The following is a 288358-nucleotide window of genomic DNA, read 5'->3' as shown; positions in this document are numbered from 1 at the left end:
GCCAGCCTCAGGAGACATCTGGATGGTAAGTAATGGCGTCCAGTTACCCGGATCGTGACAGTGGTGATACAATTATCACGAATCTGTATGGAGACATCCAAGAAGTGTATCTCAGTCTGACTGATGTTATACTGTATGTTCATTTGACTGCACTTCCTGTGTCATTATGTGCATCCAAAGCCGTCCTTCAGTCTTCAATTGTACCAGTGTAAATCAGCAACAAATCATCAATGTAGCGTAAATATAGTTGGATATTTGAGCCTAAGGAACTATCATAAATTAACCCTTGTTCAATCTGGCACATAAAGGCATTGGCGTACGATGGTGCCACATTAGACCCCATCGCACAGCCAAGCCGCTGAAGGTAAAAAAAGACCATCAAAAATAAAGAAATTTCTTGTGAGAACCAGAGTTAATAGCTGTATATAATATTCAACCGGTGGAGCATCATACCAAGGATTATTGGTAATAATATTTCTCACTGCCTGAATTCTCTCCTCATGTGGAATACATTTATACAGTGAATTCACATCTGCACTACACATTATTGTGTTTGCAGGCAAATTTGTAAGAGCTTGCAATTGTACCAATAATTGTGTGGTTTCCTTAAGGTATGATGATGTGTGTTGAATGCAAGGATTCAAAAGGGCGTCTAGGTAAATAGCTATAGGCTGATAAAGAGAGCTCCTGGCGGATATTATCGGCCTACCAGGGGGAGCTTTAGCATCTTTGTGGATTTTAGGCACTGTATAGAAAATAGGTGTCACTGGAAAATCAACTGACAATGCTCTTTTTAAATCATGGGCATTCCATTGTTGATTAACCGCCTCCAACAACAGATAATCAATTTCTCTCTTAAATGTGGCTGTCAGATCTGAAGACAATTTTTCACACACTAGTGGATCTTGCAATTGTCTCTGACATTCTGCTACATAATCAGTCAAATTCTGGACCACTATGGCACCTCCCTTGTCTGCCATTCTTATTACTATATCTTTTTTTTGATTGTAAGTCCCATATAGCTGATTTTCTGCCAGAGATAAATTACCCTTGTGTTGAGATCGTGATGATCGCTGATCCACTGGTGCTAAGTTGTCCATCATACATGTAAATGTTCTAATTAAAGAATTTGTAGTACCAGGATCAAATTTTGACGCTTTTTGAATTTTTCTTAGCTGTATAGGGATTTCATCATTCTCTTTCATGTGTTCAGTAGCTGCCAACTTGCCAAAATAATCTTAGAGACGAAGCGATCATAGACTGTCCGTTCTGATGGCCAGTCTATTATTCGCCATTCTCTCCCTGAACTGGCATTCTGTCTTGCCCACATAGTGCAGACCACATGGGCAAGACAGAATATTAACAACAAAACGCGAAGTGCAAGTTAATGGAAATTTTATTAAAAAATTGTTTGCCAGTGTAGGGATGAAGGACGAAATTGCAGGTTAACATTGAGCTGCAGGTGGTGCATCCGATGCACCAATAGCACCCTACTTTTTTTGTTAAAAATGGCGAATCATAGACTGGCCATAAGAACGGCCCTGGAGACAGGGACCAGTGACCAGCCCCTGGCACGCCACTGCCAATGGGCTGGACACAGTGTGGCCAGTATTCGTTCCAAGATCATTGACCATGTCCCTCCTCAATGTAGATGGGGAAACAGAGGGCAGAAACTACTTCGCTTAGAATGTAAATGGATTTTTCTATTAGATCATTGTCCCCTAGGGGACTGAATGAACATGCCGGATTCAATGCATTTCTGTAATTAGCATTTGCCCCCAGTGTGACTCTTCAAGCTATGATAATGATATTAGTTCACCTTGATAAAAGTGCTGTTTAAATAGAGAAAAGTTAGAGCTGGTTATGTCGTATCCGCCTTGGATACATTGTTTTTAAAGTACCTGTTATTGTATATCTTTTAATTTTAATTCACATTGTATGCTAACAGATGATTAATCTGTATGTCTGTTTACAGGTTACTATGGTGATGGCGCGCCACTGCTTGCCCGTGGTTGCACCGGTCTTATGATGTCATTAGCCAGCGTGGGAGGGAACTCCGTGAGATGCATGGCGTGGACACTCGGCCGGTTCAGCACGGGTGAGTACGCTAAGCCAGTTAGGGTGGTGATGGTATTTAATCTGTATTTTATCATTGTACACTTATTCCTGACGACGGGCTAAGTCCCGAAACATATGTCGAATAAAGCACATGGTCTTTCATATGATGCAAGTCTCCTGAGTGCCGCCTCATCTCCGTTCATTATACAAGGGCTAACAGCCTAAGGAGGGCACCGGAGCAAGCTAACATAGGAGGAGTGCCAGGATACACAGTTTCTGTATATATATATATATATATATATATATATATAAATAGATAGACAGATATACATACAGTATACAAAGGAAAAAGTACAATCTCACTTATTTATTAACAGTTTCTTATATAGCGCAGCAAATTCCGTTGCGCTTTACAATTTGAAATAACAATAACAAACTGGGTGATAACAGTCATAGAGGTAGGAAGGCCCTGCTCGCAAGCTTACAATCTATAGAGAGAAGAGAGAAGTCCAGGAGCAGAGCATTCTGTCCCTCCTGGAGAGGGTCTTGTTGGGAGGTATGCTCCTGTAAGTACACCCTAATTGTAGATGTACTGGAATTCAGGTAAGACTCAAGGGGGGAGATTCAAATGTTTGAAAAGTCAGTTGGAAGTCTGTTTTTTCCTATCTAATAGACAGGGCAAAAAAACAGACACCCAACCGGCTTTTCAAAATTTGAATCTCCCCCATGGACTCTGGAGTGTGGAATAAAATAACATAGGTCGACCATATTATCCCTTTAACCTGGGACACTCATGAATTACACAGGTTCTGTGACTGGCTTACTACAAGCCTGAATTTCACCTGGTTTTAAGTAGTGATGTGCACCGGACATTTTTCGGGTTTTGTGTTTTGGTCTTGGATTCGGTTCCGCGGCCGTGTTTTGGATTCGGACGCATTTTGGCAAAACCTCCCTGAAAATTTTTTGTCGGATTCGGGTGTGTTTTGGATTCGGATGGTTTTTTTCAAAAAACCCTCAAAAACAGCTTAAATCATAGAATTTGGTCATTTTGATCCCATAGTATTATTAACCTCAATAACCATAATTTCCACTCATTTCCAGTCTATTCTGAACACCTCACACCTCACAATATTATATTTAGTCCTAAAATTTGCACCAAGGTCGCTGGATGACTAAGCTAAGTGACCCAAGTGGGCGTCACAAACACCTGGCCCATCTAGGAGTGGCACTCCAGTGTTAGACAGGATGGCACTTAAAAAAAATTGGCCCCAAACATCACATGATGCAAAGATAAATTAAAGAAAAAAGAGGTGCAAGATGGAATTGTCCTTGGGCCCTCCCACCCACCCTTATGTTGTCGACTGAGCTTCAATGACATTCATCAATGACTTCAGGAACGTGTCGGATGAAGCCTGGTGATCCTCCAGATTCGACATCCGATCGGAGATACGGGAAATGTCCTGTCTCATGGTAGCCAGTTCACGTCTCACAGTATCTTGTAGATCTTGTTTAGTGGGAAGATTTTTCATATAGGCCAAGATATCTTGTAAATCCCTACCTCCTGGAGGGCAGATATGTGGTACATCCGCACCTGAAGGGAATGGATGAGGGGCAGGCGGGGGGAGGGGAGGGTTTGAAGCAGAAGGGTTTTCTGTAAATGCGGGCGAGGTGGGTTGTAAGAATGGTCTCATAGTGGACTGCGACATGGTCCCCCGTGGAGTTGATGTACCGGTCTTTTGAGAAGATTTCTTGTTCCTGGGCATCACTCAATCAGCATCGAGGAGCTTAGATTCACTATGGTCAGGTTAACGAGGTGAACTAAGTTTGCATAACTCACAAAAGGATGCCTTCAGCGGTGTAGCTCTCTGTGGGGTGGCATCAGCAGTTCATTATGGTATCAATGGCAGCGGCAGTCTAACGTAGCACACATCCATAGCACAAAACCGCTGGGACGTCTCAGCGGGTTAGAAAAGCATTCATCAGGAAACAACGGCATAGCACCGGTTTCTTATATTTGAACAGGGATGAACATCTCAGATGGATTTTCCCAGGGTGGCCACCAGAGGGAGTGTCCTGTAAAAGCTGCAGCACAGGGTTTGCAAATGGGTCTATCCTGCCTAATGGGTGTTGTGAGACAGCAGGAGTGTGACCCACTATATCAGGCAAAGGTGTCCGTGCAGGGTGCAGGCTGTGGCAGCACCACTCCACAGAGTCACCCCTTAGTGCTACAGCCAGAAGGCAGTCCACAGTTTAAAGGGAGCTAGACAAGATGGCCGCCGCGGTGAGGAGCTGGGGCACCAGGAGGGTATGTACCTGTATTTCCCTGTGTTTGCAGGAGTTCTTCGAGGTGCCCTCCGGTCTCACTTTCAATTGCGGGGTCCGTGGTATCTGCCTGCAGGATGGGGCGCTGTTAGGAGCGTCCGCCGTGATGTGCACGCCATGGAGCCCGTCGTCCGGCCGCGCCCGAAACTCCAGGTCCCGGCTTCCGGGGGTGGTCTAGGCCGCAGACTGCGGGGTGAAGCACCGCTTACGCCGGCTCAGCGGCCGTTCAGGGTACACGACCAGGGCAGGGGGACCAACAATACAGCTCACTGGGAAGGAGAGGGGGCTTTTAGCACCGCAAATCAGGGGGAAAGGCCGCCAATTTACAGAGGAGCACTACCCGAGCACGTCCTCTCCTCAGCTCACCAAGCCACGCCCCCCACCCTTATGTTGTATAAACAGGACATGTACACTTTAACTAACCCATCATTTCAACGACAGGGTCTGCCACACGACTGTGACTGACATGACTGGTTGGTTTGGGCCCCCACCAAAAAAGAAGCAATCAATCTCTCCTTGCACAAACTGGCTCTACAGAGGCAAGATGTCCACCTCATCATCATCCTCCGATTCCTCACCCCTTTCACTGTGTACATCCCCCTCCTCACAGATTATTAATTCGTCCCCACTGGAATCCACCATCTCAGGTCCCTGTGTACTTTCTGGAGGCAATTGCTGGTGAATGTCTCCAAGGAGGAATTGATTATAAATAATTTTGATGAACATCATCTTCTCCACATTTTCTGGAAGTAACCTCGTACGCCGATTGCTGACAAGGTGAGCGGCGGCACTAAACACTCTTTCGGAGTACACACTTGTGGGAGGGCAACTTAGGTAGAATAAAGCCAGTTTGTGCAAGGGCCTCCAAATTGCCTCTTTTTCCTGCCAGTATACGTACGGACTGTCTGACGTGCCTACTTGGATGCGGTCACTCATATAATCCTCCACCATTCTTTCAATGGTGAGAGAATCATATGCAGTGACAGTAGACGACATGTCAGTAATCGTTGGCAGGTCCTTCAGTCCAGACCAGATGTCAGCACTCGCTCCAGACTGCCCTGCATCACCGCCAGCGGGTGGGCTCGGAATTCTTAGCCTTTTCCTTGCAGCCCCAGTTGCGGGAGAATGTTAAGGAGGAGCTGTTGACGGGTCACGTTCCGCTTGACTTGACAAGTGTCTCACCAGCAGGTCTTTGCACCTCTGCACACTTGTGTCTGCCGGAAAGAGAGATACAACGTAGGCTTTAAACCTAGGATCGAGCACGGTGGCCAAAATGTAGTGCTCTGATTTCAACAGATTAACCACCCGTGAATCCTGGTTAAGCGAATGAAGGGCTCCATCCACAAGTCCCACATGCCTAGCGGAATCGCTCCATTTTATCTCCTCCTTCAATCTCTCCAGCTGCTTCTGAAAAAGAGGGGAATGACCTGACTTAGGCTGGCAGTGTCTGAACTGACTTCACGTGTGGCAAGTTCAAAGGGTTGGAGAACCTTGCACAACATGGTAATCATTCTCCACTGCGCTTGAGTCAGGTGCATTCCCCCTCATTTGCCTATATCATAGGCAGATGTATATGCTTGAATGGACTTTTGCTGCTCCTCCATCCTCTGAAGCATATAGAGGGTTGAATTCCACCTCGTTATCACCTTTTGCTACAGCTGATGGCAGGGCATGTTCAGGAGTGTTTGCTGGTGCTCCAGTCTTTGGCACGCGGTGGCTGAATACCGAAAGTGGCCCGAAATTTTTTGGGCCACTGGCAGCATCTCCTGCACGCCCGTTTTTCAAAAAATTATGCACCACCAAATTAATTGTATGTGCAAAACATGGGACGTGCTGGAATTTGCCCACATATAATGCACGCACAATATTGGTGGCGTTGTCCGATATCACAAATCCCCAGGAGAGTCCAATTGGCATAAGAGGTTGTCAGCTGTGTGCCTCTTATGGAAAGCGTAGCCTGCTTAGGAACGAGTTGGCGTTTGCGAGATGCTGCTACTGGTGCCGCCGCTGTTGTTGCTGCGGGAGGTAATACATCTACCCAGTGGGCTGTCACAGTCATATAGTCCTTAGTCTGCCCTGCTCCACTTGTCCACATGTCCGTGGTTAAGTGGTCAGTGGGTACAACTGCATTTTTTAGGACACTGAGGACACTTTTTCTTATGTCTGTGTACATTCTCAGTATCGCCTGCCTAGAGTAGTGGAACCTAGATGGTATTTGATACTGGGGACACACTACCTCAAGCAATTCTCTAAGTCCCTGTGAACTAACGGTGGATACCGAAAGCACGTTTAACACCAACATAGTTGTCAAGGCCTGAGTTATCCGCTTTGCAACAGGATGACTGCTGTCATATTTCATCTACCTCGCAAAGGACTGTTGGACAGTCAATTGCTTACTGGAAGTAGTACAAATGGTCTTCCGACTTCCCCTCTGGGATGATGATCAACTCCCAGCAGCAGCAACAACAGCAGCACCAGCAGCAACAGCAGCAGTAGGCGTTACACTCAAATATCTATCGGAGGAATCCCAGTTAGGAGAGGACTCGTCAGACTTGCCAGTGACATGGTCTGCAGGACTATTGGCGTTCCTGTCTAAGGAGGAAATTGACATTGAGGGAGTTGGTGGTGTGGTTTGCAGGAGCTTGGGTACAAGAGGAAGAAGGGATTTAGTTGTCAGTGGACTACTTCCACTGTCACCCAAAGTTTTTGAACTTGTCAATGACTTCTGATGAATGCGCTCCAGGTGACGTATGGTTAACTAGTGGTTAACGTCCTTACCCCTACTTATTACAGCTTGACAAAGGCAACACACAGCTTGACACCTGTTGTCCGCATTTCTGTTGAAATAATTCCACACCGAAGAGGTGATTTTTTTTTGTATTTTGATCAGGCATGTCAATGGCCTTATGCATCCCACGGACAACAGGTGTCTCCCCGGGTACCTGACTTAAACAAACCACCTCACCATCAGAATCCTCCTCATCAATTTCCTCCTCAGCGCCAGCAACACCCATATCCTCATCCTGGTGTACTTCAACAGTGACATCTTCAATTTGAATATCAAGAACTGGACTGTGGGTGCTCCTTCCAGCACTTGCATGGGGCGTGCAAATGGTGGAAGGCGCCACCTCTTCCCGTCCAGTGTTGGGAAGATCAGGCATCGCAACCGACACAATTGGACTCTCCTTGGGGATTTGGGATTTAGAAGAACGCACAGTTCTTTGCTGTGCTTTTGCCAGCTTAACTCTTTTCATTTTTCTAGCGGGAGGATGAGTGCTTCCATCATCATTGAATCTGAACCACTAGTCATGAGGAACATAGGAGAGGGCCTTATCCATTCCTTGCCACTCCATGTCGTAAATGGCATATTGGCAAGTTTACGCTTCTCCTCAGACGATTTTAATTTAGATTTTTGGGTCATTTTAATGAACTTTTCCTTTTTGGATTTTACATGCTCTCTACTATGACATTGGGCATCGACCTTGGCAGACGATGTTGATGGCATTTCATCGTCTCTGCCATGACTAGTGGCAGCAGCTTCAGCACTTGGTGGAAGTGGATCTTGATCTTTCCCTATTTTACCCTCTAATTTTTTGTTCTCCATTTTTTAATGTGTGGAATTTTATGCCAGTAATATATCTGGAATTAGACGGCAGTAATGTCTGGAATTAGATACCACTAGATAGATACCAGATACCACTGTGACTGGAATAATGATGACCTATGCACAGTGACAGGACACTACCACAGCACCCTACAGCAGCAAGATGCAGCACAAGACACTGTACTAGTATTAGTAATGTAGTATTACTGAGCACCACAAGACAATGAACACTGATACTGAGCACTGATGATACTGAGCACTGATGATACTACGAAGAACTGACACTGAGCAGCATGATTAGCACAAAACATTGTACAAGTATTACTAATGTAGCATTACTGAGCACCACAAGATAATGAGCAGTGATACTGGGCACTGCTGATACTGAGCACTGCTGATACTGAGCACTGATGATACTGAGCACTGATGATACTATGAAGAACTGACACTGAGCAGCATGATTAGCGCAAGACATTGTACAAGTATTACTAATGTAGCATTACTGAGCACCACAAGATAATGAGCAGTGATACTGGGCACTGCTGATACTGAGCACTGCTGATACTGAGCACTGATTATACTGAGCACTGCTGATACTGAGCACTGCTGATACTGAGCACTGCTGATACTGAGCACCAGTGGCGGATTTAGGGGGGGGGGGGCACCAAGGCACGTGCCCCCTGTCATTTTTAATTGATTTTTTGGATTGATTTTTGCGCCGCTGCGCGCACCCGCACCCAACATGTCCCCCTCCTTCCCTGTCACCCGCTGCTGCTGCTCTGCTCACATGTGTTCCTCCTCCTGATTGGCTCCCTGGAGAAATGTGACATGTAGTCAGTTCAGAGGAGCCGAGCAGGAACTTCACAGATCCAGCCCGCCACCGCCACTGATGTAGAGGGCACCGCCGCTGATGGAGAGCGCACCGCAGCCGCCGCCGCAGGAACAGTGCACGGCGGTGTGCACCTGTGTGACCAGCAGCCCGCTGCCCACCCGTACACAGCAGCGCAAGGGTCCGTCCGGGACAGCAGCCGCCCTGCTTTCTGCCGGTGAGCAGTCTTTTGTTGGGGGGGAGAGTGTGGGGGTGACCTGGGGAGAATGCTGCTGCAGTGGTGAGCGGTCTTTTGCTGGGGGGGTTGGACCTGGGGAGGGAGAATGGTGCTGCTGGGGAGGGAGACTGGTGCTGCTGGGGAGGGAGACTGGTGCTGATGGGGAGGGAGAATGGTGCTGCTGGGGAGGGAGACTGGTGCTGCTGGGGAGGGAGACTGGTGCTGCTGTGAGCTGTCATTTGCTGGGGGGGAGCCTGGGGAGGGAGACTGATGCTGCTGGGGAGGGAGAATGGTGCTGCTGGGGAGAAAGACTTGTGCTGCTGTGAGCTGTCATTTGCTGGGGGGGGGGGGGGCCTGGGGAGGGAGACTGGTGCTGCTGGGGAGGGAGACTGGTGCTGCTGGGGAGGTAGAATGGAGCTGCTGGGGAGGGAGACTGGTGCTGCTGTGAGCTGTCTTTTGCTGGGGGGGAGACCTGGGGAGGGAGAATGGTGCTGCTGGGGAGGGAGACTGGTGCTGCTGTGAGCGGTCTTTTGCTGGGAGGGGAGAGCCGGGGTGACCTGGGGAGAGATGTCTTCAGCGTGACTTGTCCCGGAATTGACGTCAGACACCAGGGCCGTAACTAGGTTTGTGCCGATGGTGCCTTGCCCACAGCGCAAATGCACTGAAGGCGCACCATCACCAGCACATCCCCTGTACGGCCGTTGTCAGCAGTCAGTCAGTAGTGAAAGTTCCGCCGCTGGTCTCCCTCCTCTGCAAGCAGTGGGAGCGCTGTTGTATTCACAATCAGGCAGCACACACCTTCTGCGTGTCCCGGCGCCACCATCCCTGAGTACTGCCAGCGCCGTCATAAAGTCCCGCCGCCGCTGTCCCTGACTCCCGCTGCCGCCATCTGACAGTAGTTATTAAGTACACTCCGTGTGAGAGTCCCGCTGGTGGCGCCGGATGTCTCCTCTGTGAAGGAGTGCGGAGTGTAGGCGCAGCTTGCAGGTCCCAGACCGGAGGAGAGTGACTGAGCCGTCCGGATGGTGGATCGTGCTGTCCTCCCCAGGCGAGTAACACACACACACGTAAAAAGGGGGACACTATCTGCCGTACTGTGTAAAAAGGGGGACAATGTCTGCCGTAATGTGTAAAAAGGGGGATGCTATCTGCCGTAATGCGTAAGAAGGGGACGCTGTCTGCCATAATAATTTGAATAATGGAGACTACTGTGCACCACACTATGAATTGGTATTAGTTTGTGGCCATGCCCCTTCCCCATGAAGCCACGCCCCTATATATTTTGCTTGGGGGTGGGAGGGCGCCAACGCCGTTTCTTGCACACAGCGCTAAAATGCCTAGTTACAGCACTGTCAGACACCCGCCCTGCAAACGCATGGACACGCCTGCATTGGACTCACCACTCAATGAAAACGGTGAGTTGCCACCCCAGATCGCCTTCCTGCTGTCAAGCTTCATGCAATCGCTGCTGCGATCGCTTTCTTCTGTGTTCTTGTCGTCGCCTGCGCATTGCGTCCACCGCGTATGCGCCGTTCCGACCCGTTCGCACAGCTACGAAAACCAGCAGCGTACGAATGGGTCGGAATGACCCCCATAAGGTATAAGAACTAACTGTGGACCTGTATCTCCTCCAGCAGTGCATTTCGACCATAGACACACTCGATACTCACATTGAGCACTTGACCACAACCCCTCACACAATTGGTCACACCCACTGAAACTTGGCCATGCCCACTCCACTTCTAACTCTACCCCTCCTTGACACACAACCACTTATGGTGCCCCCCCTGTAATTTTTTTCTGGATCCGCCCCTGCTGAGCACTGATGATACTACAGAGAACTGACACTGAGCAGCACAATGCAGCACAAGACACTGTACTAGTATTAGTGAGCAGCACAAAAGCACTCTGGAATTGTCACCCCCCAGATACCACTGTGACTGGAATGATGATGAATGATATACCCCTTTCACATCGCACAAATAACCCGGTATCGACACGGCATATTGCCGTGTCGACACGGGTCAGTGTGCGATGTGAAAGCACTTTCGGCGAAATAGCGGGTCGCCTGACCCGGTAATTCAACCCAGTATAAAAGAAGGATTATACCCGGGTTGAATACCGGGTCAGGTGCAGTGTGAATGGGAGCCGCGTCGATGCGACTCGGTTCCCATTCACAGCATAGGGAGAGGCGGCGCAGGAGATGAGCTCATCTCCCAGCGCTGCCTCCACCCCCGCCCCTGCTGCTGCTGCCCCCCCCCCCCCCCCCCGCTGCTATGGCAACCGACCCGGTATATTGCCGGGTCGGAAAGCCAGCAGAGGGGAGCAAATGCCGGATCCCACCCGGTAAGGACACGTTTCTTTTACCAGGTGCGATCCGGCATTTGCGATCTGAATGCGGTGATACACAGTCACAGGACACTACTACCACAGCACCCTACAGCAGCAAGATGCAGCACAAGAGAGACACTGTACTAGAGATGAGCGGGTTCGGTTTCTCTGAATCCGAACCCGCACGAACTTCATGTTTTTTTTCACGGGTCCGAGCGACTCGGATCTTCCCGCCTTGCTCGGTTAACCCGAGCGCGCCCGAACGTCATCATGACGCTGTCGGATTCTCGCGAGACTCGGATTCTATATAAGGAGCCGCGCGTCGCCGCCATTTTCACACGTGCATTGAGATTGATAGGGAGAGGACGTGGCTGGCGTCCTCTCCATTTAGATTAGAAGAGAGAGAAAGAGAGATTGACCTGATTTACTGGAGCTTAGGAGTACTGTAGAACTGTAGAGAGTGCAGAGTTTACTAGTGACTGACCACAGTGACCACCAGACAGTGCAGTTTTATTTAATATATCCGTTCTCTGCCTGAAAAAAACGATACACAGTGACTCAGTCACATACCATATCTGTGTGCACTGCTCAGCCCAGTGTGCTGCATCATCTATGTATATATCTGACTGTGCTCAGCTCACACATCTTATAATTGTGGGGGAGACTGGGGAGCACTGCAGTGCCAGTTATAGGTTATAGCAGGAGCCAGGAGTACATATTATTATTAAAATTAAACAGTGCACACTTTTGCTGCAGGAGTGCCACTGCCAGTGTGACTGACCAGTGACCTGACCACACTGACCACCAGTATAGTTAGTAGTATAGTATACTATATTGTGATTGCCTGAAAAAGTTAAACACTCGTATCTGACTGTGCTCAGCTCACACATCTTATAATTGTGGGGGAGACTGGGGAGCACTGCAGTGCCAGTTATAGGTTATAGCAGGAGCCAGGAGTACATATTATTATTAAAATTAAACAGTGCACACTTTTGCTGCAGGAGTGCCACTGCCAGTGTGACTGACCAGTGACCTGACCACACTGACCACCAGTATAGTTAGTAGTATAGTATACTATATTGTGATTGCCTGAAAAAGTTAAACACTCGTCGTGTGACTTCACTTGTGTGGTGTTTTTTTTTTTATTCTATAAAAAACTCATTCTGCTGACAGACAGTGTCCAGCAGGTCCGTCATTATATAATATATACCTGTCCGGCTGCAGTAGTGATATATATATATTTTTTATATCATTATTTATCATCCAGTCGCAGCAGACACAGTATGGTAGTTCACGGCTGTAGCTACCTCTGTGTCGGCACTCGGCAGTCCGTCCATAATTGTATACCACCTACCCGTGGTTTTTTTTTCTTTCTTCTTTATACATACATACTACTACTACATCTCTTTATCAACCAGTCTATATTAGCAGCAGACACAGTACAGTACGGTAGTCCACGGCTGTAGCTACCTCTGTGTCGGCACTCGGCAGTCCGTCCATAATTGTATACCACCTACCCGTGGTTTTTTTTTCTTTCTTCTTTATACATACATACATACTACTACTACTACATCTCTTTATCAACCAGTCTATATTAGCAGCAGACACAGTACAGTACAGTAGTCCACGGCTGTAGCTACCTCTGTGTCGGCACTGGGCAGTCCGTCCATAATTGTATACCACCTACCCGTGGTTTTTTTTTCTTTCTTCTTTATACATACATACTACTACTACATCTCTTTATCAACCAGTCGATATTAGCAGCAGACACAGTACAGTACGGTAGTCCACGGCTGTAGCTACCTCTGTGTCGGCACTGGGCAGTCCGTCCATAATTGTATACCACCTACCCGTGGTTTTTTTTTCTTTCTTCTTTATACATACATACTACTACTACTACATCTCTTTATCAACCAGTCTATATTAGCAGCAGACACAGTACAGTACGGTAGTCCACGGCTGTAGCTACCTCTGTGTCGGCACTGGGCAGTCCGTCCATAATTGTATACCACCTACCCGTGGTTTTTTTTTCTTTCTTCTTTATACATACATACTACTACTACATCTCTTTATCAACCAGTCTATATTAGCAGCAGACACAGTACAGTACGGTAGTCCACGGCTGTAGCTACCTCTGTGTCGGCACTGGGCAGTCCGTCCATAATTGTATACCACCTACCCGTGGTTTTTTTTTCTTTCTTCTTTATACATACATACTACTACTACATCTCTTTATCAACCAGTCTATATTAGCAGCAGACACAGTACAGTACGGTAGTCCACGGCTGTAGCTACCTCTGTGTCGGCACTCGGCAGTCCGTCCATAATTGTATACCACCTACCCGTGGTTTTTTTTTCTTTCTTCTTTATACATACATACTACTACTACATCTCTTTATCAACCAGTCTATATTAGCAGCAGACACAGTACAGTACGGTAGTCCACGGCTGTAGCTACCTCTGTGACGGCACTGGGCAGTCCGTCCATAATTGTATACCACCTACCCGTGGTTTTTTTTTCTTTCTTCTTTATACATACATACTACTACTACATCTCTTTATCAACCAGTCTATATTAGCAGCAGACACAGTGCAGTACGGTAGTCCACGGCTGTAGCTACCTCTGTGTCGGCACTCGGCAGTCCGTCCATAATTGTATACCACCTACCCGTGGTTTTTTTTTCTTTCTTCTTTATACATACATACTACTACTACATCTCTTTATCAACCAGTCTATATTAGCAGCAGACACAGTACAGTACGGTAGTCCACGGCTGTAGCTACCTCTGTGTCGGCACTCGGCAGTCCATCCATAATTGTATACTAGTATCCATCCATCTCCATTGTTTACCTGAGGTGCCTTTTAGTTGTGCCTATTAAAATATGGAGAACAAAAATGTTGAGGTTCCAAAATTAGGGAAAGATCAAGATCCACTTCCACCTCGTGCTGAAGCTGCTGCCACTAGTCATGGCCGAGACGATGAAATGCCAGCAACGTCGTCTGCCAAGGCCGATGCCCAATGTCATAGTACAGAGCATGTCAAATCCAAAACACCAAATATCAGTAAAAAAGGACTCCAAAACCTAAAATAAAATTGTCGGAGGAGAAGCGTAAACTTGCCAATATGCCATTTACCACACGGAGTGGCAAGGAACGGCTGAGGCCCTGGCCTATGTTCATGGCTAGTGGTTCAGCTTCACATGAGGATGGAGGCACTCAGCCTCTCGCTAGAAAAATGAAAAGACTCAAGCTGGCAAAAGCAGTAGCACCGCAAAGAACTGTGCGTTCTTCAAAATCCCAAATCCACAAGGAGAGTCCAATTGTGTCGGTTGCGATGCCTGACCTTCCCAACACTGGACGTGAAGAGCATGCGCCTTCCACCATTTGCACGCCCCCTGCAAGTGCTGGAAGGAGCACCCGCAGTCCAGTTCCTGATAGTCAGATTGAAGATGTCAGTGTTGAAGTACACCAGGATGAGGAGGATATGGGTGTTGCTGGCGCTGGGGAGGAAATTGACCAGGAGGACTCTGATGGTGAGGTGGTTTGTTTAAGTCAGGCACCCGGGGAGACACCTGTTGTCCGTGGGAGGAATAGGGCCGTTGACATGCCTGGTGAAAATACCAAAAAAATCAGCTCTTCGGTGTGGAACTATTTCACCAGAAATGCGGACAACAGGTGTCAAGCCGTGTGTTCCCTTTGTCAAGCTGTAATAAGTAGGGGTAAGGACGTTAACCACCTCGGAACATTCTCCCTTATACGTCACCTGCAGCGCATTCATAATAAGTCAGTGACAAGTTCAAAAACTTGGGCCGACAGCGGAAGCAGTCCACTGACCAGTAAATCCCTTCCTCTTGTAACCAAGCTCACGCAAACCACCCCACCAACTCCCTCAGTGTCAATTTCCTCCTTCCCCAGGAATGCCAATAGTCCTGCAGGCCATGTCACTGGCAATTCTGACGAGTCCTCTCCTGCCTGGGATTCCTCCGATGCATCCTTGCGTGTAACGCCTACTGCTGCTGGCGCTGCTGTTGTTGCTGCTGGGAGTCGATGGTCATCCCAGAGGGGAAGTCGTAAGCCCACTTGTACTACTTCCAGTAAGCAATTGACTGTCCAACAGTCCTTTGCGAGGAAGATGAAATATCACAGCAGTCATCCTGTTGCAAAGCGGATAACTGAGTCCTTGACAACTATGTTGGTGTTAGACGTGCATCCGGTATCCGCCGTTAGTTCACAGGGAACTAGACAATTTATTGAGGCAGTGTGCCCCCGTTACCAAATACCATCTAGGTTCCACTTCTGTAGGCAGGCGATACCGAGAATGTACACGGACGTCAGAAAAAGACTCACCAGTGTCCTAAAAAATGCAGTTGTACCCAATGTCCACTTAACCACGGACATGTGGACAAGTGGAGCAGGGCAGGGTCAGGACTATATGACTGTGACAGCCCACTGGGTAGATGTATGGACTCCCGCCGCAAGAACAGCAGCGGCGGCACCAGTAGCAGCATCTCGCAAACGCCAACTCTTTCCTAGGCAGGCTACGCTTTGTATCACCGCTTTCCAGAATACGCACACAGCTAAAAACCTCTCACGGCAACTGAGGAAGATCATCGCAGAATGGCTTACCCCAATTGGACTCTCCTGTGGATTTGTGGCATCGGACAACGCCAGCAATATTGTGTGTGCATTAAATATGGGCAAATTCCAGCACGTCCCATGTTTTGCACATACCTTGAATTTGGTGGTGCAGAATTTTTTAAAAAACGACAGGGGCGTGCAAGAGATGCTGTCGGTGGCCAGAAGAATTGCGGGACACTTTCGGCGTACAGGCACCACGTACAGAAGACTGGAGCACCACCAAAAACTACTGAACCTGCCCTGCCATCATCTGAAGCAAGAAGTGGTAACGAGGTGGAATTCAACCCTCTATATGCTTCAGAGGTTGGAGGAGCAGCAAAAGGCCATTCAAGCCTATACAATTGAGCACGATATAGGAGGTGGAATGCACCTGTCTCAAGTGCAGTGGAGAATGATTTCAACGTTGTGCAAGGTTCTGATGCCCTTTGAACTTGCCACACGTGAAGTCAGTTCAGACACTGCCAGCCTGAGTCAGGTCATTCCCCTCATCAGGCTTTTGCAGAAGAAGCTGGAGGCATTGAAGAAGGAGCTAAAAGGGAGCGATTCCGCTAGGCATGTGGGACTTGTGGATGCAGCCCTTAATTCGCTTAACAAGGATTCACGGGTGGTCAATCTGTTGAAATCAGAGCACTACATTTTGGCCACCGTGCTCGATCCTAGATTTAAAACCTACCTTGGATCTCTCTTTCCGGCAGACACAAGTCTGCTGGGGTGCAAAGACCTGCTGGTGACAAAATTGTCAAGTCAAGCGGAACACGACCTGTCAACATCTCCTCCTTCACATTCACCCGCAACTGGGGGTGCGAGGAAAAGGCTCAGAATTCCGAGCCCACCCGCTGGCGGTGATGCTGGGCAGTCTGGAGCGACTGCTGATGCTGACATCTGGTCCGGACTGAAGGACCTGACAACGATTACGGACATGTCGTCTACTGTCACTGCATATGATTCTCTCAACATTGAAAGAATGGTGGAGGATTATATGAGTGACCGCATCCAAGTAGGCACGTCAGACAGTCCGTACTTATACTGGCAGGAAAAAGAGGCAATTTGGAGGCCCTTGCACAAACTGGCTTTATTCTACCTAAGTTGCCCTCCCACAAGTGTGTACTCCGAAAGAGTGTTTAGTGCCGCCGCTCACCTTGTCAGCAATCGGCGTACGAGGTTACATCCAGAAAATGTGGAGAAGATGATGTTCATTAAAATGAATTATAATCAATTCCTCCGCGGAGACATTGACCAGCAGCAATTGCCTCCACAAAGTACACAGGGAGCTGAGATGGTGGATTCCAGTGGGGACGAATTGATAATCTGTGAAGAGGGGGATGTACACGGTGATATATCGGAGGATGATGATGAGGTGGACATCTTGCCTCTGTAGAGCCAGTTTGTGCAAGGAGAGATTAATTGCTTCTTTTTTGGTGGGGGTCCAAACCAACCCGTCATATCAGTCACAGTCGTGTGGCAGACCCTGTCACTGAAATGATGGGTTGGTTAAAGTGTGCATGTCCTGTTTATACAACATAAGGGTGGGTGGGAGGGCCCAAGGACAATTCCATCTTGCACCTCTTTTTTCTTTTATTTTTCTTTGCGTCATGTGCTGTTTGGGGGGGGGGGTTTTGGAAGGGACATCCTGCGTGACACTGCAGTGCCACTCCTAGATGGGCCCGGTGTTTGTGTCGGCCACTAGGGTCGCTAATCTTACTCACACAGCTACCTCATTGCGCCTCTTTTTTTCTTTGCGTCATGTGCTGTTTGGGGAGGGTTTTTTGGAAGGGACATCCTGCGTGACACTGCAGTGCCACTCCTAGATGGGCCAGGTGTTTGTGTCGGGCACTTGGGTCGCTGAGCTTAGTCACACAGCTACCTCATTGCACCTCTTTTTTTCTTTGCGTCATGTGCTGTTTGGGGAGTGTTTTTTGGAAGGGCCATCCTGCGTGACACTGCAGTGCCACTCCTAGATGGGCCAGGTGTTTGTGTCGGCCACTAGGGTCGCTTAGCTTAGTCATCCAGCGACCTCGGTGCAAATTTTAGGACTAAAAATAATATTGTGAGGTGTGAGGTATTCAGAATAGACTGAAAATGAGTGGAAATTATGGTTTTTGAGGTTAATAATAATATGGGATCAAAATGACCCCCAAATTCTATGATTTAAGCTGTTTTTTAGGGTTTTTTGAAAAAAACACCCGAATCCAAAACACACCCGAATCCGACAAAAAAAATTCGGTGAGGTTTTGCCAAAACGCGGTCGAACCCAAAACACGGCCGCGGAACCGAACCCAAAACCAAAACACAAAACCCGAAAAATTTCCGGCGCTCATCTCTACACTGTACTAGTATTACTGAGCAGCACAAAAGCACTTGGAATTGTCACCCCCCCAGATACCATTGTGACTGGAATGATGATGACCGATGCAGTCACAGGACACTACTACCAGAGCACCCTACAGCAGCAAGATGCAGCACAAGAGAGACACTGTACTAGTATTACTGAGCAGCACAAAAGCACTCTGGAATTGTCACCCCACCCCCAGATATCACTGTGACTGGAATGATGATGACCGATGCACAGTCACAGGACACTACTACCACAGCACCCTACAGCAGCAAGATGCAGCACAAGAGAGACACTGTGCTAGTATTAGTGAGCAGCACAAAAGCACTCTGGAATTGTCACCCCCACAGATACCACTGTGACTGTAATGATGATGACCGATACACAGTCACAGGACACTACTACCACAGCACCCTACAGCAGCAAGATGCAGCACAAGAGAGACACTGTACTAGTATTACTGAGCAGCACAAAAGCACTCTGCAATTGTCACCCCCCAGATACCACTGTGACTGGAATGATGATGACCGATGCATTCACAGGACACTACTACCAGAGCACCCTACAGCAGCAATATGCAGCACAAGAGAGACACTGTACTAGTATTACTGAGCAGCAATAAGCACTGATACTGAGCACTGATACTGTGATTTGACACTGAGAGAATGTAGCCACGTCCTCTCTGTACCCTCTACAATGCATGAGTAAAAATGGCGGTGACGCGCGGCTCTTTATATGGAATACGAATCTCGTGAGAATCCGACAGCAGGATGATGACTTTTGCCTGATTCGGGTTTTCCGAGTCAGGTGGGAACAACCGAGCCAGGCTCGGAACTGTGTTTGACACGTGAAGTTCGGTTGGGTTCGGTTCTCAGAGAACCAAACCCGCTCATCTCTAGTTTGCACCAGACTTAGCGTTTTCCTTGGTGGCCTAAAAGTTAAATTTTTATCTCATCTGACCAGACCACCTTTCTCCATACATTTGGGGAGTCATTCACATGACTTTTGGCAAACTCAAAACGTGCCTTCTTATTTTTAACACTAAGTAATGGCTTTTTTCTGGCCACTCTTCCATAAAGCCCAGCTCTATGGAGCTTATTGTGGTCACTTGCGCAGATACACCAGTCTCTGCTGTGGAACTCTGCAGCTCCTTCATGGTTACCTTTGGTCTCTGTGCTGCCTCTCTGATTAATGCCCTCCTTGCCCGGTCTGTGAGTTTTGGTGGTCGTCCCTCTCTTGTCAGGTTTGTTGTGGTACCATGTTCTTTCCGTTTGAAGATGATGGATTTGATGGTGCTTCTGGGATTATCAAAGATTTGGGTATTTTTTTATATCTCAACCCTAACTTGTACTTCTCAACAACTTTGTCCCTGACTTGTTTGGAGAGCTCCTTGGTCTTCATAGTGTGATGCCTCTTGCTTAGTAGCGTTGTAGCCTCTGGGGCCTTTCATAAAAGTCTGTCAATACTGACAGATCATGTGACACTTACAGGTAGATTGCACACAGGTGGACTTCATTTCACTAATTATGTGACTTCTGAAGGTAACTGGTTGCACCAGAACTTTTAAGGGGGGCTCATAGCAAAGGGTGTAAATACATATGCACATGCCAATTTTCAAATTTTTATTTATAAAATTTATCACCAATTTAGACTATGTTGTTCAGATCCAATACATAAAATTCAGATTAAAAAAATAATAATTTGCAGGTTGTAATGTAACAATATATATATTAAGGAATGTTTTGGGGAGTGCTCAATAACTTGGCTGTTAATCTCCTCAAGTTTCTTTGACTGTCCTTGAGTTCTTTAGTATATTTTTCAGAAGACGAGGATTGGAGTAACTTTTGGGAAGTTTTTGGGTTTGTCTGTAAAAAGGACCCTCATACCAGAATCCACCCAGACTACATGTACTGTTCACTGAGTAAGTAATAACCTGGCTTCTATTTCTGTTTTAATGTATTAGTAAAGCCAGGGCTACTTTTCGGCCAGAACATTCCGGAATGCCGTTCCTGAAGGTCTGGTGAAAAATGACGCCACCAGGAATGGCGTTCCGGAGTTTCCTTGCCGCCGGCACTGAAAGGTTTTTTTTTTTTTTTTTATGTGGGAGGCCGGGTGCTGTCGGTTGCCGGCAGATTCGGGGGTTGCATAGAAATAGTCCCTGCAGCCCCTGTAGCAGCTTTAATAGCACTGGGGACAGTGGTTGAGAAGCCTGCTGTGTAAAAAAAGACCCACCCAAAATGGCTACCACGGAGCAGGAGACATACAAATTCCAGTTAGCAGAATAAGAGCATCAGAACCATCTGAGAAAACACATTGGCGCAAGTAATAAATCAGACGTGAGAAAATACAGGTGTGATAGCCGGGCAGCGGCCGATCCATCAGTGATTTTAAAAAGAATTGCACACCAGGCCGTCTCATCACATAAGCAAGCAGTTTATTCACAGTTCAGACAAGGTTATCACGACAGTAACATTTAACTTCTTTTTCTTCTCTTCAGCACAATATTCATTTGGGTTACATCAGGTTACTGTACATCTCCTTTCATTTGCTTCACGGGCAATAACAGCATTACAGTACAGTACATACCAGCGCAGTCTCTGGGAATCAGTAGTGCGGCTTGCGCAAACTGAGATTCATTTCAGTGTGCTCTCCCCCATTCGCTAGGGGCTCTATCTAAACGGGATCTCTCATGGACACGTTACTGGGGGCATTCCGCCAAACGTGATTTCCTATCACTCACCCAGCTCGTCCTCTCCCGCAGACTCACACCTCCCATCCTGCTTCTTGGGTACCCCTGAAGGTGAAGATCCCCTTTATTTCTTCCACTGATTGTTCATGCTGTAGCTGCTCTCACACTGCAAATCTGGATATCTCTTGCTCTTCCTAGCAGCACCTACATGCTGTTCCATAATGCCAGGGACTGTGGAGTTATAGATGCTTGTTCCACAGTCCCCAGACTGCGTTTCTCCTGGACACTAGCCTGTGCCCTCCATCTCAGTCCTCAGCTCACACTGAACTGTCCTGTGCTTTGTTCCTTTTGCTAAAATTCCCCTGCACTTCCTGTCCTAACCCCCTAGATGTGGCAGGGTCTGCCAGAACTGGTTTTGGGGCCATAAAACTCCCCCACTCACTGATAAGAATTAAATGGCTTTTGGAACTTTCCAATATCTCTTGTCTCCTAACATTCCAGTATGCCACACAGGCATCGCATGTTAAAGGATCAATTGAACAGAGTATATTCTTCCAGTAATAGAGTATACAATAGGCAAATAAACAAGCATAAGAAGCATTTCTAAAATGGAGGATGACCAGTTCTAAGTATTTCAAGATTGTACTATGAGGTCAGAGACACTGCTGTTCGTATCATATTACAAAAGGAAGAGGATAAGGATTTGTGGGGCAGCCATACATCAAAGAACTTTTCTACCTTTTGTTCCTTATTAAAGGACATCGCTACCCAGTCCATGTGGAATAAATAGGAAACCTGAGGTAATAATAGAGACAAAGCTAGGGAATCAGAGGAGATCCACTGAGCTAATATTGTTTTCCTCACTGCTGCTGCAATTTTAGTCAACAATAATCGTTGTCCAGCATGCGGTCTGGACTGTATTGGGATCAGATATATGTCCCAAAAGGCACATTCCGGGGTGGGAGTGAGGGCAACAGCATAAATGTCTTTTATGTACTTACATATCATTAACCAAACTGTATTTACCTCAGGACAGCTCCACATCAAGTGGAATAGATCTGCATCTGTACTACAGATAAGGAGGGCCGCCGCCGCGCTTACCCCCTCTGCCGCACGCTGAGTCTCCGGGGCGGTCCCCATGGTGGGCTCTGGCTCCCGGCATGCAGCCGGCGTCTTTCCAGACCATGGGCGCCGTCATTGTGCCCGGCATCCTCGTGGGCGGTATGGGCCAATGGCGATCTGGAGCTCCCTCCACCAATCAGAGGCAGGACGGGCAGTTCAAAAGGAGGCGCTGGGCAAAGCTCTGGCGCCTGAGTATCGTCGCTGCACAAGCTACCCCCAGGATCACGCTGCAGTTCATGGAGGAGTGTTTCCCAGCTCTCTGTGTTCCAGTGCTTCCAGCATTACAGTAAATTCTCAGCTCTCTGTGTTCCTGTGCTTCCAGCATTACAGTGTTACCCAGCTCTCTGAGTTCCAGTGCTTCCAGCATTTCAGTGTGTTTCCCAGCTCTCACTGCACTAATTTCTTCATTCAGAGTTCTTCAGCATCGTTCACAAGTTATCACTCATTTCTTCATTCAGTGTACTTCAGCATTGTTCACAAGTCATCACTCATTTCTTCATTCAGTGTTGTTCAGCATCGATCACAAGTCATCACTCATTTCTTCATTCAGTATTCTTCAGCATCCCTCACAAGTCATCAGCCATTTCTTTATTCAGTGTACTTCAGCATTGTTCACAAGTCATCACTTATTTCTTCATTCAGTGATCTTCAGCATTGTTCACAAGTCATCACTCATTTCTTCATTCAGTGTTCTTCAGCATCACTCACAAGTCATCATTTATTTCTTCATTCAGTGTTCTTTGGCATCATTCTCAAGCATTAGTTACTTATATAGCTGCATGAGGAAGACCTACATCTGGCCGTCTCTATTTTGACCCAGCTACGGTTCCTCTTCCCGACCATTGTAAGAATCCCTGAATACCCAACTGTCTCGTCCCAGGTCTGTGACAGAATACTCAGGCCAAATGGACTCAGAGGATCGGAATGCGGAAGCAAGCTCCATACAAAGTTTGGCTTCCCGTGTACAGAGTCAGGAGGCAGCACATGGTCAGGTAATGCAGTATCTCCAGGAGTTGTCTGGTCGTCTGGATCAAATACAAGCAAGTTTTGCCTCAGTGGCTCTGGGCCCCGCTCCAGTTCCCGCTCCGGTAGTAGTTTCCAGTAGTGCCCAGCCTTCGTCAGTGGTTAGGTCTCGTCTCCAGCTTCCTACCCCATCCCTATATCATGGAGATTCAAAACATTGCAGAGAGTTCTTGAACCAGTGCGAGGTGCACTTTGAACTGCTTTCATATAACTTCCCTACAGATCGATCCAAAGTAGTGTACATCATTTCCCTGCTCGAGGGTTCAGCATTGGTTTGGGTATCTCCATTGTGGGAACGTTCAGACCCATTAGTCTCCAATTACACCGACTTCATAGCTTCTTTCCGAAGAATTTTTGATGAGCCCAGTAGGTCCACCGCAGCTTCTACTGAATTGCTCCATGTTCGTCACGGCTCCCAATCCATAGGGCAGTACATAGTCCAATTCCAGACCATTGCTTTGGAGTTGCGCTAGAACACAGGTTCTCAAACTCGGTCCTCAGGACCCCACACAGTGCATGTTCTGCAGGTCTCCTCACAGAATCACAAGTGACATAATTAGCTCCACCTGCAGACCTTTTAAAATGTGTCAGTGAGTAATTAATACACCTGTGCACCTGCTGGGTTACCTGCAAAACATGCACTGTGTGGGGTCCTGAGGACCGAGTTTGAGAACCACTGCGCTAGAATAATGTAGCTCTCAGGGCTGCCTTCTGGAGCAGGCTCTCGGATCGTCTTAAGGATGAGCTGGTCATGAGGGATCTGCTTGATCAACTTGAAGAGTTAATCTCGCTATGCTTCAAAGTGGATCTCTGCATGCGGGTGGTAGTGAGCATAGCCGGTTGGATCGGCCTAAGTTCCGGCCTCTTGCTCCCAGACAAACTGCATCACCAAGTCTGGATGAACCCATGCAGATCAATCAGTCTCGTTTGTCTCCTGAATAACGGCAGCGTAGACGTGAGGGGAAACTTTGCCTCTACTGTGGAGGTGCTGATCACTTTATTAAGTTTTGCAAGTCTCGTCCTGGAAACGGGCAAGCCTAGCTTGTTCCGGAGGAGTCAAGTTGGGTGCCACGTCCAAATCTTCTCCAGCAGAGAACTATTTACTTTCTGTATCATTGTTTTCTGAACAAGCCACTAAGTCCCTCTATGGCTTGCTGGATTCCAGGGCTTCTGGAAATTTGATCTCTGCCTGTTGCGCCCAGGAAATGGGTCTGAAGCTGAAGTTCATCGACCGACCCATTATGCTGACCGCTATTAATGGTACCCAAATTTCCAATGGACTCATTTCCAGTTGCACACAGCCAATCAAGTTGCAGGTCGGAGCTCTACATCTTGAACTTCTGGAGTTTCTACTGATTCCGGAGATGACTCATGACCTTGTCCTTGGCTTACGCTGGCTCAAGATCCACAACCTTCACAATGATTGGGAGTCCTCACAAATCTTATCCTGGAGCGCCTACTGTCATTCAAGTTGCCTCACGCCCGTTTACCCACTTCTAGTGTCCTCCAAATCAGACAAAGAACTTCTTCCGGAAGCCTATCAGGAATATGCAGATGTGTTATCCGAGCAAGCAGCTGATCAATTACTACCCCGTAGACCTTGGGAATGTATAATAGATCTGATCCCTGAGAAGATGCTGCCCTGAGATCGCACATATCTCCTGTCTTTGCCAGAGACCCAAGCTATGACAAATTATATCAAGTCAAATCTCCAAAAAGGTTTTATTCATCCCTCTATCTCTCCAGCTGGAGCTGGTTTATTTTTCATAAAGAAGAAGGACGGTGGGTTAAGACCGTGTGTTGACTATCGTGGCTTGAATGATATCACCATCAAGAATAGATACCCATTGCCATTGATCACAGAGCTGCTCAATATGGTTTGCTGAGCCCACGTTTTCACGAAGCTTGATTTAAGGGTAGCTTATAACCTCATACGCATCGGACAGGGGGACGAGTGGAAGACCGCTTTTAATACCAGGGACGGGTATTATGAGTAATTGGTAATGCTGTTTGGTCTCAGTAATGCTCCTGCATTCTTTCAGGGATTTATAAATGAAATCTTTCATGACATGCTTTACCAAAGTGTAGTGTTCTATTTGGACAACATTTTAATTTTTTGCAGAAACCTCACGGAACATAGGATACAGGTCAAGGAAGTTCTTCAACATCTCCGTAAGAACCATTTGTATGGCAAAATCTTCAAGTGCACCTTCGAAGTTCCGTCAATTCCTATCCTCGAATATATTATTCGGGCACAGAGCTTCTTATGATCCGAAAAAAGTTAAAGCCATCCAGGATTGGACTCAACAACTCTACCTGAAAGCGGTGCAAAGATTTCTGGGCTTTGCTAATTACTACCGGAAATTCAGGAAATGTTTCTCCACCATAGTAGCACCCATTACCGTCCTGACCAAGAAAGGCTATAATCCTAGTCTGTGGCCTCCTGAAGCCATGGAGGCATTTTCTTGGTTGAAATCGGCCTTCATGTCTGCTCCGGGGCTCCAGCAGCTTAAACTTGAGAAGTCTTTTTTGCTGGAAGGTGACGCATCCTCAGTTGGTCTCAGAGCTGTCCTTTCACAGTACTCTTCAGATGGGAAATTACATCAATGTGGCTACTACTCCCAGAAATTTTCGCCTGCAGAATGGAACTATTCCATAGGAGACCAGGAACTTTTGGCCATAAAATCTGCCTTGGAGGAGTGGAGATATTTATTGGAGGGTGCTAAACATCTTATTACCATCTACACCAATCACAAGAATTTGCTCTACATTAAGACCGCTCAATGTCTTAATCCCCGTCAAGCTAGATGGGCACTCTTTTTCACTCGGTTTTCATTTATCATAAAGTATCGGGCTGGGACTCTCAATGCAAAGGCTGACACTTTGTTTCGGTCCCTGACAACCTTTGATGAAGAGAGTTTGGTTGAAAAGAGTTTAATTCTCAATCCAGTCTCCATCACTGCAGCTCTCACCTCCCTAGGTCCTCCTCCAGCAAGGTCATCCATTCCGGTTGAGTTCCGCCCAAAATTGTTGCAGTAGGCTCATATCTCCAAGTTCTCTGGTCACCCAGGAGCACAAAAAAAGTTTGAATTCCTGCAAAGGACTTATTGGTGGCCCACCATGAGGAAAGATATACAGGATTTCGTCAGCTCGTGCTCTCAGTGTACCCAACACAACATTCCTTGTCTACCTCCTGCCGGGTTACTCCATCCTTTGTCCATTCCTAGAAGGCCCTGGACCCATATCTCTATGGACTTCATCATTGTTATATACCTTTCCAAGGTCTATAACATTATCTGGGTGATCATTGATCGTTTCTCGAAAATGGCACATTTCGTTACCTTTGAAAGGTCTACCTATGGCTCCCAAATTGGCTCAATTGTTTATCCGAGAACATTTTTGGTTACATGGATTGCCACAGGAGGTGGTCTCCGACCGGGGGAGTGCAATTCACCGCAAAATTCTGGAGAGCTCTCTGTCCTGCTCTACAAATTAAACTCAAGTTTTCTTCTGCCTACCACCCACAAACCAACGGACAAACTGAAAGAGTCAATCAGGACCTAGAGGCTTTCCTTCGCATTTATCTCTCTCCTTCACAGGACGGCTGGGTGGAGTTATTGCCCTGGGCAGAATTTGCCCATAATCATCAGTACCAAACTTCCACTGTCGAGACTCCATTCTACATCAATTATGGATTTCATCCGCGTGTTCCAGAATTACCACTTTTCCCTTCGAAGGATGTTCCTGCGGTAACCTCCACTCTACAGCAGTTCAGTCACATCTGGAATAAGGTTCATGCTAGCCTTAAGAAAATCTCCATCAGATATAAACTTTTTGCGGACAAAAAACGTCGAGCAGCTCCTCAGTACAAGGTTGGCGACAGGGTATGGCTCTCCACTCACAACCTATGTCTAAAGGTGCCCACTATGAAATTTGCTCCAAGATTCATCGGTCCTTACTCAGTCCTGCAAGTCCTGAATCCTGCAGACAGCAAATTGGCTATGTTATCTCACTTTCGAATACTGAAATATTTCCATGTTTCTCTCCTCCGCTCTCTCATTTTAAATAATTTCCATTCGGATTCACCCAGACAAACACCGATGGACACTGAAGCAGGAACAGAATTTGAGATCAAGTCTATTCTTGATTCTCGTTATTATCATAAGAATCTGCAGTACCTGGTAGAATGGAAAGGTTATGGACCTGAGGAGAGAAGTTGGGTAAAGGCTACCGATGTTTCTGCTCCACTTCTAGTTCGGATCTTTCACTCCAAGCATCTAACGAAGCCAGGAAAGTCTCCAGGGGCCACTCCTTGAGGAGGGGGTACTATCACAGATAAGGAGCAGCGGCCACCGTGCTTACCCCTCTGTCACGCGCTGGGTCTCCGGGTCAGTCCCACCGGTGGGCTCCGGCTCCTGGCTTGCGTCTCGCGTCTCTCCGGACCATGGGTGCCGCCATTGTGCCCGGCATCCACTTGGGCGGTATGGGCCAATGGAAATCTGGAGCTCCCTCCACCAATAAGAGGCAGGGCGGGCAGTTCAAAAGGAGGCGCTGGGCAAAGCTCCGGCGCCTGAGTAGCATTGCTGCATAAGCTACCCCCAGGCTCACGCTGCAGTTCATGGAGGAGTGTTTTCCAGCTCTCTGTGTTCCAGTGCTTCCAGCATTACAGTGTGTTCTCAGCTATCTGTGTTCCAGTGCTTCCAGCATTACAGTGTTTCCCAGCACTCTGTGATCCAGTGCTCCCAGCATTACACTGTGTTTCCCAGCTCTCTGAGTTCCAGTGCTTACAGCATTTCAGTGTGTTTCCCAGCCTTCACTGCACTCGTTTCTCCATTCAGAGTTTTCAGCATTGTTCAAAAGTCAGAACTCATGTCTTCATTCAGTGTTCTTCAGCATCGTTCACAAGTCATCACTCATTTCTTAATTCAGTGTTCTTCAGCATCACTCACAAGTAATCACTAAGTTCTTCATTCAGTGTACTTCAGCATTGTTCACAAGTCATCATTTATTTCTTCATTCAATATTCTTTGGCATCGTTCTCAAGCATTAGTTACTTATAAAGCTGCATGAGGAAGACATATATCCGTCCGTCGCTATTTCGACCCAGCTACGGTTCCTCTTCCCAACCATCGGAATAATCCCAGTGTACCCAACTCTCTCGTCCCAGGTCTGTGACAATCTGGAGCTGTACAGTTAAAACATTGTGAATCAGGGGAGGCGCACATCATCATTCTTAATTTCAGAGTATAATATGCTCTTTGCAGAAGTTTGTACTGCATTCCCACATAGGAAGAGGATAGCAATGTTTTATTGAAGCAGGTAAACGCATTAAGAAGTAAGTTAAAGGAGACTGTAGGCAAATCTATAGTCCATTTTGACATGCCCGTTTGTAGGGTATCTAAATTAATTTGTTTTTTGATGTGCGAATACAATAATGAAGTGGAACAAACTATCACCTGAGGTTCTAACCAAGGAGTCTAGGTCATTAAGAACGGTGTTATTAGCTAAGCGAGACATCACGCTAGAAACATAACTCCGCACCTGGTAGTTTGAGAATAACGGAATAGACATTTCAGGTTATTTTTCCTCCAGTTGGGAAAAGGACAGCATGTTCGAACAGTCTGTATTTAGTGTATGGTGGACCAACCGAAATATAGTAGCATGTGTAGAAATGCCTAATCATGAACGAGAGAGCCGCTAGGCTGTGCAAGTATTGGTAAGTAGTAGAAATGAGTGAGTTCTGTTCCCTGAGAAACGATCTCCCCCGAACTTCACTACCCAAGCCCGGAACTGAGTCAGGCTCAGGTTTTCCCGCCTGACTCAGAAACCAGAACGAGGCAAAATGTCATCATTCCACTGTCGGATTCTCGCAGGATTTGGATTCCATATAAGGAGCCGTGCGTCGCCGCTATTTTTACTCCGGCATTGGAGAGTGTATCGAGAGAATGTGTCTCCATCCTCAGTGTCCTTCAGTGTCCTGCATCAGTACAGTGGTAATGTCTTGTGCTACATCAGTCCAGTCACAGTGGTGGTGTCCTCTGCTGCCATATGTCCAGTGGTGCTGTATAAGTCCAGTCCAGTGGTGCTGTGTTCTGCTGCATCAATTCAGTGGTGGTGTATTGTGCTGCATCAGTCCAGTCACAGTGGTGGTGTCCCCTGCTAACATACTGTATGTCCAGTGCTGCTGTATAAGTCCAGTCCATTGCAGTGGTGCTGTGTTGTCCTGCATCAGTCCAGCGGTGGTGTCCCTGTGCTGCTGTATATGTCCAGTGGTACTGCCGTATATGTCCAGTGTTACTGCCGTATATATGTCCAGCGGTAATGCCTTATAAATCCAGTGATACTGTCATATATGTCCAGTGGTATTGCCATATAATTCCAGTGATACTGCCGTATATGTCCAGTGGTACTGCCATATAATTCCAGTGATACTGCCGTATATGTCCAGTGGTACTGCTGTATAAATCCAGTGATATTGCCATATAATTCCAGTGGTACTGGCGTATAAGTCCAGTGATACTGCCATATAATTCCAGTCCAGTGATACTGCCGTATAATTCCAGTGGTACTGCTGTATAATTCCAGAGGTACTGCCGTATAAATCCAGTCCAGTGATACTGGCATATAAATCCAGTGATACTGCCACATAAATCCAGTGATACTGCTGTATAAATCCAGTGATACTGCCGTATATGTCCATTGGTACTGCTATATAAATCCAGTGGTACTGACGTATAAATCCGGTCCAGTGGTACTGCCATATAAGTCCAGTCCAGTGGTGCTTCCATATAAGTTCAGTGGTACTTCCATATAATTCCAGTGATACTGCCCTATAAGTCCAGTGGTACTGCCATATAAGTCTAGTGATATTGCCATATATGTCCAGTGGTACTGACGTATAAATCCAGTGATACTGCCGTATAATTCCAGTGGTACTGATGTATAATTCCAGTGGTACTGCCGTTTAAATCCAGTGGTACTGCCGTATAAATCCAGTGATACTGCCATATAATTCCAGTGAAGGAAAAAACAATGTGTTCCCTAATGGACACCGAGTGAAAAATATTACTACATAATAGTCAGATAATACGGAGATCTTAGTTGCGTATATCTGCAGATATAGGGTTAAGCCCCCAGGCCGATCGACAAGGCTTCTCCGTCACTGGGGGTCCCTAATACTAGGTATGGGTCCGGGGTGCAGGACCCCATAACGTCGGCACAGGTCGGCTACCCCAGGTCAGCACACAGGTGAGAATTAATAAGGGTTAATAAGAAGCACAGAAGTGCTATGTAAGTGGTGTGATTTAAATAATACAAAAATATATACAAAGTGATAGGGAAAATCATAAGTGTTAATAAAGTGTTAGGGTGTGCCGATCTGATGCAGCCCAGCCATATCGACACAGGGGCCACCGCACCCCACACCCACCCCATAAATAATTACAAATATGTCTGGGTTAAATTCCCAGTGTAAGGCCACATGGTAATGGCTCCTACAGCATCTGAGAGCCAGCTTACCTGGAGATACCCCTAGCTTCTCCTATGGCACTCTGGAGTCAGCAGTCCCTCCTAATGCTGACCCATCCATGCCTCTCTAAATACAATGCACAAAATGGTAAGCTGCTCAATCAGATTGTGATGTCACTCAGGTGTCACCCTTTTAGCACCTGAGTGACATCACAATCTGATTGAGCAGCTTACCATTTTGTGCATATAATTCCAGTGATACTGGCGTATAATTCCAGTGGTACTGGCGTATAAGTCCAGTGATACTGCCGTATAATTCCAGTCCAGTGTACTGCAGTATAATTCCATTGATACTGCCATATAATTCCATTGATACTGCCGTATAAATCCAGTCCAGTGATACTCCCATATAAATCCAGTGGTACTGCTGTATACTTCCAGTGCTACTGCCGTATATGTCCAGTGATACTCTCATATAAATCCAGTGATACTGCCATATAAATCCAGTGATACTGCCCTTATATGTCCAGTGGGATTGCCATATAAATCCAGTGGTACTGGTATATAAATCCAGTTCAGTGGTACTGCCGTAAAAGTCCAGTCCAGTAGTGCTGCCATATAAGTTCAGTGGTGCTGTCCTGTGCTGTATATTATTTACTCCAAATAAAGGGGTTATTAATATTTAATCCAAATAATTTTTACAGGGTTTGCCCTGTGTGGTATAGGGGTACGCTCTCCTTTGCTGCATTTTGTTATATAACTCCAGAAAAATAATGGAGAACAAAAATTTGGAGGATAAGATTAAGGAAAGATCAAGAACCACTTCCTCCTGCTGCTGTCGCAGCTTATTAATGCCACATTAATGCTTATTAACGTCCCCCATGACCACTAGTCATGGGGGACGTTGACTGCGAACTACTGAAAGCCAATAATTTACCAGCTTTATTACCCCATCGGGCGCAGCCCAGGACTTACTCAGCCACTGCGATCACCTCAGACTGTTCAGGACCAGAATTGACGTCATACACCTGCCCTGCAAACGCTTGGACACGCCTGTGTTTTTCCAAACGCTCCCAGAAAACGGTCAGTTGCCACCCACAAATGCCCTCTTCCTGTCAATCTTCTTGCGATCACCTGTACCAGAGCCGGATTAAGGGGGGGCCCAGGGGTCAGTACCCCGGGCCCCCCTGTCATAAGGGGCCCCCAGCCAAAGCTGCGCTGCCCCGCTCTGGTGCTGCTGTCCCCTCTCCAGCCTCTGCCGCCAGCAGCAGCTCTCCCGGCTGCAGTGGAGGCTGGAGATTGCTCCCTGTATCAATCCCTGATCCGAGCTGCCCATTAGGAGGGGGAGGGAGCCACACGTACAGCCGTGAGCGGGACATAACACACCCGCTGGCAGCGCGGAAACCTCCCTCCCTTGCAGCCGGTAGTCTTCTCCCCACTGCAGCGTGGGGTCTTTGTGCGGGGGTATGCCGTGATTCGGGGGTCGGAGCAGAGGGGACGGAGGTAATATAAGATAATTGTTATAGAATCATGTCATATTGGCTCCGCCCCCTCCCCGCCGACCCGCGAATCACGGCATTTTTGCCGTGGGGGCGGGGCCTAATGGTGAACTGTGCCCCTGGCTCCCAGCAATATGTCCTGGCTGCGGCATCCTCACCCTTTTCCTCAGGGCAGGCTTTAGTGTAAGTGTACGTGTACGCACAGTTTGTGTTCTATGTGTGTATGTGTTCTATCTGTGTATACTGTATATATGTGTATATGTTCTATTCGTGTATATGTATGTGTGTATGTGTATGTATTTGTGTGTATGGTGGTGCATGAGTTCTATGTAATGTGTGTGTGTGTGTACGTACACACACACACACACACACACACACACACACACACACACACACACACACACGTGTGCTTCAAAGGAAACCCCCCTTCTGAATCCTGCTTTCCCCCCTGCGGGGGGTGGTTGCTGGTGGGTGGGCCCCATGTCTTGTGTGCCCTGGGCCCCCCAAGGGCTTAATCCGGCCCTGACCTGTACGAATGGATTCTTCGCACAAACCCATCGCTGAGCGGCGATCCGCTTTGTACCCATGCGACGCGCCTGAACATTTTAGTGCATACGCATGCATAGTTTAGACCTGATCGCCTACTGTGAGAAAACTCAGCCTAGCGATCAGGTCTGATATTGCAATGTGTTCCACTGTAGATCAGCATACCTTAGTAAGGAGAGACATAGAGATAAGCCAATAATCTATCCTAGTCGAGGAATGATGAGGATGAGAATAAAACGTGTATTCCTTGTCCATGGGGTGTTGAAACTGCCACAGATCGGTTAGATTCAACAATAAGAGGAGTAGAGCAAGGGCTGGTGATGGATTGGTTTGGGTTGTCACCCCAGATTTACCAAGTGAGGGATAATGTGTCCCACAGCCCAATCCTACAGTCTAACATATAGATCAGTGGAGAACTTATTGCTGGGGCGCGTAGGAGCATAAATAGTGGCAATTGTGTACATTTCCCCTTCCAGGCACAGCTTTACAAACAAAAATTTACCCTCAGAGTAACACAGTCAGTCCAGAACCGTATAATGGAGAGCCAGCAGGGGTACCATCGAGGGACACAATGTGTAATCTTCTAACAGAACCTGTCATAGCAATAACAATCGCAAACAATAATTACATGAGACAGTCCAACCTTGCGTTCTGGTTTTTTTACGCCAAATTAAGAGGCCCAAAAGGGCCAATCATACTCACTGGAAACATTTATGATTAGAGTAAGGAGGGGGGAAACAAGAGGTGAAGCATGAAGTAACTTTCAATATAGTAGATAGGAGAAATGGAAAACAATCTTTGAAGAAAGCGCAAGCGCATGCCTAAGAAACAATATATAGCAACAAGAGCACATATGTCAAATTACAAAGGGCGCAACAGCAATGTCAGTAATAACAGATACATCTTTGCGTAAAATGAGCATAATACTTGCGGGTTAACATTAAAGTCAGTCAGCATCATCCTGCAAGTGGGAAGGCGAATCCAATAGAGAGGTAACAAACGATTTTTCCTGGTGACACTGAGTCGAAGAAATATTGCTTGCCATTGTGTTGCACCCTCAATTTAGTGGGATAGAGTAGAGCAAAATGAATTCCAGCTTCAAATAGCGATTTGCAGACAGGAGAGAACCCTCTATGTCTCATCGCCACCTTATAGGAGAAATATTGGAAAAGGAGAAGTTTATCACCATGGTAATGTAGACCTTGCACTTTCCTACAGGCATCCAACAGGCATATTTTATCTGTATAGTTAAGTAGCTTGAATATGATTGGCCGTGGCCTACGATGATCCGTTTGGTGTGCCAGGCCAAAGCAATGAGCACATTCCACTACATAGAACCCGTTATGGGTAGGCAATCTAATTCCTTTGGAAGCCAAGTGGATACCAAGTCCAGCAGATCTCGTTGCTTAAGCGACTCAGGTAGGCCAGATTATTACGGAACCAGCAGTTTTCGAGGTCATCTAATCTTACCGTGGTCGGCTTGTAGCAAGGCCTCCTGGGAAGCAATGGTGGCTTTGGCAGCAATAAGATCATCCTCCATGTTAGAGAAACGAGTACTATGTTCATTGAGTTGTGTGAGTGCTGAGTCAATAGCATATTTTATACCCGCTAACTTTTTATCCAGTAAGGTCAACAACAAGTCGGATATTTCCTGAGCTTTGGCCACACATGGCCGCACTGTATGCAGTGAGGTCAGTATCACCTTGTAGCACATTGTCCCCAGCAGGAAAGGCTGATAAACTCGCTGTTGTCGATGTTGTGTCTCTTGTCTCCCTCGGTTTGGGACCTAGGGCACCCTTTCTTCCTTTTGGCAGTTTAGCCATAAAGTTCTCCATTCACGAGAACCAAAAGAATTGCAAGCAGGTAAAAAAAAAAAAAGGGGGGGGGGGATCCTGGTAACGTAGATATATAAAGTTATGCAGGGCAACCTTACAATTTCCAGAAACAATCCTGGCCAGCAGGGGATGTAGGAATGCAATATGGTGCTAGCTGCAGTGTACAACATATAGAACATATAATCATCCACAAAAAATAATAAAGATAATCTCCATTCTGGAAACAGCAAAGAACTATAGTGGGTAGTTCTGGAAGCAGAGGAAAGGCAGTTAGGGATATCTCAGACACTATTCAAGTATAGAATGGATAATCACCTGCAAGAAAAAAGGTACAGGTCAGGAAACTAACTGCCCTGTGTAGTGCCCGGGTATGACGTAGCCTGGGCAAATACAAGGGCTGTCTGGGAGGTAGGAAATGGCTGAGTCCGAGATCCCCTTCAGTGAAGTGCCTGGTGTCTGACGGCTGCAGCTGTACGGAAGGGCGGCAGGCAGAATGCTGTGTGTGCAGGATGGGAGAGCCAGAGACTCTCAGCAGCCAAAGTCACCACCACCAGGCCCCTGCATGCGGTCACGGGTGTTGCAGAGAGCTGCGGGAGGACCCATTATAAGAAGCTAGGGTGTTCAGTCCAGGCCCCCTCTCCACAATATATTCTATATTATGTGTGTGTATACACACCTGAGAGCTTATGACACCTTCCTCTGTATTAGCACCCCACCCACTACCTCTCAGGTTTTTAAACAGGGAACTAACATATGCTGACTGCACACAAGCCATTGGTAAGATCCTTTCAATTATACAGAAAGTCAGTTTGGGGTGAACTTTTGGGGCGTTGACCTCCTTGGATTGCTCTGGCTGGGCCACTTTGGTGCATCACCACCTTATATTTATTTCTAACACCTATGTCACCCTGTGTATGTTTTTATTTATGTAGCATTTTTCACATATTGTTTACACTTGTAACACTAATCAGCTAATCTCAATTTCTAACACTCTGACACCTTACTGCTGTCCTCTTTCTAACACTCAGCAGCTTCCCTCACTTGTTTAACACTGCTTTTTTACTTCTAGCTCTCATTTGTATGATGCCCTGGGGTGGTATGGCTGGGATGATTTGGGGGTGCTCTGCACCCCGGAAGCAAACCCCTATAATATGAGGGACCTGTCCAACGAGGTCACCATGAAGCAGGTGGGCAGGCTCATATATAGCCAATATATGCCAAGAACCTCGTATATGATGGTTGTTATAATTATAATTTAATGGTGCATGGTGCACCTGCACCCTTGTTCCTATAATAAGCAGGAACCCCCTTGTCAATGAGCATGAGACCTTTGGCAGTAGGCATAAAACCCTTGGCAATGAGCAAGAAACCCCTTGGCAATGACCATGAGACCTCTGGCAGTGAACAGGGAAACCCCTTGGCAACGAGAATGAGACCCCTTGCAGCGAGCAAGGAAACCTCTTGGCAATGAGCACAAGACCCCTGGCAGCAAACAGGGAAACCCCTGAGCAACAAGCACGAGACCCCTGGCAGTGAGCAGGGAAACCCCTTGCTAATGAGCAGGAAACCCCTTGGCAACGAGCAGGAAACCCATTGGCAACAAGCATGAGACCCCTAGCAGTGAGCAGGGAAACCTCTGGCAACGAGCATGGAACCCAGAGCATGAAACCCCTGGCAACAAGCATGTGACCCTTGCCAACGAGCTTGACCCCTGACAATGAGCAGGTAATTTAAAAGTAATTAGAAGCCTTACTGTGGGGCATAATTTGTAAGGGGCATTATTGTGTGTGAGTCATAACTGTGTGTGGCAAATTGTGTAATGGGCATTATGGCATAAAAGGTTTTTCAAATTTAGGGGTTACCACACTAAAAACACATAGGGGGTAATTCTGAGTTGATCGCAGCAGGAACTTTGTTAGCAGTTGGGCAAAACCATGTGCACTGCAGGGGAGGCAGATATAACATGTGCAGAGAGAGTTAGATTTGGGTGGGTTATTTTGTTTCTGTGCAGGGTAAATACTGGCTGCTTTATATTTACACTGCAATTTAGATTGCAGATTGAACACACCACACCCAAATCTAAAGGTGTGTACACACGGTGAGATCCTTGCTATGTTCAATTTTGACTATGAGATTTCCCTTGAACTCCCCCAGAGCCCAGATAGCACAGATAGTACAGATTTTGTCTATCTGTGCTTGAGATTTTGTCTATGTACGATTTTGACTAAGTGCCAATTTTGACTATACTTTGTACTAACTAGATAGTACACTAGACAGTCAAGATTGACTTGCCTGCACAGTCTATCTAGCCTTACGATACAGACCCCACGGGAGCGCGCATCGGGATCGAATCTGTATCGCAAGCTGCCTAACACCTTGAGATATGCACTAACTTTTCATAAGATTTTGACTATATAGCCAAAATCTTACAGATTTTTCTCACCGTGTGTACACACCTTAACTCTCTGTGCACATGTAATATCTGCCCCCCCCCCCTGCAGTGCACATGGTTTTGCCCAACTGCTAACAAAGTTCCTGCTGCGATCAATTCAGAATTACCCCCATAATGATCTACACATATGGATAAGAATAGATTGGTACAGTTTCAATCAGTAATTAGGTAGGCCTGTATATTAAGGGATTGTTAGGGTCTCCTGCCCTGTGCTGCCACGTCGTCATGGCAACCGGGAGACAAGTGCTAGCGGAGTAACCTGAGCGCAGCTGATACTCCGGTTCGGATCTTTTGCTGTGCAGAGGTTACAGGCTCTGTGCACGGCAGGGGATCCAGTGCTGGTTTTTGTGCCCACAGTCTGTGAGGTCTGAGTGGGGCGTGGACAGCACCTGCTTTATAAGGTCTCTTCTCAGGTTAAGCAGATGCTGCTGAATCTTTGTTGGTTAGTCAGTTCCTGAAAGTTAGCCAGTACTGTGTAGCTTTGTATTTGTTGTTGCTTACTGCAAATAGGCCTGGGGATTTGGTACTACACTCTGCCAATCCAGACCTAGCAGTAAGACTGGAGTCAGTCGTTTAGCTTGCTGGGGTTCTGTTACTACTCTGTGAACTTAGCAAGTTTGCGGCTGTATTCTAAGACTTGCCTGCCTAAATCCTGCCTCACTGTGCAAGGTGTCAGGTGTCAGTTTAGTGGCAGTAAGCTGAACCTGTGCACTGCAAGTGAGAATTAGGATTGTGGAGACTCTCCTTGTGTCTATCATTCCATCTCTGACCAAGGAGTTTACTGCCACACCCGTTGGTAACCCTTTAGGGTTTTGCTGTTGCCCTTAGCAACAGCATTTCGGGTTCTCTACGTATTAAAACACAACATCTTGCTTTTCCCATCTGAGCATTACTAATACTAGGGAGACACCCAGTTCCTTAGCCTCTGGGCTTCTCTGTTCACTTTGTGTGTATTTTGTTACCCTATCACCATCTGTGTCTGTCTGTGAGTTCATTTGCTTTGCATACCTATCCGTTCAGACACCAGTACATTCCTGCAGGCACTGGTGTGCATAACAGTTCAAACACCAGTACATTCCTGCAGGCACTGGAGTGCATAACAGTTCTGACACCAGTACATTCCTGCAGGCACTGGTGTGCATAACATATTCAGCAGCCTAATACTCCTGTTGAAATTTTGTGGGAATATGGAGCATACCCCTCAAAATACGTTGCAACAGGTGGTCGATCAGGTGCAGGTCCTGACTCGACAATTTAATGATTTGTCCATTAAAATGCACACCTCCCAGGCCGCTGGCGGAGCTCCCGCAGCAGCAGCACCTTCAGGGGTTAAGGAGCCGAAAGTAAATCTCCCGGATCGTTTTTCTGGAGATCGCTCGCAGTTCTTTTGTTTCAAGGAGAGCTGCAAGCTATACTTCCGGCTTAGGCCTCAGTCTTCTGGGTCGGAGATTCAGCGGGTGGGCATAGTGATTTCCTTGCTACAAGGAGACCCACAGGTCTGGGCATATGGGTTGCAGCCTGACTGTCCGTCGCTTAAAAGTGTTGATGCTTTTTTTACGGCACTGGCAGGCAGGCACGATGGGCTTTGTTTTTTGCTCGCTTAAATTTTTTGATAACATATCGCCCTGGGTCAAAAAACATCAAGGCTGATGCGCTCTCGCGGAGTTTTGCTCCAATCCAGGAGACCACCGAGGAGCCGTTGCCCATTGTGTCCCCATCATGTATTAAAGTGGGCATTACCCAGGACCTCTTATCATTAGTCCTTAGAGCACAGGAGCAGGCTCCTCCAGACCTTCCGGTAGGTCTTTTGTTTGTGCCTCCTAGGTTAAGACAGCGAGTGTTCCTGGAATTCCATGCCAAGAAGTCGGCAGGTCACCCGGGTATTGCCAGAACTCGGGAGTTGCTATCTAGGGCGGTGTGGTGGCCCTCGGTGGCTGAGGATGTGGATCAGTGGGTTCGGGCATGTGACATCTGTGCCCGAAATAAGACTCCTAGAGGGGTTCCTGTTGGCCCATTACATCCACTCTCTATCCCATCTAAGCCATGGACCCACATTTCAATGGATTTTGTGGTGGACTTGCCCAAATCCTCGGGGATGACAGCCATCTGGGTTGTCGTTGACAGGTTTTCGAAGATGGCGCACTTCGTTCCACTGGTTGGGCTGCCATCGGCCAGACGCCTGTCTGAATTATTTATGCTGCATGTTGTGCGTCTCCACGGGTTGCCACTTGATGTGGTCTCTGACCGCGGATCCCAGTTTGTGGCCAAATTCTGGAGGGCATTTTGTTCCGATCTCCAGATTTCTGTCAGCTTGTCGTCAGGCTACCATCCGCAGTCTAATGGGCAGACTGAAAGGGTGAACCAGTCCTTGGAGCAGTTCCTCAGGTGTTATGTCTCCAAGTGTCAGACTGACTGGGTTGCTCATCTGTCCATGGCGGAGTTTGCCTATAACAACGCAGCTCACTCTGCTACAGGGATCTCTCCCTTCCTTTGTGTGTATGGGCATCATCCTAAGGCCAATTCTTTTGACCCCCTGGACTCCACGCCTGGTGGTTCCTCTGTGGTTTCGGTCCTTAGAGGTATTTGGCGGAAAGTGAAGAAAGCCCTTGTGTCTGTGTCATTAGTGACCAAAAGGGTTTTTGATAAGCGGAAAAGACCCTGCAGCTTCAAATTAGGAGACTTCGTCTGGTTGTCTACCAAGAATTTGAAGTTGAGACAGCCATCTCATAAGTTAGGCCCCCGGTTCATCGGCCCTTATAAGATCACCAGGGTTATCAATCCGGTGGCATTTCAGTTAGATCTGCCCCGTTCTTTGGGTATCAATAAAACATTTCATTGTTCCCTTTTAAAACGGGCGATTAGTAATCCTTCTTCCAGTGGAAGACCTTCCCCTCTTCTGATACGTGGCCAGAGGGAGTTTGTTGTTGAAAGGATTATTGACTCCAAGATGGTTCGGGGTCGGCTGTCATATTTGGTGCACTGGAAGGGGTATGGCCCGGAGGAGCGGTCGTGGGTGCGCAGTTGTGATCTTCATGCCCCCAGACTGATACGCTCTTTCTTCTCGCAGTTCCCCGATAAACCCGGTGGTAGGGGTTCTTTGACCCCTCGTCAGAGGGGGGGGGGTACTGTTAGGGTCTCCTGCCCAGTGCTGCCACGTCGTCATGGCAACCGGGAGACAAGCGCTAGCGGAGTAACCTGAGCGCAGCTGATACTCCGGTTCGGGTCTTTTGCTGTGCAGTGGTTACAGGCTCTGTGCACGGCAGGGGATCCGGTGCTGGTTTTTGTGCCCACAGTCTGTGAGGTCTGAGAGGGGCGTGAACAGCACCTGCTTTATACGGTCTCTTCTCAGGTTAAGCAGATGCTGCTGAATCTTTGTTGGTTAGTCAGTTCCTGAAAGTTAGCCAGTACTGTGTAGCTTTGTATTTGTTGTTGCTTACTGCAAATAGGCCTGGGGATTTGGTACTACACTCTGCCAATCCAGACCTAGCAGTAAGACTGGAGTCAGTCATTTAGCTTGCTGGGGTTCTGTTACTACTCTGTGAACTTAGCAAGTTTGCGGCTGTATTCTAAGACTTGCCTGCCTAAATCCTGTCTCACTGTGCAAGGTGTCAGGTGTCAGTTTAGTGGCAGTAAGCTGAACCTGTGCACTGCAAGTGAGAATTAGGATTGTGGAGACTCTCCTTGTGTCTATCATTCCATCTCTGACCAAGGAGTTTACTGCCACACCCGTTGGTAACCCTTTAGGGTTTTGCTGTTGCCCTTAGCAACAGCATTTCGGGTTCTCTACGTATTAAAACACAACATCTTGCTTTTCCCATCTGAGCATTACTAATACTAGGGAGACACCCAGTTCCTTAGCCTCTGGGCTTCTCTGTTCACTTTGTGTGTATTTTGTTACCCTATCACCTTCTGTGTCTGTCTGTGAGTTCATTTGCTTTGCATACCTATCCGTTCAGACACCAGTACATTCCTGCAGGCACTGGTGTGCATAACAGTTCAAACACCAGTACATTCCTGCAGGCACTGGAGTGCATAACAGTTCTGACACCAGTACATTCCTGCAGGCACTGGTGTGCATAACAGGGATACTAAGTTTCATTTAGGTGTATTGCAGAAGAAGTGACTTAACTAGTGGTTTTTCAGATCATTGTTAAGGTCCGTAAACACTACGCGTTTCGCTCCAGGAGCGATATTGGCTAGTGTTTCCCCTCGCAGGCTGGCCCGCTGACAGCGTGCATTATTATTGAAATAATAATGTTATTTGCTAATAGTTGCACAATTGTTATTTACATACACCCGGTGGCCATTTAATGAGACACCCATTTCTCCTATTTAAGGACACCCCTGAGGAAGTTGTGACTGACGAAACGTGTTAGGCAATATCCACTTTACTGAAGTGGACGAACAAGCTGTCTATGAGCTCTCCCCAAATAGGGGTGACAGTGAGTTCCTTTATACCATCATTCCCACAAAGGTCAAGAGAGATATGTTATACGTGTGATGTAAGATCTTAATTAATTTTATGTTTTAAAAATGTTCTGCAATTTTATTAAAATGTTCTAATGAAACAATAATCGGATTGATATATACTAATATATACTCTGGGTGTATTCTAGTATGAGGGTCCTTTTTTAGACTAACCCGAAAACTACCCAAAAGTTACTCTGATCCCCATCATCTGAAAAAATATACTAAAGAACTCAAGGACATTCAAAGAAACTTCCTTCATAAAAAAATAAATATATATATATATATATATATGCACTGTGTATATATATATATATATATATATACTGTATATATATATATTTATATATATATATATATATAGTATCCACAGTAGCTGCCACTCACTTCAAATTGTTTAGGCCCTCCATGCCCGAATCATAAATAGAGCTATTACCATCCGTGCAAGAACGGCACAGGAGGCATTGAAAAGATGCAAAAACCTGTATTTAGGGCTCTATCTATCTATCTATCTATCTATCTATCTATCTATCTATCTATCTATCTATCTATCTATCTATATATATATATACGTAGAAAGAAATCGGCTGCACTCCAGGACTTTCAAGTAGGAAAAATTGTGTATTTAAAACATCACAAAATACAACATGTGACCGACATTTCGGGGCCCGTAGCCCCTTTTTCAAGGTGTGTGAATATATATCTATATACTGTATGTATATATATATACAGTAGCGGATATTGCTACGGGCACACAGGATGTTTGCCCGGGACGCCGCCTTCCGGTGGGTGCCGCCACCATCCGGACGGCGCCGCCGCTGTAGCAAGATCCGCTTCTGGTGCTGCCCCCCGGTGCTGTGCTGTCATTGCTGTCATGACGTCTCTCCCATAGATCAGAGGAGCGGCGCCAGCAGCTGGAGACGGAGGTCAGCAGCAGTCGGGAATCAGGAGCGGGGATGGTGAGTATTAATTTTTTTTTTCTTTTGTAAGTGGCACAAACGGGAGCACAACTCTACAGGGTTCACAAACGGGGGCATAACTCTACAGGGGGCACAAACGGGGGCACAACTCTACAGGGGGCATTCCTGACCACGCCCCTGTATGAAGCTACGCCCCTGTATGAAGCTACGCCCCTATTTTTGCTCCCGGGGTGCCATAAGGGCTAGAACCGACCCTGTGTATGTGTATATATATATATATATATATATATATATATATATATATTTATTACCCCACATAGATTGTAAGCTTGCGAGCAGGGCCTTCCTACCTCTATGACTGTTTGATATTACCCAGTTTTGTCTTATCATTGTGTCCAGCTGTAAAGAGCAACGGAATTTGCTACGCTATATAAGAAACTGTTAAATAATAATAAATAAAGGTTATTTTTGTGATATATATATCTCTGATGCTTTTTTCAATTCCCAGTTACACAACAGTTAGATGATATATAGTTTACATATAAACAGCTATGTAACTACTTTGTGGCTCATGTGCAGTTGGGTATATGTCAATTTATGACAGGCCTCTCAGATAGAGAAGTATATGCCCTCTTTAGTCCCACATGCCTAGGTGAGTATGCCCTAAACCAGTGGTTCTCAACCCCAGTACCCAGGACCCCTAAACAAGGGTGTACTTAGCACAGATCATATACAAGGTTACAGCTATCATAGGTGCAGGAATTGCAGCTGCTATGGGGCCCAGAGCTGAGAGGGGCCCACCTTCCCTGTCACATGATTTACCATTGTGGCACAAAGGGGTCCTTACAAATTTTTGCCTTGGGCTGTGCAATATATCCAGTTATGCCCCTGGACCGGCACAATAATGTTATATAAAATGAACTGGGGCACTGTCATGGTGCACAATAAGAAGTGGAGGCTATAGTGTGGCATAATAGAAACTGGGGACAATAAGGGCAGTATTCAAATGATATATCATGCCCAATCTCCTTTATAAAGTGAATCCTGTTGTCGCGCATATCGCTCCCATAGTAATCAGGTTTAGCTGCGTAAAGGGTCGGGCGCCCATGTTACCCCGGGGGTAGTGAGCTGAAATGATTATACCATGCCTGTTGCAGAAACAGAACGGGTGTATAAGGGGGTGAAAATAATTGATTACCGCCCTGTATGGCCTAATGTTAATTGGGGATACTGTGTGGCATAATGTGTATTGGCAGCTTATCATGTGACACAACATGAAGTAGGGCGCTTTTATGGGGCATAACAGTAACAACAGCTGCAGAGAGGTTTCTTTCTAGAAGCATTGGGACAGGGGCCCCTTCAAAATATTGCTATGGGCCCACAAGGTTTTGGCTACGCCACTGCCCCTAACAGTTCACATTTTCTAGACCACCCAGCAGATGCACTGAAAGGATATCAGCCTCTTCTTGTACCCCTCGATTTGATGGCCACTGACGTCAGTGAGAGCAATCCTTAAAATTACAGATTATACACGACACCATGTAATTAAGAATCACTCTCCGTTTATTGTTCATAACAATGGTATATAAGGCATCATTGTCTAGGGAGGGATTGGAATGTCCAGGGAGGGGTAGGCAAAAGTAAATACTTTATTGGTTTAACTTTACTGCATAGGAGGGATAAAACAGGCTACATGGGGGGAAGTAGGATACAGCCTAGTACTTCATCTAGGGGTGGTGATTTCACACAGTTCCCAACAAACTATGGGTGGAGCTATATTCATTTTATGCAATGCAAGCTAAATCCAAGGCAAAAGAAAAAGAAACAATATTTACACAATGCACAATGACAGAGGAGATTTAACCCTTCAATCCCCTCTTAGAATCATGATTGTTATACGACATGATTCTTCTGTAGAGCCCCCTTTTTGTTTCTCCAATTTTTTTAGATATTGAACATAATCATCGGGGCCTTTGCTATCAGAGGAGGTGATGGGGCTAGTGGTAACATCATAATACATCAAGACTGTGTCAATACCTTTAGATGTGAGTTTCTTTCCACAGGGAATCACACAATAAACTATGAGACCTATAAAGATTAAAGTTATTATTATGAATATACTTATTTGCACAAGAGCCTGTTTCCAATTTTCAATCCACCCAAAATATTGGCTCCATGGGTTATCAACACCTGAATTTTTCTTAAGTTCTATGGATAAGGTTTCTAATTTGTTTATGGCTAAAGTAACCTTACCATTAGGACCAGTGTTGTCAGGAATATATGTACAACAGCCTTCCACCTTACTAATGTAAACACATGTACCGCCTTTTTCTGCTAGAATCATGTCAAGAGCCATTCTATTTTGGAAGGTCATTTGGGAAGTGGCTTCTAGCTGTTCAGCTATACCTTTAAGAGCATCTTTGGTATCATTAACAAATCTTTGTTGGTTATAATATATATAATTAATCCAGGCTACGTTTTTATTTACAGTTACTATAGGGAACAATGATTCAAAACCCGCAGCCACTTCATCTCTAGCTTTGAACTCATTTGGAACACCTCTTGGGACCCCTATAGCATCAATGTATACGTGGGGGTCAAAGCTACCTCCTGGGAGTGCTCTTTTCTTTCGATTAGCAGGAGTATTAGAGGGAGGAGTGGGGTCATCGGTGATCATTAGGAGTGGCATTATGACTTTGGCCAGGGCACACTCACCATACCATGGTGTGTCTAATTTACTTCTAAGTTTCATATCCCCACATATGTAATAAATGTCGCCTAATGATCTAGTTTGGTTGACTAAAACAGTTGTTCTTTTATTTGCACAATACCCTGGTGGGAAGGTTTTTAAATTTCTCCCTGTGGTGGTGTTAGATGTATAACAGGTATAGTTTCCAGGATATATGGTTATGGTGCTTCCTGGGTTGGGATTTTTTGACAATATGGGATATTCCCTTTTCCACATTTCGCACTGACTGTCATTTGTTTTGGTGTCATTAAAAAGGCTGAAAAAACAATTTTCCTGTTCTAGGGGTATATTAAGGGGCACTGTACCTAGGTGGGGCCTAGATTTGCCACAGACATAACAGTTACTTTTATTATGTTTGCTAGCACTATACTTCATCCATTCTAACCAGAAATTGATGTCAGAGAAACCAGTTTCAATAGCTAGGGTGTCTTTAAAGGTGGGATTGTTAACGGCCATCATATCCTTGAAGGTGGTTATATGAGGTTTCAAGAGGTTGGGGCGTGGTTTAGGGGGCTTGAGCTGGGCATACTTTTCATTGTTAAACATATCCTGTAACAAGAATGGTGTAAGGGATGGGTTTAAAAAAAAAGATTCACCTAGGACATAGGTGCCTGCATCAGTAGACTGGGGATGTTTTATGCTTAATATGAATTTACTATCACATCTGTTTTGTCTATGAAGGGTAAGACGGGTAAGCAGGGACTCACCATATTTGTCTTTTCTTGAGAGAGCCTCTTTGGGCTGGTATCCATAACTATGGCCAGAATTCCATCCCACTGATCCCCAATACGCACATTTATTTCCCCAATATTTACTAGTAACACAAATATAGGCTTCAGTGGGGGTATTACGTGTACCATACTGATCACACTGCCAGGCATAATGTTTGTTAAGACAGGGAGCAATGGTACAGAAATCTATTTTATAGGCGGCAACCTCAGTATTGGAGGAGTTATACCAAAATGTGTAGGTGCCGGATTTTTGTGTAATGTCTACTTCAGCTGTAGCTTGGCAAGTGAGGACCATTAGGATTATCAACATAGTCCCCAGGATAGAGGTAGGGGACAGGTTCCTCATCCTCCTCTGTTCTTCTGTCTTCGCTAGGTGGGAGGTCAGGGCTGTCTGCCCCCGTTTGTACCTCGCTGGAATCACTTGCTTCCCTCTCTAGGTCTGGTCTAGGAACCTTTTTCACTCGGGATGCATGGATCCAGGTGGGGCTTTCCTCTGTCAGGACTGCTGTTCTGGTTACTGCTACGACCTCTGTCTCTGGACCGTAGGTAAAGTCTCCTGGGCTCTTGTTCCTGGGGAGCACCTTCACCACGACTCTGTCTCCGACTTTAAAGGGGTGTGTAGGTTCCTGTGGATTCAAAGGGTTTTTACAAACAACCTCATGTTCAATTTCATTCAGTTTTATTATCAGGGACCTGACATACTCTTCTCTGATAAGTTCTAGATCTCCCTCCTGTATTACTAATGGTTTCTTAGCCCAAGGTGTAGGGAAGGGCCTACCCATTAATATTTCAAAGGGGGAGTAACCCAAAGTCTTTTGTGGTGTCATTCTAATTTCTGCTAGGATAATAGGAAGGACCTTCTTCCATTTATGGAAGGTACCCCCTGTGGCCTTCCTAAGCTTGTCTTTGAGGGTCCTATTCATGCGTTCTACGACCCCTGAACTCTGCGGGTGATACGGGATGTGGAATTTCCATTCCACCTGCAGGGTCTTTACCAGAGCCTGTGTAATTTTTGCTGTAAAGGCGGAGCCTTTATCACTATTGATTTGCAATGGGCACCCCCATCTGGGGATGATTTCCTGAGTTAGGATCCTAGCAACTGTCTTTGCATCCTCAGATTTAGTGGGGAATACCTCTGGCCATCGAGAGAACATGTCTACAATGACCAGGGCATATTCCTGTTTACCAGTACCTGGGATATGGGTGAAGTCAATTTGCAGGTGTGTAAAGGGTGTGGTGGGGTATTCAAGATGCTGATGTTTTGCCTTGTCAGGGTTGTTGGGGTTGTTTCGCAGGCAAGTGATGCATCTACTGACATACTGATCTACTAATGACTTGGCATCCGTGACATAGAAATCATTACGTAAGAGTAAGGTAGTTGTTGCCTTACTGTGGTGTCCTATGCCATGGTAGTGAGCAATAAACAAGGGTGCACTGGACTGGGGTATACAAGGTTTCCCCTCTTTGCAGATTAATCCTGTTTTAGGATTCTTCTGCAAAACTGGGTAAGTCCAGTCAGCTAGGTCGGCAGTGGAGGCTGAGGCCTGTAACTGGGTGATCAGGTAATGGTTGTCGAGAGCTGGGGGGGTCATGATGGTCATGTGGGCCTGAGTGATGGGCTGTGAGGCTGCATGTTTGGCAGCAGAGTCAGCAAGGGCATTTCCAAGGGAGACTGCATCCTTTCCCCCCGTGTGTGCCCTGCAATGGAGGATTGCAATGTCAGAGGGTAAGGTTATGGCATGCAGAAGGTCAGAGATGAGTTGGGCATGTGATATGCCTTTTCCATCAGCTCCAAGGAAACCACGGCGTTGCCAAATGACCCCATGGTCATGCACGACGCCGTACCCGTATTTGGAGTCAGTGTAGATGGTGACTGGTTTATTCCGGTAAAGGTGACAAGCCCTTGTGAGAGCAATGAGCTCTGCAGCCTGTGCTGACTGGTAAGGAATAGGCTGCGCTTCCAGAATAATGTCAGGGAGAGTGACAATAGCATAACCCGCTTGGTACGTGGTGTCATTGGGTCTGCTACAGGAACCATCTACAAAAATGACATCCGCGTCGGGGACAGGGACAGGGGACATGTCCAGTCTGGGGGATGTTTCAGACTCAATGGAGGCTGAGCAGTCATGGGGTTCAGGAGGGTGGTCTTCAGGACCTTTGAGCCCCAGTAGAGCGTTGAGAACGGGTGCAGGACCTGAAGAGTTGGTGGCATACTTAATGGTGAGTGAGGGGTTGTTTAAAAGGAGAACCTCATATCCACTAAGGCGCTGAGCTGACATGTGTTGTGTGTGTAACCCTTTTAAAATGGTTAGAACATCATGAGTGGTGTGAAGTATTGTTGTGTGGCCTAGGGTGAGTGTGGTGGCCATTTCAGTTACCATTGCACAGGCTGCAAGTGCCCTGAGGCAAGCAGGCATACCTTGCACAGTGACAGGCATTACTTTGGAAAAAAATGCCACTGGGCGCAACTTTCCTCCATGAAACTGTGTGAGCACCCCCGCCATGGTTTTACAATTGTCCCTTGCAAACAAATGAAAAGGTAGTACATAGTTGGGGAGGCCAAGTGCCGGACTTTTCATTAACATACACTTTAAGCTTTCATATGCAGTTAACATTTCTTGTGACCATTGTACAATATTAGGTTTGTCTTTCAGTGTGGCTTGTCTCAAAATGTTATCATAATAGGAACAATCAGATATCCACTGTCTGCAGTAATTTACCATACCCAGAAAAGACAGCAGTTCTCTCTGGGTAGTTGGGGTGACCAGGCCCAATACAGACTGAATGCGCTGTGGACTGACTTTCCTTTCCCCCTGAGTGAGCACAAAACCTAAGTAATCCACATGCTTCTTACACCATTGCATTTTTGTTTTGGACACCTTGTGTCCACATTCACAGAGCCAGTTTAACAGTGATATACCATCCTCCCGGCAGGCCTCCTCAGTTTGACTACAGAGCAGCAGATCATCTGCATACTGTAGCAGGACTGAACCATGGTGAGGTTGCCAGGGCCCCAATGTGGCCTGGAGTACAATGCTATAGACAACGGGTGCGTCAATATAGCCCTGGGGTAAACGACACCAGGTGAGTTGCTTGCCCTCAAAAGAAAATGCAAAAAGTAACTGTGTCTGTGCATCCACTGGAATGCTAAAAAATGCATTTTTTAAATCAATCACAGAAAAAATTGCAGCATCTGCAGGGATAGCTGAAATGAGTGAGTTAATGTCAGGTACAATGGGTGCTATGGGCACAATGAGTTGGTTAATTGCCCTGAGGTCTTGTACAAACCTTACACTACCATCTGACTTAGCAACAGGGTTGACTGGTGTGCAGTAAGGTGAGATTATGTGTCTGAGAATGCCTTGTTGGAGAAACTGTTGTATCATTGGTCTAAGACCTTCAACCTTCTCTTGTGACAAGGGGTATTGCTTTTGATAGACAGGTTGTGTGTCAGGTTTCAGGGTTGCTCTATATGGTGTGCAAGGAATGAGGCCAGTGTCATAGGGACCCTCCGACCATAGAGCAGGGTTCACTTTGTCAAAATCAGGTGTAATGTCTGTTGCCTCCCACACCGGTAGGTGTGGGGACTCGACCTCCAGGCCACTGCTAGTGGGTGAAGGGAGAATGGAGATTTCGAGTTTGCTAAGAAGATCCCTTCCCAGAAGATTAATTGGACATTCAGGTATTACAGTGAAATTGTGTTTACCCATATACGTGCCTCCCGTGGTTCTGACACTAAGGGCATCTGTCAGGTAAGCATCTGTGGGTATCCCATTGATTCCCATTGAAGGAGCAGTCTTTTCCAAATGACCATCGTACAGGTCGACACACAAAACACTAGTAGTTGCCCCGCTATCCACCAGGAAAGGGATTGCTCTCTTTCCTATAATCAAGGTTAGTAGCGGTGGGTCCTTCCAGTGTCTGGTGAGTTGGGCAAAGGCTGGGATACCCTCCTCCGGGCCCCGTCAGTGGGAGGGATCCTGCCAGTCAACCCGGAATCGGACATGATCCTGAAAGGGGTTGTTGTGTGACTGTCGGGGATGATCCCGGGAGGGAGCCGGAGCTTGGGGCTGTCGGTGGTTTTGTGGGGGACAAGGGCAATCCCTTGCCCAGTGATCGTCCCTTCCACAGTTGAAGCAGGAGGTTTGTTTCCTGCTGGCAGAGTCAGGGGGGTGGGGTGGCCTGGCTTGTGGGTTTTGATATCGGGCTGGATTGCGGGGTGGGCCAGTAAAGTGCTGCTGGCGTCTATCTCCCCGGTTTCTGTGATTTTGGTAATTATGAGTTGGGGCATTCTGCAAGGGTTTTTTAACATCAAAGCATCCTGCAGCTTCCTTTTCATATAAGTGCTTTTCAAATTCCTTAATATTATCAGAGGTCCAGGAAGAAACACCTTGCTTAACAGGGACCATAACAGATGGCAACAAGTTATTTACAAAGGTAGAAATTAGTAAATGGTCTGTATCTACAAGAGTAAGACCTGCATCTTCAGACCAACACTTTTTAAACCTCTTCCAAAACTCAGTGACAGTTTCAGTGGGCTTTTGTTTACATGCTACGGCAATAGGAAGAGAAGCCCGGGTTTTAAAAATCTCTTTCATATGGGTCTCAATTTCCTTCCACATCTCCGTTACACCGTCCCCAGTATTGAGAGGGTAGCGAACGGCATCGTTAAGGGTGGTAGGAGTGTTTATGGTGGGAATCTTTTTCCAATCCCACCCGTTGTAATGGTCTATAACCCCATCTATGATCAGCTTCATATCTTCTTGAGTATAGCTGCGTCCTGTGCAAGCCTTTTTCAAGTAAGCTATGCAGCCGTCAGGTGCAACAGTGGGTTTGGGACAGTTCTTAACAATTCTGTCCAAATCCTCTATTTCAATGGGTTTCTTTAACAACTGATCCCCTACTGTCATAAAGGGCAGGTGCTGGGTGGCGACACTGCTGGCATCAGCACTGTTTTCAAGGAAACCAGTGCCGGATCGCGTTGTGGAGGGGGTGAGAGGGTTGTCAGTAGCAATAGTTAAGTCAGCGTTGCGGCGGGAGGCGGTTTGTCTGTTAGGAGTAGGGGCACTAGGGGCGGGGGTGGTTACGTCTATGTGGAGGGTACTGTCAGGGGGGGCTATTCCTCCTGAGCCTCCTTCTCCTTCCCCTTCCCCTCCTCCCCCTCCCCTTTGCATCGGCATTCGTGACAAAGCAACTGAGCCTCCTTCTCCTTCCCCTTCCCCTCCTCCCCCTCCCCTTTGCATCGGAATTCGTGACAAAGCAACTGCAGCTAACAGATCTGTGTCTTTTAAGGAGGGGTATAGGGGACTGTAGGGCGGAGGAGAAGAGTTTTTCAGAAACTTGTTGCTTCTAAATTCCTCAGCTTTGTGTAGTCGGGAAGTTACAGATTTTATTCTACGCTGTTTCTGCTTGATATTTTTGTCATACCAATGAGGTGCTATCGTGAGCCATTGCTCTCCTCCAGCGCGCATATATGTCATGTCCCATTGTGGGTCATGATCATACCACGGCCAGGCTTCCTTGTCTCCCAGACAAAGCCCTTTGATCATGTCCATATAAAATGGATAATTAATACCATCACGGGGGAATGGGCTGGGGCTGCCAACTTTCTCTGTCCACCCCGCTAAGTTATCTACCCAAGGGTTAACTAAATAATAATCTGTGGTGGAGTTACGGGCAACATATTCCTTACATGTTTCTCCTGGTAAAGGTGGAGGATAAATGACTGTCTTACTCTGACCCCCTCCCATAGTAAAGAATACAATCTACACCAGCTTTCTACGCAATTTCCACAACAACTCACAACAACTGTCTATGCAATATCACAACAAAAAATGCAGTTTAAAAAAAAACCTTCTATACAATTTCACAACAAAAAGACTTTCTATACAATGTCACAACAAAAAATGCAATTTACAAAAACTTTCTATGCATGCATTAGCTAACACCAGTTAATTAGTCATTGACAATATCACAATATTATCTGTATAATGAGAACATGAAATCTTTTGACGGGTACGCTTACCTTCGTACAAGATGTCAGAAAAAATACAGCGTTTTAAACAGGAAGCAAGAAAAGTGTTTGAGTAAGATATCTGGCAGACGAAAACTTACCAGCCGTCTGGACCAAATATAAGAACTTATCACACTACAAACATACAAGAATATATAGGCGATCAAATCGGGGTATTTTCTACGTTACGTATAGACCCCAGGTCTATTTTTTTTAAGTATCCCAGATACTAACGTCTTTGGAGAATTGCGCTTTTCTCAGACGTATCTTTAAGTCCCAGACATTAAAGATTATATGGTATCCCTGATACCTGTTTTATGGCTTTACATAAAACTACGTAATATTAAGTCCCGGACTTAAATATTACCTTGTCACGTGTTCCCGGAACACGGAGCGAGTTCAAATTCAGTGTTTGAACGCAATCCCTTACGGAAAAGACAGACAATGAATTCTCTATCTTACCGATTCGGGGGCGATCAACTGAATCCCGGACGAGCCCCCACTTGAAAGGATATCAGCCTCTTCTTGTACCCCTCGATTTGATGGCCACTGACGTCAGTGAGAGCAATCCTTAAAATTACAGATTATACACGACACCATGTAATTAAGAATCACTCTCCGTTTATTGTTCATAACAATGGTATATAAGGCATCATTGTCTAGGGAGGGATTGGAATGTCCAGGGAGGGGTAGGCAAAAGTAAATACTTTATTGGTTTAACTTTACTGCATAGGAGGGATAAAACAGGCTACATGGGGGGAAGTAGGATACAGCCTAGTACTTCATCTAGGGGTGGTGATTTCACACAGTTCCCAACAAACTATGGGTGGAGCTATATTCATTTTATGCAATGCAAGCTAAATCCAAGGCAAAAGAAAAAGAAACAATATTTACACAATGCACAATGACAGAGGAGATTTAACCCTTCATGCACCAACTGTATGACCAACTGTCACATGTATGACCACCTGGAAAACATGACATGAACAGTTTGGGGTCCTGAGGATTGAAAACCACTGCCCTAAACATCGCATTTTAGGAAAGCCTGATGATACTGGATTACAGGGAGGGGAAACTGCTAATTAGTCTGCAGCATCAGATCATCTGCATGAACATCGGTAACCTAAGTAAAGGGGCCCACACATCAGCAACACACATTATTGTTTCACATATCCTGTGATTTCCCCCCCCCAGATTTATTGTTTCCCCAATCATTCTAATTTTGCCCATACATTACAGATATTTCTCAATGATTTGCGGATCATTTTCAGTTAAACAGATCTGCCAATTTTGAAAGACTCATCAGTTTACTAGAAACGGTCTGCAGATCTGACACATACACTAGCAATCTACAGTCCCAATTGATCTGTGAAATTAAACATGTTGAAAATCATGATTTAACAATCCCAATCAATTTGTGGCTGAAATCTGCGATCTGTGAACCCCATACATTGCAGATTCCTTAACACAATCATCTGCAAAACGACAGATTGTCCCAATTGATTGCTGATGTATGGATCCTTTAACCCTCAGGATAGTCAGGAAGTTTTTGCTGGTAAAGACATGGAAGCTGTATCCAAGGACACACCCACTGGCTGACACGCCCACATTATGAGGCATGGCTGCTGTTTTGCACCAAGCAGGACATGTTTCCTTTTCAGACTGATGGGAAAGTGCAATGACTGACCTTTACATGGGACACATTTATTTGATAATAGCCATTTACCTCTTTTTCTTTATTTGCTGGAATTTGCCTTTTGTCTTCCACTATCAATGTTTAGTCAAATAGTTTAGATATAAAAAACCACACAGAACAGTTTGTCCTTCAATATTATCAATATTTCTAGAAAGCAAAGCTGTTGCCTTTATGTGGCTAGCTCACATAACATTATATTGCACGTTTTATCAGTTCTGTAATAATTTTCCTTTGCAAAGAAACATAAAAATCAGAAATATAGGCTCATGTAGCATTGTATGGAGACACAATTACCACTTTTCCTTCCAAATGCTCATACACGCCACTGTTTATTCTACATAATTTCTCATGCTGACAACACCTTGCTCTAAAGCTGCAAACTGAGATATTGCATACAATATTGCTGCTATTGTATGATTGCATACAGTATCGCATAGTGGGGGTAATTCTGAGTTGATCGTAGCAGGAACTTTGTTAGCAGTTGGGCAAAACCATGGCCCTCATTCCGAGTCGTTCGCTCGGTAATTTTCTTCGCATCGCAGCGTTTTTCTGCTTAGTACGCATGCGCAATGTTCGCACTGCGACTGCGCCAAGTAATTTTGCTATGAAGATAGTTTTTTTACTCACGGCTTTTTCTTCGCTCCGGCGAACGTAATGTGATTGACAGGAAATGGGTGTTACTGGGCGGAAACACGGCGTTTTATGGGCGTGTGGATGAAAACGCTACCGTTTCCGGAAAAAACGCAGGAGTGGCTGGAGAAACGGAGGAGTGTCTGGGCGAACGCTGGGTGTGTTTGTGACGTCAAACCAGGAACGACAAGCACTGAACTGATCGCAGATGCCGAGTAAGTCTGAAGCTACTCTGAAACTGCTAAGTAGTTTGTAATCGCAATATTGCGAATACATCGTTCGCAATTTTAAGAAGCTAAGATTCACTCCCAGTAGGCGGCGGCTTAGCGTGTGTAACTCTGCTAAAATCGCCTTGCGAGCGAACAACTCGGAATGAGGGCCCATGTGCACTGCAGGGGGGGCAGATATAACATGTGCAGAGAGAGTTAGATTTGGGTGTGGTGAGTTCAATCTGCAAACAAAATTGCAGTGTAAAAATAAAGCAGCCAGTATTTACCCTGCACAGAAACAAAATAACCCACCCAAATCTAACTCTCTCTGCACATGTTACATCTGCCCCCCTGCAGTGCACATGGTTTTGCCCAACTGCTAACAAAGTTCTTGCTGCGATCAACTCAGAATTACCCCCAGTGTGTACACACGATTTATCATATGATGTGCACTTCCGTGGACATCCACCATCTGACCTGCATGCAGTCTTGATGGTGCAATATCATGAGCTATTTTGTAGTGTGTACATACAGTTGTGCTCATAAGTTTACATAACCTAGCAGAATTTGTGATTTTCTGGCCATTTGTCAGAGAATATGAATGATAACTCATAAACTTTTCTTTCACTCATGGTTAGTGGTTGGGTGAAGCCATTTATTGTCAAACAACTGTGTTTACTCTTTTTAAATCATAATGACAACAGAAACTACCCAAATGACCCTGATCAAAAGTTTACATACCCTGGAGATTTTGGCCTGATAACATGCATACAAGTTGACACAAACGGGTTTGAATGGCTACTAAAGGTAACCATCCTCACCTGTGATCTGTTTGCTTGTAATCAGTGTGTGTGTATAAAAGGTCAGTGAGTTTCTGGACTCCTGAAAGACCCTTGCATCTTTCATCCAGTGCTGCACTGACGTGTCTGGATTCTGAGTCATGGGGAAAGCAAAAGTATTGTCAAAGGATCTGCGGGAAAAGGTAATTGAACTGTATAAAACAGGAAAGGGATATAAAAAGATATCCAAGCAATTGAGAATGCCAATCAGCAGTGTTCAAACTCTAATTAAGAAGTGGAACATGAGGGATTCTGTGGAAACCAAATCACGGTCAGGTAGACCAACAAAAATTTCAGCCACAACTGCCAGGAAAATTGTTCGGGATGCAAAGAAAAATCCACAAATAACTTCAGCTGAAATACAAGACTCTCTGAAAAAAAGTGGTGTTTTTGTTTCAAGATGCACAATAAGGAGGCATTTAAAGAAAAATGGGCTGCATGGTCGAGTCGCCAGAAGAAAGCCATTACTACGCAAATGCCACAAAGCATCCCACTTACAATACTCCAAACAGCACAGAGACAAGCCTCAAAACTTCTGGAACAAAGTCATTTGGAGTGATGAGACCAAAATGTAACTTTTTGGCCACAACTATAAACGTTACATTTGGAGAGGCGTCAACAAGGCCTATGAGAGACTGCTAGGTGAGCAAGCCCAGGTGGTGAAATGTACGTCCAATTAGCATCACGGACTCCCCACTGCAGGGGTAGCGGCGGCTAGCAGCGCGAGCACACAGCGGCTGAGCGGCTCGGGAGCGCACAATACGGTATCCTCTTTTCACCCTCCTCCCCTCCACGGACAGCAGCTTGGCTCCCGGTGGCACATCTGGACCCTGCAAGGCCTTACTGGCATCAGGGTCCGCCTAACATCACAACCGGTTCATGAGCTGCCGTCCTTCTTTCCTTTTACTCCACGGCACAGCCCGCGGTCCCACTCTCATCTGTTCTCCGCTCTTGGATGAGGTCAGACAGCAGATGGAATCAGAGAACTGGAGTGCCCACTGCTTTTTCCACTCTGTATTTCTAATATACTAGGCACCTTTACCTTTTGTCTTCATGTATATCAGGTACTGACCATTAACCGAGATATGGTAATAATCAGAGCTCAACCAGTATATCCGTTTATATATGTTTGAATTGTCATGAAACTTGCATACCTAAGGACATATGATATGCTATCAATATTCTCGGTAGCTTTGTGTCTCAGGAAGGCTAACAAGACAGTTTGCATTAATGACTTTTGCTGAGGTCTGTGTGCCGGTTGCTCTCATCATAGATATCAATGCTTAATCCTAAGGGGATACATTATATGATCTTGCCATAGGAATCATAAGGTTCGCTTCAAATATTATGTGGTGACTCCATTTGACTGTGTTATTTATTGTCTCATAAAAGACTCAGCCTATATTCATAAACAGCCATCGGGGTTCAGGGGAATAGGAAATTTAATGATTTCAAACCATATATTCTGAGGCTGAGGAAGTACCATTAGTATATACATCAATAAATGCTTCTTTTGGTGTTATTTGTCCAAGATAACCTATGGGAAGATATACCGATTACATGCCCCCCACATATTGCCTACAATTGTCTAATTAGCCAATTATCTGTTGGAGTTTAGACAATCATCGTTTACACTTATAGCAGGATTATTGACTGATTTATCTTGGTCCTTTATACTGTCCCTTTCCCTCTTTTTCCAATTCGGACTCTGGCTCAAGTCCTAGTGGCGCATTTGGAACCCTGCAAGGTCGATTTGGCATCAGGGTCCATCTAACACCACGACGGGATCACCAGCCACTGTCCTTCTTTTTCTTTAAATTCCATGGCACAGTCTGCGGTCCCACTCTCATCTGTCCTCCGCTCACAGACGAGGTCAGACAGCAGAGGGGAATAGCTGACTAGAGTGTCTACTGCTTCTTCCCACATTGCTCACTATGTATCCTAACCATCTTCCGTTTATATGATAATAACCCAACACACATTTAAACAAGGTAAAGTTGAAGACATTTGTTTTCTTGTATGAGACTTGCGAAACAATGTGTAATATCCCCATTTGATTATGCTTAGGGGGTCTTTGATAATCTCATGATCATAGATCACATACAGTGGTAAATCCCGCATGTGTCTGTGGGATATATACTAATTTACTGTATACCTGGGTATAATTAGACAACATTGTTTATATTATTGCCACACATATTATAACTTGAATTTATTCCAGGGTATATGCTGATCGCGGAGGCTTCCACACTTCTCTTATGAATACATGGATACATAATATCAAATTGTTACATTTGTGTTTAAAAATGTGGATTAGATACATGTGAACCAAAATGCAGATGATGTGCTTTGAAATATGGAAAGATGGTTACAAACTCTTGATTCTAGTGAATAATGAGATTTGAATCAACTATGATTAAGTTTTCAACATTTGAAAGAGGGATGAACTATGAGTGCGCCCATGCTCTAATTCTGCTATATGTATAAAGGCGATACAATGAAGGGGATCTACCAATCATAATAATGAATTATTGATGCCGCCCGCTAGAATTTCAGATATTTATCTAACTATTTATTATGTAATGCCGCCTGCTAGAACCTAGATAGATTACTATCTTTATTATTTTTTTCTCAAAGTAAGACACTTGAGTTAAATACTACAGTGCCTACTTAGATATTTTGCCACCAGGACGAATATCACGTCCAGTAATATATCCCTAAGGGAATTATTAATCAGTATTTGAACTATACCCTAATTATTTTTTAGTCAAAATGTGAATAATAAAAGCTATGTTTTAATTTTGAATAAACATTTCATTAATATATTCATATGATACAAAAGAGTGCTCCAAACAAAGGAATTTTCTTCTTTTTGTTGAGTTGTGGGCTCTACCACACACATCAAATAACTGGGTATTTGCTACTTAATTCCTGGAGCACCTCCAACACAACGGATAGCTTCCCAATTGGGGTCGATTTGTGGTTAGTTGGTTATTTATATTTATCCTCGATTTTGCCGTCTGGTGCGGGAGTATTTTTTATTTTTCTAAATAAATGAAATCACCCAACCACTAACCATGAGTGAAAGAAAAGTTTGTGAGTTATCATTCATATTCTCTGACAAATGGCCAGAAAATCACAAATTCTGCTAGGGTATGTAAACTTATGAGCACAACCATGCAATTTTAGGGAGTTGATGTCAACCTGGACCCTCCTCCTCTTCTGCTTCTGCTCCCTTAACCACTTAACTGACGATTCCCCCTCACACCCAAAAAATAAAAACGCTCCGAAATTGTCGTGTTTTTTTTTTATTACTGAATTAGGTGAATAACATGAATAACCTTATTCAAAATTATTTTAGTTAAAAAAAAAAGAGATTTTTTTTTCAAAAAGATCACTTTTATCAAACATCAGAACATTGGTCGGAAGATCGGGAACATTGGAACATTGGTAACAACGCGACCATCGCAATGTTACTTTTTACCCCCAAGACAGCTGCCAGGTATATGAGGGGGGGGGGTGTCTGGGTGTGGCTTGGCTTGGGGGGGTTTGTTTAACACTTTCCCATCGGCTGCCATTGTCTGCAGCTGCTGGGTGAGGGTTCCTGCTGTGCTGACCGATCAGCAGTGATCAGCAGCATAGCTTCCCTACCGCTGCTGGCACTGCTTATCTGACTGGTCGCATCCTGCTGGCAGATGCGACCATGCCAGGCAAATGGTTAAAAATAACTCCAGCCCGATAATAAATAATTTAATCTTATCTTATTGTTTCATTGTATAGTGTGCATGCCCAATATCTTATGTTGGGAAATTGTATACAATATCGCATGGGGCGCACATCCTATTAGTGTGTACACAGCCTTCGGGAGAAGGAACAGAGGGCATTTAAGGGCGGACAAGTTACAGCAATGGTCTATTCTCACAAAACGATCAAGAGAAAGATGCATATGCTCCTGTTTGAAGGAGGATCACATATGGGTGCTCCCCCGGTAATGCAAACTGATAATGATGATGAGAAGCAATTGTTTCTCATTCTGGTTGAATGTGTCTGAACCTTTCCTGCTTCTGCTAAAGGAGACCATACATTAACAGTCAAATAGGGCAATTCTGCATTTTGCAGATGATTGTGCAAAAAATTTGGCAGTGTATGGGGTTCACCGGTCGCTGATTCTGACGGAAAGTGATCAATATTAATGAATCAGATTGTAAAACATGTTTCACAGATTGTCCTACATGTTTCAAGATTTCACAGAGCAATCGGGGCTGTAGATTGCTAGTTTATGGTAAGGATCAGCCAATTTGTATAACGTTACTAGTATTTTACTGGATTTGCAGAATTGATCTTTGGATGAAAATGATCTGCGGATCAGAATTATCTCCAGTGTATGGGCGCATATTGATGTATTGGAGAATTACTAAATCCAAGAAAAAATGTAGAATCAATTTTTGTGATTTCTTATGCATGAGCCCCTTCATTCTATTGTACTGCTGTTGTGGAAATATATTCAGATTATTACAGTGATATTTGTAATTGAACTGCTGCAATAAAGTATTTTTCACTGCTCAGCCAGGTACATTGGTACACTGTGTATGAATTGTGTACTGTATTATTTACCACTCACTACTATCCTGCCATCGTTCGGCATGCCGTGGTCAGAATACCGACTACGGCATTAGGATGCTCAGAATCCCTACAGAAGAAGGTAAATATGCTTACCTTCCCCCAATGATCCGCTAGCCCTCCTTTGCAGCAGCCTAAATCGAACCCTACCCCCACTCCTGCAGCCTAACCCTAACTCTCCCCTGGTTGGTGCCTAAACCTATCCCCCCCTTCCCATAGCCTAAACCTATCCCCTCTCCCTGCTTGTGAGCCTATTCGGGATGCTGGTGTACTACTATTGCCGAGTAGTGTCGGGATCCTGGCGTCGGTATTTCGACTGCCAGGATCCCGACCGCCATAATCCTGACAGGATCCCCTACTATCAGTGTAAAGCCACACATTCTGGTGTGCCCTTGCTGCATTTGAAGTATTTTGTTTATATGGTAGGGTCTGCATCTGCAAGCTAAGCAGAATCCACTTTTTTCCAGATGCAATTTAGACCCAATTTTTTTTACCAATGCTGAATGAGCCCCATAATGTCAATTGTTTTATTTTCTACAATGTTTCATATACCGATGTCTGTGTGCCCCACACAGTTTGTGCTTCTCCAGGAAACTGCTCACTTCTACTTAGGGAAGCCAATCCCGGGCCATTTTTTCAATCCCGGGTATCGGGATTAAAAAATGGCCAATCCCGGGATTCCCGGGATACCCGGGATTCCCGGGATACCCGGGATTGGCTTTTACCTAGGTGGCCGCCCCCTCGCCCCACCCCGCCCCGGACATATAACTCACCATATACCGGGGGTGGGCGGGAGGTGAACATCCTGTGAATGCTGCTGGCGGCTCCCACCAGCAGCTGACAGCGCAGCGTGACCTCTCACGCTGCGCTGGGCACCCGGAAGGAGGAAGCCGGGCAGCGTTTGAGCATCCTGTGGACGCTCAACGCTGATCCCTCAATCCCCGGGATTGGAGCTTCCAATCCCGGGATTAAATCCCGGCCATTTTTTGCCCTAAATCCCGGGATCCCGCCGATCCCGACCCCGGGATTGCCCACCATACTTCTACTCTTAGTTATGCTTTATTACTGCAATTAGTTTATTATAAGTTATAATTTAAAGTTAACTCGTGTGAAAGTGAGATACAGTAGTCTATAACTATGGACAGGCTCGGTTTCAGTTTCATGACCATAAACTACTATTATTGCACTGGTCCAGTGAGAAAGATTTATTGGTTTTTCATGTTAAGCTATAAAGTAGGTGGATCTCTAGTCTATGTCACATGTCCTAATGACACCATTTCTCTTTGGTCGGAAACAAACATAATAAATAGTACACAGCTCTGCATTAGTGTGTATTTAGTAATGATGTGTTATCCATCCAGAGATCCTTAATAACCAAATACACATGTTAACCTCTGAATCTGTACATTCACACACACTCTAAGTTGCTACGAGAAAACACTAAGTGGTCCCTTTTTTTTAAATGCAGACAAATAGATTTTTTTAAAATAAAAACTTAAACTAGATATCACAGCATCATAGTGTTAAAATAATGGACAGATGTTCACTGATGTCAGTTTAAGTTGGATTTTGGAGAGCATTGTCAAAGTCGAAAAATATTGCAGTACACACATCACACAGATGGCCTCCGCGCGTGTACTTGTTCTGCCGTGCATGCACATAGCCGCAATTTGCGTATGGTCGCTCCCGCGGTCCTGCGCATTAGCGCGTGGTATGGGTATTTACGGTAGAGTTTGTAAACGCATGGAAAGCTATCAAAACACATTACATATTTAATCCAAATAGTGCACAATGGGGGTAATTCCAAGTTGATCGCAGCAGGAAATTTTTTAGCAGTTGGGCAAAACCATGTGCACTGCAGGTGTGGCAGATATAACATTTGCAGAGAGAGTTAGATTTGGGTGGGTTATTTTGTTTCTATGCAGGGTAAAAACTGGCTGCTTTATTTTTATACTGTAATTTAGATTGCAGATTGAACTCACCACACCCAAATCTAACTCTCTCTGCACATGTTATATCTGCCTCCCCTGCAGTGCACATGGTTTTGCCCAACTGCTAAAAAATTTCCTGCTGCGATCAACTTGGAATTACCCCCAATGTACACATAGTCTCCCTGCACCACATCAGTAAGTTACAGCAGTTTAAATGGTAACAGAACAAAGGGATTCACCTTTACAGGATAGGAGGGGACAGAACAAGGTTATAAGGTGGTGTTTGGTATCCAGCCGTAGGGTATTGTAAGGGTAATATTCCGGTGTTGGTTTGAAGAAGATTGCATGTTCCTGCGGATAGTTATGTGCAGGAGCAGAATATAGATATAAACTGTATTTACTGTACATTATGTATGCGGCGGGAATCCAGAGGAGACCACCCACAAGAGCAGTTGGAACAGACATCGCCCACCTATTCAAACCGACATATGACCTCTTCTGTACTGTAAATGACCATCCCTGTGTCCAATGGACAAAGAGATTACAGTATCCATTGTGTTAGGTTTTGGAAGAATTGTATAAAGAGAGCCTGCTGCAGGCCTGGTCAGACACAAGACTCACAAAGTTATCTATCAGATGACTGAGGACCAGACTGGGTAGCGCGGCGAATCCAATCACGTATGTACCATTGACTGTAGCCATTATTCTGTTATATTGTATTGTATTGTATATATTGTAACCCCCTTTCAGTAATAATATGCTGTGGTGTCGGAACCCAGCAGTTTAATTACAATCTGGTGTCGTGTCTTCCTTTCCCTGCTAAGGTTTAAAGTGTATTATTATCGCATTGCATAGCTGTTAAGGGTTTGCAGTGTATCTCTGGGTGTGTACGCGCTGTTTGTACTTTGTACCGTCAGCGCGGCGTTTGTACGCAAAGTCCGTACACAGTACGGGACTCTTTACGCTAATAGCGTAAAGAGTACGTAGAGTGTGTATTAAGTATAGTGGCCGCAGCGGCTCCATGGTAAAGTGTATTTAAAGTGTGTTTAAGGTATAGCTTTCATCCCTGTATATAAATCAGCATTATCAGCATCCTTAGAATTGGTTAAAAAGGTAAAATGGAAAATTCCCAATTTAGTAGAACTCATTTAAATCTTTAAAAAAAATTCTGTCTCCCACAAGATTTATTAAGAAATATTATCTGTCACACTGCTAGTATGTATTTGTAAAATGTAAAGATATATTTAAATAACGTTATTATATCAACACTCTGTGCAGGATGTATCATGCATCGTATATTTGGGGTAATTCAGACCTGATCGCTGATGTTCGTTTTCACACAGCGGGCAATCAGATCTGAACTGCGCATGCGTATGCACCGCAATGTGCCGGCACGACGGACGACTGCACCGGGCATCGGTACCTAGCGACAGGATAGGGCGAAAAAATTGTTCGCAAGGTGATTGAAAGGAAGAGGCCTTTTGTGGGTGACAACTGACCGTTTTACAGGAGTGTCCGAAAAAACGCAGGCGGGATCAGCCATTTTCAGGAAGAGTGTCTGATGTCAGCTCTGGCCCTGATCAGCTTGAAACAAACACAGCGGCTGAGAAAGTCCTGGCTGAGCAGAGACTGATGTTTGTGCAGCTCTGCTACAAAAGCGATCGCACACCTGCACAGACCTTTTCTCCTCCTCCTGTAGGCGGCAACTATCTGATCGCAGGGCAGCAAAAAACGCAGCTCATCGATCAGGTATGAATTACCCCCATTGTATGCAATACATCCCGCCACTTATCACATGCTTAGCAGCAGTTCTTAATATTATTTATGCAAAGGACAGCTCTTCCGATACTAGCTGTCTCTTGCGTTGTGACGACTTACGGGTTTATGGCGCAGAAGTCCTATTGCGCATGCGTGGCCATCAGTGGCGGAACTTGTGAATTGGTTCCCCTCCTCCTTCCCACCCCAAGTTCACAATATGCCACATGGCAGTCTGTGACAGGGAGAGGCTGCGGGTAACGGGAAGGAGGATAAGGTGATGGGGACAGCTAGAGGGTGACAGAGATAGGCAGAGGATGATGGGGAGGAGGTTACAGGTAGAGGGTGAGAGGGTGATAGATAGGCAGTGGATGGTGGAGAGAGTGCCATAGGCAGTAGGAAATGCAGATGATAACAGGAAGAGGCAGTGGGTGACAGGTAGAGGCAGCGGGTGACAGGTAGAGGGTGACATGTATAGGCAGTGGGTGACAGGGAGAGGGTGACTGGTATAGGCAGTGGTGACAGGGAGAGGGTGACAGGTATAGGCAGTGGGAGACAGGGAGAGGGTGACAGGTATAGGCCATGGGTGACAAGGAGAGGGTGAAAGGTATAGGCAGTGGCAGACAGGTAGCGGGTGACAGGTATTGGCAGTGGGTGACAGGGAGAGAGTAACAGGTCTAACCAGTGGTTGACAGGGAGAGGATGACAGGGATAGGCAGAGGATGATGGGGAGGGGGTGACAGGTATATTTAGTGGGTGACGGGTAGAGAATGAGAGGGAGAGGGTGACAGGTATAGTCAGTGGGAGACGGTGACAGGAAAAGGGTGACAGGTATAGGCAGTGGGTGACAGGAAAAGGGTGACAGGTATAGGTAGTGGGTGACAGGGAGAGGGTGACAGGTATAGGCAGTGGGAGATGGTGAGAGGTGTAGGCAGTGGGTGACAGGAAAAGGATGACAGAGTGACAGGTATAGGCAGTGACATGGAGAGACAGTGACAGAAATAGGCAGATGAGTGAGTCACAGACAGTGAGTTCTAAGTATATTGTATATACTTCAATTGGTTTAACGGGGCCCTGAACTGCAGACCAGTTTGAATGGTGACTTCTTAATTGTGTGGAGGGATGGCTAAGACACTGGCACTGACGATTTCAAGACCCAGCTCCTGCCAGTTGTCCTCTAAGGCTCCGTTGGGCAGTGAGAACTGTACAGTCACCACCTGGTCCTGTTTTCTGCACTGGCTCTATAGGCGGCTCATCGGCTGGACACTCTTGGTGGGGAGGGAGGAGGCAGCCTCAACTGCTCCTACGACTTCTCACTACTTTCAGGGGAAATGCTGCTCTGGAAGCCTGGCAGGCGCTGGGCAGTGGGCTCTCTGCAGCAGGTGACTGCTCCGCCTCTTCCCAGCTCTGCCGCTCCTTTTCCCGAAGACCTCAATGCCCGCCCAATACCTAGGGCTCCTCCCGCCCCCCTCCTGATAGATAGGAAAAGCCGGACTGGTCAGGAGGAAAGGGTAAAAGTGGGGAAGAGAGGGGATTGGGGCTCCTCCTCCTCCTCTGGCCGGACTGCGGATCAAATGGCTTCCACAGCAACAGGCATCAGCTAGCTCACTACTGGGACGGGTTGGATGGACAGCAAGCGGCACAGCACTGGCAGCATATATTGAGTCACTCTGACTCATTATAATGGTGCCGGCTTCGGGCCCCTTTATTGCGCTGTGCCCCGGTGCTTTGCATCAGCTGTGCCGGCAGAAGTTCTGCCTCTAATGGCCATTGGTCTACGTATGTGCAAGCTGCAAGGGGGACAGAGAGGTATTTTTCAGATCCCTCTTTGCGGATTTTTACGGAAAGGAGCACCTAGGTTTTCTGGAGGCAACACCATCTTAGTTTCACTTTACGGAGCATGATGCAAATGGGGATTGTGACAAACAAGCATCCAAAAGTACTGTTTGACAGCATTTTACTGTTAGTATTGTACATCTCGTCCTCTATGAATATATTGGAAATGTAGAAAAATTATTTACATTTATATAACTACTATTAATTCATTATATGAGTTGGACATATTTTTTAAGCACTGTTGCAATTATCGAGTAAAATTAGAGTATAAATAATATACTGCAAAATTCGATTCAGGTTACATCATACTTTGCATAGCCACATTATGGTGACCATTCTATGTAGCAGATGTCTAATGCTGACCAGTATATGGGGCCTAATTCAGTAAGGATTGCAAATTCTGCTAACTAGCAGAATTTGCAATCCTTCGGATTGCATGCTGGGGGCCGTCCATCACTGGGCAAGGCAGTCCAGCATGCTGACCGTCGCCTCCCCCCGTTCAACAAGCAGAAATTGCGAACGCATCGCAATTTCTGCTTGTTAGCAGAAACTAAGGATGGCTCCTGCTGGCACATCTTAGCTGCGCCCGCAGGAGTCCCGCCGCCATGTTATTGATCGTGGCGGCTGTGTGTGATGATATGCAGCCACTGTGATCACCCCCCCATTTGGCCGCCCCCGCCTCCGATTTGTGCCTCACGGCCCCCGCAATGCTCCGTCTCCTCCTTGGAAATGGAGCGTTGGCCACCCCCCCGCCCCACAACCGCCTCTGCCTGATTAATGCAAATTTCAATTGGCCTTCACAGAATGTGTAATGGTTAGCATTACTGCCTCACAGCACCGAGGTCATGGGTTCAATTCTCCCCATGGCCCTAACGGTGTGGAGTTTGTATATTTTCCTGTGCTTGCATGCAGGGCTGTTTCTAACCAATTTGTATCCCAGTGTGAGATTTAAAAATGCGTCCCCCATTGACATAAAAACATGTGCCCCCCATAGATATAAAAATAACAAATCTGCAAGTTGCGTGGCCTTGTTAAAATGGGCATGGTCTCGCTGCAATGGGCGTGGCCTCACCTGAAAAGACTACCTTACACCCCAGTTTTTGACAGATCATGGCTACCACAGGAAGAAAAAAATTCCACCATATTAAGCCCCCACACAGTAATGCCGCCCTGTACCATATTATGCTACACACCGCAATGCCCTTGAAACATTATGCCCTACAGCAGGGGTGGCCAACCAGTCAGAAGCAAAGAGACAAAAAATATCTGTAGTCAAGCCAAAGAGCTAGTATTAGCACGCGTAAAAAACTGGGGTGTAGCCTAACTGGCACAAGGCCATGCCCCATTTTTGTGTGCCTTCCTTCAGTATGACGTTCATAGGAACATGACCACACACCCATTTTTAGTTACACTGGGGGCAGGAAACACTTAAACGTTTTTACACATTACGGTAGGCAGAGTCCCCATTTTACACATTATGGCAGGCAGAGTCCTCATTTTACAAATTATGGCAGGCAAGAGTCCCCATTTTACACATTATGGCAGGCAAGAGTCCCCATTTTACATATTATGGCAGACAAGAGTCCCCATATTACACATTACGGCAGGCAGAGTCCCCATTTTTTGCACATTACGGCAGGCAAGAGTCCCAATTTTACACATTACGGCAGGCAGAGTCCCAATTTCACACATTATGGCAGGCAAAGTCCCCATTTTATACAATATGGTAGGCAAGAGTCCCAATTTTGAACATTAGAGCAGGCAGAGTCAACATTTTACACATTATAGCAGGCAAGAGTCCCCATTTTACACATTATAGCAGGCAAAGTCCCCTTCTACAGAGAGAGAGAGAAAGAGAGAGGGAGAGAAAGAAAGAGAAAGAATGTGAAATACCAGAGCCGGCGCAAGCCGCTCAGCAAAGGGATGCAGTGCAGGGAGGCGCCAGGAATGGAGGGGCGCTCTCCCTGCGCTGCATCCCTGTACTGAGCTGATGTCCCCCTGCTATTCTCGTACTGGTTGGCATCCCATTGCTCAGGCTTTTGTGTTTGGACCCGCACTTCCGGTTTCCGGTAGTTCACTTTCGCCAACCGCTATTCTGGTACTGGTTGGCATCCCATTGTCCAGGCTTGATGGTAATTCCAGCTCTTTAAGGCAATGTCCCAGACAGCGGCCATTGTATGGATGATGTGATAGCCGGGCAGCGCCAGCTCCATCAGTGATTCTACAAACATTGTCACGCCAGGCCATCTCATCACATAAGCAAGCAGTTTATTCACAGTTCAGACAGGGTTATCATGACAATAACATTTAACTACTTGTTCTTCTCTCCAGCGTAATATTCATATGGGTTACATCAGGTTACATCTCCTTTTATTTGCTTCACTGGCAATAACAGCATTTACAGTGATGTGGCAGCATTACAGTACAGTACATACCAGTGCAGTCTCTTGGAATCAGTAGTGCGGCATCCGCAAACTGAGATTCATTTCAGTGTGCTCTCCCCCATTCGCTAGGGGCTCTATCTAAACGGGATCTCTCACTCACGGACACGTTACTGGGGGCCTTCCGCCAAACGTGGTTCCTACGACTCACCCAGGTTGTCTTCTCCCGAAGAATCACACCTCCCGTCCTGCTTCTTGGGTACTCCTGAAGGCGAGGATCCCTTTTATTTCTTCCACTGATTGTTCATGCTGTAGCTGCTCTCACACTGCAAATCTGCATATCTCTTGCTCTTCCTAGCAGCACCTACATGCTGTTCCATAATGCCAGGGACTGTGGAGTACCATACTTGTTCCACAGTCCCCAGACTGCGTTTCTCCTGGACACTAACCTGTGCCTTCCATCCTCCGTCCTCAGCTCACACTGAACTCTAGCCTCTGCTTTGTTCCTTCTACTCAAACCCCCTACACTTCCTGTCCTAACTCCTTACATGTCACAGGGTCTGCAAGTAACTGGTTTTGGAGCCATAAACTCCCCCACTCACTGATAAGAAACAAAAGGCTTTTGGAACTTTCCAAAATCTGTTGTCTCCTAACATTCCAGTATGCCACAATGACAGTTATTATATGTAAATCTTGCCTTCTCAAGTGTGCAGGACTCATACTTTATTTGGTTATGTTGTTAGTTCCACACTACAACTGGTTATCATGTTTTTTTTTGCCAATACCCAATTGCCGCATATATAATACATACATAATTCATAAAAATAATTATATAAATATATACTAATATATAGCAAAAATAAATAAACACTACAGTTTAAACAAAAAAGGGTAGATTACTACACTCAAATTATTACACATAACATTTACGACACAGACACATAACATACCACTCTACGTTGTACTTTATATTGCATACTTTTCTGTTTTCAGTATTCCTTATTTATTTATGTTTTATTCGATTCTGTATCTATTTCCTCTATTTTCTTGCATGTATTCTTATTTCTTTAGCGAATAGCGGTTGGTGGAAGTGAACTACCGGAAGTGTGTGTCCGAACACATAGTGTGCCAACCAGTGTGTACAGGGCAGTTGGCGGAAGTACGCCTCCACGATACTGGAAGTTGATGTCCGGAAATCAGCACAGCTGACACCAGCCATAAAAGGGAGTTCGGGGACAAAGGAGAATTACTCTACTTATCCTGAGGAAGCCCCTTGTAGGGGTGAAACGCGTTGATAGGAGTAAAAGTCTGCCGGCAGACCCCTCACCTAGCCGGATTTCATTCAGGACCTTCCATACATAAAGGTAAAAAAACCTTGGACATTTGTATTTCAAAAGAGACCTGCAAAGACTGATGTTGGAATAGACTGAAAGACCCAAATAGGGTATTGTACAGAGAGACTGAAATGCTGAAAAATGTTTGATCTCAAAAGTACCCTATTTGGCTACAATTTATAAAGTTGACCAAACGAGAGATCAGCCAATACAAATGAGTTCTGGAAGTAAACCGCTGCTTTAGAGTGTATTCCAGTACCAACCACACTAAAATATTGTGTAATCTGTTTCTGTTTTTCCTGTCTTTGGATTTTTATGTTATGTTTTGTGTATGTGTGGTGTCATAATTGTTATGTATAACGGTATTTGGATTTTGTAACTTTCTAATAGGAAAACACAATTTTTTTTTAGAAGTATAAATTTTTAAATTATATCAGGGACGGATTGGCCATTATAGTTACCGGGAACTTCCCCGGGAGGCCGATGGTACTGTGGGGCCGATTGATGCATGTGTCCCCGCCCCCAGAGTGGAGTCACTCATTGTTTGCAGCCAGTGCCTGTCAGCGGCCCCGCAGACTGGAGAAGCTCCGTGTTTCTGAAATTGCGAGACTGTTCACTTTCACTCTCCTCCAGCACACTGAATACTGTCTTAAATACAAGCAGTGGCAGGTGGGGAGTTTATACCGATCAGTTTATACCGGCTCCAAAGGTTTGACACGCTGTAGCAGAGGTGCGGGAGCCGGGAGCACCCAGAACCCCCCCCCCCTCTCCGATGGAGCACATATGTTTATTTATTTTATTGTGACCACTGTCCCCCAGCCTCTGACCGTAGCACCTCCCCCGGTGGCATTTTGCCGCGATTTGCGGGCCTGTGAGAAGATGGCAGAAGCAATGTAATATAATTTCCATAATATCCATTTGGCTCCAACCCCTCCCTAAAGGCCTGCAAATCGCGGCAAAATGTGGCAGGGGCGGGGCTTAATTATGCAAGGTGCCTGGCTCAAACGAACACTTGAAGTCCTGCTGCAGACTCCAAGTCTAAAAGTGTCAAGTAAGTAAAAGTAGGTGCTCGGGATCAGCATTACCACCATGCAAATGCATTTGCAACGAATATATATATATATATATATATATATATATGTTGTAACACTATAAGGGTACAAGGTGCCGTTTCCTGGAATAAATGGCAGCATGCAGCAGCTGAGGAACCACACAAGTCCAGTTTCCGGTACAACTGGCCCCAGCCAGTTTTATTATACAGAAAATAAAACAAACAGCAAAAGAAAATACCTTGCCTGTCCGGCACTAACTAAACACAAGATGTTCCTAACTATCACTAAACAAAAATACAGAGTTCTCCAGTAAACACTGTATAGCTCACTTGTATCAGGAAGCGTGTTTCTCTCACAGAGATCCTGCAGTCTTCCCAGGCAGTCTGCACACATTAATCAGGCTAGAAGCCCTATAAGACTCTTGCACAGCTGAAAGCCCTGATTAGCCCTCTGTGAGGCCAAAGATCCGAACTGGGCCCAATGTCTGGAACTCGCCCTATCTCTCTCTCAGGGCCCTTATCCAGCTTTTCCAGCAAACTGAAAAGGTTCTAACAAAACAAAAGCATTTTCCTAGAAGTTTTCATTTTCTAAAACATGTAAGACAAGAACCTGGGACAAACATACCTGCCCTCAAACACTATCCCAGTGTTCTTGTCACATATCCCCCTCCCCTGTTTCGACCTAGGGGCCGGAACACTTGTAGCCCCCAAACAGAAGATGCAGGACAATGCATCTGCGTTGGCCAATTGTGTACCCGGTCTATGTTCGACAGTAAACTTAAAATCCTGCAACGCTAGAAACCATCTAGTTACACGAGCATTCTTGCCTCTATTTACATACATCCATTTTAAAGGGGCATGATCTGTCACTAGTCTGAATTGTCTACCCAAGAGGTAATGTCTCAAGGTATCTAGTGCCCACTTAATGGCCAAAGCCTCCTTTTCCACAATGGCATACCTTTTTTCATGCTCATTGAGTTTCCTACTCAAATAAATGATAGGGTGTTCGTCCCCATCTCTGGTTTGGGACAACACAGCCCCTATCCCTACCTCTGAGGCATCTGTCTGTACCACAAATTCTTTTGAAAAATCTGGTGTTATCAATACCGGTTGTGAACACAAAGCCACTTTTAACGCTTGGAACGCTTTTTCTGCATCAGGGTTCCATTTCACCATATTTGACTGCTTCCCTTTGGTATGGTCTGACAACGGCACCGCTGTGGCCGCAAAATTGGGAATAAACCGTCTATAGTACCCAGTTATTCTCCAAAAAGCCCTTACCTGTTTTTTATTCACTGGACGAGGCCAGTTTTATTCAATTGGCGCCTAATCAGACCTCTGCCTATGGTGAAGCCCAAGTATTTGACCTCCTCCATTGCGAGGCAGCACTTCTTTGGGTTAGCAGTTAACCCTGCCTCTCTGATTGAGTCCAGTACTGCTTGTACTTTAACCAAATGGGACCCCCAGTCTGTACTGTGAATTACCACATTATCCAAATAGGCAGCTGCATATTTTCTATGGGGCCTCAAAATTTTGTCCATCGCCCGTTGAAAGGTTGCTGGAGCCCCATGCAACCCAAAGGGTAACATCTTATACTGGTACAGCCCCTCCGGGACCGAAAAGGCATATTTGATAAAGGTATTTGCCAGTAACCTTTGGTCAGGTCCAACGTGGTGAGAAACCTGGCTGTTCCCAGCCTTTCTATAAGCTCATCCACACGGGGCATGGGGTATGCGTCAAACTTGGACACCTCATTTAACTTGCGAAAGTCATTATAGAAGCGTATGCTACCGTCGGGCTTCGGATGAGAACTATGGGACTGGACCACTCACTGTTAGATTCCTCTATGACTCCATGTTCTAACATGGTTTTAACTTCTTTAGAAACAGCTTCTCGCTGAGCTTCAGGAATCCTATATGGCTTTAAATGAACCCTGACCCCTGGTTCTGTGACAATGTCATGTTTTATTATGGTCGTTCGGCCAGCCAGCTCTGAAAATATCTCCCTATTTTGGATGAGAAATTCTTTAACCTGATTGTTCTGATCAGCTGATAATGTCTCTGACACCTTTACTGCGGGAAGCAACCGAGGTGAAGACACCGAAGGGCAAGGCTCCGCTGACAGAGACAACCTATCTTTCCAGGGTTTGATTAAGTTAACATGGTAGATTTGTTCGGGTTTTCTCTTTCCCGGCTGGTATACTTTGTAATTAACCTCATTCACTTTTTCCCTAATCTCAAATGGACCCTGACATTTAGCTAGGTATTTGCTTTCCCCAGTGGGTACCAAAACAAGAACTCTATCTCCAGGAGCAAATTCCCGTATCTTGACACTCCGGATATAGACCCTCTGTTGAGCACTTTGGGCCTGTTCCATGTGCTCTCTGACAATAGGTACCACGGCTGCAATCCTATCCTGCATTTGTGTTACATGTTCAATAACGCTTCTATAAGGAGTGGGCTGTCCTTCCCACGTCTCTTTGGCAATGTCCAACAGCCCTCTGGGGTGTCTACCATACAACAAATCAAATGGAGAAAACCCTGTAGAGGACTGAGGAACTTCTCTGATGGCCATTAACAAGTAGGGCAACAAACAATCCCAGTTTTTCCCATCTCTCTCAACAACCTTTTTTAACATACTTTTTAATGTTTTATTAAACCTTTCCACCAACCCGTCAGTTTGGGGATGGTAGATGGACGTCCTGAGGTGAGTGACCTTAAATAATTTGCACAATTCTTTCATGATCCTTGACATAAATGGAGTACCTTGGTCAGTCAAAATTTCTTTTGGTATTCCCACTCTACTAAAAACCTGCACCAGCTCCCTAGCTATCACCTTGGTTGTGATAGTGCGTAAAGGGACAGCCTCAGGATATCGAGTGGCATAGTCCATAATTACCAGGATATACTGATGGCCCCGAGCAGACTTTAACAAGGGCCCCACGAGATCCATGGCTATTCTGTCAAACGGGACCTCTATAATAGGCATGTGAACTAGTGGGCTCCTGAAATGGGGTCTAGGGGCATGATACTGGCATTCAGGACAGGAAGAACAATATTCAGACACTTCTTTATAAACCCCTGGCCAAAAGAACCTTTGTAAAACTCTTTCAGTGGTTTTTTCTGCCCCTAAATGTCCTGCGGTAACGTGACTATGAGCTAAATCTAGTACCGTTCTCCGATAAGGCTGGAGAACTACCAGCTGTTCCACTACATCCTCACCCCTTTTGACAATGTGGTACAAGAGCTCATTACAGATGGCCATGTGGGTATACGTAACCCTGTCACCTGGTACCACAGGTTCCCCATTAACAATCTTAACATTCTCTCTAGCCTTTATCAAGGTAGGATCCTTTAACTGTTCAGACGCAAACAGATCCTTCTTTACCTCCAGGTCAGGCACGCTTTCAGTTCTAACTACTATGTCTCTGTTCCCAGCAAGAGGGTCTTCACTGGATTCCCCATCTGTCCCTTCCCCAACCAAACTAGCAAAAGGCAAAGGGTCAGAAAGTTCCGAAGACACACGTACATCCACGAAATCACCGGTATTATCAACTGGCTCTTTACTTCTCACATCTGTTGATAAACGTGATTCCCACAGTTTCCAAAAATGAGGAAAATCCCTCCCTATTATGGCCTCATGCACCAAGGTGGGGAAGTCCTACTTTAACAATTGCTGACCCACAACAAGTTTCTATATTCACTTCAGCAGTGACATAATGTTGGGTATCCCCATGTATGCAAGTTACCCCAATAGGTATTTGCTGGACCTTTAAGGGGTTCACTAACCCCGCTTTCACGAGGGTAACTAAACTTCCTGAATCTAGCAAGGCCTCTACCCGGTTACCCTCTAAGAACACATCACACATTTGTTTTTCCAGCTCATGTGAAGGTACCACAGTACAGGCTAACCTAGCAAAGAAAGACATTCTGCGACATTCAAAGGCAGCATCACATTGCATGGGTTCTTGCGTGACTGGGCAATTGGCAATAACATGACCTGGCATACCACACCTAAAACATTTAACCACACGATTATCAACCCGTTTGGGCAGCATAGACCATTCTAGCCCCATTGGCCTGTCTCCAGGGCCAGTGTTTACAGTCTTTCCAGCCTTGCGTTCTCTTAACCGCCCAGCAACATTTTCCCACGGAACAGTCTTACCAGTCTTTACTGAAGGGCTCTGTCGAGGATCTATGGGTTGCTGGGTGGTCATCAGTAGTTCCTCTGCTGCCAAATACCTCTCTACCATGTCCACTAATTGGTCAGCAGTACCCGGGTTTCCATGGCTCACCCACTTGCGCAGGACCATGGGCAAAGATCTCAAGTAGCGGTCCATGACGACTCTTTCAACAATCTGGGGACCAGTTAATGTCTCTGGCTGTAACCATTTTTTGTTAGCTGAATAAGGTCGTGCATCTGGGAGCGAGGAGGCTTCTCCATGGCGTACACCCAACGGTGCACCCGTTGTGCTCGTACTGACAGCATGACTCCCAGGCGGGTCAGGATCTCAGTCTTTAGTTTATCATAGTCCCAAGCCTCAGCAGGGCTTAAATCAAAGTACGCTTTTTGGGGCTCACCTGACAGAAAAGGTGCCAGCAGACTGGCCCACTGTGCTTTCGGCCAGTTCTCGCGCTCGGCAGTCCTTTCAAACATGGTCAGGTAGGCCTCCATATCATCAGCCTCTGTCATTTTCTGCAGGAAGTGACTGGCCCGTATAGAACTAGAGCTGGTCGGAGCACTGACGGCCACATCTCCAATCTGGGCTGCAAGGCTCTGCACCACTTCTGTTAAGGCCTCTCTATCCTGACGCTGTTGCCTGTAAAGTTCGTCAACAGCTGCCTGCTGTTGTCTCCTATTTTCCTCCATTGCCACCTGCTGCTGTCTGTTGGCCTCCTGCTGAGCCGCTGTAGCTTGCAGCAAGGCTTTAAGCAGTTCCTCCATGACGACAGATTTTTCAGGTGGCTTTGTAGCTGCTTTCACCCAGGACATATATCAAATCCTCAGGGCGAGTCTCAGTAACTTCACACTGGGCTGTATCTGTATAAACCACCATTTTCTGCAGGCCTCACAAAGCTGCTGCTTTCACTTATGCGCAGAACGGCATGCTCGCATTCTCCACCATGTTGTAACACTGTAAGGGTACAAGGTGCCGTTTCCTGGGATAAATGGCAGCATGCAGAAGCTGAGGAACCACACAAGTCCAGTTTCCGGTACAATTGGCCCCAGCCAGTTTTATTATACAGAAAATAAAACAAACAGCAAAAGAAAATACCTTGCCTGTCCGGCACTAACTAAACACAAGATGTTCCTAACTATCACTAAACAAAAACACAGAGTTCTACACTAAACACTGTATAGCTCACTTGTATAAGGAAGCGTGTTTCTCTCACAGAGATCCTGCAGTCTTCCCAGGCAGTCTGCACACATTAATCAGGCTAGAAGCCCTATAAGACTCTTGCACAGCTGAAAGCCCTGATTAGCCCAATGTCTAGAACTCGCCCTATCTCTCTTTCAGGGCCCTTATCCAGCTTTTCCAGCAAACTGAAAAGGTTCTAACAAAACAAAAGCATTTTCCTAGAAGTTTTCATTTTCTAAAACATGTAAGACAAGAACCTGGGACAAACATACCTGCCCTCAAACACTATCCCAGTGTTCTTGTCACAATATATATATCATTTTTTTTCTTATGTTCACCTTCAAAGGCAATATTTTTTTTTAATATGGAAAGAATGTATGTATATATATATAATATATATATATAAATATATATAATATATATATATACATATATATGAAAAGGAAAATGGTTCTAGTGGGAGCCAATACGCCTTTAGAATAACTATGTTTAAAAGTTTTTATTCATACACAAACCGACGACATTTGCGACCTAAACATTCGTCTTTGGTACAAATTACTAAAAATTCAGTAAAATGATATAACAATCTTATATAAACACATATTTCAGTTGATGTGAGGATTTTACAATCAGGTGATCACAATCAGAATTGTGAAGAGATATATCTCCAACCAGAAATCTGTGGTGAAGGCTTTATGAATCCGAGATCGCGAAACCCGGGTTTCGTAACATAACATCCCATCTTAAATAGAACTCCCATTTTAGTAAATTTACCCCGCAGAGTAACGCGGTGGAATTTCACCACTAATTGCTATTGTTTGAATTTTTTATTGATGTATAGATATTCTCCATTAGTTAAAACGTAACCCTTAATAAAGCCATTTTAAAAGGGTGTATCACCCAAAATTGTAATTACTAAGAAAAATATTTTAAAATAAAGGAAATAAGTGAAAAAGTAAGACAAATGCATGGTTTAAAATTATTCACTTGATTTGTGTCGTTATATTTCTTCCTTAAGTTTTTTACATAAACTGTTGGGTGTAATATCAGGATTGTTTTTTTAAGGTCTTTTTGTTGTAAATGATGGGGGAAATGTAACCTTTCCCGAAAAAGTTAACAAATTCTTCCCTTACTTAAATGCAGAGGGTTGTATTTAAATTGTTATCCTGTTATGTTATCTTCCCCATACAAACATACAGTTTCTCCAGGTATAGTGATGTAGTAATTCTGCCTACTCTGGTGTTGGCTCCGCCTACAGTTGATTTGGTGCCGCCCATGTGAGGCCACTTCCAGAAATATTTCCAGGGCCACTTTTAGTCCCCAATCCGTCTCTGAATTATACTGATAAACTATCAAAATAAAATACTACCATTTTATAAATATATTATGGTTTGAAGTGAGTTATGGTTACGTGTGTAAGCGTCACTGGTACAGGGGCGTTACGTGTGTAAGCGTCACTGGTACAGGGGGCGTTACGTGTGAAAGTGTCAATGGTACAGGGGGCATTACGTGTGAAAGCGTCACTGGTACAGGGGGCGTTACGTGTGTAAGCATCACTGGTACAGGGGGCGTTACGTGTGAAAGCATCACTGGTACAGGGGGCGTTACGTGTGTAAGCGTCACTAGTACAGGGGGCGTTACGTGTGAAAGTGGCACTGGTACAGGGGGCATTACGTGTGTAAGCGTCACTGGTACAGGGGGTGTTACGTGTGAAAGCGTCACTGGTACAGGGGGCATTACGTGTGAAAGCGTCACTGGTACAGGGTGCGTTACGTGTGTAAGCATCACTGGTACAGGGGGAGTTACGTGTGAAAGCGTCACTGGTACAGGGGGCATTACGTGTGAAAACGTCACTGGTACAGGGGGCGTTACGTGTGTAAGCATCACTGGTACAGGGAGCGTTACGTGTGAAAGCGTCACTGGTACAGGGGGCGTTACGTGTGAAAGCGTCACTGGTACAGGGGGCGTTACGTGTGAAAGCGTCACTGGTACAGGGGGCGTTACGTGTGTAAGCATCACTGGTACAGGGGGCGTTACGTGTGAAAGCGTCACTGGTACAGGGGGCGTTACGTGTTAAAGCGTCACTGGTACAGGGGGCGTTACGTGTGAAAGCGTCACTGGTACAGGGGGCGTTACAAGTGTAAGCGGCACTTCTACAGGGAGCATTATGTTTATACATTCACTGCTACAGGGGCCGTTATGTGCGCTATCCCTTTGTAAAGTATGGGCGCAAATTTATAGTTTGCAGGAGGGCGCCAAACACCCTAGCACCGGCCCTGTGTTATGCTTACGTTTGCAGTGGCATCCACCGGCCAGCTGTCCTCTTCCATCCCACTTCCTGCCTTACACTGCGGCTCATCGGCCTGCACCAGTCATCATCTCCTTCCTCCTGGCTTGCCTGCCCGTCCGCCTGTGTCCTGGCCCCCCCTCCTCCCCGTCATTAGTACTCCGCCTCGGGGGCGGAGTTTCGTGCAATGATGCGTTTGCATTGTGATGTTACAACGAAAACGCGTCATTACATAAATCTCCGCCCCCCCCCCCCCCCCCGCGGAGTGGTAATGACGAGGAGGAGGGGGCACCAAGAGTGCCACCAAGAGCCACGGTGGTCTCCTGGTGCGAATGCACGCCTCGCCCGCCGCAAGAAACGGCTCTGTTTGCATGTGTTTTTTTCCGGGTACTCCGGTTTCCTCCCAAAATCCAAAAATATACTGGTAGGTAAATTGGCTCCAAGAACAAAATTAATCCTAGCGTGAATGTCTGTGCGTGGACATGTGGTAGGGAATATAGATTATAAGCTGCACTGGGGCAGGGACTGATGTGAATGTCCAAATATTCTCTGTAAAGTGCTGGGAAATATGTGTGTGTGTGTGTGCTATATAAATAACTGATAATAAATAAATAAATAAATAAATAAACAAACAAACAAACAACTAGAGATGAGCGGGATCGGTTAGTCGAGATCCGAACCCCCCCGAACTTCACCTATTTTACACGGGTCCGAGGCAGCCTCGGATCTTCCCGCCTTACTCGGTTATCCCTAACGCGGCCGAACGTCATCATCCCGCTGTCGGATTCTCGCGAGATTCGTATTCTATATAAAGAGCCGCGTGTCGCCGCCATTTTCACTCGTGCATTGGAGATTGAATGGAGAGGACGTGGCTACATTCTCTGCCTGAAAAGCTCCATATCTGTGCTCAGTGTGCTGCAAATATCTGTGCTCAGTGTGCTGCAAATATCTACGTTCTCTGCCTGAAAAGCTCCATATCTGTGCTCAGTGTGCTGCAAATATCTGTGCTCAGTGTGCTGCATTTTGGTGACCAACAGTATATAGTTGTACAGTAGGCCATTGCTGTATCTTGCAGCTCTGTGTCACTGTAAGTATCCATTCCACATCTGTGCTGCATTTTTGTGAGCAGTATATATAGTAGTACAGTGCAGCATTTTGGTGACCAACAGTATATAGTTGTACAGTACAGTAGGCCATTGCTATTGATATAATAATATTACTGGTATATAATTCCACACATTAAAAAATGGAGAACAAAAATGTGGAGGGTGAAATAGGGAAAGATCAAGATCCATTTCCACCTAGTGCTGAAGCTGCTACCACTAGTCATGGCAGAGACGATTCAATGCCATCAACATCTGCCAAGGCCGATGCCCAATGTCATAGTAGAGAGCATGTAAAATCCAAAAAACTAAAGTTCAGTAAAATGACTTAAAAATCTAAATTAAAAGCGTCTGAGGAGAAGCGTAAACTTGCCAATATGCCATTTACAACACGGAGTGGCAAGGAACAGCTGAGGCCCTGGCCTATGTTCATGGCTAGTGGTTCAGCTTCACATGAGGATGGAAGCACTCATCCTCCCGCTAGAAAACTGAAAAGAGTTAAGATGGCAAAAGCACAGCAAAGAACTGTGCGTTCTTCTAAATCACAAATCCCCAAGGAGAGTCCAATTGTCGGTTGCGATGCCTGACCTTCCCAACACTGGACGGGAAGAGATGGCTCCTTCCAACATTTGCACGCCCCCCTGGAAGTGCTGGAAGGAGCACCAACACTCCAGTTCCTGATAGTCAAATTGAAGATGTCACTGTTGAAGTACACCAGGTTGAGGATATGGGTGTTGCTGGCGCTGAGGAGGAAATTGACAAGGAGGATTCTGATGGTGAGGTGGTTTGTTTAAGTCAGGCACCTGTTGTCCGTGGGATGAATATGGCCATTTACATGCCTGGTCAAATTACAAAAAAAAAATCACCTCTTCGGTGTGGAATTATTTTAACAGAAATGCGGACAACAGGTGTCTGTCAGGTTCTGTCTAGTTTGTGTTCCCGGAGGGGGCGCTAGTGGGTCAGTGGAGATAGGATGGAGAAAACGAGGAGGCCGGATAGGATTCCTGCGCATGTGCGCTAAATTATTTATTGAACAGTTTTAACAGGTAGTATGACAGCAGGAATACTTGGTGGTAACAGAGGATATGCAATAATGAATGAGTAGTAAGAAGTTGAAAATCATATGGCAAAGTCTGTATGGTATGAACAATTGATCAGGGGATCGATGTATCGGTGTGGAAACCGATGGTTCCTGGATCATGGAACACAGCAAGAATGATGGTGAAGATAGCAAGCAAGGTAACAGTTGCAGGAGACAAGTGTTGAAATCCTCAGTGCAGGTTGAATAACACTGGCAGCTTGCAGGCTGGTGAGCAGGTGTAGATAGCGAGATGCACCTGGAGGAAAGTCTCTACTGCAGAGGGCTGGAGCACACTGTAGATGGTAAAGGTGTGAAGCTTGATCACAGGTACCCGGGTTGCTGGTGCTTGTAGTTTCACAGCAGTACAGGACCAGACTGGTATGTAGCGTAGATTCACAGAGGAACTGAAGAGGCTTAATCACAAGCACCCAGGTTGCTGGTGCTTGTGGTTCCACGGCAATGCAGGATCAGACTGGAAGGCAGAGTAGGAACTCGGAGGAACTGGAGAACGGAGCCAGTGACACAGGTCAGAGGAATGACATGAAGTCCAAGGCAAGGACTGACTCTCCCTGCTGCTCCTGATATACCCCCCGGTCTGCAGGTATTGGCTGGGAGTGAATGGGGGGGTGCGGCCAAGCTTCCGGATTAGCCGATGCGAAGGAGCTGATGGAAACTGTCATGGCGGCGCCCATGCCACGGCCCGGCGGGAACGCGGAGTGCATGCACGCTTGCTGACAACAGGAGCGTCCCTAAGCCCAGGATGACATACGACGACAAGGTGACCAGTGGCAGCGAGACATGGGAACCCCAGACGGAGGCCGCACCGGCGGACAGATGCAGCTGCAGTAAGTCGATTCCTGACAGTGTCAAGCTGTGTGTTGCCTTTGTCAAGCTGTAGTAAGTAGGGGTAAGGACGTTAACCACCTAGGAACATCCTCCCTTATACGTCACCTGGAGCGCATTAATCAGAAGTCATTGACAAGTTCAAACACTTTGGGTGACAGCGGAATCAGTCCACTGACAACTAAATCCCTTCCTCTTGTACCCAAGCTCCTGCAAACCACACCACCAACTCCCTCAGTGTCAATTTCCTCCTTAGACAGGAATGCCAATAGTCCTGCAGGCCATGTCACTGGCAAGTCTGACGAGTCCTCTCCTAACTGGGATTCCTCTGATTGATCCTGGAGTGTAACGCCTACTGCTGCTGGCGCTGCTGTTGTTGCTGCTGGGCATCGATTGTCATCCTAGAGGGGAAGTCGGAAGACCACTTGTACTTCTTCCAGTAAGCAATTGACTGTCCAACAGTCCTTTGCGAGGAAGATTAAATATCACAGCAGTCATCCTGCTGCAAAGCGGATAACTCAGGCCTTGGCAGCTGTGTTGGTGTGTGTCTGGTATCCACCGTTAATTCATAGGGACTTAGAGAATTTCTTGAGGTAGTGTGTCCCTGGTACCAAATCCCATCTAGGTTCCACTTCTCTAGGCAGGCGATACCTAGAATGTACACAGACGTCAGAAAAAGACTCACCAGTGTCCTAAAAATTGCAGTTGTACCCACTGTCCACTTAACCACGGACATGTGGACAAGTGGAGCAGGGCAGACTCAGGACTATATGACTGTGACAGCCCACTGGGTAGATGTATTGCCTCCTGCAGCAAGAACAGCAGCAGCGGCACCAGTAGCAGCATCTCGCAAATGCCAACTCGTTCCTAGGCAGGCTATGCTTTGTATCACCGCTTTTCATAAGAGGCACACAGCTGACAACCTCTTACGGAAACTGAGGAACATCATCACAGATTGGCTTACCCCAATTGGACTCTCCTGGGGATTTGTGACATCGGACAACGCCACCAATATTGTGTGTGCGTTACATGTGGGCAAATTCCAGCACGTCCCATGTTTCTCATACATGCTAGAGGATGCTGGGGACGACATCAAGACCATAGGGTACAGACAGGATTAGACGGGATCCGCAGGAGACATGGGCACTCTAAAGACTTTTCATTGGATGTGAACTGGCTCCTCCCTCTATGCCCCTCCTCCAGACCTCAGTTTTAGAAATGTGCCCAGGTCGACTGGATGCACTCTGAGGAGCTCTACTGAGTTTCCCTGAAAAGACTTACGTTAGGTTTTTTATTTTCAGGGAGAACTGCTGGCAACAGTCTCCCTGCTTCATGGGACTGAGGGGGCAGAAGTAGGAACCAATTTCCTAAAGAGTTTCATGGCTCTGCTTCTGGCTGACAGAACACCATTAGCTCCTGAAGGGAACTGAACGCTAGCCGTGCCTAGATGCTCACTCCCACAGCATGCCGTCACTCCCCTCACAGAGCCAGAAGTCAGAAGACAGGTGAGTGTTAGAAGACAGATCTTTAATCAAGAAAGTGACAGCTAAAGGTACCGCGCGGCTGGCGGGAGCGCAGCGCGCCATGTTGCCCACACATACAGAGGCACTGCAGGGTGCAGGGCGCGAGGGGGCACCCTGGGCAGCATGAAACCTATGGAAACTGGCATAAATAAGGGGCATAAGTTGCTGAGGCACAGTTTTACCCCCGCCAGTAAAAAAAAATTACCTCATAAAAGCTGAAGAGAAACACACCATTGAAGAGTAGAGCTTCCTCCTCAGTCAGCCAGCACACTGCTCAGCGCCATTTTCTCTCTCTCCTCAGGCTGCAGAGACAACACTGGTCCTCCTCCACTACTGGACAAGTATCAGGGTGCAAAACAGGATGGGGGCCACAGTGAATTTGGTGCTGTATAATTGTGTGATTAACATTATAAAAGCGCTGAATGTCAGTGGGCATTTTGTGTTCACAGACATTGTGTTACTGGCGCTGGGTTGTGAACTGGCAAAATCCTATCTGTGTCCCTCTGACAGATTTTACTGAGGGTCTGTCCCCTATAAATCCCGGAGTGTCTGTGGTGTGGTTCTGCACGTGTGTGACATGTCTGTGGCAAGGAACTCTGTGGAGACATGTTAGGGACACAGAGGTGTAATATGACACCAAGAGCCTGACTGGGTGAAAGGTTACATGATAGTGTGAATCATATCAGTAAGAGGTTGGACTGATTTTCATACAGAAAATTAAAATAATCTTTTGAAGATGTGATTTTTAATAGTTCTGCCTTTCATCCACAGGGACCTTTCTGGGTCACATACAAATGTGCACAAGTAGTACAAACTGATACCGACACGGACTCTGATTCCTGTGTCGACACTAGTGATTCCAGGGTAATAGGTCCTAAGTTAGCAAAAAAGCATTCAAAACATGTTTTAGCTATAAAGGTGTTAGAAGTTACGAAGCACCCTCTTTTACCACAAGGAGAGGGTTTACTTTAGTAAAGAAGTGATGTAATTTTCCCTCCACCTCAGGATATCAGGCAGCTTACCTTTTTCCAAAAAAGGTGTGAGTCACCCCGCATTTTAGACAGGGCCCTGTCATAAAAGAGAAAAGGTGTTTCTCCCTGCGCCTGGAATGGCTTCACTTAAGGAGCCGACAGACCGCAAGTGAGTGAGGTGATCTATTGATGTGGCCAATGGGACACTACTCAGGCCTACCATTGTCTGTGCGTGGGTGAGTAGTGCTATTGAAAAGTGGTCAGAAAACTTGTCATTAGACATTGACACAATAGATGGAGGCGAGATACTCCTAACGTTAGGTCATATGAAAGACGCTGCTGCGTACGTACTAGAAACCATGAAATATATTGGTTTCTTGGGATCAAGAACCGCTACCATGGCAGTATCGGCTCGGAGGGCGTTGTGGATTCGCCAGTGGAATGCTGATGCAGATTCCAAAAGAAATATGGAGGCTCTCCTGTATAAAGGTGAGGCCTTGTTTGGTGATGGGCTGGATGCGTTAGTCTCGGCGGCTACCGCAGGTAAGTCGACATTCTTGCCTTATGCTCCTACACCGGCGAAAAAGACACATCACTCTCACATGCAGTCCTTTCGGCCCAACAAATACAAAAAGGCCAAAGGTTCCCCCTTTTTTTGCAGGTAGGGGAAAGGGAAAAGGAAAGAAGTCTGCAGCATCTCCCGATTACCCCTGCTTCTGCCAAATCTGCAGCATAACGCTGGGGCTCCCTTGCAGGAGTCCGCTCGGGTGGGAGCACGTCTGAAACTTTTCAGCCAAATCTGGATTCAATCTGGCCTGGACCAATGGGTCTTACAAATAGTGTCCCATGGGTACAAACTAGAGTTTCAAGACGTCCCCCCATGCCGATTTTTCAAATCGATCTTGCCAGCTTCTCTTCCGGGAAGAGAGGCAGTAACAACGGCAATTCAAAAATTATGTCAGGATCAGGTCATTATCCTGGTACCCTTGGCACAGCAAGGAGAAGGTTTTTATTCAAGCCTCTTCGTAGTTCCGAAGCCGGATGGCTCGGTCAGACCGATTTTAAACCTGAAAAATCTGAATCTCTACCTGAAAAGATTCAAGTTCAAGATGGAATCCCTGAGGGTAGTGATTTCCAGTCTGGAGGAGGGGGACTTCATGGTGTCAGTAGATATAAAGGATGCTTACTTGCATGTTCCCATTTATCCTCCTCACCAAGCTTATCTGAGATTCGCAGTACAGGATTGCCATTACCAGTTCCAGGCGTTGCCGTTCGGACTCTCCACGGCACCGAGGGTATTCACCAAGGTGATGGCGGAGATGATGGTCCTCCTTCGTTAAAAAGGAGTCAATATAATTCCTTATCTGGACGATCTCCTGATAAAAGCGAGATACAGGGAACAGTTGGTGCAGAACATCGCACTCTCCCTGTCAATACTCCAACAACACGGTTGGATCATGAATTTTCAAAAGTCGCAGTTGGAACCGACAACAAGATTGTCCTTTTTAGGGATGATTCTGGACACAGAAATACGTAGAGTATTTGTTCCAGTGGAAAAGGCTCTGGAAATCCAGAAAATGGTCAAACAAATATTGAAACCAACAACGGTGTCGATCCATCAATGCATTCGGTTGTTGGGGAAAATGGTAGCGGCCTACGCGGCCATACAGTTTGGCCGATTTCATGCCAGAGTATTCCAGTGGGACCTTTTGGACAAGTGGTCCGGATCCCACCTACATATGCATCGGAAAATAATCCTGTCCCCCAAAGCCAGGATTTCGCTCTTGTGGTGGCTACACAGTTCTCACCTACTAGAGAGACGCAAATTTGGGATTCACGACTGGGTCCTAATAACCACGGATGCAAGTCTCCGAGGCTGGGGAGCTGTCACACAGGGGGAAAGCTTCCAAGGAAAATGGTCAAGTCAGGAAGCCTGCCTTCACATAAACGTTCTGGAATTGAGAGCCATTTACAACGGCCTTCTACAAGCGGTACATCTTCAAGATCCCGTGCAGATCCAGTCGGACAATGGGGGTGATTCCGAGTTGTTCGCTCGCTAGCTGATTTTAGCAGCATTGCACATGCTAAGCCGCCGCCCTCTGGGAGTGTATCTTAGCTTAGCAGAAGTGCAAACGAAAGATTAGCAGAATTGCGAATAGAAATTTCTTAGCAGTTTCTGAGTAACTCCAGACTTACTCAGCCATTGCGACCAGCTCAGTCCTTTTTGTTCCTGGTTTGACGTCACAAACACACCCAGCGTTTGCCCAACCACTCCCCCGTTTCTCCAGCCACTCCTGCGTTATGCAACTCGAACGCCTGCGTTTTTCCGCACACTCCCATAAAACGGCCAGTTTCCCCTCAGAAGCACCCACTTCCTGTCAAGCACACTACAATCAGCACAGCAATGAAAAAGCTTTGTTATGCCGTGAGTAAAATACCTAACTTTTGTGTAAAATAACTAAGCGAATGAGCTCTGCGAACATTGCGCATGTGCAGTAAGCGACTAATCGCAGTATAGCAAAAATCAGGAACGAGCGAACAACTCGGAATGACCCCCAATGTAACAGCAGTCGCGTACATAAACAGGCAAGGCGGAATGAAAAACAGAGCGGCAATGGCAGAGGTGACAAGGATTCTCCTCTGGGCAGAAAGACATGTTAGAGCTCTGTCAGCAATTTTCATTTCGGAAGTGGACAACTGGGAAGCAGACTTCCTCAGCAGACACAATCTCCATCCAGGAGAGTGGGGCCTCCACCAAGAGGTCTTCGCAGAGGTGACAAGTCATTGGAGAGTTCCTCAAGTAGACATGATTTCATCTCGTCTAGACAAGAAGCTTCAGAAAATATTGTTCCAGGTCGAGAGACCTTCAAGCAATAGCAGTGGATGCACTGGTGACCCAGTGGGTGTTTCGGTCCGTATATGTTTTCCCTCCACTTCCTCTGATACCAAAAGTTCTCAAAATAATAAGAAGAACAAGAGTTTGAGCAATCTTCATTGCCCCAGACTGGCCAAGGAGGGCTTGGTATCCAGATCTTCAGGAGTTGCTCATAGAAGATCCTCGGCCTCTTCCTCCTCGAGAGGACCTACTACAGCAGGGGCCGTGTGTGTATCAAGACTTACCGTGGATACGTTTGACGGCATGGCTGTTGAGCATCGGATCCTAGCCCGAAAGGGTATTCCTAAGGAAGTTATCCCCACTCTTATTCAGGCCAGGAAAGGAGTAACGTCTAAACATTACCACCGTATTTGGAGAAAATATGTGTCTTGGTGTGAATCCAAGAAGGCTCCTACGGAAGGGTTTGAGTTGGGACATTTTCTCCATTTTCTGCAGGCTGGTGTGGATGCGGGTCTTAGATTGGGGTTAATCAAGGTCCAGATTTCGGCCTTATCAGTTTTCTTTCAAAAACAATTGGCCTCCTTTCCAGAATTTCAGACCTTCGTGAAAGGGGTTCTGCACATCCAGCCTCCATTTGTGCCTCCAGTGGCACCATGGGACCTTAATGTGGTGTTGCAGTTCCTTCAATCAGATAGAATTGAAGTTTCTCATTTGGAAAGTGGTGATACTTTTGGCCTTGGCATCCGCAAGGCGGGTGTATGAGTTGTTCCATGAAGATAGGGCAGAGTTAAGAACTCGTCAACAATTTATTCCAAAGGTGGTTTCGTCCTTCCACATAAACCAACCTATTGTGGTGCCAGTAGCTACTGACACTTTCACTGAGTCACAGTCTCTAGATGTGGTTAGAGCTTTGAAGATTTATGTCGCAAGAGCAGCTCGGTTATGGAAAACAGAGGCTCTGTTTGTCCTGTATGCTCCCAACAAGATTGGGTGTCCTGCTTCTAAACAGACTATTGCGCGCTGGATCAGAGGGACAATTCAGCACGCTCATTCTGCGGCAGGCTTGCCGGTACCGAAGTCGGTGAAGGCCCATTCTACTAGGAAAGTTGGCTCATCCTGGGCGGCTGCCCGGGGGCATCTCGGCTTTACAACTTTGCCGAGCAGCTACTTGGTCAGGGTCAAACACATTTGCAAAATTTTATAAGTTTGACACCTTGGCCGATGAGGACCTCAAGTTTGGTAAATCGGTGCTGAAGGGTCATCCGCTCTCTCCCGCCTGTACTGGAGCTTTGGTATAGACCCCATGGTCTTGATGTCATCCCCAGCATGCTCAAGGACGTATGAGAAAATAGGATTTTGATAACCTATTGGTAAATCCTTTTCTGCTAGTCTGTAGAGGATGCTGTGCGCCCGTCCCAATGCGTACTTTACCTGCAGTTTAGTTATTACAGTTACACAAGTTGTGTTTTCTTGGCTTCAGCATGTTGCTGCAATTAGTTCATGCCTGTTGGCATGTGTTATGTTGAATGCCATGTGTGCGGCATGGTTGAGGGTGTGAGTTGGTAGATATCTCACCACTAGTTAAGTAATTCCTTTCCTCGAAATGTCAGTCTCCCTGGGCACAGTTCCTACAACTGAGGTCTGGAGGAGGGGCATATAGGGAGGAGCCAGTTCACACCCAATGAAAAGTCTTTAGAGTGCCCATGTCTCCTGTGGATCCCGTCTGATCCCGTCTATACCCCATGGTCTTGATGTCGTCCCCAGCATCCTCTACGGACTAGGAGAAAAGGATTTATCGGTAGGTTATCAAAATCCTATTTTTGTACATACAATTAATTTGGTGGTGCAGAATTTTTAAAAAAATGACAGGGGCGTGCAAGAGATGCTGTCGGTGGCCCGAAGAATTGCGGGCCACTTTCGGCATTCAGCCACCGCGTGCCGAAGACTGGAGCACCAGCAAAAACTCCTGAACCTGCCCCGCCATCATCTGAAGCAAGAGGGGATAACGAAGTGGAATTCAACCCTCTATATGCTTCAGAGGATGGAGGAGCAGCAAAAGGCCATTCAAGCCTACACATCTGCCTACGATATAGGCAAAGGAGGGGGAATGCACCTGACTCAAGCGCAGTGGAGAATGATTTCAACGTTGTGCAAGGTTCTGCAACCCTTTGAACTTGCCACATGTGAAGTCAGTTCAGACACTGCTAGCCTGAGTCAGGTCATTCCCCTCATAAGGCTTTTGCAGAAGCAGCTGGAGAGATTGAAGGAGGAGCTAAAACGGAGCGATTCCGCTAGGCATGTGGAACTTATGGATGGAGCCCTTAATTCGCTTAACCAGGATTCACGGGTGGTCAATATGTTGAAATCAGAGCACTACATTTTGGCCACCGTGCTCGATCCTAGGTTTAAAGCCTACGTTGTATCTCTCTTTCCGGCAGACACAAGTCTGCAGAGGTTCTAAGACCTGCTGTTGAGATACTTGTCAACTCAAGCGGAACGTGACCCGTCAACAGCTCCTCCTTCACATTCTCCCGCAACTGGGGCTGCGAGGAAAAGGCTAAGAATTCCGAGCCCACCCGCTGGCGGTGATGCAGGGCAGTTTGGAGCGAGTGCTGACATCTGGTCCAGACTGAAGGACCTGCCAACAATTACTGACATGTCGTCTACTGTCACTGCATATGATTCTGTCACCATTAAAAGAATGGTGGAGGATTATATGAGTGACAGCATCCAAGTAGGCACGTCAGACAGTCCGTACGTATACTGGCAGGAAAAAGAGGCAATTTGGAGGCCCTTGCACAAACTGGCTTTATTTTATTTAAGTTGCCCCCCCTCCAGTGTGTACTCCCGAAAGAGTGTTTAGTGCAGCCGGTCACCTTGTCAGTGATCGGCATACGAGGTTACTTAAACAAAATGTGGAGAAGATGATGTTCATCAAAATGAATTATAATCAATTCCTCCGTGGAGACATTCACCATCAATTGCCTCCAGAAAGTACACAGGGACCTGAGATGGTGGATTCCAGTGGGGACGAATTAATACTCTGTGAGGAGGGGGATGTACACAGTGAAAGGGCTGAGGAATCGGAGGATGATGATGAGGTCGACATCTTGCCTCTGTACAGCCAGTTTGAGCAAGGAGAGATTGATTGCTTCTTTTTTTGGTGGGGGCCCAAACCAACCAGTCATTTCAGCCACAGTCGTGTGGCAGACCCTGTCGCTGAAATGATGGGTTCGTTAAAGTGTGCATGTCCTGTTTATACAACATAAGGGTTGGTGGGAGGGCCCAAGGACTATTCCATCTTGCACCTCTTTTTTAAATTTATTTATCTTTGCATCATGTGATGTTTGGGGCCAATATTTTTAAGTGCCATCCTGCCTGACACTGCAGTGCCACTCCTAGATGGGCCAGGTGTTTGTGCCGGCCACTTGGGTCGCTTAGCTTAGTCATCCAGCGACCTCTGTGCAAATTTTAGGACTAAAAATAATATTGTGAGGTTTGAGGTGTTCAGAATAGACTGGAAATGAGTGGAAATTATGGTTATTAAGGTTAATAATACTATAGGATCTAAATTACCCCCAAATTCTATGATTTAAGCTGTTTTTGAGTTTTTTTTTTGAAAAAAGCCCCCGAATCCAAAATACACCCGAATCCAAAATACACCCGAATCCACCATGAAATTTTCAGGGAGGTTTTGGCAAAACGCGTCCGAATCCAAAACACGGCCGCGGAATCGAATCCAAAACTAAAACACAAAACCTGAAAAATTTCCCGTGCACATCTCTACAAACAACATATAATACTGAGTCACACTGTTCGCTGATAAGGACCATTACTTTTCTTCAATTAAAGGAACTAATGGACACTTCATTATTTTAACTTTCCTCTGCTGCCAAGTAAGGTACGTGTACTGGCTGCTTTTGCTAAAACACCACGGCAGCCAGTCAGTTCCATGAAGGTTAGTAAATGTCAGTAAACACTAGGCTCAGTTCTCCTACTGGAAAAAGAAGATGACAGGAAGCACTACTGTGCATGTGAGGTGTTAATTGTTAAATGAACTGCAATATTTTTAAAAATGGGAAAGTATGTTTACATAGCTCTTTCTTTGCATAAAGAAAGGTGGCACCATTTTTATCATTCATATCTATGTAGTCTTATTGTTGAAAATCATTATTTAAATAAACTGACTTCTCTAGGGCACTAAGCACTAAACCCTACAGAATTCAGTGTCATTGTTTCAGTAAAGAAACTATAGTTGTGATGTCCAATGTTTCCTCTCTACGCTAAACATCTGGAAAGCAGTGGCCGTCTGCCAGGTTCTATTGTACTCAACTGCATAATGAGAACTCTCAAAATCAACAACATTCACACAGTTCATACTGAACAGCGCAACAACGTATTATAACATGCAGTGTCGGACTGGGGCATGTAGGGCTCACCGGGGGAATGCAGTGGTAGGGGCCCATGTTTAGGGGTGTGGCCAGTCCACAGTGGGGTGTGGCCTGCATATATATACCAGATTAATAACAGATTAATAACAGCAATGCACTGTAGAAAATACACCATAGTCCAGTATAAGGTAACACATGTATGATGTATAATTCAAGTGCACAGTCTGGAACCTGATCCTTAGAGCAGGTGGTCTGTACCCCTGTGGGCCAGTCCAAGCCTGATAACATGTATGTTTATTAGAGATGAACGGGTTCAGCTCTCTGAGAACCGAACTCCCCCGAACTTCACCACCCGAGCCCGGATCGGGTTTTCCTGCTTGACTCGGAAACCAGAATGAGGCAAAACTTCATCATCCTGCTGTCGGATTCTCGCGGGGTTTGGATTCCATATAAACAGCCACGCGTCACCACCATTTTCACTCCGGCATTGGAGAGTGTAGAGAGAGGACGTGTCTCTGTCTTCAGTGTCCGTGTCTTGTGCTGCATCTGTCCAGTCACAGTGGTGGTGTCCTCTGCTGCCATATGTTCAGTGCTGCTGTATAAGTCCAGTCCAGTGGTGCTGTGTTGTACTGCATCAGTCCAGTGGTGGTGTATTGTGCTGCATCAGTCCAGTCACAGTGGTGGTGTGTTGTGCTGCCATATGTCCAGTGCTGCTGTATAAGTCCAGTCCATTGCAGTGGTGCAGTGTTGTCCTGCATCAGTCCAGTGGTGGTGTCCCTGTGCTACCGGCCTGCCGTATATGTCCAGTGGTACTGCCGTATATGTCCAGTGATCCTGCCGCATATGTCCATTGATACTGCCATATAAATCCAGTGGTCCTGCCGTATAATTCCAGTGATCCTGCCGTATAATTACAGTGATCCTGCGGTATAAATCCAGTGATCCTGCTGTATAAGTCTAATGATCCTGCCGTATAATTACACTGGTACTGGCGTATAAGTCCAGTTCAGTGATACTGCCGTATAATTCCATTGATACTGTCGTATATGTCCAGCGATACTGCTGTATAATTCCAGTGATCCTGCCGTATAATTCCAGTGATCCTGCCGTACAAATTCCAGTGATCCTGCCACATAATTACAGTGGTACTGGCGTATAAGTCCAGTTCAGTGATACTGCCGTATAATTCCATTGGTACTGCCATATATGTCCAGCGGTACTGCCGTATAAATCCAGTGATCCTGCCATATAATTCCAGTGCTCTTGCCGTATAAGTCCAGTGATCCTGCAGTATAATTCCAGTGATCCTGCCGTATAACTACAGTGATCCTGCCGTATATGTCCAGTGATGCTGCCGTATATGTCCATTGATACTACCATATATGTCGTATGTGTCCAGCGGTACTGCCGTATAAGTCCAGTGATCCTGCCGTATAATTACAGTGGTACTGGCGTATAAGTCCAGTCCAGTGATACTGCCGTATATGTCCAGTGATGCTGCCGTATATGTCCTTTTTTTTTTGATGCCAGATAGTGCAGTGAAGTGAGCAAGCCTACGGGTGAAAACGCGTTTTGGCACAGCTGGAATCAGCATGGCAATGTCGCCTTGTGAAAGTTAGAATCACTGGTCCTACAACCAACATACGCTGCTCCGTCCAGAAGTCCTGCTGCCTTTAGAATGGTAATCTTCCTATTTTCAGCTAGCTCTCATCCACGGATTGTGGTGCAGCGTCCTTGCTCTGTCCTATGATATCAAGGCGCTGCAACCGCTCTAACGTGGAAAGCAGCACAGCTACTAATCTTTTTTCCGGCCAGTAATACCCGAAGCGCTGCTGTTTTCATATTTGCCGTCCGCTGCACCGGTCCTAGTGACCAGAGTACATGACGAAAAGAGATCTCAGCGGCTGGACTGGGTTTGCGGTCATAAAAACTTTTCATTCTAGCTGGGTTTGCTGCTACTTTTTAGCCCAACACATATTGTTCAGTGACCTATGGTCAAATGTTAGAGAAAATAATGAATTATGTTAAGTGAGCCTAACAATATTAGTATACCGATAAAGTATACCTGAAAATAAATTTGGGAAAGTACTTTGCTAATAGCCTGTGTGGAGAACGGCTTTTTTGATAAATGCATTTCTATGTGAGAATGTGCACGGCACTGGTTTAACATTGAACCACTCCCTATCATCTCCCTGCAATTACCTGAAAATTAAACAGGCAGGAATTGTACTCAATTTCGGTTAACACTCATCCCTGGATTGCGGTGCAGTGTCCTGCAATGTCCTAGGATATCGAGACATTCCATCCGCTCTAACAGGGAAAGCAGTACGGCCACTTATCCTCTTTCTGGTCAGAAATTTCAAGGTCGCTGCCCTCTCATCCACCGGCCGCTGAGCTAACAAAAACCTTGAGCTCATGACGGTGAGACAGTAGAAGCAATGTACCATGGCATACTGATCATCTTTTTTACTCTTTCCTTTTTTCTCTCTATACCAACTAAAAATGTCGGGCTACTAATGAGCGCATAAGATACCATATAAATATGATGGGCATTCTGCTTCTCTCAACACTGTGTATATACCATTTGGGCAAATTTTGAATTTTTATAATTATACATATGTTTGAGAATATAGGAGCTGACGTTCGGTAAATCAATACCTATTCATGATATGGTTGTTTAAACAGTGAGAGATCATAATTGGTTATAAAAAAATCTGAATAAAAATAATTAAAACAAGCTCCTCGGTGAGCAATCAGTGTTCTCTGAGCCAATAAGCTCCATAGTGAGCAATCAGTGTTCTTTGAACTCCTTGTGATAGACAAGTGATCCCAAGGTGTATATGAATAAACCTGTGTGTGTGTTTATATATTTTTCCTTTTCAAATTCCTATTAATTTTAAAGATACAATTAAAGGTTATATTTTAATGATACCTAAGGGTATATCTGGCCCTATTTATATTTCAAAGAGTGCCCCCAAGATAGAGTCTTCTTTTCTCTTTCTAGAATATTTGGTTTTCTGACTCTGGGGAGCAACACCAACCCTGTATTATGGTGAATCTACCCGAGTAATCATAGGTATTTGGTTTTCTTTAAAGAATTAACCCCCCTCGTGTGTTCATTTTGTGTGTAACTGTGTCATCCAGGCACAAACAAGGGGGTATCTTGTTGCGGATCATCACAAATGTTTCTTCCTACTGCCGTATATGTCCAGCGGTACTGCCGTATATGTCCATTGATACTGCCGTATATGTCCAGTGGTACTGCCGTATATGTCCAGCGGTACTGCTGTATAAATCCAGTGATCCTGCCGTATAAGTCCAGTGATCCTGACGTATAATTACAGTGATACTGGTGTATAAGTCCAGTCCAGTGATCCTGCCGTATGATTCCAGTGATCCTGCCATATAATTCCAGTGGTACTGGCGTATATGTCTATTGATCCTGCCGTATAATTCCAGTGGTACTGGTGTATAAGTCAAGTCCAGTGGTACTGCTGTATAAGGCCTGTGGTACTGGCGTATAAGTCCAGTGATCCTGCCGTATCATTCCAGTGATCCTGCCATATAACTCCAGTGGTACTGCCGTATAATTCCAGTGGTACTGACGTATAAGTCCAGTGATCCTGCCGTATAATTCCAGTGGTACTGGCGTATGAAGCCAAGTCCAGTGATACTGGCATATAAATCCAGTGGTACTGGCATATAAATCCAGTGATCCTGCCATATAATTCCAGTGATCCTACCATATAATTCCAGTGGTACTGGCGTATAACTCCAGTGATCCTGCCGTATAATTCCAGTGGTACTGGCGTATAGGTCCAGTGATCCTGCCATATAATTCCAGTGATCCTGCCGTATAATTCCAGTGGTACTGGTGTATAAGTCCACTGATCCTACCATACAATTCCTGTGGTACTGGCGTATAAGTTCAGTGATCCTGCCGTATAATTACAGTGATCCTGCCGTATAATTCCAGTGGTACTGGGGTATAAATCCAGTGATCCTGCCGTATAATGGGGAGAATTCTCTGTGGTGCGGGGCTCCCTGTGCCTGCCGTGGCTGGGTGTCCCTGGGGCATCGCAATTTAACACTATTTCATCACTCCATGGCACTTATAGTTTGTTTTATATATATGTAACACCTTCACATAATTTCTTTTACTCCTCACATTATTCACACATGCAGCAACAGCTGCTTTTACCTGTTTAACCCTATATGTTTATCACTCCTGCGATGCCCTGGGGTTGTCTGGCTGGGTGGCTCTGGGGTGTCCTGCCCCCCGGACCTGAACCCCTATAGTTAGTGTTAGGGACTTACCCAATGAGAGGCTACCTTGATGCGGTGGGTAAGCTCATAGCTCTGGCCAGGAATATGCTAAGTGCCTCTGGTTACTACAGGTTGAGCTAGTGTGAGATAGTGCACCTGCTACCTTTTCCCTCTGTATAATTACAGTAGTACTGGCATATAAGTACAGTGATCCTGCTGTATAATTCCAGTGGTACTGGCATATAAATCCAGTCCAATGATCCTGCCGTATATGTCCAGTGGTACTGCCATATAATTCCAGTGATACTGCCGTATATATATATACTCTGTTGCAAAGCAGATTACTGAGGCCATAACAACTATGCTGGTGTTAGACGTGCATCTGGTATCCACCATTAGTGCAGTGGGACTGCAGTGCCAACCCTAGATGGGCCTGGTCTTTGTGCCGCACACTTGTTGCTTAGCTTAGTCATACAGCAACCTCATTGCAATTCTTTTTCTTCTTTGCATGATGTGCTTTTTAGGGCCTAGTTTTTTTAAGTGCCATCCTGTCTGCCACTGCAGTGCCACTCCTAGGTGGGCCAAGTGTTTGTGCCGCACACTTGTGTCACTTAGCTTAGTCATACAGTAACCTCATTGCAATTCTTTTTCTTCTTTGCATGATGTGCTGTTTGGGGCATGCTGATTGGGAGATGGCTGGACCTTTCCACCAATCAGAATGCTAACAGCCGTTCACTGTATGGAAGCATGTGGAGCATACTTGCCTACTTTTGAAAAAGCATTTCAGGGAGATTGTGAAAGTAACACCTATCAGCGCGGACGTGCACTGCTACATCTGAGAGGCCTGTCATGAAATTGACTTATATCCAAATGGAAATGAGCCCCAAAGTTAGTAAGATCTACTTGTTGAAGAAAAGACTCTTATATTTTGCATGAGTTGTTTGTGTATTGTGTTTTACAAGAGGTTCCATATACTGTAAGTGGCCACAAGAAACCTTTAAAATGCATGGAGCCATGGGGATCATTGTGCCTTATAACTAATATATGGAAATGGCACTGACGACACCATTTGAATGTATGCATCTATCATTTCTTTTTTTTCCAGGGAGATTGAGGTGCCATTCAGGGAGTGAGGGAGATTTCTGCTATTTCAGGGAGTCTCCTGCAGAATGAGGGAGGGTAGGCAACTATGATGTGGAGAGATGATGCAGGACCACAGGAAGGGCTTGTTATGATTTTTTTTATTATTGGTTCCTGTGAATGGGTGTATAGCTGCCCCAGTGCATCACTTTGCCCAGTGCCTACAATGCTGTTAAGACATACTTGCCTACCTGACCCTCTCCATGAGGGAGAAAGTGCTCTGTTCCTGGACTTTCCAGGTAATGTATGATTGCCATCACCTGTGGTGAAACACCTTTCTTATCAATTAACTAGCTCACCACAGGTGATGGCAATCATACATTACCAGGAAAGTCCAGGAACAGAGCATTTTCTCCCTCATGTAGAGGGTCAGGTAAGCAAGTATGTGTTAAGAGTAGAGATGAGCGGGTTCGGTTCCTCGGAATCCGAACCCCCCCGGAACTTCAGCCTTTTTACACGGGTCCGAGGCAGACTCGGATCTTCCCGCCTTGTTCGGTTAACCCGAGCGCGCCCGAACGTCATCATCCCGCTGTCGGATTCTCGCGAGGCTCGTATTCTATCGCGAGACTCGGATTCTATATAAGGAGCCGCGCGTCGCCGCCATTTTCACACGTGCATTGAGATTGATAGGGAGAGGACGTGGCTGGCGTCCTCTCCGTTAGAATAGATAGAGACAATTAAGTTGATTACTTAGTAATTTTGGGGAGCATTAGGAGTACTCAGAGTGCAGAGTTTTGCTGATAGTTACTAGTGACTGACCACCACCAGTTTTATTTATTATTTAATATAATCCGTTCTCTGCCTGAAAAACGATACACAGTCACATACCATATCTGTGCTCAGCCTCAGTGTGCTGCATGATAATATCATCTATATGTATATCTGACTGTGCTGAGTGCTCACTGCTCACACAGCTGAATTGTGGGGGAGACTGGGGTGCAGTTATAGCAGGAGTACAGTGCACACTTTTGCTGCCAGTGTGACTGACCAGTGACCACCAGTATATTGTCTGCCTGAAAAAGTTAAACACTCCTGTGGAGTTTTTTTATTTTATTCTATAAACGCATTCTGCTGACAGTGTCCAGCAGGTCCGTCATTCATTATATTATATAAATATTTACCTGCAGTAGTGTTATATTTTTTTTGTTCATCTCTATCATCTTTATCATCTCTATATTAGCAGACGCAGTACGGTAGTCCACGGCTGTGGCTACCTCTGTGTCGTCTGTGCTCGTCCATAATTGTATACCTACCTGTGGTGGGGTTTTTTTTTCTATCTTCTTCATACTAGTAGTTTAGGAGTCTGCTGACAGTGTCCAGCAGGTCCGTCATTATATTATATATACCTGCAGTAGTGATATATATATATTTTTTTTATATCATTATCATCTCTATACTAGCAGACGCAGTACGGTAGTCCACGGCTGTAGCTACCTCTGTGTCGTCAGTGCTCGTCCATAATTGTATACCTACCTGTGGTGGGGTTTTTTTTCTATCTTCTTCATACTAGTAGTTTAGGAGTCTGCTGACAGTGTCCAGCAGGTCCGTCATTATATTATATATACCTGCAGTAGTGATATATATATATTTTTTATATCATTATCATCTCTATACTAGCAGACGCAGTACGGTAGTCCACGGCTGTAGCTACCTCTGTGTCGTCAGTGCTCGTCCATAATTGTATACCTACCTGTGGTGGGGTTTTTTTTCTATCTTCTTCATACTAGTAGTTTAGGAGTCTGCTGACAGTGTCCAGCAGGTCCATCATTATATTATATATACCTGCAGTAGTGATATATATATATTTTTTATATCATTATCATCTCTATACTAGCAGACGCAGTATGGTAGTCCACGGCTGTAGCTACCTCTGTGTCGTCAGTGCTCGTCCATAATTGTATACCTACCTGTGGTGGGGTTTTTTTTTCTATCTTCTTCATACTAGTAGTTTAGGAGTCTGCTGACAGTGTCCAGCAGGTCCGTCATTATATTATATATACCTGCAGTAGTGATATATATATATTTTTTATATCATTATCATCTCTATACTAGCAGACGCAGTACGGTAGTCCACGGCTGTAGCTACCTCTGTGTCGTCAGTGCTCATCCATAATTGTATACCTACCTGTGGTGGTTTTTTTTTTCTATCTTCTTCATACTAGTAGTTTAGGAGTCTGCTGACAGTGTCCAGCAGGTCCGTCATTATATTATATATACCTGCAGTAGTGATATATATATATTTTTTATATCATTATCATCTCTATACTAGCAGACGCAGTACGGTAGTCCACGGCTGTAGCTACCTCTGTGTCGTCAGTCACTCGTCATCCATAAGTATACTAGTATCCATCCATCTCCATTGTTTACCTGAGGTGCCTTTTAGTTGTACCTATTAAAATATGGAGAACAAAAATGTTGAGGTTCCAAAAATAGGGAAAGATCAAGATCCACTTCCACCTCGTGCTGAAGCTGCTGCCACTAGTCATGGCCGAGACGATGAAATTCCATCAACGTCGTCTGCCAAGGCCGATGCCCAATGTCATAGTACAGAGCATGTAAAATCCAAAACACAAAAGGTCAGTAAAAAAAGGACTCAAAAATCTAAAATAAAATCGTCGGAGGAGAAGCGTAAACTTGCCAATATGCCATTTACCACACGGAGTGGCAAGGAACGGCTGAGGCCCTGGCCTATGTTCATGGCTAGTGGTTCAGCTTCACATGAGGATGGAAGCACTCAGCCTCTCGCTAGAAAAATGAAAAGACTTAAGCTGGCAAAAGCACAGCAAAGAACTGTGCGTTCTTCGAAATCACAAATCCACACGGAGAGTCCAATTGTGTCGGTTGCGATGCCTGACCTTCCCAACACTGGACGTGAAGAGCATGCGCCTTCCACCATTTGCACGCCCCCTGCAAGTGCTGGAAGGAGCACCCGCAGTCCAGTTCCTGATAGTCAGACTGAAGATGTCAGTGTTGAAGTACACCAGGATGAGGAGGATATGGGTGTTGCTGGCGCTGGGGAGGAAATTGACCAGGAGGATTCTGATGGTGAGGTGGTTTGTTTAAGTCAGGCACCCGGGGAGACACCTGTTGTCCGTGGGAGGAATATGGCCATTGACATGCCTGGTGAAAATACAAAAAAAATCAGCTCTTCGGTGTGGAAGTATTTCAACAGAAATGCGGACAACAGGTGTCAAGCCATGTGTTGCCTTTGTCAAGCTGTAATAAGTAGGGGTAAGGACGTTAACCACCTCGGAACATCCTCCCTTATACGTCACCTGCAGCGCATTCATCATAAGTCAGTGACAAGTTCAAAAACTTTGGGCGACAGCGGAAGCAGTCCACTGACCAGTAAATCCCTTCGTCTTGTAACCAAGCTCACGCAAACCACCCCACCAACTCCCTCAGTGTCAATTTCCTCCTTCCCCAGGAATGCCAATAGTCCTGCAGGCCATGTCACTGGCAATTCTGACGAGTCCTCTCCTGCCTGGGATTCCTCCGATGCATCCTTGCGTGTAACGCCTACTGCTGCTGGCGCTGCTGTTGTTGCTGCTGGGAGTCGATGGTCATCCCAGAGGGGAAGTCGTAAGACCACTTTTACTACTTCCACCAAGCAATTGACTGTCCAACAGTCCTTTGCGAGGAAGATGAAATATCACAGCAGTCATCCTGCTGCAAAGCAGATAACTGAGGCCTTGGCATCCTGGGCGGTGAGAAACGTGGTTCCGGTATCCATCATTACTGCAGAGCCAACTATAGACTTGTTTGAGGTACTGTGTCCCGGTACCAAATACCATCTAGGTTCCATTTCTCTAGGCAGGCGATACCGAAAATGTACACAGACCTCAGAAAAAAACTCACCAGTGTCCTAAAAAATGCAGTTGTACCCAATGTCCACTTAACCACGGACATGTGGACAAGTGGAGCAGGGCAGACTCAGGACTATATGACTGTGACAGCCCACTGGGTAGATGTATTGACTCCCGCCGCAAGAACAGCAGCGGCGGCACCAGTAGCAGCATCTCGCAAACGCCAACTCTTTCCTAGGCAGGCTACGCTTTGTATCACCGCTTTCCAGAATACGCACACAGCTGAAAACCTCTTACGGCAACTGAGGAAGATCATCGCAGAATGGCTTACCCCAATTGGACTCTCCTGTGGATTTGTGGCATCGGACAACGCCAGCAATATTGTGTGTGCATTAAATATGGGCAAATTCCAGCACGTCCCATGTTTTGCACATACCTTGAATTTGGTGGTGCAGAATTATTTAAAAAACGAGAGGGGCGTGCAAGAGATGCTGTCGGGGGCCAGAAGAATTGCGGGACACTTTCGGCGTACAGGCACCACGTACAGAAGACTGGAGCAACACCAAAAACGCCTGAACCTGCCCTGCCATCATCTGAAGCAAGAAGTGGTAACGAGGTGGAATTCAACCCTCTATATGCTTCAGAGGTTGGAGGAGCAGCAAAAGGCCATTCAAGCCTATACAACTGAGCACGATATAGGAGGTGGAATGCACCTGTCTCAAGCGCAGTGGAGAATGATTTCAACGTTGTGCAAGGTTCTGCAACCTTTTGAACTTGCCACACGTGAAGTCAGTTCAGACACTGCCAGCCTGAGTCAGGTCATTCCCCTCATCAGGCTTTTGCAGAAGAAGCTGGAGACATTGAAGGAGGAGCTAACACTGAGCGATTCCGCTAGGCATGTGGGTCTTGTGGATAGAGCCCTTAATTCGCTTAACAAGGATTCACGGGTGGTCAATCTGTTGAAATCAGAGCACTACATTTTGGCCACCGTGCTCGATCCTAGATTTAAAACCTACGTTGTATCTCTCTTTCCGGCAGACACAAGTCTGCAGGGGTTCAAAGAACTGCTGGTGAGAAAATTGTCAAGTCAAGCGGAACGCGACCTGTCAACATCTCCTCCTTCACATTCTCCCGCAACTGGGGGTGCGAGGAAAAGGCTCAGAATTCCGAGCCCACCCGCTGGCGGTGATGCAGGGCAGTCTGGAGCGACTGCTGATGCTGACATCTGGTCCGGACTGAAGGACCTGACAACGATTACGGACATGTCGTCTACTGTCACTGCATATGATTCTCTCACCATTGAAAGAATGGTGGAGGATTATATGAGTGACCGCATCCAAGTAGGCACGTCAGACAGTCCGTACGTATACTGGCAGGAAAAAGAGGCAATTTGGAGGCCCTTGCACAAACTGGCTTTATTCTACCTAAGTTGCCCTCCCTCCAGTGTGTACTCCGAAAGAGTGTTTAGTGCCGCCGCTCACCTTGTCAGCAATCGGCGTACGAGGTTACTTCCAGAAAATGTGGAGAAGATGATGTTCATTAAAATTAATTATAATCAATTACTCCATGGAGACATTCACCAGCAGCAATTGCCTCCAGAAAGTACACGGGGATCCGACAAAAAAAATTCGGTGAGGTTTTGCCAAAACGCGTTCGAACCCAAAACACGGCCACGGAACCGAACCCAAAACCAAAACACAAAACCCGAAAAATTTCCGGTGCACATCTCTAGTTAAGAGTGAGATGGCTCTGGGTATAAATATTATTTGCGTCTTTCCCTTGAAAGCACCTTTTATCCTGCAATAATAATTGATAAATTGGCCCCTTTGTCTCAATTCTCAAACTTTATACAGATCAGATCAAATGTTCATTTCACATGCAGCATTATTTTGAGATATGATAATTTTTCCAGCAGGAGGCAGCACAAAAGCTAATAGTAATGCTAATGCTAATAATAATAATAATAATAATAATAATGTCAACAATTTGCTGTTCACTTTATTATCAATTGAGGAAGATTAATATTAAAGTGTATAAGGCTCCGGTTGAAGCATTAAATTATACATTAATCTTGCTGTTTGTAGACTCATACTTCATTTAACACATGTACAATATGACCTCCATATGACTAAAGATTACTGCACTTATATTAATCTCATAATAAAAGAAAATAGGAAGAAGGATTCATTGAACGTTACATGTTTGTACAACTCATGAATCAATAAAACACTTGTGTCACAGTATCATTTATTTTTCAGATACTAGTCTGCTCCCTTGCCCAATTATCTATGCACGGCGGAAAGAGAACAGCCTGTGAACACAACAAGGGAGAATGTTGGGAGGAGACAGGTGTGGCTTTAATATCAACATTGTGCACAGTGAGAAACTATGCTACCACCCAGGAAAGACAAACTACTCCTAAGTGCACAGAGAAGAGATCCATTGTAGTCAGCTTGTCATACACAGCTGAGTAAAAATGCACTAGATAAGATACCACGCTCCCTGTTTGCCTACTTTCTGTTGATTTGCTGGTAGAATACATACATTTGCCTACAGGAACATAAATGTTTTACATATATGTGAGAAGCAGTGTATACTGTACAGATGCCAACAGAGCAAAACAAAAATTAGATAAAACCCATATTTGTTGAATTTTTTTTTTTACAGTCTATTCTGTAAATTAAGTATGAAATATGATTTATACTTCATTTTATATTTATGCAGTGTGTATCATAAATACTGGGTTACGCCACCCTGACATCTAGCAAGATTAGTGAGTAACCTAAGGTGGCAGAATATAGGGCGCTAAAAATACCCAATCGAACTGTGATCCTCCTAATCATATTGGATTTGAATAAGAATAGGGTCATCATGCTCATATTGGATTTGAATAAGAATAAGGTCATCCTGCAATGATGATAGACAGAAGCCCGTCCCTTGTGAGCGAGTTGCTGATCCAGCTAGATTAGTGAAATGTGGACTCTAATTTATGTAAACATATACTCACAGACCTGATTTTGCTAAAAAGCAGATCACAGTGCACTTGGACATGTTTACATACATACATGCAAATCTGATTCAATTCATCATATACGGCTGATCCATTATCATAACTACTTTATTTTGCTATTTGTACACAGGTTAATTATATCTAGCCTGTAGAAGGTACTAATAGTACTGTACAAAGAAATCAAAGAAATGCTTTGGGTCTGGTTTATAAAGGTGTATTCATTGGCATCTAAATGTGTCTGTCTGACGCTTGAGGTTTAAACAATAACATCCACATTCCACAAGTGTCCAGAGGTCTGGCAAGGCTTCCAAGTGTTGCATGCACGCCTACCACACAAAATGAGTTTACATGAATCTTCATTGTTCTACTTTGGCAAATTAAACTGTTGTAGCATTTTGTACTTAATTTATGAAGGGACAAACGATCTGTTGTGCAGGGCAAAATCAGTTTTGATCCTGCGGTTTGCCTTAACTAGGAAACAGGGGTTTGCGGAGCACATGGTGATATTTACCAAGTTTATAGAGTCTTAGGGGTAAATTTACTAAAGCTTCTAAAATTGAAAAGTGGTGATGTTGCCCATAGCAACCAATCAGATTCATTTTTTAGGATGCAATAGAGAAATGCTAGACAGAATCTAATTGGTTGCTATGGACAAGATCACCTCTTCATTTTTAGAAGCTTTAGTAAATTTACCCTTTAGAGGGGGAGTTGGGTGAAGTATGCTTGCTAAATGCCATGTGTACCTACTTGCTCAGAGCAGTGCAGACGCACAATTTTACAGTGGGAAGCCAGATTATTGAAATAAAGATATGGCGAATACTGTATTTAGTGTTGCCAGGACAGCTCAATACCACAGAGCTGTTCTGGTTATTTGTTTATATACTGTATATTGTGGCATTTTGCTCGGATATTGGCCCTCATTACGAGTTGTTCGCTCGCTAGCTGCTTTTAGCAGCATTGCAAACGCTAGGCCGCCGCCCCCTGGGAGTGTATATTATCTTAGCAGAATAGCGAACGAAAGATTAGCAGAACTGCTACTAAATAATTTGCTGCAGTTTCTGAGTAGCTCCAGACCTACTCCTAGACTGCGATCACCTCAGTCCGTTTAGTTCCTGGTTTGACGTCACAAACACGCCCTGCGTTCGGCCAGCCACTCCCCCGTTTCTCCAGCCACTCCTGCGTTTTTACCTGGCACGCCTGCGTTTTTTAGCACACTCCCTGAAAACGGCCAGTTTCCGCCCAGAAACACCCACTTCCTGTCAATCACACTACGATCACTGGAGCGATGAAAAAACGTCGCTCGAGCTTGTGTAAATCTACAAAGTTTTGTGTGAAAGTACTTAGCGCATGCGCGCTGCGTACCATGGGCATGCGCATTTTTGCAGTTTTTTCACTTGATCGCTGCACTGCGAAAATCGTCAGCGAGCGAACAACTCGGAATGACCACCATTGGTAAAATTATTTCCCCTACAAGTTAACAGTTTTTATTTTACCGTATTATACCATATTATAATTTCATACAAAGTATGTTTTGCTTTTAATCCACATATTGCAGGCACTGTCCTGTGTTCTGTCATGTTCCTACAATCTCCTGCAGTCATTCACTACTTTGGAAATGGCTAGTTCCTCTTGATGTTACAGACATTCTGATGTCATTGTGCTACCACACACTTACAATAGAAGCACATCGCCTATAATCTCCTCATGACTGTTAAATACAATGGTATGTGGGCAATGGCGTAACTACCATAGGTGCAGGGAATGCAGCTGCTGTGGGGCCCGTGCTGCCTCCATGGCCCACAGCTTCCCCTGCACCCAGACATGCACAGACATAGATTGGGCCATTGGCATTCAGGCTGAATCACTTGTCAGCCTGAACCCAAGGAACCCAGCTATCAAGAGAAGGAAGAAGAGGGGCTCATGGGATATGTTGTTTTTCTTGTACTGCTTCAACTCTGACTAGTTAAAAATATACTACAAATCCCATGAAGCCATTGTAGGGATGGCCATCGGTGGGTTATCCATCGATTGTCACCATCTGTGGTACAACTGATGGATAACCTTGATGGTGTTAAACCATCTGTAAGGGAACCATCAATGGTTTTACCCATCGTTGGTCACCCCTGAATTACTGTTCAAAGAAATGTGGGCCAATTAGATCCATGAGGTGTGACCTCATGGGTGCCAGGGGCAGAGCTAAGCTCCGTGCCCTGACACTTTGAGGGAAAATAAAATAAAAAAATTTGCTAGCACTGAACCATCAATGGCGGGAAATCATTTGGTTCTCCCCCATTGATGGTAAAAGTATTCATCATCGGTCATAGACCATTCAAATCATCAATGGTCGATGGCCATCCCTAGGCCATTGTGCTCTTTAAAGATGGCTACCACAGGAGTTATACAGAAAGTGGTCTGTTCACCCCAGATCCGAATTAAGAGGAGAAGAAATATTCCTGGGCACACCTCTCTCGGTGCTCTGCTAACTGTAGGGATTGATCAGCAAATGAAGACTGAGCAGGTGGGTGGGGCTACATGGCAGCTAGCTGCATGTGTTGTGAGGATGCAGCTGTACTGAAGGCAGTATGCCCAACCAGTAATAGTGTGAGGAGAGGGCACTAAATGTATATATGTATAAGTGTGTAACCATATATAAGTGTGTGACTATGTAAATACTTTTTATGTTTAGGACTGTGACAGCATTCATGTGTATGTGTGTATACATGTGTACGTTTGTGGCTGTATGCATGTGTGTGTCTTACTGTACAGATGGGTAAGTTCAACATGTACAAAGGTCGACAGGGTTAAAAAATCAACATAGCAATGGTCGACACAGAAATGTTTTTTTATTTTTATTTTTGTTTGCAGTTTTTAATGTTTCACCATATGTGACCACAATTAGTGGAAACGTAACCTCGCGGGCTCCCTTTGCTCATCATGCTTTGGCCACTCTGGCTCGCTCTGCTGCCGCTGCGCTCGGCACAGGTCGGGCAAACTCAGACTCCATTACATCCCTTCCATGGTATTGACCTGTTGACTGTCGATCTAGACACTGTCGACCTATCATCCGGATACTGCATTATCCAGCCTTATCCAGCTGCACTGCCTTATCCAGCTGCAGCAATCCAGGAGTTCTGCACACTTCAAAAGAGGTTCATTGATGAACAAACAGCACACATGTAGACCATAAACTAGCACATTATTGCCTGTAATTTAAGGCATCCTAAAGGCATTCATAAAATAGAATGACAAATTCTTTGTCCCACACTGGCTTCAGTCTATTCCAAATAAAAAGTGCTAATGCATTAATGGATTAATGGCTAATGCTTATCATAAACACACAAAAAGTTTTGTTTCCATCAGATATTCTAATTTTGTCATTATCTGTCAATGTGCCATGCCATTAGGTGTGCTTTACCATGGCTTAGTAGAGGGGAAAATGTAAGTACTGTACAATACACATACAGAGCAGACTGCAGGGTGCATGACTGGAGCATCTAAAGGATGTTCCAGGCGTCACTGGCTGCAGGGTGCCGTTCCTGTTAGCCAGAAGCATGGGCAGCTCCCCCCAAGGCCCAGCACTCTTTGTGATGACACCAATCACATGCTTCTAGTTACAGACCTGGTTCTATATGTCTCACCTGCTCATAATGATTAACGAGGTTTGTGTGGTTGAGCCTAAACATTTCCATGACCTCCTGATCTGTGTGGGAGTGCAGGGCTAGTTGAGCTCTAAACACATAGACAATGTTTGACATCCACAGACACTGGTTTCCATGCTTGAGTTCCCCCTCAGTCCTACCCCTTTCCTGCACATTCCTCACCACATGCTCATTTATTAGCCTTTCCAGCAGATTACCAATCTTTCATTAAAGCCATTATAATGGTGATTAGAAAGTGTTAGGTTTGTAACTGATGGTGATTTCTGGTGGTTTCCACTTTCATTAATCCATCAATTTATAATCCACCCAAGAGCATGGCCAAATGCTGCTCCCTGCTAAATTTCACTCCAGACAGTATTGTATCTAATTATACTAAGCACAATGCAGTGTCCTTGATGCCCCACCAATCCCCATCATTCTAAGTCAAAAAATCATGTTATTTATTTTAAATAATCTTTGATACATACTTATCAAAGCCAGATATTAATTAATAATGTTATAGAAATTACTTTTTATGTACAGGATAAAAATTACACTGGGCAACGGCTGAATATCAAAATCTAGAGACTAAGGGGACTAGTCATTATCCAAAATGTGCATGTTAGACATGTGGAAGCAGTAATAACATTCATTATTAGGGTCCCGATAGGGCTGGCTAATATTCAGCAATCTCCAAAAATTGTGAATCTTCTGAGTTTGCTTGCGAGAACCAATACCACCTTCAAATGGTGCTTGTTCTCAAAGGCCTACTGCTTCCAATGGGAAGGAAGTCTGGGGTTGCAAAGAGGTATCTGAGCGGATCCCTTTGCCGGTGCTGCATAGTGTGGCTGTGTGCATGCGTGACCTCAGGTCACACATGTGCAATCAGCTGGCGGAGCATCGTAAAATATCACTGCTACCTCTGTAGCATTGATACTAATTGCGGGGACAGCTGCTTTTTGGAGCGGGTGGTCTTCAGTATGCCGCCGGGATCCCGACCACCGGCATGCCGACACATATTCTCCCTCTTGGGGGTCCACGACCCCCCCGGAAGGGGAATAAATAGCGTGGCGCGCTTAGCGCCACTAGCGCATTAGCACTCGCCCAGCTGTCGGTATGCCGGCGGTCGGGATCCCAGCGCCAGTATGCTGGCCCCTGGGATCCCGGCCGCCGGCCACTCATACTACACCCTTTGGGGCAGCTGTCCCTTTGCTGGAGCAGTGCTGAATTGCTGCCGTAATCATGTATCCATCGCAACATTTTGCAATGATGAATAGGCCCCAAATTATAAAACCCATGACTTTCCTGTAAATTAAGGTCATGTTGACAACTATGGGGGTCATATATCAAACCTTCTAAAGAGCGGAGAAGTGCACAAATGGACAAGTTGCTCAAACCACCAATCAGATTTTAGCTAGCATTTAACAAGTACATCCTAGAAGTTGTTTGGTTGCTATAGGCACCTTTTCCAGCTTTGATACATGTTCCCCAATGTGTGCAGTGTTCTGTATACACAATTATCCAGTGGCTGTTGCGGAGCATGATATCACATACTCACTGGTTGGGAATAAATTACAGAGTGTGCCTGTTTTTTTCCTGTGTCAGCAGTCTTGTGATTTGTAAGACTTTTCTAAATTAAGATTCTTATATAAAATATATAGTATGATATCACAGATACTGTAGTCATTTCATATTACGTCACAACAATCGCAGCTGCCCAACCAATTTGGAGTGACTATTTGCATGTTACTGCACAGGTTTTGTTTTGTTTTGTTCTCCCTAGAAGCTGAGTTACAGTAGTTTGTCACTATGCTTTCATCAGGTCTAGTTTCTGAGTGCGGCCACACCTTTCTAGCACGGCAGCATTGCATTTCTACATCAGCAGTGACTCATTCATAAGCACAGTTGTGCTGCGGGAGGGGCCTGGGAGGTGACAGTTTCCACTACATACATGAACACATGGAATTTTGGGGTCTATTTACTAAGCTTTGGATGGAGATAAAGTCGCTGGAGATAAAGTACCAGCCAATCGGCTCCTAACTGCTATGCCACAGGCTGTGTTTGAAAAATGACAGTTAGGAGGTGATTGGCTGGTACTTTGTCTCCGTTGACTTTATCTCCATCCAAGGCTTAGTAAATAGACCCCTTTGTTGCAATGTTATATAAACCCACTGTTATTTGTATTTATTAATGTTTCTGCATTTTAGAATTTGTCGGCAGATAAGAACCACTTGGCCCATCCAAGTATACCTACTATATAAACGTGAAAATCCGTCCTTTTACAAGCGAAGACCGTGAAATTTGACATACAAGCGTATTAAAACACTGCGGAGGCAACTAAAAAAAGTTTAAATCCCTAGCACCCCTGGAGACAGCATAACTCCGGAATTGCTGGAGCCATGTACTCAGGGCCGGTTCTAGACCTTGTGGCATCCAGGGCGAAAGTTTCCTGTGGAGCCACCCCCCCTCCAGGTAAAATACAGTTGGTGCATGCCGAGGGCACGCACCCCAAAACAGGGGCATTGCTTCTTCATAGGGAAGGGGCGTGCCCACAGTTATCCCCCTGTACTTGTGCCCTGCTGTAGCTGTGCCCCCAGTAGTTGTTTCCCCAGTAGCTGTACCCCCAGCAGCTGTGCCCCCAGTTAATTTTCCCCCAGTAGCTGTCCCCCCTGTAGCAGTGCCCCCTTTAGTAGTGCCCCCTGTAGTTGTGCCCCTTGTAGCTGTGCCCCCAGCAGCAGTGCCCCCTATAGTAGTGCCCCCAGTAGCTGTGCCCCTTGTAGCTGTGCCCCCAGTTGATTTGCACCCTGTAGTTGGGCCCCCCAGTAGTTGTGCCCCCCTGTAGATTTGCCCCCAGTAGCTGTGCCCCCAGCAGCTGTGCTCCCAGTTAATTTGCCCCCAGTAGCTGTTCCCCCTGTAGCAGTGCCCCCAGTAGTTGTGCCCCCTGTAGCTGTGCCCCTTGTAGCAGTGCCCCCTGTAGCAATGCCCCCTGTAGTAGTGCTCCCAGTAGCTGTGCCCCCAGTAGCAGTGCCCCCTGTAGTTGTGCCCCCTGTAGATCTGCCCCCAGTAGCTGTGCCCCCTGTAGTAGTGCCCCCCGTAGTAGTGCCCCCAGTAGTAGCGCCGCTTTGAAACCCTAAAAAAAAACCCACACAATACTTACCAGCCTCGCTCCTGCTTCCGGACCGCTGCTGCCGCTGCTGCTGCTGCTGTCTCCGGGCGCCGGCTCCTCTCTATGGGAGAGACGTCATGACGTCTCTCCCATAGCAGCGTCACACAGACACTAGGGGTCAATTTTGACCTCTAGCGTCAGTCAGCGACGCTGGCTGCATCGGGCGCAAACGGCGCTCGCTGCAGCCAGGGCCGGGGAGTGGGGATAGCGGATTAGCAGCGGCTCTTGCCACACCGGGGGCGGTGCCCTCAAGGTAGCGGCGCCCAGGGCAAAAAGCCTGCTTGCCCGTGGCAAGAGCCACTACTGCATGTGCTCACAAATTGGTACACATATGCCTTCCACTCTGGGAACAAACACTGTGGGGGAAAAGCACCCCTAGGGGTGAGGCAGCAGCACTGAGTATTTCAGCAGACAGCATAACTCTGGAATGCCTGCAGCAATTTACAATAAATTTGGTACACATGTAGCGCCGCTTTGAAACCCTAAAAAAAAACCACACAATACTTACCAGCCTCGCTCCTGCTTCCGGACCGCTGCTGCCGCTGCTGCTGTCTCCGGGCGCCGGCTCCTCTCTATGGGAGAGACGTCATGACGTCTCTGCCATAGCAGCGTCACACAGACACTAGGGGTCAATTTTGACCTCTAGCGTCAGTCAGCGACGCTGGCTGCATCGGGCGCAAATGGCGCTCGCTGCAGCCAGGGGCCGGGGAGTGGAGATGGTGGATTAGCAGCGGCTCTTGCCACACCGGCGGCGGTGCCCTCAAGGTAGCGGCGCCCAGGGCAAAAAGCCTGCTTGCCCGTGGCAAGAGCCACTACTGCATGTGCTCACACATTGGTACACATACGCCTTCCACTCTGGGAACAAACACTGTGGGGGAAAAACACCCCTAGGGGTGAGGCAGCAGCACTGAGTATTTCAGCAGACAGCATAACTCTGGAATGCCTGCAGCAATTTACAACAAATTTGGTACACATATGACTTACACTCTGGGACCAAACATTGTGGTCAGACACCCCTATCACCCCGAGGGGGTGTTGGAGGGGGGGGGGAGGGGGGGGGGTCAGCAGCACAGAGTATGTCAGCAGACAGCATAACTGTGGAAGGCCTGGAACACTTTACACCAAACTCTGTGGGGGTTAGACACCCCTAGCACCCCTAGGGGTGGGACAGCAGCACAGATTATTTCAGGAGACAGCATAACTCTCGAATGCCTGGACCAATGTAAAACAAACTTGGTACACATATGAATTACAATTTGGAAACAAACACTGTCAGGGTAAGACACCCCAAGCATCCCTAGGGGTGAGGCAGCAGCACTGAGTTTTTCAGCTGACTGCATAACTCTGGAATGCCTGGAGCAATTTACACCAAAAGCAGCAATTTACAACAAACTTGGTACACATGTGACTTACACACTGGGAACAAACACTGTGGGGGTCAGACACCCCTAGCACCCCTGGGGATGGGTAAGCAGCACAGAGTATGTCAGCAGACAGCATAACTGTGGAAGCACTTTACATGAAACTTGGGACACATCTGACTTACAATCTATCAACATACTCTGTGAGGGTTAGACACCTCTAGCACCCCTAGGGGCGATCCTGCAGCACAGAGTATTTCAGGATACAGCATAACTCATGAATGCCTAGACCAATTTTAAACAAACTTGCTACACATTCGAGTTACAATCTGGGAACAAACACTGTGAGGGTAACACACCCCTAGCACCCCTAGGGGTGGGGCAGCAGCACAGAGTTTTTCAGCAGACACCATAACTCTGCAATGCCTGGAGCAATTTACACCAAACTTGGTACACATATGACTTACACTTTGGGAACAAACACTGTGGGGGTAACACATCACTAGCACCCCTAGGGGTGGGCCAGCAGCACAGACTATATCAGGACATGCATAATATGTCAGTGATGATTTACAAAATGTTCTATAGTTTTTAAGTTAAAAAAATAAAATGCCACCAAAGTAAGCAGCAACAAATGGTGGAAATAAAAACAATTCCACAAGGAATAAAATGTTAGCGGCAACCTGTGTGTTTAATCTTTACATTGATTTTTGTAAACAAACATTATTAAAATCCCGGGCAACACCGAGTACTCCAGCTATGTTTATAATATCATCTAATGCAGAGGTGTACAATCACCATAGCCTTTGGAGTGTGCGATATTTGAGGATGCACAAGGAACCATAAAGATTAAGGGGTTGATATAGCAAGCAGTGGAGAAGTGGACCAGTGGAGAAGTTACCCATAGCAACCAATCAGCATCCATTTCTACCCTCTTTACACTGCTTAAAACATAAACTCCTAAGCCATTTACATACTAAGGCCCTCATTCAGTAGTGATCGCATTTGCAAATCTACAGTACAAGCAGTCAGATTTGCAATTGCGATCACTAAAAATGCAAATGCAGTTGGTGTAAAACACCTCCTTGCTGCATTTGCGATTCCAGCGCTGCAAACAGCGACACAGCCTGGGATCAACATGGTGACCGATTGTCGCTATGTTCCCCGCAAATGGCCAGTTGAGTAAGCCTCAGGTTATGCAGGCTGGCCACCACAGGGGGCCGTGTGAGGCCAAGAAATCTGCGTAGACATTGGCCTCACCAGTCCTGGCAATGCAGGCCATCCCCAACCCACCCCCGAACGCCTCGGCCTGTCAATCAGGTAGAGGCTTATTGAGGGCTGCCTGCGATTACATAGGAACTGTTCTGCACATGCGCAGAATGGGTCTTGCACCTGCGCAGTTTCCCCAATAATTGGGAAATTGCATAGGTGATTGCACAAGATATCACTATTGAATAAGGTCCTTCTCCGTAAAGATGAGTGAAATTGCAAATTGCAGCAATATTTTACACAAATTGAAATCTGTATGCAGGGGGATTTCTGTGCAATGAAAGGGTGCATAAACAGGTATAAATGTTGTAATTTTTTTTCCAAAATGAAATAATGTATCATCCAAATGCAGAATGGGTCAAATATCCTGTGGGACAGTTTAGAAAAGTTTGCTTCTCTCTAGACACAATTTTAAAACATAAGTGGTGAGCAAAATACAGTATACCAAAATATTTTACCAACATAAAAATATAACACTGGAATGTAAATTAATGCATAGTATATTTTTAACGTATGGTCACATAAAAGCAGTCTTATTTAAGCAGATTATTTCTAGAAAATATATAACATTTATAATAATTCATTTAGATCAACAAATCAATCAATCAACCAACCAACCAACCAACCAACCAACCAACCAACCAACCAACCAACCAACCTTCACAAATCCATGATGGCATAGTACACTGTCCATTTAGATGACATGGGCCCAAATGTAATAACCTGATAGCAGGGCTATTTCTAGGTGCAGTCAAGCCGTGCGATCACACAGGTCACCCGCATGTACTATAGCTGAAAATGTCCCTGCCGAAAAGGTGGCTGACTGAGCGGTGACGTGCCAGAGGTCCTACTGGACCACTAGTAACATGGAATTGACAAATGACACGCTGACAAAGAGCAGTCACTTTAAAAGTAAGTAGCCTGTGTGTGCCATAATTTGCACAAGGTATTACTGTGTGGGGCATATTATGGTGTCAGGAGCATAATGTGTAAGGGGCATTACTCTGTGGGGCACATTATGATGTCAGGAGCATAATGTGTAAGGGGCATTACTGTGTGGGGCATATTATGGTGTCAGGAGCATAATGTGTAAGGGGCATTACTCTGTGGGGCACATTATGATGTCAGGAGCATAATGTGTAAGGGGCATTACTGTGTGGGGCATATTATGGTGCCAGGAGCATAATGTGTAAGGGGCATTACTCTGTGGGGCACATTATGATGTCAGGAGCATACTGTGTAAGGGGCATTACTGTGTGGGGCATATTATGGTGTCAGGAGCATAATGTGTAAGGGGCATTACTCTGTGGGGCACATTATGATGTCAGGAGTGGTGAGCAAAATACAGTATACCAAAATATTTTACCAACATAAAAATATAACACTGGAATGTAAATTAATGCATAGTATATTTTTAACGTATGGTCACATAAAAGCAGTCTTATTTAAGCAGATTATTTCTAGAAAATATATAACATTTATAATAATTCATTTAGATCAACAAATCAACCAACCAACCAACCAACCAACCAACCAACCAACCAACCAACCAACCTGATTAATTGAGCTTGTAATTAAAGTCAGATCAGATAATAATGTATTTATATATCTTTTGAGGGAAAATTGTTTGCTACAATGTCACAACCAAATACAAGATGTCATGTACTCGTCAGGTCAAAGGTCCCCTTTATGTATAGCTGTAAATGAGTATAACTGTTGCACTCTGGCCAGACAGAGATGAAGTGATATCTTGAAGTTTTTAATGATTAAATTCAACCCACTGACTTTCAATATTCAATGTGAGCATCGTACTTCTTATGCTCTATAAATTGGAATGAACTCTCAGAGAGTGATTGAATTGTTTTGGTGCCCAATCTTCCATCACTTTAGACCAGGGGTCAGGGATTTTTTTTAACCTTTTACCTCAAAATATATTTAGATACGCCGACGTTACCCCCTTGATTTGAAAGGAAGGAAATCATATATCATTGTGCATATATACTGGTTATCACTGTTTATATGGCATTTCTGAGATACTGTATATATATATATATATATATATATATATACATATATATATGATGGAAATAGTCGGCACTCAGGAAAAATGTGGGTACAGACCGGGGTGCCCTCCTCAAGTAAATGCACAATGTGAATGTTCATGGTGACTGAAGCCACAGTCCACTGACCCCCTCACCACAGAAACAGGTGGCACTCCACGGATTTGTTGTGAAAAAAATTTTTATGAGGCAAACTGCATAACGAGTCCGTTGTGTATATACATATATATATATATGTATAAAATTATTTCTTTTTATTATTTTCGCCAATTATTTTTTGGCAATGAATGGGTTAATTAATACTTTCTCCCCAAAACACCAGACTGAATGTAAGACAGATGGATGAGGGAGGAAGGGGGGGGGGGGGGGGTACGACTTTTAGGAGACAGATGGTCACAGTCTCACCTCAGTAATGTCACTGGGAATTTCCCACTGTTATGTGGGCCACTGTCTGATCCTGCGGAACTCCGTCAGTGGTCAGCCACAGAACACTTCAAGTTCTGTGTGTGGGTTGGCGGGCCGCGGGTGGGAGGACAGGACAGCGCAGGACAGGTGGGAGTGAGGGAGCGCGGTGTGACGTCAGCACATTATACCGCGGCCAGGAACACAGCACAGGGTGGCCAGGAGCACAGCGCAAGCCGGGAAGGAGGGAGCGCGGTGTGACATCAGCACATCACATCACAAGCCAGCCGGTGCTGGACAGGGCTGTGTCTCAGCAGCGGGACCGTTCATTACCCCCAGGAATTTCATTTTTACCCCATTTGGTGTAATTTACTCCTGTTCCCTGACCGCTGCTTTAGACAGCAAAATATTCAATTGATTGTGCCAATAGGGTTGGTTATATACTGTAGGTGCCTGTTGCTTTTTGTGCATGTTGTGCCCAAATAGACCGGATTTAACGCGTAAAGCTGCTAAGCACATTGGGCGCTACCGAAATGCGCCCAAAAGCCAGACTTTTTGCACACCTCTGTTCACCACCTCAGGAGGGTATGGGCATAAATAATGGGCACACACGCCCAATTTGTGGCAACAATTGAATAGCTCCATCGGACACTGAGCACCAAAAAAAAATTTGAATTTCCCTCTCAGTATGTTTTTATTGTGTTAGCTGTATAAGATTTATTTGAAATAGTTGAATTGTATCAGGATAACATCCCATTGATAGTAACATAGTAACATAGTAACTAAGGTTGAAAAAAGACAATTGTCCATCGAGTTCAACCTATTTGTGGTCTCCTATGCAGTCTTATTATAGGACTAGTTATTTATTTTTATGTTAGGACTAATATATTAACTATAATGCGTGCCTACGCACCATAAGCCTGAATATTTTTATCCAATAGGAATTTATCTAACCCATTCTTAAAGGTGTTGACCGAGTCCGTCATTACTACACTCTCTCAGGCAGGGAATTCCAAATACGTATTGTCCTTACTGTGAAAAAACCTTTTCGCCTCAATGTGTGGAAACTCCTTGCCTCTAACCTAAGCGAGTGACCACATGTCCTCTGTGCTGATCTTATAGAAAACAGGTCCCTCCCAAGCTCTGTATATTGACCCCTTATATATTTGTAGATGTTGACCATGTCCCCTCTTAGTCTCCTCTTTTCCAATGTAAACATGCCTAGCCTTGCAAGCCTTTCCTCGTATTCCAGCATCTCCATGCTCTTGATTAGTTTGGTCACCCGCCTCTGACCCTTTTCTAGCTCCAAGATATCCTTTTTGTAATATGGTGCCCAAAATTGCACACAGTATTCAAGATGTGGCCTCACTAGTGATTTATATAATGGGAGTATAATACTCTCGTCCCTTGCATCAATTCCCCGTTTTATGCATGCTAATATCTTATTAGCCTTCTTTGCTGCACTCCTACTTTGGGTACTGCTGCTTAATTTGTTATCTATGTGAACCCCTAGGTCTTTTTCCAGTCCTGAATCCCCTAATATTACCCCATTTAGTATGTAGGTGTTATTTTTGGTCTTGCACCCACAGTGCATTACCTTACACTTGTCTGTGTTGAACCTCATTCTCCATTTTGCTGCCCATGCTTCCAGTTTAGTTAAGTCGTTCTGAAGAGACTCAGCATCCCCCTCCGTATGTATAACCAGACACAATTTGGTATCGTCTGTGAAAATTGACACCATGCTCTCTAGACCTTTGTGGCACACTACTTAGTACTTTAGTCCAATTTGAAAATGATCCATTGACCACAACGCGCTGCTCCCTATTATCTAACCAATTACTGACCCAAGTGCATATTGTGCTCCCTAGCCCTATTTCTTGTAGCTTATAGATAAGACGCATGTGTGGTACAGTGTCGAAAGCTTTGGCAAAATCTAAAAAGATTACATCCTCCTCCTTACCCTGATCAAGGTTTGCACTTACTGTTTCATAAAAGCCAAGTACAGTAAGTTGGTCTGACATGATCTGTCCTTCACAAATCCATGATGGCATAGTACACTGTCCATTTAGATGACATGGGCCCAAATGTAATAACCTGATAGCAGGGCTATTTCTAGGTGCAGTCAAGCCGTGCGATCACACAGGTCACCCGCATGTACTATAGCTGAAAATGTCCCTGCCGAAAAGGTGGCTGACTGAGCGGTGACGTGCCAGAGGTCCTACTGGACCACTAGTAACATGGAATTGACAAATGACACGCTGACAAAGAGCAGTCACTTTAAAAGTAAGTAGCCTGTGTGTGCCATAATTTGCACAAGGTATTACTGTGTGGGGCATATTATGGTGTCAGGAGCATAATGTGTAAGGGGCATTACTCTGTGGGGCACATTATGATGTCAGGAGCATAATGTGTAAGGGGCATTACTGTGTGGGGCATATTATGGTGTCAGGAGCATAATGTGTAAGGGGCATTACTCTGTGGGGCACATTATGATGTCAGGAGCATAATGTGTAAGGGGCATTACTGTGTGGGGCATATTATGGTGCCAGGAGCATAATGTGTAAGGGGCATTACTCTGTGGGGCACATTATGATGTCAGGAGCATACTGTGTAAGGGGCATTACTGTGTGGGGCATATTATGGTGTCAGGAGCATAACTGTGGGGCATAATGTGTAAGGGGCATTATTGTGTGGGGCATAATATAGTGACTAGGGCACAACTGGGGTGTAAGGTAGTCTTTGCCTGCAATGCCACAGCCCTTTTACTGTGGCCACTTCATTTATTTTTCCAAGTACTCCTGCGGTGCATGCAAATGCTTTAAACAAACAAAAAAAAATTCTTTGGGGGGTGCATTTTTTAATGTTCGCCCTGGGAGCCAGATTGTCTAGAAATGGCCCTGCCTGCAAGTTGCAGGAAATGGCATGATTGAGGCATAGATGTAAAATCACAGGTTGAGTTTGCCAATTAAAATATTGTCACTTTAACTCTGTGGGCTAAATCGCCCTGGTTCCTGCACCTCGCAGGCTATTACATACGAGCTATGGAGTATGACATGCTTTGGGATATCTGCCAGCTTCAAAACTGTTGGCATGTATACCTGTTTTGTGAACATATAAGGACACAAAACACTGATCAAAATATCAAACTGAGCTTCTGTTTTCTACTGGGTGTGTACAAGGCAGACGTTCAAAATTATTGTTTTAGCTCTGCTTGGATCCTGGCCACTGATCACTCCCTTTTCTCTAAGGACACTTTCACAGTTAATGCAACATAAAGCACTTTTGTATTCTGAGTTGTAAAATCTAGCACTGAAAACACCAAATAAATAGAAATCTGCAGGGGTGTCACATAAGAGTAGCCAGATTGTGAACTGTAAATGTTGTTGACTCATAAACCAGTTTGATTGTTACCCAGCAACAAACTATTCTTATCATAAAACAGAGAAGTTTAGTGTAGAAACCTGGTACGAAGTCCAACAACTATTATTCTGTAAAAGATTATGCATTGTATTTGAATCCCACACAGTTTAGCCCCATAACAATTGCGGAGGATTGAATGTGTTTCTCAGCTGAAGAATTTTCAATTGACCATTTAAAGGGATAAAGTTTCTCAAGCATGTATGTTTTGTGTGTGCATGTAAATGTAGTGTAACTGTACCTTACCTTCTAGGGATTAAGAAAAACTTGCTCAACACACACTATTAAAGTTATAGTCCCCCATATGCTAAATATTTACTTTGAACTTCTCACATAAGTAAACACATGCTACAGAACTTTGTGCCCTTCTATATATAATTATATTGTAAGCTTAAGGAGTCAAAAAACATCAGTGGTACACACAGGGGGGTGTTTCTCTAAACTGGCGGCTCAGAACCCTGCTCAATCGCATAGGTCATATGGATGGGTCGTGGGGGCCAATATAATGTGATTTATGAGCATCAAGTCATTTTAGCAGCACTTCCGCTTCACAATTCCATGATTTGTGGCATTGCACCATGAAAGTATGGGGCTTAATGATAGTAAGCCACGTGGCCCTGCTCCTACCAGGAACTACTGCATTTCCTGTCCAGGAAAAATGGTAAAAGTGAAGTTTATATGTAAGTGTGTTCTACAGTATGTATACCTGTTAAGCAGATGCTGCATCTGGAATAGGTAAGTATGTCTGTTATATTTGGTTATGGATTGTATACCACTGTATTGATTACATTTGAATACTGCATCATCTCTTTCAGATATACATATATAATATACATTTATATATACAGTGATATGCCGCTGATCATGGATCATGGATACTGTGTATATACTACTTTGTGACCAAAGAGATCAACAACTTTGGAAGATATCATCATGTCAGCTTTTAGGAAGCTTAAACAGCAACTATAGTATTGATGCAAATCAGCGTGAAATACAGTACCATTTATCACTTCCACAATTACACATAAACGCATCAATCACAGAATTTTAAAGTCTTATACTTGTTTTTCTTTAAAAAAATCCCTAACTTTCAGTGATAATGGTCTTACGTCATCAAACAATCCCTTTTCAAATTTTGTGGATAAGAATTAATATGTAGAAAACAGCAGAGGGTAGAGTACCTAATAGTGTATAACAAAATATATATTATAGCACAAATTTAGGTGTAAGAAAGTTGAGGAGAGTGAAAAAAAGGGATAAAATATGAATTAATAATAATAATAATAATAATAATAAGTGCTTCTTCGGTCACATGACAAAACATCAAAATCATATAAAGGCTGAAACAAAATAAAACATAGTGTGAACTGATAAAATAGCACTGTATTAAAAAACCTTTAAAATCTCATATCCGTAATTAGAAATAACTTACTCCCCATAAGGTAAAACTACCACAGGTTAAAAAAGTTAAACATGTAACATTTAGTACACAGTGATTTATCCATAAAGCGCACATACAAGAAAATATAAAAAAAAAAGCGCTTATCTGTCCATGGGATATTCACAGATACAGCACTACATTACCAATGCGTTTTGTTTAGTAGATAGACTTCATGATGGGCCTATATGCTGATTCTGATAGTTGGTCATGTGACCGAAGAAGCACTCTTAAAGATAAACTATTCTTAATTTATCCCTTTTTTATTTTTTCACTCTCTTCAACTTACCTACACCTAAATTTGTGGTATAATGTATATTTTGATATACACTATTAGGTGCTCTACCCTTCCTCTACTGTTTTTATTTTTCTATGTGTGAATTGCCATCACATAATACTGGTTGAGAGTAGCCACTCACATATTTTGTGAGGAATATTATAATAGTATTATCACAATATTGTCCCAGGTTGAAAGGTGATTGTATATACCTGTGTGCCAACTGGTTCTTTTCTGCACAAGAACTAATATAGGTTAACTTTTCGACATAGTAAAAATGTTTTATAAGTAGGCTTGGACTGGCTCATAGGGGTACAGGGGAAACCACCGGTGGGCCCCACTGCCTGGGGGCCCACCCTCTCAATTATACATTATGCATATGTTACATTATACTGTACAGGATTATGGTGTATTTTCTACAGTGCATTGCTGTTATTAATCTGGTACATTATCATGCATGCACTATCAGTATTTACCATATATATTATTTATCAAGGGTCCCTCTAAGCATGGGCCCCTACCACTGCATTTCCCCAGTGGGCCCTTCATGCCCCAGTCCGACACTATTTATAAGTCAATACAATTAGAGAAAGCTTGTGAGAAAATAAAGAAAGTTGTGACTGGCAGGTGCTTAGTATGTATGGAAAGTGCTGAGTTAGAGCATTTACACTATTTCTCATGGTAGCTTGGCTTATTGGGTGTGTCTCTATCAGTCATACAAGCTTTGTCCTGAGAGTATTGTATCTGAAGTACGCACCCTTCTATCGTATTAAACAATACACCCTTGAATATCCACCTTAGTTTTATACCATATGATTTTGATACGTAACAAAACATGGCAATTATTTGGGTTTAATTTAAGTTAGTAATATTTATTTGTTTGCTTTAATAAAATAGCAGTTTTACCCTTTTTAATTTGAGCTTTCCGACAATTGTTTAGAGCCACTAATCATATATTCCAGAGTTGAGCAATTAATGACTAATCTAAATTCGTAAGTTATTAAGTGAATAAAGGCTTAAGTTTTTAAAACCATTCGTTAGTGTGGGTTGTAAATTGTGCTTGTGAGAAGCAGGTTCAGCTTTGGAACACAGATGTCCTATTGCAACTGGAAATTGCAATACAGTAGATCACTATTATATTGCAGACTTGATACACTTACTATCAATGACCTGACCTGTCATTACTGACTACTCTTGCTGCTGGTTCCTGGCTGTTAAATGCTCACAGACTGTGATCTATGCACCAATATAATTCTGAAAGTCATAAAAGATTGCCCACTCCCACCACAAGGATTACTAATAGCCAAGGGGACACATTAAAGCATGATTGCTGCAGGAACAGAGTACAGTCGTTTAATAATAGTAGACTTTTATATGTAAGAATATATGTAACATGCAGTCTTAAATGGTATATCATATCACAAACTATCCTACCTCTTCTTACGGGTTTAGTATGAAATACCTACAATCAAAATCCCAACGGTCAAAAAGTCGACACAAGTTTTTATTTTTTGGGGGGTATGTATGTCGACATAGGTCACCATGGACACTGTATAAGTGTACCGCGTCCCCTCGCATGGCTCGCTGCGCACACCATGCTTTTGTCACGGTGCCTCGCTGTGCTCGGCACACTATTATATTCCCCCTCCGGGTCCAATGGGATGGTAAAGTATGAACAAGTCGGTTTCAATAAAAAACTCATGAAAAACTCATGTCGACTTTTTGACTTTTTAAATGTCTGTATTTTGACCTTGTCGGGATTTTGACTTTGCCGGGATTTTGACTGTTGGTCAATGGTTGTCGGTATTTTGACCACCAGGGGTTTTTTATTGTAAGTAAATTGACTGCATCCCCTTCTTACATTCTTTTATGCCACTATTGCTTACTTTTTAAACTTTAATCTTTTCATTAAGTTTTTGTATATCATAAAACCCACCTTCCTTCATTACCAACTTTTATCATGCCACTTTCTTCAACTCCTCTTAGATGATGCCCATATTTATTAACATCCACTCCTCCCACCCATGCACACATGCAGTGGATTAGCACTGTTACACAATTTTTGTAGAAAACTAGTTTTCACATGAGATCCTCTTTGAGCACTTTTGTATTTGGTGCGCTAGTATATACTTGCTGGACATGCCTGATATTCCTGGGCATCAATTTATTTATTTATTTTTCCTGAGGTGCATGCTCCAATTAATCAGTGTAGTGTAGACCTGTGCTGGGGGCTTGAGTCTTTGGACCCTCTCCAAAAGGAAAAGAGCACAGTTTCTCTCCAAGCCCTCATGGCCAAAAGGCCACAATGATGGAAAATTAGAATCTTTAGATCCTCCTTCACCAAAGTGCAATTGACATCCCCAATCTCTGGAGTCAAAGGCCCCTTAACGAGAAAGAGTCTTCAGGTTTCCCCTTGCCTTAAGGCTCCAGGTCACCCCATTATCCCCAGTGTTGGCCATCTTCTTCCTGGGGAACAGATTCTTCAGCTCCTCCCAGGAGATTGCCTTGGATGACTTGGAGAGATGGTGGCCAACAAGGGTCTACACCCAAAACCCCACAAAAATATGCAACACATCTGCGGCTGACTACGAGTAACCTCACCGCTGACCGCAAAGTTCCCACCATTGAATATAATGGAGCGGCTTTGCGATGCACTGTCTGCCAGCTCAGACGCGCATAGCCAATCAGGAGAGTGCCATGACGTGGCGCTCCCTGATTGGATGAAGGGACCCTCTGTGACAGGAGTCACGGGGGGTCTCAGCATTTGGGGAAAGGGGTCCCATGTGTAAACATGGGACCCCTTTCAGTCCGTGGTCCGGGTATGCGGTTTGTTTTTTTTGCCAAGTACGTGGATTACACCTAATAACAGGACACTGGATTTAGGTGAGTATAATTTTATTTCCAGGTACCCCGGATTCTTGGAGACGTCAACAGATGGAGATGTGGACACAGTCGGCGTGTGAACATAGGTAAGTATGTGTGTGTCGGCATGTATGTAATAAAGTTTTACTTTCAAGGTGTGCGTGTCCTGTTTTTATTTGGGTATTTTTTTGCAGAAGAACTACAGGTACCAGCGGGCCTGTTTTACCCCTGCATGCTGGTACTTGTGGTTCCCCAAGTACCAGCTTGCAGGGGAGGCTTGCTGGGACTTGTAGTTCTTCTGAAAAAAACAATATTCTTTGATTTTACACAAGGCTATCAGCCCCCCATCCGCAGCCCATGGATGGGGGGACAGCCTCGGGCTTCAACCCTGGCCCTTCGGTGGCTGGAGGGGGGGACCCCTTGATTTAAGGGGTCCCCACTCCTCCAGGGTACCCCGGCCAGGGGTGACCAGTTGGGGATTTAATGCCACGGCCACAGGGACCGGTATAAAAGTGTCCCTCAGCTGTGGCATTATCTCTCCACCTAGTGGAGCCCGGTGCTGGTTCAAAAAATACGGAGGACCCCTACGCTTTTTATCCCCCGTATTTTTTGCACCAGGACCAGACGCAGAGCCCGGTGCTGGTTCTAAAAATACGGGGGATCCCCTGTCCATTTCCCCCCCATATTTTTACAACCAGGACCGGCTCAAAGAGCCCGAGGCTGGTTATGCTTAGGAGGGGGGACCCCACGCATTTTTTTTCGTGATTTTAACTCATTCCCACCCTTTCCCACTGAAAACCATGCTCTCTCTATATTTTAGTCAGTTAAAAAAAAATATTCTTTTAAAAAATCTATAAATAATACTTGTGTCTCCTAATAGACAAACCAAGTACATAATCCCTTCTAATATAAATAGATATGCTATTAGCAATAAAAAAACAAAACAAAAATGTTTTAATTTTTTTTATTAGATTCCGCCAGCAAAGTGAGGCGGAATGAAATTGACGAAATTACTGTCGAAAAGCACTGTTGTCGAATCGACATTCTTCAATTGAATATACTTTTGTCGAAAAGCCGCATTTTTAACAGTGCAGACATGTCGAATTTGACAACTGTCGAATTTGAAAAAGTCGAATCTGAAACGGCCGTTTTTTTTGTCGAAAAGTACTGTATTGCATTGTCGAATCCAATTCGACATGTTTTTTTGTCGAAAATGCCCCGTTTTTATTACTTTGCCGGCAATTCGACCGCAATTGCATATACCCTTATATCTGCTTTCTCTGCTTCTATTATTTGATATTTTTTATGTTTTTGTTTTTATATATATATATATATATATATATATGTATACAATGATTTTATTGTATAAATAATTTTATTACAATAAATGGAAATTGTTTTATAACATATTTGGCGGCATCTGTGGTGCGATACATCCCGCCACTTATCGGGTACATACCAATGTTAATAACGCCAGTATGTACATAGAAATGTGATTAAACTTTTAAAGGACAGCTCTCCCGATATGAGCTGTCCTTTGCAATAGATGCACTTCTGAGTTTAGGACCTGGGAGGGATCCGATTAAACAAAATTGAGGAAAATTTAAGAAACAGGGAATTTGAAAGCATATAAGTACCACTTGGCACCTAGTATGCCCTAAAGACATGTACGCACACACACTTACACACTAGGATTAATTTTTGTTGAGAGTAAATTCACCATCAGGTATATTTATGGATTGTGGGAGGAAACCGGAGTACCCAAAGGAAAACCCATGCAAGTATGGGGAGAATATAGAAACTTCACAAAGTTAAGGCCATGGTGAGAATCAAACCCATGACCTCAGTGTTGTGAGGCAGTAATGCTAACCATTACTCCATCCATACTGCCCATACACCATCCATACTACCCATTTAAGCAGGGAATTATAACCATTGAAATAAATTAAATGTTATAAATAAACTTCATTCTCTCTACACTATAGAGGAGAAGGAGGGAAAGTCCACATTCTTCCAAAAAGCTGTAAATTGGCATTTAATGGCAATCAAACCATTCCAGATTAGTCATTAAGTGAATTTGGAAATATCCAGATGGGATTGGAGGATGAAAGAATAAAACATCCGAATGATAATTATATTAAAGATAAGTTGATAGACTGCTTGTCAAAGAGAAGTAATGCTTGGAAATGTAAAAAAAATATGGAAGTAAATGCTTTCAGTTCTGCACTAATGCCAACACACAGACAAAACACCTAAAAAACCTTGGAAGTATTTTCTCTACTGCAATAAATGAATATATATATATATATATATATATATATATATAAAAACAATTGTGAATTTATTGTGTCTTGGAGTGGGAGCCCTTACCTCTCTGCCATAGAAAGGAAAAAAAAACTGTCATTGCTGATAGAGGCTGTGAGTAGACCACTTCTAACTCGGCAATATCCAGGTACTTTAAGTAAATACTTCACTTATACCACACCGTCCTCTTACTCACCCAATGGGATGTCACATACAGTGCATCTGGAAAGTTTTCACAGCCCTTCACTTTTTCCACATTTTGTTATGTTACAGCCTTATTCCAAAATGGAATAAATTATTTTTCTCCTACGTCCCAGAGGATACTGAGGCTCCATTTAGTACCATGGGGTATAGACGGGTCCACTAGGAGCCACTGGCACTTTAAGAGTTTAAAAGTGTGGGCTGGCCCCTCCCTCTATGCCCCTCCTACCGACTTAGGTGGGGAGAAGGAACCAACTTAATAAAGAGTTAATAGTTCTCTACTCCGCTGACAGGACATTGAGCTCTTGAGGGAAATGACCGCAAGCCCACGAGGCGACCGCTCACTCCCGCAGCACGGCTGCCACCACCTAACAGAGCCAGAAGATAGAAGAGTGGTGAGTACAGCGCCGGCGTCCCGGTAAAAGGGGCACCAGCGGGTATAGTGGTACAAGGGTAGGAGCGTAGCTCACACAAGGCTGCACTCCATGGAGGGCTCAGCAACATCTTATATATGTCGGCGCTGGAGGGGCGTCCTGAGCCAGCGCGCAAACCCTACACTGATAAATAGCTAACGGGCTAATCCCACTGTTAGCACAAATTCCTCTGCCAGTATAAATAATAAGTGCGGAAGAGCTGCTTGCCATTGTGGGGGGCGGGGCTTCTCCTCAGAGCGGCTCCAGCACTCACCAGCGCCATTTATCCCTGCAGATCGACAGACGGAATGCTGACAGGGAGCGCTGCCCTCCACATAACTCCACTGTAGTACCAGGGTGTTATGTACAGGGGGGGAGTGTAATTAGGTGCTAGTTAACCTATTAAGGTTACCTAGTCAGTGCTGGGTTTTTATCATAATAAAAGCCTAAGAGGGCACGGTGCGGCTGGCTCCTTATACTCTGTGACTCTCTGAAGGTACTCTGGGGGAAACTGTGTCTGACATTTTCCTATGTATGTGTGTAAGTGTGCATATCCCACATTACAATGTCTAAGGACTCTTTGTCCTGTGCTACAGAATGTTTATCTTCTCCTGAGGAGTCTATTCCATGTACTCAAGACTGCACTATCATTTCTCCACCTTCTGGATCTGAACCCACATGGGTGGATTCTTTAAGGGGAATGATGTTCCAGATTTCAGCAAATATGTCACATACTGAAAAAGAGATGCAGTTTTGAGAAAATCTGTGGAGGATATGATGTATTCAGCCCCCCACTACTTTGTCTAAAATCCCACCTACATACCCATAACAACATACACTTGCCCAGATAATGCAAGCTGACACTGATACCAACTCTGATACAGGGAACGGTGATGGGGATATGCGGGAGGGGGGTGTGCAACCCTTGCTAAAGGGGTGTAACTAATGATTGAAGCCATTAGGGATGTTTTGCATATTACTGAGAAGGTTCCTGTGCAGGACGAGGAGACTTATTTTACCTTAAATAAGAAATCCTCACTCACCTTCCCTGCTTCTAAGGAGTTAAACTTCTTGTTTGAAAAGTCCTGGGAAAACCCAGAGAAAAATTCCAAATCCCTAAAAGAATTCTCATTGCTTTCCCTTTCCCTGAAGAGGATAGAAAGAAGTGGCAGAAACCCACCTATAGTGGACACTTCTGTATCTAGGTTGTCAAAAAAGGTTGATTTACCTGTCCCTGGCACAGCCTCCTTAAAGGAGCCAGCTGACTGTAAGATTGAGACTACGCTCAATCACTATACACTGCTACATGAGTGGCTCTGAGACCCACTATTGCTTGTGCGTGGATTTATCGAGCCATAGTAAAGTGGTCAGGCACCTTACTTGAAGAATTAGATTCTATGGATAGGGGTGACATTGACTTGTTTTTACGTCACATACAGGATTCTGCAGGCTTCATGGTAGAGGTCATGAAGGACATTGGCCTGCTTAATGCAAGGGCTACATCCATGGCAGTCTTGGCACACAGGGGGCTCTGGCTACATCAATGGTCTGCGGATGCAGAATCCAAGAAAAGTGTGGAGAACCTACCCTTTACAAGTGAGGCCCTGTTTGGGGATGCACTGTATACGTGGATATCCAAGGCAACTGTGGGTAAGTTGACCTTTCTTCCCTCCGCAGCTGCACCGGCTAGGAAATCATATCCTACACCTATACTGCAGTCCTTTCGAACCGCAAAATTTAAAAAAATCCAAGGGTACCCCCAACTTCTTTAGATGAGGTCGGGGAAAATCCAGAAAACCAGGTTCTGCTTCCTCAAAATCTTCAACATTACGGTTGACCTCCCAGCCTGGAGATCGGGCAGGTGGGAGCGAGACTCAAAGATTGCAGTCACATCTGGGTGTCATCATGCCTAGACCCCTGGGTAAAAGATATTGTTGCCCAGGGGTACAGAGTAGAATTTCAGGAACTCCCACCTCACAAATTCTTCAAATCGGGCTTACCAGCTTCGCTGACAGAAAGTACTATCCTGCAGGAATCTATTCAAAAATTGGTACAAGCAAATGTCATTGTTCCAGGTCCACCTCACCTACAAAACCGGGGGTTACTACTCAAACCTGTTTGTGGTACTGAAACCGGACGGTTCGGTAAGACCAATATTGAACCTAAAGTCATTGAACCCCTACTTGAAGGTTTTCAAATTCAAGATGTAGTCTCTGATCTGGAGGAGGGGGAATTCCTAGTATCCCTGGATATCAAGTATGCGTACCTTCTCATTCCGATCTGGCCACCTCACCAGGCCTATCTACGGTTTGCACTACAGGACTGTCACTATCAGTTCCAGACATTGCCATTTGGCCTCTCCACAGCACGAGAGTGCTCACCAAGGTTATGGCAGAGATTATGCTCCTCCGCAAGTAGGGAGTGAACATAATTCCATATTTGAACGATCTGCTGATAAAGGCATCCTCCAGGGAGAGGCTGTTGCAGAGTATTGCTCTCTAAACTCAACTACTCCAGAATCATGGGTGTATCCTGAACCTTCCAAAATCGCATTTGGAGCCGACAAGGAAACTGCCTTTCCTGGGGATGATACTCAACACGGAAGTACAGAGGGTGTTTCTACCAGTGGAGAAAACATTGGTGATCCAGTCAATGGTCCGGGATGTCCTGAGGCCAGCCCGGGTTTCGGTTCATCAGTGCACTCGCCTTCTGGGAAATATGGTAGCCTCCTACGAGGCTCTGCAGTATGGAAGATTCCATGTGAGATTCTTCCAGCTGGATCTCCTGGACAAGTGTTCCGGATCACATCTTCACATGCACCAGCGGCTACGCCTGTCGCCAAAAGCCAGAATTTCACTCTTTGGTGGCTGCAGACTTCTCACCTACTCAAGGGCCGCAGGTTCGGGATATAGAATTGGATCCTTCTAATCATGGATGCAAGTCTCAGAGGTTGGGGAGCAGTCACCCAGGGGGAAAACTTCCAAGGAAAGTGGTCAAGTCAGGAAGCTATCCTTCCAATAAACATTCTGGAACTAAGGGCCATATAAAACAGCCTTCTACAAGCGGCACATCTTCTGCAAGATCAAGCCATTCAGGTTCAGTCGGACAACATCACAGCGGTGTCCTACATAAACAGGCAGGGGGGAATGAAAAGCAGAGCTGCAATGTCAGAGGTAAAAAGAATCCTTCTCTGGGCAGAAAGGCATGCGGTGGCACTGTCGGCGATCTTCATTCCGGGAGTGGACAACTGGGAAGCGGACTTCCTCTGTAGACACAATCTCTGTCCAGGAGAATGGGGCCTCCACTCGGAGGTATTCGCAGAGATAACAAGCCTATTGGGTGTACCTCAGACAGACATAATGGCATCTTGCCTCAACACGAAGCTTCGGAGGTACTGTTCCAGGTCAGGAGACCCACAAGCAGTGGCGGTGGATGCCCTGGTAACTCCGTGGATGTTCCAGTCAGTGTATGTATTCCCTCCACTTCCACTCATCCTAAGGATTCTCAAAAGAATAAAAAGAATAAGAGTTCAGGTGATCCTCATTGCTCCGGACTGGCCAAGAAGGACTTGGTACGCGGATGTTCTGGAATTACTGCTGGAGGATCCAAGGCCTCTTCCTCTTTGCGAGGACCTTCTACAACAGGGCCTATCAAGACTTACCACAGCTACGTTTGATGGCATGGAGGTTGAACGCCAGATCTTAGCTCGGAAGGGCATTCCGAGCAAAGTCATTCCTACTCTGATCCAAGCTAGGAAGGGAGTACAGGTTGAGTATCCCGTATTCAAATATTCTGAAATATGGAATATTCCGAAATACAGAATTTTTTGAGTGAGACTGAGATAGTGAAACCTTTGTTTTCTGATGGCTCAGTGTACACAAACCTTGTTTATTACACAAAGTTATTAAAAATATTGTATTAAATGACCTTCAGGCTGTGTGTATAAGGTGTATATGAAACATAAATTAATTGTGTGAATATACACACACTTTGTTTAATGCACAAAGATAATAAAAATATTGGCTAATATTACCTTCAGGCTGTGTGTATAAGGTGTATATGAAACATAAATGCATTCTGTGCTTAGACTTAGGTCCCATCACCATAATATCTCATTATGGTATGCAATTATTCCAAAATACGGAAAAATCCGATATCCCAAATACTTCTGGTCCCAAGCATTTTGGATAAGGGATACTCAACCTGTAATGGCTAAACATTACCATTGGATTTGGAAAAAGTATGTGTCTTGGTGTGAATCCAAGAAGTTTCCTATGGTGGAGTTTCAACTAGGACGTTTCTCCTCTTTCTGCAAGCAGGTGTGGATGTGGGCATACGCTTGGGCTCCATAAAGGTCCAGATTTCGGCCTTGTCCATTTTCTTCCAGAAACAATTGGCTGCTCTCCCTGAGGTTCAGACATTCTTGAAAGGAGATCTGCACATCCAACCACCCTTTTTGCCTTCTACGGCACCTTGGGATCTTAATGTGGTGCTGCAGTTCCTGCAATCAGATTGGTTCGAACCTTTACAGGAGGTGGACATAAAGTTTCTTACTTAGAAGGCGGTCACACTGTTAGCATTGGCATCTGCAAGATGTGTGTCAGAATTGGGGGCATTGTCGCACAAGAGCCCCTACTTGATTTTCCATGAGGATAGAGCTGAGCTCAGAACACGTCAGCAATTACTTCCAAAGGTTATGTCGGCTTTCCATATCAACCAACCTATTGTGGTGCCTGTGGCTACTGACAACTCGATTACCTCAAAGTCCTTGGATGTTGTGAGGGCTTTGAAAATATATGTGAAGAGAACTACTCGTCACAGGAAGTCGGACGCACTGTTTGTCCTTTATGATCCCAACAAGATTGGGTGTCCTGCTTCTAAGCAGACAATTTCTCGCTGGATCATGCTTACTATCTAGCATGCTTATTCTATGGCAAGTTTGCCGATTCCAAAATCTGTTCATGCCCACTCTACCCGTAAAGTGGGTTCTTCCTGGGCGGCTGCCCAGGGTATCTCGGCTCTTCAGCTTTGCCGAGCAGCTACTTGGTCAGGGTTGAACACGTTTTCTAAGTTCTACAAGTTCGATACTTTGGCCTCTGAGGACCTAAAGTTTGGTCGATGTGTTCTGCAGGAATCTCAAGACGGTCCCTCCCGTACTGGGAGTTTTGGTACATCCCCATGGTACTAAATGGAACCCCAGCATCCTCTAGGACATAAGTGAAAATAGAATTTTATATACCTACCGGTAAATCCTTTTCTCGTAGTCCATAGAGGATGCTTGGCGCTCGCCCAGTGCTTCGTTTTCCTGCATTATTACTTGGTTAAGAATTGTTGGTTCAGTCATTGCTGAATTGTTTCAAGTTGGATAGCTTGGCTTTCGTTTTGTCATGTGTGAGCTCGTGTGAATCTTACCACTATCTGTGTATTTCCTTCTCTCGAAGTATGTCCGTCTCCTTGGGCACAGTTTCTAGACTGAGTCTGGTAGGAGGAGCATAGAGAGAGAGGCCAGCCCACACTATTAAACTCTTAAAGTGCCAGTGGCTCCTAGTGGACCCATCTATACCCCATGGTACTAAATGGAACCCCAGCATCCTCTACGGACTACGAGAAAAGAATTTACCGGTAGGTATATAAAATCCTATTTTTTCCCTCAGAATTCTAACTACACAATACCCCATAATGACAACATGAAAAATGTCTTTTTGAGGTTTTTGCTAATTTATTAAAAATAGAAATCACATGTACATAAGTATTCACAGCCTTTGCTCAATACCTTGTTGATGAACCTTTGGCAGCAATTACAGCCTCAAGTCTTTTTGAATATGATGCCACAAGCTTGGCACACCTATCTTTGGGCAGTTTCACCCATTCCTCTTTGCAGCACCTCTCAAGCTCCATCAAGTTGGATGGGAAGCGTCTGTGCACAGCCATTTTCAGATCTCTCCAGAGTTCAAGTCTGGGCTCTGGCTGGGCCACTCAAGGACATTCACATAGCTGCCTCTTTTGCTATCTTTACTGTGTGCTTAGGGTCGTTGTCCTGCTGAAAGATGAACCGTCGCTTCAGTCTGAGGTCAAGATCGCTCTGGAGCAGATTTTCATCCAGGATGTCTCTGTATATTGCTGCATTCATCTTTCTATCCGGACTAGTCTCCCAGTTCCTGCCACTGGAAAACATCCCCACAGCATGATGCTTCCACCACCATGCTTCACTGTAGGGATGGCATTGGCCTGGGGATGAGCGGTGCCTGGCTTCCTCCAAACATGACGCCTGGCATTCACGCCAAAGAGTTCAATCTTTGTCTCATCAGACCAGAGAATTTTGTTTCTCATGGTCTGAGAGTCCTTTGGGTGCATTTTGTCAAACTCCAGGTGGGCTGCCATGTGCTTTTTACTAAGGAGTGGCTTCCGTCTAGCCACTTTACCATACAGGACTGATTTGTGGATTGCTGCAGACATGGTTGTCCTTCTGGAAGGTTCTCCTCTCTCCACAGAGGAATACTGTAGCTCTGACAGAGTGACCATCGGGTTCTTGGTCACTTCCCTGACTAGGGTACTTTCCCCCCGATCGCTCAGTTTAGATGACCGGCCAGTTCTAGGAAGAGTCCTGGTGGTTCCGAACTTCTTCCATTTTTGGATGATGTTTTGGATGATGGAGGCCACTGTGCTTATTGAGACCTTCAAAGCAGCAGATATTTTTCTGTACCCTTCCCCAGATTTGTGTCTGGAGACAATCCTGTCTCGGAGGTCTACAGACAATTTCTTTGACTTCATGCTTGGTTTGTGCACAGACATGCACTGTCAAATGTGGGACCTTATATAGAGAGGTGTGTGCCTTTCCAAATCATGTCCAATCAACTGAATATACCACAGGTGGACTCCAATTAAGCTGTAGGAACATTTCAAGGATGATCAGTTCATACACTCCAACATGGTATTTTGCACCTGGGCATTTCACTTACCTGGTCTAAATTAATGTATTTTTATCAACATCAATTTAATAAATTAATTCAGTAAATCATTACAATAGAATATTGGTGAAAAATTAGAGAGCAGCAGTAGTGTGGTAATCCCAAAGCATGCTAAGCCTTTAGTGATTTTAGATTTTTGTAACATCAGTGATACATTGCATTACAACTAAACTTTCAACTAGACTTGGTTTTCAATTCTTCTACCTCTTTATTGTAGAGAGGTAAGTTCCCCTACTAGAGCCTAGATCCTAAATGTAATTTTTATACAGCATAATCACAGGTAATAAATACAATTGTTTGTAAATGGTTTCAGTTGTATTTTACAGGAACTAATCAGTAGACGTCTTCGCTGGCAATGTTTTCTGCAAAAAACAAGTGAGCTCATTCAAGATTCAGTTTAACAATACAATTATAAAGTTCAATTTTAAATTACTCTTAAATTGCAATATACTTTTAGCGCTAAATTAATTGTTGCGTTCTCTTCACAACACTTTACAATAAATAACTTGCTCAATACATCAATCTACTTTGACCAATAAATTAAGGTTATACTGCAGTATAAGAACCTTAATCTAATTTACATGTCTTTAAGTTTGAACTAGATAATGAGCTCGGTGATGCACAATGTTACTTCGCTCTTCCCTGTAATAATTAAAGAGCAATGTCTGGTTGACAATGAAATTAATAGCTGGATATAAGCTTTAGTTGAGGAGTCATTATTGCCTACTTTCACACCAAACCTACATATTGCCAGGGCAACCCGGGTCCAAGTTTAGTGTGATAGGGATACCCAGGTTGTGTTACCTGGGAATCTGACCCTGGTAGCTACCAAGTTCAAACCCGACACCAACCCGGGTGGCCTGCGGTGTGAATAGTGTGACATGGGTTCTGCTAAAAACATATGAAGAACCGGATAACCGGTGCTTGGAGATGTTATAATCTCCAAGTGCCGGCAGAGGGAAGACCCGGGCCGAGCCTGCGGTGTGAATGAGTTTTCAAGTTGCTATGACAGACTGAAAAACCTTGAAATAGTGTCCAATTACTCAGGTTGGACTTGGCATTTTGGTGGTAAAGGGGAATTATTGAACATCACAGTAACATTAGACTGTTGCAAGGAAGTTTCTGGATTAAACAACTGAAAACTGAAAAGAAAAGTTACAATTTAGCTTACTGCATGGGTCAGTGTATATACACTGCTCAAAAAAATAAAGGGGACACTAAAATAACACATCCTAGATCTGAATGAATGAAATATTCTTATTAAATACTTTGTTCTTTACATAGTTGAATGTGCTGGCAACAAAATCACACAAAAATTATCAATGGAAATCAAATGTATTAACCCATGGAGGTCTGGATTTGGAGTCACACTCAAAATTAAAGTGAAAAAACACACTACAGGCTGATCCAACTTTGATGTAATGTCCTTAAAACAAGTCAAAATGAGGCTCAGTAGTGTGTGTGGCCTCCACGTGTCTGTATGACCTCCCTACAATGCCTGGGCATGCTCCTGATGAAGTGGCAGATGGTCTCCTGAGGGATCTCCTCCCAGACCTGGACTAAAGCATCCGCCAACTCCTGGACAGTCTGTGGTGCAGTTGGTGGATGGAGCGAGACATGATGTCCCAGATGTGCTCAATTGGATTCAGGTCTGGGGAACGGGTGGGCCAGTCCATAGCATCAATGCCTTCGTCTTGCAGGAACTGCTTACACACTCCAGCCACATGAGGTCTAGCATTGCCTTGCATTAGGAGGAACCCAGGGACAATTGCACCAGCATATGGTCTCACAAGGGGTCTGAGGATCTCATCTCGGTACCTAATGGCAGTCAGGCTACCTCTGGCGAGCACATGGAGAGCTGTGCAGCCCCCCAAAGAAATGCCACCCCACACCATTACTGACCCACAGCCAAACCGGTCATGCTGGAGGATGTTGCAGGCAGCAGAACGTTCTCCTTGGCATCTCCAGACTCTGTTATGTCTGTCACATGTGCTCAGTGAGAACCTGCTTTCATCTGTGAAGAGCACAGGGCGCCAGTGGCGAATTTGCCAATCTTATTCTCTGGCAAATGCCAAACGTCCTGCACGGTGTTGGGCTGTAAGCACAACCCCCACCTGTGGACGTCGGGCCCTCATACCACCCTCATGGAGTCTGTTTCTGATCGTTTGAGTAGACACATGCGCATTTGTGGCTTGCTGGAGGTCATTTTGCAGGGCTCTGGCAGTGCTCCTCCTGTTCCTCCTTGCACAAAGGCGGAGGTAGCGGTCCTGCTGCTGGGTTGTTGCCCTCCTACGGCCTCCTCCACGTCTCCTGATGTACTGGCCTGTCTCCTGGTAGCGCCTCCATGCTCTGGACACTACGCTAACAGACACAGCAAACCTTCTTGCCACAGCTCGCATTGATGTGCAATCCTGGATGAGCTGCACTACCTGAGCCACTTGTGTGGGTTGTAGACTCCGTATCATGCTACCACTAGAGTGAAAGCACCGCCAGCTTTCAAAAGGGACCAAAACATCTGCCAGAAAGCATAGGAGCTGAGAAGTGGTTTGTGGTCACCACCTGCAGAACAACTTCTTTATTGGGGGTGTCTTGCTAATTGCCTATAATTTCCACCTGTTGTCTATTCCATTTGCACAATAGCATGTGAAATTGATTGTAAATCAGTGTTGCTTCCTAAGTGGACAGTTTGATTTCACAGAAGTGTGATTGACTTGGAATTACATTGTGTTATTTTAGTGTTCCCTTTATTTTTTTGATCAGTGTATTTTACTTTTAATACTGAGTTGACTTTATTGCTGCATAAATCTCCCTCTGCAGAGACCTATGATAATTCAAAATTATTTTTTCAGGGGAATTCCTGCAAGAGAGAACAGTGCAAGAAAAGTTTGTCTCTCACACTTGGTATCAATAACTATCCATGACTGGAATATTGGCTGAAGAGATTTATATAAATATGTCAATTGGATCCTTTTTGGGCTTCCCTATCACCTCCTGGACTATCATGCTGACTCTATGTACTTGTAAAGGTTAATTATGTATAGCTAGTGGCAGGTTTAAGTTTTGCTGAGGCAGAAATCTGTAGCATAATTACTATCCTGTCCACTTTGCTTCTGTAGCTAATGTGTAGTTATGAAATACCTGTTTCTGTCCACACAGGGAGGATCACTCCTTGACAGGCACCTGGAGCACCACCTCCTTAGCTGAAGACCGCCCTCTCCTGTTGTCAGTCACTCGCTACTGTGCTCGAAAGTGCACGAGGGAAAATAAGTGTCGGTATGCCGGCTGTCGGGCTCCCGGCGCCGGTATACTGAGCGCCGGGAGCCCGACCGCCGGCATACAGAAGACCACCCAGGTCGCTAGATGACTAGGGTGAGAATTAAATGGATTTGTATTGTATCTTCCTACTGACATGGTTTGGCTAATAAGAGCCTTTTTCAAGAAAGTGTATTGTGGGATGTATAGTGGTCATATAAGTACAGCTCACCTGTTTTGGGTGTCAATGAGTTGGGTTGATAATGTGGGTGTGGCATTGTGATATCTATGCATGTTCTGTAGTGAACCAGCTGTGGGATAATCTGATTAATTGGGGGATGGTGTTAGTTTGTTTCCTATTGAAAGATAAAGAGATTTAGAAAAAAGGATAAAATTGGCAGAGTGAATCAGAAGCAGAAAAATAGGTAGATTAATGTGAAATTAATGCTAGTAAAACAAAATCAGTACGGTAAGAATAGGCAAGGGGTAGTTAAGGAGACAAGGATTTCTGAAAGAATTGAGCTTTTGTGTCGAACATTTTTAAATATATGTTATGGTGTTTAAATTGGGAAGGTAATGATATATGGGGAAAGTCTGGGGGGATAGAAGGTGTTTAACATTGTCAATTATCTTATGTTAAACAAGATTAGGATTTTTTTCATTCTTTATTTTGAGGGCTCACAAGTGTAGGCAAAACAAGTACAATGAGTAGTAGACGTGAGCCAGTTTTGCAAGGGAAATTAATACAACAATAGGCACAATGGAAAATAGTATATATAGATAAAAAGGATATTGGGGGAAAAGGTGGGGCAGGGTTATAATGGGGAACATGACTACAGAAATAGTAAAAGTACCATACTGAACATTAGATGAGAACATTAGGAAAAAAAGTTGCCACATAGGATAGAAGGAGAGAGACAAGAAATCATAAAAATTTTGACATGGAAAAGTAGGAGCAGGTTAAGCATGTCATCTCTTCGCGTCAAGCATGTGTCAGATGGAGGTGTGGGTGCAGGAGACAGAGGTAAAGGGATTGCCATCTGAAGAGAGTCAAGGACCCAACATTTGAGTAAACATGTGGTCTCTATCATGGAAAAAATAAGTAATACTTTCCATCTCCACTATATTCCAGAATTGTGATTAAGGGCAGAGAGGGTTGGAGGAAGGGGGTTTATCCAGTTGCGAGCTATTAAACTTTTAGCAGTAACTAGAATATTGGACAACTATTTAGCGGAATGTGTGCAGAGGCCCGGGAGTAGGTTAACAGAGAAGAAAGATCCACGGATTGGATCCTTCGATATTGAAAAACCAAGTAGGTTATTTAGGAACCCATGAACACATGTCCAAAAAGATTCAAGGAAAGGACAGATCCACCAGACATCAGCTATGGTACCCTGGAGGCCACAGTTTCTCCAGCAGAAAGGCGAGGTAGAGGGTGACATTTGAGAGAGTCACACTGGGGTATAGTATTGTAGTCTATATTGAGTCCACTGGGTGTAGAGTACATATCCTTTCTTGTTGATGACTTCTATGTGGTCCACTCAACAGTTTTTATATGGTTTTTCTATAGCTATAAAATCTACACATTTGGAACCTGAGTTATGTTTCTCTTTAAAATGTCTTGATTTGCTATGGTTATCATACCCAATTCTGATATTCACTTAGTGTTCATACATTTTGTTCTTAAATGGCCTGATGTTTCTATATCACTCCTTTGGTTTTACATGATAATCCTTGTTGGATTATGTGATTATGTGGTGTTTCCTGTGTTTATGGAACTAAATGTGTTTTATTTTTGCTTTTTTTTTTTTACATATTTATTTTTTATTTATTAACAGTTTCTTATATAGTACAGCATATTCTGTTGTGCTTTATTGATGTTCAGTCTGAATATTTTCCACAGTAATTGAAACCTGATGGTTTTTCCGGGGCAAGTGTGGTTTATATTGATCCTTTTGATTTACTGTAATGTGATTCTGTACTAATTTTTTCTTGAGGTCTGGGGCATTTCTATATATTATATTATAGTGTCAGGTCTGTTGTTTAACATTTTGTTTAAATTAGTATCTTGTAACACAGTCCAGTGTTTGTTAAGTATATCTATAATTCCCTGAGATGATTTGTTGATTTGGGTAATACAATACACTTTTTCTTTTGCCTGTTGTTTTTGTTCTTTGGGTTTTTAGAAGTGGCTGTCTTTCTTATTTTTCTGAAAATGCCTGTTGGACCAAGTCAGGGTAATATTTTTTATTCAGGAATTGTTTGGGTACTATTTCTCCTTGGGTTATTAAATCCTTAGTCTTGGAGTAATATCAGCATAATCTATTAAATTGACTTGATGGTATGTTGATCAACCAACAAAGGTAGTGGCCACTTCTAGACAAGATCTAGTTATTGGCATCAGGGCCGAAACTAGGATTTTCAGCACCCGGGGCAAGGCAGTAGTTTAGCGCGCCCCCACTCAAAAAAAAAATAGATAAAAAATAATTAAAATTTATAAAAATTATAATAAAATAAATAACTAAAAATACAGACTATGCCAAATGGTAGTGGACCCTTAATCACTTTACACAGCACAATAGTATCCCACATTAACATATCTATCTATCTATCTATCTATCTATCTATCTATCTATCTATCTATCTATCTATCTATCTATCTATCTATCTATCTATCTATCTCGTCCATCATACGAGGTGCGGCACTCACGGGTTTTAAGTAGAATGCAGCAGGTTTTCCTGGCTTGTTAACGTTTCATTTATTCATATAAATGTTGTTGTATCCTGACTAAATTTATGTGAGTAAATGAAATGTTGACAAGCCAGGAAAACCTGCTGTATTCTGTTTGCATTAGAACCCGTGAGTGCCGCACCTTGTATGATGGACTATATGCATTATACTTGATGGCAACCGGGCACACTTCAAGTTTAACAACAGTGAGTGCCGGCTCTCCATTCACATTATATATGGAGGTTCTCAATGATAGAAAACATGCACTGCAGAGTTGTTTAGAAATGAATATTTTACTTCACGATAATTACGAAGTTTTAGGATTGCACACCCAGTCTTCAAGAAGCATACATTTGTGCAATCCCAGAAACATCGTAATTAGCATGAAGTAAAATATTCCTTTCTAAACAGATCTGCAGTGTAGTGCATGTTTTCTATCATTGAGAACCTCCGGAGTATATTCACAGCTGCACTGACACTCAAGAGGTTAACTGCTAAGAGGAGAGTGCTGGACTTATTTGAATATATATATATATAAAGTGAACAAAGTGTACAATGTGTGAGCGACATACCTTAAATAACAGAGAATCCCGGTCCGTGCTCAGACGCCGTCCCGGCCGCGCTGCAAGCCGCTTCACTTCTGGTCACCCACTGATGTCGTCATTGGAATCGCGTCTGGTTGCCGTGGTAACCATAGACGCCTAGCGGCCGGGCTACGGCGCTGCGTGAGTGAAAACAAAAGGTGCATGACTGTTAGTACAGTACCCTACTACCATATTGAAAAAGGAAATTGGAAAGAAAGGCAACCATTGAGACATCAGGCATGAATTAAATAACACAAATCAGTTGGGAAGCCGCATAGAATATTGACACCTTAACTAAGGGTTAAGGCTTAAAGGGGTACAGAGGGCGATCACGAACCACAGACTGATCGTGAAAGAAGCCTATAGAGATGGAACCAAAAACCAATAAATAAATAGACCAACAGCTGAACCATAAGGACTATATCCTGACTAATGTCTCAGTGGTTTGTATAGAAATACATATCCCCAAGAGGAAGGTACTGAAGAAATAAGAGGCTTTAGGTGGAAAAAGAGAAAGCTACTTGAAGATGTTCAGGCTCAATTTCTCATTAAGGCCTTTTGGACTAGTAGTTCCAAGTTCATAAATCCACCTGGCCTCCAGCTGTAATAGTCTGCCATCCCTGTCGCCTTCTCTGGCTGGTGTAAGATTTAATTATTCAAGACGCTTGGAGTGCCGTACCATCTACCTTCTGTTGCTATCACTTCCTCGTTCAGGCACCCGGCGCACAGACACTAATGAAGGGAGAGCCGGACCTTCTACTGTATATATATATATATATATATATATAACCGACCAAAATGCCCGGCTCTCCCAGTAATGCAGCCGGTTACCTCCATAAACGTAAATACATACTCTCCTGGGATGCGGCACTCCTGGCGGCTTCAAATAAGAAACTTCAAACAGGCATGATTATTTGAAATCGCCAGGAGTACCGCATCCCAGGAGAGTATGTGCATATATATATATATAAAGAATAAATCACTACAGTATATATATATATATATATATATATACACACACACATAGACATATATATATATATATATATATATATAAAAGGAACGATGTGTCCGGCACTCCTATAATGTAGGTTACCTTCACCCGGTGCCCTCGCAATTAACAGGATGCAGGCAGGCGACGGCGCGGCACTCAGGGCTTGAGGAAGAACGCAATAGGCGACAACCAAGTCTGCAACAACGTTTCAATCTTAATGGATTTTCATCAGGTTACATTAAGATTGAAACGTTGTTGCAGACTTGGTTGTCGCCTATTGCGTTCTTCCTCAAGCCCTGAGTGCCGCGCCGTCGCCTGCCTATATATATATATATAAAAAGAATAAAACACTACTATATATATGTATATATATATATATATATATGTTAGTGATGTGCACCGGAAATTTTTCGGGTTTTGTGTTTTGGTTTTGGATTCGGTTCCGCGGCCGTGTTTTGGATTCGGACGCGTTTTGGCAAAACCTCCCTGAAATTTTTTTGTCGGATTCGAGTGTGTTTTGGATTCGGGTGGTTTTTTTTACAAAAAACCCTCAAAAACAGCTTAAATCATAGAATTTGGGGGTCATTTTGATCCCATAGTATTATTAACCTCAATAACCATAATTTCCACTCATTTTCAGTCTATTCTGAACACCTCACATCTCACAATATTATTTTTAGTCCTAAAATTTGCACAGAGGTCGCTGGATGGCTAAGCTAAGCGACACAAGTGGCCGACACAAACACCTGGCCCATCTAGGAGTGGCACTGCAGTGTCAGGCAGGATGGCACTTCAAAAAAATTGTCCCCAAACAGCACATGATGCAAAGAAAAAAAGAGGCGCACCAAGGTCGCTGTGTGACTAAGCTAAGCGACACAAGTGGCCGACACAAACACCTGGCCCATCTAGGAGTGGCACTGCAGTGTCAGGCAGGATGGCACTTCAAAAAAATTGTCCCCAAACAGCACATGATGCAAAGAAAAATGAAAGAAAAAATAGGTGCAAGATGGAATTGTCCTTGGGCCCTCCCACCCACCCTTATGTTGTGTAAACAGGACATGCACACTTTAACGAACCCATCATTTCAGTGACAAGGTCTGCCACACGACTGTGACTGAAATGACTGGTTGGTTTGGGCCCCCACCAAAAAAGAAGCAATCAATCTCTCCTTGCACAAACTGGCTCTACAGAGGCAAGATGTCCACCTCATCATCATCCTCCGATTCCTCACCCCTTTCACTGTGTACATCCCCCTCCTCACAGATTATTAATTCGTCCCCACTGGAATCCACCATCTCAGGTCCCTGTGTACTTTCTGGAGGCAATTGCTGGTGAATGTCTCCACGGAGGAATTGATTATAATTCATTTTGATGAACATCATCTCCACATTTTGTTTAAGTAACCTTGTATGCCGATTGCTGACAAGGTGAGCGGCTGCACTAAACACTCTTTCGGAGTACACACTGGAGGGGGGGCAACTTAGTTAAAATGAAGCCAGTTTCTGCAAGGGCCTCCAAATTGCCTCTTTTTCCTGCCAGTATACGTGCGGACTGTCTGACGTGCCTACTTGGATGCGGTCACTCATATAATCCTCCACCATTCTTTCAATGGTGAGAGAATCATATGCAGTGACAGTAGACGACATGTCAGTAATCGTTGGCAGGTCCTTCAGTCCGGACCAGATGTCAGCACTCGCTCCAGACTGCCCTGCATCACCGCCAGCGGGTGGGCTCAGAGTTCTTAGCCTTTTCACCCCCAGTTGCGGGAGAATGTGAAGGAGGAGCTGTTGATGGGTCACGTTTCGCTTGACTTGACAATTTTCTCACCAGCAGGTCTTTGAACCTCTGCAGACTTGTGTCTGCCGGAAAGAGAGATACAACGTAGGTTTTAAATCTAGGATCGAGCACGGTGGCCAAAATGTAGTGCTCAGATTTCAACAGATTGACCACCCGTGAATCCTGGTTAAGCGAATTAAGGTCTCCATCAACAAGTCCCACATGCCTAGCGGAATCGCTCTGTTTTAGCTCCTCCTTCAATGTCTCCAGCTTCTTCTGCAAAAGCCTGATGAGGGGAATGACCTGACTCAGGCTGGCAGTGTCTGAACTGACTTCACGTGTGGCAAGTTCAAAGGGTTGCAGAACCTTGCACAACGTTGAAATAATTCTCCACTGTGCTTGAGTCAGGTGCATTCCCCCTCCTTTGCCTATATCGTGGGCAGATGTATAGGCTTGAATGGCCTTTTGCTGCTCCTCCATCCTCTGAAGCATATAGAGGGTTGAATTCCACCTTGTTACCACCTCTTGCTTCAGATGATGGCAGGGCAGGTTCAGGAGTGTTTGGTGGTGCTCCAGTCTTCGGCACGCGGTGGCTGAATGCCGAAAGTGGCCCGCAATTTTTCGGGCCACCGACAGCATCTCTTGCACGCCCCTGTCGTTTTTTAATTAATTCTGCACCACCAAATTCAATGTATGTGCAAAACATGGGACGTGCTGGAATTTGCCCAGATGTAATGTACGCACAATATTGCTGGCGTTGTCCGATGTCACAAATCCCAAGGAGAGTCCAATTGGGGTAAGCCATTCTGCGATGATGTTCCTCTGTTTCCGTAAGAGGTTGTCAGCTGTGTGCCTCTTATGGAAAGCGGTGATACAAAGCGTAGCCTGCCTAGGAACGAGTTGGCGTTTGCGAGATGCTGCTACTGGTGCCGCCGCTGCTGTTCTTGCTGCTGGAGGCAATACATCTACCCAGTGGGCTGTCACAGTCATATAGTCCTGAGTCTGCCCTGCTCCAATTGTCCACATGTCCGTGGTTAAGTGGAAATTGGGTACAACTGCATTTTTTAGGACACTGGTGACTCTTTTTCTGAGGTCTGTGTACATTTTCGGTATCGCCTGCCTAGAGAAATGGAACCTAGATGGTATTTGGTACCGGGGACACAGTACCTCAATCAAGTCTCTAGTTGCCTCTGAATTAACGGTGGATACCGGAACCACGTTTCTCACCACCCAGGCTGACAAGACCTAAGTTATACGCTTTTCAGCAGGATGACTGCTGTGATATTTCATCTTCCTCGCAAAGGACTGTTGGACAGTCAATTGCTTACTGGAAGTAGTACAAGTGGTTTTCCGACTTCCCCTCTGGGATGCCGATCGACTCCCAGCAGCAACAAAAGCAGCGCCAGCAGCAGTAGGCGTTACACTCAAGGATGCATCGGAGGAATCCCAGGCAGGAGAGGACTCGTCAGACTTGCCAGTGACATGGCCTGCAGGACTATTGGCTTTCCTGTGTAAGGTGGAAATTGACACTGAGGGAGCTGGTGGTGTGGTTTGCAGGAGCTTGGTTACAAGAGGAAGGGATTTAGTGGTCAGTGGACTGCTTCCGCTGTCATCCAAAGTTTTTGAACTTGTCACTGACTTATGATGAATTCGCTGCAGGTGACGTATAAGGGAGGATGTTCCGAGGTGGTTAACGTCCTTACCCCTACTTATTACAGCTTGAGAAAGGCAACACACAGCTTGACACCTGTTGTCTGCATTTGTGTTGAAATAATTCCACACCGAAGAGGTGATTTTTTTTGTATTTTGACCAGGCATGTCAATGGCCATATTCGTCCCACGGACAACAGGTGTCTCCCCGGGTGCCTGACTTAAACAAACCACCTCACCATCAGAATCCTCCTTGTCAATTTCCTCCCCAGCGCCAGCAACACCCATATCCTCATCCTGGTGTACTTCAACAGTGACATCTTCAATTTGACTATCAGGAACAGGACTGCGGGTGCTCCTTCCAGCACTTGCAGGGGGCGTGCATATGGTGGAAGGCGCAAGCTCTTCCCGTCCAGTGTTGGGAAGGTCAGGCATCGCAACCGACACAATTGGACTCTCCTTGGGGATTTGTGATTTAGAAGAACGCACAGTTCTTTGCTGTGCTTTTGCCAGCTTAAGTCTTTTCATTTTTCTAGCGAGAGGATGAGTGCTTCCATCCTCATGTGAATCTGAACCACTAGCCATGAACATAGGCCAGGGCCTCAGCCGTTCCTTGCCACTCCGTGTCGTAAATGGCATATTGGCAAGTTTACGCTTCTCATCAGACGCTTTCAATTTTGATTTTTGGGTCATTTTACTGAACTTTTGTTTTTTGGATTTTACATGCTCTCTACTATGACATTGGGCATCGGCCTTGGCAGACGACGTTGATGGCATTTCATCGTCTCGGCCATGACTAGTGGCAGCAGCTTCAGCACCAAGTGGAAGTGGATCTTGATCTTTCCCTATTTTATCCTCCACATTTTTGTTCTCCATTTTTTAATGTGTGGAATTATATGCCAGTATCAATAGCAATGGCCTACTACTATATATACTGCGCACAACTGAAATGCACCACAGGTATGGATGGATAGTATACTTGACGACACAGAGGTAGGTAGAGCAGTGGCCTTGGTGGTCACTGTCAGCAAAACTCTGCACTGTACTCCTCCGATATAATATACTGGTGGTCCCCAGTGCCCACAATAAAGCAGTGTGAGCACAGATATATGCAGCACACTGAGCACAGATATGGAGTGTTTTTCAGGCAGACAACGTATACTGGTGGTCACTGGTCAGCAAAACTCTGCACTGTACTCCTCCTATATAATACAGCTGCTCCCCAGTCCTCACAATTAAGCAGTGTGAGCACAGATATACGCAGCACACTGAGCACAGATATGGAGTGTTTTTCAGGCAGACAACGTATACTGGTGGTCACTGGTCAGCAAAACTCTGCACTGTACTCCTCCTATATAATACAGCTGCTCCCCAGTACCCACAATTAAGCAGTGTGAGCACAGATATATGCAGACACTGAGCACAGATATGGAGTGTTTTTCAGGCAGACAACTTATACTGGTGGTCACTGGTCAGCAAAACTCTGCACTGTACTCCTTCTATATAATACAGCTGCTCCCCAGTCCCCACAATTAAGCAGTGTGAGCACAGATATATGCAGCAAACTGAGCACAGATATGGAGTGTTTTTCAGGCAGACAACGTATACTGGTGGTCACTGGTCAGCAAAACTCTGCACTGTACTCCTCCTATATAATACAGCTGCTCCCCAGTCCCCACAATTAAGCAGTGTGAGCACAGATATATGCAGCACACTGAGCACAGATATGGAGTGTTTTTCAGGCAGACAACGTATACTGGTGGTCACTGGTCAGCAAAACTCTGCACTGTACTCCTCCTATATAATACAGCTGCTCCCCAGTCCCCACAATTAAGCAATAAGCAGTAGCACAAATATTATTAATAAACGGAGAGGACGCCAGCCACGTCCTCTCCCTAACATTTCCAATGCACGAGTGAAAATGGCGGCGACGCGCGGCTGCTTATTTAGAATCCGAATCTCGCGAGAATCTGACAGCGGGATGATGACGTTCGGGCGCGCTTGGATTAACCGAGTCATACGGGAGAATCCGAGTATGCCTCGTACCCGTGTAAAATGGGTGAAGTTCGGGGGGGTTCGGTTTCCGAGGAACCGAACCCGCTCATCACTAATATATATATATAAAATCTCTCTCCACTCACTGCTGTAGATCAATCATTAGCCGCGGTGCAGTGAGTGAGGCCAGTGTCTGGGGCTTGCAGCAGGTGCCGGAGGTCAGAGGGGCGGCAGGTGACGGTGCATGCACAGCCGCGTCTCCGTCCACCGGAAACAGCGGCCTCCAGGCGGTAAAGATGCAGGCGGGAGGGGGGCTTGCAGGAGGCGCACTCGGTTGTCGGGCAGAGGGACACTGGAGACGCAGCCACGGTGGGTCCATGACGGCACCATTCGCGGCTGCGGGTGACAATCGCGGGGGGTGAGCGAGCAGCTGTCAGGGAGCCAGGCACAGTTCCCCGGCCACACCCCCTCGACTCCCGCGCCCGGGGCACGTGACCCCTTAGCCCCCCCAGTTGCGGCTATGTTGGCATTGACAGTCTTCCTAAATGTTTTCATCTGTAAATTGCTATCTGCAATATAAATCACCAAATCTAAAAATTCTGCTTTTTCTTGAGTGCAGTGTGTAGTTAATCTGAAGTGGTGCTTATTGTTGCCCATATGCTTGACAAAGTACTGTAATGATTCTTGTGTGCCTTTCAAGATGAATATGACAAAGTTCTTCCTGAAGCTATGCCCCCTCCACATACTGTATTATCCTCTTCGCACGTGCTCATAAATTGATTGGCATATCTTGGTGCAAACTTTGTTCCCACAGTGGTTCTTGTTGTATGTATTAGTCAATGAACCAAATGTAAATGTGATTTAACATGAAATCAACTGATGATATAATCAAGTTTGTTTGTACCAGAAATGTTGCTTCCTGAAGTTCTAGTCATTATTTTAATACTTTTCTTGAGCACACTGTTTGCATCTCTTAATATTAAAATTTTATGTCACTATAAAGTTGTGTATTCCAACTTATACATACATAGTTTTCTTTCCACACATGCCCAACAATATTTCTTTACTTTCACACTCCATATAACCATGCTTCACTTTTTCATGTTCATCACCACCATAGCCCCCTTCTGGGGCTGGCCTGAATCAATTTGATCTTTGTCACAGAAGTGCATTATGGCCACTTTAATTTCATAACTATCTACACTGCTCCTCACTTCCTCTATTTCTACAAATCTCTCCTTATTCTAATTTCAACACTTTAGGGCACCTTTAAACATATTTCATCATATCAATCAATATTCATCCATAACTCTCTTCATGTTGAAATCCTTTTTACCTGCCTTCCATAACAATTTTCTCAATAAGCTCTAAAATGATTCGCTGCTCTATAGCTTTATGATTATCTCATTACTCAGCCCCCACTTGCCAGTTTTTGCTGCTGCCTAATCCTAAAGAAGTGTGAATTATAATCTGCAACAAACACTACTATTTGAAAAATGTTCTTAACTGAAATTCAGAAAAACTACTACAGTATCATCAAGCTGCAGTTTAAGTGGTCCAAAAGAACCAACATGGGAAACAAATTGAGTGCACAAATTGAGTGCACTCCACCCACAGCAAAACAGAACAGGGAGTAAGGATGTGCATACACTACCATTGATGAAGCTATGGTTTCATTCATTCACCAACCTACAGAGGATTGAGAGTGGACAGACGTAATAAAATAGGGGTAGATGAACTTGCTTGTTAGTGTCTTCAATCTATGAGGGATAAGCAAAATAAGGGGATGGTTGAACAGGGGCCTTAATGATCCATGTGGAATGAAGGAGGAAGATACTAAGCAGTTACAGGATAGGCATATTGGAATGAGTGGGTGATAAATGTATCTTAAATATAGAGGGAGACAGAGGGTAGAAGTTAATACAGTGAGTCAGGTAGGGGTAGTGGTGGAGATTGAGGGAAAAGAGCATGATGGTGAAGGAAAGTGCAAGATTAGAAGAATGGAGACAAAAATGGAACAAGAGGAGATATATCCAGGGTGGGAGTATGAAGACGGTGTAGAGGACAATGAAGCCTCAAGTGAAAAAACTGTGTTAAGTAACAGTGAGAAGGCTGAACTCATAGAAACAGAGTAGTTGAATTACAGTGCAGAGGTAGGAGAGAAGTATTTTGAGAAATAAACACAATAATACAGCAATAATAATAACACAATTGTATTACTAATACAACAATGATGTTAAACAGATGTAAGTGAATTTCAAATGGTTTTCAGTGAAGGAATAAAGTTAATATTACCAGCAGTAACACCCTAAAGGCCAGAATAGCCACATGTACATCAGGTACAGATACGCTTTCACCTATGGCTCCTGTTATCCACCCTGGATACTCTTCCCAGCTCGACCTTTGTGACCTGGCTGTGAGTATATGTCTATATACCCTAGCCTTCACCCTTATACCTTAACCCTTAATCCTAACCCCTAATGCAAATACCCTAACCATCACCCTTAATTGTAACACTAATACTCTAACATGAATACCTGACACTAATACGTTAACCCTTAAACCTAACCCCTAACACTAATACCTTAATCCTTAATCCTAATAACACTAATACCCCAACCATCACCCTTAATCTTAACCCTAGTTAACTCCCTGGTTCTTATCTGCCGTCAAATTCTCTGTCTCTATATCTATGTAGTGTGTGAGAGAGGTCCAAAATACCAGCAGAGGGAGAGAAGCATTAGGGGCTCAGAGGTTGGTGTAGTATTGAATTAGAAAATATATGGGGCAGGTGGAGCAGAGGGTAAGGTGCAGAGGTTTAGATGTGATCCTTGGGTCTAGTTTACCGGGAATTCTATTCAGCAAATTGGAAAAGAAAATTCACACATTCCAGTTGCAGTTCCAGTTCCATTTGGATTATTCAATGTGCTTTCTACCAGCAGTAGAAATTTGAGGAGAAACAGATTTTGGATTGTAGAATTTCATAAGCCCTTGATTTTAAGGGTTTCAACCGAGAAGAGAGTTGTAAGGTGAAATACTTGGGTGTTCATGCATCACAGCTCCAAAACAAGTTCCATAAGAGTTTTGCCTATTAATCTTTTGTGGGATGTTGGTGACCACCCAAATGTATGTATATGTGTGTGTGTGTTAATGTCATAGTGTACCGCAGCCCGGTACTTACTGAGTTTGGTGTTGCGTGTTCCCTGGGGCAGCAGTGGCTTCATTGCAGGTGGGTACATGTCAACAACTGCTTTGCTGAAATGACTTACAGTCCCCAGCTGCTGCTGTGACCACTGGCATCTCCTTCTTGCTGCTGATGCTGCTCTGCTCCTGGCAGCTCTGACAGGTAGATGCGGCTCCCATAGGAAACTGCATGCCATTCTATCTCAGATTTAATGGGTCAGGCAATCCAAACTTGACATCACATTTGATGCCTAATTCAAACTCCCTTCCTATAAAAGGAAGGCTCTGAGCACTGTTCAATATTAGTCTTCATACCTTACTCCAGAGTTTGATCAGTATGATTACTAGTGTTTTATCTGATTAGTCTGACTTACCACTCCTAGTGACTTCCTGGTTTGGTTCTGACCTTGGCTATTCCTAGACCTTGCTCATCTCCTGTATTGTCTTTCTTGTTGTGAGCCATTCCAGTCAACTATGCTCCAGTTTACTACATGGCATCCTGTCTCACTACCTGCCGCAGCTCATTTATACTACCAATCCTAACAAATTTTTACTAAAAAATCAACCATAGTGCCACAACCTGCTTATGGTGTGCAGCAAAGCCCTATCCCCCTTGGGGTCACTGGTGAAGGCCACTGATACTATAGACTCTTCATCTCTGTTCTTGGTAATTGCCATCTGGGAGTTGTGACATGATATCCAACAGACACTATTGGTTTATTCCTTCCTGGTACATCAATGCTTTTCCTTACAGACACTTCTTCCAATCCTCAAGAGAAAGGATTTAAGGGCACATGACCAAGGGCAGGGCCCATGCAGAACAGGACACTGGTGGTGAGGTTGTTGTCCTCTGACATGATCCTGCAGACTATACCAAATGTGTAAGGGGTGGTCCCTCTTGGGTGCTTACCTAAGATGTCCCGCTACCAGTGTCCCTTGTGAGGATGATCCCCCACTCCAACCTGGGTGACAATGTAGAATGGACATAGTAACATAGTAACAAAGTGACATAGTATCTAAGGTTGAAAAAAGACAATTGTCCATCGAGTTCAACCTATTTGTGGTTTCCTATGCACGATTATTTTGTATAAAATTTTGACTGAAGTTGATGACTGCAGTTACGTTTTACCCCTCTTTTTTATAATAACCATAGTGCGTGACTATGCTCCGTAACCCTGGATATCCTTATCCATTAGGAATTTATCTAACCCATTCTAAAAAGGTGTTGACTGAGTCAGCCATTACAACTCCCTCAGGAAGGGAATTCCAAACATGTATCGTCCTTACCGTAAAAAAGCCTTTACGCCATATTGTGCGGAATCTTCTCTCCTCTAACCTGAGCGAGTGTCCACGAGTTCTCTGTGTTGATTTAACCAAAAACAGGTCCTGTGCAAGATCTGTATATTGTCCCCTTATATATTTGTAAACGTTGATCATGTCCCCTCTTAATCTCCTCTTTTCCAGTGTAAACATGCCTAGTCTTGCAAGCCTTTCCTCGTATTCCAGCGTCCGCATACCCTTAATTAGTTTGGTCGCCCACCTCTGAACCTTTTCTAGCTCCAGGATATCCGTTTTATAGTAAGGTGCCCAGAATTGTACACAGTATTCAAGGTGTGGCCTCACAAGTGATTTATATAACGGGAGTATAATACTCTCATCCCTAGCATCAATTCCCTGTTTTATGCATGCTAATATCTTATTAGCCTTCTTTGCTGCAGTCCTACTTTGGGTACTACTGCTTAGTTTGCTATCTATGAGGACACCTAAGTCCTTTTCCAGTACAGAATCCACTAATTTTACCCCATTTAGTAGGTAGGTGTTATTTTTGTTCTTTTTACCACAGTGCATTACACTTGTCTGTATTGAAGCGCATTCTCCATTTGGCTGCCCAAGCTTCTAATTTAACTAAGTCGTTCTGAAGCGACTCAGCATCCCCCTCCGCATTTATAACTTTACACAATTTGGTATCATCTGCAAAAATTGACACCATGCTCTCTAGACCTTCTGTTAGGTTGTTAATGAAAATATTGAACAATAGCGGTCCTAATACTGAGCCTTGCGGCACACCACTTAGCACTTCAGTCCAATTTGAAAAAGATCCATTAACCACAACGCGCTTCTCCCTATTATCTAACCAGTTTTTGACCCAAGTGCATATTGTGCTTCCTATCCCTGTTTCTTGTAGCTTGTAGATAAGTCTCATGTGTGGTACAGTGTCAAATGCTTTGGCAAAATCTAAAAAGATTACATCCACCTCTTTACCCTGATCTAGATTTGCGCTTACTGTTTCATAAAAGCCAAGTAAGTTGGTTTGACATGATCTGTCCTTCATAAACCCATGTTGATTCCTTTTAATGACCTTATTGACTTCAAGGAACTTCTGAATACTATCTCTTAGAATACCTTCCAATACTTTCCCCACTATAGATGTTTGACTAACTGGTGTATAATTACCTGGTTCAGCTTTACTTCCCTTTTTGAATATAGGCACTACTTCCACTATACGCCAGTCTTTGGGAACCATACCTGATATTACTGAATCCTTAAAGATCAAAAATAGCGGTTTTGCAAGTTCAGAGTGAAGCTCCATTAGAACCCTTGGATGAATACCATCGGGACCTGGTGACTTATTAATCTTTAAATGTTTTAATCGGTCACAGACTACTTCCTCGCTTAAATAAGTACCTATCAGTGGGATATTCTCATTATTGAGATTATGCGTTAGTCCCTGAATTGGGTCCACTCTAGTAAATACTGTTGAAAAAAACTCATTTAGTGTGTCTGCTGTCATTTTTGCTATGTAATTTTTGCTATGTTATTTTTGCTTAAGACTCCCAACTTGTCTTTTAAAGGGCCTATACTCTCCTTCTTTAATTTCTTGCTATTAATGTATTTAAAGAATTTTTTGGGATTCGCTTTGCTTTCCTTTGCTACTAGTTTTTCAGTTTCTACTTAAGCCGCTCTTATTTCCTTTTTGAATATTTTGTTACATAACATCCTTATAGTGTTGAAATGACTCTGCTTCCCCGTCAGATTTATACTTTTTTAAATGCTTGCCTTTTCTTGCCCATAAGTTCCTTTATCTTTTTGTTAAGCCACATCAGTTGATGATTTTTATTCCTTTTTTTTGCTGCTCGTAGGAATAAATTTAAGAGAATTTTTAGCTAGCAGGAATTTTAGTACCTCCCATTTCTCTGTAATATTTTTTCCTAAAAACAAACCTTCCCATTCAATATCCCTGAAAAATACCCTCATCTTTTCAAAATTCGATTTTCTAAAGTTTAGAGTCCTAGTTGAGCCAGTATAGGGCTATTTATGAAAACTGATATTGAATGTGACCATATTGTGGTCGCTGTTTCCTATGGGTTCCCCTACTATAATACCTGATACCAAATCCCCTTTATTTGTTAATACCAGGTCTAAGATTGCATTGTACCTAGTTGGTTCCTCAATTAGTTGAACTAAGTAGTTATCATTAAGTGTGTTTAAAAACATATTGCCCCTAGCAGTATCACATGAATCGTTTTTTCAGTTTATCTCTGGATAGTTAAAATCTCCCATCACTACTATGTCTCCTACTCTTGCTGCTCTTTCAATTTGCTTTAGTAACAATTCCTCATCAGATACGTTGATACCAGGCGCCTATAGCATACACCCAATACTAACTTTTTTATTCCTTTTTCCCCGCATGCAATTTCTACCCTTAATGTCTCGACAGTGTCTACAGTCCCCTCCTAAATATCTTCCCGTATATCAGGTTTTAAAAACGGCTTTACGTAAAGACACACCCCTCCACCCTTTTTATTTAGTCTGTCTCTCCTAAACAGTGTATAGTCCTCTAGATTGACTGTCCAATAATGAGATTCGTCCGACCAAGTTTCAGTAATGCCTATAATATCACACTGTTTGCTTGCTGCAAGTATTTCTAGTTCACCCTTTTTTACCAGTAATGCTTCTAGCGTTTACATACATACAACTAAGATAAGTATTTTCCCTTGCGTTAGGGACATCTTTCGCCTTATGTAGCAATGATGACCTGTAATCGTCATTGGTTAGTGCTTTGGTAAAATCTCTTTTAGTACCCATGTTAGTAACCTTACCGCCTGCTCTTACCCTCCCCCAACTTCTCCCCCATTTCGTTTACTACTGCCATCCCCACTATTCTCACTGCATGACCCGTAGTTTATAGCTAAACCCTCCCCCCAGGCTCCTTGTTTAAAATCTCCTTCAACCTTCTAACCATTCTTCCCCCCAGCACTGCTGCCCCCTCCTCAGTCAGGACCTCAAAAAGAAAATAGTAAGACAAGGGGTAAGAAAAAAGTCAGTGGGAACACCTTGTTTCTACAGACATAAAACCTGGAAGACTCTGACAGGTAGATATTTGAAGCAGTGATAAGAGTGGAGATGTGTACCATGCCATGTCAAACAATCAGCTGCTATGTCAAATTTTATAGAATGCACTTGATGACTTTTACTTCAGAGCTGATTGGTTGTTGTGGCACACTTCTGCACTCTTATCACTGCTTCATATATCTACCTCTAAGTCTGCCAAAGGAAGCACTGCTCGACTAATTTAAATAATTTTATTTTATAATAGTCATATATTTATAAAAAAAAACAACAATAAATAAAAGTTAAAAATAAATAAAAACTAAAAACCATAATACACAACCAATTGGTGGCAATATTGAATTATAATAATATCTTAAAATATTTAACTAATATAAAAATACAAATTCTATATATTACTATACATTAGTCCATATTCAACCAGATTAGAAAATCGTGTATTTTTGGGCCAAACATGTTAGTCTCATCAATCAGTATCCATATTTGTCAGAAACCCAGCGGGCTTAAATCTAGACCATGGGTCTTCAAGCCGTGGCTCTCCAGCTGCTGTGAAACTACACATCCCAGCATGACCTGCCACAGTTTTGCTATTAAGGTATGCTAAAACTGAGGCAGCGAATGCTGGGATGTGTTGTTCCACAGCAGCTGGAGGGCCGCAGGTTGAAGACCCATGATCTAGGCTAAGCTGCCACCAAGAAAGAAGGGATCTGGAGTCCTTCCTTTCTCCTGACAAATACTATAGCACAATTAGTAATATTCAAACAATAATATTTACCATAAGTAGCACTGACCTTAATAATTTTTTCAGATGAACAGGTTAATGGAAAGAACTGCAGACATCACGCTAAGATTAATGACTTTTTTAACCTGAGAACAATTTACATCCAATACTTAAACAAATAGGCACACAATATATATATATATATATAGTATTCTTATGAAAACAAAAGGTAAATAAATACAGAATTCACTAATTTATGCAAAAGGCTAGGACTCAGTCATACAAGGAGTCATGTGAGCAATATTAGATGCATTACCAGTCCACATACTCTCCTTTAAGGTAACAGACAGTTTTACCTAGTTTTCTCAGTACTTTAACCCCCTTAGCAGCTGCTCTAGGGCCCCCACCTTTAGGTTTAACTCTCTTTGCCAAACAGTGGCGAATTATACCTATGGCCTGTAGGGCTGCAGCCTCCCCCCCCCCCCCCAGTAAAATCCACCAACCTCAGGGACTGCCTAGTAGTGCCAGTTACTTCCCATAGGAAAAACTACCTTCTAATCACAGCCAGACAGTCCCAGGGGGAGGTGATTTCCACCCTTGTCACTGCCAGACTAGACTGCGATTGCAGAGGAAGTGCTTTCCATGGGAAGCCATTCTCCTGCTAATTTGTCAGTTCTTTCTGGTTTCTATGGGCTGCAGCCGATGCCATAGAAGCCAGCCTATTATGCAGCGCTGGACCTAAGCCCCACCCCCATCCCAAAGCCCCACTCCCACTGTCACCCGACCTAAGCCTAGCCTCATGGTGACATTAGTCACCAATCACTAGGAGGTCAAGCCAGGGACTGCAGCAGCTGGGAGAAGATCGACCAGCCCCTCTCCCAGCCAGACATGTAAGTAGAAGCCACTGGTGCCAAATGTTAATGAGTCACTCACTCCTAGGTAACTGTCTCTAGGTAAATAATAGTAATAATAATTTTATTTATATAGCGCTCTTTCTCCAACAGGACTCAAGGCGCTTTACAGACATCAAAAACAATGCACATAATACAGAATATTTAAGTAATACAGCAATAGATAAATCACACAGACATAAAAGAAATCCTTAAGCACACAGAAAGCAGAATGCATGATTGGGGTAGGCATTTTGGGTAATAACTTCCAAGGGTTGTGTATTCTACCCTCACAAGGTACCAGGTGTCGCAGCCATCTTGGGCGCACAGCGTAGGATTACCCAGGGTGGAATAGTCTACACCTAGAAGAGATGACACGAAATGGGGGTGATTTCAGAGTCCTAAAGTTCCAACAAATCACCAGGTCTATGTATTTTTCATCCCATCCACAAGCGTACCAGATGAGGCAGCCATGTTGGGTGCACTTTGAAGGTTACACTGTGGGAGATGAGCCATACAAGGGACCAGTACATATATGGGAAAATTGACACTTGTGTATGATGTACCCTGTATGTAGGGTGCAATGGCAGGGTGGGCAATCTGTGGAGGTAAACATTACAGGAAAAGCACACAGTGGGGTGGACGAGAAAAAAATAAAAAAAACAACAGGGGAAAAAAAATTGCAGGTAACCAGTGGCAGAAGGAAAATTGGGCTAACATTATATTGCTAAGATCATAGTACGGGTGGGTATGAGAATGTGGAGAGCACAATCAGGACCAATGGAGATGTCTCTGCTGAGCCTGGTCCTGGTGCTGTGACCCCACAGTACCCTGCTCATCTTGAGGGTTAGGCCCAGAGGCAGAATTGATGTTCTCAGCCGGAGAGGTGGTAAGCCTGGTCCTGGAGTTCTCATGGTAGAGGTGAAGAGAGGCCCCATAATGATCCTGAGTTTTGTGGTTGTAATGCAGTACTTCTGTTTTATTGTTGGTTTGTTTGTCTTCTGTTTTAATTCAGTTTAACACAGGTATAACATTTCCATTGATTTTAGCTGCCACTTTATAACTAGCCACTTCATATACTAGGCACTAGAGCATCCTAAAGGCCTGGCATCCTGACCTATACTGAATAAATAAGTCTGCAAACACATGTTCATCCTGATTACAACCCCCTCCCCAACACAGCAACCCTCCACCTTCAGCAAAAGGTGTTAATCAAATCTAACAAATGTAAGGTCAGTAAACCACATTCTATCACTATAAGTCCTATGCATAGTACAGTTATAAATACACTTAGAACAGCTTTCTAAAGTTTTAACCATGCAATGTAAATTGGAATAGCCGGCAATATTGTTTACCTAGTAATACTTCAGTAAAAGCAGTTGGAATAGTCTGCAATATTGTTTACCTAGTAATACTTCAGTAAAAGCAGTTGGAATAGTCTGCAATATTGTTTAACTAGTAATACTTCAGTAAAAGCAGTTGGAATAGTCTGCAATATTGTTTACCTAGTAATACTTCAATAAAAGCAGTTGGAATAGTCTACAATATTGTTTACCTAGTAATACTTCAGTAAAAGCAGTTGGAATAGTCTGCAATATTGTTTACCTAGTAATACTTCAGTAAAAGCAGTTGAAATAGTCTGCAATATTGTTTACCTAGTAATACTTCAGTAAAAGCAGTTGGAATAGTCTGCAATATTGTTTACCTAGTAATACTTCAGTAAAAGCAGTTGGAATAGTCTGCAATATTGTTTACCTTGTAATACTTTAGTAAAAGCATTTGGAATAGTCTGCAATATTGTTTATCTAGTAATCCTTCAGTAAAAGCAGTTGAAATAGTCTGCAATATTTGTTTACCTAGTAATAATTACATAGATGTTGAGGTTGAAAAAAGACAGATGTCCATCGGGTTCTACCTGTATAATAAATGTTTGTTTGCTTTTTAAATCTTAAATAAATGCTGTATCCTTGGATATTTTTTTCCGCTAGGAATTTATCCAATCCATTTTTAAACTTATTTATTGAGTCCACCCTTACTACCTTCTCTGGTAAATAATTCCAAATCTTTACTGTTCTTACTGTGAAGAAGCTCTTTCTTCGTTGTGTATGAAATTTTATTTCTTCTAACCTTAGGGGGTGTCCTCGTGTCCTATGTAGTGTTTTTTTTTATAAATCCTTGTATTGTCCCTTAATGTATTTATAAATATTAATAATGTCCCCTCTCAGTCGCCTCTTTTCCAGTGTAAACAAATCTAACCTTTTAAGTCTTTCCTCATAATCCAGTGCCTCTAACCCCTTAACCAATTTTGTGGCTCGCCTCTGAACCTTTTCTAGCTCCAAGATGTCTTTTTTTATAGTGAGGTGCCCAGAACTGTACACAATATTCCAGGTGTGGCTGCACCAATGATTTATACAGTGGCAGGATTACACTCTCATCCCTTGTCTCCATTCCCCGTTTAATGCATGCTAACGCCTTACTTGCTTTTGTTGCTGCATTTTCACATTGCGTACTGTCTGCTACCAAGTTTATTGTCGATGAGCATGCCCAAATCTTTTTCAACTACTGTTATCCCTACATTTTCCCCATTTAGTTTATAGGCTGCTTGATAGTTCTTAGTTCCAAAGTGAATAACTTTACATTTGTCTGTATTGAACCTCATTCTCCATTTATCCGGCCAGACCTCAAGTCTAGATAAGTCATTCTGAAGAGACTCAACATCCTTGTTTGAATTATTTACTCTACATAGCTTAGTATCATCTGTGAAAATTGATACTTTGTTTTCCAGTCCCTCTCCTAGGTCATTAATGAATATATTAAACAACAATGGTCCGAGTACTGAACCCTGTGGTATTCCACTGAGCACTGGAGCCCATTCAGAGTACATCCCATTAATCCCCACTCGCTGTTCCCTATTGAACAGCCAATTATTCACCCAAGTACAAATAGTGTCCCCTACCCCAAGCTCCCTTAATTTGAGAATTAGTCTCTTATGTGGAACTTCAAATGCCTTAGCGAAGTCCAAAAAGATCCCATCCACTGCATGACCCTGATCAATATTATCGCTCACTTTCTCGTAGAAGCTTATTAAGTTAGTTTGACAGGATCTGTCCTTCACAAAACCAGGCTGATTCCTAGTAATAACCTTGGCGGTATCCAAGTATTCAAGTATGCTGTCCCTTAATATACCTTCCAGTAATTTCCCAACTATAGATGTCAGACTTACCGGTCTATGGGTGAGTTTTAATACCCTTTTTAAATATTGGGACTACCTCTGCTATACGCCAGTCCTTTGGTATCGCTCTTGATATAATTGACTCTCTGAACATCAAACATAGGGGTTTCGATATCTCTACATTAAGTTCCATAAGAACCCTGGGGTGCAGTCCATCTGGCCCAGGAGATTTATTTATCTTAATTTTACTTAGTCTCTCCCGGACTAAATCCTCATTTAACCAAGTACCTAGCATCGGGCCGTTTTCGTAGCTTATGATATGCTCTACTCTCGTCAACCTGTCCTCATTCGTGAATACTGATGAAAAGAATTTATTAAATAAATCTGCTTTATCACTATCATCATTAATCAAGACATACAACTCATCTATTAAAGGCCCAATATTCTCCCTTTTTAACCTTTTTTCGTTTATGTACTTAAAGAACTTTTTGGGGTTTGTTATACTCTCCTTTGCAATTTGTATTTCGTTTTCTATTTTTGTTGCTCTGATTTCTTTTTTTGCCTTTTTTGGTACATTTCTTGTAGAACTGGAATGATTCCACCGTTCCGTCAGACTTAAATGCTTTGAAAGCACGTCTTTTTTTATCCATTTGTTCCTTGACCCTTTTATTAAGCCACATCAATTTGAATTTCCTACTCCTGTTTATGTTGACTTTGGGAATATACAAATGAGTGTACTTATTGAGCGTAGTTGTAAAAACATTCCACATTTCAGCAGTATTCTTACCTTGCAATACAATTTCCCAATTGATGTCACTCATTGCTTGTTTCTGCAAAATTAAATTGGCTTTCTTAAAGTTAAAAGTTTTAGTTTAGACCCTATCGAATGTGATCATATTGTGATCGCTATTTCCTAGAGTCTCCCCTACTTTAGTATTTGATATTATTTCCTCATTATTAGTTAGTACTAGGTCCAGTATAGCCCTATGCCTAGTTGGTTCCCCGATTACCTGAGACAAGTAGTGATCTTTAGCATGTTTAAGAACCTATTACCCCTAGTTGTATTTACTGTTTTGGTGTTCCAGTTTATGTCTGGGTAAATAAAGTCCCCAACAATAATGACGTCCCCCATACCTGCAGCTTTTTTGATTTGCTGCCAGAGTAGTAATTCGTCAGACACACTAATATCTGGCGGTTTATAGTGTCAAAGTCAGAAAAATATCACGATGCACACTGCATATTTGCACCTCATATGTGTCCCTGCTGCGCATGCGTGCGCTCTCCCGTGCGTGCGCATACTCGCTGTTGCGGGCACCCGCAGGCGCACGGTATGCGCATTTACGGTAGAGATTGTATGCGTCTAGCGGGCGAATCTTTCGTTACATATTCTCACCATATAATGTATTTTGTAGATTATGGTCCCTTTGATAGAATCTGAAAGTTTGGTTAATGTAGTATGTTCATGGACAGAGAAATCCCTCTTTGTTTGATACGAAGGGTCAGACAGGAGTAATACAGTGGTGTTTAGTATCCATCGGAAGAATATTTAATTAGCAATATTCCGGTGTTGGTTTGAATTGATTGATTGATTAATCGCTCGTGCGAATAGTTATGGACATAAGACGTTTATGTCCATTTACTATTATTTGCACTTACTTATCCATGCGGCGGGAAACCTAGTTTCCCACCTACCTGAGCAGTTGGAAATTATCACAGCCCACCTGTATGAATCAACCTATGACCTTTTGTTATAATACGAAGGGGAATTCCTGTGTCCAATGAACAATGAGATTGTAGGGACCATTGAATTGTATTGTGTGTGGGGCATAAATAGACAAGCCGATCACATCCAGCTCACTCTTCAACGGTTCTCATTGCTGATAATCGGGAGCTGGATGTCCAGAGGCGCATGCGATCGTTCCCCTTTGTGCGTAAGTTTTTCTCCGCAACCATATTGTCTTTGTTGTTATTGTGGGCCATATCTCTCTCTCTCTCTCTCTCTCTTCTCCTCTTTCTCTCGTACTCTCTTAAACGTAATAGTATTGTATTGTATTTCCTGTGTAGTCACCTGGTTAGTTAGTCTATGTTATATTGTAGTGTATGACTTGTACTGTATTATTCTTTTTATTCTAACATATTCATAAGGCGTTAGACCCTAAGCCCGGTAGTTGTGTGTTCATTATAGTGTTAAGTATTCTCAGAGCGTCGGTGACGCTCAAACAGCTTTTAAGTTAATAAGGTTACACTGTGTTGCATCTACACCCTATCTCTACACTAAGGTTTTACTGCATATTACATTGTTTATGGTTTAGATATAAAGGTTTAACATTGTGAGCGTCTGCGCCGCTGGTGATCTCCTCGTGGTCCCGAGCGTCCGCTACGCTATAGCGAACCATTACGTTAGTCAGCAGCCAATAGCGTGCCTGCCTGTGATCTCTTGGCCGTGAGCGAACGTGACGCTTGAGCGTCTCGACCACGGCTAAGCGATTGTTACGCAACGTGCGTACCCTTACGGTACTCCATACGTCAATAGCGTACAGTGTTCTTAGGCCTCTTAAAGGGTTTTAAATAAGATAAATATTTAGCTTTATCAATTGGCGGCTCGTCTTGTCCTTCACATATCTCTGCTAGGTAATTTCAGCAGACATTATCCATCAGCAAAGGGCGGGAGATCATATTCTTCACAGTGCTGATGGGATAAGCGTCTGCTTCGCTTAGTAAAGGGTGCAGAAAGAATCCGGAACCGGAGGTAAGAACAACACGCTAGTGTCTTTTAAAACTGTTTATTTCTGTCTTGCGTACGCACGCACATATCTGCATTTCTTTTTCGTGTATTTTCATATATCACTCTCCTGTTTGCCATTTTATAATTGATAAAACGTGTTAGGAGAGATTTGTCGCTATTTCATAGTTAAAGTGTAAAAGTAATGCATTAAGGGATAAAGTGAAAAGCACACACGCAGCTCTGCCTAAAGGTACAAGGAGAGATTGGTGTGGGGTTCAGTAGATGATCGAGGATCATCTACATTGATAAACGTGTACATTGTGTTACGGTGGACATTGGTTTTGTGTACACGTGTCTCTAACAAAGGGTGAGACTCGCGTACGCAACTCAAAGGCCGACGCACGCAGCGTATATTACGCAACGGAGCATCTAGGTACGCCCACGTAACTCAAGTCACACGATAGTGTTGATTTTCAACAGGCGATAAATAGCGCAACAGGCGATAAATAGCGCAAAACGCGATAAATAGCGCAAATCTATTTTAATATCCGAAATTTAAATTAACAGATCCTTCTCCAAATTTACAACACATCTGGTCTAAAGAAAAATTTCTGCGCAGAAATAGAAATAGAAACAAAAGTGTACATGTGATGAGTGAGTGTTTTGTATATATATGTTTATACAATTTTCAAGGTTGAACCACAAGAAGTCGAGTTCTCGCAGAGGTACATGCATGTAAGTGTCGTACATGGTGGCTAGGGAGGCATCCCTTGTTAAATATAAAATTTGAGCAGTAGAGTGTAGTAGACCAGGAGGTCATACTGTAGCACAGACCAGGAGGTCCATAACAAGACCAGGAGGTCCAGGTACAGCAGACAAAGAAGTCCGCTATAAATAAGAGAAAAGGGCACAACCCAGGGGGTTGGTGCAAAACCCATATAGGCCAATAAAGCTCTGGCTGAAGGAATTCGCAGCCGAAATGTTCGATTCCACTGGTCGCTCAGCACATAAGATTAGTTGCTTATGTGCTGAACGATTGTACCGCACGTAATTGTGTGCATTAGTTAATCTGACCAGTACCATTTGTGTACGAACCCGGTCATAAACACTATTTGTACATTCTGACGTGATTTGTGTAATTTTTTATTTTCTGAAGGGAAGTTCGCTGGTCACTCAGGAATTGTCCAACAACCAATAGTTACTGGAAAGGGTCAATGCTCTGCGGAACACACTCACATGTTCCAGTAAATAGAGGTTCCTAGGGGCCCTGGGTCGAGTACGCCAGCGCTAAGGCAGTGTGTAGGTCGTATTGGTCGGCGTGGGCGAGTGAGTGGGGTACTCGGTAAACCGCCACCGTCAGCCTATCATGAACATTTTGTTTTTTGTAAGGGTTCGCTGAAGACCCTGATTGAAGGTCAGAGGTGGTGAAAGCAACGCCTGCAAGTTATGGGGGCCAATTGTTCAGGAAGGGGGCGATCAACCTCGGTTCGGGTTGATTCAGTAAACCGACCAGTCGGGTCGGCAAGGTACGTAATGTGTGAAAAATATGGTTCACACACAGAGGTTTTATGTGATGAATGGGAAAGAATGACAATGCATGACGGGGAGAAATTCCCAAGAGTAGGTAGCTTCAGCCCAGAAGTGTTAATGAATTTAAGGAGGAGGATATGTCTCATTAAATCAACAAAGAGACGAATCCAACATTATGATTATTTGCAGTTATGGCAACAGGAGGGTGAAATACAGAGAGGATTGGCTCTGGCGGCGGGATCTAATCCTATCAGGAAACTGGTAGCCACGGCCCCGCCGCCACCATACATATCAGGAGAGAAATTGGTTGCGGAGAATGACGCACTAAGGTGTGACAAACAAACACTTAGCAACTGTGTAAATGTTAAAGATAATGTTAACCAATTAACCAATGCAAGTATTAACCCGTGCAAGTTGTACCCTGTTTTGAACTTTCCCCAGGAGTGTGATCAAGAGGACGAATCAGCAACAATATCAGCGCTCTCTCTGGCAGCCACCATAGCAGAGACAACAGTAGGCACAGCTCCACCCCCGAGATTAGTAACAAAGGCCCCTAGCGGAGGGACAGGTGAGGTCGTATCTACGGGTAAGTACGGCACCATACACTATGCTGAAACCATTTCACCACAGGCTGTAGAACCTACACAGAATGATGTTAGTAGACTTAATCCTGTGAGGGTAATAGCAGTTCCAAATGGGAAAACTGACACAACAGGAATCACTCCTGTTAGGAACATTGCCATGTACAGCCCATTTTCCCGAATGGAATTAAGAACCATAGTGTCTGAATTCCCTGATCCTAGAAAAGACTTAGTTGCTAGCCAGAAATACATCAGAGACCTAGGGAACACTTTAGAGCCCAATAACAAAGACTGGCAGGTATTGCTGAGGGCATGTTTACCCTCCAATGTCGACGCAGCTCAATTTTTAGCTGACTGTGGATTGGATCAGGATGTACCTCTTACAGATGTGTACAACAAAGATAATGTAAAAAGAATAAGTTTACAATTAAAAGAGTATTTTCCAGCGGTAGTTAAATGGAACAAGATTTTCTCCATTAAACAAAAAGAGTCAGAAACTGCTGCAGAATATTTTCACAGGGCATTATTAGAAATGGCAAAATACACAGGTATAGAGGACATTAAAACAAACATAAACCATCGAGAAGTAGCAGTATCTGTACTGATGGATGGTTTAAAAGAGGCATTAAAGACCAGGGTACAGACCACGCAACCATGTTGGCGGGGTCTGTCGGTGGCTACTTTGAGAGAGGCTGCTATTGATCACGACCGGAATATCACCAGACACAGGGAACAACAAGGTGATAAATTAATGGCCGTAAGTATACAGGCCCTGACCACAAGGCAGCCTTTGTATAAATCACCAAACCCTGTGGGTAAGTCAAATGTGGTAACTTGTTTTTCTTGTCATAGACAGGGACACATGGCACGAGACTGTAGAGTGAAACATTTACAAAACTCATATCAACCTCCTAGACAACGACACGACACACGACATTGGGAGCAGGGTCCGCAGAAACGGAGTTATGAGCCACATGCAGGGGAAACAAAAAGATACCCCCCGAACAGAGACTGGCAAGCCTCTGGTAGTTCCCATTTAACCCCTTCACAAGTAGTTGCTGCCAGCGGGATTCAGGGAGGTCACCATACCCAATAGGGGTGTGGCCATACCTGTAATCTGCAGCCAGTAAAATTGATTGCAAGTCTTGGGAGTGAACCCGAAATTGCAATTAATGTAGCTGGTAAATCATTAAACTTCCTTGTAGATACGGGGGCGGCCAAGTCAGTGATAAATTCGACAGTGGGCATGAGAACCACTGGTAAGACAATTCCAGCCATGGGAGTAACGGGAGTAGTCCAGCACTACCCTGTTAGCAAACCAGCCGAGATCACAGTAGGGCCTTTACATACCAAGCATTCCTTTTTGCTGGCTGCATCGGCACCGACTAATCTCCTGGGAAGAGATTTATTGTGTAAAACGGGGTGCGTCATTTATTGTACTCCTGAAGGTGTATTCTTGGACATACCTGAGAATCACGCTCAGGAAGTGCGAGACATGTTAGTATGTGGCATCAAAATTAATGTCACATACCATTATGACAAATAGGACTCCATCCCAAGTAGAAGAAATGACATCCCAGATACCAGAGTCACTTTGGACTAAAGATGGACAGGACACTGGATTAATGGCAAACGTAGCTCCGGTAGTTGTACAAGTAAAAGATGGTAGGATAGCTCCAAAAATCCCACAGTACCCTCTGAAGCCAGAGGTGGAGTTAGGAGTTTACCCAGTAATAGAGCGCTTGCTACAACAGGGCATTCTGGTAAGAACGTCCAGCACTGCCAATAGTCCCATCTTCCCTGTGAAAAAGAGTGGGGGGAGGGGTTACCGGCTAGTGCAGGATCTAAGGGGAATTAACAAAATAGTTGAGAGTCAGTTCCCCGTAGTGCCAAATCCAGCTGTCATCCTTATGCAAATCCCTCCCACTGCGAAATTTTTCACTGTTATTGACCTCTGCTCCGCTTTCTTTTCGGTACCTCTGCACCCTGACAGCCAATATTTGTTTGCATTCACATACAGAGGAGTCCAATACACATGGACTCGCTTACCACAAGGTTTCATAGACAGTCCAAGTATATTTTCCCAGGCTTTGCATGATTGTCTACAGTCTTTCCAACCAGGGAGTGGATCAGTATTGATACAGTACGTGGATGATCTACTACTGTGTTCTGATTCATTGGAAGCATCCCTGAAGGATACGAAACAGCTCCTGTTTCATCTTTCAGACACAGGACACAAGGTTTCCAAAGACAAGTTACAATTATGCCAAACTAAAGTAAAATACTTGGGACACTGTCTTACACAAGGACTGAGACACCTGACCGCTGATAGAGTTCAAGCAATTAGAGACATGACTCTGCCACAAACCCAGCAACAGATCAGAACATTTTTAGGAATGTGTGGGTATTGCCGTAACTGGATCCCAGGGTTTTCCATTCTGGCGTTACCTTTGCAGGAGATGGTCTCCTGAAACAAGCCTGATCGGATTTCACATACAGACGAGTCCGAAATGGCATTTGAGAGACTTAAACAGTGCCTAACGCAGGCGCCAGCATTAGGTATGCCAGACTATGGGAAACCCTTTGAGCTGTACGGAACAGAAAGTGCTGGTTGCGCGGCAGGCGTCTTAACCCAAAAGCACGGTGATGCCAGCAGGCCAGTAGCATACTACAGCGCTCAGCTAGATACGGTAGCGCGATCCCTCCCCACATGCTTGCGAAGCGTTGCTGCGATAGCATTGCTAGTAACGAAAAGCGAAGATGTAGTGCTAGGTCACAACCTCACAATTCATACACCACATGCAGTGTCAGCCTTGCTAAAGTCTGCCCAAACCAGGCACGTCTCATCAGCGCGGTTTACAAGATGGGAATTGGCACTAATGGCCCCCGTAAACATCACCATAAGGAGATGCAGTGCATTAAATCCTGCAACATATCTCCCAGGTGTGCCTGGACAGGCACAAAGGGTGGAGGATGAGAGTGGTGGGGAAGGAGAATTTAATACAAAGGAGGACACACATGATTGTATGGAATATTTGACCCAAAATTTTACCGCAAGGCCTGACATCAGTGACAACCCACTGGAAGATGTAGATCTAACTTTCTACACGGACGGTAGTTGTCACAGACAGTCAGACTCGGGAGACTTGTGTACTGGATACGCAGTCGTAGATGACCAAGGCACCATAGAAGCAGAACCGCTAGGCCCACCTCACTCAGCCCAGGTTGCTGAACTGGTCGCCCTAACCAGAGCATGTGAATTGGCTAAGGGCAAATCAGCCAATATCTACACCGACTCTAGATACGCATTCGGGGTAGTCCATGATTTCGGAGCCCTATGGCGCCTCAGAAATTTCATGACGGCAGCTGGTACACCGGTAGCGCATGCAGCCCACATCAAAAGGCTTCTAACAGCGATACAGGAACCCGACAGAGTGGCTGTTATCAAGTGTAAAGCACACACATATAGCCAGGACCCAGTATCACTTGGTAACAGCCGAGCAGACGAAGCAGCTAAGTTAGCAGCTGGTACCCCCAGACAGACAGACACCACACAACTGATGGTATTTAATACCATCAACACACAGAAGCTGTGTGAGATGCAAAATTTGTGTTCCACACAGGAAAAGGCAGTCTGGAAGGCAAAGGGATATGGCCAGGAGTCCTCAGGACTCTGGACAGATGGACAAGGTAAACCGGTGGCCCCCAGAGCATATCTTCCATGTTTAGCTGAGGCAGCTCACGGGCTGACTCATCTGGGCAAGGAAGGAATATGCAAGTTGGTAAGAGCATATTGGTGCGCCCCAGGATTTTCATCTCATGCAAGTAAGAGAGCAATGTCATGCCTTACATGCTTGAGAAAGAATATCGGAAAGGCAATACCAACAGAACCATCTCATATCCCACCTACAGGCGGTCCTTTTCAGGTAATACAGATTGACTTTATTCAACTACACCCTTGTCGAAATTTGAAATATGTACTTGTTTGTATAGATGTGTTCTCAAATTGGGTCGAAGCATTTCCTGCGGCCACAAATACCGCTATGTTTACTGCTAAGAAAATTGTGCAGGAATTTGTATGTAGATATGGTATCCTTAGAATTATCGAAAGTGATAGGGGTACCCATTTTACAGGTGATGTCTTTCAAGGAATGTGTAAGTTGATGGGAATTGATAGCAAGCTGCACACTCCATACCGTCCACAGGCGAGTGCGAAGGTGGAAAGAGTGAACAGCACTATTAAAAATAAACTGAGCAAAGTTATGGCAGAGACAGGATTGACATGGCCAGAAGCTCTACCCATTGTACTGTACAGCATCAGAACCACTCCCAGGTCCCCTCTTAATCTGTCTCCCTTTGAAATCTTGTTTGGTCGACAACCGCATGTTATGATTAACCCTCAGGATGATTTGAAGTGTAACAATGAAGTGACTGTAAAGTACCTGGTTAACATGAGTAAACAGCTAAGGAATCAAAATGACAATCTGAAGTTAGTGATTCCTGATTTACCAGATAGTAATTGTCATGACATTGAACCTGGGGATTATGTAATGATATGGAATTTTCTACGCTCAGGTTGCCTTATTGACAGATGGGAAGGACCATACCAAGTCTTATTGACTAGCACTACAGCATTGAAAGTTGCCGAGAGAGAGACTTGGGTTCATTCGTCCCATTGTAAGAAGGTTGCTGATCCAGAGAGGTCCCGTGATAAGGAACAGACGGTAGAGGAAGTTGTATCACTGGAGTGTCTGTTCCAGGAGGACTGAGGCGGCACCTGAGCATTGAAAATCACAAGATCAAAAGCAGTTGTCGATCCCCCGCTTCCCTTTTATTGTTTTTCTCCACTTCCCATCCCCTCTCCCTCAAATTTTTTTTCCCCCTTCTCATTCTTCTTCGTTTCCTCCTAAGATGGACTTGCCTCAAGAGACTGTGATCCGGATTTTCCTGTTGACCATGATGTTGACCAGAGCAGTCTGTTCCGGCGAGAGTACCATGGAGGTCGAGAGAGGTTCTGGAATGGGTTCTGATGATAGAGATGGAGGCGTAGTTTCCCAAGAACAACATAATCAACAAGCAAAGGCGAGTATCAGAAAACGATCCGATAACATAGACCATAGAAGGAATTGTGAAGGATTGTTAGCTGAAGAAAACTGTATCTGTAGGCTCTGTGACAATGTAGTTGAGGATGGGTGCATCAAGAAATGCCAATCCAGTTTTAATATCCACATGGACCGGCACCCCTTGAGTGACTATCACTCCTTAGTGGGTAGTGTGTTAAATCAAACAGATTGTTGGGTATGCTCTCAAGTACCTCAAGGTCATAGCAAATCAGGACTAGTACCATTTCCTTTAACGATAGGTGAGGTACTTGAGCTAAGTGGTGGGAGGCCGGTGGACAGGAGGTTTAATATCTCCAGTCCTCCTAGTTTGAAGCTCCACCAATATCATGTGGATAGATCCCTAATATGTTTTAACATTTCCAATCCCCGAAAGCCGGGAAATTGGGAAGTGTCATGGAGTAACCAAACCATGACCTTTTCATATAGAGCAGATAGAATGCCTACAGATACAGAGCTTATACGCCACATAGCCAGTAGAGGAAAATCTTTCCGATATAGGTATACCCTAGGAAGTAGGATTACGAGAGTTGGAGAGGTATCACCAGGATACTGTGCACATATCATACAAGCTGATACGTGTACTAGACAGATGGGAGAATTAGGGTTAGGAGATTTCACATGGAAGATGTGTAATATGGTTATGTCCTACTCCGTCCCATATGTTCTCCCCGATGATGCATATTTCATATGCGGGAGGAAGGCGTATAAGTGGCTTGCCCCAAACTCTGAAGGATTGTGTTATATTGGAAAAGTAAAGCCTGAAGTAATGACTGTATCACATGCCAAAATGAAAGATATACACCGTGTTGCCAAGCTCCTTATACTCACACCCACTACGAGCACGTAGTTAAACGGCACCTGATAGAAAGAACAGAGCATCCGGCCTCTGACATGATCCATGAATCCACCGGGATTCAGTTTCTAATCGTGTTAGACATCACTCGCACCGCCAGAGGAGTGTTGAATTATAAATACATATCTGCGCTCGCAAATTTGTTAGACAATATCACAGGAATGTATGATGACACGTTTAGGTATACTGGAAGAGAACTTCAAGCTTATAAAACAGAACTGGTTCAGCATAGAATGGTTCTCAATTATCTCACAGCAGTAACAGGTGGATATTGTGTCACACTGGCAACGCAGTACGGCGTGAAATGCTGCACATATATAACGAATAGTACAGAGGACCCGGTCGAGGTCATAGACCAAAAGATGGACGATATTCTCCAATTGAAGTGGGAATTTCGCAGGAGACACAATCTCACCCTTGCTGCTGTGAGTAATGAGCTGACTAGTTGGGTGTCATGGTTGAACCCGCGAAATTGGTTCTCTGGTTTAGGAGAATGGGCTCAAGGAGTCATAATGGATGTAGGGAAGTTTCTCCTATGTATCTTAGGTGTTGTCATAACGATTGGCTTGATATTTAGATGCGGTCAGGCTTTAACGAAGTGTAAACGAAGTACCAGGGTGATGAGTTTAAGGAGTGAGGAAATTGTAATTCCAATGGATTTGATTTATGACCCAACTGTAGAAACAATGATGTGATGAAAATGCGATTTCTACGGTCCGTTTCTTTCACCTGTTTTTCTGGTTTTTCCAAGGTAAAAAGACCCACTTTTGACGAGGAATTTGATGATCCTGTACACAGACAACTGATGGATTAAAGAAGAAGTTTTGACAACCTTATACACAGATATTTGATGAACTATGCCATAGACCCCCAGTTTCCCTAGAAATTTTAAAATTACGCTAGCCCAACACTTTTGTAAGTCTATGGACATTGATAAAGCTTTTTGCCCACACGCCTTTTGGCAAAAGCACAAAGAAGACTGCATTCAACAGACACCGAACAAGACTTCAACCGACAAATGTTCATTAACCTGACATAGAATACCACTGCATTTACCGTAATTATGTCTTTTCTTCATCTCTACAACCTTCAGGTAATTACACACATAGTCGATAGGGAATACAGGCACAGATCTCAGCAATCACATATTCCCCCATTCATGTATCATCAACTAAAATGTGCTCCCCATTTTGTTACAACCACAGCCGAAAAGAGCTCGGTAAAGTTTGACAGCCCATCCACAGACCCGTACCACGGGATAAGAAGGAATTCAAATGTATACTTCGCAATACCTCGAAGCTTGATTTAAAACACGTACGGCACGATGATACATGACCCCCAAACACGGATTCATACACACATGCTTCTGCTATCTCACTAGGTCATACCCTTTTTCCTACCTTCTCCTCTCCTCCCCTACCCAACCATGGAAATGTATTTACATTTGACATATATTTTTCTCTTTTTGAAATGTTTTAGGAAGTGGCAGTTATTGTTGACTGCCAAAGGGTGGACTGTCAAAGTCAGAAAAATATCACGATGCACACTGCCATATTTGCACCTCATATGTGTCCCTGCTGCGCATGCGTGCGCTCTCCCGTGCGTGCGCATACTCGCTGTTGCGGGCACCCGCAGGCGCACGGTATGCGCATTTACGGTAGAGATTGTATGCGTCTAGCGGGCGAATCTTTCGTTACATATTCTCACCATATAATGTATTTTGTAGATTATGGTCCCTTTGATAGAATCTGAAAGTTTGGTTAATGTAGTATGTTCATGGACAGAGAAATCCCTCTTTGTTTGATACGAAGGGTCAGACAGGAGTAATACAGTGGTGTTTAGTATCCATCGGAAGAATATTTAATTAGCAATATTCCGGTGTTGGTTTGAAACAGATTAATCGCTCGTGCGAATAGTTATGGACATAAGAAGTTTATGTCCATTTACTATTATTTGCACTTACTTATCCATGCGGCGGGAAACCTAGTTTCCCACCCACCTGAGCAGTTGGAAATTGTCACAGCCCACCTGTATGAATCAACCTATGACCTTTTGTTATAATACGAAGGGGAATTCCTGTGTCCAATGAACAATGAGATTGTAGGGACCATTGAATTGTATTGTGTGTGGGGCATAAATAGACAAGCCGATCACATCCAGCTCACTCTTCAACGGTTCTCATTGCTGATAATCGGGAGCTGGATGTCCAGAGGCGCATGCGATCGTTCCCCTTTGTGCGTAAGTTTTTCTCCGCAACCATATTGTCTTTGTTGTTATTGTGGGCCATATCTCTCTCTCTCTCTCTCTCTCTCTCTCTCTTCTCCTCTTTCTCTCGTACTCTCTTAAACGTAATAGTATTGTATTGTATTTCCTGTGTAGTTACCTGGTTAGTTAGTCTATGTTATATTGTAGTGTATGACTTGTACTGTATTATTCTTTTTGCAAGTATAACATATTCATAAGGCGTTAGACCCCATTATAGTGTTAAGTATTCTCAGAGCGTTGGTGACGCTCAAACAGCTTTTAAGTTAATAAGGTTACACTGTGTTGCATCTACACCCTATCTCTACACTAAGGTTTTACTGCATATTACATTGTTTATGGTTTAGATATAAAGGTTTAACATTGTGAGCGTCTGTGCCGCTGGTGATCTCCTCGTGGTCCCGAGCGTCCGCTACACTATAGCGAACCATTACGTTAGTCAGCAGCCAATAGCGTGCCTGCCTGTGATCTCTTGGCCGCGAGCGAACGTGACGCTTGAGCGTCTCGACCACGGCTAAGCGATTGTTACGCAACGTGCGTACCCTTACGGTACTCCATACGTCAATAGCGTACAGTGTTCTTAGGCCTCTTAAAGGGTTTTAAATAAGATAAATATTTAGCTTTATCAATAGCATGTCCCTATTAGAAGTTTTTTTGTATCTTTACCCCCACTCGAAATCTCAACCCACAATGACTCCACGTTATCTCCAGTCCCCTCGTAAATGACTTCCTTTAAATACGGTTTTAAGAAAGGTTTAACATAAAGACAAACACCCCCTCCCTTTTCATTAGCCCTATCTCTCCTGAAGAGGGTGAACCCTTCCATGTTTGCCACCCAGTCATGTGAATTGTCTCACCATGTCTCTGTAATGCCTATTATCAGTGGCGGAACTAGCGAGCGGTGGGCCCAGGTGTGACAAAATGCTGTGGGCACTCCCCCCTCATCCCATCCAAGTCCCTGGAGAGGATATGATGAGGGGAACCTGCTCAGGGCCAGACAAATGGATACCTAGCAACAGTGTCGTAACTAGACATTTTAGCGCTGTGTGCAAGAAACGGCATAGGAGCCGCCCCTCTATGTAAAACAGGGGCAGTGCGCGCCGTAGGCGCATGCAAAAAATATAGGGGCGTGGTTTTGTGGGGAAGGGGTGTGGCCAAAAAATAGTACCAATTCATATAATGGTGCACAGTAGTCTCCATTATTCAAATTATGCCGCACAGCAGCGTCCCATTTTTACACATTACGGCAGACAGTTTACCCTTTTTACACATTACGGCAGACAGATTCTCGTTTTCACACATTACAGCAGACAGATTCCCCTTTTTTACACATTATGGCAGACAGCGTCCCCTTTTTATACATTACGGTAGACAGCGTCCTCTTTTTACACATAACGGCAGACAGCGTCCCCTTTTTTACACATAACGACAGACTCCTCAAGATGGGTGCTGTTTTAAAACAGGGTGGGGCAGGGGAGGTGCAAGGAGGACACCAGCTTCTTACCTTACTTGATCTAGAAGCGGATCCCTCCTCTTTCCTGGCCAGCGCCATCTTCCCATTGATATTTGGGAAAATGACGCTAGTCACTAGAGAGCCAGTGCCAGCGCCTTTGCTTCCTATGTGCCATGCCATCTTCCTGAAGATATCACCGGGAAAATGGCGCTGCTGTCGGCCGGCCACAGTACAGGTATACCCGGGAGAGGGTGTTAGCAGATTCTCCCCCACCCCCCTCCCCTGGGCCCATCCAACAGCCTGGGCCCAGGTAATTTATTCCTGCCCCCCCCCCCCCCTCCCCCCCCTCCTTGATGCCACTGACTGTGTATATGACACTTTATTATATTATTGTGTTGTCTAGTAGTAGTATAATGCAACTTGGTTACAACTAACACTGTCAGGCCACCTCTTTATGCTTTCTATATACCGTACCGCTAATCCTGATGTAATTTGGCATTTCTAGTTCTGTAAAATCATACACATTGTGCATATTCACATGTCTTTTTCGCTAACATTTGGGGTGCAGATGCAGCTAATGCTATATGAGCCTCTGAGTGTTCAGGAAATGAGACAGAACATTACAAACAAGTACAGAATCTTTGTAAAGGAATACGTCTTACAATATACCTGAAAATCAAAGGGTTACGACTCGCGAGACAAATATTATAATAATGATATAAACTGAGGTGTTAGAACATTGCTCATTCCAACTAGTAAGTCTGATGATAGTTTAATGTTTACAATATATATTTTTTTCATTACTAAGGAATAAATAACATGTCTCTAAATGTTAGTGCCACATGGCAATCTAATTAATACATTCCTGATGTGTTTATCTTTAAGCTTAGTAAGTGCATACTTACCAGAGTGTGTATCTATGGGCCTTATTTTCACAATACTAGTTGCTCATTCAGCAATAATGCCTCCAACATAAATACATTCTACAACCCTCTCCCTTTGCTGGTGTACTACATATTGTTATAGCATAAAGGGAATGCATCTAAGAGACCAAAGATAAATTTATTGGAATTCCAAGAGAATCAAGAAATAGTCTCATGGACAAAAGGTGACGCAATTCTTAGTTACATCTAGAATCAGCCTGAGGCCAGGAATCTGAACTTTGTTCATTCAAATTTTCAGCTTTCATTCAAAATGGCAAATTTCCATAAAGGATAAAGATAAAGGATAATTGTATAAAGATATTTATGGCAACTACTAGCTCCAGATGAATAGCGGGGGAAGGAGGTCATTTTGAGAATGATTGGCAGTTATTACTGCTGACTCCAGTTAACCTATAGTTACCAATCCAGAGCAACTGCATAATTTATTTGTTAATTATTTAGAATCTGAGAACGGAAAGCTTTCATAGTCACAGACACGGAATCTCTTTGCTTATTTTCAGTTTGTTTCATTTGGTTCTGGTAAGTAGCCGATAAAGTGATGATTTGTTTATATGGTTCTAAGGATGCATTTTCATTTAATTAATCTGTTTTACCTGAGCTACATGATTCTTGCAGATAACCAGAATTATAGCAGCGCACAAACTATCTTGTCTCATTAAAGGCCCATACACACTAGAAGACTGGAAAGATATGAAAGATGAACAATTTGGAAGATGAGCGATTTTCCTTGAACTTCCTGACAAACGATATTGAGTGTACACACTGAGCGATTTTACAAACACTCTGAATGACGAATGATCTGCTCTGCTGTGATTAAAGGGATTGAGCTGCGTGCATGGACAACTAACGACCCACATCAAACGAGTGCGGGTGCACACATTGTTAATCGTTCGCTGTGTATACACTAGACCAGTGGTTCTCAAACTCGGTCCTCAGGACCCCACACAGTGCATGTTTTGCAGGTAACCCAGCAAGTGTACAGGTGTATTAATTACTCACTGACACATTTTAAAAGGTCCACAGGTGGAGCTAATTATCTCACTTGTCATTCTGTGAGGTGACCTGCAAAACATGCACTGTGTGGGGTCCTGAGGACCGAGTTTGAGAACCTCTGCACTAGACCACAGGTTCTCAAACTCGGTCCTCAGGACCCCACACGGTGCATGTTTTGCAGGTCTCCTCACAGAATCACAAGTGAAATAATTAGCTCCACATGTGGACCTTTAACAATGTGTCAGTGAGTAATTAATACACCTGTGCACCTGCTGGGTTACCTGCAAAACATGCACTGTGTGGGGTCCTGAGGACCGAGTTTGAGAACCTCTGCACTAGACAATTTGAATGATAGATCTTTCAAAACCATCATTATCACTCAAATGGATGGAAAAAAATATTCTAGTGTGTATGGGCATTAAGTTCAAACCTATTTGGATTTAGGAGCACCTTACAATCTACTGGATTGTAATGTCAAACTACGTGTGAGACTTCTGTGTCCTAAAATGTTCTACTTCTCTACTAATGTACCATCTTCCATGTCTAATATAAATGATTTGATATAACTTTCCTGCATTTCATTTGTTCTCTATTATAACATTATTTTGGCTATAGATAATATTTTATCTGATTTAGGTCCCAATGTTGTAATGCAGCATGCCGCAAAGTACCGATGTTCAATACTTTGCACATGCGTCGGACCCATACTGTGCATGTGCAGTAGCCTGTGACGGTGGACACAGGATGGCACCGGACTGTCAATGATTCAGACTGTGTAGTTCTCTAATAATTTCTAGTGTATTGCAAATAAATCCTGACCACTGAATATAGGAAACATTCACTTCCTAATACTACCTACAATACTATAATAACAATGAAGCCGAAAAAGATACAAAGTTCTACACTAAATATTTTGAATGACAAATTTTTACTACATAGTAACAAGTCAGCAAGAAAGTTTGTATGTAATCAGTTTGTAGTTTCAGAAGTGTTTATTTCTCCCAGACTAGCACTACTTCATCATAAAGTCTGCCATAATACAGTCACATTTTCTTCCTTTTTACTTTTATTCCCATCACTTGAGTTTATATTCGCAGTTTGAGAAATAAATAATACGTTATACTTTGTTTCACAGATTTAAGTGTGCGCCCCAATATGAGTGTACCAGTCTTCTCTTAGACATTATACTACTGTCTCTCATCCTAACCCTCTGCTACATTCTCACTTCTACCCCAATCTCTCATCCTACCCCTCTGCTACATGCTCACTTCTACCCCATCTCTCATCCTAACCCTCTGCTCCATTCTCACTTCTACCCCATCTCTCATCCTAACCCTCTGCTCCATTCTCACTTCTACCCCATCTCTCATCCTAACTCTCTGCTACATTCTCACTTCTACCCCATCTCTCATCCTAACCCTCTGCTCCATTCTCACTTCTACCCCATCTCTCATCCTAACCCTCTGCTCCATTCTCACTTCTACCCCATCTCTCATCCTAACTCTCTGCTACATTCTCACTTCTACCCCATCTCTCATCCTAACCCTCTGTTACATGCTCACTTCTACCACAATCTCTCATCCTAACCCTCTGATACATGCTCACTTCTACCCCATCTCTAATCCTAACTCTCTGCTACATGCTCACTTCTACCCCATCTCTCATTCTAACCCTCTGTTACATGCTCACTTCTACCTCATCTCTCATCCTAACCCTCTGCTACATGCTCACTACTACCCTAATCTCTCATCCTACCCCTCTGCTACATTCTCACTTCTACCCCATCTCATCCTACCCCTCTGCTTCATGCTCATTTCTACCCCATCTCTCATCCTACCTCTCTGTTACATGCTCACTTCTACCCCATCTCTCATCCTACCCCTCTGCTACATTCTCAGTTCTACTCCAATCTCTCATCCTAACCCTCTGCTACGTGCTCATGTCTACCCCAATCTCTCATCATAACCCTCTGCTACATGCTCACTCCTACCCCATCTCTCATCCTAACTCTCTGCTACATGCTCACTTCTACCCCATTCTCTCATGCTAACCCTCTGTTACATGCTCACTTCTACCACAATCTCTCATCCTAACCCTCTGATACATGCTCACTTCTACCCCATCTCTAATCCTAACTCTCTGCTACATTCTCACTTCTACCCCATCTCTCATCCTAACTCTCTGCTACATTCTCACTTCTACCCCATCTCTCATCCTAACTTTCTGCTACATGCTCACTTCTACCCCATCTCTCATCCTAACCCTCTGTTATATGCTCACTTCTACCCCATCTCTCATCCTAACCCTCTGCTACATGCTCACTTCTACCCCAATCTCTCATCCTACCCCTCTGTTACATTCTCACTTCTACCCCATCTCTCATCCTACCCCTCTGCTGCATGCTCATTTCTACCCCATCTCTCATCCTACCCCTGTGTTACATGCTCACTTCTACCCCATCTCTCATCCTACCCCTCTGCTACATTCTCAGTTGACCCCAATCTCTCATCCTAACTCTCTGTTACATGCTCACTTCTACCCCATTCTCTCATGCTAACCCTCTGTTACATGCTCACTTCTACCACAATCTCTCATCCTAACTCTCTGCTACATGCTCACTTCTACCCTATCTCTCATCCTAACCCTCTGCTACATGCTCACTTCTACCCCATCTCTCATCCTAACCCTATGCTACATTCTCACTTCTACCCCAATCTCTCATCCTAACCCTCTTTTACATGCTCACTTCTACCCCAATCTCTCATCGTACCCCTCTGATACATGCTCACTTCTACCCCATCTCTCATCCTAACCCTCTGTTACATGTTCACTTTTTACCCCATTTTTCATCCTATCCCTCTGTTACATGTTCACTTCTACCCCATCTCTCATAATACGCCTCTGCTACATTCTCACTTCTTTCCCAATCTCTCATCCTACCCCTCTGCCGCATGCTCATTTCTACCCCGTCTCTCATCCTACCCCTCTGCTACATTTTCACTTCTACCCAATCTCTCATCCTAACCCTCTGCTACATTTTCACTTCTACCCCATCTCTCATCCTAACCCTCTGCTACATGCTCACTTCTACCCCATCTCTCATCCTAACCCTCTGTTACATGCTCACTTCTACCCCATCTCTCATCCTAACCCTCTGTTACATGCTCACTTCTACCCCATCTCTCATCCTAACCCTCTGTTACATGCTCACTTCTAACCCAATCTCTCATCCTACCCCTCTGCTACATTCTCAGTTCTACCCCGATCTCTCATCCTAACTCTGTGCTACATGCTCACTTCTACCCCAATCTCTCATCATAACCCTCTGCTACATTCTCACATCTACCCCATCTCTCATCCTAACTCTCTGCTACATGCTCACTTCTACCCTATCTCTCATCCTAACCCTCTGCTACATGCTCACTTCTACCCCATCTCTCATCCTAACCCTCTGCTACATTCTCACTTCTACCCCAATCTCTCATCCTAACCCTCTTTTACATGCTCACTTCTACCCCAATCTCTCATCGTACCCCTCTGCTACATTCTCACTTCTACCCCAATCTCTCATCCTAACCCTCTTTTACATGCTCACTTCTACCCCAATCTCTCATCGTACCCCTCTGTTACATGCTCACTTCTACCCCATCTCTCATACTACGCCTCTGATACATTCTCACTTCTTTCCCAATCTCTCATCCTACCCCTCTGCCGCATGCTCATTTCTAACCCGTCTCTCATCCTACCCCTTTGCTACATTTTCACTTCTACCCAATCTCTCATCCTAACCCTCTGCTACATTTTCACTTCTACCCCATCTCAGTTCCTAACCCTCTGCTACATGCTCACTTCTACCCCATCTCTCATCCTACCCCTCTGTTACATGCTCACTTCTACCCCATCTCTCATCCTAACCCTCTGTTACATGCTCACTTCTAACCCAATCTCTCATCCTACCCCTCTGCTACATTCTCAGTTCTACCCCAATCTCTCATCCTAACTCTGTGCTACATGCTCACTTCTACCCCAATCTCTCATCATAACCCTCTGCTACATTCTCACATCTACCCCATCTCTCATCCTAACTCTCTGCTACATTCTCACTTCTACCCTATCTCTCATCCTAACCCTCTGCTACATGCTCACTTCTACCCCATCTCTCATCCTAACCCTCTGCTACATTCTCACTTCTACCCCAATCTCTCATCCTAACCCTCTTTTACATGCTCACTTCTACCCCAATCTCTCATCGTACCCCTCTGCTACATTCTCACTTCTACCCCAATCTCTCATCCTAACCCTCTTTTACATGCTCACTTCTACCCCAATCTCTCATCGTACCCCTCTGTTACATGCTCACTTCTACCCCATCTCTCATACTACGCCTCTGATACATTCTCACTTCTTTCCCAATCTCTCATCCTACCCCTCTGCCGCATGCTCATTTCTACCCCGTCTCTCATCCTACCCCTTTGCTACATTTTCACTTCTACCCAATCTCTCATCCTAACCCTCTGCTACATTTTCACTTCTACCCCATCTCTCATCCTAACCCTATGCTACATGCTCACTTCTACTCCATCTCTCATCCTAACCCTCTGTTACATGCTCACTTCTACCCCATCTCTCATCCTAACCCTCTGTTACATGCTCACTTCTAACCCAATCTGTCATCCTACCCCTCTGTTACATGCTCACTTCTAACCCAATCTCTCATCCTACACCTCTGTTACATGCTCTCTTCTACCCCATCTCTCATCCTAACCCTCTGTTACATGCTCACTTCTTACCCAATCTGTCATCCTACCCCTCTGTTACATGCTCACTTCTAACCCAATCTCTCATCCTACACCTCTGTTACATTCTCACTTCTACCCCATCTCTCATCCTACCCCTCTGCTGCATGCTCATTTCTACCCCATCTCTCATCCTACCCCTGTGTTACATGCTCACTTCTACCCCATCTCTCATCCTACCCCTCTGCTACATTCTCAGTTGACCCCAATCTCTCATCCTAACTCTCTGCTACATGCTGACTTCTACCCCATTCTCTCATGCTAACCCTCTGTTACATGCTCACTTCTACCACAATCTCTCATCCTAACTCTCTGCTACATGCTCACTTCTACCCTATCTCTCATCCTAACCCTCTGCTACATGCTCACTTCTACCCCATCTCTCATCCTAACCCTATGCTACATTCTCACTTCTACCCCAATCTCTCATCCTAACCCTCTTTTACATGCTCACTTCTACCCCAATCTCTCATCGTACCCCTCTGATACACGCTCACTTCTACCCCATCTCTCATCCTAACCCTCTGTTACATGTTCACTTTTTACCCCATTTTTCATCCTATCCCTCTGTTACATGTTCACTTCTACCCCATCTCTCATAATACGCCTCTGCTACATTCTCACTTCTTTCCCAATCTCTCATCCTACCCCTCTGCCGCATGCTCATTTCTACCCCGTCTCTCATCCTACCCCTCTGCTACATTTTCACTTCTACCCAATCTCTCATCCTAACCCTCTGCTACATTTTCACTTCTACCCCATCTCTCATCCTAACCCTCTGCTACATGCTCACTTCTACCCCATCTCTCATCCTAACCCTCTGTTACATGCTCACTTCTACCCCATCTCTCATCCTAACCCTCTGTTACATGCTCACTTCTACCCCATCTCTCATCCTAACCCTCTGTTACATGCTCACTTCTAACCCAATCTCTCATCCTACCCCTCTGCTACATTCTCAGTTCTACCCCAATCTCTCATCCTAACTCTGTGCTACATGCTCACTTCTACCCCAATCTCTCATCATAACCCTCTGCTACATTCTCACATCTACCCCATCTCTCATCCTAACTCTCTGCTACATGCTCACTTCTACCCTATCTCTCATCCTAACCCTCTGCTACATGCTCACTTCTACCCCATCTCTCATCCTAACCCTCTGCTACATTCTCACTTCTACCCCAATCTCTCATCCTAACCCTCTTTTACATGCTCACTTCTACCCCAATCTCTCATCGTACCCCTCTGCTACATTCTCACTTCTACCCCAATCTCTCATCCTAACCCTCTTTTACATGCTCACTTCTACCCCAATCTCTCATCGTACCCCTCTGTTACATGCTCACTTCTACCCCATCTCTCATACTACGCCTCTGATACATTCTCACTTCTTTCCCAATCTCTCATCCTACCCCTCTGCCGCATGCTCATTTCTACCCCGTCTCTCATCCTACCCCTTTGCTACATTTTCACTTCTACCCAATCTCTCATCCTAACCCTCTGCTACATTTTCACTTCTACCCCATCTCAGTTCCTAACCCTCTGCTACATGCTCACTTCTACCCCATCTCTCATCCTACCCCTCTGTTACATGCTCACTTCTACCCCATCTCTCATCCTAACCCTCTGTTACATGCTCACTTCTAACCCAATCTCTCATCCTACCCCTCTGCTACATTCTCAGTTCTACCCCAATCTCTCATCCTAACTCTGTGCTACATGCTCACTTCTACCCCAATCTCTCATCATAACCCTCTGCTACATTCTCACATCTACCCCATCTCTCATCCTAACTCTCTGCTACATTCTCACTTCTACCCTATCTCTCATCCTAACCCTCTGCTACATGCTCACTTCTACCCCATCTCTCATCCTAACCCTCTGCTACATTCTCACTTCTACCCCAATCTCTCATCCTAACCCTCTTTTACATGCTCACTTCTACCCCAATCTCTCATCGTACCCCTCTGCTACATTCTCACTTCTACCCCAATCTCTCATCCTAACCCTCTTTTACATGCTCACTTCTACCCCAATCTCTCATCGTACCCCTCTGTTACATGCTCACTTCTACCCCATCTCTCATACTACGCCTCTGATACATTCTCACTTCTTTCCCAATCTCTCATCCTACCCCTCTGCCGCATGCTCATTTCTACCCCGTCTCTCATCCTACCCCTTTGCTACATTTTCACTTCTACCCAATCTCTCATCCTAACCCTCTGCTACATTTTCACTTCTACCCCATCTCTCATCCTAACCCTATGCTACATGCTCACTTCTACTCCATCTCTCATCCTAACCCTCTGTTACATGCTCACTTCTACCCCATCTCTCATCCTAACCCTCTGTTACATGCTCACTTCTAACCCAATCTGTCATCCTACCCCTCTGTTACATGCTCACTTCTAACCCAATCTCTCATCCTACACCTCTGTTACATGCTCTCTTCTACCCCATCTCTCATCCTAACCCTCTGTTACATGCTCACTTCTACCTCATCTCTCATCCTAACTCTCTGCTACATGCTCACTACTACCCCAATCTCTCATCCTACCCCTCTGCTACATTCTCACTTCTAACCCAATCTGTCATCCTACACCTCTGTTACATGCTCACTTCTAACCCAATCTCTCATCCTACACCTCTGTTACATGCTCACTTCTACCCCATCTCTCATCCTAACCCTCTGTTACATGCTCACTTCTACCTCATCTCTCATCCTAACTCTCTGCTACATGCTCACTACTACCCCAATCTCTCATCCTACCCCTCTGCTACATTCTCACTTCTACCCCATCTCTCATCCTAACCCTCTGTTACATGCTCACTTCTACCCCATCTCTCATCCTAACTCTCTGTTACATGCTCACTACTACCCCATCTCTCATCCTAACCCCTCTGCTACATGCTCACTTCTACCCCATCTCTCATCCTACCCCTCTGTTATATGCTCACTTCTACCCCATCTCTCATTCTAACCTTCTGACACATTCTCACTACTTCCCCATCTCTCACCCTAGTTACAGTGAGAACTACCTTTGGTATGAATTATAGGTAGTAGACCACTAAGTAGTTGTGTACCGGACTGGTTATCAGCAGAAGAATTAAGCTGGACCGGTCTGTTTTATTATACCCCATCTCTCATCCTAACTCTCTGCTACATGCTGACTTCTACCCCATCTCTGGGTAGTTACCAGAGGCGTAACTAGAGTTTTCGGAGCCCAGGGCAAGATGAAGAGTGGCGCCCCCCCCAAAAAAAAAACACACACAAAAAGATGTATGGCGCGCGTCAAAAAAATGGGTGTGGCCACGCACCAGAAGGGATGTGGCCACTGAAAATGGGGTGTGCCAAAATGACTATCACCTACCCCCTGTGTCGCCTCTCAGCACACTATCAGCTACCCCTTGTGTTGTCTCTCAGCACACCTTAATTTAATTTTTGTACAGTACGCATGCAGAGTCCGCTTTTTACACAGTGCCAGATACATATTGCCCCACAGTGTCAGATCCACAGTGACAGATACAGTGCCCCACAGTGCCAGATACATATTGCCCCACAGTGACAGATACAGTGCCCCACAGTGCCAAATACACAGTGCCCCACAATGCCAGATACATATTGCCCCACAGTGCCAGATACAGAGCCCCACAGTGCCAGATACACAGCCACAGTGCCAGATACAGTGCCCCACATTTTCAGATCCAGTGCCCCACAGTGCCAGATACACAGTGCCCCACAGTGCCAGATACATATTGCAGACAGTGGCAGATACAACCCCACCCCTCCCCTCCTCTCCCGCTGGCTGCTGCTTACTTCAGTCAGGAATCAGATCCCCTGTCACCACTGCCGCTAGCCTCTGCTATGTGAGGGGAGGAGAGTGCAGCACAGCGCAGCGCCTCTCCTGCCCCTCAATATTCCATGAAGTCCGGTCTCCGGCGGTGGCTATCTTAAATGTGGCGCCGGTGCGTTAGCCAATCAGAGCTCGCGGACCGGCAGCCAATCAGGAGCTGGTCCGCAAGCTCTGATTGACTAATGCCGCCGGAGACCAGACAGAGTCACACTGAGAGCAATGAGAACATTGAGGGGCAGGAGAGATGCTGTGCTCTCCTCCCCTCACATTGCAGCAGGATGGGGGCAGAGCAATAGCAGGGGCGGGTGGGCATGATGCCCTGGCCACCGGCAGTGCCGCCCTCTGTTGGGCCTGCCAAGGCGCCCAGGGCATGTGCCCCACTCACCCTGCCTTAGTTACGCCTCTGGTAGTTACTTGGGGATAGCCAGAAGTGAAAACAAAAAATTGATCTCATGGGTGTGTTAAGGGAGTGCATCAGAGCAATTGGGCTATGATCTAAGACTCACAGCTACTTCAACAGAGGCTATGTTCAGAAGAAGACACTGCACCTGCCATAAGCAGGTACAAGTGGGATGGTGCACTGATGGTGATGTGTCTAGAACCACTTGGGGAGTTACTGGATACAGGAGTATAGGTATCAGTGGCATTGAAGGGGGAAGGAGCAGGTGCAAATTACTCTGGCACCTCACCCCCCCCTGAGTATACCTGTGCAGTGGCTGGCCGACAGCGGTGCCATCTTCCCGGTGATATCTTCAGGAAGTTGGCACCACACATAGAAAGCAAAAACTCTGCCACTGTGCCAGAGTCTCTGCTCTCTAGTGATCAGCGTCATCTTCCCAAATATCACTGGGAAAATGGTGCTGACCAGGAAGGAGGGACCCGCTTCCAGATCAAGTAAGGTAGGAAGCAGGTGCCAATTCAACAGAATCAAGTCTAGGACAATTGTACATTACAGAGTTAAACAGAAAACAAACTAAAACAGAATCTGTATCTCTACTGACCCCACAAATGAAAATAATTGCATATGGGTAATACTGGGTCAGTTTGGAGAAAAACACAGTAAAATGGTGCATGCTTCGCAAGAAGCACAAATCCCAGGATTGCAGGATGAGCATAGCTACATTTATTTAAGGTCATCTACCCCCAAAAAATTATTTTCATAATGAAATTATTTAAATGTGCATATGTAACCTAGGAATGTAAATTTTATACAATATTAATGAAATAATATATACATTAGTTTACCAATATATATTAGTGTTCCCTTATTTTGCTACTTGTCAGTGTGACTTGACAGGTGGTGCTGAAAAACAATGGGCACTAATTTACAAGCAATGGCCCTCATTCCGAGTTGATCGCTCGCAAGGCGAATTTAGCAGAGTTGCTCAGGCTAAGCCTACGCCTACTGGGAGTGTATCTTAGCTTCTTAAAATTGCGACCGATGTATACGCAATATTGCGATTACAAACTACTTAGCAGTTTCAGAGTAGCTTCAGACTTACTCGGCATCTGCGATCAGTTCAGTGCTTGTCGTTCCTGGTTTGACGTCATAAACACACCCAGCGTTCGCCCAGACACTCCCCCGTTTCTCCGGCCACTCCTGCGTTTTTTCCGGAAACGGTAGCGTTTTTATCCACACGCCCCGAAAACGCCGTGTTTCCGCCCAGTAACACCCATTTCCTGTCAATCACACTACGATCGCCGGAGCGATGAAAAAGCCGTGAGTAAAAATACTATCTCCATTGTAAAATTACTTGGCGCAGTCGCAGTGCGAATATTGCGCATGCGTACTAAGCGGAATTTCACTGCGATGCGATGAAAAATACCGAGCGAACGACTCGGAATGAGGGCCAATATCTGTTAACTAAGAATATGTAAACAGTACTGACAGTAATAACACGAGTTTAGGAAATGGATTTGGCTACAAAATATAATAATAATGACCTATGTCATTGTTAAAACCAATATTACCCAGTATAACATGGATTACCAATGTGACTTTGTGCAATAGCCTGACTAGACTTTGCAGTCATACATCTCAAACTATTTACACACTGACTATACAGACTTGACTCATTCAATAAAATACACCTGCTTCTGTGTCATAAGGTGTGACCGCCGAGTGCAGACAGCATAAATGCATACATTACACGTTCTAGCAATGATTTATTACATTGGCATATCTTGAAATGCATTACATACCAAATATACATTACTTTCCTGTATGCTATAAGAAACTATAAATACAAAATTGTAAATAAACAACAGATATGCCAAAGCCATTAGGTGAACATATTACAATGTTACATACTTGATATAACAGTTTACAACATTATATATACCAACCATATAGCATATATTTTGGTCATACAAATATAAAATAAGTATTTCAATGTGTTCATTCGCATACTGACTTTTTCCAACATCTTACATAGGGATTTATTTATGATAGGCCGCAAATCAAGTTAGGGGAAAAGTGTAAGTAATTTGTTGTAAATTATTGCTGATTTAAAAAATGGGCAGACTCGTAGAAAGCCACGCACCCTCCCGCAAGTAGTAAGCTATTACATTTAGCCCCTAATGTACAGTAATACTGGACTAGGCAAACTATGGCACTACAGTTGTTGTAGAACTACATATCCCAGCATTTCCTGCCACAGTTTTAACATGACAGCTAAACTGTGGCAGGGCATGCTGAGATGTGTAGTTTTACAGCAGCTAGAGTGGCCTAAACCGGATGTAATACATTAGCCCTGTGAGGACGCTGTAGCAATGGCAATTTGCAACCTTTGTCGGCAGTTGAATTTCCCCCTTTATGTACAGATCTCCAAATGATGAAAAATAAATCCTCATCTGGAAAACCAATGTCAACATCAATTAATCAGAGTGTGTTTTCTCTGTCCACACAATGTAGCACACAATGTAGGTCTATGGGCCTAATTCTGAATAGGACACTAGTGGAAATGTACACGGATATCGTAGATCGTAAACTGCACATGTGCCATGGAAAGCCGTTTTCAACTGTGCGAACACACATGGATGGAGATTGCAGGTGTAGCTGGAGTGAGCCATCTATTGACAGACCATGCTAATGTACTGAACTGATTCATCTTTTGGGACTGCCATAGAACTGTCATGTTTGGCTACGCCTATTTCCATGCATGTGCTCAGCATTCGGACAGAGATGACATGCCTCTGTCGCACTTATTTTTTACCTATCTTTTGCCATGGGATGCCATCAGTGTGCTGGCTGTTGGGATGCCAGTGGTCAGGAAACCGATGCCGGAATCCCGGCAGCCAACAATGCCGACAGCCGGAATCCCAGCGCACAGGGGCTATTCCCACTCGTGGGTGTCCACGACACCCGTAGAGTAAGAATAGAACCTATGGCGAGAGCAGTGAGCCACCAAGCCCGCAGTATGGCGAGCGCAGCAAGCCCGCAAGGGTACTCTTAGCCATCTATGCTGCCGGAATTCTGGTGGGCGGGATGCCGATGTTGGGATATTGACAGCCGGCATCCCGCCTGCCGGTAAATAGTATGTATCCCCTTGCCACAGAGAGTATATTGTGACTTTTACTCCATCTTCCAGTATTTAAATTGAAATGAATTGTCAAGGCAAATACTTTTAGATATACAAGGCTAGTCTCATTTCCCCAATATACATATCCCACATCGAGCTCCACATTGACCACATATGCTCCTTGTTTCCTCTAAGCCACTGTTGTCAGTGTGTATTTGTACCAGGTGCAAAGGACAGACCTCCTAAGAGGCTTATATTGGTGTTTCTGTAGTATTTGTATGAACACTCCCTTACTCTATTCAGTCTGTATTTACACGCTGTCCCTCCCTGTTACACTTCTCCAGTCATAAGGAGAAGCAAATGCCAGATACATATAATTCTGCGTTTAACACGCACAGTATGTGTACATTGTTTTTATTTGCATGCACAATAGGGCTAATTAACATGTGGCTGGATTTGTTATCGATGCTGATTACATGGAAGCAGCAGTGATAGCTCTAATATGGTGATGCAGCAGGAAACGTCATGCAAGCTGCTGCATTACTGATCCAAACTACATCCTAGGACACAATACCAGATCTTTTCCAGCACCATCGGCCGGCTGCATGACCTACGGGGTCATGCAAGCTGGCTGCTGCAGATGCTACTTATCTAAACTGCCTAATGTCATGGTATACAGTAATTTGAAATTAACAATTCATGCAATACAGTCCAAATATATCAATGAGCTGAGGTGGTGTCATGCCTGAGGGTTGGTTCTGGCTTGGGTAGGTGTAGAAGGCTAAAGCTGGAGGTGAAGGAATGTGGCATAATCCAGCTCCTACTCAAAGAGCTTTAGAGGAGGCCATGGAAACGGGATCCGGTCTGAAGATCGACAGTATCTAGGTCGACAATGTTTAGGTCGACCACTATAGGTCGACAGTCACTAGGTCGACATGGATGGAAGGTCGACAGGGTTTCTAGGTCGACATGTGCTAGATCGACATGTCTAAAGGTCGACATGACTTTTTCACATTTTTTTATTTTTTTTTATTTTTTCATACTTAACGATCCACGTGGACTACGATTGGAACAGTAATCTGTGCCGAGCGTAGCGGTAGCGGAGCGAAGGCACCATGCCCGAAGCATGGCGAGCGAAGCGAGGGGACGCGGTGCACTAATTTGGGATCCCGGTCACTCTACGAAGAAAACGACACAAAAAAAAAAAAATCCTCATGTCGACCTTTAGACCTGTCAACCTAGCACATGTCGACATAGAAACCCTGTCGACCTTCCATCCATGTCGACCTAGTGACTGTCGACCTATAGTGGTCGACCTAAACATTGTCGACCTAGATACTGTCGATTTGATGAACCACACCCCATGGAAACTGCTAACTAGTGGATTTATGAATAACGCTGATATTCTAGTAGTGGCTGGACCGAAGCTGTGAACTGAGAATAGCAATAAAGTTTATTGTACAGGAACTGGAACAGACTGGTAACTGAACTGGAACCGGATTGATGACTAAACTGGAACTGGATAGTTGACCAGACTGGAACAGGAATGGTGACCGGACTGGAGAACAGGTTTGGTAACCGGACTGGAACCGGTGAGAAAACTGGACTGGAGTCGGATAGATGACCAGACTGGAAACGGAGATTGACCAGACTAGAACTAGATTGGTAACTGAACTGGAACCGGACTGGAACCGTGGGGTGACTGGACAGGAACCGGATTGGTAACTGGAGAGTAACTGAACTAGAACCAGATTGGTAACTGATCTGGAACCGGACAGTGATTGGACCGGAACCAGAGAGTGACCAGTCTGTTACCAGATTGTTGTCGTTAGGAACAAGTCCCTGACTAACTAGGCTGGAACTGAGAGCTTGACCTGAGCAGGGACATGAAGTAAACCAGATTGGAACTGGAATAGTATGTACAGTATTGGAACCATGCAGAGACAAAGTGTCAGGGAGCACGCATAGAGCTGTTACTTTAGCAGAAACGATGTTGTACTGGCAACTTGGGCCAATAAGAAAGTTCCCTTTATAGGACTGAGTGTTCAGTCATTGGAATCTGTGATCAGCTGGTCTTGGAAGTTGGAACAGCACTCTGAGTGGCTGAGCAGAGTGATGTGTTTGATTCCAATATGGCTGTGCCCATACTGGTGTTCTGGAGGGAACTCTGGCGTACTGCCTGTGCATTAGCACACTGAGTGGAAACAGAGTGCTGTGGAGAGTCATTCTTAAAACTAGCCACAGGATGCTGAGATCGATGTACAAGGACAGCGTGAACGATTTTCACAGCCAGCTGGAAGCAGTATACAACATGAGCAGACCACAGTGCCAGCCATGACAGACACCACAATTGTAAGAAATTAAGTTTAATACCTCAATAGAGTGACAGGCTGTACTATAAGAATGAGACAAAATAGCTCCAAGCTGATGTGAGATCAGTCAGTGGGGATGATCCTATTAGGTTGAAGGGGGGGGGAGTAGGGTGGAGGAGCTATTGAAACAGTGTAAAAATGCCAGATATGGCATGATCGCCCGCTCTCCCTTGCCATGGAGTCTCAGATTTCTGTACTCAGTCCAATGGGGCAGTGAACAAAAGTCCACAAGTCCAGAGGTACTGTAAATACAGCATATATGTAGCTGCACTTACTTGCACTGCATGGGAACTTATGGTCAATAGGGTTGACCCCAACAAGTACAAGAAAGACATTATTGTTTAACCACTTAACTGACGGTTTTTCCCTTCAAAAGCATTAACAACATTTTTATTTATTTATTTTATTTAATAAAGTTGAAAAAGTATTTTTTTTTAAATATTTAAACATTATATTATGCACATCTGGAAAACAGATCTCCTCGTCAAAAACAGGGGGTGGGGGGGGCAGGGGGGGGGGGGTGCAGTTGCATGAAATCTGACCATGCCAGTTTTAATGTGACTATTCCAGTTACTCTATAAGCAGGTTCTAGCACAGGCAAACAGTTTCCAATAGACCAGTTAAATATGTATATGAAGAAGTAATTTGCTTTTTTAATGGGTTTAATAAAATTATCCTTAAGCTTCTCTTACTGAGTAGGGCTTGCACTATTATCTCTGCCCATATTCACTAATCACAAATCACACTTTGCTCTCCGACCAAATTACTAAAGAAAGGTTACTACGATAAGTAGCTATGAATGGCTATTAAAACTCTATGATTTGCAGAGTTGAGCGCTGTCACAAAGACCCTGCAATGCCCAAGATTCAATTCATTCTGAACTTTACTGTCAGTAATTATTGCTTGTATGTTATTATTAACAATAACTATGTGCATTTAGGACACATGAACATTAGCTGGAGAGATGGGTTGGTTATGGCTTACCGGCGACCGGGATCCCGGCGGTCAGCATACCGACAAGCGGGAATAGTCCCTGTTAGTCGGCATGCTGACTATCGGGAATTTGGAGCGGGTGGGATGTAGGGGTCTGTAATGTGACTGGTGGTCTCCTGACCGCCAGTCACATAACTACATCCTGGAGATTTGACTGTTTATTGAGTGATTTCATAAGAGACAAACATATAAAGGATCCTGCAGACATAAAATGGACTCCTGCAAATGTAAACCTTGGCACAACAATTCTGATAGTAAAGAATATACCTTGTTGTTTTGTTAAGCTGAGCTGTATGAAACTCACATTTGTATTATTATTATTATTATTATCCTTTATTTATATGGCGCCACAAGGGTTCCGCAGCGCCCAATTACAGAGTACATAAATAATCAAACAGGAAAACAGGAACTTACAGTTGATGACCGCTCTATCTCTGTGTCTGCCTCCAGCACCACCTCACACCCTTCCATCCTTCCTGTTGGTGTCCCTCAGAGTTCTGTCCTTGGACCCCTTCTGTTCTCCCTGTATACCTCTTCCCTGGGTGCGCTCATTAACTCATTTGGCCTTCAATACCACCTCTATGCTGATGACACACAACTCTACCTCTCATCTCCTGATCTGTCCCCCTCTGTCCTCTCTCAGGTTTCCAGCTGACTCTCACCCATCTCCTCCTGGATGTCTGAACGCTCTCTAAAGCTCAACATGGACAAAACTGAACTCATCTTTTTCCCCCCATCCAGAGCAACACCCCCGACTAATATCTCCATCATTGTTGACAACAGCACCATCTCCCCCGTTCCCCAACTCCGCTGCTTGGGCGTCACTCTTGACTCCTCCCTCTCCTTTGCACCCCACATCCAAGCTCTGGCACAATCCTGTCGTTTCCAGCTACGCAACATTGCTCGTATCAGGCCATATCTCTCCCAGAGTGTAACTAAACTCATCATCCACTCACTGGTCATGTCACGACTTGACTACTGCAATGTCCTCCTCACTGGCCTCGCTTGCTCCCATCTTGCTCCCCTCCAATCTGTCCTGAACTCCGCAGCTAGGCTTATCTTCCTCTCCCGCTGCACCACATCTGCCACTCCCCTTCGACAAAATCTATACTGGCTCCCATTCCCCTACAGAATCCTCTTCAAACTCCTCACCCTCACATACAAGGCCATCTCTAATTCCACTGCTCCCTACATCTCCAACCTCCTTTCCCTTCATACTCCCTCCCGCCCCCTACGGTCGACTAATGACCGTGGCCTCTCCACCGCCCTGGTCACTGCTTCCCATGCACGAGTTCAGGATTTTGCCCGTGCTGCACCCCTTCAGTGGAACGCACTCCCCCGCTCCATTAGACTCTCCCCGACCTTGCAAAGCTTCAAACGGGCACTAAAAACCCACCTATTCATCAAAGCATACCCTCCCGATGCATAACCCAGTGCTGAAGCCGCGCCTCCACCCCCCTGCGCATGCCGTGAACATCTCAGCTTTGCTTGCATACTGCCATCAGGCTACCTCCCATTTGCCTGCACCTCTTGTCATCTGTCTGTCGCCCCTCCCCACTAGATTGTTAGCTCTTCAGAGCAGGGCCCTCTTTCTTCTTGTTATCTAAGCCCTCGTCTGGACACATTTCACTCGCAGCTCTCCCCTACTCAACGACCATCTTTATCCTGCTAGTAAAGGCTCATCTCCGTCTATGGCCACCAGCCTCTAGTAGTACGATGATCACTCCATCAATACTTACATCTTAGCTGTATTATGTCTTGAGAACGTGTGGTGCTCTGTTACCTGTACTCTATTTCTGTTATTTATTTACTGTAATGCTATGTTTTGTCTCCCTGTACTGTCCTTTGTACGGCGCTGCGAAATACATGTGGCGCCTTATAAATAAAATGTAATAATAATAATAATAATGACAGTATAGGACAAGTACAGGGTAAATAAACATAGCTACATCAGCAGATGACACTGGAATAAGTATCAGGTGGCAGAAGACTGTTGGAGTTGATGCAGTTGAAGATTATTAAAGTAAGAAAGGATAAGCACATGAGGGAAGAGGGCCCTGCTCGTGAGAGCTTACATTCTAAAGGGGAGGGGTAGACAGACAGGGGTGACACAGTCTACAGGGCCGGATTAACAATGGGGCGGATGGAGCTGCAGCTCCAGGCGCCCCATCAAAATAGGCCCACAGCATCTGCTCTTCTGCTGCTGTAGACAGGAAAACATTTATTCCTGATACAGCATCCTGCTAGAGTTCACCCGTCCTGACGCCACCTCCCCTTTCACTCACTCGGCTCCCTCATCACCGGCGGCCGCAGCATGATAAACTGTGTTGTGTGTTCTCAGCCCTAGCCTCCTTGCGCTGCATACACAGACAGTGGGAGAGGATGTGCATCGATTTCAGAAGCACCGCCCCAGCACCTCCGCGCGGCGCACCCTTTGTGTGTGAACTTCTGAAGGGATTGGGAACAGCAGCAGCACAGCCACAGGCAGACACCCCTATCTGGCCTCACAAGTGGGCACCACCACCACTGACACTCCACGGACTTTAAGTGGCCCCTTGAGCCCTTGGGGATACCCCCGCATGCATCAGGTAGGACCTGTCCAGCGGCGGATTGGTACGCCGGGACAGATTGTCAGTAGGCTGCCAGACTGCGCAATTTAGTGGCTGTTCCCCCCAATGCCAAATAGCTACGGCCGCTGCAGCTCAAGCTGGGGCTGCAGCGGTGAAGGTTCTGTGTGCCGCCCACTATCACAACAGCAGAACGAGGGACGTCTCCAGCTCGGATGTTGTGTTGCTGCGCTGCTGCTGCGGAAGACGTGCACCCCATGTGAGTGTGAGGGGAGTGGCTTCCGCGGCTCTGACTCTGTCACTTCTCACTGTACATTTCCCTCCAGTGTGTGAGCTGTGAGGTCCCTCCTCCCAGGCAGCCCCGCCTCCACATATCAGCAGCCGGGGAGCACATCAATCATCTGTGCTGAGTCTGCCCTGGCCGGCACATGAAACTCCGTTCCAGCCAGGAGGAGCTACTGTGTCACTGGTGAGTCACTGACAAAAAGCACTCTCAGCTCTGCACTGGGAAGGAGGGGGGGAGGGGGGAGGCTGTGTCATTATGTTTTCACTGGCTCCCATACAGACAGGCTGGACATGATGAGGTAAATAAGGCAATGTATTACAGATGTGGGGTCACTGCCAGGTCACTGTCTACTCAGGGCCTGGTTAACAATGGGGGTGAGGGTGCACCCCCAACCCCCATATGTACCTCCCCTTCATTACCCCCTGTGTGTACGTCCCCTCCGTCACCCCTGTGTGTATGTCCCCTCCGTCACACCTGTGTGTACGTGTGTGTACGTCCCCTCCGTCACTCCCGCGCGTGTCCCCTCCGTCACTCCCGCGCGTGTCCCCTCCGTCACTCCCGCGCGTGTCCCCTCCGTCACTCCCGCGCGTGTCCCCTCCGTCACTACCTTGTGTGTCCCCTCCATCATCCTGTGTATGTGCGCCACTGTCACCCTGCATGACAAAAAAGAGGGATGTGGTTCGTGGGGATGGCGTATCCTGAGAGACCACACCCCTTGGCGTGAAACCACACTGCTCTTCTGTCAGCACATGCGCCTATGGCGAGTGCAAATATACCTAGAATTGGTCAACTCGCCCTTGCCCTGTCATGCTGCTCCTCCTGTCATTTTCTTCTGGATCTGCCCCTGCTCCCAACCCCCACCCCTCCCTTTCTGCTACTCCTGGCTGCACCTGTAAATTGCCGCAGCCCTGCTGGAGGGAAGTCAGGCAGCCACCAGTCACTAGGACCCAGCGGCTTGCTGGTGTCCCAACAGGCGCAGCCTGTTTACAATGGCAGTTAACTCCAGTTAGAGGTACACACAACATAAGACCCCGCGCAGACAAAAAACACACTACAGTGGTAGCAGACCAGGTCAGTGGCTAATGGGGTGAGGGGAAAATTGTGTCCATGTGCACTGTTTGTCCCTCTGTCATCCTACATATATGCTCTACCTGGTGCAATGTGTATAACGTGCTCTGCATGGTGCAATGTGTATAATGTGCTCTGCCTGGCGCAAAGTGTATACCATGTTCTACCTGGCGCAAAGTGTAGACATGCTCTATCTGGTGCAATATGTACAACATGCTATACCTGGCACAGTGTGTATAGGAGTTTCTACCTGGTGCAATGTGTATAAGCGGCGCTACTGTGTGGTGTAATGTGATTTGGCACTATTATGTGGCCACGCCCCTTCCCCACGCAGCCAAGCCCCTAAAATTTTGTGGCGCGCTTTACTTTCCTGCGTTTAATTAGGCCTTCTGGGCAGTAATCCCGCCCACTTCAGACTTCACCCCTCAACAGAACCCCACCCCTATTAGGGCTGCTTCCATAAATTTCCCTGGCTGGTTTTCGATCCCAATCCGCCCCTGGACCTGCCTATTTCTACAGTACCTAGGAAAGATTACCCCAGGGAGCATGGACACATAATATGTCCGTTGAAGCTTGAAGAGGGCTATTTGCACCAAATGCTGTGCAAAGATTATCAATTCAATTATAATAACCCCTGCAAGGATTACAAATATTCGATTTCACACAGCAGGATCCCTTGGGAATAATAAAAGGAATAAGCCGCACAGTGCTGTAACTGGACATTTTAGCCCTGTGTGCAAGAAACAGCATTGGTGCCCCCCCCAACCTATATTTAAAAGCGGGCCAGTGCGCAGCGTAGGCGCGTGCCAAAATTATAGGGGCCTTACACATATTACACCAGGTAGAGCCTCTGCCACACATTATGGCAGGTAGCGCCCCCTTTTATACATTATGGCAGGTAGAGTCCCCCTTTTTATACATTACAGCAGCACAGTCCCCCTTTTTACACATTACAGCAGCAGAGTACCCCCTTTTTTCACATTACAGCAGTAGAGTCCCCATTCTTACACATTACGACAGGCAGTGTCCTCTTGTTACACATTACAGCAGCAGTCCCCCTTTTTACACATTACAGCAGCAAAGTCCCCCTTTTTACACATTACGGCAGCTGAGTACCCCCTTTTTACACATTACAGCAGCAGAGTCCCGCTTTTTACACATTACGACAGGCAGAGTCCCCCTTTTTACACATTACAACAGGCTGAGTCCCCCTTTTTACACATTACAGCAGCAGAGTCCCCCTTTTTACACATTACGACAGGCAGAGTTGTCTTTTTACACATTACGGCTGCAGGGTCCCCTTATTACACATTACGGCGGCAGAGTCCCCATTTTACACATTACGGTGGCAGAGTCCCCCACTTTACACATTACGGCAGCAGAGTCCCCCTTTTTACACATTATGGCAGCAGAGTACGAGGGGGGGGCAACCAACATATATAGACCAAAAGAGGTGGCACTTTAAGGGACTTAGAAATCACAAGAGACAGCAGACACAGCAGTCAGAGCCCACCCCCCATTCCCCAATCCGCCAGCCCAGCTACTGTACCTGTTTTTGTGGGGAGATGTAAGGGTTACCAACGGGTGTGGGAATAAACTCCTTGGTCAGAGATAGAAATATAGACACAAGGAGAGTATCCACAATCCTAACCCCCACTTGCAGGGCACAGGTTCAGCTTACTGCCACTAAACTGACACCTGGACGCCCTGCATAGTGAGGGAGGATTAAGCAAGCAGGTCTGAGAGTACAGCCGCAAACCTGCTGGGTTCACAGAATAGCAAAAGAACCCCAGCAGGTTAAACAACTGACTCCAGTCTTACTGCTAGGTGTGGATTGGCAGAATGAAGTACCGAATCCCAAGGCCTATTCGCAGTAAGCAACAAGTAAATACAAAGTCACACAGTACTAGCTAACTCTCTGGAACTGACTAACAAACAAAGATTCAGCAGCATTTGCCTAGCCTGAGAGGATGGTTTATATAGCAGGTGCTGTCCACGCCCCACTCAGACCTCACAGACTGTGAGCACAGAACCAGCGCCGGATTCCCTGCCGTGCACAGAGCCTGTAACCACTACACAGTAAAAACCCGGACCGGAGTATCAGCTGCGCTTAGGTTACTTCGCTAACACTTGCCTCCCGGTTGCCATGGCGACGTGGCAGCACAGAACAGGAGATCCTAACAGTACCCCCCCTCTGACGAGGGGTCAAAGAACCCCTACCACCGGGTTTATCGGGGAACTGCGTGAAGAAAGAGCGTATCAGTCTGGGGGCATGAAGATCACAACTGCGCACCCACGACCGCTCCTCCAGGCCATACCCCTTCCAGTGCACCAAAAATGACAGCCGACCCCGAACCATCTTGGAGTCAAGAACCCTTTCAACCACAAACTCCCTCTGACCCCGTATCAGAAGAGGAGAAGGTCTTCCACTGGAAGAAGGATTACTAACCGCCAGTTTTAAAAGGGAACAATGAAATGTTTTATTGATACCCAATGAACGGGGCAGATCTAACTGAAATGCCACCGGATTGATAACCCTGGTGATCTTATAAGGGCCGATGAACCGGGGGCCTAACTTATGAGATGGCTGTCTCAACTTCAAATTCTTGGTGGACAACCAGACGAAGTCTCCTAATTTGAAGCTGCAGGGTCTTCTCCGCTTATCAAAAACCCTTTTGGTCACTAATGACACAGACACAAGGGCTTTCTTAACTTTCCTCCAAATACCCCTAAGGGCCGAAACCACAGAGGAACCACCAGGCGTGGAATCCAGGGGGTCAAAAGAATTGGCCTTAGGATGATGCCCATACACACAAAGGAAGGGAGAGATCCCTGTAGCAGAGTAAGCCGTGTTGTTATAGGCAAACTCCGCCATGGATAGATGAGCAACCCAGTCAGTATGACACTTGGAGACATAACACCTGAGGAACTGCTCCAAGGACTGGTTCACCCTCTCAGTCTGCCCATTAGACTGTGGATGGTAGCCTGACGACAAGCTCACAGAAATCTGGAGATCAGAACAAAATGCCCTCCAGAATTTGGCCACAAACTGGGATCCACGGTCAGAGACCACATCAAGTGGCAACCCGTGGAGGCGCACAACATGCTGCATAAATAACTCAGACAGGCGTCTGGCCGATGGCAACCCAACCAGTGGAACGAAATGCGCCATCTTCGAAAACCTGTCAACGACAACCCAAATGGCTGTCATCCCCGAGGATTTGGGCAAGTCCACCACAAAATCCATGGAAATGTGGGTCCATGGCTTAGATGGAATAGAGTGTGGATGTAATGGGCCGACAGGAACCCCTCTAGGAGTTTTATTTCGGGCACAAACGTCACATGCCCGAACCCACTGATCCACATCCCTAGCCACCGAGGGCCACCACACCGCTCTAGACAGCAACTCCCGAGTTCTGGCAATACCCGGATGCCCTGCCGACCTCTTGGCATGGAATTCCAGGAACACTCGCTGTCTTAACCTAGGAGGCACAAACAAGAGACCTACCGGAAGGTCTGGAGGAGCCTGCTCTTGTGCTCTAAGGACTAATGACAAGAGGTCCTGGGTAATGCCCACTTTAATACATGATGGGGACACAATGGGCAATGGCTCCTCGGTGGTCTCTTGGACTGGAGCAAAACTCTGCGAGAGCGCATCAGCCTTGATGTTTTTTGACCCAGGGCGATATGTTATCAAAAAATTAAAGCGAGCAAAAAACAAAGCCCATCGTGCTTGCCTGGCATTGAGCCGCTTCGCTGACTCTTCATATGCCAGATTCTTATGGTCGGTGTGAATTGAGACCACAAACTTAGCCCCCTCAAGCCAGTGTCTCCACTCCCCAAGTGCATCCTTTATAGCCAACATTTCCCGGTTACCCACATCATAATTCACCTCGGCAGACGAAAATTTACGGGAAAAGTAAGCACAGGGATGAAGGCGATTATCAGACACCCCCATCTGAGAGAGCACTGCCCCAATACCTATCTCAGAGGCATCCACTTCTACCACAAAAGGACGCTCTGGATCTGGGTGTCGCAGCACCTTGGCCGAGACAAATGCCCTTTTGAGACGGGCAAAGGCCGCTTTGGCCTCACAAGACCAGTGAGCAACATCCGCCCCTTTCTTAGTGAGTGCCACCAAGGGGGCCACTATAGACGAAAATCCAGCGATGAACCGTCTATAAAAATTCGCAAAGCCCAGAAAACGCTGAAGCGCCTTCAAACTAGTGGGCTGCACCCAATCCAGGACTGCCTGTACCTTGGAACCCTCCATTTGGAAACCTTCTGAGGAGATAATATACCCTAGAAATGCGATTTGCTGGACTTCAAATTCGCACTTCTCCAGCTTCGCCCCAAGCTGGTGGTCTCTAAGTTTCTGGAGGACTAAGCGTACATGCTTCCGATGTTCCTCCAGGGAATGGGAGAAGATTAGGATGTCATCTAGATAAACAACTAAAAATCTATCCAAATATTCCAAGAGCACATCGTTCATGAATTCCTGGAAGACTGCCGGGGCATTAGAGAGCCCAAAAGGCATCACCAAATATTCATAATGCCCTGAGTGGGTATTAAAGGCAGTCTTCCATTCATCCCCCTCTCTTATTCGGATTAGATTGTAAGCACCGCGTAGGTCAATCTTAGAAAAAATGGTGGCAGTACGAAGCTGGTCAAACAAAACCGAAATGAGAGGCAGTGGGTACGAGTTTTTAATCGTGATACGGTTCAATTCCCTGAAGTCGATGCAGGGTCGCAACGAACCGTCCTTTTTACCCACAAAGAAGAACCCCGACCCAACTGGGGACTGTGAGGGTCTGATAAATCCCTTATCCAAGTTCTCCTGAATGTACTCTGCCATAGCCTGAGTCTCAGGACGTGACAGGGAGTACAACCTGCTCTTGGGAAGCTTAGCATCCGGCAACAAATCAATGGCACAGTCATAGGGGCGATGGGGAGGTAGTACCTCCGCAATTTTTTTGGAGAACACATCCGCAAAATCTGCATAACATCCTGGCAATCCTGGCAAACTTAGCTGCGAGAGCCAGACTGGAAGGCTCAAGCAACTCCTGAAACAATCACTACCCCAACTAAGAATCTCCCCAGAGACCCAGTTAAATTGAGGGTTATGGGCCCTTAACCAGGGTAACCCCAAAACCAATGGGGCAAAAGAACAGACAGTCACATAGAAAGACAATTTTTCAGAGTGTGTGGCTCCAATAAACAAAGGAATTTGGCTGGTGCAGGAGGTAATTTTACCCTGGGACAATGGTTCCCCGTTTAACCCACAGATTTCAATCTCTGATGCCAAAGGTACTGAGGGAACAGAGTGTTCCAGGGTGAATTGACGGTCCATGAAAACCCCATCGGCCCCACTGTCAACAAAGGCCTCAGTCTTGAAAGTTTGACCGAGGATCTCCAAAGTCACCGGAATGAGAAAAGTCTTTTTGGGAAAATCTGACTTCTGGCCTGACAGGATATTTCCCATCACCCTCAGGCCCTGAAGTTTTCCGGCTTTTCTGGGCATGATACTACAACATGACCTTTATTCCCACAGTACAAACACAAACCCTGCTGTCTCCTCCGCGTCTTCTCACGCGAGAAGAGGCGGGTAGCCCCAATCTGCATAGGCTCCTCAGAATATTCCTCAGAGTCTGAGGTTCCCTTGGGAAAAAATGAAACTGCGGTCTCCCTTTCAAGCCTACGCTCTCTCTGCCGTCTATCCACCCGGATGGATAACTGCATGAGCTGATCTAAGCTATCAGGCGAGGGATATTGTACCAGTTGGTCCTTTATCTGGTCAGAAAGGCCCCTTTGGTACTGGTTTCTCAGGGCTGGGTCATTCCACTGGGTATCATGAGCCAACCTCCGAAACTCCGTACTATAAACCTCAGCTGGCCGTCGCCCTTGCTTTAGGACCGTAATCTGAGCCTCGGCTAAAGCCATCTTGTCAGGGTCATCATACAAAATGCCCAGTGCCGTAAAAAAAGCATCAACACTTTTAAGCGACGGACAGTCAGGCTGCAACCCATATGCCCAGACCTGTGGGTTTCCTTGTAGCAAGGAAATCACCATGCCCACCCGCTGAATCTCCGACCCAGAAGACTGGGGCCTAAGCCTGAAATATAGCTTACAGCTCTCCTTGAAACAAAAGAACTGCGAGCGATCTCCAGAAAAACGATCCGGGAGATTTACTTTCGGCTCCTTAACCCCTAAACTTGCCACTGCTGCTGCGGGAGCTCCGCTAGCGGCCTGCGGGGTGTTCATTTTAATGGACATCTCATTAAATTGTCGAGTCAGGACCTGCACCTGATCGACCACCTGTTGCAAAGTATTTTGAGGGGTATGCTCCATATTCCCACAAAATTTCAACAGGAGTAGGGATGCTGAATATGTTACGCACACCAGTGCTAACAGGAGTATACCGGTGTATGAACAGAGAGGGAAGCGAAGCAAAATGAACTCACAGACAGTATAACACAACATACACAGGAGGTGATGGAATAACTAATAAACACAAAATGAACGGGGAAGCCCAAAGGCTCAGGAATTGGGTGTCTCCCTAGAGTCAGGAATGCTCAGATGGAATAGAGCAGACAATGAAGCGAGATGTAGTGATTTAACATGTGGAGCACCCGAAATGATGTTGCTAAGAGCAACAGAAAAAACCCCAAAGGGTTACCAACGGGTGTGGGAATAAACTCCTTGGTCAGAGATAGAAATATAGACACAAGGAGAGTATCCACAATTCTAACCCCCACTTGCAGGGCACAGGTTCAGCTTACTGCCACTAAACTGACACCTGGACGCCCTGCATAGTGAGGGAGGATTAAGCAAGCAGGTCTGAGAGTACAGCTGCAAACCTGCTGGGTTCACAGAATAGCAAAAGAACCCCAGCAGGCCTATTCGCAGTAAGCAACAAGTAAATACAAAGTCACACAGTACTAGCTAACTCTCTGGAACTGACTAACAAACAAAGATTCAGCAGCATTTGCCTAGCCTGAGAGGATGGTTTATATAGCAGGTGCTGTCCACGCCCCACTCAGACCTCACAGACTGTGAGCACAAAACCAGCGCCGGATTCCCTGCCGTGCACAGAGCCTGTAACCACTACACAGTAAAAACCCAGACCGGAGTATCAGCTGCGCTCAGGTTACTTCGCTAACACTTGCCTCCCGGTTGCCATGGCAACGTGGCAGCACAGAACAGGAGATCCTAACAGCCCGCTCCCTGCCGGGGATCAGACACCACGATCTCTCATCCCCGGCGGCTGTTGTAGGTCTCAGAGAGGAGGAGCCAGGGTGGAGAGGGGCGGGGAGGAGAGCATCCCCCTCCTCTTCTCATGCTGAAAATCCCCCATTAATCTGGCCGCCCGACTCCGGCATACTTTAATGAGAAGCAGAAGCTGTCGGCGGGTGCGGCAGCACTCCCTTGTAGCAGCGGCGGCCGGTGGTAGTAAGTGTAAGTGTGCCATAGTGGCCGTGCAAGTGTGCTGCCAGATGGTGCGCTTTCAGTGCATTTGCGCTGTGGGCAAGGCACCATTGGCACACATCTAGTTATGGCCCTGAAGCCGCATTTTGCGCATCCACCGCAGACTGGGAATCCTATTCATCACTCACTAAAGACTTGTACAGTATATTGGGGCAATTGAGTGTTTTTATGTTTTTTGTGTGTCTTACTGTTACTATATTTGTTTGTCCATTGCATGTTTGTTGTCCCTATTTCCGTATACCGGTATTAGGATTCACTTTTTAGTAATCACATAAGCAATTTCCCTTTAGGAATTTTTAATCCTATACATCAATTTTTTACAACCTTTAATTTTATTTATTAACCACTCTACACACAACTGTGTCCTAATTAACCAGATATTGTTTTTAATTATCCATAATTTTTCAATAAAGGATAAATTACATTTTCATAAATACATATCTGCGGGGGATGGGGGATTAGATTTAGGCACCACTGGGGGCGTGATTAGGGTCAGGCACAAAAGGGGAAGGTTAGGGTTAGGCTGCGGGTTAGGGGAGTTCATAATTTTTAAAACACATGCAACATACATGTGTATACACAACACATACACTATATTTATACTATATATATACTTTTGGTTCACCTTGACTTAGGGGCGGATGTGCCCCGAAACGTTGGCCTGAACAGGTTGTAATATGGATTAAATTTTGCACATTTTTTCACTTACTATGAGTCTCTGAGTGCCGCTGTGTATATGGGATACCTGGATTATTGACTATTTTCAGAGGGCACCGGAGCAAAGTTTCTATGAGAGAGGTGAGTGCCGGTCCTACACGACATATATATATATATATATATATATACACAGCACTGATCCCACCGCCATATCATTAGCCACACACCCGCTGTGCTGGTCACATCCCCTGCAGTGGCACTCAATAGGCCCTTCAGAAATTTCAGCTCCAGGCCCATGAGGACCTTAATCTGGCACTGGACACAGATGGGGTACATGGAGAGTGTAGAACAGAGGGTTAGGATGAGATTTGGCTGGGTTTGGTGAATAAGTGGGTCTTGAGAGCCCGTTTGAAGTTTTGTAGAGAGATGGAGAGTCTGAGGGGGAGAGGTAGGAAATTCCAGAGAAGTGGTGCAGCACGCGAAAAATCTTGGAGGTAGGAGTGGGAGGAGATAATCCGTAGGCAGGAAAGTCGTTGTGCATTAGCAGAGCGAAGAGGACGTGTGGGAATGTAAAGGGAGATAAGATCAGAGATGTAGATAGGAGAGGAGTGGGTGAGGGCTTTGTAAGCGAGTGTGAGAAGCTTGAAATGGATTCTGAAAGGGAAGGGGAGCCAGTGAAGGTCTAGTAAGAGAGGAGAGGTAGACGTAGTGCGTTTGGTGAGGAAAATGAGCCGGGCAGCAGCATTGAGGATAGATTGGAGTGGAGAGAGGTGTTTGTCAGGAATGCCAGTCAGGAGGAGATTACAGTAATCCAGTCTGGAGATGACCAGTGAGTGGATAAGAGTCTTAGTAGCATCCTGGGTCAGAAAGGGTCTGATCCTGGAAATAATTTTTAGATGAAAATGGCAGGTTTGTGAGAGGTGCTGAATGTGTGGTTTGAAGGAGAGGGAGGAGTCAAGGATTACTCCAAGACAGCGCACTTGGGGGCTAGAGGAGATAGTAGTGCCATCAATAGATAATGAGATTGTAGGAGGTGAGGTTATGCGGGAGGGAGGAAAGATGATCAGTTCAGTCTTAGACATGTTAAGTTTAAGAAAGCGCTGGGACATCCAGGAAGAGGTAGCAGAGAGACAGTTGGAGATACGAGTGAGGAGAGCAGGGGAGAGGTCTGGAGAGGAAAGATAGATTTGGGTGTCATATGTATGGCAAGTCTACATTTAAAAGACTCCTTGGGGGTAATTCAGTTCTAGGTAATGTGCTGCCAAGTATTGTGGCAGTCCACGACTGCACATTGCATTTGCATATACAGTAGCAGCGACATCGCATGTAACCCTACATGTGTCTATGAGGCATGAGGATAAACATTAAATATTGTTTGACGCAGTCAGCGGGTTGTAATTGGGTGAGAGTTTGTACAAATTTGCTAGTTTAGCACTAAACTCACACACTTTGCAAACTCGCATATATGTAATAGGATGCGGGAACATGCAAACTCGCATATTTCCTGCAATCCCAAAATTCGCAATGGCAAAACTCGCATCCAGATGTCTTACCATTGCAATCATACAACTCGGGCAATGTAATAAGATGCAAGTTTACAACTTGCATCTAAAACATTACCAAAATCTTTCCAATAAATTGACCAGTTTCTGGCTGGCGAGTTTGACAAAAGCATGTACAGGTCAATAAGATACATGCATGCTTCTGTCTGTAAAGTGCTGAAACAGTTACAAAAAAAGATGTGCAGGTCCCCCCTAAAGCATAACCAGCCTCGGGATATTTGAACAGGCACTGGTTGCTAAAATACAGGGAATAAATTGACTAGGGGTCCACTGGATTTTAACAACCAGCACCAGGCTCTTGGACCGGTCCTGGTTCCAAAAATATGGAGAAAAAAACACATAGGAGTCCCCTGTATTTTTTAAACCAGCACCTGGCTCCACTAGCCAGGGAGGTAATGCCACAGCCAGGGTACACATTTATACTGATTCCTGCCACCACAGCATCCCCCCCCCAACTAGTTAGCCCTGGCTGGGGATCCCTGGGGGAGTGTGGACCCCCCCAATAAAGGGGTCCCCCCCCAGGCACCAAAGGTGCCAGAGCTGAAGCCCGAGGCTGTCCCCAGCACCCATTTCTGGTTGTGTAATATGAAGAATAAATATTGTCTTTTACCTGTGGAACTACAGGTCCCAGCAACTCCACCTGCATGCTGGTACTTGGAGAACCACAAGTGCCAGCATGCGGGGCATTAAGGGACCGGTTGGTACCTGTCATTCCACTTGTAAAAGAAATATAACAAAGACAAGACAGGCACACTGTGAAAGTATAACTTTAATAAAGCATACTTGGACACTCACACTTACATTCCATGTAGCCATTCACGTCCCCTTGTCTAGTAGAAATCCATAGGTTACTTGAGAAACAAAAAGCAAAAAACTCACCTAATATCCAGTGTAGATCGGTCCTCTTGGGTCCCTGTAGGCATCCAGGGGTTAAAAAATAACAAACTGCAAAAAAACCCGATCCACCAGACATAAGGGGATCCATGTGTATACATTAATCCCCTTTTTCCAAATGCCGGGCCTCCTCATAACTTCTGTCACTTGGAGACCCACCAGCCATGTCATAGCGCTCTCTTAATTGGTTCTGCACTCCTGGCCAGTCATTCAAGTGGGGCCCATAGGCTATAATGGGAAAAAATCCCATTGAAGTCTATGGTGGGACCCTGCAGTTAACCGCAGACAGCAAGGTTAATTGAGGTCACCAACAAGAGCATAATTCCAAATCAATTGCTACACATGCGCATTGCGGAAATTATGCATGCAGAGGTTACCGATAATCACTCAATTGAGAAAATATTGGCATAATTAGATAGTAGGCTCTAGCTGCCATAAGTTATGATGACAATGGGCCTGATTCAGAGTTGGATGCAGATGTTGTGTCTCATGCAGATTCCTGATTATCATCTGCATTTGTGCAAGGTTCGTTCTGACCATGCACAGCATGAACCTTGTGCTCTTGCGTGGAGATCCCCTCTGCCACTGCATGATTGACAGACAGCGGTGATGGGCTGGGGAAGAAGCGGTGGGAGGCCTGCATTTCTGGAAGAGACAGGCAAGGGTCTGCATGTCACCATGCAGACTTCCTGGCCTCAGAGCCCCCGCTTCCATTGGTAAGCTGCGCAAGTTGATGGTTACTCAGCTGACTGATGGTTGAAATGTTGGATCCCAGCTTGCGATGTTCTATCACAGCGCTGGGATCGCAGTTACATGCAAGAGCTGGGCCAGCACTACTTGCTCAACAAAGGGATGCATAACAGGGAGGCACCAGGCTGGATAGGCACTCTCACTGCTCTGCAACCTTTCTGATGTCCCCTGTTGCTGCCACAATGTATGACAGGCAGCAGAGTTGGCAACTTGAAGCATCCTTCTACCCCCCTGTAAAAGCGGCAGTGTACAGAACCTGAAAAGGGGGTGGGGCTATAAGGGACTAAGGGGGCAGAGCTACACTGGACCAGGGCTGCTGCATGCCAGAGGATGTGAATGAGTTGCTACAGATCTGGCCAGTCAGACTTTGTTAGGTAAGTGGAGGTGACTAAAGTGAGTGAGAGAGAAAAATAGAAAGTGTGTGTGTGTGTGTGTGTGTGTGTGTGGAAATTATGTGTATAAGTGACACTTTTGTGGGCATTATGTATAAGGGGGTGCTACTACTATGGGCATTATGTATGAGTGGCACTACTACTATGGGCATTATGTATAAGCGGAGCTACTTCTGTGGTATTATGTATTAGTGGCTCTACTACTGAGGGCATCATGTGTATAAGTGGCACTACTACTATAAGCATTATGTATAAGCGGCACTATTACTGATGGCATTATGTGTATAAGCGCCACAACTACTATAAGCATAATGTTATAAGCATAACTACTATAAGCACAACTACTATAAGCATAATGCACTACTACTGGGGGAATTATGTGTATAAGCAGCACTACTACTGTGGGCTATATGTGTATAAGCAGCACTACTACTGTGGACATTGGGGGTAATTCAGACCTGTTCACTAGCAAGCGATTTTTGCATTGCTGCGTTCAGATAGTCGCCGCACACAGGAGACTGTATTTTAGCTGTGCAAGTGTGCGAATGCATGTGTAGCAGAGCTGTACAAACAGATTTTGTGCAGTCTCTGAGTAGCCCAGGACTTACTTAGCTGCTGTGAACACTTCAGCCTGTCCAGAACTGTAATTGATATCAGGAACCCTCCCTGCAAATGCTTGAACACACCTGCGTTTTTCCAAACACTCCCAGAAAACGGTCAGTTGCCACCCACAAATGCCTTCTACCTGTCAATATCCTTGTGAACGCCTGTGTGAATGGATCCTTTGCACGAACCCATTGCTGAGCGGAGATCCGCTTTGTATCCATGTGACGCACCTGCGCATTGCGGTGCATACGCATGCACCATCTAGACCTGATCGCCTGCTGTACGAAAACACAGCCTAGCGATCTTGTCTGAATTACCCCCCATTATGTATAAACAGCACTACTGCTGTGGGAAATTTGTGTATACTGTAAGTGGCACTACTGTGGACATTGGGGGTCATTTCGAGTTGATCACTCGCTGCCGATTTTTTCAGCGCAGCGATCAGGTGAAAAAATGGCATTTATGCACATGTGTATGCCCCGCAATGTGCACGCGCGACGTACGGGTACAAAGCCCTTTGTGGTTGTGCTAAGGTTCTAACAAAGTTTTTCTTCGCACTGACGGCCGCAAGAAGATTGACAGGAAGGGGGCGTTTCTGGGTGTCAACTGACCGTTTTCAGGGAGTGTAGGCTGAAGTGATCGCAAGCGCTGAGTAGGTACAGAGCTACTCTGAAACTGGACAAACTGTTTTTGTAGAGCTCGGCTGCATAAGCGTTCGCACTTCTGCTAAGCTAAAATACACTCCCCAGTGGGCGGCGGCATAGCGTTTGCACGACTGCTAAAACTAGCTAGCGAGCGATCAACTCAGAATGACTCCCCATTATGTGTATAAGCACCACTACTACATGCAATGTAATGTGAAGATTGTGCTACTATGTGGAATAATTTCAAATTGAGGTACTATTGTGTGGACACGCCCCTTCCTTGTGAGACCACACCCATTTTTTGTAAACTATTGTAGGGCGCAATTCTATAATTTGCAGTGGTGTGTGTGGGGGGGGGGGGGGGGGGGAGGGGATCGCCAAACATCCTCTACTGAGATGTCTCCTGCATGTCCTTCCTTCTAATTGAACAGAAATTCAATGCTGCTTGCAAGCGTCATTTAATTTCTGTCTAGCTCTGAATCAGGCCCAAATATACTGTACACGAAAAGTTATATAGAGGTGAGTAGTGTATATAACAAAGCATAAGAATCATGCCTAAATCCCTCATACATAGATTCAACATGTAACTTTTTTTTTTGTAGCTAGCGTAAAACTTTTTTTCAGAAATGTAAATATGTAGACTTTCTTCCATACCTTAAAGGGAAATTATGTCTGTGCTTATTTCATTTTAATATAGGAAATAATGTGTAAAGTTAGCAGACTACCCTCAGGATATATTACAGCATTATGATACATTTAGCACCATACTTATGGGTGAGTCTACAGATTTACTAAAACTCTTGACGACAGCAATAATCCAACAAAGAGAATGAATCACATAGCAGTTCTCCTACCAAGACAAGATATTTATTATTAATCAGAATGATAAGTCCAACACAGCAACAAAATATTTGTTGTACATTGGTGGCCCCATAGGGTGCTATGCAGCGGTCTGCGAGTGCGCACTGTCTATATTGTGCACATGTGACCTTTCACGATTCGGTCACATTGCTGGAGGATGCGGCTGCAAGGTGATTGACAGCGGCAGCCATGGGGGGGCTAGGGGGAAGGGGGGGCATTAATGTGGCGTTTCGTGGGCATGAAACAACACAGACATTTGTACTTCACACCATGACACAAAATCATTTTTATTTACCACAGACCCTTCACACCCTAATGTTTGTACATACCAAATAGCGGTCCATTGCACAACAGGCATAACCATTTTGCTGGGTACAATGCACTCCAAAGGTTATTGTTTATATCTACAGTATATACAGTGGAAAAGCTACTGTGGGCAGCTTATGTGGCTGCATTGTATCCTGGCAGTGTTGTGAGCCCAGTACCACTGGCTCCCATAGCTACCGCTGCTGTACAATGATATTTTATATCTATCTATATATAAATACACATTAATTTTTCTTTACTGTTCCTTACACGTTATACTATTTCTATATTTTATATATTTCGCTTTTTGTGACCCCAATAAAAGGGGAACATATAATATCTAATATGTGATGATAATAATAATAATAATAATAATAATAATAATAATAATAAAGAGACACATACCGCATATGGGTATTGGATCTTTTTAAAAGAAATCAATGTGTTAGTTAGTAAAGTACAATAATTTTAATTCAAAAATCTTTTTGTGGAGAGGGAACGAATGCTGCTGTAAAGAAGCTGATTCCTTTCTCTTTTTTGGTCTTACAATATAGATGTGAGCCTTCTTCCAACAGCCCATAAAAAGGTTAGCCAAACTTGGTGGAAGGATAGACCCCATGGCTGTTCCACACGTCTGAAGAAAAAAATGTTCTAAAAATTTAAAATAGTTATGTTTGAGTATAAATAACATAAGATCGCAGATTAACTCTTTGTGGGTGATTGGCATTGTTATGTATTCCCCAAGGTTTTTTTTGCTATTAGAGTTTATTTGACTTTTAATTAACTTTAAACATATCGCCTTGTATTGATTGTTTGTCAAGGATTATCCATTCTTAGTACGATTCATTTATTCTGTGCTATTTTATCAATTTTCTGCAATATACTTTTATTTGCTATATCTGTCTAAATAAATTCATGTTATACTTTTTATCTAATATGTCAGTCATAAATTTATAGAAATTGAGACACCTAAGGTCGCTATTATACCCTATCCTTTGTGTTTTATATATATATATATATATATATATTTATATAATGTATACATAGTGATGATGAGAGGGGTTGTCTCTCACCTGAATCACCAACATTCCTTCGGGTTTTCCAAGCTACACAAATCCAGCAGGTACTCGTAACTGAGAGACAGGAAAGTTTAAAACTCTCAAAACCCAGTGTTTTGGGCACTGATAGCGGCAGCTGCCAGTTAGAAAGTCAGAGTCTCCTTAGTGCCAGGGACTGGTGATATTAGCTGCACCAGAGGAGCACTGCAGATTGGGGCTGCTAGTCCTTGCAGCAGACTGACCACTAAGCACTTTAGTGCTGGTACATTTGTTTACACCTGTCTGTTTAATTTCATGTGCCTCTTTGTCATTAAAAACACTGCTTCACCATGAACCTGCCTGTCGTGAGTCCTCATTCCTACAACTCAGTTACAATATCAATTTCCTACAACCCAGTTACTATATATACAGTATATATATATATATATATATATATATATATATATTTATTTATATATAGAGTGGCAGAAACAGCATTTTTCCATAAGGAAGTAATGTGGAGGATCCAGACCAGGTGTTTTGGAAGCAGTAGCAGAATCCCAGGGGTGTGATCAGCAGCACCAGGGATTTCCTGATATGAGGGTTTCCAGGGCAGAGTCACCTTGCTCTTGATAGTGGAAAAGCTACCCAAGTGATAGGCCGGGTTGTGTGGGTTAGACTAGGGACCACTGGAGCCTATCAAGAGTCTGATGTGCGGAGAGTGCCTGTATGCTACTGCCTATAATACTGACTGCATATGGATTTCATTTGCTATGTGGTGACCTGCTGTTCAAAATAAACACCGAAAGAGTTCATCTGAGTCCCCGTGTTTGTGATCCTTGTCACAAGTGGTGGAGAATGTGAGCAAGGACACGGGCATACCAGTGTTTAAACTGCAAGGTTTCCCTTTTCTTTTCTTCCTCTCTGGTTATGCAGTGCAAGTGGCAGCCTTAAAGAGCCATATCATTATAGACAGACTGTTTGCTGTTATGTGTTAAATAGCCAGCAAAACAGGCAGGTGTCAGCTTGGACTGTTTGAGAAGCCTGGCACATTATATTAAACCTCTGAGATTTGTCCTTAAAGGGGCCATGCAGGGCAATATAAAGGAGTTACTAAAACAATTTGCTGTACTTGCAGCTGGGCAACAAACCCAGATTCAAATGTTACATGAGGGGCAACAAACCCAGATTCAGATGTTACATGAGGGGCAACGAACCCAGTCTGAAAGACGGCAAACTCAAATTCAAATGTTGTGCGATGAGTTAAAGGCACTTAAAAAAAGAGCGAAAATGGCTACTAAAGCTCACCCCAGCAGATGATATAGAGGCATTCCTTTGCACGTTTGAGCGCACGGCCATGCAGTTGGGATGGCCTGCGGAGGAATGGTCTGACAGGCTGGCTTCCTGTTTAACAGGGGAGGCACAGCGGGGGTATGTGGACATGACTGTGGCTGAGGCACGCTCCTATCCTGGCCTGAAAAGGCTATACTGGATAGGATTGGAGTGATGGGGCCCAGCAAAGCCCAATAATTCCATGACTGGCGGCTGGAGGGCTCTGAACCTCCCAGGATTCAGCTGGCCAAACTAGCCCGATTGGCAAGGGCTTGGTTGCAGCCGGATAAAAACTCTGCAGTACAGATTGTGGAAGTAGTCGCACTGGACCAGGCTATGTGGGTGTTAAACTGCTCGGTGCAGCAGTAGGCCCTTCAGGCTGACCCCCAGACATTTGAGGAGTTGGCAGTGGTAACTGAGCAGCATGTTGGGAAAGCTGAATAAAGCCAGGTCAGGATACGGGCCAACACCTAAACCCAGAACTCAGGTTACAGTAGTTAAACAAAAGGCTCCGCCTCTCTTGGTGTGCTTTGAGTACAGTGAGCCTGGTCATATGTGGTGGGACTGCCCGAAACAGGGCGAGCCAATGGATTGCAGTGCGGTGAAAACGGCTCGGCCATTGGTCATCATGGCGGTGGGGGTATCCCAAGCAAAGTCCTCCCTGTTCCGGGTGCAGGTACAGGTGGAAAACCGGGAGATTTGGGCCCTGGTGGATACCGGCAGTGAGCTCACCATTGTAACTGCCAAAGTGGTTCCTCCAGGAGCTGACAAGGTCCAGCCTCCTGTCAGGGTGTGTTCATGGCAATGTGGAGGTGTGCCCACGTGTCTAATTACCCCTGACCGTTCAAGGTTGGTCCTTAAAGGTGGTAGCAGTGGTGACTTCCAGACCCCCGTATCCACTGATTCTGGGCCGGGACTTTCCATTGCTGCAGGAGCTGGTTACCTGGCATGCTACCAACAAACCGTCAACCACTGAAACAACTCAGAAGCCAGAGACTACCAAAATTTAGCAGCTGGTAGAGAGGCTGCCGGTCCCAAACCACCCCAAGAAACTGAGTCCGAGGCCCATTGGAACCCAGTTGGTGAGAAGATATCACTGCAGGACTTTGGGAGAGATCAACGCGATGAAAGCAATTTGGTACACACCTTTGAGACTGTTAAAGTAGTTAATGGCAGGGTAGTTGATGCTTTACCATCAAAGGGAGTACCATATTTTGTTTTGGAAAATGATTTGCTATATCATGCCGCTACTTTACAAGGGAAAAAGGTAGATCAGCTCTTGGTTCCCCGAAAACTGGAGCACTTGGTGTTAGAAGCTGCCCATATGCATTTGTGGGATGGCCATCTAGGGGATGAGAAAACACTCCAATGCATCCAGTTAAGGTTCTTTTGGCTCTGCATCTATGCTTCCGTTAAGAGGTATTGTCAAGAATGCCCAGTCTGCCAGAGGACAGCCCCTCGGCTAGAGTTTAGAGCTCCATTTCCGTACCTTTTGAGCAGATTGGTATGGATCTGATAGGGCCAGTGGAAAAATCTGCTCAAGGGCACCAATACATATTGGTGGCAGTTGATTATGCCACCAGGTACCCAGAGGCCCAGAGGCTATACCCTTGCGCAATATGAAATCTGGCACTATTGCCAGAGAACTACTAACCATGTATACCCGCCTAGGAATACCGAAAGAGGTCTTAATGGACCAAGGTACACCTTTCATGTCTAAACTCATGAAAGATTTATGTCGGTTGCTAAACGTAAACAGGATTGCCACCTCAGTGTACCATCCGCAGACAGATGGCCTGGTAGAAAGATTTAATAAAACCCTTAAACAAATTATAAAGAGTGCAGTGTCACAAGAAGAACGAGATTGTGATCTGCTTCTACCTTACTCGATTTTTGCGGTCAGACAGGTACCCCAATCCTCTACAGGGTTTAGTCTCTTCGAGCTCCTCTATGGGACACATCCCAGAGGAATTCTAGATCTCTTAAAAGAAGGGTGGGAAGAACAACCCTGCCAGGACCCTAACGTCGTTCAGTTTGTGGCCCAGTTATATAACCGACTAAGGCAGATTGGGCCACTACTGAACGAACACATGGAAAGGGCCCAACAACATCAGAATCAGAGGTATGATGTCAACTCAGTCAACCGGTCCTTTAATCCGGGAGACAAAGTGTTAGTGTTGGTGCCCACCACAGAAAGCAAGATGTATGCACAATGGCGGGGCCCTTATGAGAACATCGAGGCTTTGGAACCGGTCAATTACAGGGTCCGACAGGAGGGTAGAAGGAGGGAGGTACAAATCTACCATGTAAACCTGTTAAAACTCTGGAAGGAAATTGGCAATCGGCCCACTTTGGTAGCTAAAAAGATTTCAGAATGCCAGGTACCCATTGAAGTCACGCTTACTCCTGAACAGAAACGGGAAGTACTGAACTTGGCGAAACACTACCAAGATGTGTTTTCTGCCATTCCGGGAAAGACACAGATCATCCAACATGATGTTGTGACTCCACTCAGGGTGGTCATTAAACAGAGGTCATATCACATACCTGAAGCGAATCGGGCAGCGGTAAAGCAGGAGGGGGAAGAGATGTTACGCCTAGGGGTTATAGAGGAATCCAACAGTGAGTGGAATAATCCAATTGTCCAAGTACCGAAGCCTTCAGGTGCCTTATGGTACTGCAATGACTTCCATAAATTAAATATAGTGTCTCGGTATGATTCCTACCCTATGCCCCGAGTTGATGAGTTGGTTGAAAATGTAGCCAATAGTCAATATCTCACTACACTTGATTTGATAAAAGGTTATTGGCAGATTCCGTTAACAGAAGCTGCTAAGGCAAAAACAGCCTTCTCTACCCCAGAAGGCTTATTCCAATATAAAGTGCTCCCATTTGGTTTACATAGTGCCCCAGCAACCTTCCAGAGAGCTATGAATAAGTTGTTGCGGCCACACAGGTAATGTGCAACTGCATATTTAGATAACATCGTTATTTTCAGCTATGACTGGGAGTCACACCTACCAAAGGCAGAAGGGTTTACCGCCAACCCTGAGAATGTGCCATTGGTATGATTGAGGCCAAGTATTTGGGGTACATTGTGGGCAGAGGACAGGTTAAACCTCAGCCTAGAAAGGTAGAAGCAGTCCTCACCTGGTCTAGACCTAGATGTAAATCACAACTTAGGACATTTCTCGGTTTGGTCGGATATTATCGCAGGTTCATTCGAGATTTCGCCGCTAGAGTGGCTCCACTAACCGAATGTCTTAAAAAACAATTCCCAGACAAGATAACATGGTCAGGACCAGTGGAAACTGCTTGGCAGGATTTAAGACGAGCTTTGTATACTAAGCCTGTCTTGCAAGCTCCTGACTTTAAAAAGCAATTTGTGTTACAAATGGATGCCTCTGGGACAGGATTAGGAGTAGTCCTATTGTCGTAAATTATTGCCCAGGGAGCGCAGGTACTCAACTGTGGAGCAGCAGTGCTTAGCTATTAAATGGGTAGTTGAGTCATTAAGGCATTATTTATTGGGACAAGAGTTTTTGTTGGTCACAGTCCATGCACCCTTACTGTGGATGCATACGAAGAGGTGAATGCTCGTGTGACCTGTTGGTTTTGGGATTTCCAGCCATTTAAGTTTGAGGTGAGGCATCATCCGGGGAAACAACACCTCAATGCCAATGCCCTTTCCAGGAGGTTTGTATGTCCTGTTCCTCCAAGCAACCCTATGGTGAAGCTAGGGGAGGAGGAAGAAGGCGAGGTGGGTGACCTCTGGAAGGTAGTGGAAGGCTGTGTTCCTGGGTGGATGACACAGGTAGGGGTGGGCGAGGCAGAGAGCTCGCCTGAAAATAGTGTAGATTCACCAGGGTGGTTGAAGCTAAGGGGGGAGGAGTGTGGCAGAAACAGCATTTGTCCATGTGGAAGTAATGTGGAGGATCCAGACCAGGTTTTGGAAGCAGTAGCAGAATCCCAGGGGTGTGATCAGCAGCACCAGGGATTTCCTGACATAAGGATTTCCAGGGCAGAGTCACCTTGCTCTTGATGGTGGAATAGCTACCCAAGTGATAGGCCGGGTTCTGTGGGCTAGACTAGGGACCACTGGAGCCTATCAAGAGTCTGCTAAGCTGAGAGTGCCTGTATGCTACTGCTTGTAATACTGACTGCATATGGATTTAACTTGCTATGTGGTGACCTGCTGTTCAAAATAAACACAGAAAGAGTTCATCTGAGTCCCCGTGTTTGTGATCCATGTCACTATATATATATATATATATATATATATATACAGGGTGGTCCATAAGTATGGAATCACCCTTAGAAAAAGGATATGAGTTAAGGAAATATTAATCCAGTGTCTACACATATGACATGGTAGTGGGGGGAAATTTTAGGGTATGTAACCAGTATGGTGGCCATCTTAAATTCGTCCATCTTGGATGAAACTCTCATTTTTAAATTGGGAAAGTCGTTTTGTGACATATCAAACAGACCATAAGAAAAACAATGGTGTTCTTCGTTTTACTGAGTTTACTTTTGCAGGTACTGTAGTGTGTAGTGACATTAATGACAGTGGCACTGACACACACAAAATGTGCTGAGATTGTCTTGATATATGGAGAATGAAACACACGTGTTATAGCAATTGATTTGAAACAACAACACCCAAATGGCCACCATTTACTCACAGTGCAGTTATGCTATTTGGCAAGGAGTTTTGCAACTGCACTGTGAGTAATTGGTAGCTTATTTGGGTAACATTGGTTGAAATAATTTGCAATGGCACGTGTGCTTCATTCTCCAGATATCAAGACAATCTCAACACGTTCTGTTTGTTTTAGTGCCATTGTCATTGATGTCACTACCTGCAAATGAAAACTCAGATAAAACTAGAGAATGAATAAAGATATGTTAAAATCAAGAACACCATTGTTTTTATTATGAAATTCTGCATCGGATTGATATGTCACATGACTACTTTCCAATTAAAAAATTAGAGTTGCATCCTAGATGACTGACTTCAAGATGACCGCCATACTGGTGATATATCCTAAAAAGTTTTCCCCCACTCCCATATCACATGTGCAGATGCTGGATTAATACTCATTTCCTTTTTATAAGGGTGCCTTCACACTTATGGACCACCCCGTATGTATATACATATATATATATATATATATATATATATATTACACAGAGAGCCCAGCACTCACCTTACTAAGCTCATTCACCTCTATACATCAGAACATAAATAAATGATGGGGTTTTTGTTCGTGGATTGTACAATGCATTTAAGCTTGCAGCCCAAACTTCACAGGACCACATCTCACTGCAAGTCCTACTCTATCACCTTGTCTTTTAGAACCTGGCCATTTCTATCACTTCAGAGACAAATTAAAATTGTGCTTCCAGGTTTAAAGCTCACCCTATAGATGGTATGCTGAGATATCACCCATGACAGAGAAGTTAAACATGATAGTTAAATACTTTCCTATTACACCCTGAAGGAGCCCTACCATAATCAATCAAGTGCCACTACCCCACGCGTTAAGTCCCAGAGAGGGTGCACTTAAAGTTGGTTTCACCTTGCAGCCTCAGGAAAAACCTGTATTAAATGCACCCTCTGGGGCCTAACACATGGGGTAACTCATAGATTCCGGACACTTAACTTAGACTCTATGGGTTAACGTGTGTTAACCGCAGGTAAACCAAGAATGTAATTTACATGATACTGTAATTTCATAATTCTGGACTTTAGACCTGGAGCCTTAACAGCACGGTAAGCATTGTGGCTAATTGAATCTGCCCCTATATTGAGAATTGTTATTATTCACTTGCTACTTTTTGTTTCTTATATTGCATAGAGCAGTCTTTTGGAGTAAGATCATTTATTAAAGCAGTTATTTAAAATGTTCATTGTTAGTAAATTGCTGATTTCTCACTACAGGTAAATGGAATACGATACTATGATACATAGGGTTTGTGTGATTCATTTGAATTCATGTTACACGTGACCTTAGTTTAACTCATACTGCATTTGCAGCAAGTGTCTAGAAATTTAAACTGGCTGATTCAAAAGCCAGATTTCGATAACGCCCTATAGCCATAGGGCTGGGATTGGCAGTTGTTTTACATCAACTACTTGAAGTATTTTGAACATTTGTAAAGAAACAACATATCTGTTTACACTGCAATAATAATAAAAAAAAGAACTACATTTTTACCATAAAACATTCAAGCAATAGGAGAGGAAACTTCCTCCACTGATTTACAGTAGCTTCGCTTTTGTTATTTTGAAGAAATAAATACAGGATAAACAGTGTGCACATCACGTTACTGCCCTTATTTTTAATGTGCGTAATACTGAATGTATAGAACTGCATATTTTTTTGGAGCAATAATAGTGATTGTAACTATTTGCCAAATTAGATAAATGTTTTATAATTAAATTACAGAAACATTTAATTATAAGCTGGCAGGTTTTTCTACTTCTATGAAAGCTTTACGCAGTCTTCTGTCAGGTACCACATAATTAGCGCTTCTGTATTGGATTCTCAATTGGAAAAGTATGTTTCCTAACTACTATAACATAGAGATCTGGATTTGAATAAAAATGTCCACAGCTCTCATCCACCGTATTAATTCTCCTTCATCTCAGGCTTCTGTTCCACAGTCTCAGTCACCTTCTCTGAACCTCAGAAACACAAAAGATGACAAAGCCACTTAGTGTGTATCAATCAGATCTGTATATCACACAAGAATAAAAGTATATTTTACTGCGTACCCTTAAAAGGCCTCCAATAGGCCAATTTTGACATTGTAGCATTTAAATATAAGGTGTCACCAATTTTCACTTCAAGGATGCTTAACTCCGATGCACCTCAAAAAAATATTTCTCTAACGTCCTAGTGGATGCTGGGGACTCCGTCAGGACCATGGGGAATAGCGGCTCCGCAGGAGACAGGGCACAAAAAGTAAGCTTTTAGGATCACATGGTGTGTACTGGCTCCTCCCCCTATGACCCTCCTCCAAGCCTCAGTTAGGTTTTTGTGCCCGTCCGAGCAGGGTGCAATCTAGGTGGCTCTCTTAAAGAGTTGCTTAGAAAAAGTTTTTAGGTTCTTTATTTTCAGTGAGTCCTGCTGGCAACAGGCTCACTGCATCGAGGGACTTAGGGGAGAGAAGTGAACTCACCTGCGTGCAGGATGGATTGGCTTCTTAGGCTACTGGACACCATTAGCTCCAGAGGGAGTCGGAACACAGGTCTCGCCCTGGGGTTCGTCCCGGAGCCGCGCCGCCGACCCCCCTTGCAGATGCTGAAGATTGAAGAGGTCCGGAACCAGGCGGCAGAAGACTTTCAGTCTTCATCAGGTAGCGCACAGCACTGCAGCTGTGCGCCATTGTTGTCAGCACACTTCACACAGCGGTCACGGAGGGTGCAGGGCGCGGGGGGGGCGCCCTGGGCAGCAATGTATAATACCTGTATGGCGAAAAATACATCACATATAGCCCTTGAGGCTATATGGATGTATTTAACCCCTGCCAGATATCACAGACTCCGGAGAAGAAGCCCGCCGAAAAGGGGGCGGGGCCTATTCTCCTCAGCACACAGCGCCTTTTTCCCTCACAGAAATGCTGGTGGGAAGGCTCCCATGCTCTCCCCTGCACTGCACTACAGAAACAGGGTTAAAACAGAGAGGGGGGGGGCACTGATTTGGCGATATGAATATATATTAAAATGCTATAAGGGAGGAACACTTATATAAAGGTTGTCCCTGTATAATTATAGCGTTTTGGTGTGTGCTGGCAAACTCTCCCTCTGTCTCCCCAAAGGGCTAGTGGGTCCTGTCCTCTATCAGAGCATTCCCTATGTGTGTGCTGTATGTCGGTACGTGTGTGTCGACATGTATGAGGAAAATGTTGGTGAGGAGGCGGAGCAAATTGCCTGTAATGGTGATGTCACTCTCTAGGGAGTCGACACCGGAATGGATGGCTTATTTATGGAATTACGTGATAATGTCAACACGCTGCAAGCCGGTTGACGACATGAGACGGCCGGCGAACAAATTAGTACCTGTCCAGGCGTCTCAAACACCGTCAGGGGCTGTAAAACGCCCATTTACCTCAGTCGGTCGACACAGACCCAGACACGGACACTGATTTCAGTGTCGACGGTGAAGAAACAAACGTATTTTCCTTTAGGGCCACACGTTAAGGGCAATGAAGGAGGTGTTACATATTTCTGATACTACAAGTACCACAAAAAAGGGTATTATGTGGGATGTGAAAAAACTACCTGTAGTTTTTCCTGAATCAGATAAATTAAATGAAGTGTGTGATGATGCGTGGGTTTCCCCCGATAGAAAAGTATTGGCGGTATACCCTTTCCCGCCAGAAGTTAGGGCGCGTTGGGAAACACCCCTTAGGGTGGATAAGGCGCTCACATGCTTATCAGAACAAGTGGCGGTACCATCTACAGATAGGGCCGTACTTAAGGAGCCAGCTGATAGGAGGCTGGAAAATATCCTAAAAAGTATACACACACATGCTGGTGTTATACTGCGACCAGCGATCGCCTCAGCCTGGATGTGCAGAGCTGAGGTGGCTTGGTCGGATTCCCTGACTAAAAATATTGATACCCTTGACAGGGACAGTATTTTATTGACTATAGAGCATTTAAAGGATGCATTTCTATATATGCGAGATGCGCAGAGGGATATTTGCACTCTGGCATCAAGAGTAAATGCGATGTCCATATCTGCAAGAAGATGTTTATGGACACGACAGTGGTCAGGTGATGCAGATTCCAAACGGCACAAAGATGTATTGCCGTATAAAGGGGAGGAATTATTTGGGGTCGGTCCATGGGACCTGGTGGCCACGGCAACTGCTGGAAAATCCACCGTTTTTTACCCTAAGTCACATCTCTGCAGAAAAAGACACCGTCTTTTCAGCCTCAGTCCTTTCTTCCCTATAAGAGTCATATCTGCCCAGGGATAGAGGAAAGGGAAGAAGACTGCAGCAGGCAGCCCATTCCCAGGAACAGAAGCTCTCCACCGCTTCTACCAAGTTCTCAGCATGACGCTGGGACCGTACAGGACCCCTGGATCCTACAAGTAGTATCCAAGGGGTACAGATTGGAATGTCGAGACGTTTCCCCCTCGCAGGTTCCTGTAGTCTGCTGTACCAATGTCTCCCTCCGACAGGGAGGCAGTATTGAAAACAATTCACAAGCTGTATTCCCAGCAGGTGATAATAAAATTACCCCTCCTACAACAAGGAAAGGGGTATTATTCCACACTATATGGTGGTACTGAAGCCAGAAGGCTAGGTGAGACCTATTCTAAATCTGAAATATTTGAACACTTACAAAGGTTCAAATCCAGATGCAGTCACTCAGAGCAGTGATAGCGAACCGGGAAGAAGGGGACTATATGGTGTCCCGGGACATCAGGGATGCTTACCTCCATGTCCCAAAATTTGCCTTTCTCACCAAGGGTACCTCAGGTTCGTGGTACAGAACTGTCACTATCAGTTTCAGACGATGCCGTTGGATTGTCCAAGGCACCCCGGGTCCTTACCAAGGTAATGACCGAAATGAGGATTCGTCTTCAAAGAAAATGGACGACCTCCTGATAAGAACAAGGTCCAGAGAACAGTTGGAGGTCGGAGTAGCACTATGTCAAGTAGTTCTACGACAGCACGGGTGGATTCTAAATATTCCAAAACCGCAGTTGTTCCGACGACACGTCTGCTGGTCCTAGGGATGATTCTGGACACAGTCCAGAAAAAGGTGTTTCTCCCAGAGGAGAAAGCCAGGGAGTTATCCGAGCTAATCGGGATCCTCCTAAAACCAGGAAAAGTGTCAGTGCATCATTGCACAAGAGTCCTGGTAAAAATGGTGGCTTATTACGAAGCGATTCCATTCGGCAGATTTCACGCAAGAACTCTTCAGTGGGATCTGCTGGACAAATGGTCCGGATCGCATCTTCAGATGCATCAGCGGATAACCCTATATCCAAGGACAAGGGTGTCTCTCCTGTGGTGATTACAGAGTGCTCATCTTCTAGAGGGCCGCAGATTCGGCATTCAGGATTGGATGCTGGTGACCACGGAGGCCAGCCTGAGAGGCTGGGGAGCAGTCACACAGGGAAAAAATTTCCAGGGAGTGTGATCAAGTCTGGAGAATTCTATCCACATAAATATACTGGAGCTAAGAGCAAATTTATAATGCTCTAAGCTTAGCAAGACCTCTGCTTCAAGGTCAGCCGGTATTGATCCAGTGGGATAACATCACGGCAGTCGCCCATGTAAACAGAAAGGGCGGCACAAGAAGCAGGAGGGCAGTGGCAAAACTGCAAGGATTTTTCGCTAGGCGGAAAATCATGTGATAGCACTGTCAGCAGTGTTCATTCCGGGAGTGGACGACTGGGAAGCAGACTTCCTCAGCAGGCACGACCTCCACCCGGGAGAGTGGGAACTTCATCGGGAAGTTTTCCGCATGATTGTTAACCGTTGGGAAAGACCAAAGGTGGACATGATGGCGTCCCGCCCGAACAAAAAACGGGACAGGTATTGCGCCAGGTCACGAGACCTTCAGGCGATAGCTGTGGACGTCCTGGTAACACCGTGGGTGTAACAGTCGGTGTATGTGTTCCCTCCTCTGCTTCTCATAACCAAGGTATTGAGAATTATAAGACGTAGAGGAGTAAGAACTATACTCGTGGCTCCGGATTGGCCAAGAGGGACTTGGTACCCGGAACTTCAAGAGATGCTCACAGAGGACTAATGGCCTCGGGAGCTAAGAAGGGACTTGCTTCAGCAAGTACCATGTCTGTTCCAAGACTTACCGCGGCTGCGTTTGACGGCATGGCGGTTGAACGCCGGATCCTAAGGGAAAAGGCATTTCGGAAGAGGTCATACCTACCCTGGTCAAAGCCAGGAAGGAGGTGACCGCACAACGTTATCACCACATGTGGTGAAAATATGTTGCGTGGGTGAGGCCAGGAAGGCCCCACGAAGAAATTTCAACTAGGTCGATTTCTGCACTTCCTGCAAACAGGAGTGTCTATGAGCCTCAAATTGGGGTCCATTAAGGTTCAAGTTTCGGCCCTGTAGATTTTCTTCCAGAAAGAATTGGCTTCGGTTCCTGAAGTCCAGACGTTTGTCAAGGGAGTATTGCATATACAGCCCCTTTTGTGCCTCCAGTGGCACCGTGGGATCTCAACGTAGTGTTGGGATTCCTAAAATCATATTGGTTTGAACCGCTCAAATCTGTGGATTTGAAATATCTCACATGGAAAGTGACCATGCTGTTGGCCCTGGCCTCGGCCAGGCGATTGTCAGAATTGGCGGCTTTGTCTTACAAAAGCCCATATTTGATTTTCCATTCGGACAGGGCAGAACTGCGGACTTGTCCCCAGTTTCTTCCTAAGGTGGTGTCAGCGTTTCACCTGAAACAACCTATTGTGGTGCCTGTGGCTACTAGGGACTTGGAGGACTCCAAGTTGCTAGACGTTGTCAGGGCCCTGAAAATAAATATATATATATATATATATATATATATAATTCCAGGACGGCTGGAGTCAGAAAGTCTGACTTGCTGTTTATATTGTATGCACCCAAAAAGCTGGGTGCTCCTGCTTCTAAGCAGACTATTGCTCGTTGGATTTGTAGTACAATTCAGCTTGCACATTCTGTGGCAGGCCTGCCACAGCCAAAATCTGTAAATGCCCATTCCACAAGGAAGGTGGGCTCATCTTGGGCGGCTGCCCGAGGGGTCTCGGCTTTACAACTTTGCCGAGCAGCTACGTGGTCAGGGGGGAACACGTTTGTAAAATTCTACAAATTTGATACCCTGGCTGAGGAGGACCTGGAGTTTCTCTCATTCGGTGCTGCAGAGTCATCCGCACTCTCCCGCCCGTTTGGGAGCTTTGGTATAATCCCCATGGTCCTGACGGAGTCCCCAGCATCCACTAGGATGTTAGAGAAAATAAGATTTTACTTACCGATAAATCTATTTCTCGTAGTCCGTAGTGGATGCTGGGCGCCCATCCCAAGTGCGGATTGTCTGCATTACTTGTACATAATTATTGTTACAAAAATTGGGTTGTTATTGTTGTGGGCCATCTTTTCAGAGGCTCCTTCGTTGTTATCATACTGTTAACTGGGTTCAAATCACAGGTTGTACGGTGTGATTGGTGTGGCTGGTATGAGTCTTACCCGGGATTCAAGATCCTTCCTTATTGTGTACGCTCGTCCGGGCACAGTACCTAGCTGAGGCTTGGAGGAAGGTCATAGGGGGAGGAGCCAGTACACACCATGTGATCCTAAAAGCTTACTTTTTGTGCCCTGTCTCCTGCGGAGCCGCTATTCCCCATGGTCCTGACGGAGTCCCCAGCATCCACTACGGACTACGAGAAATAGATTTATCGGTAAGTAAAATCTTATTTTTTTTCCCATAGTGTAAAATTGTTTCATTTATGTATACAATTAAAACATCACCACAAAAGAACGGATGAGTCTAGTACCTGTGTGGCCTTTCAGTGAAGGCAAAAGAAGTCAACAGACAAAGGTAGTTCTTACTCCTGGGTATCTGACCTCTCCTGTGATACTATCGTCTCTCAGCTCCAGGCCACATCGGGTAAGCAGCATTCATCCACCACCAATGCGTTTTGACTTATAAGAGTCTTCATCAGGGTGTGTGCTGGTGGAGCACTTGTAGCATATTTATAGTAAAACCCTTAATTGCCCTCACTTCCTGTTCCTGTGTGGGTGGGTTTCTAAATAATCTTGCATTACACATAAAAAAAAAATTCCTTTAATCGATACAAACATAATCAAATTCTAAAATCACCATGACATTGTTTTCATTCCAGAAAATCACGCTCCCACATATATATATATATATATATATATATGTGCAAGGGAGGGTAGGGGTAGTAGCGACTAACAGTGTCTACACTTTAAAGGATATATATATGAAAAAATGATAAAATGCGTATTTCTAAAAAATGGGGGGGTATTTATTATAAAACAGACATTTGATAACAATATAAAAAAAATTTTTTGGATGAAACAACAAAAAGAGAGGGGTTGGATTTGATCATTTAAAACATAAATTTAGACTAATTAAAACATAAAAACATAACTGGAACAATAAAAATATATAAAAGTATTTCAGATAAGAAAAAGGTGCTTATCTTAAAAATGGAAGGTCAATTGAGGTATACCCAACGCGTTTCGTCCATCTGACTTCATCAAGGGGTCATATATATATATATATATATACACTGCTCAAAAAAATAAAGGGAACAATAAAATAACACATCCTAGATCTGAATGAATTAAATATTCTTATTAAATACTTTGTTCTTTACATAGTTGAATGTGCTGACAACAAAATCACACAAAAATGATCAATGAAAATCACATTTATTAACCCATGGAGGTCTGGATTTGGAGTCACCCTCAAAATTAAAGTGGAAAAACACTCTACAGGCTGATCCAACTTTGATGTAATGTCCTTAAAACAAGTCAAAATGAGGCTCAGTAGTGTGTGTGGCCTCCACGTGCCTGTATGACCCCCCTACAACCCACACAAGTGGCTCAGGTAGTGCAGCTCATCCAGGATGGCACATCAATGCGAGCTGTGGCAAGAAGGTTTGCTGTGTCTGTCAGCGTAGTGTCCAGAGCATGGAGGCGCTACCAGGAGACAGGCCAGTACATCAGGAGACGTGGAGGAGGCCGTAGGAGGGCAACAACCCAGCAGCAGGACCGCTACCTCCGCCTTTGTGCAAGGAGGAACAGGAGGATCACTGCCAGAGCCCTGCAAAATGACCTCTAGCAAGCCACAAATGTGCATGTGTCTACTCAAACGATCAGAAACAGACTCCATGAGGGTGGTATGAGGGCCCGACGTCCACAGGTGGGGGTTGTGCTTACAGCCCAACACCGTGCAGGACGTTTGGCATTTGCCAGAGAACACCAAGATTGGCAAATTCGCCACTGGTGCTCTGTGCTCTTCACAGATGAAAGCAGGTTCTCACTGAGCACATGTGAGACGTGACAGAGTCTGGAGACGCCAAGGAGAATGTTCTGCTGCCTGCAACATCCTCCAGCATGACCGGTTTGGCAGTGGGTCAGTAATGGTGTGGGGTGGCATTTCTTTGGGGGGCCGCACAGCCCTCCATGTGCTCGCCAGAGGTAGCCTGACTGCCATTAGGTACCGAGATGAGATCCTCAGACCCCTTGTGAGACCATATACTGGTGCGGTTGGCCCTGGGTTCCTCCTAATGCAAGACAATGCTAGACCTCATGTGGCTGGAGTGTGTCAGCAGTTCCTGCAAGACGAAGGCATTGATGCTATGGACTGGCCCGCCCGTTCCCCAGACCTGAATCCAATTGAGCACATCTGGGACATCATGTCTCGCTCCATCCACCAACATAGCACCACAGACTGTCCAGGAGTTGGCGGATGCTTTAGTCCAGGTCTGGGAGAAGATCCCTCAGGAGACAATCCGCCACCTCATCAGGAGCATGCCCAGGCATTGTAGGGAGGTCATACAGGCACGTGGAGGCCACACACACTACTGAGCCTCATTTTGACTTGTTTTAAGGACATTACATCAAAGTTGGATCAGCCTGTAGTGTGTTTTTCCACTTTCATTTTGAGGGTGACTCCAAATCCAGACCTCCATGGGTTAATACATTTGATTTCAATTGATATTTTTTGTGTGATTTTGTTGTCAGCACATTCAACTATGTAAAGAACAAAGTATTTAATAAGAATATTTCATTCATTCAGATCTAGGATGTGTTATTTCAGTGTGCCCTTTGTTTTTTTGAGCAGTGTATATATACATATATATATATAAATACAATCATATTTCACAACATTTTATTAGTGACCGGAAGTGGGTTCCCGTGTGTGGAATGCATCCTACATCCGCTTCCTTATTAAAATCATTGGTGGATCAGTGTATTCCATTACCTGAATGGTATGTTTGCCCGGTGATTGAAGTTCCACGCATTGCTGAAAGTACATACACATCCGGTGGTACAAGTTCGCCATACTTCCTGTGAGTGCATTCCACCGGCCCATCGCGTAACACCAGAAGCTTTCTTAGCAAAATAGGGGATTGAGTTTCCTGCTGGAATGCAAACATGGTACTTCCAGCAGGTGCGTTCCACCATATCTTTTCGGAAGTTGCCCATGTTTGCAAAAGGGGACACAAAATGATTACTGTAATCTTAGCACCTGTCTGATATCTAAAAATCATATCAAATATCTAAAAGTTGTAATATATCCATGTTTTCTGGAGGATTATTACCCATTACTATTAAAATATATAGAATGTATATGAAAAAATTATATAAAATATATCTAAAAAAATATATAAATATACATTACCAGCAAATAAGTTATCCATATAAATATCTTATTCATTAAATCATGGGTAGATGGGGGTAAAAGCTACAAAAACACCCTCATTTTATAAAATTCATTTTTATCACAAAGTCACTATTCAATCCGGCAGGTTCAAGTGTGTTAGCTTCAAAAATCATTCTTATCTCTGACTTAGCAGGGTAATTTTCAACCCCTCTAACTATCCAGTTTCCTTCTACTTTTTTCACACCTATCATATAGTTAATTCCAGACAATGAATTGTTGTGTTTTTCCTTAAAATGCTTTGAAAGGGAATTGTTTTCAAAACCCTTCTTTATATTCCGGAGATGGTCCTCCCATCTATCTTTTAATTTTCTTGATGTCCTCCCAATGTATTGAAGACCTCACTGGCATTCTACAACATATACGTAATTTGTAATGTTGCATGTAATGAAGTCTTGAATTGGGAACTCTATTCTATTGGAGTTAGAAACAAATTTGTCTATTTTGGATTTTTGGCCCACATGCAATCTGCAAAGTTAACATAATCCACATCTGTGGAACCCTTTAGTTTTTATACTGTCAGATTTATTTTCTCCAATGGCACTTTTAACCAATTTATCTTTTAAATTGGTTGACTTTCTATACACAAAGCATGACTTTTCTGGAATTCGGTCTTTCACAGTCGGATCTTCTGTTAGTAAATGCCAGTTGCTTACAGACAATTTTCTCTACAGTCTAATATTGACTATTAAAGGTGGAGATGAAAGGGACTTTAGGCTTCCTATTGTTAGTATCATAATTTTTTGTTTTTGTATTCTAAAAGATTTTCTTGTAGTATAGCTTTCATTTTTTTAATGATGTAGTCAATGGTACCAGGGTTATAGCCTTTAAATATGAATTTAGTTTTTAAGACCTCTGTTGGTGAAAATCCTCATCTCTAGTACAGTTCCATCTTATCCTTTGAATTTGCTCCATTGGAATGTTCGATAACCATCTTGGATAGTGTTCACTCTCCATATTAATATAAGCATTACTGTCTGTAGGCTTAACATTTTTTTTGTATTTAATATACCATCCATGATAAAAATACCTAAATCCAGAAAATTTTTCTCCAGTTTGCTACTTCCAAATGTTAATTTAATATTAAAGCATTATTGTTGAGACTATAACAAAAATCTGTAAGATCTTCTGAACTGCCATTTATTTAATAGAAAAAGGATATCATCAACTAAACAAATCCATAATCGTATTTTTTCTTTATAAGGGTTGTTGCTCCAAACTACCTTATCTTCCCACCATCCCATAAATATATTATCATAAGATGGGGCAAAATGTGTACCCATGGCTGTTCCCTGGATTTGTAAATGATGTTGTCCTCCGAACCAAAAGAAGTTATTATTTAGGATAAAAGAGATCCCATCTTTTATAAATTCTATTAGACTATCTTCTAAAATATGTGTGCTTTCTCTCAAAGTATAATCAATAGCTTTTATTCCCATTTCATGTTGAATAATAGTATATCATGAACTAACATTGGCAGTTACTAAAATGGAATTAGGTGAAATGGGCGTGGTCTTCAATTTTCCTTTCACATCAATCGTATCTTTCACATAAGATGTAAATGTTATTACTTCTAGTTGCAAGAAAAAATACACAAAATAATATAAATTAGATGAGATGGAATCTGTGCCTGCAATGATGGGGCATCCAGGGTTTTTTCAGAATCCTTATGAATTTTAGGTAAAATATACATTGCCAGAAGTACTGGTTGCTCTTTAATCAGGTAGCTCACGTCCTGATCTGAAATAGTTTTTTTTTCATGATGTTTTTCAATAATCCCTTTAAAATTATTTTCAACTCTGTCACTGGGGTTCCCTTTAAGTGCCTTGTCTTTATCACTTAATAGGCGTATTACTTCTTTATTGTTTTTATCTGTATCCATGACCACCCCGCCTCGCCCTTTATCTACTGGTTTTAGTGTAATGGCTGTATTTTTTCTCAGGCCCTTTATGGCCTCTCTTTCTTCCTTTGTTAAATTTAGTTTCTCCCCCCCCCCCATTAATATTATTGTGATTGACTTCGGTGCATACTATTTTATTAAAACTATCTACAAAGCAACCTCTACTGAAAATCGGATTGAATGTTGACTTTGGTTCAAAAATTTCTTTCAGTAGTCGATTATGGATTTTATACATCCTCAACTGCAGTTTTTTGATTTACAAAATATCTTTTCAAACTTATTAAGTTTACTCTGAGGAGCAAATTTTTTTTTTTTTGTAAAACTGTGGTTTCATGTGAACTTAAATTATGTAAACTTAAATTGAATTTTTGAATATCCCCTTTTAGCTCTGCCTCTCAAGGTCTTATTCTTTATTGGATGATTTTTCGATTTTCTTTTTTATCCCTTTTCCCCTTTTTTGTCGTATCTTATGTTTAAATGTATTATTGCAGTCGATGATTCTTCTTCTAATTGTTCTCCTAAAATCTTTATCTAGTATCTCAAACCAATTTGCCAAGGGTAAGCCTGGAGAGTAAGGCTCACATTCTCTGTATTTCCTATTTGTTCTGTCCCTTCTATTTTAGAATCTCTATATACTTTTATTCTTATTTAGAACTTTATGTCTTTGTTTTATAAATCATTTATTAGCCTTTAGGAGAGAATAGAGTTTATTTGGCCATGATAACAGTTGAATGTTAAGCTGAGTCAGTGGTGTCACCAGGGGTGTGTGGAATGTGTGGGCGGCACCCAGGTGTCACCCTCTGAGGGGTGGCACCAAAGTACCAGCTCCTTATCAGTGCCAGGAGCCAGGTGTTGCATTGTGACATTACTTGCAGCACTCAGCTCATGTCACATTGTAGGAGCCAGCAGTGCAATCCAACAAGTCTCTGTGGTAAGCCCAGCATTTCCGCAGATGATGCTCATGCTCCTGGAGTGATGAAAATGGGGTCTTTCTGCTAGGCCATGCCCCATGCAGTGACATCAGCAGGGGACCCCCATAAGACTATGCCCTTTCCATGAGGACATGCCCCTTTTTGGGCTAGTGCATCTGCGGAGAGCTAAGGGGTTACTATTGTCCACAGCAGGTGTCACCAACCCTGTGCCACCACTGATCTGGGTACACACTTTTGAAATTATGGTGCTGGTCAGCCAATATTGGCGGATTGACCTGCTAATTGCATAGGTGTGTATGCAGCAGCATTGGCAGAAAATTTGCTTGAAATGCTTCTAAAACAGTTGGATCGGGTGGTTGCATCTTATGAGCTGCTTAAAAATGTAAATACCTGACCTCCCGATCCCACTGAAGAAAGTATACACTGAGTTAAAAATGAACGGATAATTGATCTGAGGATTGGAGCGTTTAACTGATCTGCAGAGAGATTGGTACCGTGTGTACACAGCTTTACACTGCAAAGTAGTTAACACTTTGATAATGTGCAATCTGTTACAGTTTTTACTACCAGACTGTGTACATTTGTGAATAAGCTTATGGGCCTACACATTTGTCGATCCGCCTCCAAGCTACCCGACGATGGATACGGCCGACGGGCGACCCGGCGGCTGGGGGGCAGCGAAGGGGGAGTGAAGTTTCTTCACTCCCCCCGTCACCCGGCTCCATAGCAGTGCAGGCAAATATGGACGATCTCGTCCATATTGGCCTGCATGCACAAGCGACGGAACACCAGCAATGAACGAGAGCGGGGCCGAACATTGTTCATCGCTGGTGCCTCCACACTGAAAGAAATGAACGGTATCTCGTCATTAATGAATGAGATCGTTCATATCTTTCAGTAACATTGCCCAGTGTGTAGGGCCCATTAGGTGTACTCCTAACTTTGAGAATAGTATGCAATGGCAATTACTGTGTTTTAAGTGGTATGGGAGTAAGTCAGCTAATCTATAGCTCACACTGTAGGTAGATGAGTGCCAGATTTAGGGGGGGTGAATAACTGCATGCTCAGTGGCATTAATAGCGCCAGTATGCATGTAAAGGATAACTCATCTGACAAGGGCTGTCCTTTGCCATGATAGGCTTGCAGGTTTATGACCTAGGAGTCTTTCTGTGTATGTGCTGGCTGATGCGTGAGCCACTGGGGACATTGGGAGGGATCCGATTGGATCCATCGCAGGGAATAATGTGAAAAGAAGCACATAGGCTTCTATTAGAGAATGCCATCTATAAATCAGGGCCAGATTAACATTGGGGTGGATAAAACTCCAGCCCCGAGCCTCCACATAAAAATGTGAACATCCTCGTGGCAACACAATAATGACCAGCTGCTTAGTTAGCAAACAGTTGCCTACTGCGGAAAGTTTTTCTTTCTGGAGCTATATGCACATGGGGAATATAGTCAAACCTTTGAAAAATGAAGTTATGTGATTATTTGAAGACCCTGTCAGGCGTGATATGGTATATTATTATCCTTTATTTATATGGCGCCACAAGGGTTCTGCAGCGCCCAATTACAGAGTACATATGCACATAGTCAAAACAGGAAAACAGTGACTTCCAGTTGAAGACAATATAGGACAAGTACAGGGTAACTAAGCATAACTACACCAGTAGACGACAGAGATAAGTTTCAAGGTGGCCAAAAATCTGTAGGATTTGGGCAATGGTATATACAGTTTATTTCAGAAACAAGATTGTCAAAGCAATAGATCTGTTCAATATACTAGACAAAGCCTTTTACCATCAATAAAATATGTGAAATATATGTGAATAAATATAAATATATGTGAAATATATGAGGTATAAAAAACTGGTACCTTTAATATATAAAATATTGTTAACATTCCGTGGAACTTTATCAAAGAGAGAGGTAAAGTATCAACCGATCAGATCCTAACTGCCATGCTACAGGCTGTGTTTGAAAAATGACATCTAGGAGCTGATTAGTTGGTACTTTATCTCTCTCCACTTAATCTCTCTACAAGGTTGGGTAAATCTCCCCCTGAGTGTCCTATCATGGCAAAAACTTTTCATTGAGGTATACAGGAAAAAAAGAAAACTATTTTACTATAATTAATGATGTTATGATTTTGCACAAAAGCAGCAGTACAATTATTACAAAATAAGTTTGTTTATTAATATTAATACACAACAGACAACATTTAACAGGATATTGCTAGAATAATTTTTATTATGGTTTTTTTTAAATCACTCCTTTATCGTTTATAATACATTTTTAGAGTATAACATTGTTATCCAAATATCTTTTACCACAGTTCCTGTATTCACAATGTTCTAAAGAGGAATGGTTCTTATTTAATATTTCAGGCAGTTGGCAAGAATAGGGTATCAGGACTAGGGAACCAGATGGTAAACCATAGATTTTACAAAGGGTTCTATAAATTGCTGCCTTAAACTCCAAATTCCATTTAACTGTATTAGTAAATAATAAAACATATGCAAGAAAAGGCTTATATAACATTTCTGCACAGAAAACAATCACAGGTGTTTAAGGAAAAGGTTGATAATCCCAGATCTACATAATAATGCTTTTACATATACATTTATTATGCTTTGGGTAAAATAAAGGCTTTGCTATGGATTAGTACACTTAATCATTTCTTGCCAGAAACAAAGGTGGAGCCGACAGCACAATGAAACTGCTGACTTAATCAAAACTAATGTAGCATTGTTGGCAGCTATTCCATTTTACTGATGTGGTGTGTATGGTAAATTTTGGAACCATGGGAATTTAAACCTTGACACATTACCTTGCATGCTACATTTTACATCCTCTTTCATTCAGGATACTTCCTAAATACATAAATCAGAAACAAGAACTGCCTTGGAACTAACTTGTACAGAGGGAAAGCTCTGGTATTACAGAAGCACAGCACAGCACCTCATACAAGCGGCTACAGTGCTAGACAACACAAGTGGGACATAACTCCTTCTATAATAACTATACTGTGACACTTCTTAAGTGAATATTATTACTGTTAATATGATTTTTGTGTTTTATGCTTTTATATCTAGAAAATCATCTTTTATCAGGTTAAACAAAAAATTGAAAGATGTCGGTTCTCTCTCTGTTTTATGGATGTTGAATCACTGTGATTTTACAGTGATTCAACAGACTACCTAGGATATAGACAGCATTATTAGTTAATTAATAATAATATTAAGTACCTATAATTTGTTGCGTAGACAAAAATGACAGATCATCGTTGGAGAAGTAATTGCAACTGACTTGCTATGCAGTTTTATGAGTATTATTTAGACATAAATGTATATTTAGTGATAATGTCCTCTTATTAAAAAAAGAGAAACTTGGGTCTTCTGTTGTGAACAACATAATTAATAAAAGTACTCAATTATTTTTCTTAGTACGCTACTTATAAAAAAACCTTAATGCCTAATGTAATATCCACTGGTTTATAAACTGATATCCAATCACTGGTGATGTGCAGCGATTTGCGTTGGTTTTGAAAAGTCAAAGTCATCTGCGCTTTGCCTCGAATCGATGAAAAAGCTGCCAGAATATGTTTTTCCCTCAGCAAGATTAATTACCTGTTTTATGTTAAATGTGACTTAATATAACCAGTTGGAGCAATCTCAACATTTACAGGCACTTCTTCAGTTTGGCAATTTTTTGATGTATATATTTAGTACACCTAAAATATCGTGATGGTGAGTTGTGGTGAATTGTGTTTAAAAAAAATTGCAGGTTTCCCTAGAGACTCACTCTAATACACTGCCCATAATGCAACAGAGAGCAAGGGCCACTGAAAGCAGTGCCTGGGTACGGGAGGTGGTGTAGCCAAAATCCAGGAAGCCTGGCCATGTGTCCTCCCAACACCCTCCCCCCTCCTTCCCGCCAAGAATACAATGCACTGTGTTGTGAAGAGTCGATGAGCCCTGCAGGGGGCAATAAAAATGCACATGACTTGGCAATAAATTGCCCATACGTGCATGCACCCATTTTTGGACCTATGCACAGCGTGAATTCATGCATCAGGGCTTTTATCAAACCATCTAAAGAGGACAAGTGGAGAAATTTACATAGTAACCAATTCTAGCTTCCAATTTCCTAGTACATTGTTTAAAAAGATAAGTACAATGTGATTGGCTGATATGGGTAACTTTTCCCACTTGTCCCCTTTAGGTGGTTTGATACATAAGTGGAGATCATATTATTTTGTGAAACATTGGGTGATGTACCTTTCCTTTTCATGTCATTACTAGAAAAATGATATACAGGAAAAAACTACAACTGTATAGGACTAAAGGTAATGCCGCTCATTGCCTAATCAGTAAGTACGTCAAAATGAAATCACTTTGTTACTATTGTAATAATTCCTAATGAACAGTCAATATTGAAACGCTGTATACTGTAGCTTATGCTCCTCACACAGCCTACAACGTAGCAAAGACGAACAAGACCAACAGAGGTTAGCACATACTCACCAATCTTAAACAAATATAAGGACATTAGCATAACACACCCAGCTCTCCATCATTGTAGATGCATACAGTGATTAGCAAAACAAATGAATCACTAAACCTAATTGTGCATCATGGCCACAGCCCAAGCAGGAGCCCAGCTTTATTATAACCTGAGACGGAAGTCATTTCTGCACTGTGATAGGCTACAGTCATGTGACAAACAACCGTTCAATAAAATATATCAATGTCTTTTTAGTTATTTATTTAAAATTGTATTAAATATGAGCAGAGAAACAATTAACAATTTCCCTTAGGCTGATGTCACCAGTGACAGCCTACTATTCATACATGTAATAAAATAATTTAACTAATTCATTAACTGTATGCTTCTTCAACAAGGGTATGTTCTCTTCAGTGAAACAAGCATGAATGCTGTACTACATCTTACCAAATGTAATCAGGCAAAAAAGGTACAGTTTCAAGTATCTACTAATGTAGCCAGGCCTGGCAACAGGGATGGGGGGGGGGGGGGGGGGGAGACAAAGGAGACACCCGTACAGGTCTCCAAGGTTCAGGGGGGCACCAAGTATCAGTGGCACAAAATATGGGGCCACTGCGCCTAATAATGATTTTTACTGTGTACTACCCAGCTGCCCTTGAATTATGTAAAGGAATAAAAACAACCCAAAACATTTACAGCAGGTCACACCAAATTTCCCCCTGAGACTCCCATCACTTGGTCCGGCCTGGGTGGTCTCACCCCCCACCTCTACTCCATATTTATGCCTGCTGAACTGCGCTTGCTCTTCCCTGTACTCTGTCCCTGTTGCTGCCATAGCTGAAGAGCAGAAATAGCCAAGCAGGACAACCGCCCACTCAGTTGTTAAGTCAAAGGCTCCCCACCAAAGCTGCCCACAGCCCCACCACTGTCCCAACTGCCTATGGTGAGTCCATTTATATTAAATGTGTGTATGTATATATATATATATATATATATATATATTGTGACAAGAACACTGGGATAGTGTTTGAGGGCAGGTATGTTTGTCCCAGGTTCTTGTCTTACATGTTTTAGAAAATGAAAACTTCTAGGAAAATGCTTTTGTTTTATTAGAACCTTTTCAGTTTGCTGGAAAAGCTGGATAAGGGCCCTGAGAGAGAGATAAGGTGAGTTCCAGACATTGGGCCCAGTTTGGATCTTTGGCCTCACAGAGGGCTAATCAGGGCTTTCAGCTGTGCAAGAGCCTTATAGGGCTTCTAGCCTGATTAATGTGTGCAGACTGCCTCGGAAGACTGCAGGATCTCTGTGAGAGAAACATGCTTCCTGATACAAGTGAGCTATACAGTGTTTACTGGAGAACTCTGTGTTTTTGTTTAGTGATAGTTAGGAACATCTTGTGTTTAGTTAGTGCCGGACAGGCAAGGTATTTTCTTTTGGTGTTTGTTTTATTTTCTGTATAATAAAACTGGCTGGGGCCAGTTGTACCAGAAACTGAACTTGTGTGGTTCCTCAGCTGCTGCGTGCTGCCACTTACCCCAGGAAACGGCACCTTGTACCCTTACAGTGTTACAATAAATATATATATATACACACACACATATATATATATATATATATATATATGTAACACCCCTTTACCTGGGTTTTCTGGGTATTGGTGTGTATTTAAACTCTTCCCCTTTGCAATGCTTCTCACCTTGTACTTCTCTTGGTATTAGTGCCTCCACCCGAATCTTGGCATGACGTGCTCTTCTGGGGAGTGTTCAATTTCAGGAACACCAGAGGGAGATTCTGGAAACCTCCTGCCCACCACGTGCTTAGACCACCCCCACTACAGGAATATATCACATGGATATGTTGCAAAAGCCACCCTGGCACATTTATTAAAGGGTCTGGAATAGCAACTGCTTTTATACATTTATATACAAGGTACTATAGTAAGATCAAGAAAAGAGGACATATACTGAATAGGCATAGAAACATATTGAACAGTCAGTAATGTACACACATATCTAAAGGGTGTATAATGTAGTAATAAGAAAAAATGAACATAACAAATGAATCTGCTCTCTCCTGTCTGTCCCTTCCTGTTGTATACAAATAACACCCAGTCAAGCACAACTTAAACAGCAGTATGACAAGAAATTTCTCACATACCACACTCAGCATTAGACAATAAATCCCCCACTATAGTGCAGTGTTATTTCAGAGTTCATAAATTATCTTCTGCATGCTATGGCTTAGAGAAAACTGTCCTTTAAAGGGTTCCAATTGGCATTTTCAACAACGCTGGTACTTTTAGTTCCGCAAACTGAATTGTGATGAAATCACACACTTTGTTTGCTAATAATTGTCAGTCTTGCAAGAAACATAACACTGTAAACTGTTACTTATCTCACATATCTCTAAAGTGTGCGTCCCTCTGCAAACTCTCCTCTCCGGGGGTCAAAAAGGAAGGTTTGATATGTGTTATCCTCTTTAGGCTACTTAAATCCATCAGACCGAGTTTCTCCCTTCCAGCGGGGCTCTCTCTGTAAAGACACTTTGATTTCTTCCCCAGTATTCTCCATAGTCATTCAATCTGTCTCAAGATCATGTTACATGCATCTAAAAAACATATCCAAAATACGACCATACCTTACACAAGACACTGCTAAAACTCTAATCCACGCTCTCATTATCTCCCGCATTGATTATTGCAATAGTCTCCTAACTGGTCTTCCCAAAATGAGACTCTCACCACTACAATCCATTCTGAATGCAGCGGCGAGGCTTATCTTCCTCGCTAGACGTTCATCGTCTGCAGATCCACTCTGTCAGTCCCTCCATTGGTTACCTGTACTCTACCGCATTCAATATAAAATACTTTTACTCACACACAAGGCCATTAACCAAACTACACCAACATACATCACTTCTCTTATCACAAAATATCTCCCAACCCGACCTCTTCGCTCTTCACAAGACCTGTGTCTCTCATCCACACTCATTACTCGCTCCCACTCACGACTGCAGGACTTTCATCGGGCTGCACCCACTCTGTGGAATGCCATACCACGCACAATAAGACTCTCCTCTAGTCTCCAAACCTTCAAGCGTTCCCTCAAAACTCACCTCTTTAGGCAAGCGTATCAAATTCCTGAACCGTCCACATAACTTTCATAAACCTTCCTATCAAATTACATCCACTCTGTACAGTCCACACATATCCTCACATGTCTTTTCATTCTATGCAATAGATAGCACCTTTCCTTGTGTACATATGCCTATTTCCCTATAGATTGTAAGCTTGCGAGCAGGGCCTTCCTACCTCTATGTCTGTTATCACCCAGTTTGTTATTGTTATTTCAAATTGTAAAGCGCAACGGAATTTGCTGCGCTATATAAGAAACTGTTAATAAATAAATAAAATAGTCAGCTGCACCTTAGATATATTCCAAAACATGGCTCCTTCTTCTCTCCCTCCTTGCCCATCTTCTCCTCCACTTCTCTGGACAAAAGCATCCCATTCTCCACTCCCCCCTCTCAATGCCCTGTTTTCTCTGCCCCCGACAGCCTCTATGTGTCTTTCTGTATATCCGTATATCCTCTGAAACCCAAGGCTGTCTGGGAGATGTTGTTATGATATCAGTACGTCTGACCAGAGGTGATCTTATGACGGAGGTCAGAGTACTGGAATGGAATGCTGGTTACGGGAGCAGGAAAGCCTAGTAACCCCTGGCGCCCTAACTCCGTTGTCTCGCCCGTGTTATCAGAAATCCCCTGCGAGACTATGGTTGCTTGAGCCCATGGCAGCCGCGTTTGAAGGGCGGATTATGTCTGCCCAACTCCGATGCCCCCTCAGGTCTTAATGGGAGACAAAGGGAAATCCGAGACAGGGAGATAACAAGGGGCCCTCTGACTAAGCAACCAGGCCAGGGGCTACAAGCTAACTAACTTAAACCAGAAGTATGTGCGGACAAACCACAAGGGAAAAGGACAACCAAAAATCCACGAATTCGTTACTTCTATCCAGCACCGCTGGATACCAGAGTGGATTTGTGGGAGCGGAATCCTCCGCAAAAGCTCCGAAACACAATATAACCAAATAATAAATAGTAAGCGGTCAAGCCGCAACACACGGCTACGCCGCGACTCACGAACACCACAGGATGTTAAAGGTGCTCGGTCAGGACTCCAGGAAAAGATGACAACTTCCGAGTATTGGACCACTGAGGACAGGAACGACCGGATAGACAGGACTGGAAAACTCTCTGCAACAGACACAGCAAACAGGAAGCTATTACCGGCGTCTGTGAGAAGTCCAGAGAGTGCTTTTAACTGGGAGCTCTCCAATCAAGAGCCAGACAGGGTAATTAACAATCATGCCGTGCAGCTGCATGCTGCACGGCCAGGATACCAATGAGGTGATTAATCTAGACCCAGCAACGGGGAACGCGGTCCGACAGTGGCGTCCCCGTTGCTAGGGTCTGAGCGGCTCCGTGCGCCCGGCGTCTAGCGTTGCTAGGGAGCCGGCGGCTGTCCGCATGCGGCGTCCCTAGTTGCTAGGCGCCGGGCCGCACTGACGGGCGGACCCTCGGCGCCTAACAGTACCCCCCCCTTGAGGAGGGGTCAAGGAACCTCTAAGGCCAGGTTTCTGAGGAAATTCTCGAAAAAATGCCTTTTTGAGCCTCGGGGCATGGAGATCCTCATCCAGGACCCAAGACCTTTCTTCTGGACCATAACCTCTCCAATGTACCAAAAAATAAAGCCGACCCCGGGACAACTTGGAATCGAGAACCTTCTCCACCAAGAACTCCTGCTGACCCTGTACATCTATTGGTGATTTCCCCTGAGAGATCTTCCGAGGAAATCTACTGGAAGAAACGTATGGTTTCAACAGGGAGCAATGGAAAGTATTTCCGATCCGGAGAGTTCTTGGTAAACGTAACCGGAAAGCAACTGGATTGATTTTTTTTATAATATGAAATGGTCCAATAAATTTAGGGCCCAATCTGGCTGAGGTTTGTCGAAGTCTAATGTTGCGAGTCGACAACCACACCCTATCTCCAACTTTAAAAGTGCACGGCCGCCGGAGCCTGTCAGAAAAATTTTTCTCCCGAAATGCCGCTTTTCTGAGAGCAAGGTGCACTTTTCTCCAAATGAGTCTGAGATGAGTGGTCAAGGTCAGTGAGGAGACAGAGGAATGTTGAAAAAAGGAATTAGCTCTGGGGTGAAAACCAAAAACTGTAAAAAATGGAGACACATTGGTGGAGGAATGACAGGCATTGTTGTAAGCAAACTCCGCCAACGGAAGAAACTCGGACCAGTCATTTTGGAGTTTGGCCGAGTACAAACGCAAATATTGTTTTAATGATTGATTAACTCGCTCAGTCTGCCCGTTGGATTGGGGATGGTAGCCAGACGTTAAAGACAATTTCATCTTTAAAGAGGCACAAAAAGACTTCCAAAATTGTGCAATGAATTGTGGACCCCGATCAGAAACAATATCAGTGGGTAACCCATGGAGTCTGAAAACATGGCGGAGGAACAAAACTGCCAATCCCTGGGCAGATGGCAATCGGGGAAGAGCAATGAAATGGGCCATCTTGCTAAAACGGTCAACTACCACCCATATGACTCGGCATCCGGCTGACAGAGGGAGGTCCACCACAAAATCCATGGAAATATGAGACCATGGCCTGAGAGGAACATTCAAGGGCATAGGTTGACCGATAGGCAAGGAACGGGGAACTTTATGCTGTGCACAGACCTGACACGAAAAAACAAACTCCTTAATGTCTTTGGAAAGACCAGGCCACCATACTGAGCGGGAGACTAATTCCAAAGTCTTAGCGATCCCCGGATGCCCGGCAACTTTGCTATCATGAAACTCCGTCAAAACAGTTGCTCTCAAAAACTCAGGGACATAAAGACGACCAGCAGGAGTATTTCCAGGAGCTTGATGTTGAAGCTGCTTTAACTGGGTAAATAAATCTTGTGTGAGGCCTGCCCGAATGACTGAAGACGGAAGTATGGGAGTAACAGGACTGTTATCATGAACTGGAAGAAAACTGCGTGACAGGGCATCCGCCTTGGCATTCTTGGAACCTGGCCTGAAGGTGATAATAAACTTGAAACGAGTAAAAAATAAAGCCCAACGAGCTTGCCGGGCATTCAGCCGTTTAGCTGATTCAATGTACTGAAGATTTTTGTGATCAGTCAAAACTGAAATGGTATGTGTTGCTCCCTCAAGCCAATGCCTCCACTCCTCGAAAGCCCATTTAATAGCCAGTAATTCCCGGTTACCAACATCGTAGTTGGATTCAGCAGATGAGAATTTCCTGGACATAAAGGCACAAGGATGTAATTCTAGAGAATCCGGATCCTTCTGAGATAGGATAGCCCCTACTCCAACCTCCGAGGCATCAACCTCAACAATGAAAGGCAATTCTGGGTTGGGATGTCTGAGGACCGGGGCTGAGACAAAGGCTTGTTTCAAGGCCTGAAAAGATAACTCAGCTTCACGTGACCAGTTGGTTGGATCCGCTCCCTTCTTAGTCAGTGCCACAATGGGAGCAACTAGGTCGGAGAAAGAGTGAATAAATCTTCTATAATAATTCGCAAACCCTAAAAAGCGCTGAATTGCTTTTAAGTTGGTGGGTTGCGCCCAACTAAGGATGGCTTGGAGCTTCTTCGGTTCCATACAGAATCCCCGAGGGGAAATAATGTACCCTAAAAAGGATACCTCCGTGACATGAAATTCACACTTCTCCAGCTTGGCATATAGGTGATTTTCACGTAATTTTTTTAGAACCTGACGCACCTGGGTAACGTGTTGTTCAATAGAGTCAGAATATATCAAGATATCGTCTAAATAGACTACTACGAATCTTCCAAGAAAATCACGGAGCACATCGTTAATGAGATCCTGGAAAACTGCCGGAGCGTTAGACAGGCCGAATGGCATAACCAGATACTCATAGTGACCCGACTGAGTACTGAATGCCGTTTTCCACTCATCCCCTGACTTGATTCGGATGAGGTTATATGCTCCTCTCAGGTCAATCTTAGAAAAAATCACAGCCGAACGTAGCTGATCAAAGAGGACAGAAATCAGCGGCAAAGGGTAAGTATTTTTTACTGAGATTTTATTCAAGGCTCTAAAGTCAATGCAAGGTCTGAGTGATCCATCCTTCTTCTCCACAAAGAAGAAGCCTGCACTTAAAGGGGATTTAGACGGCCTGATAAATCCTTTCCCTAGGCTTTCTTTAACATATTCATTCATGGCCACAGTTTCTGGTCCGGACAATGCATATAACCTTCCCTTAGGCAAAGTGGCACCAGGAATTAGCTCAATAGCACAATCATAAGGCCGATGGGGAGGCAGAATGTCCGCATTGCCCTTGGAAAATACATCAACAAAATCCTGGTATTCCACAGGAATGGGTGCGGGAATGACAGCAGCTATTCTGATGGGAAGCGTAATACATTCCTTATTACAGATGGTACCCCACTGTGAGATCTCCCCCGACTGCCAATCAATGATGGGATTATGAAAGGCCAGCCAAGGGTGACCCAGAACCACTGGAACTGCTGGGCAATGGGTAAGGAAAAATTCAATTTTTTCGGAATGAAGAGCTCCTACCGAAAATAGTACAGGAGGTGTACAGAGAGAAATAACCCCATTGGACAAGGGACTCCCATCTAAACCATGCATGGTGATACACCTACCCAAGGCTAACTGAGGAATACCTAAGGCCTTGGCCCACGTTAAGTCCATAAAGTTCCCTGCAGCTCCACTGTCCACAAAAGCCGACACCGAGGAACAGAGGCTGCCAAAGGAAACTTTAGCTGGGACTAACAGTGAATTATTTGAGGAGATAAGCTGCAGACCAAAGTGAACCCCCTCACAATTCACTTGGTCGAGGCGTTTCCCGACTTGTTCGGACAATTACGGGCAATATGTCCCTTACTCCCACAGTACAAACAAAGACCAGAATTTTGCCTTCTGGTTCTTTCTTCAGGAGACAGCTTGGAGAGACCTATCTGCATGGGCTCCTCTATGTCCACAGGAATGGAAAAAACACAAGGAGTAGACCCGACAGATGCTCCTTTTTCAGCCCTCCGCTCTCTGAGACGACGATCAATCTTAATAGAAAGCTCCATGAGTTTATCAAGAGTCTCAGGAGCGGGATACTGAAGGAGACTGTCTTTTATAGACTCAGATAAGCCGAGGCGAAACTGACTGCGCAGGGCTGGGTCATTCCATCCACAGTCGTTCGACCAACGGCGAAACTCCGTACAATAAATCTCTGCGGGATTCTTACCCTGTCTGAGAGCACGCAAATGACTCTCGGCGGATGCCTCTCTATCAGGGTCATCATACAATAGCCCTAAAGACCCCAGAAAGGCGTCTACAGACAACAATGCCGGATCGTCAGTTCTTAAACCAAAAGCCCAGGTCTGGGGATCCCCCTGAAGTAAAGAAATAATAATTCCGACCCGCTGAGATTCCGTACCTGAGGAGACTGGTCTTAAACGAAAATAAAGTTTACAAGACTCTTTAAAATTAAAAAACTGCTTTCTATCCCCAGAAAAACGGTCAGGCAAATGCATTTTTGGTTCAGGAACGACCCTCGGGGAAGTCCGTAACAGATCTTCCTGTGACCTCACCCGAAGGGATAGATCCTGAACCATCTGAGTAAGTTCTTGAATCTGACTAACTAGAAGCTGGCCAGGATTTGGCCCTACACCAGTGGGATTCATGAGGCCGACAAATCTTCCAAACTGAAATAAGGGAAAAAATCAAACCCTGTTTAATTTTTTAATTTTAGTTGGGCCGGTAATAATGTTATGATATCAGTACGTCTGACCAGAGGTGATCTTATGACGGAGGTCAGAGTACTGGAATGGAATGCTGGTTACGGGAGCAGGAAAGCCTAGTAACCCCTGGCGCCCTAACTCCGTTGTCTCGCCCGTGTTATCAGAAATCCCCTGCGAGACTATGGTTGCTTGAGCCCATGGCAGCCGCGTTTGAAGGGCGGATTATGTCTGCCCAACTCCGATGCCCCCTCAGGTCTTAATGGGAGACAAAGGGAAATCCGAGACAGGGAGATAACAAGGGGCCCTCTGACTAAGCAACCAGGCCAGGGGCTACAAGCTAACTAACTTAAACCAGAAGTATGTGCGGACAAACCGCCAGGGAAAAGGACAACCAAAAATCCACGAATCCGTTACTCCTATCCAGCACCGCTGGATACCAGAGTGGATTTGTGGGAGCGGAATCCTCCGCAAAAGCTCCGAAACACAATATAACCAAATAATAAATAGTAAGCGGTCAAGCCGCAGCACACGGCTACGCCGCGACTCACGAACACCACAGGATGTTAAAGGTGCTCGGTCAGGACTCCAGGAAAAGATGACAACTTCCGAGTATTGGACCACTGAGGACAGGAACGACCGGATAGACTGGACTGGAAAACTCTCTGCAACAGACACAGCAAACAGGAAGCTATTACCGGCGTCTGTGAGAAGTCCAGAGAGTGCTTTTAACTGGGAGCTCTCCAATCAGGAGCCAGACAGGGTAATTAACAATCATGCCGTGCAGCTGCATGCTGCACGGCCAGGATACCAATGAGGTGATTAATCTAGACCCAGCAACGGGGAACGCGGTCCGACAGTGGCGTCCCCGTTGCTAGGGTCTGAGTGGCTCCGTGCGCCCGGCGTCTAGCGTTGCTAGGGAGCCGGCGGCTGTCCGCATGCGGCGTCCCTAGTTGCTAGGCGCCGGGCCGCACTGACGGGCGGACCCTCGGCGCCTAACAGATGTAGTCTGTAAACACAGAATGGCCGGTGTCCAATTTCACATCTGCTGCCTGTTATAAGTGCCGGGCACTACACACACACACACACACACACACACACACACACACACACACACACACACACACACACACACACACACACACACACATATAAAACAGCAAAAAAAAAATAACAGGCAGAGCATTGCAGGACTAACAGGCTTTTAAGAGGCTTTGGAACCAATGAGCAGCTCTGGAGGAGGAAGGACACTTCAAACTATGTCTACCCATGCAGATTATTGCCTGGTGATCACTGTGATTACCAGGCACAAGCCCCTACACTACAGAAAAATAATTGAGACCAGGGATGGGGCCAGGTTTCCCCCAAACCTAACATCCATAAAATCATGGATACCCATTCTAGAAAGAGGGGTGCCCCCTCTTTCAAATGATGGGTCCCCTTAGTACTTATTACATATTTTGTCTGGTGATCACCTATGATCACCAGACAGTGGGCCTAATTTATGTTTGTACACAAATGCAATTGGGATTTTTTTAGGCTAAAGAACTGCTAATGGTTAGCAAGTAAAGCTGACACCCAGGAAAGAAAAGAGACGCCCACCGGCGCAAATGCAAACTCATTCACAGTTGTATGCACACTGGTGGCTTACACGCAAAAGCAAGGAACATTGGAGCTAAGGGTTGTCATGTTCCAGTACATGTGACCTCACAGCTGATGGCAGATACACTCTACGAAAACGACCATGACACCCCTGCATTTTGCCAACCACTCCCAGTGAAGTCCCAGTTGACACCTCTAAATTTTCACTTCCTGCCAATAACTTTGTAATGTAATCCTTATTGCAAGCAACCCTTATACGGTATTCAAATTGGCAAAATAGTGATTAAGCTTTCAACATTTGTGGATGATGTCCTTTTATATATCTCTGATTCCTCTTCCTCCATCTCTGCCATCTTGAAGTAGTTTCCCACTAAAGTGAACCTGAAAACAATTGACCTATTTGGGGGTGCAGATTGAAAACATCTTCCATGGCTATATGCCTGTAATATTTGTCCAGCAATTAGGTCTATGGAAAGGGAGGGAGATGGCTGGATGTGTGGTCTTCTCTTCTATATGGGTATAGCCAGTTTATCCTCTCATATATCTCCTGCAATCTGTCCCCTTGCTTTTTACTCATTGGGATGAACAATTGACTCATACTTATTACAGTATTTAGCAAACTTATACATATCAGTAAAAGATAATGATTTGTGATGCATATTTTGCCAAAAGCCTTTTCCATGGCCTTTTTTAAGCACACTGATATATCAATAGTGTCATTGCACAATCTTCTGATTTGGACTCGCAGAACATGCTTGAATGGATCCTCTCTACCTTGCTGCCTATGAACTAAGGCACCACTTCTCGCCCATAATGATGAATAATACATCTACCTGATAGACACAATAGTGTCCCAATCAATGTAACTGTTGCTAACTCACAGATGCATATATGTATATCCTCTGGGAGGTAGCTGATCATGTTCAGTCAGGCTTTAGTTTTTGGATTGCATTGTTTTCCTAATCAGTCTGTAATACCCTATCATGGTGTCTACATAGTATAAATGGAAATTATTTAAAATATTTATCACAACATTTACCCTTCTCCATCTAAGTGTTACAAGAAGGGTCTGTTACAGTCTGATAACTGCCTCTGCTGTCAGGCAGTTAATGCTCGTGGCACTCATGCCCATTGGCACAAACAATTGAATAGCTCCTGTCACTTTAGATGCAAACTGTGACTGCTATAAAACTATGGAATCCCACCCCCCTAAAAAAACACTGGCAGGATTGAACTGATGCAAAGTAGGAATGAGGCATTGTAGATGCCGTGTGACCAGTGAATGAAGACCAGTGGACCAAGACTGCAGAAGAATGCTCACACTATGTAAAAGCAAGGTTTTAAGAACAAGAAACCAGAATAAGCAAATTAATGGGCATAAGGATCTGTAACAAACACTGTCACCAGTGATATACAGTATAGACTAAAATCGTCTATTGTGAAGACCAGAAGGCATTCCACAGTCTTAAAATTAGCTCATTGCAGTAAACAAGGAAAATCAAATTAGCCTTATAAATGTGACCTTAACTATTTTTGGCAAAGTACTGTATACAGATGCAGCCATGCTCATCTTGTTGCGAAGCAGCATGCTGCATCGCGGCATGCTACATGGTGTGTTGGACCATGACACTTTGCAGCTGGCGATCGCTCCATTAATTCTATTAGGAATTAGTCGCACCCCTGCATGCCATGCTGCACGCCATGTTGCAGCATGTCTCATCGCAGTAAAGATGAGCATCTGTATGTTCTGATTTCTTGCCTTCCCTTATCCAAAAAGGCTAAGTACTGTCCAGCATGGGAGCCGAAGTAGTGTTGAATACAAGGCCATTTTGCAGAAGGATTTTGTGTCTTTTTGCAATGCATCTATGTTTGTTAAGGAGAGTGCACACATCTACATGTGACTGTAGGTGTTAACACACGTAAAGATGTGTGCCAGAGATGTGTACTGAGCGATCTAACACACTATGCTAAGTATACATCTCTCCCCCGCTCAGCACACAGCGCGATGTGTGCTGATCGAGGAAGGGCGGGGACACACACGCTCACTTCACCCAGTGGTGAAGTGAGCGATCTAACTAGATTTGCCATGCATGCAAGCCAGTCTAGAGTCAGCAATAGCGACGTGCTATCGCTGACTCTAGATTTTAAGATGTAAATTCCTGCAGGTAAACACTGAGAGTAATCGCAAGAAATTCTCATTTGCAAAAATGTGCATGCAACATACTATGAAGAAGTTAAATAACCATCCCATTGATATCAATAATTGTTATAATTAATATAATTATAAAAAATAATGTATTTCATGTAAACAATTGTTGTAATGTATTGAGACGAAAATATGCTATGCGCTCCAATCCCCTTAGGGTGAGATTCAAAATAATTACAGTCTGGGAATGAGAAAAGTACCTCTCAGGGACTATGGGTAATTAAAAATATCCTGTCCCTTTGTTTTTTCAACACATAGTAAAATACAGGTACATAGTCTCAGATCTGACCTCCTGTCACCTATCTGTCAGTATAGCATAATATAGATACAGTATGTATGGTATTATAACCAATCTGTCAGCACTTAGTACACAGTGTCTAGTCTCTATGCGTTTAAAGCATTTCCCATGGTCAAGTGTCAAATATTTGTTTCATGCTGTGATGTCCATTTGATAACAATGTTTGCTTAGTCTTGAGTGTGAAATTACCATGGGTAAGTGTTTTATATGCATAGAGACTATACACTATGGGGGTCATTCCGAGTTGATCGCTAGCTGCCGTTGTTCGCAGTGCAGCAATCAGGTTAAAATCGGCATTTCTGCGCATGCGTATTCTGGGTGTCAACTGACCGTTTTCAGGGAGTGCTTAGAAAAACGCAGGTGTGCCAGGGAAAATGCAGGCGTGGCTGGCCGAACGCTGGTCGGGTGTGTGACGTCAAAAGCCAACCCACCAATGTTAGATTCAACGCACACGAAGAGTAAGTACAGGGCTGGTCTTTTTCTGCACAAAATGTTTTTGCAGGGGCTCTGCTGCACAGGCGTTCGCACTTCTGCAAAGCGAAAATACACTCCCCGGTGGGCGGCGACAATGCGTTTGCACGGCTGCTAAAAACTGTTAACGAGCGATCAACTCGGAATGACCACCTATGTTTTAGTAGAATGAAGACTTTGGTTTGGTGTTGATGTTGCTATTACTGTATGTTATTATATCAGCTGAACCTTGTCATATTAAACACTAAGTGATTCTATAAAATTAAGGGAAATAAACATGATTCACATAAAGCAAACAAAAAAGATATAGACAATTATCACAAGAGAGCGCTTCCATTAAAATACATTTGTCACAGACAATTTATTCATTAAATAAAGTGTAATAAAAAATGAATGTACAATTATAAATAAAATCAATAGTGTACACTGATTCTCACCACCGCACTTTTAACGTCCTGTCACCACAGAGGACAATATTCAGTCCACACATAGAGCAATTATTGTTTTTGCAGAGCTCCAATGTTAGATTTAAATGATCCACATCTGGTGCAAAGAAGGCTTATTTGTAAAGCTGCCAGCTTAGAATTATCTGATGAATGGTTCCACTGATATTGGTGATGCAGATGTGACTAGATGTAGGCAATTTTGCTCAGCAGGCCCCGCAGAGCGTGCGCTATGCTACCACCTCCCCACCATTGGTCCCAGCGTGGACAGCAGTCTGTATGCTTGTCCTGTCTCTCAGAGTGGGAGTGGCGGTGATAGCAATGTCCACGGGGAGGGAGGGCGCAGCTCACAGCCACAGGCTGAAGCAGGGATCAGGATGGAGTGCTGGAATCTGCAGGTGATCAAGGTGACGTACGGGCAGTGTGTGAGACACTTTACGCGTTTCTCCGTCATCACAAGGGCACGGTTTCATCAGGTAATTCTGTGTCTTTTAATGGGGAATGACTTCAGCAGCTCCTTACCCCAGTCTGGGGGTCTGATAAGAGTGTGACAACTTTTTCAAATAGTCTGTGTACCCCAATGGCACATTGTTGAAATTTTATGATTTGTGTTTCAAATGCTACTAGAAAATTAAATCCACTGAAAGCCATGAGGTACTTCCCCCAATAAAATACAATTCCATGGCAGTGCAGGACAGATCTATGATGCTTATAAATGGGATGAAATAGAAGAAGCTCTATAATACACGCCACATAGAGTGCAGTCAGTATTAAATATAATATTTGGTAGCTGGCCAGATGTTACCATGTGTGGTCCCAAAATAAAACCATACCTGATAATGATACAATTGTAATTACCGGTGCCCAATGAAGACAGTATTATCCCACTACTTAGTTCATTAATTCCTTCATGCATTTTGAAAACGAATTACTTCTCCCTTAAAGGCAATTCCACATGTAAAGGTATTAAAATATTGACACATCATTTACTGGCTTATATGAAAGATTTTCACATTGCTATAAATAATAATAATAATAATAATAATAATAATAATAATACTTCACTAAACTGATAATTTTACATTATAATATAGAATTTTATGAAATTTTATAGTAGTTGATGATGATTGATAATATTATTATTATTATTATTATTATTATTGTTGTTAAATTGAAAAAAATAATAAAAATAATAATAATCATCATCATTATCAACATAACATTACCAGCACAAAGAAAATCATTGGGTAATATATATTATTGATTTTCTTTCATTCATTTGTATATGTAGTTTAAGTGTGGATTCAGTTCAGGGTTTATAGACCATAAAAGGATTTTTATTCTGCAAAACGCTAAATTGTGGATTCCGTGCATTTACTATATTATAAAGTTATTACAATTTACAAATATACCTACACAAAAATGCTTAGCAAATCATATACTATCACTATAATTACATATACAGTGTTCTATTCCCTTACTTAGAATATTCTATTATAAAATTTGATTTTGCTTTCTAATTTTTGCAAATATCCTTACAAAAAACAAAGGAACAAATAGAATTGAAATTATCAAAAGGATAAAAGAAAAAGGTGCAGACTAGATGGGCCAAAAGGTTCCTACCTGCCATCAAATTTAGGTTTCTATGATGTTGCTGTTATGTTATTATAGCAGCTGAACCATGTCATATTAAATATTTTCACAGAGTCTATAAAATTAAGGGAATTAATCCTGATTAACACACTGCAATAATATCCCTTTCACATCGCAAAAATAACACAGTATCGACCTGGGTCGACACAGGTCAGTGTGCAATGTGAAAGGGGCCTTGAAGATTTCCCGGGTCGTCTGACCCAGTAATTCAACCTGGGTTATAAGAAGGGTTATTTCCGGGTTGAACACCGGGTCAGTGGCACTGTAAACGGGTTCCTGGGTCGATGCGGCCTGGGACCCATTTACTACATAGGGAGAGGCGGCGCAGAGATGAGCTCATCTCCCAGCACCGGCTCCGTCCCCGCTTCTGGCTCCACCCCCCCACCGCTATGGCAGCCGGCCCGGCATATTGCCAGTTCGGGAAGCCAGCTATAAGTTTCCAGTGCCGGATCCCACCCGGGAAGGATCCGTTTCCAATTTCTGGGTGGGATCCGGTATTGGAGATGTGAAAGGGGCTTAGGGCTCCTAATACTAGTCTGGAGGTCTGATAAGAGTGTGACAAACCTTTTCAATTAGTCAATTAGTCAATGCACCCCAATGGCACATTGTTGAGATTTTATGATTTGTGTTTCAAATGCTACTAGAAATTTGAAACGGAATCCCTCTAAAAGCTGTGAGATACTTACCTCTGTAAAATACCATTCCATTTATGAAGTCTAGGAGAGTGATAAATTGCATGGTGATAAAGTACCAACCAGTCAGCTCCTAACTACCATCTTACAGGCTGTTTGAAAAATGACAATTAGTAGCTGATTGGTTGGTACTTTATCACTGTGCAATTTATCCCTCACCAAGGCTTGATAAATATGGGCTCATATTTGCTAATTGGCCAGATGTTGCCATTTGTATATATAAAACAATACCTGATAATTATACAATTATTGATGCTACTTCTTACTTAACTAATTTCTTCATGCGTTATGAAACCTAATGACTTCTTCCTTAATGGCAATTCCACATGTACAGGTATTAAAATACTGTCACTCACATCATTTACTGGCTTATAGGAAAGATTTCCACATTACTAAGAGAAATAAAAATGTCAATGGACAATTTTACATAATATTTCATTTAATTAATAGTAATTGATGACAGTGTAACCATCACATGGCTAAATTCCTACTAACTGGATCTAAAAACATTACTTTATAATATGACATATCTATATGCAGAAGATATGTGGTCTTTACACTACATAATGTGTATCATCATATGGTGATTAAATCAAGTCTAAACACAAGCATACAGCTATGCAAAATTATAAATATAAAAATTGACACAAATTATGAAAATAATGAAGATCTGTTTAAGAACGTACAGAAAGTGTTATCTATAATTGTACCCTATTCAGTTTTAAATTTTGACCTTGACGCATGTGATGTGCATGTAATCATTGCCACAGTCTTCAACCAAGAAAGTACTACTGCTTTCAAACGCCCAAAATCCTGAAATACAGGGATCGATTTTAATATTGACTTTACACTAGGAGAAAGTTCAATATAATTTGTTATACAGTATATTTATACTTTTCCCATGGTGAAATGTTCATACCTTTTTAATACATCATTTCTGATTAACAGTTAGCTATAAGTACATTTATAAGGCAAATATATGCACATTTCTGTACTGTCTGCATTGACATCTCATCTAAGACTTGCCATCCCTTACGCATGGAATTGGCAAGTGTAATCTGAGCACAGTAAGGGTGTGTACACGTAAGTCATGCACGCCCCCATATTGATGCATGGTCGTATCCCAAGATGAGTGCAAACTGGAGGGCGGGGGTAGCAAGTCTGCGCTGTATAGGACTGAGACAGCTGGCCGTGTGGAGAGTGCCAGAGCTCCCTAAGGGCTCAGTACAAAAGTGCAAGATGAAAAAAGGGGGTGTGCTCTCTCTACAATGGCGCTGGTCTCTCTTACGGTCACCTATGTATGTGGATAATACCCAGGTGTGAAAGTGTATGTTGAAACACACTGGTATGGTATAAATAAAATGGAATTTAATACAATACTAACATGCAATGTCTAAAAACAAGCAATACATAAAAAAACAAGTGGACTGGGAACAGGCCACGGGGGGAATGTGATCCTACCGATGCAGGTGGAGGAGCCGCAGGTGTCAAATAAAGGCAGGGTACTCCGGAAAATACCCTGCTGGTGGCTCCTCTGATCGAATTCCCTTCCAGGCATTTAGGAAAACAGTCCGCCAAACGTCCAGGGGGTGGGCAGCGTCACAAGGTATCCCCAACGTGTTTCGGGACAGCCTGGTCCCTTCTTCAAGGCAGACGTTTGGCAGACTGTTTTCCTAATTGCCTGGAAAGGAATTCGAATTCCATTTTATTTATACCATACCAGTGTGTTTCAACATACACTTTCACACCTGGGTATTATCCACATACATAGGTGACCGTAAGAGAGACCAGCGCCATTGTAGAGAGATCACACCCCCTTTTTTGTATCACAAGATGAGCCTCTAAGGAATGATATTTTATGCAGGTACTGGAGGCCAAGTATAAAATTATATGATGATGATGATGATGATGATGATGATTGATGATGATAACACCATTAGTGGTAAACTAACTAATGGTTCTAAAACTGAAAAGTGGTGAAGTTGCCCATAGCAACCAATCAGTCAGATTCTGTCTAGCATTTTCTAGGATGCAATAGAGAAATTATAGACATAATCTGATTGGTTGCTATGGGCAACATCACCACTTTTCATTTTTAGAACCTTTAGTAAATTTACCCCTTAGTATCATTGCAGCTGTCTAATTGGGATTGGCTCCAACTGACAGTATTTTATTCTTTATCATTACAGCTATATTATGTCAGAGTAAACTATTTGAATTACTTGTCTTTTTTTTGGACTGTTGCAGTATAGCATTCTCATTTAATTTTTCAATCAATCAATCAATCAATCAATCAGCAGTGGATGTAGAAGTGTTTGTATTAAATTAAATTTAATATGGATAATGTGACTTCATATTTATTAATAATACTGCCAAGACACTATTTCCTCTTATTTATATGACAATGAAATATATTGTATATGTACAAATATGGTAATAAGACTTTGCATTTATAACGAACACTGTCAAGTTGCTTCTTTATGCTATGGTTGGGAAATATATGGGTGGATTGGGCCTTCGGGAAAGGTGGAATGTTCCCAGTGGACTATCCCATGCTCCACTCTGCTGGGTCAGCTCACACAGCTTGCCAGCCTTGACTGATTCATACATCTGCCAGGCCAGCTGTCACATTTCCAGTTTTTTCTTTCAACTATTCTACAGAATGCAAATGAGAAACTATCATCTACTCCGGCTAGCAGGCACATTCTGGTGCTATTAGCCAGGAGCAGCAGCTATGGATGGGTTCGGCCGGCAGGCAGGGAGGAATATTTACACAGCCACAGTATACAAACCTCAGTCCCACATCCATTTCCACTCCTCTCATCGGACTGTTATGGCCAAAGTGGATGGTTTTTGCCCGTAGTGTGGAAGAGAGCACCAGAGCGACACACCTCTCATAAGCCGCCACCATATTTAAATAATAATAATAATAATAATAATAATAATAATAATTCTGCAACTGCCAGCAGCCATTGTTATCAGCAGCTGACTGCCTGATGCATGTCTTTTCTTTTCTTTGAGTGCACCGCTGCTTGCATGACTTAATAAAACATACGTCCCTTATTCTAAGCCTTTGCTATAAATTCTACTATAAATTTACCCAGCCCACTGCTCAAACTACTCTGCCCCCTTTCATCATATCACCCCTCCACCTTCATTAATTTCATTCCCTTCCCCTACTTGCTCCTCCTAAGCATTCCACATACAAATAACTACTCCTCTTATAGCCAAATACCACTACCAATTGAGTAATACCTCACCAACTGAATAATACCATACTAACTGACTAATATTCTACCAGCTGACTAATATCCTATTGAGTAATACCACCACCAGATCTATTAATGTTCTCCACCACCACCACCACCACCACCACCACCACCAGTTCCATGTTTTTCTACCTCTATCTATAAGCCCTTATTTTGGTGTCCTCTGAGCTTTGTGCTACTGCCCTTCTCATTATACCCCAAAATCCCTGATGTTATTCTAAGTATTACCTTTTATAATAGTTTCTCACCCTTGTCCTTTAGATATCTTTATTTGATGCAATAAAATATTTGGTCATTTTTGTATGTTTTATTTTTATTCATTGATATATTCCCCTTTCACCATACATAAAACAATTTTATTCATGCATTTCAGTCCCAGTAGTCTTATAATGTCCAGACATCTAACAGCTGTACTAGTAGCATCTTCTCATCCAACCCTCCCACTTCCAACATGTACAGTATTATACTAGATATGAAACCATTGATGACATCAGTGTGGGTACCGTGCATGGTAGAAGGGGACAAGGGGGGGCCGAAGACTTTAAGAAACTGGATTGTAGGATAGGGCAGATGCAAAAAAGAGATCTGTGTGTGTGGGTAGGGAGATCTGTGTGTGCAGATGATGAGAGTTGTATGTCCGGGTGAGGAGAGCTGTGTGTGTGCGGGTGGGTAAATTTGCATGTCCGGACTAGGAGAGCTGTGTGTGCTGATTGGGGAGCTGAATTGCATGTGTGGGTCATGGAGCAAAGATTGTGTGTGTGGATCAGGGAGCAGAGTTGTGTCTGCCGGTGAAGGAGCAGAGTTGTGTGTGCGGGTCAGGAAGCAGAGTTGCATGTGAAAATCAGGAGTATAGCTGTGTGAGGGACAGGGAGCAGAGCTATGTGTGAGGGACAGGGAGCAGAGCTATGTGTGAGGGACAGGGAGCAGAGCTATTTATGAGGGACAGGGAGCAGAGCTATTTATGAGGGACAGGGAAAAGAGCTGTGTGTCAGAAAATAGAGTTGTTTGTGAGGGTACAGGACCTATCAGCGAGGGACTTACACTACATGCCCAACAGATTACTCTGTGGTCTGGCTGCTGATTAAAGATAACACTCTTGGATGTCATTCACTCAGGTTGTGGCTAGCTGTCACCCCTTTACTAAAGCTCATGGGTCTCTCCTAAGACTGCTGAGGGTTGATGTGTACAGGACTACAGTGTCTAGGGCATGCTGCCTGGTGCTGCTCCTGCACTCATTCTTCTCTCTACAGCACACTGAGTGATCCATCACAACAGGTTTATTGTTTTCAATAACGGTGAGGATCTCTGCTTAGCTAGCCGATACTGGCTCTCCTCCCCCTTATTAATGCAGCTTACCCTGTGGATCACGGTACCGCTTTCAGGGACACCTCTCTGTGTCTCTGGATCACTGTCTGAGGTGTCACTGCTCACTGGTTGCACCCAGCTGGTCTCACTGCTCAGCTCTGCTGTTCACTGTCCTGCTGAGTGAGATAAGCGCTTCTTTCAGGAGGGACGCTTGCAGTGCGGCTCTTGCATGTTCATTCACCTCAGCGCTCTAACAGCTGCAACTGGGGGATGCAGCACCTGCCATGATACTGTCTCCTCAGCACACATACTGACTGTACCCTGCAGCACAGCAGTCCTTCTCTCTCTCAGTCTCTCTGGACTTCCTCAGCTCCACCCCCAGCAGCCTCTTTTTAGTTTCCCTTTCAATCTCCAGCTGTGCACCTACTGCTTACAGTTGCCAGCTTCTGGGTCCTAAATCAATAGCTCTATGAAAGTCATTTGTAAAGAGGATACCCCTGTAAATCCAGGTGAAGGGTACGTTAGTGGGGTATCACATAACACCTACCAAAATCCTATGCCCCAGTCAATCAGACATTGGGGGTCATTCCGAGTTGTTTCGCTCATTGCCGATTTTCGCAACGGAGCGATTAAGGCAAAAATGTGCATGCGCATGGTACGCAGTGCGCATGCGCTAAGTATTTTAGCACAAAACTTAGTAGATATACTCACGTCCGAACGAAGACTTTTCATCGTTGAAGTGATCGGAGTGTGATTGACAGGAAGTGGGTGTTTCTGGGCGGAAACTGGTCATTTTCTGGGAGTGTGCGGAAAAACGCAGGCGTGCCAGGTTAAAACGCAGGAGTGTCTGGAGAAACGGGGGAGTGGCTGGCCGAACGCAGGGCGTGTTTGTGACGTCAAACCAGGAACAAAATGGCCTGAGCTGATCACAGTGTAGGAGTAAGTCTCGAGCTACTCAGAAACTGCTAAGAATTTTCTATTCGCAATTCTGCTAATCTTTCGTTCGCAATTCTGCTAAGCTAAAATACACTCCCAGAGGGCGGCGGCCTAGCGTGTGCAATGCTGCTAAAATCTGCTAGCGAGCGAACAACTCGGAATGGCCCCCATTGGCTTTCATTATTCAAATTGCTCTACACAGATAAATGCTGATGGGTTATTACTTCATATGATTGCTCTGCAGCTTTGGGCACTATTTATTCCTCAATTTTCACAAGTTTGTCTAAATTTGTCCTGGGATATTTGTTGTAAATACATGTGTAAAGGCTTGAGGACATAGTAAAGTTTCTGCACACACCAGCATATGCCTCAGAAGTCTTACTGAGGATGGACCAGTGAAAAATGGCTATCTAAAGCCCCAGGGTCACCCCAGCAGCATAGGATGACAGAGCTGCACTCAACCTTGCCTACACCAGAAACTTCAATATACACACCAAGCAAGATCAGCAGGTAACTTTCCCCTCTTTTCAAAAGCTGTGCCTCTGACTTATGGTGGGTATCGAGGACCTTGATTAACTTCAGGCATCAAGATCTCCCTACTATTAAGGGTGGATCACGCAGCTATCTTATCTGTTCTTCCTTCCAGCACCACCAACAGTGAGGCATCACTCAAACCCCCACCAATACATCTGGCATATGGGGAGCAGCAGCACACATCACTGGGTGATGATGGTGATAACTATATACTTACTTTATATTTAATATCCTAGCTTTCCTACTCAGAGTATTCTCATTGTAGGACTGGCCCTGAATGTCCCTGCACTGATTTAACAGCAGATACTCACAACACCTATTCATATCCCAGGGAGTATGAAGGACATGCTCACTTGCTGTATAATGCATAGTACACAGCAAGCAGCAGGTGTCTGAAATTCACTGTGAAAGGGAATAGCTGCTCTTTACTTTATTATATACTGTTACCTGCTGACGAATTTAACACTGTGATTGAGATTACTTTTGGAACATATTAAGGTTGTTGAAAGGAAACCATAACTCCTTTTGTAAAAAATACACATTACATTGCTTGATGTAGTTTAAATATTAATTTCTATATTGACAAATATGCTATGCTATTGCTTGATTCAGTCAAATTATTACATAATAGAACTTTAATGACCAATCTGTGTCATAAATATTATAGCGCATTAAGTAGCAGGGTGAACAAAGAAAAGAAAGGTACTCTTGTTTTTTTAGGGGGCACTCTTAATTAATAAAGTAAAACTTAACTTTTATTTTTACAGTAATACAATTAAAGTAATGCTCAACAACACCATACAGGACAGAAATCAACAAATCAACAAAGAATATTCAAAAAGAGTTTTTAAAAGAGAAAACAAAACACATAAAGGCAGAGTATTCATAATGTGAGACTACACCAGTACGGGAGGCAGTCAATTGACCGCCTGTCAGGATCCCGGCGGTCAGGATACCGATGCTAGAATCCCGACACCAGCTGAAATACCGGCGGTCGGAGTCCTGACCGCTGGCTGGTTACCCCTCTTGGGTGGTGGTCCACGCCACCACCCAGAGGAGAATAGAAACCTGTGGCATCCGAAGGTCGCCACCGGGCCCCAAGCATGGCAAGCGCAGCGAGCCCGCAAGGGGACACACTGCGATCACCGCCGGGATCTCGTAATGATCCCACCAGTACATAATCTCAGATCAGTATATGTAGCTATACTTTTGCCAAGTAGCACGTAAAATATAGATATATATCAATAACTGAAAAGTGTTTTTCTTTTAGTCTGTTATTGTCAGTTATTGATATTATAGCATGTAAATGATCATAGACATTGGTAACAAAATAGCAGTGTGATTTGATACACATAATGTAGTCTCCCTTGCATAGGGATACAGTGCTACATATCACTAGGTAAAATCACAGCGTGTCCTATGTGTGTAATCAATAAATCAATTAACATACAGTAGTTCCAATAGCAGTCGAGTTTCATACCAACAGATATATATCACAGAGATAAATTGCTTATTAAACAGAAGTTTATCACAGCAGTATATATACTGTATATGTCATAAAGCTATCAAACGGCAGAGTTATAAAGCAAGGGTATAAAGCAAGTGAGCAGGTCCATTCTGGTATCCTGTATTTAGGGGAGATGGAAGAGCCATCATCAGGGCCATCTTTTTGTATGGGCTCAAAGGGCAGTTGCCCAAGCGCACATGAGTATAAGGGCTCCAGGCTGATAGCTGCGGGTCCCCTTTTTCAAAGGGTACCAGATTTTTTAAACTCAGCCCTGGGGAACTGGAGATATCTGACTTTAAAACAGTGGTCCCCATCCAAGTCTGTTAATTGCTCTTCCCAGCCAGATATCTCAGGTTGTGTCTGACTTAGAGATTTTCTGATATACTACAAAAGCTATTTTTCTCCCCTTTTGGTGGACGTTGGCAGCTTGTCTCTATTAGCCTTTCAGGAGCCAGTCCCTGCTCCAGCTCCACACGAATGGTATGCAGTTTTATATTTTCGTTGGTGGATTGCTCTGGGTCCTGAACTCTGATCCCCAAGTCCTCAGTACCTCCTGAAAGGTGGAACTCTCTAGGTTTTTTCTTTATCCTATTGATAGCTAAGAAATCTATTTCCAGGAACTGGAGATATCTGCATTCAAGCAAGCTGTCCTCCCACCGATCAATGATGAATATTAAGCCCACTCCACTACCCACCCGTGCCCTGCATATTAAACACACTCTACCACCCTGGAAGTCATGTACCGGGGGCTCCTTCATTCAGCCCAATGCCTCCTTCTACAGTTTAGTGTTCTCCCTCCAACCATCGGTGCAGTAAAGACGTACTACATGCTGAGCGGAAGATAGAACACCCCCTACTGCCTGTGGGACATCAATTCTGCCACTGATAGCACCACCCACCACTACCGCTGGAGGATGGTAGGGGCACCAGTGCATTGTTTTGCCAAGGGACCTACACTGCTGTTAAGATGGCTCTGACTCAGATGGGACAGTGATGAGAGTACCCTTGAATAGAGCGTGTATAGTGAAAAATGGATAGTGTCTGCTACTGTACAGAAGTATGCTGCTGCCTCTCACTTACACCAGGCATTGGTGAGAAGTGAGTTATACCTGTGCAGAGAGGACACTATATGAATATGAATTAGATAGTATGGGCAGTATATCTTTGCTGCAGATATTGCAGTTATCCAAGATGTATGGTACACAATGGGGCTAATTCAGACCTGATCGGTGCTGTGCGTGTTCGCACAGCAGTGAACAGGCCTCAACTGACATGCACCGGCGCTGCAGTGCGCCGACGCATGCCAGACAGCAGAGGCGGTCGCTGGGCAGGAGGGGGCAGGGTGGCGGTGTTAAGCCGCCGTTTAAGGGGCGTGATCCTGCCAACACAGGCGTGGCCGGACCATGCCGGGGGCAGGTCGCGGTGGCTGTGTGACATCACACGCAGCCACTGCCACCTTGGCAGCGACGAGTAGCTCCCAGCCAGCATGCAGGAGCTGCGCTGGCCGGGAGCTACTCCTGAAGTACAAAAGCATCGCCACTGTGCGATGCTTTTGTACTTTTGTGACGGGGCAGGGACTGACATGCGGGCCGTGCTAGCCCTGTGCTGGGCGTCCCCCCACATGTCAGTGTGCTTACTCGTAGCTGTGCTAAATTTAGCACAGCTTCGATCAACTCTGAATCACCCCATAGGTGAATATAATGCTTGGTCTCCAGTTAGAAGTAATATCAGAAAAAGAAAGGGAAAAGGAAGGGAGAAAGGGGAAAGGTTACCTGTCAGCTAACAGCCGCATCAGGTAGATGTTGGAGTCTCTGATTGCAAGTCTCTGGTCATGTGATGAGAGGGTTACCCACTGTGCACTGCACAGTGGGTACCTTGCAGTGGCTGCTTCAGAGGTGGTACTGCAGCTCAGTCCAAAATTCTAAAAAGGTAACCACACCTACAGCCACCAACTGTCATCCCAAACTGACTCACTGGCAGTTGGTGTGGTTCCCCTATTTGAACTTTGGACTGCGCTGCAACTCCACCTCTGAAGCCACCACAGGTCCCTTGTAATATTGTAATACTTGTCTTCTTCGTGATCCTATCCTGCTTCTGTTGAGTATGACTGCTGTTAAGAACTGAGGGGCAGATTTATTAAGCCTGGTGAAGTGATAAATTGCACGGTGATAAAGTACCAGCCAATCACCTCCTAACTACCATGTCATAGGCTGGGTTTGAAAAATGACAGGAGGTGACTGGCTGGTGCTTTATCACCTTCCACTTTATCACTTCACCAGGCTTAATAAATCTGCCGCTGTAGGCCCAGATTTATCAAGCCTTGGAGAGTGATAAATAGCACTGTGATAAAGTACTAGCTAGTCACCCCCTAACTGACATGTTACAGGCTGGGTTTGAAAAATGACAGGAGCTGACTGGCTGGTGCTTTATCACCTTCCACCACTTCACTTCACCAGACTTAATAAATCTGCCCCTGAAGGCCCAGATTTATCAAGCCTTGGAGAGTGATAAATAGCACTGTGATAAAGTACTAGCTAGTCACCCCCTAACTGCCATGTTACAGGCAGTGTTTGAAATATGACAGTTAGGAGGTGATTGGCTGGTGCTTTATCACCATGCTATTTATCACTTTCCAAGGATTGATAAATCTGGGCATAACTGTGAATTATCATCTCTATACTATATATGGTTACTAATATTTAGTCTTTATTTGTGCACACATTTGTATCATGATGTTTTAAATTAGAACTTGAAAGTAAAGTTTTATTTTCTATAATAAGAGTGCCCCCAGAAAAAAAGAGTACTTTCTCTTTTCTCTGTAACTATGAGCAGCCCAGTTACTTGACCAGTTTATTGATGATAACGTAGGTTACTCACTATTATACACACTGGTGTATGTATGTATCAGGTAGCTGTGCAGGATGCTGTAAAAATGGCTAAAACAGCAGGTAATTGCAGGTCTCACTGTAGCTAAGTGGAAAACTACTAACTTCCACTGTGGAGATCTCACACTGTCGCAAGATGACTCCGCACATGCTCAGTAGTAGCCACAGCTGCCATCTTGGTACAGGGAATGAAGCTTACCTGGTGGAGTAGCAACTTGGAGTCTGCACAGTAGTGCACTCCAATTTCAATAACATTTATGATTTTGGTACAGCTGTATTAGTGAATGATTGAGCACAGCACGTGTAGAAGGGAGAAGTCATGGTGTGTGGAGCAGTGCAGAAATTTAATTTAATTTTTCAGAACAAATTATCTTTATAATGAGGTATGGGCAATTTTCTCAGAGCATTTTACCTTTATATGGCCACATTACTGCACAAAAGGACTTGGATGTTGCATCAGTTCTGAGCTGGAGAAGGTCAGACCTTGTTCTACATTTTCAATGAAACCCTTTGTGTGGTCCTAGGTAGGGATGAGCGGGTCTGGTTCCCTTAGAAACAAACCTGCCCAAATTTGGGGATCTGGGCCCGGATCTGAGTCAGGCTCGGTTATGCGTGCCTGACTCAGATCCCCGCAGTCGGATCCTGCGGTTTTGGCTTAGACGCCGGTCTCCATAGTAACCTATGGAAGACCGCTGATTGACTGAGAGAGCCGTCTGTCACGGCTTTCAGCCAATCAGCATCTCCCCATAGGCTACTATGGGCAAGAGGGATGCCCCCACAGTGCTAATAGCGCTGCTGGCCGCACTGTAGACACTGCCACTTGCACTGCTGACACTGCCACCCGCACTGCCGACACTGCCAGCAATCCTGCACTGGGGACACTGCCAGCACTCCTGCACTGAGGACACCTCCAGCACTCCCGCACTGCCGACATTGCCGGCACCCCTGCACTTAGGACACTGCCGGGACTCCTGCACTGAGGACACCTCCAGCACTCCCACACTGCTGACACTGCCGGCACCACTGCACTGAGGACACCACTGGCACCTCTGCACTGCTGACACTGCCGGCACCACTGCACTGAGGACACCACTGGCACCTCTGCACTGCTGACACTGCTGGCACTACCACAATAAGGACAGCACTGGCCCCCTGACACTGCTGGCACCCCTGCGCTGCCGACACTGCCAGCACCACCACATTGAGGACACCGCTGGCACCCTTGCTCTGCCGACACTGTCGACACCACCACACTGAGGACACTCTGTCACAGTAAGTACACTATTGGTGTATCTAACCTGAACTGCATCCGACCTGCATTGTATCCCGTGCTGTATCTAACCCACACTGTATCCGACCCACATTGTATTTGACCTGCACTTAAACCCGCGCTGTATCCGATCCACACTGTATTTGACATGTGCTGTATTCAACCCACACCAGAGCCGGATTAAGGCCCGGGAGGCCTGGGGTACTAAAGAGCAGGGGGCCCCCATGGACTAAAAAACTAAAAAAATAAATAAATATATATATATATATATATATATCGCTAAGAATCCCTCCTCCTTCAGTTCAGCGTGTGGCGCGCCAATGACTGAGCCGCAGGCTTGCTGAGCCGGACAGCAATTGGACAGCTGAGCCGTCGCTCAGCTGCCCTGACTACACCTGTTAGAGCACTCTTCTTAGAGCTGTAGTCAGCGCAGCTGAGCGACGGCTCAGTTGTCCAATTGCTGTTCGGCTCAGCAAGCATGCGGCTCCGTCATTGGTGCGCCGCACGCTGAACTGAAGGAGGAGGAGGAGGAGGGACAGGGCAGCGGGGAGCCGGGGCTCGTGAGCGCAGCACCGCAGATCGGATTGAAGAAAGATCTGATCTGTGGTGTGGCAGGGGGCCCTTTTGGAAAGGGGGGCCTGGGGTACGTATCCCCGGGACCCCCCCCCTTAATCCGGCTCTGACCCACACTGTATCCAACTTGCGCTGTATCCAACCCACACTGTATTTGACCCGCCCTGTAACCTGCACTTTATCCGGCCCACGCTGTATCTGACCCACAATATATACAACTTACAGTGTATGCGACCCATACTGTATCTGACCTGCACTGTATCTCGCACTGTATCCGATGCACACTGTATCTGACCTTGCACTGTTGCACTGTAGCGAACCCTCACTGTATGCAACATGCACTGTACCCAACCTGCACTGTAGCCTATGCTGTATCCAACCCACACTCTGACCTGCACTGTATCCAAACCATACTGTATCCTGCACCGTATCCTAACTGCACTGTATCTCGCACTGTATCCGACTTTGCACTGTAGCCAACGTGCACTATATCCAACCTGCACCCCGACCCACACTGTATCCAACCCACACTGTATCACACCCGCACTGTATGCGATTTGCATTATATACAACCCGCAATTAAATCCACCTACAACGTATCCGACCTGCCCTGTAGCCACCTGCACTGTATCTGACCAACACTGTAACCTGCATTGTATCCGACCCGCTTTGTATCCAACAAGCACTGTAACCCGCACTGTCTGACCTGCACTGTATCCGACCAACACTGTATCCTGGTCAATATTTAACTGTGTCCCAAAGTATTCCACACTGTACTACGCAGGAACGGAATGCTGTTTTTTTTATTGGAGAGATTTTTGGGAGTTGCTCGACAAAAAGACTGATTGATCAGGGCTTTACATGGGCACAGAGTGCCAGTCATCAGTGACCCAGGGCCCCCAGGAGGGAGGTACAGACTGGGCACTGAGTATAGGCATGTGCTGTGGGCATGTGCACTTGTGCAGAGGGCATCAATGTTTGCTGTTGCTATTTTACACATGGTTTACATTTTTTTTTCTTGGCTGTTTAGTAACTACTTTAGAGCAATGATATTGTACACGATTCTCAGGAAATTTCTGTGTTAGATTGTTTTCTGATAGTACTTGTGATTTGGTTTGATTGGTTATTGCTAATACATTACTAATTTGTAAAAAATTTTTAAACAGAAATAACTGCTGTGTGTTTGTACTGTTGCTCTGTTTGCTTAGTTTAGCCAGCCAGGCTACGGCCTATGGGCCTAATTCAGACCTGATCGCTGCTGTGCGTTTTCGCACAGCAGCCGATCAGGTCTGAACTGCACATGCACCGGCAGTGCAACGGGGCATGCCAGACAGCTGATGGCCATCTCAGCTCTGCGACTGATTGACAGGCAGAGGCAGTCGCTGTGCAGGAGGAGATGGGCTGGCAGCGTGTGATGTCACATGTAGCCGCTACGAACTTGACAGCAACGAGTAGCTCCCTGACAGTGTGCCCCCGCATGTCTGAGTAACTGATCATAGATGTGCTAAATTTAGCACACCTACGATCAACTCTGAATTAGCCCCTATGTTGGTGAACAATGTTGTGAACAGTGAGGGGGTCAAAATTGATAATACTGTAGTGTCAAAGTCGAAAAATATTGAAGCACACACACCAAGTACAAACCACACACACATGGCCCCTGCGCGCGCACTCGTTCTGCTGTGTGTGCACATATCCGCAATTTGCGTAAGGTCGCTCCCCGCGGTCATGCGCCTTAGCGCGTGGTATGCGTATTTACTGTAGGGCTATCAAAACATTACAGTTTTAATCCAAATAGTGCACAATGTACACATAGCCTCCCTGCACCACATCAGAAAGAAATAGCTGTTTAAAATGATAACAGTACAAAGGGATTCACCTTTACAGGATAGGAAGGGACAGAACAAGGTTACAAGGTGGTGTTTGGTATCCAGCTGTAAGGTATTTTAAGGGAAACATTCTGGTGTTGGTTTGAGAAAGATTGCTTGTTCCTGCATATAGTTATGTGCAAAAGTAAAATATGAACATTAACTGTGTTTACTGTATATTATGTATGCGGCGGGAATCCTGAGGATACCACCCACAAGAGCAGTTGGGGAAAGACATCGCCCACCTATTCAAATCCACCTATGACCTCTTCTGTAATGTTGAGACACATCTCTGTGTCCAATGGACAAAGAGATTACAGTATCCATTGTGTTATGTTTTGGATGAAGTGAATAAAGAGAGCCTACAGCAGGTTTAGTCAGACAGAAGGCTCACAACGCTATCTATCAGATGGCGGAGGACCGGACCGGGTTGCACTTGCGAACATTCTCACGTATGTACATTCTCTGTAGCCATTATTCTGTTTAGATTTACTTGTTAGCCTGTAGTGTATAATTTGTATTGTTTATCTTTTGGAACAAATCCACAGTGGCCTTAGAACCCTGTGGTTTCAACTACAAAACTGTGTTGTGCCTTCACTTTCCTGCAAGGGTTTTAAAGTAGATTTATCTGTATAAGGTGTATAAGCATTGATAAGGTGTACGCACTGCGGGTACTTTGTATCGTCAGCGCTACTTAAGGTTTAAGGTATAACATTGTTGCAGTACTTTGCTGCTAAGGGTTTTAAAGTGTAATCATATCATTACATTGTATCATTAACAAGGTTTAAAGGTTACCAATTGTGTGTGCGCTCGCTGTGTGTACTCTGTACACTCAGCGCGGCGTGTGTACACCAAGTGCGTACCACGTGCAGGACTCTGTACGCAAATAGCGTACAAAGTGCGTAGCACGTGTATTCAGTCTAGCGGCCATAGCGGCTTCACGGTAATAGTGTATCTAGAGGTATAGCTTTGTGTTTTAAGATAATATAGATATTATCAATTGGGGGCTCTCACGGGATATCACGTTCTTAATGATGCACTGTACATTACAAACGCGGCTGTAATGACCGGCTAATGATGGACGCATCGCTAAATGCTGATGAAAAAAACATCCACGTTAATGTATTGTTGTGGTATCAGTAAGACGCTGATAGGAAATTTTAAGGGAAAAGGCGTTTCTCATAATATTTAAGATGCTAAAATGTATTTTTATTGTTGCAAAACAAGGTTCAAATGGGTCATATTGTGTTTGATTCAGATTGGATTGCTTATCTGTTAAGTAGGGTAAAAGTACATTTAAAAGTTGCTGCAAAAGCCTTGATATAGTGTTTTTTTTAAACTCAGGCCTAAAATAACTTCAGGGGCTTGCATGGTGTGTGATTTCTTTGTGACAAAGGAAGCCGCATGGTTTGTCCTCCATTTTGGACTAACCACATGGCCTGTCCACCATTTTGTGTAACCCTCATGAATGTGGAAGGGGGAGGAGCAGCGGCCATTTTGGGAAGGTCATTTTTTCTAAATGGCTGATTTTCAGTCTGATCAAGAATAATCAGCCGTACTTGGTCAAAAAAAGAAATCACCATTTATGAGTTACCAATGCATTTATTTAACCCATGCCATAGTCAATTACAAATAGTTTCAGATGGGGCTTAATGAAAGTTAATAGTAAGATGAATACTTGATGTAAGAACGACACACAGATATAAACAAAGTTTTTTTTTTCATTTACCTCTAGGATTCAGTTAACTCTGCTTGCTGTAAGATAGCCATTGAAATGCAAATTAACCTGTTTAACTGCTTTTTCCTAACAGTGAAAAACAAACAAACCACCTTTACAGGCAACCAATAGCACATAGCATTCATATGCAAATTAGAAGCACTTAATGGGCAAATGAGTCTCAGGAGACCAGTAAATGGTACATATATATAATATTATAATTATGTGTATATTTATATCAGTGTATGTTCTGCAAGATAGCTATCCAATCTGAATCATACCATTTTAATTATTGATAATTTTGACCTGTACTGAAAAACAAATTTGTTGCTATTTAGTTTAAATATAGAGTTAATATTTAAGAAATAAGTGTAAGACGCACATGCAGCCTGGTCTAGTTGTAAAGGTTTATACAGTAGAAACTGTGTGTGTTAAGTAAGTGATTATAGTTAAATATCGCTTACATTTATAGAAGTGTGAGTTTTGTAGCACTGCGGACGTACGGCCTTTGTACATGTGTCTCGAATAGTGTACGGGACTGCGTACGCAACGTAAAGGCATACACACATGGCGTGTTCACGCAACGTGCGTAAAAGTACGACCGCTAAATAGAAAGCACACAATAGCATTGTTTTAGTTTAAGCGCGAAACGGTAGCCACGCGATAATAGCACAAATTGATCAGTGTCCAATATATAGTTTAAATACCTTTCTTACTGTATCACCTCTGGAATTGAGGCTGTTTTCCTGAATTAAAGTTAATTTTCTGTACAGAAAAACCAAAGTGTAAATGAGTGAACGAGCGTGAGTGTGCAAACAATAAAGGTTTTGTGGACCCAGGGAATTCGGGATCCCGTCGGAGACCACATCAGGTGAGTGGACACTTGGTGGCGTGGGAGTGGCTTGCTCACGTTAACATTGATTAAGGTATAAAGGAGCAATTAGTATAACAGCAGACCAAGAGGTCAGCGAAGTCAGAAAACCGCTGACAAAGTCAAGCGAAGCTCTGAATACCGCGGCCTAAAAGGTCAGTGAGGTTTTGTGTAGAGAGCGCAGCCCAGGTGGTTGGCGTAGTACCCATATAGGCCCGCTCAGATACGCTCCGGCTGAGGTTTCGCAGCCTGAAAAACGATACCATTGGTCGCACGGCGGATAAGTAACAGTTACCTATATGCTGTGCGATTGTACCGCGCATTTGTGAATGCAATACTTAGCCCACCACGATACCTTTTTACGAGTTGTGCGTAAAAATCGCGGGCTCATTGGCGTTAAGTGTAGTACACGCAACGTGATTTGTGTAACAATTTTTTTGTTTTAAGGGAGTTTTGCTGGTCACTCAGGAAATCTCCAACGACCAATATTTACTGGGAAGGGTAAGTCACTCCCACACACTCTCAGTAAATAGAGGTTACACAGGAGCCCAAGGTTGGGTACGACCGGCGCTGACGACAGTGTTTAGGTGTATTGGCCAACGTGGGCGTGAGTGGGTGAAAGCGCTCGGAGAACTTTCACAGTTGCCTTACCCCTGAGTATTTTGTTTTTTTGTAGGAATTTGCTGAGAAGGCAATACCTGCAAAAGATGGGGGCCAGTTGCTCAAGTAGGGGACGATCAACCAGGGTTCAGGTTGATATTCCGCGGCCCAAGGGGTCGGCGAGGTACATAATGTGTGAGAAATATGGCTCACACACAGAGGTTTTATGCAATGAATGGGAACATATGACTGCGGAAGATAGGGAACCATTCCCTAAGGTAGGCAGTTTTAATCCACAGGTGTTGCAGAATTTAAGGATTAGGATATGTCTGTTAAAATCCCAAAAAGAAAGGATCAGACACTCAAACTGTTTACATTTATGGCAACGAGAGAGTGATATGCAAAGGGAACTAGCTCACACAGCTGGTTCCAACCCTAGCAGGAAACTGATTGCAACTGCACCACCGCTACCGTATATTACAGGGAAGAAAGTGGCTACAGACAATGACATACTGATATATGCTAAGAGTAAAATTGATAAATGTAGTAATGATAATAAGAATGAACTTAATAAATGTATTAATGCTAACCCATGCAAGTTGTATCCCATCTTAAACTTCCCTCAGGAATACGAGCAAGAAGATGAACCCAGCACGATATCGGCACTTTCTCCATCAGCCACCGTACAGGACACCCAGGTGGGCACGGCCCAACCAGTAAGAGCAGTAGTAAAGCCCCCTAGCGGAGGTACAGGTGAGGTCGTGTCCACATGTAAATACGGTACAGTACATTATGCAGAGACAATTGCACCTCACATTGTAGAAGCAACCAAGAACAATGTAATTGAACTAAATCCTGTCAGGGTGATCGCAGTCCCCAATGGGAAGACTGACGCTCAGGGAATCACTCCCATCAGGAACATTGCTATGCATTGTCCTTGGTCCCGGACAGAATTGAGGACAATTATGTCTGAATTTCCCGATCCCAGAAAATATCTAGCCGCATGTCAGAGGTTTATTAGAGAACTAGGTAACGCCACCGAACCCACAAACAAAGATTGGCGGACAGTGCTACGGGCATGTTTGCCCTCCAATATTGACCCTGTGAAATTCATTGCTGATTGTAAATTAGATGCAGAGGTACCTCTCACTGATGAATACACTCAGGAGAATGTACGACAGATCAATCTGCAATTAGGAGTATATTTCCCAACTGTTGTCAAGTGGAATAAAATCTTCTCCATTAGACAAAAAGAAGGTGAAGCTGCTTCTGAATATTTCCATAGAGCACTGCAGGAAATGGCTAGATACACTGGGGTCGAGGACATTAAGGAAAATGTACACCATAGAGAGGTAGCTGTGTCCGTATTAATGGACGGCTTGAAAGAAACGTTGAGAACAAGGGTACAAACCATTCAACCTAACTGGAGAGGTATTTCGGTGGCTGCATTAAGAGAGTCCACTATCGAGCACGATCGGAACATCATTAAGCACAGGGAGTCACAGGGGGATAAGCTGATGACCATAAGTATCAAAGCCCTGACAACGAAGCCACATCAGCCTAAATCCCAGACCCCTGATGGTAAGTCGTATGTAGTAAAATGTTATAATTGCCAGAGGGAAGGACATTACGCACGAAACTGTAATTATAAAAGCAACGTATATAGACCCCCTAGACAAGAACACGAGCAAAGTTATGATACACGTAATTGGGATCAGGGATCACATAGGAAAAATTTTTTAACCTGAGGTCACAGTTGATGTAGTTGGTAGATCATTTCCTGTAGATACAGGGGCGGCCAGGTATACTCTGTGATTTATCTTTAAAAGTTTCCTCTTCATCTCTGACGTTCACTGACAGATTTACAGCTCAAACGTCACATATCTACTCTGTCTTTTCAGAGGTCTGCCCAACCCCAGTATATCTCACCAGCATCATTGTGCATGGCCATGCACAGAGGGTGGAGAGTGGAAATACTGGTGGAGGGAGACTGTGCAGAGATACCGATAGACATGTTGTGACAGCCTGATGGTGAACGCAAATCTGACAAATTTTCTTTTTTTATTATTCTCTCTCTCTCTTTTTTTTAATTTTCCACGGATGGTTTATTTCACACAACAGTTAAACACATTGTAATGCAGGATTTATGTTCCAGACAGAAAGGTCGCTGACTTGGAAAGAATATCGTATCACTGGAGCATCTGTTCCGGGAAGACTGAGAGGCAGCACTGTTGAGACGGTATCTGAGCACGGAGAACTACAAGACCAGAGGCGGTTGTCGTACCAAATTTCTTTTTCCTTTTTATTATTTTCTCTATCTCCCATTACCCTCTTTTCCCCCCCTTCCTTGCTCCTTTTTTTCTCCCCTTAACAAGATGGACTTACCCCAAGAGACTGCATTCCGGGTTTTCCTGTTGACCCTGTTGTTGACCAGAGCAGTCTATTTCGGTGAGAGTACCAGAGAGGTCGAGAAAGGATCTGGAATGGGTTCTGATGACAAGAACGGATTTGTAGAATTCCAAGAGCAACACATCCACCGAGCAAAGGCGAGTATCAGAAAACGATCTGGTAGTCAAGAAGCTAGGAAACACTGTGAAGGGTTATTGGCTGAGGAAAATTGTATTTGTAGAAACTGTGAAAACATAGTTGAGGACGGGTGCATCCAGAGATGTCAGTCCAGCCGTAATATCAACATGGACCGTCATCCATTGAGTGATTATCACTCATTAGTGGGTAAGGTTTTAAACCAAACAGAATGCTGGGTGTGCTCACAAGTACCTCAAGGTCAGAGCAAGTCAGGACTAGTATCATATCCTTTAACAATAGATGAGGTACTTGAATTAAGGGGTGGGAGAAATTTAATATTTCTAGGCCCCCTAGTTTGAAGCTCCACCAATATCACATGGATAGATCCTTAGTATGTTTCAACATTTCCAATTCCCGAAAGCCGGGAAATTGGGAAGTGACATGGAATAACCAAACCATGGCATTTTCACACAGAGCCGACAGAATGCCCGTAGACTCAGAACTTATACGCCAAATAGCCGACGGTGGAAGGTATTTTTGGTACAGGTATACTCTAGGAAGTAGGACCATGCGGGTTGGAGAAGTATCACCAGGGTTCTGTGCACATATCATACAGCCTGATACGTGTACTGAACAGATGAGAGAGTTAGGGATAGGATTTTCACTTGGAAGGTTTGCAATATGGTAATGTCATATTCTGTCCCATATGTTCTCCCCGATGATGCATATTTCATATGCGGGAGGAAGGCGTATAAGTGGCTTGCCCCAAACTCAGAGGGATCGTGTTACATTGGAAGAGTGTTGCCAGAAGTTATGACCATAACCCATAATAAGATGAAAGACTTTCACCGCAATGCTCAAGCTCCTTACACTCACACTCATTATGAACACATCATTAAGAGACACCTTATAGATAGGACAGAGCACGCAGCCTCTGATTTGATCCACGAATCCACCGGGATTCAATTCCTACTCGCGTTAGATATCACCCGTACCGCCAGAGGAATTATAAATTATAGGTATATTCATGCGCTAGCGAACCTGATAGATAATATCACCGAGATGTATGATGACACCTTCAGGTATACAAGGAGGGAGTTGCAAGCTTACAAAACGGAACTGATCCAGCACAGGATGGTTCTCAATTATATCACAGTGGTGACAGGAGGGTACTGTGTCACCTTGGCAACTCAGTATGGTGTGAAGTGCTGCACGTACATCACAAACAGCACTGATGACCCAACCGAGGTCATAGATCAAAAGATGGACGATATCTTGCAATTGAAATGGGAGTTCCGAAGGAGACACAACCTTACCCTTATTGCTGTGAGTAATGAACTGACCGGCTGGGTCTCATGGTTGAACCCACGCAATTGGTTCTCAGGTTTAGGAGAATGGGCTCAAAATGTTATCGTGAGTGTAGGAAAGTTTCTCCTTTGTATCCTGGGAGTTGTCATAATGATTGGCTTGATATTTAGGTGTGTTCGAGTTTTAACGCGGCGCAAGCACGGTACCAAAGTGATGAGTTTAAGGAGCGGGGGCATTGTTACAACAACTGATTTAATTTATGACCCATCGATAGAGACAATGTTGTGATAAGACGTGATTCCACGGTCCGTTTCTTTCACCCGTTTCTCCTTTGTTTTCCCTCAAGCAAAAATACATCCATTCGGAAAAGACTTTGATGAACAATACATCCATTCGGAAAAGACTTTGATGAACACTACATCCATCCAGAAAAGACTTTGTTTGACACTTTCAGCAAAGATACACCCATCCGGACAAGACTTTAACCAACACCCAAGAACGATTGCACAAATGTTATGTGAATGTATTTGTGATACGTGTCTTATCTTCATCTCTACAACCTTCAGGTAGTGTCACACATAGTCGATAGGTAATACCCATATATTAGCATTCACATATGTTCCCCCCTCCATGTATCATCAACTAAATGTGCACCCCATTTGTTGGAACAAGAAGCCAAAAAGAGCTCGGTAGTGTTTGTTGGCCCACTTACAGACCCTTAATACGGGAAAAAGAAGGATTTAATGTATACTTCGCAATACCTCGAAGCTTATCTAGAACATATACGGCACTATGATACATGCCCCTCAGACATGGATTTCATACATACATGCTTTTACTATCCCACTAGGTCATCCATTTCTCGCCTACACCTCTCCTCCTACCATCCAATCACCTGTAGATATTGTATGGTATATTTTTCTGTTTAATGTTTACATAGTGGCAGTTATTATTGACTGCCAAAGGGTGGACTGTCAAAGTCGAAAAATATTGAAGCACACACACCAAGTACAAACCACACACACATGGCCCCTGCGCGCGCACTCGTTCTGCTGTGTGTGCACATATCCACAATTTGCGTAAGGTCGCTCCCCGTGGTCATGCGCCTTAGCGCGTGGTATGCGTATTTATGGTAGAGTTTGTGTGCGCATGGAGGGCTATCAAAACATTACATATTTAATCCAAATAGTGCACAATGTACACATAGCCTCCCTGCACCACATCAGAAAGAAATAGCTGTTTAAAATGATAACAGAACAAAGGGATTCACCTTTACAGGATAGGAGGGGACAGAACAAGGTTACAATGTGGTGTTTGGTATCCAGCTGTAGGGTATTTTAAGGGAAACATTCTGGTGTTGGTTTGAGAAAGATCGCTTGTTCCTGCGTATAGTTATGTGCAAAAGTAAAATATGAACATTAACTGTGTTTACTGTATATTATGTATGCGGCGGGAATCCAGAGGATACCACCCACAAGAGCATTTGGGGAAAGACATCGCCCACCTATTCAAATCCACCTATGACCTCTTCTGTAATGTAGAGACACATCTCTGTGTCCAATGGACAAAGAGATTACAGTATTCATTGTGTTATGTTTTGGATGAAGTGAATAAAGAGAGCCTACAGCAGGTTTAGTCAGACAGAAGGCTCACCACGCTATCTATCAGATGGCGGAGGACCGGACCGGGTTGCGCTTGCGAACATTCTCACGTATGTACATTCTCTGTAGCCATTATTCTGTTTAGATTTACTTGTTAGCCTGTAGTGTATAATTTGTATTGTTTATCTTTTGGAACAAATCAACAGTGGCCTTAGAACCCTGTGGTTTCAACTACAAAACTGTGTTGTGCCTTCACTTTCCTGCAAGGGTTTTAAAATTGATTTATCTGTATAAGGTGTATAAGCATTGATAAGGTGTACGCACTGCGGGTACTTTGTATCGTCAGCGCTACTTAAGGTTTAAGGTATAACATCGTTGCAGTACTTTGCTGCTAAAGGTTTAAAGTGTAATCATATCATTACATTGTATCATTAACAAGGTTTAAAGGTTACCAATTGTGTGTGCGCTCGCTGTGCAGGACTCTGTACGCAAATAGCGTACAAAGTGCGTAGCACGTGTATTCAGTCTAGCGGCCATAGCGGCTTCACGGTAATAGTGTATCTAGAGTTATAGCTTTGTGTTTTAAGATAATATAGACATTATCAGTAGGAACAAAAACACCCCCAAATTCTGTTATTTTAACCGTTTTGATGATTAGAAAAAAAAATACAGATCCAAAACCAAAACCAAACCCGCAAGGGTGGTTTTGGCAAAACCAATCCAGATCCAAAACGCGAAGAAAATCCAGATCCAAACCAAAACACAAAACCTGAAAAATGTCCCGGCGCACATCACTAGTCCTAGGTACTTTTTCAGTGTTTTAAATATGTATTTTGCATTTTTTATGGGATTTTAATCATGCTACAAAAACATGGGCTTCTAAAGATAAACATGGATTCTGAAATGATCCTGCAAACTGTTGAGTTTACATAGAATTTCTAAAAAAAAAATGTTGTTTGGAAGGAGGGGATTATTTAAGAGTCTCAAACAACCATTTGCAACATGGCAAGAAAGCAGATCTAGAGTGGCGATCAAAGTAGAACTAAAATTACACTTGTATTTAATTAAAGTGGTTGTTCATCATGGGCCAACTGGTAATCTCGCAGTTCTGGAAAAAAGACAAATGGCTCAATACCCTGATTTGCGATCCTGGCGTGTAATACTTTATCAGCTGTATAACTGTACTATACCAAGGGGCCAAGAGCCACTGTTTGTGCCCTCAGTGACCACATCATTGCACTGGGTTGGCTAGAAGCTGGAAGATATCATTGCCAGGAGTCTTATTTCTGCAATCATTAGGCCATAGAGGTCATCACGTGACTACCCTTTGGCAAGTAACAAGGCAACAGCCCAGTTGAAATAAATTTCTGTAGACCAGTTGTGTCACAAGGCTGCGCTCTGTGGTGATGTGAGGAGTTGTCACAGGACACACCCAAGAATTGTAAGCTAAATGCATCTCTGTTGGTTCCAAGAAGATGACAAGCAGAGCAGCTGTAATCTGTTCATTGACACTCTTTAGTAGTTCCCCTCCCTATTTTCCACTGCTTTTATTATTCATCAAAAATACATACACATTCCTTAGTTATTAACCTCTGAAGTAATGTGCCTTGATGTATGAGTGCCAAAGAAATAATTTAAATTGCCTACAAAGGTAAATAGAGAGAGAGACAAATAAATATATTGACATATATAGAAAATAATTATTAATTATCCATCATTGAAAGTCTCAAGGATTGCAATAAGCAGTTGAGACTGATGGTCTGATAGAACTTGGGGACAAAGCAGAAGTAAGTGATAAGGAGTACTGTCGAACTAGCATCAAATTTATAATTATAGTCAATGACTGCAAATAATCTATAGGTAATGAGTCACAATGGATTGTTGCTTGTATCTAACTAAAGGTTAATCAGGTCAATCAGATCTATAACAATTCTCCAATCCATTGTGTCTACATTACAGAGAAGCAAAAAAGGACTTAAGGAGCCTTAATTGACCTCTCAGTGTAAGCCCTAATCTGTAAAACTAGAGCATCATGTGAATAATTCACCCTGTCTCCCCCCTCACACCCCAACTCTGTCATCAACAAGTTGTGGGAAAAGAGGACTCCTCTCATCTTTATCATCTCTATATTAGCAGACGCAGTACGGTAGTCCACGGCTGTGGCTACCTCTGTGTCGTCAGTAGAGATGAGCGGGTTCGGTTCCTCGGAATCCGAACCCGCCCGAACTTCAGTTTTTTTTACACGGGTCCGAGCGACTCGGATCTTCCCGCCTTGCTCGGTTAACCCGAGCGCGCCCGAACGTCATCATCACGCTGTCGGATTCTCGCGAGGCTCGGATTCTATCGCGAGACTCGGATTCTATATAAGGAGCCGCGCGTCGCCGCCATTTTTCACACGTGCATTGAGATTCATAGGGAGAGGACGTGGCTGGCGTCCTCTCTGTTTATAGAGATTCGAGAAGAGAGTGAGACAGAGAGAGACACAGTAGTAATTTTGGGGAGCATTAGGAAGAGTACTACTACTACTAGTACTTGCTGAAGTGATAGAGAGAGATAGTGTGACTGTATTATCTGACTTGTGGGGGAGACACTGACAGTGGGGAGCAGTTAGAGTCTGAGAGCAGGACTCAGGACTCAGGAGTACATATAACGTACAGTGCACACTTTTGCTGCCAGAGTGCCAGCCACACTGCCATTGTTTGTGACCACACTGACCACCAGTATAATATATATTGTGATTGTCTGCTTAGGACTCAGGAGTACTACTTGCAAGTTGCTGATAGTGTGACCAGTGACCTGACCACCAGTTTAATAATCACCACCAGTTTATGAGTTTAATATATATATATATAATTGTATATAATATATATATAATATTGTATACCACCTAGCACCTACCCGTGTTTTTTTTTTTTTCTTTCTTCTTTATACATACTACTATAGTAGCTTACTGTAGCAGTCTGCGGTGCTGCTGAGCTGACAGTGTCCAGCAGGTCCGTCATCAGTCATTACATAATAAATATATAATATATACCTGTCCGGCTGCAGTACTAGTGATATTATATATACATATATATTGATTTCATCTCATTATCATCCAGTCTATATTAGCAGCAGACACAGTACGTTAGTCCACGGCTGTAGCTACCTCTGTGTCGGCACTCGGCAGTCCATCCATAATTGTATACCACCTACCCGTGGTTGTTTTTCTTTTCTTTCTTCTTTATACATACTACTATAGTAGCTTACTGTAGCAGTCTGCGGTGCTGCTGAGCTGACAGTGTCCAGCAGGTCCGTCATCAGTCATTACATAATAAATATATAATATATACCTGTCCGGCTGCAGTACTAGTGATATTATATATACATATATATTGATTTCATCTCATTATCATCCAGTCTATATTAGCAGCAGACACAGTACGTTAGTCCACGGCTGTAGCTACCTCTGTGTCGGCACTCGGCAGTCCATCCATAATTGTATACCACCTACCCGTGGTTGTTTTTTCTTTCTTTCTTCTTTATACATACTACTATAGTAGCTTACTGTAGCAGTCTGCGGTGCTGCTGAGCTGACAGTGTCCAGCAGGTCCGTCATCAGTCATTACATAATAAATATATAATATATACCTGTCCGGCTGCAGTACTAGTGATATTATATATACATATATATTGATTTCATCTCATTATCATCCAGTCTATATTATCAGCAGACACAGTACGTTAGTCCACGGCTGTAGCTACCTCTGTGTCGGCACTCGGCAGTCCATCCATAATTGTATACCACCTACCCGTGGTTGTTTTTTTTTTCTTTCTTCTTTATACATACTACTATAGTAGCTTACTGTAGCAGTCTGCGGTGCTGCTGAGCTGACAGTGTCCAGCAGGTCCGTCATCAGTCATTACATAATAAATATATAATATATACCTGTCCGGCTGCAGTACTAGTGATATTATATATACATATATATTGATTTCATCTCATTATCATCCAGTCTATATTAGCAGCAGACACAGTACGTTAGTCCACGGCTGTAGCTACCTCTGTGTCGGCACTCGGCAGTCCATCCATAATTGTATACCACCTACCCGTGGTTGTTTTTTTTTTTCTTTCTTCTTTATACATACTACTATAGTAGCTTACTGTAGCAGTCTGCGGTGCTGCTGAGCTGACAGTGTCCAGCAGGTCCGTCATCAGTCATTACATAATAAATATATAATATATACCTGTTCGGCTGCAGTACTAGTGATATTATATATACATATATATTGATTTCATCTCATTATCATCCAGTCTATATTAGCAGCAGACACAGTACGGTAGTCCACGGCTGTAGCTACCTCTGTGTCGGCACTCGGCAGTCCATCCATAAGTATACTAGTATCCATCCATCTCCATTGTTTACCTGAGGTGCCTTTTAGTTGTGCCTATTAAAATATGGAGAACAAAAATGTTGAGGTTCCACAATTAGGGAAAGATCAAGACCTCGTGCTGAAGCTGCTGCCACTAGTCATGGCCGAGACGATGAAATGCCAGCAACGTCGTCTGCCAAGGCCGATGCCCAATGTCATAGTACAGAGCATGTAAAATCCAAAACACCAAATATCACTAAAAAAAGGACTCCAAAACCTAAAATAAAATTGTCGGAGGAGAAGCGTAAACTTGCCAATATGCCATTTACCACACGGAGTGGCAAGGAACGGCTGAGGCCCTGGCCTATGTTCATGGCTAGTGGTTCAGCTTCACATGAGGATGGAAGCACTCAGCCTCTCGCTAGAAAAATGAAAAGACTCAAGCTGGCAAAAGCACCGCAAAGAACTGTGCGTTCTTCGAAATCCCAAATCCACAAGGAGAGTCCAATTGTGTCGGTTGCGATGCCTGACCTTCCCAACACTGGACGTGAAGAGCATGCACCTTCCACCATTTGCACACCCCCTGCAAGTGCTGGAAGGAGCACCTGCAGTCCAGTTCCTGATAGTCAGATTGAAGATGTCAGTGTTGAAGTACACCAGGATGAGGAGGATATGGGTGTTGCTGGCGCTGGGGAGGAAATTGACCAGGAGGATTCTGATGGTGAGGTGGTTTGTTTAAGTCAGGCACCCGGGGAGACACCTGTTGTCCGTGGGAGGAATATGGCCATTGACAAGCCTGGTGAAAATACCAAAAAAATCAGCTCTTCAGTGTGGAAGTATTTCAACAGAAATGCGGACAACAGGTGTCAAGCCGTGTGTTGCCTTTGTCAAGCTGTAATAAGTAGGGGTAAGGACGTTAACCACCTCGGAACATCCTCCCTTATACGTCACCTGCAGCGCATTCATAATAAGTCAGTGACAAGTTCAAAAACTTTGGGTGACAGCGGAAGCAGTCCACTGACCAGTAAATCCCTTCCTCTTGTAACCAAGCTCACGCAAACCACCCAACCAACTCCCTCAGTGTCAATTTCCTCCTTACCCAGGAATGCCAATAGTCCTGCAGGCCATGTCACTGGCAATTCTGACGAGTCCTCTCCTGCCTGGGATTCCTCCGATGCATCCTTGAGTGTAATGCCTACTGCTGCTGGCGCTGCTGTTGTTGCTGCTGGGAGTCGATCGTCATCCCAGAGGGGAAGTCGTAAGCCCACTTGTACTACTTCCAGTAAGCAATTGACTGTCCAACAGTCCTTTGCGAGGAAGATGAAATATCACAGCAGTCATCCTGCTGCAAAGCGGATAACTGAGGCCTTGACAACTATGTTGGTGTTAGACGTGCGTCCGGTATCCGCCGTTAGTTCACAGGGAACTAGACAATTTCTTGAGGTAGTGTGCCCCCGTTACCAAATACCATCTAGGTTCCACTTCTCTAGGCAGGCGATACCGAGAATGTACACGGACGTCAGAAAAAGACTCACCAGTGTCCTAAAAAATGCAGTTGTACCCAATGTCCACTTAACCACGGACATGTGGACAAGTGGAGCAGGGCAGGGTCAGGACTATATGACTGTGACAGCCCACTGGGTAGATGTATGGACTCCCGCCGCAAGAACAGCAGCGGCGGCACCAGTAGCAGCATCTCGCAAACGCCAACTCTTTCCTAGGCAGGCTACGCTTTGTATCACCGCTTTCCAGAATACGCACACAGCTGAAAACCTCTTACGGCAACTGAGGAAGATCATCGCGGAATGGCTTACCCCAATTGGACTCTCCTGTGGATTTGTGGCATCGGACAACGCCAGCAATATTGTGTGTGCATTAAATATGGGCAAATTCCAGCACGTCCCATGTTTTGCACATACCTTGAATTTGGTGGTGCAGAATTTTTAAAAAACGACAGGGGTGTGCAAGAGATGCTGTCGGTGGCCAGAAGAATTGCGGGACACTTTCGGCGTACAGGCACCACGTACAGAAGACTGGAGCACCACCAAAAACAACTGAACCTGCCCTGCCATCATCTGAAGCAAGAAGTGGTAACGAGGTGGAATTCAACCCTCTATATGCTTCAGAGGTTGGAGGAGCAGCAAAAGGCCATTCAAGCCTATACAATTCAGCACGATATAGGAGGTGGAATGCACCTGTCTCAAGCGCAGTGGAGAATGATTTCAACATTGTGCAAGGTTCTGATGCCCTTTGAACTTGCCACACGTGAAGTCAGTTCAGACACTGCCAGCCTGAGTCAGGTCATTCCCCTCATCAGGCTTTTGCAGAAGAAGCTGGAGACATTGAAGGAGGAGCTAACACAGAGCGATTCCTCTAGGCATGTGGGACTTGTGGATGGAGCCCTTAATTCGCTTAACAAGGATTCACGGGTGGTCAATCTGTTGAAATCAGAGCACTACATTTTGGCCACCATGCTCGATCCTAGATTTAAAGCCTACCTTGGATCTCTCTTTCCGGCAGACACAAGTCTGCTGGGGTTCAAAGACCTGCTGGTGAGAAAATTGTCAAGTCAAGCGGAACGCGACCTGTCAACATCTCCTCCTTCACATTCTCCCGCAACTGGGGGTGCGAGGAAAAGGCTCAGAATTCCGAGCCCACCCGCTGGCGGTGATGCAGGGCAGTCTGGAGCGACTGCTGATGCTGACATCTGGTCTGGACTGAAGGACCTGACAACGATTACGGACATGTCGTCTACTGTCACTGCATATGATTCTCTCACCATTGAAAGAATGGTGGAGGATTATATGAGTGACCGCATCCAAGTAGGCACGTCAGACAGTCCGTACTTATACTGGCAGGAAAAAGAGGCAATTTGGAGGCCCTTGCACAAACTGGCTTTATTCTACCTAAGTTGCCCTCCCACAAGTGTGTACTCCGAAAGAGTGTTTAGTGCCGCCGCTCACCTTGTCAGCAATCGGCGTACGAGGTTACATCCAGAAAATGTGGAGAAGATGATGTTCATTAAAATGAATTATAATCAATTCCTCCGTGGATACATTGACCAGCAGCAATTGCCTCCACAAAGTACACAGGGAGCTGAGATGGTGGATTCCAGTGGGGACGAATTGATAATCTGTGAGGAGGGGGATGTACACGGTGATATATCGGAGGATGATGATGAGGTGGACATCTTGCCTCTGTAGAGCCAGTTTGTGCAAGGAGAGATTAATTGCTTCTTTTTTGGTGGGGGTCCAAACCAACCCGTCATTTCAGTCACAGTCGTGTGGCTGACCCTGTCACTGAAATGATGGGTTGGTTAAAGTGTGCATGTCCTGTTTATACAACATAAGGGTGGGTGGGAGGGCCCAAGGACAATTCCATCTTGCACCTCTTTTTTCTTTCATTTTTCTTTGCGTCATGTGCTGTTTGGGGAGTATTTTTTGGAAGGGCCATCCTGCGTGACACTGCAGTGCCACTCCTAGATGGGCCCGGTGTTTGTGTCGGCCACTAGGGTCGCTTATCTTACTCACACAGCTACCTCATTGCGCCTCTTTTTTTCTTTGCGTCATGTGCTGTTTGGGGAGGGTTTTTTGGAAGGGACATCCTGCGTGACACTGCAGTGCCACTCCTAGATGGGCCCGGTGTTTGTGTCGGCCACTAGGGTCGCTTATCTTACTCACACAGCTACCTCATTGCGCCTCTTTTTTTCTTTGCGTCATGTGCTGTTTGGGGAGGGTTTTTTGGAAGGGACATCCTGCGTGACACTGCAGTGCCACTCCTAGATGGGCCCGGTGTTTGTGTCGGCCACTAGGGTCGCTTATCTTACTCACACAGCTACCTCATTGCGCCTCTTTTTTTCTTTGCGTCATGTGCTGTTTGAGGAGGGTTTTTTGGAAGGGACATCCTGCGTGACACTGCAGTGCCACTCCTAGATGGGCCCGGTGTTTGTGTCGGCCACTAGGGTCGCTTATCTTACTCACACAGCTACCTCATTGCGCCTCTTTTTTTCTTTGCGTCATGTGCTGTTTGGGGAGGGTTTTTTGGAAGGGACATCCTGCGTGACACTGCAGTGCCACTCCTAGATGGGCCCGGTGTTTGTGTCGGCCACTAGGGTCGCTTATCTTACTCACACAGCTACCTCATTGCGCCTCTTTTTTTCTTTGCGTCATGTGCTGTTTGAGGAGGGTTTTTTGGAAGGGACATCCTGCGTGACACTGCAGTGCCACTCCTAGATGGGCCCGGTGTTTGTGTCGGCCACTAGGGTCGCTTATCTTACTCACACAGCTACCTCATTGCGCCTCTTTTTTTCTTTGCGTCATGTGCTGTTTGGGGAGGGTTTTTTGGAAGGGACATCCTGCGTGACACTGCAGTGCCACTCCTAGATGGGCCCGGTGTTTGTGTCGGCCACTAGGGTCGCTTATCTTACTCACACAGCTACCTCATTGCGCCTCTTTTTTTCTTTGCGTCATGTGCTGTTTGGGGAGGGTTTTTTGGAAGGGACATCCTGCGTGACACTGCAGTGCCACTCCTAGATGGGCCCGGTGTTTGTGTCGGCCACTAGGGTCGCTTATCTTACTCACACAGCTACCTCATTGCGCCTCTTTTTTTCTTTGCGTCATGTGCTGTTTGGGGAGGGTTTTTTGGAAGGGACATCCTGCGTGACACTGCAGTGCCACTCCTAGATGGGCCCGGTGTTTGTGTCGGCCACTAGGGTCGCTTATCTTACTCACACAGCTACCTCATTGCGCCTCTTTTTTTCTTTGCGTCATGTGCTGTTTGGGGAGGGTTTTTTGGAAGGGACATCCTGCGTGACACTGCAGTGCCACTCCTAGATGGGCCAGGTTTTTGTGTCGGCCACTAGGGTCGCTTAGCTTAGTCATCCAGCGACCTCGGTGCAAATTTTAGGACTAAAAATAATATTGTGAGGTGTGAGGTATTCAGAATAGACTGAAAATGAGTGGAAATTATGGTTTTTGAGGTTAATAATACTTTGGGATCAAAATGACCCCCAAATTCTATGATTTAAGCTGTTTTTTAGTGTTTTTTGAAAAAAACACCCAAATCCAAAACACACCCGAATCCGACAAAAAAAATTTGGTGAGGTTTTGCCAAAACGCGGTCGAACCCAAAACACGGCAGCGGAACCGAACCCAAAACCAAAACACAAAACCCGAAAAATTTCAAGTGCACATCTCTAGTCGTCAGTGCTCGTCCATAATTGTATACCTACCTGTGGTGGTTTTTTTTTTTCTATCTTCTTCATACTAGTAGTTTAGGAGTCTGCTGACAGTGTCCAGCAGGTCCGTCATTATATTATATATACCTGCAGTAGTGATATATATATATTTTTTATATCATTATCATCTCTATACTAGCAGACGCAGTACGGTAGTCCACGGCTGTAGCTACCTCTGTGTCGTCAGTGCTCGTCCATAATTGTATACCTACCTGTGGTGGGGTTTTTTTTTCTATCTTCTTCATACTAGTAGTTTAGGAGTCTGCTGACAGTGTCCAGCAGGTCCGTCATTATATTATATATACCTGCAGTAGTGATATATATATATTTTTTATATCATTATCATCTCTATACTAGCAGACGCAGTACGGTAATCCACGGCTGTAGCTACCTCTGTGTCATCAGTGCTCGTCCATAATTGTATACCTACCTGTGGTGGGGTTTTTTTTTTCTATCTTCTTCATACTAGTAGTTTAGGAGTCTGCTGACAGTGTCCAGCAGGTCCGTCATTATATTATATATACCTGCAGTAGTGATATATATATATATATTTTTTATATCATTATCATCTCTATACTAGCAGACGCAGTACGGTAGTCCACGGCTGTAGCTACCTCTGTGTCGTCAGTGCTCGTCCATAATTGTATACCTACCTGTGGTGGGTTTTTTTTTCTATCTTCTTCATACTAGTAGTTTAGGAGTCTGCTGACAGTGTCCAGCAGGTCCGTCATTATATTATATATACCTGCAGTAGTGATATATATATATATATATTTTTTTAATATCATTATCATCTCTATACTAGCAGACGCAGTACGGTAGTCCACAGCTGTAGCTACCTCTGTGTCGTCAGTGCTCGTCCATTGTCACGATCCGGGTATCTGGACGCCATTTCTTGCCCATCGGATGCCTCCTGGGGCTGGCTCGGCGCTCCAGGACCGGATCCCGTCTGTTGTCCTGGTGTTCACGTTCCTGCGTCCTCTCCTGTCTCTCTGAGACGCTGTCGCAGTGGCGCCTTATTACGTCTGGCATGGCGTCTCCCGCGGCCTCCGCCGCCGTCCCTGAGCTTCTGCATGCAGAGTGTCAGAGTGGCGATTACGTCAGCCGCGGCCTCCGCTGTGTCCGCGTGGTTGGATGTGCACTTGTCGGCCTGGCGTCTCCTGTCTCCGGCGCCGCCATTGCTGTTTTCATTGCCACATGGATTGCAGGCCGGGCTTCCCTCCGGGTGTCTGCATGGGCGCAGCCATCTTGGATTCTGTCAGCTGATCGTTTCCTCCAATCTGTTGTCAGTATTGTTAATCTGCATAATTGCCTAGCCAATCCCTTCCTTGCTGCAGGTATAAATACACTGTGCCTGAGCAAGGAAGGCGTCAGTGCTTTGGTTGTCAAACCTAGTTCCTGTTTGTCTCTCTCCTGTGATTGTCTTCCAGGTTCCAGCTCCTGTCTCAAGACTTCCACCATAGAGACCCGCACCAGCATTCCACCTGCGGTGTAGCCTGACTCTCCAATCCATTGTGGATTCATCTGTTTCCAGCTACAACATTACCTGCTTCCAGCTCAGCTTCCAGCAGAGTACAGCTTCCCTTAAAGGGCCGGTGTCCTTTCTACACTTTACCACTCTCCACCGGTATTATTATTTCTCCGCTCTCAAGTTCTACATTTCAGTTCATATTTCATCGCTCCCAAGTTCATTTATTATTTAACTGGTTCCAGCCAGTATCCACTCCGTGCTAACAACAGTCTGGTTCCAGCCAGTATCCACAGCAGCTGTTTTACCTTCAGCAACCCAGCTTTTCCTGGAACACCAGCTGGCACAATCCTGGGTTATCTCCATTGCTACAGTCGGGCCTGGTAAGGACTTTCCATCTAGAAGATCATAAGAACTATCTCACACTACCAGTGCCCTGTGGCTCCTGCCATCCTGTAGTACCCAGGAACTATATTTATTATTTGCTGACTTTTACGTTTTCTTTTACTGCTGCTGTGTTGCGGAGTTGTCATAATAAACATCATTGACTTTTATCTAAGTTGTCGTGGTCACGCCTTCGGGCAGTTATTATTCATGTTACTTACATGTCCAGGGGTCTGATACAACCTCCCAGGTTCCGGTACATCTCAGCCCCTACAACTGAGGCTGCCTCCCGTCAGCTCAGGCCCTCAGTTGTGACAGTAAGCACTGACCTAATGAATCCAGCCGGAGACCAGGATCAAGCGGCCAGGCCGATGCAAGAACTGGCAGCCCGACTAGAACATCAGGAGGCTGCACAGGGCCACATCATCCGCTGTCTCCAGGATCTCTCTACTCGGCTGGATGGGATTCAGACAACTCTCCGTGGATCAGGCGCATCTGGTGCGTCAACCACAGTGACTCCAGCTATAACCCCACCCACCTTACCCATTTCTGCTCCACGTCTTCATCTTCCAACGCCAGCAAAATTTGTTGGATCTCCAAGATTCTGCAGGGGATTTCTCAACCAGTGTGAGATTCAGTTTGAGCTACAACCTGGCAATTTTCCCAGTGACCGTACAAAAATTGCCTACATCATCTCTCTTCTCAGTGGCTCCGCCCTTGACTGGGCATCACCGTTATGGGAGAGGTCCGACACCCTGCTATCTTCTTACACTGCATTCGTGTCAACATTCAGGCGCATCTTCGACGAGCCAGGCCGGGTAACCTCAGCTTCATCCGAGATTCTCCGTTTACGCCAGGGGTCACGTACTGTAGGACAATATCTGATACAGTTCCAGATCCTGGCATCCGAACTGGCATGGAACGACGAGGCCCTGTATGCTGCATTCTGGCATGGCTTATCTGAGCTTATTAAAGATGAGTTAGCTACCAGAGACTTACCTTCTAAGTTAGATGAGCTAATCTCACTCTGCACGAAAGTTGATTTACATTTCAGAGAGAGAGCAACTGAGCGTGGAAGATCATCTGCTCCAAAATCTTCTGCTCCTCCTCCTCGTCAACTGTCACCATCTAAAGATGAGCCCATGCAAATTGGCCGTACCCGTTTAACTCCTGCTGAGCGCCGAAGACGTCTCTCTGAGTCTCTTTGTCTTTACTGTGCAGCTCCGTCTCACACCATCAATGCCTGTCCCGAACGTCCGGGAAAACTCCAAACCCTAGCTCGCCCAGGAGAGGGCCGGCTAGGAGTAATGATCTCCTCTCCATCTCCTCATGATTGTAATCTCCCAGTCTCGCTTCAAGTTGCTCAACGTTATCGGAACGTCATTGCTCTCCTTGATTCCGGAGCAGCTGGGAACTTTATTACTGAAGCCTATGTTAAACGGTGGTCCCTACCCACCGAGAGACTTCCTTCCTCCTTTTCCTTAACTGCCGTGGATGGCAGTAAAATTTTTGATACTGTTATTGCTCTAAGGACTCTACCAGTTCGTCTGAGAGTGGGAGTTCTTCATTCCGAACTTATTTCACTTTTAGTGATTCCAAGAGCCACACATCCTGTGGTCCTGGGCCTTCCATGGCTCCGTCTTCACAATCCTACAATTGATTGGACGACTACGCAAATCCTGGCATGGGGTTCCTCCTGTGCAGAGACATGTTTGTTTAAAGTATTGCCTGTCTGTTCTTCCTCCCCCAGGTCGTCTGATGTTCCACCTCCTCCATATCAAGATTTCACGGATGTGTTCAGTAAAGCTTCTGCTGATATCCTTCCTCCTCATAGAGAATGGGACTGCCCGATTGATCTCGTTCCAGGGAAGGTTCCACCTCGAGGCCGAACTTATCCGTTGTCTCTGCCTGAGACGCATTCTATGGAGGAATACATTAAAGAGAACCTAGCAAAGGGGTTCATTCGACCTTCTTCTTCCCCAGCCGGCGCAGGCTTCTTTTTTGTAAAAAAGAAAGATGGTGGTCTGCGGCCGTGCATCGACTACAGAGGTTTGAACGACATTACCATCAAGAACCGTTATCCTTTACCCCTGATTACTGAGCTCTTTGACAGAGTTAGCGGAGCTACCATCTTTACAAAGCTGGACTTGCGAGGTGCATACAATCTCATCCGGATCCGTGAGGGTGACGAGTGGAAGACCGCCTTTAACACCCGTGACGGACATTATGAGTACCTCGTCATGCCCTTCGGATTGAGCAATGCTCCAGCTGTCTTCCAGCATTTTGTCAATGAGATTTTCAGAGACATTCTATACCGTCATGTCGTGGTCTATCTAGACGATATCCTCATTTTTGCCAACGATTTAGAGGAACATCGTTTTTGGGTTAAAGAGGTTCTGTCCCGTCTCCGTGTCAATCATCTCTATTGCAAATTAGAAAAATGCGTCTTTGAAGTCAAGTCCATTCCGTTTCTAGGGTACATTGTGTCCGGTTCCGGACTAGAGATGGATCCTGAGAAACTACAAGCAATTCAGAATTGGCCGGTACCCTTAACCCTCAAAGGGGTCCAGAGGTTCTTAGGGTTCGCCAATTATTACCGAAAGTTTATACGAGACTTTTCCACCATTGTGGCGCCTATTACTGCTTTCACCAAGAAGGGTGCTAACCCGTCCAAGTGGTCTGAAGAAGCCATGCAAGCTTTTCATCTTTTAAAACAGAGGTTCATCTCTGCGCCTGTCCTGAAACAGCCTGACATCGACTCTCCTTTCATCCTAGAGGTGGATGCCTCCTCCGTTAGAGTAGGAGCGGTGTTATCTCAGAGGGCTAAAGATGGCCATTTACATCCTTGCAGTTTCTTCTCCCGGAAGTTCTCCCCAGCTGAGCGCAACTATGCCATTGGCGACCAGGAGTTGCTAGCCATCAAGCTCGCTCTAGAAGAGTGGAGGTATCTGTTGGAGGGAGCTTCTCATTTAATCACCATACTTACAGACCACAAGAACCTTTTATACCTGAAGGGCGCACAATGTCTCAACCCTCGTCAGGCCAGATGGGCACTTTTCTTTTCCAGGTTCGACTTTAAACTCCAGTTCTGTCCGGGCTCTCAGAATCGCAAGGCCGATGCCCTTTCCCGCTCATGGGAGCAAGAAAATGAGTCAGAGTCTTCAGACAAGCATCCTATTATAAATCCGTTGGCATTCTCCACGGTAGGGATGGACTCTACGCCCCCATCAGGGAAAAGTTTTGTGAAGCCGATGCTAAGGAAGAAGCTCATGCTTTGGGCCCATGCTTCCCGTTTTGCCGGACATACAGGTATCCAAAAAACCCTGGAGTTTATCTCTAGGTCCTATTGGTGGCCAACTCTGAAAAAGGACGTCTTGGAGTTTATTGCATCTTGCCCAAAGTGTGCCCAACATAAAGTATCCCGCCAGTCGACTGCGGGGCAACTGGTTCCACTATCCGTTCCCCGTCGACCATGGACCCACTTGTCGATGGATTTCATTACAGACTTACCCATGTGCAACAAGTTCAATACCATCTGGGTGGTAGTTGACCGGTTCACCAAGATGGCACACTTCATTCCTCTCACCGGTCTTCCGTCAGCTTCCAAGTTGGCTCAAGTATTCATACAAGAGATCTTCCGACTCCACGGTCTTCCTGAAGAAATTATCTCAGATCGAGGAGTTCAATTCACAGCCAAATTCTGGCGAAGTTTATGTCAAGTCCTCCAAGTCAAGCTAAAGTTTTCCACGGCTTACCATCCTCAGACCAATGGTCAAACCGAGAGGGTGAATCAGGACTTGGAGGCCTTCCTCCGCATCTATGTGTCCTCCTCTCAAGATGACTGGGTTCAATTACTTCCCTGGGCCGAGTTCTGTCATAACAACCAGTATCATTCTTCATCTGCTTCAACACCATTCTTCACTAACTTTGGATTCCACCCTAAAGTTCCTGAGTTCCAACCGCTTCCAGCAACTTCTGTTCCCGCAGTGGATATCACCTTGCATCAGTTTGCCAATATCTGGAAGAGCGTACGATCAGCTCTGCTCAAGGCATCGTTCAGGTACAAGAAGTTTGCGGATAAGAAGCGTCGAGCAGTTCCTGCTCTCAAGGTGGGTGATCGGGTATGGTTATCCACGAAGAATTTGAGGTTAAGAGTTCCCAGTATGAAGTTTGCACCTCGCTATATCGGTCCTTTCAAGATTGAACAAGTCATCAATCCTGTTGCTTACAGACTCCAGTTGCCTCCCTTCTTAAAAATACCCAGGACATTCCATGTTTCCCTGTTGAAACCGCTGATCTTGAATCGGTTTCATTCCTCACTTCCTCCAACTCCGAAAGTCCAAACTCAACGAGGCGTTGAGTATGAAGTGGCCAAGATCCTGGACTCACGTCACCGTTACGGTCAACTACAATATCTTATTGACTGGAAGGGTTATGGTCCTGAGGAACGTTCATGGACCAATGCTTCTGATGTCCATGCTCCTGCCTTGGTCCGGAGATTCCATTCCAAGTTTCCTCAAAAGCCAAAGAAGTGTCCTGGGGCCACTCCTAAAGGGGGGGGTGCTGTCACGATCCGGGTATCTGGACGCCATTTCTTGCCCATCGGATGTCTCCTGGGGCTGGCTCGGCGCTCCAGGACCGGATCCCGTCTGTTGTCCTGGTGTTCACGTTCCTGCGTCCTCTCCTGTCTCTCTGAGACGCTGTCGCAGTGGCGCCTTATTACGTCTGGCATGGCGTCTCCCGCGGCCTCCGCCGCCGTCCCTGAGCTTCTGCATGCAGAGTGTCAGAGTGGCGATTACGTCAGCCGCGGCCTCCGCTGTGTCCGCGTGGTTGGATGTGCACTTGTCGGCCTGGCGTCTCCTGTCTCCGGTGGCCGGCGCCGCCATTGCTGTTTTCATTGCCACATGGATTGCAGGCCGGGCTTCCCTCCGGG

Source organism: Pseudophryne corroboree, chromosome 5, assembly GCF_028390025.1.
Source record: "Pseudophryne corroboree isolate aPseCor3 chromosome 5, aPseCor3.hap2, whole genome shotgun sequence".
In the NCBI taxonomy this organism is placed as follows: Eukaryota; Metazoa; Chordata; class Amphibia; order Anura; family Myobatrachidae; genus Pseudophryne; species Pseudophryne corroboree.
This window is presented reverse-complemented; position numbering follows the sequence as displayed.